The 267,108-nt window shown below is 51.3% G+C and overlaps 99 protein-coding genes and 1 non-coding gene across 100 annotated transcripts in view; 43 read left to right on the top strand and 57 right to left on the bottom strand.

Moving 5' to 3' along the window:
* Positions 1-5,725: 5,725 nt before the first annotated feature.
* J4E79_004656 (uncharacterized protein) lies at positions 5,726-8,218 on the bottom strand (the record flags this gene model as incomplete). Its single annotated transcript, XM_049353539.1, has 7 exons — positions 5,726-5,978; positions 6,030-6,142; positions 6,191-6,676; positions 6,725-6,985; positions 7,036-7,297; positions 7,997-8,123; positions 8,176-8,218. 7 exons carry the CDS (start codon positions 8,216-8,218, stop codon positions 5,726-5,728), a joined length of 1,545 nt encoding a protein of 514 aa, XP_049211987.1.
* A 4,448-nt stretch (positions 8,219-12,666) lies between these two features.
* Positions 12,667-15,202, top strand: J4E79_004657 (uncharacterized protein; the record flags this gene model as incomplete). The annotated part of the gene is made up of 3 exons (XM_049353540.1): positions 12,667-13,319; positions 13,372-14,845; positions 14,891-15,202. 3 exons carry the CDS (start codon positions 12,667-12,669, stop codon positions 15,200-15,202), a joined length of 2,439 nt encoding a protein of 812 aa, XP_049211988.1.
* A 612-nt stretch (positions 15,203-15,814) lies between these two features.
* Positions 15,815-16,794, bottom strand: J4E79_004658 (uncharacterized protein; the record flags this gene model as incomplete). The annotated part of the gene is made up of 2 exons (XM_049353541.1): positions 15,815-16,009; positions 16,033-16,794. 2 exons carry the CDS (start codon positions 16,792-16,794, stop codon positions 15,815-15,817), a joined length of 957 nt encoding a protein of 318 aa, XP_049211989.1.
* Positions 16,795-17,755: 961 nt separating this feature from the next.
* On the bottom strand, positions 17,756-18,384 carry J4E79_004659 (uncharacterized protein; the record flags this gene model as incomplete). Its single annotated transcript, XM_049353542.1, has 3 exons — positions 17,756-18,230; positions 18,282-18,321; positions 18,375-18,384. The coding sequence occupies 3 exons, from the start codon at positions 18,382-18,384 to the stop codon at positions 17,756-17,758; spliced, it is 525 nt and encodes a 174-aa protein (XP_049211990.1).
* Positions 18,385-19,806: 1,422 nt separating this feature from the next.
* On the top strand, positions 19,807-21,687 carry J4E79_004660 (uncharacterized protein; the record flags this gene model as incomplete). Its single annotated transcript, XM_049353543.1, has 2 exons — positions 19,807-19,976; positions 20,025-21,687. 2 exons carry the CDS (start codon positions 19,807-19,809, stop codon positions 21,685-21,687), a joined length of 1,833 nt encoding a protein of 610 aa, XP_049211991.1.
* A 221-nt stretch (positions 21,688-21,908) lies between these two features.
* On the bottom strand, positions 21,909-23,036 carry J4E79_004661 (uncharacterized protein; the record flags this gene model as incomplete). The annotated part of the gene is made up of 3 exons (XM_049353544.1): positions 21,909-22,182; positions 22,238-22,722; positions 22,788-23,036. The coding sequence occupies 3 exons, from the start codon at positions 23,034-23,036 to the stop codon at positions 21,909-21,911; spliced, it is 1,008 nt and encodes a 335-aa protein (XP_049211992.1).
* Positions 23,037-24,108: 1,072 nt separating this feature from the next.
* J4E79_004662 (uncharacterized protein) lies at positions 24,109-24,504 on the bottom strand (the record flags this gene model as incomplete). Its single annotated transcript, XM_049353545.1, has 3 exons — positions 24,109-24,147; positions 24,196-24,263; positions 24,369-24,504. 3 exons carry the CDS (start codon positions 24,502-24,504, stop codon positions 24,109-24,111), a joined length of 243 nt encoding a protein of 80 aa, XP_049211993.1.
* Positions 24,505-25,210: 706 nt separating this feature from the next.
* On the bottom strand, positions 25,211-25,619 carry J4E79_004663 (uncharacterized protein; the record flags this gene model as incomplete). Its single annotated transcript, XM_049353546.1, has 2 exons — positions 25,211-25,501; positions 25,554-25,619. The coding sequence occupies 2 exons, from the start codon at positions 25,617-25,619 to the stop codon at positions 25,211-25,213; spliced, it is 357 nt and encodes a 118-aa protein (XP_049211994.1).
* An 880-nt stretch (positions 25,620-26,499) lies between these two features.
* Positions 26,500-27,758, top strand: J4E79_004664 (uncharacterized protein; the record flags this gene model as incomplete). Its single annotated transcript, XM_049353547.1, has 3 exons — positions 26,500-26,632; positions 26,695-27,192; positions 27,238-27,758. The coding sequence occupies 3 exons, from the start codon at positions 26,500-26,502 to the stop codon at positions 27,756-27,758; spliced, it is 1,152 nt and encodes a 383-aa protein (XP_049211995.1).
* Positions 27,759-28,118: 360 nt separating this feature from the next.
* J4E79_004665 (uncharacterized protein) lies at positions 28,119-28,888 on the bottom strand (the record flags this gene model as incomplete). Its single annotated transcript, XM_049353548.1, has 2 exons — positions 28,119-28,186; positions 28,309-28,888. The coding sequence occupies 2 exons, from the start codon at positions 28,886-28,888 to the stop codon at positions 28,119-28,121; spliced, it is 648 nt and encodes a 215-aa protein (XP_049211996.1).
* Positions 28,889-29,747: 859 nt separating this feature from the next.
* On the bottom strand, positions 29,748-31,068 carry J4E79_004666 (uncharacterized protein; the record flags this gene model as incomplete). Its single annotated transcript, XM_049353549.1, has 4 exons — positions 29,748-30,348; positions 30,399-30,475; positions 30,615-30,775; positions 30,888-31,068. The coding sequence occupies 4 exons, from the start codon at positions 31,066-31,068 to the stop codon at positions 29,748-29,750; spliced, it is 1,020 nt and encodes a 339-aa protein (XP_049211997.1).
* An 866-nt stretch (positions 31,069-31,934) lies between these two features.
* Positions 31,935-33,872, bottom strand: J4E79_004667 (uncharacterized protein; the record flags this gene model as incomplete). Its single annotated transcript, XM_049353550.1, has 2 exons — positions 31,935-32,034; positions 32,083-33,872. 2 exons carry the CDS (start codon positions 33,870-33,872, stop codon positions 31,935-31,937), a joined length of 1,890 nt encoding a protein of 629 aa, XP_049211998.1.
* Positions 33,873-35,145: 1,273 nt separating this feature from the next.
* Positions 35,146-36,888, top strand: J4E79_004668 (uncharacterized protein; the record flags this gene model as incomplete). Its single annotated transcript, XM_049353551.1, has 4 exons — positions 35,146-35,539; positions 35,588-35,865; positions 35,918-36,422; positions 36,470-36,888. 4 exons carry the CDS (start codon positions 35,146-35,148, stop codon positions 36,886-36,888), a joined length of 1,596 nt encoding a protein of 531 aa, XP_049211999.1.
* Positions 36,889-37,060: 172 nt separating this feature from the next.
* Positions 37,061-37,613, bottom strand: J4E79_004669 (uncharacterized protein; the record flags this gene model as incomplete). The annotated part of the gene is made up of 2 exons (XM_049353552.1): positions 37,061-37,495; positions 37,554-37,613. 2 exons carry the CDS (start codon positions 37,611-37,613, stop codon positions 37,061-37,063), a joined length of 495 nt encoding a protein of 164 aa, XP_049212000.1.
* A 631-nt stretch (positions 37,614-38,244) lies between these two features.
* J4E79_004670 (uncharacterized protein) lies at positions 38,245-38,804 on the bottom strand (the record flags this gene model as incomplete). The annotated part of the gene is made up of 2 exons (XM_049353553.1): positions 38,245-38,303; positions 38,351-38,804. 2 exons carry the CDS (start codon positions 38,802-38,804, stop codon positions 38,245-38,247), a joined length of 513 nt encoding a protein of 170 aa, XP_049212001.1.
* A 455-nt stretch (positions 38,805-39,259) lies between these two features.
* Positions 39,260-40,920, top strand: J4E79_004671 (uncharacterized protein; the record flags this gene model as incomplete). The annotated part of the gene is made up of 3 exons (XM_049353554.1): positions 39,260-40,028; positions 40,078-40,660; positions 40,710-40,920. 3 exons carry the CDS (start codon positions 39,260-39,262, stop codon positions 40,918-40,920), a joined length of 1,563 nt encoding a protein of 520 aa, XP_049212002.1.
* Positions 40,921-41,671: 751 nt separating this feature from the next.
* On the top strand, positions 41,672-43,020 carry J4E79_004672 (uncharacterized protein; the record flags this gene model as incomplete). Its single annotated transcript, XM_049353555.1, has 4 exons — positions 41,672-41,875; positions 41,926-42,016; positions 42,067-42,397; positions 42,447-43,020. 4 exons carry the CDS (start codon positions 41,672-41,674, stop codon positions 43,018-43,020), a joined length of 1,200 nt encoding a protein of 399 aa, XP_049212003.1.
* A 321-nt stretch (positions 43,021-43,341) lies between these two features.
* J4E79_004673 (uncharacterized protein) lies at positions 43,342-44,457 on the bottom strand (the record flags this gene model as incomplete). The annotated part of the gene is made up of 1 exon (XM_049353556.1): positions 43,342-44,457. One exon carries the CDS (start codon positions 44,455-44,457, stop codon positions 43,342-43,344), a length of 1,116 nt encoding a protein of 371 aa, XP_049212004.1.
* A 580-nt stretch (positions 44,458-45,037) lies between these two features.
* J4E79_004674 (uncharacterized protein) lies at positions 45,038-46,058 on the bottom strand (the record flags this gene model as incomplete). The annotated part of the gene is made up of 2 exons (XM_049353557.1): positions 45,038-45,793; positions 45,975-46,058. 2 exons carry the CDS (start codon positions 46,056-46,058, stop codon positions 45,038-45,040), a joined length of 840 nt encoding a protein of 279 aa, XP_049212005.1.
* Positions 46,059-46,904: 846 nt separating this feature from the next.
* J4E79_004675 (uncharacterized protein) lies at positions 46,905-48,249 on the top strand (the record flags this gene model as incomplete). The annotated part of the gene is made up of 2 exons (XM_049353558.1): positions 46,905-47,676; positions 47,723-48,249. 2 exons carry the CDS (start codon positions 46,905-46,907, stop codon positions 48,247-48,249), a joined length of 1,299 nt encoding a protein of 432 aa, XP_049212006.1.
* Positions 48,250-48,315: 66 nt separating this feature from the next.
* J4E79_004676 (uncharacterized protein) lies at positions 48,316-49,877 on the bottom strand (the record flags this gene model as incomplete). Its single annotated transcript, XM_049353559.1, has 3 exons — positions 48,316-49,620; positions 49,743-49,774; positions 49,829-49,877. 3 exons carry the CDS (start codon positions 49,875-49,877, stop codon positions 48,316-48,318), a joined length of 1,386 nt encoding a protein of 461 aa, XP_049212007.1.
* A 353-nt stretch (positions 49,878-50,230) lies between these two features.
* J4E79_004677 (uncharacterized protein) lies at positions 50,231-52,279 on the top strand (the record flags this gene model as incomplete). Its single annotated transcript, XM_049353560.1, has 1 exon — positions 50,231-52,279. The coding sequence occupies one exon, from the start codon at positions 50,231-50,233 to the stop codon at positions 52,277-52,279; it is 2,049 nt and encodes a 682-aa protein (XP_049212008.1).
* Positions 52,280-52,376: 97 nt separating this feature from the next.
* Positions 52,377-54,803, bottom strand: J4E79_004678 (uncharacterized protein; the record flags this gene model as incomplete). The annotated part of the gene is made up of 1 exon (XM_049353561.1): positions 52,377-54,803. One exon carries the CDS (start codon positions 54,801-54,803, stop codon positions 52,377-52,379), a length of 2,427 nt encoding a protein of 808 aa, XP_049212009.1.
* Positions 54,804-55,174: 371 nt separating this feature from the next.
* On the top strand, positions 55,175-57,295 carry J4E79_004679 (uncharacterized protein; the record flags this gene model as incomplete). Its single annotated transcript, XM_049353562.1, has 1 exon — positions 55,175-57,295. The coding sequence occupies one exon, from the start codon at positions 55,175-55,177 to the stop codon at positions 57,293-57,295; it is 2,121 nt and encodes a 706-aa protein (XP_049212010.1).
* Positions 57,296-59,000: 1,705 nt separating this feature from the next.
* J4E79_004680 (uncharacterized protein) lies at positions 59,001-59,736 on the bottom strand (the record flags this gene model as incomplete). The annotated part of the gene is made up of 2 exons (XM_049353563.1): positions 59,001-59,613; positions 59,660-59,736. 2 exons carry the CDS (start codon positions 59,734-59,736, stop codon positions 59,001-59,003), a joined length of 690 nt encoding a protein of 229 aa, XP_049212011.1.
* Positions 59,737-60,037: 301 nt separating this feature from the next.
* J4E79_004681 (uncharacterized protein) lies at positions 60,038-60,502 on the bottom strand (the record flags this gene model as incomplete). The annotated part of the gene is made up of 2 exons (XM_049353564.1): positions 60,038-60,442; positions 60,491-60,502. 2 exons carry the CDS (start codon positions 60,500-60,502, stop codon positions 60,038-60,040), a joined length of 417 nt encoding a protein of 138 aa, XP_049212012.1.
* Positions 60,503-60,834: 332 nt separating this feature from the next.
* J4E79_004682 (uncharacterized protein) lies at positions 60,835-62,029 on the top strand (the record flags this gene model as incomplete). Its single annotated transcript, XM_049353565.1, has 3 exons — positions 60,835-60,858; positions 60,949-61,377; positions 61,430-62,029. The coding sequence occupies 3 exons, from the start codon at positions 60,835-60,837 to the stop codon at positions 62,027-62,029; spliced, it is 1,053 nt and encodes a 350-aa protein (XP_049212013.1).
* A 553-nt stretch (positions 62,030-62,582) lies between these two features.
* Positions 62,583-64,093, bottom strand: J4E79_004683 (uncharacterized protein; the record flags this gene model as incomplete). The annotated part of the gene is made up of 3 exons (XM_049353566.1): positions 62,583-62,725; positions 62,774-63,070; positions 63,127-64,093. 3 exons carry the CDS (start codon positions 64,091-64,093, stop codon positions 62,583-62,585), a joined length of 1,407 nt encoding a protein of 468 aa, XP_049212014.1.
* An 832-nt stretch (positions 64,094-64,925) lies between these two features.
* Positions 64,926-66,631, top strand: J4E79_004684 (uncharacterized protein; the record flags this gene model as incomplete). The annotated part of the gene is made up of 2 exons (XM_049353567.1): positions 64,926-65,035; positions 65,083-66,631. The coding sequence occupies 2 exons, from the start codon at positions 64,926-64,928 to the stop codon at positions 66,629-66,631; spliced, it is 1,659 nt and encodes a 552-aa protein (XP_049212015.1).
* A 392-nt stretch (positions 66,632-67,023) lies between these two features.
* J4E79_004685 (uncharacterized protein) lies at positions 67,024-70,352 on the top strand (the record flags this gene model as incomplete). The annotated part of the gene is made up of 4 exons (XM_049353568.1): positions 67,024-67,214; positions 69,074-69,281; positions 69,338-69,855; positions 69,908-70,352. The coding sequence occupies 4 exons, from the start codon at positions 67,024-67,026 to the stop codon at positions 70,350-70,352; spliced, it is 1,362 nt and encodes a 453-aa protein (XP_049212016.1).
* Positions 70,353-70,967: 615 nt separating this feature from the next.
* Positions 70,968-71,598, bottom strand: J4E79_004686 (uncharacterized protein; the record flags this gene model as incomplete). The annotated part of the gene is made up of 2 exons (XM_049353569.1): positions 70,968-71,315; positions 71,368-71,598. 2 exons carry the CDS (start codon positions 71,596-71,598, stop codon positions 70,968-70,970), a joined length of 579 nt encoding a protein of 192 aa, XP_049212017.1.
* A 1,107-nt stretch (positions 71,599-72,705) lies between these two features.
* On the top strand, positions 72,706-73,422 carry J4E79_004687 (uncharacterized protein; the record flags this gene model as incomplete). Its single annotated transcript, XM_049353570.1, has 2 exons — positions 72,706-73,216; positions 73,304-73,422. The coding sequence occupies 2 exons, from the start codon at positions 72,706-72,708 to the stop codon at positions 73,420-73,422; spliced, it is 630 nt and encodes a 209-aa protein (XP_049212018.1).
* Positions 73,423-73,901: 479 nt separating this feature from the next.
* Positions 73,902-74,828, bottom strand: J4E79_004688 (uncharacterized protein; the record flags this gene model as incomplete). Its single annotated transcript, XM_049353571.1, has 1 exon — positions 73,902-74,828. The coding sequence occupies one exon, from the start codon at positions 74,826-74,828 to the stop codon at positions 73,902-73,904; it is 927 nt and encodes a 308-aa protein (XP_049212019.1).
* Positions 74,829-76,583: 1,755 nt separating this feature from the next.
* Positions 76,584-77,996, bottom strand: J4E79_004689 (uncharacterized protein; the record flags this gene model as incomplete). The annotated part of the gene is made up of 4 exons (XM_049353572.1): positions 76,584-77,320; positions 77,382-77,479; positions 77,541-77,696; positions 77,749-77,996. 4 exons carry the CDS (start codon positions 77,994-77,996, stop codon positions 76,584-76,586), a joined length of 1,239 nt encoding a protein of 412 aa, XP_049212020.1.
* A 3,697-nt stretch (positions 77,997-81,693) lies between these two features.
* On the bottom strand, positions 81,694-82,837 carry J4E79_004690 (uncharacterized protein; the record flags this gene model as incomplete). Its single annotated transcript, XM_049353573.1, has 5 exons — positions 81,694-82,015; positions 82,065-82,130; positions 82,182-82,263; positions 82,316-82,453; positions 82,657-82,837. The coding sequence occupies 5 exons, from the start codon at positions 82,835-82,837 to the stop codon at positions 81,694-81,696; spliced, it is 789 nt and encodes a 262-aa protein (XP_049212021.1).
* Positions 82,838-83,075: 238 nt separating this feature from the next.
* On the top strand, positions 83,076-85,114 carry J4E79_004691 (uncharacterized protein; the record flags this gene model as incomplete). The annotated part of the gene is made up of 3 exons (XM_049353574.1): positions 83,076-83,088; positions 83,139-83,388; positions 83,437-85,114. The coding sequence occupies 3 exons, from the start codon at positions 83,076-83,078 to the stop codon at positions 85,112-85,114; spliced, it is 1,941 nt and encodes a 646-aa protein (XP_049212022.1).
* A 212-nt stretch (positions 85,115-85,326) lies between these two features.
* J4E79_004692 (uncharacterized protein) lies at positions 85,327-86,527 on the bottom strand (the record flags this gene model as incomplete). Its single annotated transcript, XM_049353575.1, has 2 exons — positions 85,327-86,204; positions 86,254-86,527. 2 exons carry the CDS (start codon positions 86,525-86,527, stop codon positions 85,327-85,329), a joined length of 1,152 nt encoding a protein of 383 aa, XP_049212023.1.
* A 242-nt stretch (positions 86,528-86,769) lies between these two features.
* On the top strand, positions 86,770-88,084 carry NUO40 (NADH-ubiquinone oxidoreductase 40 kDa subunit; the record flags this gene model as incomplete). The annotated part of the gene is made up of 4 exons (XM_049353576.1): positions 86,770-86,894; positions 86,946-86,995; positions 87,046-87,108; positions 87,162-88,084. 4 exons carry the CDS (start codon positions 86,770-86,772, stop codon positions 88,082-88,084), a joined length of 1,161 nt encoding a protein of 386 aa, XP_049212024.1.
* A 193-nt stretch (positions 88,085-88,277) lies between these two features.
* On the bottom strand, positions 88,278-89,663 carry J4E79_004694 (uncharacterized protein; the record flags this gene model as incomplete). The annotated part of the gene is made up of 1 exon (XM_049353577.1): positions 88,278-89,663. One exon carries the CDS (start codon positions 89,661-89,663, stop codon positions 88,278-88,280), a length of 1,386 nt encoding a protein of 461 aa, XP_049212025.1.
* Positions 89,664-89,902: 239 nt separating this feature from the next.
* Positions 89,903-94,071, top strand: J4E79_004695 (uncharacterized protein; the record flags this gene model as incomplete). Its single annotated transcript, XM_049353578.1, has 4 exons — positions 89,903-90,133; positions 90,207-91,246; positions 91,294-93,087; positions 93,144-94,071. The coding sequence occupies 4 exons, from the start codon at positions 89,903-89,905 to the stop codon at positions 94,069-94,071; spliced, it is 3,993 nt and encodes a 1,330-aa protein (XP_049212026.1).
* Positions 94,072-95,038: 967 nt separating this feature from the next.
* Positions 95,039-96,627, top strand: J4E79_004696 (uncharacterized protein; the record flags this gene model as incomplete). The annotated part of the gene is made up of 6 exons (XM_049353579.1): positions 95,039-95,090; positions 95,145-95,237; positions 95,284-95,402; positions 95,464-95,692; positions 95,756-95,856; positions 95,905-96,627. 6 exons carry the CDS (start codon positions 95,039-95,041, stop codon positions 96,625-96,627), a joined length of 1,317 nt encoding a protein of 438 aa, XP_049212027.1.
* Positions 96,628-99,696: 3,069 nt separating this feature from the next.
* J4E79_004697 (uncharacterized protein) lies at positions 99,697-101,424 on the bottom strand (the record flags this gene model as incomplete). The annotated part of the gene is made up of 3 exons (XM_049353580.1): positions 99,697-100,443; positions 100,492-100,841; positions 100,890-101,424. 3 exons carry the CDS (start codon positions 101,422-101,424, stop codon positions 99,697-99,699), a joined length of 1,632 nt encoding a protein of 543 aa, XP_049212028.1.
* A 4,771-nt stretch (positions 101,425-106,195) lies between these two features.
* Positions 106,196-106,794, bottom strand: J4E79_004698 (uncharacterized protein; the record flags this gene model as incomplete). The annotated part of the gene is made up of 2 exons (XM_049353581.1): positions 106,196-106,614; positions 106,698-106,794. 2 exons carry the CDS (start codon positions 106,792-106,794, stop codon positions 106,196-106,198), a joined length of 516 nt encoding a protein of 171 aa, XP_049212029.1.
* Positions 106,795-108,068: 1,274 nt separating this feature from the next.
* J4E79_004699 (uncharacterized protein) lies at positions 108,069-109,730 on the bottom strand (the record flags this gene model as incomplete). Its single annotated transcript, XM_049353582.1, has 2 exons — positions 108,069-108,405; positions 108,532-109,730. 2 exons carry the CDS (start codon positions 109,728-109,730, stop codon positions 108,069-108,071), a joined length of 1,536 nt encoding a protein of 511 aa, XP_049212030.1.
* Positions 109,731-111,973: 2,243 nt separating this feature from the next.
* J4E79_004700 (uncharacterized protein) lies at positions 111,974-113,026 on the bottom strand (the record flags this gene model as incomplete). Its single annotated transcript, XM_049353583.1, has 1 exon — positions 111,974-113,026. The coding sequence occupies one exon, from the start codon at positions 113,024-113,026 to the stop codon at positions 111,974-111,976; it is 1,053 nt and encodes a 350-aa protein (XP_049212031.1).
* A 1,220-nt stretch (positions 113,027-114,246) lies between these two features.
* Positions 114,247-116,803, bottom strand: J4E79_004701 (uncharacterized protein; the record flags this gene model as incomplete). Its single annotated transcript, XM_049353584.1, has 5 exons — positions 114,247-114,764; positions 114,814-115,034; positions 115,086-115,509; positions 115,560-115,739; positions 115,789-116,803. The coding sequence occupies 5 exons, from the start codon at positions 116,801-116,803 to the stop codon at positions 114,247-114,249; spliced, it is 2,358 nt and encodes a 785-aa protein (XP_049212032.1).
* Positions 116,804-117,295: 492 nt separating this feature from the next.
* On the top strand, positions 117,296-117,983 carry J4E79_004702 (uncharacterized protein; the record flags this gene model as incomplete). The annotated part of the gene is made up of 3 exons (XM_049353585.1): positions 117,296-117,522; positions 117,682-117,837; positions 117,896-117,983. 3 exons carry the CDS (start codon positions 117,296-117,298, stop codon positions 117,981-117,983), a joined length of 471 nt encoding a protein of 156 aa, XP_049212033.1.
* Positions 117,984-118,195: 212 nt separating this feature from the next.
* On the bottom strand, positions 118,196-119,586 carry J4E79_004703 (uncharacterized protein; the record flags this gene model as incomplete). Its single annotated transcript, XM_049353586.1, has 2 exons — positions 118,196-119,446; positions 119,497-119,586. The coding sequence occupies 2 exons, from the start codon at positions 119,584-119,586 to the stop codon at positions 118,196-118,198; spliced, it is 1,341 nt and encodes a 446-aa protein (XP_049212034.1).
* Positions 119,587-119,847: 261 nt separating this feature from the next.
* On the top strand, positions 119,848-123,286 carry J4E79_004704 (uncharacterized protein; the record flags this gene model as incomplete). Its single annotated transcript, XM_049353587.1, has 9 exons — positions 119,848-119,883; positions 120,205-120,301; positions 120,349-120,681; positions 120,729-120,855; positions 120,943-120,978; positions 121,028-121,112; positions 121,161-121,206; positions 121,257-123,073; positions 123,131-123,286. The coding sequence occupies 9 exons, from the start codon at positions 119,848-119,850 to the stop codon at positions 123,284-123,286; spliced, it is 2,733 nt and encodes a 910-aa protein (XP_049212035.1).
* A 419-nt stretch (positions 123,287-123,705) lies between these two features.
* On the bottom strand, positions 123,706-125,118 carry INT6 (eukaryotic translation initiation factor 3 subunit E; the record flags this gene model as incomplete). Its single annotated transcript, XM_049353588.1, has 3 exons — positions 123,706-123,919; positions 123,974-124,569; positions 124,618-125,118. 3 exons carry the CDS (start codon positions 125,116-125,118, stop codon positions 123,706-123,708), a joined length of 1,311 nt encoding a protein of 436 aa, XP_049212036.1.
* Positions 125,119-125,344: 226 nt separating this feature from the next.
* On the top strand, positions 125,345-126,119 carry J4E79_004706 (uncharacterized protein; the record flags this gene model as incomplete). Its single annotated transcript, XM_049353589.1, has 2 exons — positions 125,345-125,456; positions 125,509-126,119. 2 exons carry the CDS (start codon positions 125,345-125,347, stop codon positions 126,117-126,119), a joined length of 723 nt encoding a protein of 240 aa, XP_049212037.1.
* Positions 126,120-126,551: 432 nt separating this feature from the next.
* J4E79_004707 (uncharacterized protein) lies at positions 126,552-127,948 on the bottom strand (the record flags this gene model as incomplete). Its single annotated transcript, XM_049353590.1, has 3 exons — positions 126,552-127,262; positions 127,358-127,666; positions 127,745-127,948. The coding sequence occupies 3 exons, from the start codon at positions 127,946-127,948 to the stop codon at positions 126,552-126,554; spliced, it is 1,224 nt and encodes a 407-aa protein (XP_049212038.1).
* A 3,796-nt stretch (positions 127,949-131,744) lies between these two features.
* On the top strand, positions 131,745-132,819 carry J4E79_004708 (uncharacterized protein; the record flags this gene model as incomplete). The annotated part of the gene is made up of 2 exons (XM_049353591.1): positions 131,745-132,681; positions 132,743-132,819. 2 exons carry the CDS (start codon positions 131,745-131,747, stop codon positions 132,817-132,819), a joined length of 1,014 nt encoding a protein of 337 aa, XP_049212039.1.
* Positions 132,820-133,007: 188 nt separating this feature from the next.
* On the top strand, positions 133,008-136,511 carry J4E79_004709 (uncharacterized protein; the record flags this gene model as incomplete). Its single annotated transcript, XM_049353592.1, has 4 exons — positions 133,008-133,221; positions 133,328-133,374; positions 135,463-136,416; positions 136,470-136,511. The coding sequence occupies 4 exons, from the start codon at positions 133,008-133,010 to the stop codon at positions 136,509-136,511; spliced, it is 1,257 nt and encodes a 418-aa protein (XP_049212040.1).
* A 969-nt stretch (positions 136,512-137,480) lies between these two features.
* Positions 137,481-139,357, bottom strand: J4E79_004710 (uncharacterized protein; the record flags this gene model as incomplete). The annotated part of the gene is made up of 5 exons (XM_049353593.1): positions 137,481-137,732; positions 137,788-138,203; positions 138,252-138,769; positions 138,818-139,193; positions 139,249-139,357. The coding sequence occupies 5 exons, from the start codon at positions 139,355-139,357 to the stop codon at positions 137,481-137,483; spliced, it is 1,671 nt and encodes a 556-aa protein (XP_049212041.1).
* Positions 139,358-141,468: 2,111 nt separating this feature from the next.
* J4E79_004711 (uncharacterized protein) lies at positions 141,469-143,251 on the bottom strand (the record flags this gene model as incomplete). Its single annotated transcript, XM_049353594.1, has 2 exons — positions 141,469-141,578; positions 141,853-143,251. The coding sequence occupies 2 exons, from the start codon at positions 143,249-143,251 to the stop codon at positions 141,469-141,471; spliced, it is 1,509 nt and encodes a 502-aa protein (XP_049212042.1).
* A 1,074-nt stretch (positions 143,252-144,325) lies between these two features.
* J4E79_004712 (uncharacterized protein) lies at positions 144,326-145,199 on the bottom strand (the record flags this gene model as incomplete). Its single annotated transcript, XM_049353595.1, has 2 exons — positions 144,326-145,023; positions 145,115-145,199. 2 exons carry the CDS (start codon positions 145,197-145,199, stop codon positions 144,326-144,328), a joined length of 783 nt encoding a protein of 260 aa, XP_049212043.1.
* Positions 145,200-146,376: 1,177 nt separating this feature from the next.
* J4E79_004713 (uncharacterized protein) lies at positions 146,377-147,297 on the bottom strand (the record flags this gene model as incomplete). Its single annotated transcript, XM_049353596.1, has 3 exons — positions 146,377-147,104; positions 147,152-147,164; positions 147,214-147,297. 3 exons carry the CDS (start codon positions 147,295-147,297, stop codon positions 146,377-146,379), a joined length of 825 nt encoding a protein of 274 aa, XP_049212044.1.
* Positions 147,298-147,490: 193 nt separating this feature from the next.
* Positions 147,491-148,360, top strand: J4E79_004714 (uncharacterized protein; the record flags this gene model as incomplete). Its single annotated transcript, XM_049353597.1, has 4 exons — positions 147,491-147,522; positions 147,568-147,847; positions 147,893-148,067; positions 148,137-148,360. The coding sequence occupies 4 exons, from the start codon at positions 147,491-147,493 to the stop codon at positions 148,358-148,360; spliced, it is 711 nt and encodes a 236-aa protein (XP_049212045.1).
* Positions 148,361-148,611: 251 nt separating this feature from the next.
* On the top strand, positions 148,612-149,131 carry J4E79_004715 (uncharacterized protein; the record flags this gene model as incomplete). Its single annotated transcript, XM_049353598.1, has 3 exons — positions 148,612-148,651; positions 148,710-148,792; positions 148,847-149,131. 3 exons carry the CDS (start codon positions 148,612-148,614, stop codon positions 149,129-149,131), a joined length of 408 nt encoding a protein of 135 aa, XP_049212046.1.
* Positions 149,132-149,229: 98 nt separating this feature from the next.
* Positions 149,230-150,179, bottom strand: J4E79_004716 (uncharacterized protein; the record flags this gene model as incomplete). Its single annotated transcript, XM_049353599.1, has 2 exons — positions 149,230-149,800; positions 149,857-150,179. 2 exons carry the CDS (start codon positions 150,177-150,179, stop codon positions 149,230-149,232), a joined length of 894 nt encoding a protein of 297 aa, XP_049212047.1.
* A 2,239-nt stretch (positions 150,180-152,418) lies between these two features.
* Positions 152,419-154,928, top strand: J4E79_004717 (uncharacterized protein; the record flags this gene model as incomplete). Its single annotated transcript, XM_049353600.1, has 2 exons — positions 152,419-152,590; positions 152,644-154,928. 2 exons carry the CDS (start codon positions 152,419-152,421, stop codon positions 154,926-154,928), a joined length of 2,457 nt encoding a protein of 818 aa, XP_049212048.1.
* A 2,433-nt stretch (positions 154,929-157,361) lies between these two features.
* On the top strand, positions 157,362-158,700 carry J4E79_004718 (uncharacterized protein; the record flags this gene model as incomplete). The annotated part of the gene is made up of 2 exons (XM_049353601.1): positions 157,362-157,979; positions 158,035-158,700. 2 exons carry the CDS (start codon positions 157,362-157,364, stop codon positions 158,698-158,700), a joined length of 1,284 nt encoding a protein of 427 aa, XP_049212049.1.
* Positions 158,701-159,079: 379 nt separating this feature from the next.
* On the bottom strand, positions 159,080-161,554 carry J4E79_004719 (uncharacterized protein; the record flags this gene model as incomplete). Its single annotated transcript, XM_049353602.1, has 4 exons — positions 159,080-161,200; positions 161,247-161,321; positions 161,375-161,406; positions 161,455-161,554. The coding sequence occupies 4 exons, from the start codon at positions 161,552-161,554 to the stop codon at positions 159,080-159,082; spliced, it is 2,328 nt and encodes a 775-aa protein (XP_049212050.1).
* An 858-nt stretch (positions 161,555-162,412) lies between these two features.
* On the bottom strand, positions 162,413-163,891 carry J4E79_004720 (uncharacterized protein; the record flags this gene model as incomplete). Its single annotated transcript, XM_049353603.1, has 3 exons — positions 162,413-163,161; positions 163,215-163,609; positions 163,659-163,891. 3 exons carry the CDS (start codon positions 163,889-163,891, stop codon positions 162,413-162,415), a joined length of 1,377 nt encoding a protein of 458 aa, XP_049212051.1.
* Positions 163,892-164,322: 431 nt separating this feature from the next.
* J4E79_004721 (uncharacterized protein) lies at positions 164,323-165,979 on the top strand (the record flags this gene model as incomplete). Its single annotated transcript, XM_049353604.1, has 3 exons — positions 164,323-164,877; positions 164,970-165,819; positions 165,870-165,979. The coding sequence occupies 3 exons, from the start codon at positions 164,323-164,325 to the stop codon at positions 165,977-165,979; spliced, it is 1,515 nt and encodes a 504-aa protein (XP_049212052.1).
* Positions 165,980-167,473: 1,494 nt separating this feature from the next.
* Positions 167,474-168,034, top strand: J4E79_004722 (uncharacterized protein; the record flags this gene model as incomplete). Its single annotated transcript, XM_049353605.1, has 2 exons — positions 167,474-167,754; positions 167,782-168,034. The coding sequence occupies 2 exons, from the start codon at positions 167,474-167,476 to the stop codon at positions 168,032-168,034; spliced, it is 534 nt and encodes a 177-aa protein (XP_049212053.1).
* Positions 168,035-170,869: 2,835 nt separating this feature from the next.
* Positions 170,870-170,954, top strand: J4E79_004723. Its single transcript has one exon. It is a non-coding gene; the product is annotated as a tRNA-Trp (tRNA).
* A 195-nt stretch (positions 170,955-171,149) lies between these two features.
* On the bottom strand, positions 171,150-172,222 carry J4E79_004724 (uncharacterized protein; the record flags this gene model as incomplete). The annotated part of the gene is made up of 3 exons (XM_049353606.1): positions 171,150-171,253; positions 171,305-172,127; positions 172,187-172,222. The coding sequence occupies 3 exons, from the start codon at positions 172,220-172,222 to the stop codon at positions 171,150-171,152; spliced, it is 963 nt and encodes a 320-aa protein (XP_049212054.1).
* Positions 172,223-172,531: 309 nt separating this feature from the next.
* Positions 172,532-174,148, top strand: J4E79_004725 (uncharacterized protein; the record flags this gene model as incomplete). The annotated part of the gene is made up of 1 exon (XM_049353607.1): positions 172,532-174,148. One exon carries the CDS (start codon positions 172,532-172,534, stop codon positions 174,146-174,148), a length of 1,617 nt encoding a protein of 538 aa, XP_049212055.1.
* A 619-nt stretch (positions 174,149-174,767) lies between these two features.
* On the bottom strand, positions 174,768-175,316 carry J4E79_004726 (uncharacterized protein; the record flags this gene model as incomplete). The annotated part of the gene is made up of 2 exons (XM_049353608.1): positions 174,768-174,950; positions 175,014-175,316. 2 exons carry the CDS (start codon positions 175,314-175,316, stop codon positions 174,768-174,770), a joined length of 486 nt encoding a protein of 161 aa, XP_049212056.1.
* A 597-nt stretch (positions 175,317-175,913) lies between these two features.
* Positions 175,914-176,863, top strand: J4E79_004727 (uncharacterized protein; the record flags this gene model as incomplete). The annotated part of the gene is made up of 2 exons (XM_049353609.1): positions 175,914-176,461; positions 176,659-176,863. The coding sequence occupies 2 exons, from the start codon at positions 175,914-175,916 to the stop codon at positions 176,861-176,863; spliced, it is 753 nt and encodes a 250-aa protein (XP_049212057.1).
* An 810-nt stretch (positions 176,864-177,673) lies between these two features.
* Positions 177,674-179,416, top strand: PNS1 (putative choline transporter, neither null mutation nor overexpression affects choline transport; the record flags this gene model as incomplete). Its single annotated transcript, XM_049353610.1, has 4 exons — positions 177,674-177,983; positions 178,045-178,963; positions 179,016-179,218; positions 179,265-179,416. 4 exons carry the CDS (start codon positions 177,674-177,676, stop codon positions 179,414-179,416), a joined length of 1,584 nt encoding a protein of 527 aa, XP_049212058.1.
* Positions 179,417-180,314: 898 nt separating this feature from the next.
* Positions 180,315-181,487, top strand: J4E79_004729 (Mannitol-1-phosphate 5-dehydrogenase; the record flags this gene model as incomplete). The annotated part of the gene is made up of 1 exon (XM_049353611.1): positions 180,315-181,487. One exon carries the CDS (start codon positions 180,315-180,317, stop codon positions 181,485-181,487), a length of 1,173 nt encoding a protein of 390 aa, XP_049212059.1.
* A 1,209-nt stretch (positions 181,488-182,696) lies between these two features.
* On the top strand, positions 182,697-183,861 carry J4E79_004730 (uncharacterized protein; the record flags this gene model as incomplete). Its single annotated transcript, XM_049353612.1, has 3 exons — positions 182,697-182,884; positions 182,934-183,142; positions 183,197-183,861. The coding sequence occupies 3 exons, from the start codon at positions 182,697-182,699 to the stop codon at positions 183,859-183,861; spliced, it is 1,062 nt and encodes a 353-aa protein (XP_049212060.1).
* Positions 183,862-184,552: 691 nt separating this feature from the next.
* On the bottom strand, positions 184,553-186,096 carry J4E79_004731 (uncharacterized protein; the record flags this gene model as incomplete). Its single annotated transcript, XM_049353613.1, has 4 exons — positions 184,553-184,647; positions 184,696-185,819; positions 185,870-185,895; positions 185,947-186,096. The coding sequence occupies 4 exons, from the start codon at positions 186,094-186,096 to the stop codon at positions 184,553-184,555; spliced, it is 1,395 nt and encodes a 464-aa protein (XP_049212061.1).
* Positions 186,097-186,762: 666 nt separating this feature from the next.
* On the bottom strand, positions 186,763-187,740 carry J4E79_004732 (uncharacterized protein; the record flags this gene model as incomplete). Its single annotated transcript, XM_049353614.1, has 4 exons — positions 186,763-186,825; positions 186,879-187,299; positions 187,353-187,459; positions 187,522-187,740. The coding sequence occupies 4 exons, from the start codon at positions 187,738-187,740 to the stop codon at positions 186,763-186,765; spliced, it is 810 nt and encodes a 269-aa protein (XP_049212062.1).
* A 700-nt stretch (positions 187,741-188,440) lies between these two features.
* Positions 188,441-189,418, bottom strand: J4E79_004733 (uncharacterized protein; the record flags this gene model as incomplete). Its single annotated transcript, XM_049353615.1, has 1 exon — positions 188,441-189,418. The coding sequence occupies one exon, from the start codon at positions 189,416-189,418 to the stop codon at positions 188,441-188,443; it is 978 nt and encodes a 325-aa protein (XP_049212063.1).
* A 3,123-nt stretch (positions 189,419-192,541) lies between these two features.
* On the bottom strand, positions 192,542-193,657 carry J4E79_004734 (uncharacterized protein; the record flags this gene model as incomplete). Its single annotated transcript, XM_049353616.1, has 3 exons — positions 192,542-193,099; positions 193,152-193,284; positions 193,503-193,657. The coding sequence occupies 3 exons, from the start codon at positions 193,655-193,657 to the stop codon at positions 192,542-192,544; spliced, it is 846 nt and encodes a 281-aa protein (XP_049212064.1).
* A 559-nt stretch (positions 193,658-194,216) lies between these two features.
* Positions 194,217-195,551, bottom strand: J4E79_004735 (uncharacterized protein; the record flags this gene model as incomplete). The annotated part of the gene is made up of 3 exons (XM_049353617.1): positions 194,217-194,799; positions 194,849-195,402; positions 195,471-195,551. 3 exons carry the CDS (start codon positions 195,549-195,551, stop codon positions 194,217-194,219), a joined length of 1,218 nt encoding a protein of 405 aa, XP_049212065.1.
* A 2,487-nt stretch (positions 195,552-198,038) lies between these two features.
* Positions 198,039-199,850, top strand: J4E79_004736 (uncharacterized protein; the record flags this gene model as incomplete). Its single annotated transcript, XM_049353618.1, is given in 2 exon segments — positions 198,039-198,570; positions 198,586-199,850. 2 exon segments carry the CDS (start codon positions 198,039-198,041, stop codon positions 199,848-199,850), a joined length of 1,797 nt encoding a protein of 598 aa, XP_049212066.1.
* A 392-nt stretch (positions 199,851-200,242) lies between these two features.
* J4E79_004737 (uncharacterized protein) lies at positions 200,243-201,879 on the bottom strand (the record flags this gene model as incomplete). The annotated part of the gene is made up of 2 exons (XM_049353619.1): positions 200,243-200,290; positions 200,686-201,879. 2 exons carry the CDS (start codon positions 201,877-201,879, stop codon positions 200,243-200,245), a joined length of 1,242 nt encoding a protein of 413 aa, XP_049212067.1.
* Positions 201,880-202,422: 543 nt separating this feature from the next.
* Positions 202,423-204,272, bottom strand: J4E79_004738 (uncharacterized protein; the record flags this gene model as incomplete). The annotated part of the gene is made up of 5 exons (XM_049353620.1): positions 202,423-203,407; positions 203,453-203,736; positions 203,786-204,032; positions 204,081-204,186; positions 204,239-204,272. The coding sequence occupies 5 exons, from the start codon at positions 204,270-204,272 to the stop codon at positions 202,423-202,425; spliced, it is 1,656 nt and encodes a 551-aa protein (XP_049212068.1).
* A 1,357-nt stretch (positions 204,273-205,629) lies between these two features.
* PIM1 (ATP-dependent Lon protease pim1) lies at positions 205,630-208,969 on the top strand (the record flags this gene model as incomplete). Its single annotated transcript, XM_049353621.1, has 2 exons — positions 205,630-208,719; positions 208,772-208,969. The coding sequence occupies 2 exons, from the start codon at positions 205,630-205,632 to the stop codon at positions 208,967-208,969; spliced, it is 3,288 nt and encodes a 1,095-aa protein (XP_049212069.1).
* Positions 208,970-226,340: 17,371 nt separating this feature from the next.
* Positions 226,341-229,856, top strand: J4E79_004740 (uncharacterized protein; the record flags this gene model as incomplete). Its single annotated transcript, XM_049353622.1, has 1 exon — positions 226,341-229,856. One exon carries the CDS (start codon positions 226,341-226,343, stop codon positions 229,854-229,856), a length of 3,516 nt encoding a protein of 1,171 aa, XP_049212070.1.
* An 892-nt stretch (positions 229,857-230,748) lies between these two features.
* Positions 230,749-233,094, bottom strand: J4E79_004741 (uncharacterized protein; the record flags this gene model as incomplete). Its single annotated transcript, XM_049353623.1, has 1 exon — positions 230,749-233,094. The coding sequence occupies one exon, from the start codon at positions 233,092-233,094 to the stop codon at positions 230,749-230,751; it is 2,346 nt and encodes a 781-aa protein (XP_049212071.1).
* Positions 233,095-233,572: 478 nt separating this feature from the next.
* On the bottom strand, positions 233,573-235,152 carry J4E79_004742 (uncharacterized protein; the record flags this gene model as incomplete). Its single annotated transcript, XM_049353624.1, has 3 exons — positions 233,573-234,584; positions 234,637-234,839; positions 234,889-235,152. The coding sequence occupies 3 exons, from the start codon at positions 235,150-235,152 to the stop codon at positions 233,573-233,575; spliced, it is 1,479 nt and encodes a 492-aa protein (XP_049212072.1).
* Positions 235,153-236,237: 1,085 nt separating this feature from the next.
* J4E79_004743 (uncharacterized protein) lies at positions 236,238-239,771 on the bottom strand (the record flags this gene model as incomplete). Its single annotated transcript, XM_049353625.1, is given in 2 exon segments — positions 236,238-236,515; positions 236,534-239,771. 2 exon segments carry the CDS (start codon positions 239,769-239,771, stop codon positions 236,238-236,240), a joined length of 3,516 nt encoding a protein of 1,171 aa, XP_049212073.1.
* A 603-nt stretch (positions 239,772-240,374) lies between these two features.
* Positions 240,375-240,788, bottom strand: J4E79_004744 (uncharacterized protein; the record flags this gene model as incomplete). Its single annotated transcript, XM_049353626.1, has 3 exons — positions 240,375-240,546; positions 240,606-240,685; positions 240,735-240,788. 3 exons carry the CDS (start codon positions 240,786-240,788, stop codon positions 240,375-240,377), a joined length of 306 nt encoding a protein of 101 aa, XP_049212074.1.
* A 2,608-nt stretch (positions 240,789-243,396) lies between these two features.
* Positions 243,397-243,724, top strand: J4E79_004745 (uncharacterized protein; the record flags this gene model as incomplete). Its single annotated transcript, XM_049353627.1, has 1 exon — positions 243,397-243,724. A coding segment is annotated over one exon (328 nt), but the record flags the coding sequence as incomplete, so codon positions are not given.
* Positions 243,725-244,596: 872 nt separating this feature from the next.
* Positions 244,597-245,525, bottom strand: J4E79_004746 (uncharacterized protein; the record flags this gene model as incomplete). The annotated part of the gene is made up of 2 exons (XM_049353628.1): positions 244,597-245,175; positions 245,241-245,525. The coding sequence occupies 2 exons, from the start codon at positions 245,523-245,525 to the stop codon at positions 244,597-244,599; spliced, it is 864 nt and encodes a 287-aa protein (XP_049212076.1).
* A 3,332-nt stretch (positions 245,526-248,857) lies between these two features.
* J4E79_004747 (uncharacterized protein) lies at positions 248,858-250,530 on the bottom strand (the record flags this gene model as incomplete). The annotated part of the gene is made up of 2 exons (XM_049353629.1): positions 248,858-250,282; positions 250,345-250,530. The coding sequence occupies 2 exons, from the start codon at positions 250,528-250,530 to the stop codon at positions 248,858-248,860; spliced, it is 1,611 nt and encodes a 536-aa protein (XP_049212077.1).
* An 871-nt stretch (positions 250,531-251,401) lies between these two features.
* On the top strand, positions 251,402-252,859 carry J4E79_004748 (uncharacterized protein; the record flags this gene model as incomplete). The annotated part of the gene is made up of 1 exon (XM_049353630.1): positions 251,402-252,859. One exon carries the CDS (start codon positions 251,402-251,404, stop codon positions 252,857-252,859), a length of 1,458 nt encoding a protein of 485 aa, XP_049212078.1.
* A 635-nt stretch (positions 252,860-253,494) lies between these two features.
* Positions 253,495-254,663, top strand: J4E79_004749 (uncharacterized protein; the record flags this gene model as incomplete). The annotated part of the gene is made up of 4 exons (XM_049353631.1): positions 253,495-253,554; positions 253,597-253,923; positions 254,060-254,421; positions 254,468-254,663. The coding sequence occupies 4 exons, from the start codon at positions 253,495-253,497 to the stop codon at positions 254,661-254,663; spliced, it is 945 nt and encodes a 314-aa protein (XP_049212079.1).
* Positions 254,664-254,963: 300 nt separating this feature from the next.
* Positions 254,964-258,608, top strand: J4E79_004750 (uncharacterized protein; the record flags this gene model as incomplete). The annotated part of the gene is made up of 2 exons (XM_049353632.1): positions 254,964-258,137; positions 258,186-258,608. The coding sequence occupies 2 exons, from the start codon at positions 254,964-254,966 to the stop codon at positions 258,606-258,608; spliced, it is 3,597 nt and encodes a 1,198-aa protein (XP_049212080.1).
* A 1,156-nt stretch (positions 258,609-259,764) lies between these two features.
* On the top strand, positions 259,765-260,716 carry J4E79_004751 (uncharacterized protein; the record flags this gene model as incomplete). The annotated part of the gene is made up of 2 exons (XM_049353633.1): positions 259,765-260,461; positions 260,520-260,716. 2 exons carry the CDS (start codon positions 259,765-259,767, stop codon positions 260,714-260,716), a joined length of 894 nt encoding a protein of 297 aa, XP_049212081.1.
* Positions 260,717-261,038: 322 nt separating this feature from the next.
* J4E79_004752 (uncharacterized protein) lies at positions 261,039-263,419 on the bottom strand (the record flags this gene model as incomplete). The annotated part of the gene is made up of 4 exons (XM_049353634.1): positions 261,039-262,068; positions 262,118-262,987; positions 263,035-263,219; positions 263,381-263,419. The coding sequence occupies 4 exons, from the start codon at positions 263,417-263,419 to the stop codon at positions 261,039-261,041; spliced, it is 2,124 nt and encodes a 707-aa protein (XP_049212082.1).
* Positions 263,420-263,867: 448 nt separating this feature from the next.
* Positions 263,868-264,470, top strand: J4E79_004753 (uncharacterized protein; the record flags this gene model as incomplete). The annotated part of the gene is made up of 2 exons (XM_049353635.1): positions 263,868-264,117; positions 264,166-264,470. 2 exons carry the CDS (start codon positions 263,868-263,870, stop codon positions 264,468-264,470), a joined length of 555 nt encoding a protein of 184 aa, XP_049212083.1.
* Positions 264,471-264,667: 197 nt separating this feature from the next.
* J4E79_004754 (uncharacterized protein) lies at positions 264,668-265,951 on the bottom strand (the record flags this gene model as incomplete). Its single annotated transcript, XM_049353636.1, has 1 exon — positions 264,668-265,951. One exon carries the CDS (start codon positions 265,949-265,951, stop codon positions 264,668-264,670), a length of 1,284 nt encoding a protein of 427 aa, XP_049212084.1.
* A 541-nt stretch (positions 265,952-266,492) lies between these two features.
* Positions 266,493-267,108, bottom strand: part of J4E79_004755 (uncharacterized protein) — a gene marked incomplete at both ends in the record, with an annotated part of 1,126 nt that continues 510 nt past the window's right edge. The window contains one exon of the mRNA XM_049353637.1: positions 266,493-267,108. This exon is cut by the window's right edge and continues 348 nt beyond it. Within this exon, the coding sequence (XP_049212085.1) occupies positions 266,493-267,108 (616 nt within the window).

Below are 267,108 nucleotides of genomic sequence, written 5' to 3' on the forward strand. Positions count from 1 at the left end.
TCTTCACGACATTTTAGTGCCGCTTTCCACGGCTACTGCATCTGGTAGTTTCGGCGACACCTTTGGGGTGTTCTCCAGTTTCGCGTTCTTATCGCCATGCCACCTGGGCAGTGTCGGATTCCCAGTGCGTCGCGATCATATCGAAGACAAATGCCAGGCTGTATACTTAACATATCGCCTGCCGCAAACGAAGCAAAACCAGGTGCCTGCATGCGATGTCACTATCCGGGTACCTGTCTGAACCGGTGTTTGACTCGTATTAGACATGGGAATATACACGGAGTTTTCTAGAAACTCAAATCACAACGCTTCTCTTCGAACATCCAGCTGTGGGGGGAAAATAGCGCTCAAATTGGAAGGATTGTCGAAATTTCGAAGGGAGGTGGTATCGATCCTGCTGGCACGGACGCCGTAGAAAACCCTATGCACCAAGACTCTGATCATCAACGAAACCCCGCAAGACATCGCGTTATCTCGATGTCGAAGCTCTCTCGCTGTGAGTGCATATCTTACCAGAAAAAGCGACGGATAGCGATAATCAGCTCTCCACAAAGCGGACGAATATGCAGGTTCTCGCGGCGTCCGAGCTTTCGATTGGCGAAAGGAACCGCAGATTGCCCAGAAGTGGATCGCCAAACCAGGGCCGCGGTCGTTCCGAGATCCGTTCGACCCTTTTACAGTTCTCCAGCCTCCACATCGCAAATGCAGAATGCACCTGGGCATCATGATCTTCGGCAGATCACAGAGAACACCCATCTCCAGCCCTTGCGCGGCGAGAGCGTCGTACGATATCGTGAGGTGGACGCTGCGGAGGGCCGTTGCATGGTCGCATAACTACCTAGGTACAACGGCACAACAGTGACCAAGAAAATATTTCTCGTTCCTGGTCCCACTATCTGTCATTACCCGCGAGAGCGAGAGCACAATTCTATACCCGCGGCTTCGGTGGCGCTAAGTCCTCGCCAACCCGACGGAGGATTTGCAATCTCCAGAAACAGCCGAAGGAACCTACCTGTCGTATCGTAGTGCTGTCGCCATGATTCACTCGTGGCGTACATGCATTTCTCTGATTGACCCGCTGACCTCGTCCGCTGTGGGCTTTACCATCTCGGCGTCTTTCTTGGGAGCTAATTGCAGGGTAGTCCGTGGGTTTGTGACGGCATCATGCTGGGTTGCCGCCCGTGCGGAGCGCATGTCTGGGTGCGTCGTACGGGATATATGAGTGTTGCAGGGTAGGTCGCGGCGCTGGAACATTGCGCGCCGTCTTACACGCGTCTGGTCCAAATTTTTCGTCGGTTTTGTGTTGTACTGTTCTTGGGCTTATTGATGCGACATCTGTTCCCGTATTGTCGAGACTGGCACTCGTTCCTTTGTCATTCTCTTCAATAGCCGCAGTGTTGTTCAGGAACGCGCGATAATCATGTTCCGTTTATCAAGATCCTGGAAGGATAAAAGGGAGAAGCACCAGGTCGATGTGTAAGTTTGATCGAATCGACCGCGCGCCACACATACGTTCTGAAGGAGTCAAGGCCGTTCATGGCCATCACGATTCACAGGGTCTTTTCAGGCCCCCGTTTCAGACTTTGCGGGTGGTTCGGTATTCGAAGTAGCTTCAACCTCATTCACTGACTGTTTTTAGATATGAGCCGTCTCGACCGAGATCCGTTAGTGTGTCGACAGACCGATCCTCCACCGCGTCCAGAACGGTTGTAGTTCCAAAGGCCGCTATACGTTCATCAACTCGATATACCGATGCCGAGATTCCCATCCGGAGCATACATAAAGATGCGGCGTATGATGCCTGGGCTGTACCTCGCCTGACGAAAACTCCGTGGGAGCTCGAACGAGGCAGGAGGAACTCAACGCGCAGACGCTCAAGGCCTATTTACCAATTCCCGGCGCATATTTTCAAGAAGCTTCCGAGGGAAGTGTACGACTGCATTCTTGCCCAATTGGATATGATCTATCAGGACCGCAACCAAGCTTGTGGATCATGTTATCTTGGAGATCTCCACAGCCTGTCATTGACGAGCCGCGCATGGGACAAGGCTGCGAGTGCTGTCATGTACAGCAAAGTCCTGGTTCTCACCAATGAAGAGCATGGAGGGCTTCCGAAGCTCAAGACAAAAGGCACAAGCCGACTAAAGTTGTTACGGAGGACACTTCGCGAGAATTCTGGACTATCTCGGCGTGTACTGGAATTGCACATGTCTGATTTTCAGTCGCTTTACGAGAACGCAACCATTGAACGAGAAGAGATCGTGGATCTTGCAGCTTCGTTGGTTATGGCTTGTCCGCGTTTGGAACGCTTAGTCGGATTTCATGTCCACTTCTCACAAGCCTTTGACCGATTGTCGCACGCGCTGTCTACAAGACCAAATCTCAGGGAAAGAGCGTGGATGTTGACCAATGCGGATGGAGACGCCGGAGCAGATGACGAAGACGACGAGACAGTAAGAGGCAACTATATCGCCGAATGTGACCCGACCGAACGCTTCCTCAACCTGAGCTCTCAACATTCCAATTTATCAACTCTGGTTCTGCATCAAGAGCAGGGCCAGTGTTTGACATATCTCAATTTCCGAGCTGTGGTTGGAACTTTCAGAAACTCTCCACATCTGCAAAATCTGGCGATCTCTGGACTCGCGGCGGCATCGTTTACCAACATAGCTTTGAACGCTATACCACCAAACTTACAGTCACTGCGCCTTGAAAACCTCCCCGGCGTCACGGAGAAAGGTATTCAGCGCCTTGCTACCTCACGGCAGGCCGTCTCGATCCAGAAACTGACGCTTGTGGACTTGGAAATTGAAAGCATACTCACGATAGCGGACATTCTTTCTCCACATCTTGCCAGCTTGAAGGAGTTCTCGCTCGTCCAAACCAGAGCGCCAATATTATCGAGGCGAAATTTCGATCCTGTGTTCGACTCGCCATCACTCCGATACATCCACTGGGAAATACGCTCCGAGGCCTCCCCGTTGCCTTCATTCATTTCACCCACATCTGCGGAGCTACCAGAATCACTACCATTCCCTTTCCCGAACGTTGAACCGATATGCTGCCACGCCACATCTCTGCTTGCAGCAAGTATCCAGGCCAACGGCTTTCCAATGCTACGTCGCATTCGCATGCCTCACGACCCTCAAGGGGTCATACAATCGCTTTGTAAACCTCTTGCGACAGCACTACTTCCGTCCGATACGTCCAAGATTGCGACCGCTTCACGCATCTCCACTTCGGACGGGTTTTCCATCGTGTTGGAAGAGCCTGTCGCGGATTCTCCAAATAAACACAGAGCGTCCATCTATGGGGTGACATCAGCGTTACGTGTAGACTCTGTAGTCGGCTCCCCGACCTTCGAACCGAGCCATACAGATGTCGCCCTCACACCGATGCGATCGCGTCTCGCAGCACAATCAAGAATTCTTGCCGCAAGGAAGGATGCTGCCATGACAATATGTGTGTCCAGCCCCGACGGTGAGATCAAAGTGAACAAGGTCATTGGTAACCATGTCGGCTACGTGGGCAGCAAAATCACGTACGATCTGAAGGCTGATAATGAAACGGCGGGGCGAACTGAATGGATCACAGGGATGAATGACTTGGTCGGCAACGCTGGGAAAGAGAACCAGGATATATCCGAAAGCAGTCGAAGAGGTTGTGGACATCCTATCGGTAGCGGAGGGGGCAATGTAGTTGGGGTTGAGGATCTTTTCTGAGTCGCGCGTTTCCTCTGTCGAATCGTCTCCTTTGTTCTCAATCGTTCGCAGATGTGCTGCAATGTCTTTTCGGTCCTAGAACACCCGGTGTGTTCAGCTTAGTCCAAATAATTTCTAATGCAGACTTAGCCAGCGCATCCCGTGGGCAGCGCTTTTATGCAATGCATCATGATCAAACATGTTCACCAACCGATGAGCATTATGAGTACAGGGATGTCGGCAATGAAGGCCGAAGTGTGCTCGATCAAAGACTCGGGCCGAACAACCATCATGAACGCGCAGTTGCTGATGGTGCACCTGAGTTGACCTGGAGCCAATCGGAATCATGCCAACCCTTGCGCAAGCACTCTGTTTCTGACAGCCATGAAAGAGTGGGCCCGGCTCGCGATGCGCGGGTGGTATTGCGAGATGGGATTTGATTTGCGCATGCCGGCGACAGCACATGCATGGGATACTGCAGTCCTTGACATCCCCATGCAACCGAAGTTCAGCTCCAGAGTCATCCATCGGTACGTCCACCGGGTGATGCTATAGGCAAGCTCGTACAAAGTCGCTTGTGCATGGCTGCATGCGCTCAGCCTGAATGGGCATTTCCCACGAACTTGCTGATGATTGATGCTCGGTGGTCGGGCGTCGCATGCTCATTGGGGACGTTTCCAAAGTCTGGTTGTGGCTAAAAGCGTCTAACATCTGAGAAGGAACGCTAGCCCAAGTGGGGAGATACCTATCGAGAATTGCTATCCGCTATGCCCTACAATGTTTCGTAGGATTATCCCCATGTGAACGCAATGGAGTCTGGTTTATGAGAATGTTCGTTTGCATACGGGGCCTTTGAAATACAGCTCGTTCTAGCCATCTGCACAAAGATCCATTTCCACCCGGTAATACCTGGGTAAAATGTTAGTTGTAGCCCAAACCTCCCAAACAGCAAAAGCATCCAAGAAATGTTAAATCCCGACAGAATGGTCAGTCGAAGCTAGAGCATAGTGGGACAATGGCTGCACGCTCAGGATACAGAGACGGGAATATACTTGGCTAGGCCATTGCGGCTTCCGCGGAGAGGATGCCTCACAAAAGCCAGCGCTGTCGCTCTTTGCCCGCTGCATCCGCTCTGCTCAAGCCACGATAACACAAGAGTTCCTAACGCTCAGTGAGGAATACCTTCCCAATACCAACATCTTCGAAAGACCCATATATCGCAAGTGGGTCGCTTTTACACGGCAGAAGCCGTGTTCCCCACGCGTGCCCTTCGAATTGCCGGGACCAGTAAGGTGCAAAGCTGCACGTAGATATGCCGTTCTTGGGTATAGAGCACAGCGCCCGTCTCTCGATATTTTCACTAATACTTTAACAGTCATCTCCGCAATCGAGAGGGATGCGCTATAGCCATGGACATGAGTAAGAATCGAACCACAATCATCTACCGACTCGAGTAGACTCTCGATCACGAATGCCGTTTGCCATAGTGAAGTTCCTAGCGGGATCGCCCGTGTAAAGAGTCGAGATGTTCCACCGATCGCCACACCGGTTTGATTCTTCCGGTCTAGCCTTGGCATCACATTGATCAGAGTGGGTACAGAAGAGCCACAAGAGCCACATGGCTGGAAGCCGATAGTGGAGTTTGGCGCTAGATTGCTTTCCGCGGACTCGAAGGAGAGTTATTTGGAAGGCCTGGCGCTGCTAGGGCCGGGTTCGGATACTTTCAGGCAATCGTGCACTTGCTGCTTATATTCAAGTATGTTCCATTTTCGTTTGTATCGTTCCTTTCCGATTCCCAATTACTACACTCCCCAGGCCTTACTCCCGGACATTTGATTACAAGACATGAATACCCAAAGACGGCTTTTCGCGGACAGCGGCCCTGCGATGTGACCAACGCCCCAAGATACGTGAAGGATGCGCCGATTGCGACCAAGAGATGCGAAGATGAACTTCACCAAGAACCCGATGATGGACCAAACTCCGAAAGAATAACATGAACAACCCAAAACGCTGCAAGAATATCATGCTACCGGCTTGATCGGGATATGCCCCTCCAGTTGCGGCATAATCTCGAGGATTTTTGGATCGACAGTCCAGTTGTTCAGGTCGGCGATGGTACTCTCAAAAAGTGGTGTCATACGGGTGTAGCCGGATTCAATGTCCCAGTAATGGCACGCATCGTCCGCGTATGGCCATGTGATACCAATCAACCCAACGAGATGTACAACTGGATATTCCTGGGGATGCGCATACAGCAGCTGGCGTACTTGAGGCCTGTAGGATGGTCAGTAAGAATCAGAAGATTTGAAGAGCCGGCGAACGTACCAGGGAACAAGGTCAATGAGCATATCGTACGGTGACGTCTCCTGCTTTCCTGCGGGTGGCATCAACCACTCCGGACTTGCGTTCACGTTCTCCACACTGGGCCATATGAGGAACTGCAGAAGGATTAGCTCCGACTTCGTGCCGTGCGAAACATTACTTACGCGCATCAATTTAGTCAAAAGCCATGTAGACGCAAGTCTGACTGGCAGAGGGGACGAGGGAAGCAGCCTGTTGACTGTTCTGGAACACCACGTCGAGACTGGCTGCGCATCCTGAGGGTCCAAGAAGCCCAGCAAAAGAGTATCGACATCGATCTCCGATCTTCCAAATATCTGGGGCTCGCTCCACCCATTCGCGAGCTGATCTCGTTTGGTCCTCCGATAGAACGCGCAATCGAAGCCGAATTTGTTGAGGGCATTCGCCGCAGCCTCGAGGCTGAGTGGAGAGGGGTTCGCGGCCACAGTCACGTCGACGGGATTGTCGTGGGAATAGGCCAGCGAAGACTGGCTCTGTTCTCTTTCTTCACGGGAAGAACCGCCGTACGATGAGCCGGCCAAGGGGTGCGTGTGACCAGGAAAGGGCTCGCTACTGCTTGGAGTTCCAAACGAATCGGCGTCTGCAAGGGCAGGTGTTGGACCCAGAGACTCCTTTTCTTCAGTCAGCAACAGGCCATGAGTGGTTGAAGCGAAACGTACCGAAAGCGCTTTCTTGACCTCCTCAGCTGAATGGTGTGCGAAACCATTCTTCTCCAGCTCGGACGCCCAGTTTGCAGCCGATGCACGATCCGGTGCCATTGCCAGCAGCGACACGACGGACTTCATATCATCCAACTCCTTGGCTAACCGCCTGACATGGGCCCGCAGTTGAGTTGTCGTTTTGCCATCTTCGGCGACATCGTAGACACATGTGAGGTTCTTGGATTGGCAAGTGTTGCACTTGGGCCTCACGCCGTCGCACTGCGCATGTGTCAGTGTGCCTGTGGCATACGCGCACAACGGGTACGTACCTTGGACTTGCGCTTCCTGCAGCTTTCACATGCTATCGATGTGATCTTCCCGCGGGGCGTCCGCAACGCATACGTGCCGGCAATGGGAGACGAGTGCTGCCCCCGAGCATTGGCAAGGGCGCCTCCAAGTCCCTGTTTGGGCGCCAGCGGGGCTTTGTGATTTGCAGCGGCGGACGCTGCCAGCGGGCGAATCACGAGGTTGGTTTGGTTGGTGTCGAGGTGGAGGGGCACCTGGCTTTCGTCCCACTCGGAGGGCTCCTGACTGATGAAGTGTCAGCAAAACTCAAAATCCGCGTCAAAATGGCAGCAGCAGCTGGCGATGCATCCCGACGGTCGCGCATCTGGCTTGCGCACATGGTTGCGTAGACTCGCATCGATATGCGCGCCGTCCATGGTGGTTTGGACCCCGCGCCAGCAGCCCGAATTCAACAGCCCCGAAACCAGTGCCGAAGAGAATCCTTGGAAGCGCAGCAATGCACGGGTCATCCTGACGCCGCAACGGGCAGGTATATCAAATTACCGTCGTGATAGCCAGGAGACCCTAAACGGAGCACATATTCTCCGTCGCCAATACGACATGCCGATATGCACAGCCACGGGCGGTCGTAAGACGGCTTGCAGATCCTTTCCCCGGGGATCATCGCTCGAGCAATCGCTCGAGCAATCTCTCACGATTCCCAGGTAATTCTTGGCATCTCCGGATCGTACCGGTGCTTCGAAACATGCTCTGTGTCTCTGATGGATCATGGGGATTGGAGCCTGCCGCGAGCTCAGAGAGACGTCGTCGACTCATCGTACTGCAAGGCCATCCACCACGTTCCAGGTACTGGTTCGGCCTTGTGAGGAGTGGTAACGGAGTGCGAGGCTGGCGAAAGATGGGTCCGGTCCGGGTCCAGAGACGGGGTCGATTGCTATCGTGTGTATGCTGGTGGGGATAGTCTGCTAAGACTGACATACTCACATTTGGATTCCCTGAGCTTGTCCTACGGCTTCCGAGGCACGACGCATCAAGCGAGGATTTGCGCTACCTTGCGGAAGTCCTTCTAAAGTGTCAGGCAAGCTGCCACTGCCATACCAGTAGTTCAATCCTGCGGTATATGTTAGTGGGGGGATCAAGAGCTGGACATGATGCCGACCTACCAGGAGACGAATTCGATGATTGTGCCGGCATGAATGCGAGCATATCTCAGGGCGGAGTTATCAACAAAAGGAGCTATGTCGGAGTAAGGTGGTGGTGGAGGGAAGGATTTGCTTCTGCAAAATTCACATGGAAGATCCGCAATGCATATCGGGCATTAACTTTGTATATCCTCTACTAGAGCACTGAGCCTGAGGTTCATTAGTGCCCGGCGAACTCCTGTGCGGAACTGCTGACACGCACATAGAACTGGGACGAAGTTTCAAAAGCGTCGCCCATCTAAACACCAGCTTTCGGATGCAGCTGGATCTAGTGTTTTAGCGCACCACACAGCAACGACCGCGGGGAAATCGGGTTAGCGGACGGCACTGTTAGACTAGGCTAGAACGGCCGCTCCTACGAGATGCTGGCAAAGGCATGCGAAACCGAACGCGGACATGCGACCCCATGATGCTATGTCATGAACTTTTCGACTGGTATGAGTCGCTCTCCATCTGATTGAACGGAGATCTGTAAACCGCAAGTAGCCTCAGTACGCCATGCGCGCGATCAAGGTTGCTATGTGGAATCGGACCCTTTTGCTTGGTGTAAACATAGGTACGGTTAGATCACGCCTGTCGATCATCACTTTGCATGCTCACTGGTGCAGTGACGTGCGGCAGATCGTCTCAAATCAACTTTCAACGAAGTTCCAGGCCTCCATAGCTTAGTATCCCGTATGGTCTCAACCTAACATGGACGCTTGTTGGAATGTCGCTAGGAACACGTAGAATCTAAGCAGCGCGACGCCCTTGACCCGAGCCGGTGTGGTAATATCTAGTCGGACCGATAGCCACCAAAGCTTGCTGGACGCGCTGCCGCGTTGAAGCGCCCAACCGGGATCCGCCATGAGAAAAACGCAGTATGCTTAGACCATCAAGGATGGTAGGGTGTGACGTAGTTTTTAAGTTTACGAATGTCGGCTTCATGTGCCCTCACGACGCCCGGACGTTAAGACCAACACGGTCAAGTAGCTTTTGCCAGGGTCAATAGTCAGGCAGCTGGGCAGGAACATTCTCCCGCACGCGCATTAGAGTGCAGAACGCCACCACGAAGCCACGCCACGCTCATATGCCTTTCTTTCTTCTATCCAAGTCGGATGGCATACCTCCGTGCAGCGAGGTAAGCAAAGCGGCGGGTATAGTGCTTCTTCCACTGCGCCTCCCGCCGGCATACGCACGAGAAAGAATACCCGGGATCTTCTTTCCACTAGCTGGATGCTCGACTTCGACGCATAGTAGACCATAGACAGACTACGCGGGGATACGGCGTCGAGGCTGAAACTTTCCACAACATTGCCTATGTCAAGCTGTACGGGACGCCGTCTAAGTCGATGCTATTGTAGTGGTACCTTACGTTCAAACCTGTTCCTGACCCTTTTTCAATTGTCATCAAGCAATTATTCTAAGTCGGCCCAAACTTAGCCCAAGAGGGTATTCCTACCCTAAGACGGAGCACGAGGCTTTTCAACTAGCTCCACACCATGAACGGGTACGGGGAAGACTTCGCAGTCGCTTCCTTAGACACATGGCTCTAACCACGTCTGATTGGTATCCCGATCGCATCTATAACCTAACGCCAACTCACCGAGCATTCCACCGTGCAGTGTGCAACCACGTGCTACACATCTCGGTGGGCAGAAACTATGATCAAACCCATTGTTGAAGTGTAGCTGCGGTATCAAAGACTATTGAAGCCCATCTCCACTCTGAAGCTCATGATGTTTCCCAAGTAAGCACTTTCCCTAGTCGTGTTTGACCAATATCTCCCTCTGTGTTGATCGTGTCTGGATGATGTATTCTGCCCGGGCAGATATTCTGCCTCTCCCAAAAAGGAAATTGGACGCGCCTTCCAAGCTCGATCAGCAACCTTTTGCGAGGTACTCCTAGACCATCACACCGAGATTTGCTCATCGAACTCCGTCTGTAACCTTAGGCTATGAAGTCTCGAGTACTCAGGGATCGCAGAGTTTACGGCTTCTTGCGGACCTGCGCTAGATTTTGCGGCCTTGGAGTCTCAGACGTCTCAGACTACTACGGGCTCTACTGCTGCCCATTCACCCATTGAACCGTGATCAGACCCTGGCCGAGGATCTTCACAACTTGGTAATGCTTCAATCTATCCTATAGCTAGATCATAGGTTCTAGATGTGAGAGTTGTCTCACTGGTAGGTCATTCTCTACTTGCGTAATTTCAAGACCTGAAATTTTTCCATCTGTTCTTGATCGCTGCTGAGGAGACATGAAGTCGAAAGGATAACTGGGGGCTGGTTAGAGAATAGAAGTTGAGGGCATAGTTCAGGGCCGGCTAGGTGTGCTGTGGTGTTCCTCGGTGTGGCCGGTATTCGCCGGTAAATGACGTTAGGCAACATAAATCCGTGGATTGGTACGTTGATTTGGAACAGATGGCTCGCACATATGGCAGAACTAGAAAGCTTACTTTGCAAGCGTCGAAGAGGCGTAGAAGAGAATTGTACGGAGGATATCGATCGAGGTCCAGACCTGACTTACTCTCAGTCCCCTGCTGTCGGTTCTCCATCTTGTCCCGGTAGTCTGGCACACGCTATATCAGGGTCTCTACCGTTTCGTGCCTTCAGCACGTCAGTGGCTACGGAAGCCACGCCGACGTTCGCGATTGGTTCGGAACTTCGTCCAATCTAGACACAGGGTCATCCAAACCCCGAAGATCTTCGGTGACATACGTGAATAGCGGACACAATGAAGTGTTTGAAAACGTGGCTAGCAGAGCTATCAGATCAAGTACGCTTCGGGTAACGTACTCATTCATTGCACCCGTTCCGTCCAACAACATGATGAGTACCGAAGCTCGGCTATGTTGAATATCATTTCCTGCAGGGTCAATCGTACGACTTTCATGCACCCTTTGCTCAAATGTACAGGTAGCGCAAAGTTTATCTCACCTGGATTTCTCCTTTACCTAGGTACACTACGGTGTACAGTGTAGAACATTTAGTCGTACTCTGCGGTTCTGGAGAAGAGACTTTCGACTTTTGATGCCTTTGTCATAGCCTTCAGCCGAACACATGGCCCGTGTTTGCATTTCCACATGGTGGACACTTTTCTTCTTTGTACCTAGGTGGAGTGTATGTGAGCTATCGTTCACCGCTGCAACCTGTGAGCGTGACGCAGCTTTCCATACCAACATGCCTAAGGCGTGGAAGTGTCTCGTATTCTGCTGCGCGATTGTCAATCGCTTAGATAGTCGTTTGGCAAGGATAACATGCGTTCGTTCACAATGTTGATGGTGATCATGCTTGAAGCATTTCCGCGGCATGCGAGAATCGAAAAAAAAAAACTCGCCTACCTTACCCAGAGACATTGGCTTACTGGACTACAACCGGCATGTTACTGTTACATGGATCGGCTCGCGAATCTTAGATGCGGAAGATCTTCGTGCGCGTAAGCTACCAAGGTAGACGGAGGGAGGCGCAACACCGGGTGCTTAGCCCCATCGCATGAGACCCGTCAAAGGCTGCACAGCCTCGGTAGGCGTCGAGGCGAGGCGAGGATACTTTCGGCGGGATGCATCCGATGCTATCTGTTACAGGCGATCCAGTTGATATTGGGCAGTGACACAGCAACTACAACCCGTAACGAAGTCGTTTTGTGGAACTCCCCTGCGAAGAGTCATGGACTGCTGTCGTGGATTTCGACATGAATCACGGGAATCAGACCATCGCCGCTTTGGCCCCTCGCAAAGCGGAAAGAGCAAGAAAGCACGGCACGATGAGGCACAAGTGCGCTGTCAGTTGAGCATGAACTGTCCGTGGACGCCTTACCAGCATACACACCCTTTTTGACGCTGTCCAGGACCATACAACTGGGTAAATTTCATCTGGCCGTTGCTTGCGTCAACGGAAGCGGCGTCTGGTCAAAGCAGACGTCTTGTTCTAGCCGCTACGAAGTCTTTCGTAAGGTTGGTAATTCTATAAACGTCGGAGTAGAGTATGTATGGGTGAAGTCCACCTGGGCACCTGAGCACTTCGTGAGGTACCACCAGGGCGGGCTTAGGAAACATCCCAACGGCTCAAAAGTCCACTGAATCTTGTTGTATCAAATGACCTGACCAATCGGCCGAGCTGGTATCCAGAACATTTGAGCGCTGATTTAGAGAAGCAAACGTGGTCTTGCTGATAGATGGGTTGTCCGGGCAGTTCCTGGGTCACGTGCCTGCTTAGGTAATGCCTAAAGCTCTGACTTCATTGCACTTTCCCCGCTGAATCGCGAAGCCAACCGCGACGAGACCACGACGAATTCACCCATCACCAGCGCGTTCCTACTCATCATCTCGGTGCGGTCGCGCTTGTCTCTCCTTCTCTGCTACACAGTCAGTGATAGAGACACTCAATCTTCTCATCAACAAGAAGCAAGCTGACGCCAGAATTTATCTTCTGAAGCAAGATAGCGCGGTCCGGCATCACAGCAAGAGCCAACATGGCAGCGTCTCGCTCAAGTTCAGCTTCAGAGGGCGAGGTCTTGGACACCCGACACAAGGCAAACACAGTCAACTCGCGCGACGAACCTGCGATTAACGGCTCAAGCAGGTCCTTTGGACTGGATGGTGCTTATGATAACTACCGCGCGTTGAGTCGCTCCCCTTCGCCATACCGCCGCAAGCGCACCCCATCACGCTCTCCGTCACCCTATCGGAGGAACCGCGCCGTCGACCGATCGCCATCGCCCTATCGACGAAGCCGAGCCGACCACACTGGGAATGATGCAAGGGGCTACAAGCGCAAGGCCTCTCCGCCGCGCAGTCGTCCTGACAAGCGGTATCATGCTGATCGTAGCAGACACGGTGACCCTCGACGGGCTCCAGGATCTTACCAGGGAGGCTTTGTCAAGGAACAGAAGGATGTACCAGATCGATCACACGCCAGGCCCATATCCTACGCCGAAGTCGAGAACCCCAACCCCGTGCCAGACTTCCGAGAGCCGCTGCCTACCGACAAGCGACCACAAAACTCGCGTCACGGAGATCAGCAGCGCGACAAGTCTCGTCAGTCGCAGCCACAGAAGCAACAGGCACCGTCAGAACGCCCCAAGGCCGAGGCGAGCAAGGCAAGCGTGACAGAAGATGTTGAGATGTAAGTGTACCCAGTGCCAAATGATTCCTCTACACAACTGACTCTGCAATAGGACCTCCGTTGACGATACGACTGAGTACACCCCGGCCCCTGTCGAAGAGAAAGTTCCCACTCAAGAATCGCGTGAAGAGAAACGTCGCCGCTGGGCTGCTATACGCGCCGCTGCTTCTGAGCAACAGAAGCCGAAAGACAGTCTGCTTCAGCAGGCTGTGCTGACGAATGCATCTGAAGCGGCAACCCCTAATATCGGATCGCCAGCGGCCCACGCCGACAGTCCCATCTCACCGTTCGCATCGCCCCGTAATGGCGACCTCGACTCCGTACCAGCTTCACCAGACGTTATGGTAATCGACAAACAGAACGTAATCAGCGAGGGCAACAGTCCTGCGGTAGCGAGTCCATCCGCGGCGGATTACGACCCGCTACAGGACATGCTGGACGACCGCGATCGCGCGGCCAAGAAGAACCAGAACACCGAAGTATCCTCGGATGCGTACCGCGAGACCGACCCGAAAGCCCTCTCTACACTTCCAGCTGAGAAAGTAGCACCTGTCAAGAAACAAAAGAAAGAGTTCGACATGTTCGCTTCTGATGACGAAGACGAGGAAGAAGATGTCGGAACTGAGGAGGCTGTTGTTGCGAAAGGCACTGTGCTTGACGAGAAGCTGCTCGACAATTGGGACGATCCCGAAGGTTACTACAAGCTGATCAGCAACGAGCTAGTGGATGGTGGACGCTATCGCATGATCAAGGGTCTTGGCCGTGGTGTCTTTGCCAACGTCGCACAAGCTGAAGAAGTCAGGGCTGACACCGGAGATTCAAATCCCAGGATAGTCGCTATCAAGATGATTCGCCGGAACGACTTGATGAGAAGAGCCAGTCAGAAGGAGATGGACTTCCTGCGCAAAGTCAACGAGGCAGACCCACAGGACAAGCGTCACATTATTCGCTTACTGGGTTCTTTCGACCACAAGGGCCATCTGTGCATCGTGTTCGAACACATGTCGAAGAACTTGCGAGACCTGCTCAAGGAAGAGACCAACGGCCACGGCCTTACACTTCCAGCTGTCCGCATCTATGCGCGTCAGATGTTTCTTGGTCTGCAGCACTTGCAGAACTGTCAGGTCATCCACCTTGATCTGAAGCCAGACAACGTGCTAGTCTCTGCTGACAAGAAAACTATCAAGCTCGCCGATTTCGGTACCGCTGTCGACAAGCGAGACGTGATCGAGCGCACTGAGTATCTCGTTAGTCGATTCTACCGCGCACCCGAAATCATACTTGGTATGGAGGTTGGCTATCCTGTCGACATGTGGGCTGTGGGTTGCACTGTGTATGAGCTATGGACTGGTAAAATCCTCTTTACCGGACGGTCTAACAACCAGATGATCAAGTCTTTTATGGACTGTCTGGGATGGCCAAGTGAGAAGCTGCTCAAGAAGGGTCTCGTCAACAATATTCTCGATAACTTTGAGTTGGGTCCACCGTTGAAGTTCATCAGTCGGGAGGTGGATCAGTACAACAAGGTAAGCGTTTTTGTCCCTCTAAGAGGTAAAGCTAACGAGCCAAAGCTCTCTGTCCGTAAAATTGAACAGCAGAAGAAGATCAACCGCGATATGAAGACGCGAGTTCATGAAGCTGCCCGAAGCATCTCCACTGGAGGACCTACCGTGGGCGAGCTGAACGATCTTGCGGATCTGTTGAGCGCAAGTCTACACATGAACGTCGAAAAGCGTCTATCGCCAAAGGAAGCTCTCGCGCACAAATTTTTCGCCAGTAAGAACCCCGCGCCTAAGACCGCCACACCTGCAAAGTCTGCTGTCGTCAAGCCACCCATGATGAAACGTGGCAATCCAGTTGGTACCTCCACTATTCGTCGGTAAGCTCTACAACATGGATTTCAGCGTTGCAATTTTCTTGACTTTTGGCGTTGTTCTGCTTCTTTGCTTCGAGCGTGAAAATATGGACCGTCTTCGAAGAAGACGGCTAGGGCAAGGGCTTGGACTTTGGTGTATGGAGTATGAACAATTAACACAGGACTTTATAGGCTGCCATCAGACTGGTTTCCAGTATCGAAAATGGCGCCTGCGGAGAACATAGACAAGGGTAATCGGTCTACTGAGTGAGTAGGACACATGTACCGTGGGGTCGGCCACCACTGGGTTTGAGTCTCACGGCGCTGCTCATTCACAACTTTCGACCATGGTTCACTTCACGGTTACCGGTTGCACGACGATCAATGGAGCAGATGTGTGGGGCACTCGGATCGAAAAGTAAGTGCTGCTGTGCACTTACTTGTGGGTGGGCCTTCCTGTGGTATCGGCCTTGGACGTCCCTAGAAGAACTTCCGATCCATATGAAATTTCCGGTGGAGGAAAGGTGATGAGGTGGAAAGCTAGTTCACATGTATAATACTGGGCACCTGGTATCTCAAGATACAGTCAACATGATGCATGTGGTGGAATGATCAATGTGATACACACCTTGTCTACACTTCAAGCGTCAATCTCTCCTCTCAAGAACGCTTTGACTTTATCACCCCAAACGACCTGACGCTTATAGATAGTCATGGCTGGTACGCTGCCCAGGCCCAAGCCGTCGATAGCTTCTGCAAGAACCTGTCCACTTCCCTCGTCCCTCAATTCACGTAGGGGATACTGGTAGGTCTTGTTCTCGTTAGCCGAATCTAGCTAACAAAGCCAGTCAAACGTACCTTGAACGCAAAGACCAGTGCTCCGGTCTTTGGTAAACGATGCAACGTCTGCCTTTCACACCTTACTACCGACTTGTTCAGATCAATCTCCTCTACATCCTCCACTTCTTGCTTTCTTTGCATCTCCTCTTCACTCATATGATTACCCTGCAAGCAGAACAGCTCCCCATTCGTACTGATGCTCCAATTACTCCGCTTAACGATCTTGCCCACAGGCAGATTGGCAAAGAAGCGATCCATGCTCTTCTCTAGCTTTGCCGCGTACCCGGGGACGGGAGCGTGGATGTCAGCGAGGAGTTGGCCGAGTTTTGAGCGTGTGTTGAAGCCGCTTGGAAAGCAGTTTACAAAGGCTGTTAGTACGTATTTCGTCGGAGTAGTAGGTGGAGATGTAGACGGAGAGGGAGTGAGTAAAAGGAATTCCGTATCGATGTTCGCACCTAAGATCTCAAGTGCTGCTTCTCTGTTTGGCATATGTAGTGGGATGAGGGTGTCTGTGACGTGATTCCGCAGATGCTTGCCTGATTCTGTGATGCGGTATAGGCTTGGGAAGCGTTGGGGTAGGTACGTTCCTATGAGCCATTCGTAGAGTTCTTGGACTGCGGGGACGGCTTCTGGGTTGCACGCGAGAACTTCGTGGTGTTCTTGTTTGAGGAGTTTTGTTCGGATCTGTAGACGTGTACGGTACGTGTTATCCATTGCTAGGAGATCATTCAGAGTGGTGTTCTCGAGGGCTGTTATAGCATCTTCGTCAGTGCGTGTCATAATGTTCAAGATTCATGATGGAGACGCTACCCATGGTCATATGAAACTTCGGTTTGAAAGGACGAAGCTTGAGAGGTGCTTCTGTTTCGAGGTTGAAGTTTGGGAGCGGCGTAATGGCATTGTATACGGCTTCTGGATTTATAGGCTCGAGTTTGTTGGTGCTTGGTGATGTTGTCGGCGCCCGCCAAGGTCTCTGGATTACCGGTTGGTGTCAATGTCTCTAAGGGAAGATGCAATACTGGGGACTTCGTACACTGACAGCCTTTTGTAGTCGATCTCGCTGGAACAATGCCAGAACGATTACTCCCGCCAGCAAGAATAACAATGCTAGCGGCTTATCGACAAGACTAAGTTGATCCATGGTTGTATCCGACTATCTTTCAAGACGTGTCGAGCAGATGGTCTGGATGTATTTGATATCTAAAGCGCCCGCCAAGCATATAAGGCGTCGTTATGACATCGGAGAGAGGATGGAGGCATGGACTAAGAGACGCTACAAGCGCGGTGACTCTGCTATCAGTCGTGTTGCAGTAAGTGGGATTTGATTGCCTATCAGAGCTAACCCCGCACTCGGGCGGTCACGCTAAGATGTTGTACTAGGGGTAGGCCATGTTCAAGCCATGCATTCGTCAACTCTCACTCAAGACTGGTCCGATGCTAGGTGTGAAGGCGAGCGATGAACCGTTACAAGAATATGAAGATGCTTGATTCCACGTTAGAGTGCCCTTCGAAACTGAGAAATCCCTTCAGTTCTTGCCTACGTGCCTTTCGGCTGGATCCATGTATATGCAGTTGCTTTGGCACAGGCTTGTAGTATATATGGCCATGACGGTTTTATCGGATCGCAAACCGTTACAGGACCATGCGCGGCGACACATGGCGAACGGATACCATTCCTTCAGCCTCAATGAAGCAGCTTTAGTCTCCAAAACAGTCTTGCTAGACGTCTGCCTTGTCAAGTCTACGCCTTGGTGTCTTCGGCCTCAGGGTGACCGACAGGCACCAGCTTGCCCACAACTAAGTACTTCTCCTCGAATCTCTCCTCCCATCCCCTCAGCGCATCCATCTGCTCGGCATCCAGACCCTCGAGAGTGTCCAGCGGTCCGTCCAAATCCTTGGTCAACATGTCCTCGTCAAAGCTGCCACAGGCCAGGCCCCTTGAGGCATCGCGGCCAGCGAAGTTTGCATAAGGGCCACCAGGCCCGTAGAAGTTGCGACCGGATGTAACGTCAAAGACACGGCCACGGACGGCGAGGTAGACGGGCATGTTGTTCAAGCCATTGTAGGGGAAGAGCGAAGGCGGGGTGAAGGTGCGGAAGACGGTTGGCGGCGGGGCGCGCGGGAGGGTTTGCGGGGCGGCTGGCTTGAGGCGGAGATAGACGAGCAGACCGAGGAGAGAGAAGAGGATGATGTTTATCGGGGTGAAGACGGAGGCGCTGGAGGGCTGTGAGCGAGGTGTTGGTGAAGGAGCGGAGCTGGTTGCTTACGCGTGGGCTGCCGCTGGCTCCGGCAGAGGTGATGGGAGTGCTACTGCGGTTAGCGCGACGTTGTCCCAGTATGTGGCTCTTGTAGGGACTAACCATCTGACATGGCTGCGGGTGGTGTGCTACAGCTGTGCTAGAGTGGTGACGGTGAAGGGTGCTGGCGTGGTCGAGGGTCGGCGGGGAGCTCGGTCGACATGACAGCCGATGATGCAACCCCAAAGACTCTCGCAGCACTAACCGGCCATCCATGCCAAACCATCACGGACGTCCGCCGGCTTGACATGCAAGGGCCGAATTCAGACATTTGTACATACAATTGAATCGCATCCGGCCTGCATCTGCCCGGCAAAGGGGCGCCATCACAGCTGGGAAGCACGGCGGTGCATGTGAGACATAGCTACCGGCCTGCACAACCACGGATGCTGACGGCTGCTGCTCTTTCACCGGAGAGTGGCCATGGTAATCTTAGATACTTCGACTCCACTTGCACCGTGACCGCACAACCGCAAGCACGCGCCCATCTGCGCGCAGACGTTGAGCATCGCGCCGCTGCACCCAGCCCATCCCTGCCGCGCTGCCTCTGAAACAGGGCCCTCTCCAGCCCTGAAACGCGCGACAGCGATTCATTTCCACTGCCCTGGGACGCGCTGATTCGCCCACGCCGCCTCTTGCGCCTCGGCCCTATCCCGTCCAAACATTGTGTCGCAAACCAATTCGCTGCTGTCGAACCGCTGTGTGAAGACAAAGACTTGCGGCACCGGTGCGATATCCTGCCGCTGGCGCTTTGGTCGAGGCGCAGTTCGCGAGTGTTTGTGGGGTGTTCTCCTAGATGCACTGGGCCGGCACTGATACCCGTGGATAACTCTACCTCGACTTGGTCGCCCTCCCTCATTTACCAAAATTACGCCCTCGGTGCTGCTGCAGCGCCCGAAGGATTCACGGCTTGAAGCTTACGTGACGTTTCTTTGTTTAACCTGCCATCAACCACGACAACAACACAAACAGTCAACACCAACTCCACACCTCTCCCTTTACGCATAATTACACCCGGTACGTACTCATATTCCTTATCTCATCACCAGATCTTTTGGCCTTGGTACTTGCGTCCTCGATATCGCCCGTTGGTTTATGCGCGTGCCATGCAATCCGGTCCTGGGATGAGACGCAATGCCAGGTTACACAGAAAGAGCTGGCATTTGTGTCATTCAGATACAGTAAAGGCATCTGGTAGTGCCCCTCCGCATCTCTGATCGACGGTCCATGTCTCTCGCCTATCGCCCGCACCGACAACTATCTCCACCAGATCTAGGACCGGGCCAAGTCTCGCCATGTCGATGGGTTTCAAAAAGCATACAACAATCATGCAATCAGTGCAATGGCTCTTGAGGTTGCTGCGAAAAGGAGAGGCTTTCTGAAATAAGTAGCTCGGAGCCGCTGAGAATATCGCCTTCCATACTTCGTGATGCTTATGTATACTTGCACCAATATCGAGCCGGGCTAATATTCGTTTCATGCAGATTCGCCCATAATGTGGAAACGATTACAGGGAGCCGTCCGAGATAGGGAGAGGCATGCGCAAATAGGAAACCCCGTACTTCTTGAAACCACCTATGACGAGGATCAACTGAAGCGCAATCCCAAAGTGACCGACCTGCAAAATGGCAGTCACCATAATTATGCGCTCCCTCAACTATCGCAGTAAGTATTGCAATTTCGTTTGCTCACTCACCGCTGATTGTCTCGCAGTTTATTGTCTCCCCAGGAACCTCCCAACTACAGAGCCTCAGAAGTACCCACGGCCTCCTCCATCTACTCACAAGACACACTCTGCTACAATAACGACAACCCCACCGGCAGATCGCCCTCCGCATACGAAGACATATCACCTCCCAGCTCTCCGGAACCGGAACAGTACTCCTCTTTTAACCTACCGCGAAGATTTCGCTCGATGCGTGACGTGTCACCCATGGACGACGATCGCAGAAAACTCGAAGACGATTCCCGCGCGGGCAGCCAGATCCCCGTCCTACGCAGAGCGCCGTCTGTCCTACGAAATGGTGACGCTCCACCAGCACCTAAGCAGAAGTTCTGGGAGGGCAAGCTTGCGCCAAATGCGAAAGTGAAGTGGGATGAGTATTCAGGCGAGCCTAATAGTGCAGGGAAGGCCGCTTCAGTCGATCCAGGCTCTTATGCGAAAGGTGTGCCGTCATCAGACCCTAGGCCCATGGGGTATCAGGTTTCAGTCAGTGGTCCTGAGAAAAAGAACACAAGTTTTGGGGAGCGCGTTGGCCGCTTCGGGTCGAAGCGCTCACCACCGCCCGTGGAGCCGTGGAGCCGAGCGACGGGACGATCAGAAATCGCTCCTCCGCTCAAATACCAGCCTGCAGACAAACCACTTCAAATACCACGCAAGACGATTTCACCAAGCACGGACCAAGCGAGGTCAAACGCGCTTGCAGCTGCCATTGATTCCGCACCCAAGCTGCCTGACACTCAAACTGTAACAACCGAAATGGCGCCCAAGGATCCACGCGATAACGATATGCGTTACAACGACGGCATTAAACCCATTGTCCCGCTCAAAGTAGGGAAGAACACGCCTCTTCGAAGCGGTCACATCTCTCCAACCTCACCTTCAGCAGGTCTCGGTATAAGCACATCGTACCCGAGCCCCATCACACCAACCAATCGCACTCAACTGAACCAGTCCCCGGCCACCGTAGAGCCAGTAGAACAGACGTTGTACCCCACCTTGCGGACTGCGACGCCGCCATACAACAAAGAGACGTCAGAGAAGGACAAGCACGCACCCATCAGCCGGTTTTCGTGGACTACCTACAACAGTGCAGGGACATACCAACACTCACCACCACCTTCACCGCCCAACGGACTCTCGTCCTCGCAAGGAAAGCGCGTTGTAACCGAGCCCATATCGGCCGCTTCCTCGATCCTAAACCGTCGCCGCCCCGTACCCCCCTTAGACAGGGAACCCGCACCCATGGCCAAAGTCTACACCCCCAGCCCGAGATCCCCTTACGCCTCCTCCACCTTCTCCAACTCATCACAAAAATCGCAAAAGGCGCTTCCGCTACCTCCTTCCCAACTCAGTGCCATCGACCACATCGCCTACTTGGAATCGCAGCAAGAAGACCTACGCATTCGTCGCAACAATGTGTATCGTTTGCTCAAGGACTTGAACAATGCTGCGCCGCCTAACCCGCTGCTTACCGACTTTAAGAAGGCTAGAGTTGCGGAAGAGAGGAAGAAGGCGTTTCAAGAGGAGTTGGATGAGATTCGCAGGGAGGAGCATGATGTTGGCCTCAAGTTGCATCGCGCATGGAAGAAGAGGGAGAGGGATGATCCAAACTCGAACGGGAGCGCCCTGTGGGTGAGGAGGGTCACTAGCTAGATGCAGTTGACTCGGTGGCATCGAGTTGGTCCACGATGTGGAGGATTCTCTTCTTTTTCTGGCATTTGCAGTTCATACAGCGTACCTGGCGTTGCTCTCCAGGTTGCATTTACCTTGGCTCGAAGCCTTGTGGTTATCCAAACGGATACGTTTTCTTTCAGATTAGCAAGACCTTAGTTATCATACCCCGAATTTCATAACATTCCATTTTATTTTGCAGACTAGTCGACCTCAGGTACGGGCAGACCATTGACTATCATCATTCCCTCCCGTCCCAACATCTTCATTGCTTTTACCGCTTCGTCATGTCGTAATTGCTTGGTCTCTTCATCGGTTACCAATACGAAATCGTATTTGAGCAATTTTGATCCTTCCTTGACATCATACTCCTTGGCCTGTTCAGCTGTTACGGTATCTAAGCTGACAATGAGAGATTCCTTGACACCAAAGACGGCATCGGACGTCTCGTAGTCGGAACCACGGACGTATAATGCCCTAAACATGGCGTCAGTAGGCTATGCAAACGAAGAGGTATGAAGAGGAGACTCACGTAACCAAGTTATCGAAACCTTCCTTCTCAAACATGAAATGCATATGGCTCGGCCTCCAGCAATGCCTACCCAATTTCTCAAGCAACTTGCCAACAGGCCCGTCGTTTGGAATAGGATACGGTACGGGTACGATACCCTTGAACCAGAATACGCCATCCTTGTCACTCCTTATAACCGCACGGCCATCTGCTTTGTCACCCCTGTTCTCATACTGCACGTCGTATTTGCCTTTGGAGTCTGTTTCCCACACGTCGATCTTGACGTCTGATACGGGCTCGCCGTTCGTGGTTTTGACCGTGCAGAGGACGAGCAGGGACTCGCCGTCGGGATCGGCAGAGATGGAGGTGCCGTTGGAGTCGGAGGGTGCGTCGTGCGTGTGGAACGGACCGAGGACTGTGCCCTCGGTGGAGGAGGCCGGTTTGGGATGGTCTATAGAGTCTACGAGGAGAGAGAGGCCGACAATGTCTGAAAGAAGGATGAATTCCTACAACGTATTAGTACAGATCGGGTGTCTTGGTCTTGTACCACGAGGATCAGATGGAAACTTACCTGTCGCACGTCTGTGCATATTTGTCCTACCTGGGTAAGGAACTGTATGCCTGCCATCCACTCATCGAAGCTCAGGCGCGTCTCGCGTGCGAAGTCGTGTAGATGCGACACCAGACGCTCCATGACGTACTTGAGGCGCGGGTCTGCGCATTGCGAGTTTATTCGATGCACATTCTCGGTGATGTTTTCGATTGTGAGATCTTTGAGGATAGGAACCGTGGAGGCGTCTGCGCCCTTGCTAGATGCCATGGTGCCGTCTGATGAGACGTGGACGTTGTAGAGGGTTTGGAGTCGAGATTGGGCAAGCTTCAGACGAAAGATGTCACGGTCGTAGAACCAAGCACACAAAGATGAAGATGACTTCACGGCTTCCAAAGGAAAGGACACAACAAGCTTGCGAAGCTATTCGAAGAAGGGAAGTAGTGCACTTGAAGCTAGCTGCGACATTGACGAACGAAAGCAACCGCGAAGCTCGACGCGAAAGCCGCCGAATCGGGCCCCATCTCAAAAGACGTCCGCTGACGATAGCGCAAAGCTCATAGGTCGCGCAACTGCGATGGACAGGGTTGCAGGCGCCGGCAAAGAGTTCAAGAGGTGGAGGTGATGATGTCGGAGGGGCTCTCGGTACCTGGATGCGGGGCGGGGCAGCTTCCAGCGCCAGCTTACCAAGAGCTTACAAGCAGTGGCGGGCGCTACCGGACAAATATCCTTCCTTTGCCAGTCCATATCCTCATCATGAAAATGCTTGACATGTCTACAGTTCCCCTCCCCAACTATCTTTCTTCACTCATTGATCTGCTCTTAATGACTGAACATGCGGCCTGTTGGTTCACTATACACCAGTTATGCCATCATAGTTTTGGCTTCTTCATATGATAGCAGCTACTAGCTGCACTCGTGTGCCACTCACTATGCCCCGAAGTTCATCGACAGCTAGTTCTCGAATAGCTATCACGTCGACACTGGCCTGGTCATCTTCCGGAGCACGGCACCGAGATTCGTCTCGATTTGTACAACTGCTTCGCAATTAGCCTAAAGGATTTGTGTCGCTCAAGGTGCAGGAATAACACAGTTAATACACGTGCATATGCTAAGAACGAGTTGGATCAATTTCTTCCATATTGCTGTAAAGCGGATCGTGACAGTAACCTATACGCCGTGATTGTTCCCGCCCATCAACCCAAACGCCGGCCGCGTACCGTCAATCCATGATAAGACCAGGAAAGTGAACATGACTGAGGAAAGTGAAGGGTAATCCTTGTTCTACTGTTTTCTCACGGTAGACAGAGGACTGAAAGCTGTTGAACAAATCCATGTGAGATTAGACGTTGTTCTTGGGATTCTCTGGTGAAGCCTTCCACTGTTAAGTGTTAGCATGGTTACTCATCATTATACGGAGATGACGTACCTTCTTGCCAAGCTCTTGCTGTTGCTCCTTGAAAGAAAGATCCTTGTACTCATCGCGGTGGGCCTTGACTGTTATCGTTCATTAGCGGCGGTCGTCCCATGAGGTGTTGTTCTTGCGCCTGGAGGAACGCGTCCGAATAACGCGTCAAAACGCGTCAAACGATGCAGACTTACAGTATGCTTGCATCTTGATCATCGCGTTTCTCGCGTTGCCCTTCTTGGCGATGCGACCGCCTTTAGGACCAGCCTTCTTGACACCCGCGGTGCTAGCCGGCTTCGGTGTCGCAGTCTTGGTGGTGGTAGCAGCCATGACGAATAGCAGATACTGATTGAAGGTGGTATTAGTTTGTGAACGGAGAAAGTGGGTGGAAGTAAGTCGCAGAGGTAGAGCTGTCGTTGTGGTGTTGATGAGAGGTGAGCGTGAACTGTAGGTTTATTGACAGAAGGCGCGACCCAGACCGCGCTAAGCTACACTGGGCCTACCACCCTACTTTATGGATTCGATAGCCCGCCTGGGTATTTGCGCGACGTTAGAAACATAGTCTCGCGTGATTGGCGCAGCTGTTCACTTGAAACGTGTAGCGATATGCGCCCCCAACTCTCTTTCAGAAGCAAGGTATGCGGCATAGAACGCATGAATGTGTCTCCGGAAAGAGACATTGCCATTGCGCAAGTCATGAGCTGACATGAGCGAAATTGTCGCCTTTATAGTCTCACTTTCGTTCGAAGTCAACCGCTCGAAAGACTATGCGGATCTTCTACGACGCAGTTCAATCTCGTGCTATGAAGGCGCAATGGCTTCCTCGGTGCTTAAATACGTCGCACTGTGGTCGATCTCCCGAGAAGTCTAACACTCTGCAGAGGGACTTCCAATTCGGGGTCCCGGCATCTGAGATACCGAAAGCCATGTTGATCACCGGTATCCGAAGGCATGCACAGAGGTCCAGCTCTTGAAAACAGCGTGGCAGCATTGCGCCGAACGAGATTCAATTGTAGGGCTGTCTCCAACTACGCTCTCAAGAAACATCTGCCGTCTTCTCTTCCGTTATACGACGATGCCGTGCATCCTGAGGGTCGGTACCCCCTGTGATCAGAACCGGCCTTTCGATGCCTCGAGAGGCAATGCTGAATTTCCGACGGTGGCCACTCGGGCGCTCTGTGAGGCTAGGAGCGCGTGGTCTCGCTTTGCCGCGAGCGCGTCCGCCGATGACTGGTATCTCGTATGCGCCAGCGCGACAGCAGTATAGGATAAGATCGTAGACGAGCAGCGCTGCCCATGGGCCGATGGCTACGAGGCCGAGAAAGAGCTATTCTGCGTTAGAAGATCACTTTCAATCGATGAAGCCGAGCAATACTCACGAATATGCGCGTGATCCAGGTTTCGACCACAGCCAAGTTCGCAGGTAGAATAGAAAGGAATCCCATGGCGGGGCGTAGCGGAGATTGTACACGGACGGGACGAAGATAGAGATAAAGGGGCGTCAATTGGAGGTGCAGAGGTACGAGGAGGCACAGAGCAGTTCCAATTAACTGATGACACTCAGTCGTCGAGAACACAGAATGCGGTTGACGAAGATGTGCGATGTTCAAGTTTAGTGGAGAGATTGGCCGCCATGAAGCCGCCTCCAGCGGCCGCCGCGAAGTGGATCGCGCTGTGGGCCGCTTTCCCCAGCTCGGCACCGGCACATCACCGACCAGACCCCCTCAACACCAACCACTAAACATCAGATGCAGCTGACATCTCAGCCCTATATGTGAGGCTGTACAATGGTTCTTCCACTGATTGGATGCCCATTTGGTGTCGATTTTGCGAAGCCAATAAGACATGACAGCCATACCGGCACCCCTCCATGGAGGCAGCCCCAAGCACCTCTGTTGTTATACAACTCTCTATTCATACACATTCTAGCACGCTGGATTGCACTCACTTCTGAAAACTGCTGGCTTACCCTGACGTACCTGACGCTGACCAGCAGGCTCTCCAAAGGCGGGTGCTTGGCTCTGCCCGCGTGCCCACGGTTGCCTGGCCCTACCCACCCCAACTTCTGAGCCTTGTCAGACTGACCACGAAATCTCTCCATTGAGTCAAAGGCTTTGAAATTTTGGCATACCTTCCGAACTACCCAACACTTCGCACAACTTCTCAGTCGCTTACATCGGCAGCTTGATTTGATTGCGACGCCTCACCAGCAGCCTTGCTGCTACACCCGGAGGCCTCACATTAACCATCAAGCCGCATAGCACTCCTGAGGGTAGCGCAGGGACTTCCAACTCGCTTCTTTGTGCATTCCCGTTCAAATTCAACATGGACGGTCTCTCCTTCCTAGACGAGCACATGGAGCGAGGCCAGAGCAATGCGACGCTGAAGATAGTCCTCCCCAGCGGAGAGGTCCGTCAGATCTCTGATCGCATCTGCCCGTTCAAGTTCTTGGACAGATGTCAGTAATGTCCCATACGGTTGCATGCCAACATCTACTGACTTCGTACACCCACATACTAGGTCCGCTCCTGTACCACGCCTTTGAGTACGGTTTCCAGAGTCGCCTACAAGCGAGTATTGAGGCCCTATCCGAGCATGCTGTCGTCTCGCTTCTTCGGTTCTGCTACACTGGTAGCTATCTTCCGCCTCGAGCAGACTATGATCCAGTGTCGTTTCTTCCACATGCCGAGACGTACAAGATAGCCGAGGATTTCGATGTTCCGGAATTGCAACTTCTCGCGCACGGCAACTTCTCGTGCCAGCTCGAATTCGCCTGCTGTGTACCCGCCGCGCCCCATGACTTGGTCGAGACTATTCGTTTTGTATATCGTCACTATGCCAGTCAGCAGGCTCGTCGGGAGCACGACCTCGTTCCGTCACTTCTCAACTACTGCATCTCAAATTTCCTCTACCACAAGCTAGGAGAGGATGTTGAGTTTCTCAAGATCGCTGCTGAAATCCCGGACTTCCGCCAGGACCTATGTCGCACGAACATGGAACGCAATTTCCAGGATGAGTGTAAGACACTACAAGTAGATTCACATCCTACGCTAACTATCATAGGTGCATTCGACATTGTGCGGTTATGTCTCGACACTCTCCAGGTTCAACCTTGCGATCGTCCGACTCTCCTTGCGTCAAGGGACCTACCAGATGAGATGATGTGCGATACTCTTCCGGAAACACCCAGCCCTTCATGCTACCCATCTGGCGAGAACTTTACAGCTGTAGAGACCGATCAGGACAACATGGTCGATTCCGGAATCCTTACATTTGTTCGTCGCCCCAAGGTTGCACAGCCAGCTACGATCCAAGAGTCCGACGAGGAGTGTCTTGAAGACGATCAGGGATTCACGTTGGTGTCCCGACCCAAAGTCCAGAGCCTGACTACGTTCGACGACCCGATGTCTAGCCTTGAGTTGACTTCTCGTCCGGTGGTCGACATACTAGCCGCGACTGGCACCGACTACTCCAGCGACGACGAACCGATGTCCAGCCCCGAGTTGATCCCCACTCCCGTAGTTGATCTACTATCCGCTACCGGGACCGACTACTCTAGCGATGAAGAGTGGACACAGATCTAAGAGGGCCGATACGCCCCGTGGCTAGAGGGCGCTCTGGTCATGATGGCATACGGCGTTATTGATGGGATATAGGTATCTCACAAAGTCATGGATCTTGGATTTGATTTGGCATTATGGTGTTTCAAGCTGGGTTTAAATTGCTTAGGAATTGGCGTTTCACGTGTACGGAATCACGCAAGGGAAAAGTCGCATAAGCGCAAGAGTCTGCTTTTGAGGAATCATTAAATACATTGTTTTGCATCCAAACTTTAAGAACTCTTGTACTAGAACATAGCAGTACTATCTGTTCCTTTCTTTATCACGTCATGTCTCTGAATCCACAGTCTTTACCATGCCCCAGGGATCGTAGTGTAATTCCCTCTATCCTCCGACACCACTGCCTGAGAAGCCCGTTGCGGCCTGGCCTCCCATCTCGAATACGGCACCATCTCTGACATCGCAATCCGCTGTACAGCTCTTCCTTGCGCGTCGTGATGTTTCCTCGGCGCATCGATATCGATACCAGAAAAAGCTCCACAGCTCGAGGTAAAATTTGGTCGTTGCGCCTGACCATGCTTCGCATCCTGGCGCTGGATTTTCTTCTGTCTGCTTTTCGTTGTGAGACGCACCGTGGGGAAGCACAAGCGCTGAACGGTTTCGATGGCTTTCTTATCGACGAGGTCAGGATCCCATTGCCGGAGCATGTTCAAGACGTCAATGACGAAACTTTGGCAGTTGGTAGTAGCCACTTTATACGTGAACTCTCGTAGAACCCTCTCTTTTGCCGCTTCGATCTTTCTGAACGAAGATTGTGCGCCGTGAATTATCGTGGCGTCTGATCCCTTGTCCATCAAATCACCGATCTTGACAAAACTCTTCCGGTTGCATTCGAAGGCGTTCTGGTGCGAAGCGCTTCTTGGGAAGGTTTGGTCAAGAAGTAAGGCGCCGCGGTTTGGTCGCTCGTTTATGTAGTTTACTTCCCATGTTGTACCAGTCAGCTGGTTTGTGCCATCGTCAAGGAAGAGTCTCCAGTGTGCGGTGTTGGAGCCTGGGCTTGCGCTGATGAGGTAGAGTTGGCAGATTTTGGAGGAGTAGCGTGGGATACTGCTGGACGAGCTTGATTCGATGCTCTTGCTGGCTGAAGAACCCATGTCTTCGATAGGGTAGAGTTGCTCTTGTCTTAATGTGGCGTTGGTTTGTGATGGGAGGATGGAAAAGTTGGAAGACTTTGGAAAAGGAGATGAGAAATTGCAGAGTATTCATGCGAGGCGAAAAATGAGTCAAGGGCAAAACTTTGGCATGTTATTATCTCGGAACGATCTATTGGGCACATGGCGGGTCCTTATATCTGGCTTGCATTTCTATAGGTAGCGTGTTAATGGTCATAGTTTCACTATGGAACCAGAAAAAGCCAACGACCATGGCCAAAGTGTCCTGCAAATGACGTGCATCGGATTATGGATGACAGGACTCCTCATGGCTTCACAGAGACCTGGAGCGGATGGGGCAGATTTCGGGTACGTTGATTCATGTTCGCTGCAGCTAGTCTGCGAACAGAGCCGCCCATAGAGTACATGACAAACCATAGCCACAAATAATCAGATATACGAAGTCCATATGTACGGGAAGGACTTTTTTGATGTTACAGGAAAATTAGGCCACCTTATGCATTTGAGATGGCAATAAGGAATCCAGCATAAAGGAAACCGCCCTCTCGTAATGGCCAGTGGACCGGGAAGGGATCGCATCAGAAACAGCAATTACATGGAACATCCAAATGAAACCGGGAAGCAGGAAACACATAATCAGTCTCGTGGGTTCATGCCGCACACTCAATCCTCCGTTCGTCTTTCGGCTCCGTCACTGCATAATCCATATCCGTGGGCATGATGGTCTCGGAGGTTCGTGTTCCAGGAGATGAGCAGTCTTCAGGAATGTTGACGCTCACTTGATCGACATCAGCAAGTGCTTTGAACCAGATACGCGATGGACTCAACTTACCTCGTGCGCCTAGTAGCGGCGGGGTGGGTAATCAGCCGCTGCACCTTCGTAAGGTGGGCGGCCTCCGGGGCTACGGGGACGAGCACCACGTGGGGACGGTGGTCGTCCGCCTTCGTAAGGGCGTCCATGACCGTTCATGTATGGGTCATCGTAACCACGGGGAGGAGGTCGGGCCCTAGCATCATAAGGATCGTCAGGGTAACGCGCGCGCGGTGGGCCATACTCATCAGGCATGCGACCACGAGGCGGCGAACGTCCATAACCACCATCACGCCTGTCATAAAACTCGCGGGGAGGTGTGCGTCGGCGATAGTCATCGCGGCGGGGGCTGTAGCCACGAGGAGGACCGCGACGGTCGTAGTAGTCGTCGTATGGCGCGGGTGGGTATCCGCCACCGCGACGGCCCATGGGAGAGCGGGATCGGTATCTATCACGGCCCCGGTCATCAGGACCACCAGGGCCTCCGTAAGGAGCGCGAGGCTTGAAAGGTGGAGGTGGGGGAGGATCGGAGACGTCCTGGATACAGGTAACTTCCTGCCCCTTGAACTCACGGCGGTCCAGCTTCTCCACTGCGGTCTTCAGATCGGCGGCCGTTTCGTACTCTACGAATCTGCGCGATGGTTTAGTACGTGTGCCTAGCTGCAGTACGTGTCCACTCACCCAGAGCCATCCCGTTCGCGGCCAACTTCGGAGTAGACGACGTCCAATCCAGACTGGCGGGCGAAATCTTTGAGGTCCTATAAGTTCGAAGTTAAGCGAGGCCCAAATCCAGAATGTATAACGGGAAGCAAGCGAGAACAAAGCCATTTCTGGTCCAGGAACGGTGCGCTGGCGCTAACAGGGAACTGAGGAAATCCAATAATCGGGGAGTCTGACCTGCCAGCTGGTCTCCACAGGAAGATTTGCTATTCTCATCCGGTATGGTGTGCGCCTAGGACGCGGGGGAACACGCTCATGGGGAGTGAAGTTCTCGTTACGGGCACGCGAGCCGCGAGCGAACTGGACGATGAGGCGCTCGCCCATGAAATCGGTACCATCTTTGAATCAGTTAGAGATGCATGTCCGGACACATACACATAAGAGTTACATACGGAATGCTGCATACGAGTTAGCACGTGTTCAGCCGATCGGCGCGTAGTTGAAGCTTACCAGGGACGACATCACGAGCATCCATTGCGTCCTTGTACTCGATGAAGCCGAATCCGTTCATGAGCTTGATCTCAGTGATCTCGCCAGTGCCGTGCGACGCGAAGTGGCCTTCGACATCGGCCTTGGTGGCATTGCGCGGGAGGTTGCCTAGGTAGAGGCGCGTGGACGATACCTCGGTCATGGTAGCGGCTGTTGCGGTAGAGCTTTATCCTAAAGATAACCTAGTCTGGAGAGAATCGTGAGCAAATATCCATGAGCAAGCGGGAAGCCATCGAGGAAGCGCGCATGGTGCCTGCCAGTGACGGGGTGACTCGGTATCAAAGACGCGACGCCAGAAAGCCAGTGTCCAGCGGCGTGCGCAACTACAGGAACCAGGAAGACGCGCAAGGAATTTCCAGTGCATGCAATACAGGCGGCTAGTCGTACCTTGGAGATAGAGTCGGGCGCTGGAAGCAGGGTGGCCGTGAAGAACCTGAGAGCTTGAGGACCAGGAAGAAGCCGGGTGAGTGCAGAAGGCGCGTCCTTGAATCTGGGGCACCGGAATTAGTAAGCCCAGTATCGCGACCACGAATTGCAAGTGCAGATGAGGGCCGAGCAGCTATCGATGTAAGAGGCCCCGGCGAGGTTGATGGGTGGACGGTGACGAAGGGTGGAGAAGGAAGTTCGCCCAACGCCTCACTCGCCCTAGCGTTCCAAGCTTCGGGCACGGACATCACGTGTGCCTTGCCTCGACCTCGGGAGCCATGTACGGGACCGCACGACCTTTCAAGGCGCCCAGTGAAATGCCACTTCTTTCAAGCAGATATTTTAATGCTGTTTGCTCATAGGATCGTGGGAACGCAGTTGAAGCCCTCCCAGGCTTCGACCGCGCGCCGAACAAGGCGACTGATCACTCGATCCCTACAAACCTCGGAAGGTCACTTGGGCAGCAACAATACTCGGGCTGACGTTGAAATCTGATATGTACACACACGGTTTGCCCTAATATACAGGTCCTCTCATTGCGTGGACGGCAGCTAAGCCATAATCTCTATCTCGGCGTCCGGATTAAGTAAGTACGTACTTTGGTCCCTCGCCACCTTGGGGTGTTTGCCAGTTGATGTCCTGGTCCGGCACTTTGATATCGCAAGTCTTGCAGTGGACGCAGCTGTATACAGTTAGCGGTCTTCTGAGTAGTCGCGATATCTAGACCTACTTTTGGGCGTTGATTTGGAACCTGACGCCCAGCTCTTTGCTGTCGTCCTCCACATACTCGTAGACGCCGGCGGGGCAGAACCGGTTTTCTACACCCTTGTACCTGGGCCATTCTTTCTGGGCATGCGCATCGTAGTCTTTGACCTGGAGATGGCAGGGCTGGTCCTCCTCGTGATTCGTGCCACTTCGGCTGACGCTCGTCAATATGTCGAAGCTGATCTTACCGTCCGGCTTGGGGTATTCTATCTTGGGGCACTCGTCCGCCGTCTTGGTCGCTGCGTGATCAGGCTTGCCATGCTTCAATGTCCACGGTGCCTTGCCTCGAAGAACGTAGGCCTCCAGACCAGAGTACATGATACCTCCGTAAATACCTAGTGGTGTGTGGAAAGACGGGCGCATGTTGCGCACAGTCTTTAGTTCCGACCAAATTGTCGACTTGCGCATCTTGTCCTCGTAGTCATATAGAAACACGGTACCGCCGTCTGCATTGGCTTGTAGGGCGTCCCAAGTCGCCTCAGCAGCTAACATACCGGACCTCATTGCATTGTGCGTGCCCTTGATCTTGGGCAGGTTGAGCAAGCCTGCGGCGTCTCCAAGCAGTGCGCCACCAGGGAAGGCCAGTTTTGGTATGGACTGGAAGCCGCCCTCAATCAGCGTTCTCGCGCCATATGATATACACTTGCCGCCTTCCAGTACGTCCTTGTAGTAAGGATGGTGCTTCATCTTCTGGAACTCGCCATAGGGAGCCAACCAGGGGTTCGGGTAGTCGAGCCCAACAACGAGACCAATGCTGACGAGGTTGTCGCCAAAGTGATACATCCAGCCACCGCCATAGGTATCCTTCGGCAGCGGGTAGCCCATCGAGTGAACCACCAGTCCAGACTTGAATTTCTCGGGCTGCACCTCCCAGACTTCCTTGATGCCAAGTCCGTAGGTCTGATGTTGGCTATCTCGCCTCAGATCGTACTTCTTGATGATTTGCTTCGACAAGCTGCCATGGCAACCCTCACCAAGCAATGTGACGCGTGCATGGAACTCCATTCCTCGCTCGAATGAGTCTTTGGCCTTGCCTTCACGCGATATGCCGAGGTCGTTGGTAGCTACGCCTTGTACGACACCCTCGTGGTTGTACAGTACCTCCGACGCAGCGAACCCGGGGTAAACCTCGACACCAACTTCCTCTGCGCGCTCGCCCAGCCACTTGACCATTTGGTTCAAGCTTATTATGTAGTTGCCGTGGTTGTTCATCTGCGGAGGCTTGGGTAGAGGGATGGCGCTGTTCTTTGTCATGAAAAACATGTGGTCTTCTTTGGCGGGGGTGATGTCGGCGAAGCGGTTCAGGTTGTCCTCTGACCTCCAGTCAGGCAGGAGCTCGTCGAGGGCAGAGGGTTCTATGACGTTCCCAGACACGATGTGATCGCCCAGCTCGCCTGCCTTCTCCAACACCAGAACCCTGAAGTCTTCATTGCCGGCCGCTGTCGCAAGCTGCTTCAGCTTGATGGCGGCGGACAGACCTGCGGGTCCACCACCCACGATGAGAACATCGACCTCGTCCGATTCGCGCTCTATCGACTTGGGATCGAATGTGTCGTCTACGGCGGCGAGTCGTGTGCGTGGCGTCGTGGAAAGAGCTCTTCTTTGACCGGCAATCCGTACTGCGGGACGGTACAGGCTGGAAACGTTTCGTCGCGGTAGTGATGCACATGCAAGTGGTCTTGATGCTATGCGCGCGGATCGCGAGGCTGCGAGCAACTGTCGCGTCGCGGAAGCGGGGACTGATCTGGTGGCCATGATGCAGGACGTGTTGGAGAGGCAAACAGATGTATTGTATGCGAAAGTAAGCAAGTTGACGAAATTTTTGCGCTTCCTACGAGTCCGACCGGCGGCGCACTACAGACTAGAAGCGACAGTGCTCAATACTGCGGAATGCGACAGAATTGCAGCATTGGACATGTACGCTCTTAGCCAACGCCAAAACCTCGACATGACGATATCCAAAAGTCGCAGCCGAGGCTACAAGGCTAAGTGCGGGATTGCAATGCCGAGCACCCCATTGGCTCAGCCCACCTTCATTCCTTCTCTCCGCACATGTCAAAGTCACCACATCCGAACATCCTCTCTGTGCAATCACTCTCATGTCAACATCTTCACGCGCAGTAGTGCGCGTGCTCGGTCTCTCTGACAAATGTCTCGAGATGACGCCGTGGTGAGGGTACAGCAACATCAGGGTACTCGCGCAGAGCAAAGTACTGTCATGCCTACCAAGAAGGCTGAGCCAGCAAACTGCGAAGACAATTTGGAATCATCACAGAAGTTTGGGCAGCAGCCTCCTGCAGTTTCTCATATTCAAGCAGTCGCTTAGCTTTTCCTCCGAGCGCGTCGGCGTGCCTGAAACCGGGAGAGAGTCAGGCCCTTGTATGCCTGCAAACCTCAGTCGTACACTAAACTTATGCGTTTAGGAAGGCATCTCTCCGCATAGATCGCCCCTGCCCCGTCTGCAACATGTTCTCAAACTACACACGTTCGACCCCCATCCTGGATCTTCGCCATGACGACGACTCTACCGGCATGGAGCTTGCGTCACCTCTTTCTTCCGTAATCGTACGCTCTGCTTCATGCGTTTGATTCGACCGTTTCCAGCCAAGCCAGGGACCCGATCCCATGTCACACTCGATCTCCCGCTGTCATGCGAGACAAGGCTTTCGTGCCTGTGAGAGAATTGTGGGGAGGACCGACGGTCTTCACTTGAGCCTGGCCTTTTCAAGGCATCCTCCAACGGCGCATGTATGACATGCACGGCAAGCAGCAAATGATCGTCCCAACAATCGCGGCCTTGTCTATTTTGGACAGAGTCTCAGTCAAGCATTCGTGGAGCTCAAATAAGAAAACACTCTTATATAAACCAGTCTCCTCAGGCGGATATCACGGCACGCTCAGCTTCAATCTTCAAACCATTCCTTCGTGCAGAGCACTATCTGTTTATTTCTATTCTCAAGAGCTGTGCTCATTTTAAGTTTCGACACACCTCGTTTCAATCCTTCAAGATCAACCCCATACCATCACAATGAAGACTTCCATCTCCCTTCTCACTCTCCTCTCAGCCTCCTTCGTGGCAGCAGCTCCAGCGCCTTTCGTGGGCCAGGGACCTGTAGTCGCCGCTGGCACCGAGAATGTAGTCATGCCCTCTACAAACTTCGGTCGCCGCGAGGAAGACGTTGTGCAGAAGTTTGGCGAGAAAGCCCTCAAGCTCCGCGGTGCGCTCTTGGCAGCACGCGGTGGCATGGGCAAAGATAATGCTAATGCCGACGCCGAAGGTGCCAATGCTGAGGATACTGCGGCGGCTGGCAACAATGGCGCTCAGGACCAGGCTGCACAGGATGCTGCCGATGCTGAGGAGGCCGCTCAGGGCAATGGCAAGGGCAAGGGCAAGAATGCCGATAAGCAAGCCGCTCAAGCAGGTACGTCTTGTCACAATCCTTTCCAAAGACTTCACTGACCCTCGATAGCCAAAGAGCAACAAGCTGCTGCCGATGCTCAGGCACAGCAGGATGCTGCCGCCGCCGAGATGATGAACCAGGGCCAGGCGCAGAACGCAACCGAGCAGATGGGAGCAGCAGACCAAGCTGCCGCCGATCAACAGGCTCAACAGGATGCTGCTGCGGGCATGAACCAAGACCAAGCAGAGAATGCGAACGACCAGCAGGCAGCGGACCAAGCGGCTGCTGACCAGCAGGCAGAGCAGGGCGCCGCCAACGGTATGGACCAAGCCGCGGCCGACCAACAGGTATGTTTCAACACCCAGATCTCATATCAGAATGACTTATTGACTCTACCAGGCTGCTCAGGATGCCAAGCAGAACCAGGGTGCTATGGATCAAGCCGCAGCTGGCCAGCAAGAGGCTGCCATGGGAGCTGATCAGGCTGCCGCGGAGCAAGGCAACGGAAAGCAGCAACAGCAACAGGATGCCATGGACCAAGCCGCAGCCGACCAGCAAGCCGCTCAACAGCAGGAGGGTGCTATGGGAGCCGACCAGCAGGCCGCCCAACAGGAGGGCGCCATGGACCAAGCCGCAGCCGATGAGCAAGCCGCACAGCAGCAAGATGGCGCCATGGGAGCCGCCGAGCAGGATAAGGCACAGCAGCAACAGCAGGAGCTCGAGCAGGCCGCCGCCGAGCAGATGGCCGCTCAGCAGCAAGCCGACCAGCAGCAGAAGGAGAAGGACCAGGCCCAGATGGCAGCAGACCAGGCTCAGATGCAACAAGATGCCGCCAACGGCGCCAACGGAATGGACCAAGCTGCCGCTGATCAAGCTGCCGCTGACCAAGCCGCTCAAGCTGGAAGTAAGTGACATCCTCTCCATAAACCTTTCATCTACTAACAATCTCAGACGCTACTGGAGTCGTTGACGCTGGAGCCGCCGCCGGAGCCGCCGCCAATGGTACCGAGGCGAACAACGACAACGGCAAGGGCAAGGGCAATGGCAAGAACAACGGCAAGGGCAAAGGAAAGGGAGAGGGCAAGGCCAACGGCAAGAACAACGGCAACAATGGCGTTGGACAGCTCCTCCAGGAAGCCGAAGCCGCTCTCCAGGCTGGTGGACAGCAGGGTCAACAGCAGGGTGGAGCCGGCGGTATCGAGGGCCTCCTCAGCAGCCTCCTTGGTGGCGGTGCTGGAGGTGCCGGCGCTGGAGCCGCTGCCGGAGCTGGTGCTGGAGCCGGCCAACAGAAGGCTGGTGGCATCGCAGGCCTCGACTTGAGCAGCCTCGGCATCGGACGCCGCTCGAAGAGGACCACCTTCCGCGCTTAGATATGAGAGACGACTGGGAGCTCATCGTTGAACGATGGAGTTCCACAACCCATGTAACCTTATGATTGTCACTGCTTCTAGATGAAGTATACAGCTATTAGATGACTAGTAATGCCAATCCAAAATCATCATCGAATTCCCCATGTACTCCTCGTCTGCCCCTATGAGTCACTCACATATACTCGTCTCCCTTCATCCAGCCCAGCTGCTTCCACATATGCAGCTTATCCCATTCTTTGATCCAGCCTTTGATCTTGCCATCTTCCACCTCGAAGATAGCTGCTGCATGCCACGCTGCCTTGTTCCCACTCGCCTTGATACCATTGTGTGCCTCGCCGCAGTGACTTCCACTAGCACTATATCTTAGGCACACATGGCCACCCTTTGCGAAGATGACATCGTAAGAGTCGATGTGTAGATCGGATACCGCGGCCATGACTTTGGAATGCGACTCGGCGTATTCTTGGGGCGAGTTGACGCCGGGAAAGGTGGTTGGGGCGACGAAGTAGGCGTTCTCATGGCAGAGATGGGCAACGGTTTCGGCACCTTTGTTCTCCTTGGGTGAGTAGGCGAGGCGCATGTATTCTTTTACTGTGTCGACATTCTTCTGTTGGGAGGTGTCAATGACATGTTCATACGTAGAGGTAGCTTTGACGAAGACCTACCTGCTCCTCCTCGGTTTGAGGTGTGCTCTGCTTGACGGGCGGGTACTTTGTGTCTGACATTGTGATGTTTCCCGGCTTACTGTGTGACGATGGTGACGCGGAGGGGTTATGGAGTAGCTGTTATACGATATATGCTTGATGACGGCACGGCTTCACGATGATGTCATTCATACAAGGCCTGAGATGATCACCGGAACATGATGGTACAAAGGCTGGATAGAAGGACAGTTTGACGGGGCCTGAGGTGGTGTATAATGCTAGTGGTGAAATACAAGTAGTATTCTGTTATGTGCTCAATATGACAAGCGACGCTTGGTACAGCTGCGGTGCTATGGTATGCGCTAGATATGCTCGAAACCAACCCAGAGTAGTAGCCCACCTGAATGCCGATGAATGAAGCCTTGATCACTGATGTATACGAGCCTACGCGAACACGCCTGTCCTTGTTCTCATACGCGTTCGACGCGTTGTCGCGTGGTCATGTGAGGCCCAAGAGAGTACCTGCATGACGCTACTTGGTATGCGCGTGGTGCGATACGAAGGGATCTGAGCCGATGCTGTGTCTTTCCTGGAAGAACTATAGAAGGCATGTATCATCGTCGAAGCTTCGTCGGTCGGGCTTTGTATGCCTGTCTACAATATCAGCGCCTGTTCATCTACCTGTGAAGGGCTGGCGTACACCGACGAAGCATCACGAGCCCTGGGCAAGAGCCAGGTCGAGTGCATCCATGCAGTCGACAGACATGCGTCCTATAATGGATCAATCGTAGTCCGGACGGCGTCTCAGCCGGTCATACTCTGGTCTCCGTCTGCATCCTCTGCCTGCGCGACTGGCCGACCGAGCTCCGCCAAGGAAGCCTTCAGCCGCGCAATACGCGCCTCGAGATACTCGATCTCATCTTCCTGGTCCTCGCACGTGCGGTCCATGTCAGGCAAGGCCGTTACTGCGCGTCGTGCCTTCTGTATCTTGAGACGGATGTCGTTGGCGGCGGTCGCAACATGTTGGATCTCAAGAGGCCCTTCGGCAGCAAGCTGTGCGGGTGTGGGTGTTGCCGCGGGTGGCTGAGCAGACACCTCGAGTATGCGCTTGAGAAGCTTGTGGAGGTCGGGCAGGATGTCAAACGTCGAGGGCGGAGGGAGGGCCGGGGTGCTCGCGGTCGGGGGTGGGGGCAGCGCGGGTGTCGCAGAGCCCGTGGGTGCAACTGAGGCTCGCGCTGAGGCAGGCGCATATGGCGTTGCGGCTCCGGACATGGTCGCGACGTCTTGCGAGTCGGCGCGCAACAATGTCTAGCGTGGTGTTGCAGCTGTGGTCGCGACGACGCGTGGACGGGATGACGCTCCTTCCACGGGTAAGGCTGGCTGCAAGGGTGGTGATTGGATGGCTACTCCGTGGGCGATAATCGCTTTGGCTGTCTGATACGCGTTTCCAGATGTCAAAGCGATCGCCAAATAGCGCGCTGCTGGTGTCACTCGAGATAAGTTCTGGCCGTGGGTTGTGGGGGGAATGTGGGCCTTTTCGCGGAAAGACTGTGACGTTGACCGGCGATGCTTTTTTGAAGTCGACTGTTTTAGCCCCGCCAACCCTGCCCCTCCGTCAACAAGCCATTCACTGCTCCTTCCTCACCAACCTCTAAACCTCGTTACCTTGATAACTTCTTGGGCTCCATTGTTCCTTCTCCCTGGATTGATCTCATCAGCCCGCAATCATGGCCAAAGTCGACCAGAAGACGGTCCTCATTGTCATCGACGGCTGGGGCGTCGCGACTGAGAACTCGCGCAAAGATGGCGATGCTATCCTTGCTGCCGACACGCCCACCATGGACGAATTCGCAAAGGAGGGCTCCAAGACTGCCCAGGGTTACACTGAACTCGAGGCCTCCTCTCTCGCAGTCGGCCTGCCCGAAGGCCTGATGGGCAACAGCGAAGTCGGCCACCTGAACATCGGCGCCGGACGCGTTGTATGGCAGGACTCCGTCCGCATCGGACAGACCATTAAGAATGGAAAGTTGAAGGATGTAGACAACATCAAGAAATCGTTCCAGCGCGCCATCGACGGTAACGGACGGCTCCACTTCTGCGGTCTGGTTTCCGATGGTGGTGTCCACTCGCACATGGACCACCTCATTGCGCTCCTCAAGGTTGCAAAGGACCAGGGTGTCAAGGAGGCCTACATTCACTTCTTCGGTGACGGCCGAGATACCGACCCCAAGTCCGCGGTCGGATACATGGAGACTCTGCTGAAGGCGACCAAGGAGATTGGCCTGGGCGACATCGCGACAGTGGTCGGACGGTACTACATCATGGACCGCGACAAGAGGTGGGACCGTGTCGAGCTTGGTATGAAGGGTTTGGTCACTGGAGAGGGCGAGGAGAGCAGCGACCCCGTCGCAACCATCAAGGAGCGATACGCAAAAGACGAGAACGACGAGTTCCTGAAGCCCATCATTGTTGGAGGAAAGGAGCGAAGAATTCAAGGTATAACACTACGCTGAGCACCTGCATGTCTGCTTGCTGATTCGTCCAGATAACGACACCGTCTTCTTCTTCAACTACCGTTCCGACCGTGTTCGAGAAATCACTCAGCTGTTGGGTGATGTCGACCGCTCGCCCAAGCCCGACTTCCCGTACCCGCAGAACATCCACCTCACCACCATGACCTCGTACAACCCCAAATACACTTTCAACGTTGCTTTTGAGCCTCAGAGGATGACGGATGTTCTTGCTGAGACACTAGGAAAGCAGGGCGTCAAGCAGTGTCACGTTGCGGAGACCGAGAAGTATGCTCACGTAACCTTCTTCTTCAACGGTGGTGTCGAGAAGCAGTTCGAGAACGAGGAACGCGAGATGGTTCCCTCGCCCAGGGTAGCCACGTACGACCTAGAGCCGAAGATGAGTGCCATGGCTGTTGCAGAGAAGCTGTGCGAGCGCATCCAAACAGGCAAATTCGAGTTCCTCATGAACAACTTCGCGCCACCAGACATGGTAGGCCACACAGGTGTTTACAAGGCAGCCATCGAGGCCTGCACAGAGACCGACAAGGCTATCAAGAAGGTGTACGATCAGTGCAAGAAGAGCGGATACGTTATGTTTGTCACTGCCGATCACGGGTAAGTCCGCATCGCTGCACCTTCCGAGACAGTGCTAACAGGTTACAAGTAACGCGGAAGAGATGCTTACAGAGGAGGGCACACCCAAGACATCCCACACAACTAACAAGGTGCCTTTCGTCATGGCCAACGCCCCAGAAGGCTGGAGCCTGAAGAAGACTGACGGCGTACTCGGTGACGTCGCGCCTACCCTACTTGCGACCATGGGTCTTCAGCAGCCTGAAGATATGGACGGTCACAGCTTGCTTGTCAAGTCATAGAGTGTCATTTGTAATAAAGATGTGAGACGAAGGTTTGAGATGCCTTGTCCCGAGATTCTGCCTCGTTAGATTCATACACATATAGACGACACGAGCTATGATGTATAGAACCATGCATAGAACAATTTCAATAAGCAGCGACACGTATAGCCATTGCTTTTCAGAGACCCTTTTTCCAGCTGTGGATTTATGGATGTTGCGATCAATGCTAGGATGATTGATCCCGGCTGAGCGGCTATGCGCTTGGCAACAGGGGTAAAGTCACCGGCGGGGAATCGTGTGGACCCCTCCTTACGTACTCCAGGGCGCGATAGCCTTCTTTTCGACACTCCCATGGCTTTGTAGCTGAATCCTCTATATTTACACCGTTCGCGACACAGTTCATTGTACCGTTCAACAGGCAGACTGGCCCCAATCTTGATCATCGCCAACACTATCCCGTCGCGTGCCATCAAGCAGCTCTACGCACGACCACCAACGTCGATCATAAGCCCATCGACTACCCTCAACTCGCTATTAACTTTCGCTATCACTACGCGATATCTACGCTGTGACACATGTTGTCATAAAGTCACATCGCGCTTCCCCGACAACCTCACCTGTCGGTTCCATTGTTTTCGAAACCCAACCTGAGGCATCGGTGCCCGACCACGCCCTCCCCAGGCCCTCGTAATCGCGACACGCGCACGGCACGCCTACTGCAAACACTCCCCATCACGTCAGCTCTCTGAAAAGCGACTCGAGCTCAACAATGGCAACTAGAACTTCCAACGGTGCGTCTGGAGCGCAGGGCGCGCAGACTGCGGCGCAAGTGCAGCCTTGCAGATACAAGACCGGCAAGACATTGGGCGCAGGCAGCTACTCTGTAGTCAAGGAGTGCGTGCATATCGACACGGGAAGATACTATGCGGCCAAGGTCATCAACAAGCGGCTCATGGCAGGCCGAGAGCACATGGTCAGCTCAGCCTGAAGCAACTGATGAACAATGAGACTGACAGGTACCAGGTCAGGAACGAAATCGCTGTCTTGAAAAGAGTATCCATGGGCCACAGGAACATTTTGACGCTTGTCGACTACTTCGAGACTATGAACAACCGTACGTGTTAGGCTTGCCTGGGCTGAATCTCCAGCTGACCTCTACCATAGTGTACCTCGTTACCGACCTTGCGCTTGGAGGCGAACTGTTCGACCGTATCTGCCGAAAGGGCAACTACTACGAATCCGATGCTGGCGATCTGATCCGTGCGACTCTTTCTGCTGTCGCATACCTCCATGACCACGGCATCGTACATCGAGACTTGAAACCCGAGAACCTATTGTTCCGAACTCCAGAAGACAATGCTGATTTGTTGATTGCCGACTTCGGACTGTCTCGCATTATGGATGAAGAGCAATTCCATGTCCTGACGACGACCTGCGGAACACCAGGATACATGGCACCTGAGATCTTCAGAAAGACTGGGCATGGAAAACCAGTGTAAGATATACTGCGCAACTTTGCGATCCATTGCTGACTCTGCTGGTAGTGACATCTGGGCGATTGGAGTTATTACCTACTTTCTCCTCTGCGGTTACACTCCGTTCGACCGCGACTCCAACCTCGAAGAGATGCAGGCCATCTTAGTCGCAGACTACTCCTTCACACCCTTGGAATACTGGAGAGGTGTCTCCCTTACTGCCCGCGAGTTCATCCGCCGTTGCTTGACCGTCGACCCCGCCGCCCGCATGACAGCCCACGAAGCGCTCTCACATCCTTGGATCACCGAGCTGGGCAAGAACAACGCCGATGGAGAGGAGGATCTACTGCCCACTGTCAAGAAGAACTTCAATGCGCGCCGCACACTACACGCAGCTATCGACACGATTCGCGCCATCAACCAGCTGAGAGCAGGTGGTGCCGCTGGCATGATGGATGGCCAGCGATCCGCTGAACCACGGAGAGGAGCCCCTCATGCCAACATTCCTCAACCCGCGGAGGAGCCTGATGACCCTATGGAGATCGACAGCAGAGGAAACGGCCACGGCCAGACTGAAGAGATGATACAGGAGCAAGAGCGGAGGATTAGAGAGACTCAGCAAGGCCTGTGGGGTAAGCGATGATGAGCGTCATCTACCATCTCAACGTCGATTCTTTTCTCAGCACACGTTTTAGAGTGGATGTATTTGGCCCTCAGCGAAATCTCCTTTCGATCACATTTCATGTTCACATTAGCGAAGGCTGGCGCTGAAGCCCTTCTCTCTGCGAATTGGTTTTGAGCAGCTCATGATAAACAATGGTACCGATTCAACAGCACGCAAACTCTTCAACGACGTGGTCTACAGACATACAGCATGCATTCGCGTCCGAACTCTCGATCCCCAAAGCCATGATCTGTTACGCCTTTCTCTTGAACAAACCTTCGGTTGACAGAGGGAGAGTACCTAGATGCTGTATACCAGACCTACGTCAGCTCTGACCTCGTCCTTACACAACAACTCCCAGCCTCGATCCCAGTCGTCTAGCCCCTCACCCCACATCAACTTTAGCATTCCCAAGTCTCTGGCCCGTGCCCAGAATGCCTCGAAAGCCGTATACAAATCCTTGACGTATTGTTCGCCAGCTACCTCAATGCCCTTCTCTTGCAACAAACTTGCATTGACTATGTTTAACGAAGCTCTGTCAGCGAGGCGTTGCGCTGCTTTTTCTGGGTCTTGAGGTGCGACTTCACCACCGACTGTCACCAGCGTGAAAGGAATATTGGGTGCTAATGAAGACAGCACCGACCGCCAATGTGTGTTTGCTCCGGGGCGAGCACCGAAGTCGAAGAGTAGTGTACGTTTCGTACCGGAGACCTTGACCTTCTCGAATGTGTCGTTGAAGTCGTCGTAGAGAGCTACGGTGTCGCACCACCCCGTTCTCTTGATCGCGTCGATAGAGGCTTTCGAACCGACTCCGATGATGCGATCAGGTTGATGATCAACCGGCCGACAGTTTCGGAGCGTATACGCAAAGCAGGAAGCTGTTTTCCCACTCGCATTCAACAAGACAACCGTAGCACCTCCCAAATCGGCGTCCTCAGCGCTCCACTCGCCGTTTCCTGTAGGGTGTATCCTCTTCTTTTGACTTTCCTCTTTGTCTCCCTGCCAGGCAAAGACATGATGGCAAAGATTGTGGCCAACAGTAAACGGGCCCATCATCAGCGTTACCCAACCCAATTGATCTCTTTCCTCCATCTCGCCAGCGGATTGTGGAAGTGGACCGCAAACACGATACCGGTTATACAGCTTCCACAAATGCTGTCTATGCGCATCTACTACAACAATCTGATCCTGAATTACACTCCCGTCTCGTGCATCTCTAGCTCTTTCTACAGTTACGTCCTCCCATTCGGTACTGCTCGGTAGATACCCGTATACGCTCATTCCTTTCTCGATTCCTTCAACCGTGCTTTCTAGTATCTCGGCGTAGCCCCATGCAGCCACACGGCCGTATTTGGTAGGGTCGTTGTACGGAGGTGGTGTTGTAGAAGGAAGCGGATATGTGTCGTACCAACCCATTAGGTGGCCGATGCGTGCGTAAGAGAGGTTGTTTGTTGTAAGGCCTAGGATTTTGGTACGGAGGCGGAGGAAGGAGGAGGGAAGGGGGGTAAGTGGTTTGGAGGTGAGGGGAACGAGGTGATGAGTCGTGTAGTTTGCAAGGGACAGGATGTGCGTAGCTGGCTGGGTAGATAGTGTTGATGAAGTCATATTGTTGACAGGTTTAATGGTGAGCTAACCAAGATTACAGCTGTCTTTCCGGGTACTGATTGTGGAGAGCGCTGTCGGTATGATATGGAGGCATATCTGCAACATCCTCAGTATTGTATATCACTTCAACACGCGTTGGCCAAGACAAGACTTGTTGGAAACACTACTCAGTTCCCTGTGACTCAGATAGCCATCCACCCGAGGAACCCCTTACGGGCGTAACAGTCGATTGGAAGCGAGATATAGATGATGTCTAACCAATTGATGAATCCCCATGCTTACGGCCAAGAATATTGCGGGGCTCAAAAGGGCGTTCTGCTCTAACCAATTCGGGTTGGCAGTGGCATGCTTGCATGAGAACCACCACTCCATGCGCCTTTCTCTGATCCTTCTATGCAAAGTTGTTATCCGTGTGCGTTCCCTCGGTGCCATTCTCCCATTTTCCATTCTTCTTATCTCCGTCAACGACCCTGCCACCCGCTTTCCGTCTACTTTGGACCAAGGCCTTAATTAGCGCGACTGTAGCTTCCCATCCTTCTCTCAGCTTGTCCGCACTATCACTTAGATCGGGTACGTGGAGGAACACGACAGGCCTCTCGTCTTGCTTGATACCGAAGTAGTGCGCTAAGCTGTTGTAGTAGATGAAGCCACACAAGAAGTTTCCAGCATCGTTACTAATCCGTACGTCGGGGCATCCTTCGTCGGTCGTAGTGCCATCAACAGATGTGTACCCCAGATTGGCTTTCCAGTGTGCGAGGACCTCGGATGTATCAAAGCTAGTGTTCAGCTTGGGCGGATACTTTGAAGATGGGAAGTGCTTTTCCATTTCAGAATCGTCGAATCGTTGGCCATCTACGTCAGGAATTTTCCCATATCCACGCCCTTGAGACCCTTGCTCGATGGCGAAGTATTTCCGTCCAGCTGCTAGGCCGATGTGCAGCACGACATCTGGAGGAGGGTAGAGAGGGTTGGCTGGTGGAAGGAGCTCGGGAACGAGATTGACGACATTATTGTATGCCACGCGGATAGGCTCGTAGTGAACGTGTATGTTTATCGGCGTTTGGTTCTTGGGTGACTTTGGTATCAGGGCCGGAAGTGTAGACGCAATCTCCCAAGAAGAGTTCTTTGGGAACTTCTCTAGAAAGGGCTAGGTTTACGTTAGTCATTTTCTTGAATCCACCCAACCGTCTGGCTGGAAACATGTCGATGAGGCAGATCAAGGCATGCTCTGGAACACCGGAATGTGAGAAAGTTGATCCAGGTCTCACTTAGACATGATTGGGAGGCCTTGAATTCATTATCGGCACAGGAAAGAGATTAAAACTTACCCCAAACCCCGTAACTAAGACTGTGACTGGCTTCTCCCCCTCTTCACTCGGAGGCTGTGGAGCAGCGTAGGATGTAGGCGGCATCGATGATCGGACTTAGCGGGAATTAGAGGTACCAAACGCAATAAACCAGGCAGTATTGAGGATGAACTATTACGACGTTAGTACCTGCAGCGGGTGTTTTTGTGTCAGTGGGTCGAGAAGGGTATTGCCTGTAATGATGATGTACAAAAGAGCGACCTGATGACGGCATAGAGGCTAGGACGAAGGTCACGTTTACACCTGCCTAGGAAGGGCTTCACACACACGCGAACAGCAACTTACGATTATCGGAAATTCCTGATGGGTCAGGGATGCACGACCATTGCAGATCGTGCTTTCAGAAGGCATCGTGGCCAGGTCGTGTTCGGCACTCGGTTAGGTCGATGCGGCATCTTGATCTTCCAAACGGTCTAGCGCCAGCCAGCATCCCTGGGGGCTGTCGCGCGATGCCTCAACCGCCGACTTTGTTCCCGAATGCTTACCCCACATGTTTACCTTCCAGACCCCACATAGCAGCGCGTCGCCTATCGCCACCAGAGGCTTGCTCTCTCGGATGGGGTGTTCTGCAACGCGCTCGGTATCGGGTAGTGCACTTGCTAATATGACGCGTATGCCGTCGCGTGTTAGCAAGTGGATGATTTGTTATTTGGGTGCTGCAGGGCTATTGCATAAGTCCGCAGTCAATGACGTTGAGTGAGCTGTCGTCTCTCATCGTCCCGAGGTCGGTGTGACTTTCGGATCAGAACCAAGGTAAGTGCGCATAGCGGTGATTGGCAAGCGTCAAGTTCTCTTTCCATTGCACGATGCAGTCGCGTCGTTGATATCAAGCTAACAGCACACTGAAAGATAGTTCCCTCAACTGCACGCCTATACACTCGGGACATCGCAATGGCTTCCACGGGCTCCTCTTCGAAATCTTACTCGATCGCCGTAGTAGGCGGTGGGATATCCGGCCTCTGCCTCGCAATAGGCCTCCTCCAGTACGATATCCCGCTTACGATTTACGAAGCCGCACCACACTTTGGCGAAATTGGTGCTGGGGTCGCGTTCGGACCTAATGCTGGCCGTGCCATGGAGCTCCTGTCTCCCAAGATATATCAGGCTTTCTTGAAATGCAAGACGGGCAATGCGGACAATTCCAAGTCCGACTCATGGTTCACGATACGGGTGGGTGATGCTAGGAAAGAGGACAAGGAAGGCTATGTGAGGGAAGGCAAGAAGGTCGGCGATGCCCTGTTCGATGTGCCTATGCACTCGGGCGGAGGGCGCGGCGGCGTGTACAGAGCTCACTTCCTTGACGAACTTGTCAAAGAGGTACCTGACGGTGTTGCCAAATTCGATAAGAGACTTGTAGAGCTGGGCGAGGCTCAAGATGGCTCTGGAGATGTGGTGCTCACGTTCGCTGACGGTTCCACCGCACAACACAGCGCTATAATTGGATGCGATGGCATCAAGTCTTTAACGCGAAAGTGGCTAGTTGGGAGAGATAATCCTGCTTCTAAGGCTGTATTCTCTGGAAAGTACGCCTATCGAGGGCTGATACCTATGGATGAAGCTGTGGACCTGCTGGGTGATGATGCAGCGCGGAACAGCCAGATGTATCTTGGATACCATGGCCACTTGCTCACCTTTCCAATTGCGCATGGCAAAACGATGAACGGTAAGACTAGTCATCGTCTAAAGTGATGTCATGCTAACAGCCACAGTGGTTGCATTTAGTTCTCGCGATACCTGGGAAGACGAGAAGTGGGTTGTGGCCACATCGAAACAGGATATGGAAGACGACTTCCAAGGCTGGGGCCCACATGTCACGAAGATTGTCAAGGCAATGCAGAAGCCAGACATCTGGGCGCTGTTCGAGCATCCACCCTGCGACACATACACCAAGGGCCGCGTTTGCTTGCTTGGAGATGCAGCGCACGCGACCACGCCTCACCAAGGGGCTGGTGCCGGCCAGTGTATAGAAGACTCTTACATCCTCGCCAATCTGGTCAAGGACGCGAACGACGTCAATGGTTTGCAGCGAGCATTCAGCGCCTTCGATCAAGTCAGACGAGAGAGGACGCAGAAGATCGTGAAAACAAGCCACGAAGCTGGTCAAATGTATGAACTCGAACTGTTCGGGGACGACCTTGACAAAATTGAGGAAAGCTATAAGCATAGAATGCGATGGATCTGGGACATTGACTTAGAGGCGCAATTGGAGCAAGCGCAGCAGATTATGAAACAATGAAATTGAGATATGTTCCCCAGGTTATACTCCGGTCGACAAGTCTCGATGCTCGACAAAGCCTCGTATCTAATCGATGACATCATCTCTCAGAGCAAAGATCTGCTTCAGCACTTCGTCTGTCTTGGCACCAATCCCGTTGTGATACATTGTGTTCGTGATGAAAGTCCTGCAGCCTCTGATGGTATTCGCCGTCTCCATACTCAGGTCGAGGTCAACGTACATGTCGTCCATGTAGACTGCAGCATAGGCCGGTGTCTCGTTCTTTCTCAGCTGCTCTTTATCGTACAGTTGCGGCCAATCTTTCTCTTCAGCTAAGAGGTTACCAACAGTCTTGAGCTTAGCGAGCTCCGGGTAAACATCGAACATGAAAGGGTAGATCATCTCGCCTGTGAAGTAGACAGGCTCATTTCCATCTACGCGCGAGAGTGAGAACTCAGGATACTTCGGGAGTAGGCGCTCCGCAGACCAATTCGAGGCCTGGCCTTGACAGTAGATGGGTTCATGGAGGAGAGCATAGATGACATTGGAGTCCCAGCTCTGCGCTGCCTCCAATGCGAGTACAGTAGGTCGTGTAAGATGCCCGAATTGGGTCAGATCGGTATCGGCGCGAAGCACAAACTCGTGGACGTCATCGAAGCCTCCATGCTTGCCAAAGTAGATTCCCAGTTGTAGAAATCGACGTGCAGAGAGATAGCCTTCGCCGCCTTGTACGCGCACCGTAGTGTCTCCGAAACGTGAGAGAAGCTTGACAATGCGTTTGACGCGGTCGACGTCTTCAGGATACTTCGCGTAGTATCCCTCGTTCCTGCTCTTGATACGCGCGTAAAGCCGCTCGTAAACTTCATCAGGCCCGTCTCTGAGGGGTGGCAGACCACCGAACAGGAACGCCTCTTTGACTCCCTCGGGGAAGAAAGACAGATAGGTCAAGCAGCAGAAGCCGCCGAAGCTCTGACCCATGATACTCCATCTCTTCTTCTCTTCGGGATAGTCTTCTGTCAGGGCTTTCCTTACAGCCTCACAGTCTTTGACGATACTATCAGCCCTGAAACTCTTCATATACTCTGCTTGTACCTTCTCATCGCCTCTCAATTGTAGACTTGACTGGCTGATGGCAGTTGAGAGACCAGTGCCACGCTGATCCAGCATGAGCACTTGGTAGCCTTTTTCGAGAATGGTCTGAGTCCAGGATACCTTCTCGGGACTACGACATTCGAAGCCCGGGCCGCCCTGTAAGTAGACGAGCCATGGGAGTTGAGTTTTCGCGCGATCGAGGTGCGAAGTGGGTGTGTAGTCTGCAGGCTTCTCGGCTTTCAGAGCCGAGCGAGCGAAGAGTTGGATCGTTCCTGCTGAAGGGTTCGCTTCGAGATGGAACTGTCAGCACAATCTTTGTCATCGCTCAATTTTCAGATCAAATGCCTTATCCAAGGCCATAAGTTTCAGATTCATCTGTTGTCTAATGAATGAGAGGACTGCATACAGTAATCTCTGGGTACCTGGAAGAAGTGCTCCGTTATCCGGAGCTTGCCTATCTGTAATTAGCCATGAGTCGTTGTAGATGAAACAGAAAGAACGTAATTACCAGGCACCAAGTGACTTCTCTGCTCGAGGATCTTTGCTGCTTGTATCATGTTTGTAGTTGAACAAGTGTCGGGTGCAAGGTGGGGAGTGAATGTATACGGTCTTATCGATAAGCCCCCAACTCCGTAGTGCCTGCTCCGAAGGATTGGCGATATTGAAGGCGCTGCACGCGACAATCCGCAACCGTAAGTTTGCGCTTAATCGTTACAATAATTACGATTCAAACACTCTAGTCTTGGTCGACCCGTCATTCGCATCACTAGGAACAAGGTGGTGTATCATCAACGTCGGCACTGGGAAAATTTACAACTGAGGGGCAAACGCGGAGAACTTTCCACCGCAGACCGAGTAGTCACCACACTGCCTTTACACAACTGCGTCATCTCGTTTTCGAATCTGAAACATGGCTAAAGATAAGAAGAAGGCGGCAGCGGGAGGCAAAGCAGCAGCTAAGGCTGCAAAGGCTGCTAAGCAAGAGAAGAAGGCAGGCAAGAAAGACAAAAAGGTCGCATCCAAAACACAGGAAGTCGACTCTGATGCGGAAGATGTTGACCTGGATGATATCTTAGCCCAATATGCAAGAGAGCAGGAACAACACCATGCTATCACCGAAATACCCGCTGAGCCGCCGTCTGCCCGAACTTCGAGCACCCTCCTCGCCAACCCAGCGAACGAGAATGAGATCTTCTTGTTCGGAGGCGAATACTTCAACGGAGCCACCGCCAAGTTCTTCAACGATCTCATGATTTACAACGTCAAGCAGGATTCTTGGAAGCAGGTCACAAGTCCGAACTCACCACTTCCTCGATCTGGACACGCTTGGTGTCGCGCTGCCAACACGAAAGAAATCTACCTGTTTGGTGGAGAGTTCAGCTCTCCGAAGCAAGGGACCTTCTATCACTACAACGACTTCTGGAAGCTCGATCCGGTCTCTCGAGAATGGACGCGCATGGAGGGAAAGAGCAAGACCGCTGCCCCACCAGCACGGAGTGGACATCGCATGGTTGGTTTCAAACAGTACATCATCTTATTTGGAGGTTTCCAGGATACGTCTGCGACTACCAAATACTTGAATGATCTTTGGATCTACGACTGCGTCAACTTCTCATGGCACACGCCAAAACTGCAAGCAGCTCGCGCAGTACCAGATGCACGATCGAGTTTCAGTTTGTTGCCGCACGAGCAAGGCGCAGTCATCTATGGCGGTTACTCTCGTGTCAAGACGCAAGCTGGTGGCAAGCAACAGCAACAAGGCAAGGGCAAGAAGAGCAGCAGTGGCGGTCCGGCATCGCGCATGGTGCTAAAGCCTAAGGTTCACGACGACACCTGGTTCATACGTATCACACCACCACCTGCTGATCAACCATCCACTACCCTTCCAACTGTGTCTTGGGAGAAGCGAAAGAAGCCCGCGAATGCGCCAAACCCACCACGTGCAGGTGCGACAATGGCTTACCACAAGGGTCGCGGTGTTCTTTTCGGTGGTGTGCATGATGTAGAAGAGAGTGAAGAGGGCATTGACTCTGAGTTCTTCAATCAGCTGTTTATCTGGAATGTCGAGCGCAACCGATATATGCCACTCACTCTACGTCGGCCGAAGCTTAACGCAAACAAGAAGGCTGCACAGCAAGCGAACATCAGCCGACGGGATCGTGGCAAGGCCGCAGAAGAAGAGCTGCTAGCTAATCTCAAGGCTCTCGAAATGAAAGCCGGTGTAGTTACAGATGCGGATTCGGACGACGAAGCGAAGAAAGCGAAGGAAGAGGAAGAAGAGGAAGAGGCACGTCCAGAGAAGCCGAAGATATTCGAGTTCCCACATCCACGTTTCAATGCCGCACTTACGGTTCAAGCTGATACACTCTACATCTACGGTGGTACCTACGAGAAAGGCGACCGCGAGTTCACCTTCGATGAGCTCTGGTCTGTCAACCTCAACCATCTGGACGGTGTCACAGAAATCTTCAAGCGCGAGCTCGAAGACTGGCAAGGCAGTGAGGATGAAGCCGACTCGGACGAAGAAGACGAAGAAGACTCTGAGGACGATGAAGAAGGTGAGGAGGACGACAAGTCTGTATCGACAGCACCCACGAGTGTCACAGAGTCTCCTGCCGTTGCACCCATTCACTCCGAAGACCTTGGTCCCCAGGAAGAGATATCCGCGCTCACCGACACGCTTCCACACCCCCGTCCCTTCGAATCCTTGCGCGACTTTTACGCGCGCACTTCAGAGCAATGGCAGAATATCATCCTGGAAGAGTTGGACAGGAAGGGAAAGAGCGCAGAGAAGAGTCCGAAAGAAGTCAAGAAGATGGCATTCGAGAGGGCAGAGGAGAAGTGGTGGGATTGCAGGGAGGAGATTCGTGCGCTTGAAGATGAACAGGAGGCAGCGGGCATCGGTGAGGTCGTTAGTCTGGCGGATAAGGAAGGCGCTGGAGTGGGGAGGAGAAGATAGTACCAGAGACGAGCTTGCGGAAGTTGAAGCTTGGCATGTACATATATTGCTCAAGAACAAAAGTCTAGTTGAAGAAGTAAAAACGCTATCGCCTAATTTACATGATGGCTTCAACTACTTCAGACACCCAGTCTAGCTGGACTGAACTGACACGCTTCGCCCACGCCTTGCCAGTAAATACAAACTCATTAAACACGATAGCCTCCAACTTCTTTCCAAACAGCACTGAGCTGGGATGAATCGCCACCGTTTGGTTACCGATCATCGTCTTGTAGCTACCATCTGGCATCAATCTCGCTGTATTGGAGATGAAGCCACGCAGCATGCATGCTAATATGGCTTGACTCCTAGCTTCCGAAGGTGCATTATCGGACTCTGCGTCGTCAGCCGAGAGCAGCTTCTGCTGTCTACACTGTTCCCGCAGCTGTTTCCTGATATTCATTACGTTCTCCATTGCGCGGTGGGATACGTAGTGCTTGTCACACCAAGCGCGACGCTGTGACTTCAGTTCGGCGGCGTATCGCTGAACAGTAATGAGAAGTGTGAGGTGGTCGCCTTCTCGACGATATAGCTCACGCCGGACTTCCTCTGCCTCTTCCTTGCGCTCTTCGGTGACAAGATTCAGGAAGACCTCCTCGACGCTGAGTGCGGATATGATATCGATCACGTCGAGTAGGCAGTCGCGCTCTGGCTTTGCTGCTTCGACTAGCACTCGGCCTAGCGTGGGCGTGAGCGGGAACTTGGCAATTTTGAGACCAATGTCGCTGATTTCACCGGTGTCTGTCAACGCTTGCAAGTGCAGTAGTTGCAGAAGAGCCTTCTCTAGAGCTTCTCGTGGTGGCCGATCAAGGAATGGAAAGCCGAGTACGTCATCGACACCTCGCGCCTTCATTGTCAGAATAGCCTGACTGAGGTCGCAACGCAGAATCTCGGGCGTGGTACGTTCTTCCATAGTTTCGTAGCCGTTTTCAGTATACAACCGATAACACTGGCCAGGTGCTTCACGACCAGCTCGACCTTTGCGTTGGATAGCTGCAGACTTGGAGATTGGCTTCACAAGCAGCGATTCGAGACCTAGGCGACTGCGAAATTGCTTTATCTTCGATTTTCCGCAGTCAATCACAAAGCGGACGCCAGGGACAGTGACTGATGTTTCGGCGATGTTTGTTGCGAGGATGACGCGGCGTGTGCGATAGGGCGTTGGCTGGAAGATGCGCTGTTGGGCGTGTTGTGGAAGGGCGGCGAAAAGAGGTAGCGCAAGAAGTTTAGGGACGTCGTCGTCCATGTTCTCAGCATAGTCGTTGATGAGCTTTTCGAGTCCCTCGATAGTATCTTGACCTGTGAGAAAGACCAGTATGTCGCCTGGCAGAGGCTCCTTGTAATGTATTTGGAAGACGAGCTTGAGAGCTGCTTCGACCCAGTCTTGTGTTGGTTGCGGCAAGTATACTGTTTTGACGGGGTATTGCCGTCCCTCTACAAAGCATGTCGAAACGTTTCCTTTACTTTCCGTAGTAGGTTTCGCGATCGCCTTCTCGGTGTTCGACACAGGCTGACTGTCTCCGAAGAACTTGACGAGACTTTCCACGTCTGCCGTAGCACTCATTACTACGACTTTGAGCGGATGCTTCCTCGCCACGCTACCTTCTTTAGCTGATAATAGATTGCGTAAGAACCCAAGGATCAAGTCGACATTTACACTTCTTTCGTGGACCTCATCTACTACAACGGCGCTGTACTGCAACATGTTGGGATCTCTGAGCATCTCTTGAAGCAGCATACCCTCCGTCAGAAACTTGACTTTGGTGTGCTTTCCAGCCGCAGTGTCGAAACGAACGCTGTATCCAACCTTGGCAGTAGGGCCTTTGTCTCCAAGTAAGCTACCCATCTCATCCGCGACGCGTCGTGCCAGGGAGATCGCCGCCACTCTTCGAGGTTGCGTGATCGCTATACACCCGGTACACCAGGACTCATTGGCCAAAAATTGCGGCACTTGTGTCGATTTTCCGGAACCAGTCTCTCCGGTCAGCACGAGGACGTTGTTTCTTTGCAGAGCTGCTCTGATGATGTCCGCTTGAGGCCATATTGGAAGCGACTTGCGGACAAGCCGCAACTCATCACGCTTCTGAATGACATGCGACGGCACTCTTGAGTCTTGTTGAGAGGTACGAGGTCTGTCGGCCTGTTTGTTCTTTGGTCGAGCTTGTTGTCCGGGGTTTGGTTGAGGTTTGATAGGTTGAGGTGCATCTAATTTCGTGCGCTTGTGCGCCTCTGCTTGCCGCGCAGCTGGAGTTTCGACAACGCTTTCCGTTCCTTTGGGTTCGGCGACGGGATTAGGGTGCTCCGCAGTAGAACTGGGGGTGTAATCGTCGGAATGGTCGAACTTGATCAACACGCCGGCTCCCTTCTTGCCACTCCAGCCATCTTTCGCTGGCTGAACTCTCTTTCTCTTCTTGCCTTTCTTCAATTCCACGGGGAGGTCCTTCGCGCCGTCAACTTTTGGTTCGCTGCTCTTTCCGTTGGACATCTTCGTTGTTGCGATTGGAACCCGCGTTTCACGTTGCCAAAACTTTTCCGCTCTTCCAAAGATCGTTATCGATAAGCCTGCTAGCGTGATACGCGCGTGCACGTGCCGGTGGCCCACAGCCCCACCTGGGCACATTCTCGGTTGCGCACATCACCGGTTGATCACTCATCGCATTGCTGATGTGTAGCAGGACGTGACTGTATCTCATGGTGTTCGGTGGTATTTATCCCGACGCTATGCAATCAATGGTTGACCCCGCCGCTGGGGACGATCAACCGGGAACTTAATCAAAGTAGGGCGGGAGAGGATGCCGTCATAAGCTATATAAAGACGAGCGGGTAGAAGCGTTGCTAACGAATCACGAAGCCATTATGTCTCCAATGCGACTGGGGAAGTGGGCCAAAGTTCTATATTTACTCTCTCTCACATCGCCTGTCGTGGAGAGCAAAATCGATCGCAAGTCGATTGTCCAGCAGTATAATATCAAGCTCAGCCAATCGAACCCATACAGCCCAGTCCAGGTTGGCAACGGAAACTTCGCGTTCGGTGTAGACATTACCGGACTGCAGACCTTTCTGCCGCACAATACTCTTTCATCCTGGGGATGGCACAACCAATCTCTGCCAACGACACCAAATCAAACGCTTCCATCAGACTACACTGGTGTTGACTGGTGGACCCACGATCGCCTCGTCAACTATGCGCAGCCCAACCCAGAACAGAAGAACATCAGTCAATGGATGATTGCGAACCCACATCGTATTAATTTGGGAAGAGTTGGACTGTGGTTCGGCGGCATTGCGGGGGGCAACGTCACCGAAGATCTACTTAGTGGTAAAGAGCAGGTCCTGGAGCTCTGGGAAGGTGTCATCAAATCCTCTTTCTTTATCAACGGAGAAAAGGTTGTGGTAACAACTGTTGCAAGTCCGGAGACGGACACTATCGCTGTAGACATATCGTCCAGCCTAGTGAGGACTGCAGGACTGGGCGCTTTCTTCGATTTCCCGTATGCGACTGGGAAAAATAAGTTCGACGCACCATTTGTTGGTCTCTTCAACGCTACTTCCAACCATTCCACGACGGATGAATACAGGAACAGAGGTGCGACGATCACGCATGTACTAGATGCAACAACATATACGGCCGATATCGCTTGGGAAGGTTATGCCCGCCTCTCGCGCCTGCACAGAAACGAGCACAAATACATCCTAGCCGCCAGTCAGAGATCTGAGACGCTCTCGTTCACTGTTACATACGCTCCTCGGGTGGCCAATGTCTCTTACACTGCAGAGTCAGTCAAGCAAAAGTCACAAAGCTGGTGGGCAGACTACTGGTCGACTGGTGCATTCGTGTCACTTCCATCGGCCAACAATGCCTCTGCGAATGAGCTACAGCGTCGCACAATCCTTTCTCAGTATCTTCTCGCGGTCAACGGGGCTGGTAAAGATCCCCCACAAGAGTCTGGCTTGGTGAACAATGGATGGTACGGCAAATTTCACCTGGAAATGGTCTTCTGGCATCTAGCCCATTGGATGTTCTGGGAGAAATGGGACCTCTATGATCGCAGTATCGGCGTCTATGAGCGCTTTCTACCCAGCAGCTTCGAACGGGCTGAAAAGCAAGGATACGAAGGCGCGCGCCTCGGCAAGATGAGTGACCCAAGCGGTCGATCTGCGCCAGGCGAGATCAACAGCCTCCTCATCTGGCAACAACCGCATCCCATGTACTTCGCCGAGATGGAATACCGATCTTTCCCGACCGAAAAGACTCTCGAGAAATGGGATGAGATCTTGACAGGCGTTGCGGACTTCATGGCCAGTTATGCCTTCTGGAATTCCACAACGAATCAATACGATCTTGGGCCGCCCATGTATCCAGTCTCTGAGAATACTAATCCCAACGAGACGATTAATCCGACGTTCGAGCTAGCGTACTGGCGCTTTGGTCTCGACGTAGCGTCGAAGTGGCAAGCGCGGCAAAACAAATCTACCCCGGAGTCCTGGATACATGTACATGACAACCTAGCGCCTTTCCCCATTGAAGAGGACGCGTATGTGACGTATGAGGGTATACCAAACATGTGGACTACACCCGAATATACGGAAGATCATCCAGGACTTCTGGGTATATATGGCTGGTTGCCCCCAGACCCTCGCGTGAACATGACAATCTTCAATAACACCGTCGCCAAAGTACACGAGACATGGAACTTTCCCTTTTCTTACGGTTGGGATTTCCCATTGCTGGCTATCACAGAAGCGAGGAGAGGAGATGCGGAACGCGCAGTTAGTCAGTTGCTTGACGTGAACAATGCTTTTGATGAAGTAGGAATGCCAGAGGGGGGAACAAGAGTGCCTACGCCGTATTTTCCGAGCTCAGCGGGCTTACTGCTTGCGGTGGGGATGATGTGTGGTGGCTGGGATGGGTATAAAGGGCCAGTATGGCCGTCGCAATGGGATGTAGAGTGTGAGGGTTTTACGCGGGCCATGTAGGGTGATTGCTGAGACATATCATTCATACACCGCGAGTATTCCTAAACGTCGTTCTCTTCATCCCTTTCCTCTTCACTATCCGCTTCTGGAAACTCCCCCATCTCTATGAGGACGTTTGCGAGAGCAACACCCTGTTGATCTAGAAGTGAAACGCCCAGGTCTAGCATTTTCTTCACATTATACCTAAACCTCTTCCAGGTTTCCATCCTTCTCGTGTCCGCCATTTTCATCTTCTCTCGCCAGAGAAATGGCTTTCTTTCGAGATAGTCGTTGACTGAACACATGCGAATGGCATGTAACTTCCTGTCCGGCGGCAACGACCCGACGACCTGAAGCAATGACTCTAGAGTTTGAACTCCGTAACCAATGTTCTCTGGGAACCGACGAAGCACAATCTGAGTGACTGATACAGGGACATCACAGAGAGGCCCTGTGGCATCGAAAGTATCAAATACTTCCAGAGAGGATGTGTGATCAAAGACCTCGGACATGTTGGCCAGTTGGCTATCGTCAAATTGCAGCATTCTCAAGCCGGCACCGTACTTTGCCATGAAAGCAGGCAGATTACTCAATTTCCTCCAGTTATCGTGCGGCTTCCGGATTGCAAAAGCTGAAAGCTTGGGCATAGCCGAGTGTGTGAGCCAGCCTATTAGCTCATTAGTGGCGTACTCTGCATCCAGCTCGACCAAGCGCAGATGAGGGAACTCAGATGATTCAACATCGTCCAAGCCGCGCGTTCGGCCTCTAACCCCCAGGTGGAGGTCTCTGAGGGCTGTGCAATGTTTTAAAAGAGAAAGCGCTTCCTGAATACGGATGAGGCGACGTCCAATGATTATATACAGCTTTGTAAGTTGTGGGCCGTGAGAGTGTACAATAGCTGCGATTTGCGGACGCTGGAGATCAAAACGACAAAACAATTCGCTTAAGTTCGTCATGCGGGAGAGCAGAGTGGGCAATGCAGCTTGCAACGCCGTCAAGGCTGGTTCAGTAGGGCTTACGCCCTCATCTCTTTGGATCCAGAATGAGCGCACCCAAGAAGCTTTCGGAGCATCGGATTCGATGGTACGGTCAAGGAGACAGGTCAAAGCTGTGATGTGGTTGAACGCTAGATCATTGTTGCCGTCGATCGTTAAATGGCGGTAGACAAGTGGCTCTACCAAGTCCTGCGAGAGGTCAGATGGAAACACAATGATTCGATCTGGAATTCTTTGTACCTTCCACGACTTGCACACATATTGCAGTCTCTGTAGATCACATGTTCGTTCTCTTCTATACTTGAGAGACTGGTTGAAAATGTGGGTGTCGTAAGTGACCACATGCTCGAATATGGTGAGCCATAGTTCGGTGGGTAAAGCGGGTAAGGCTCGATGCTCAATTAGCCGTCCAGGGGTTATGTCCATGATGCGATCGAAGTGAATTAGAAGACAGGAGGGTCAGTTGGGTGACGCTGCTTGGAAGGTGGATTTGTCTCAACACAGGCTAGCGCAGATCTGGTTAGACAGACCCCCGAGATCAGGCGAGCCGGGCTTGCATGTCATTAAATCTACTTGGGGGCAAATGCTGCAACACGCTGAAGCATACTACTTTCGCAATCTCCAATCCCTTCATCAGCTGCTCCGACTCCACAATTCACCTTTGCGGTGACGATGTGTGCGATACGCCACGCTTATAAGTCCCTCTCACAGACCGCCAACCATGACTAGAGCTATGTCTCCATGAAGTCCTTCATGCTTGTTGTCCACGAGGTCATCTTTGAATTGGGTGTCCTCGCACATGCCATAAACGCTTTTGACAAGTCCAGCGTGAAGGCGAGTGGCATATCGTCAAGGTGAATAGCCCAATTCTCTTTCGCCTCTCTGACCCACACATCAACCATGAAGCGCCTGCCGGGGGATCCCTCCGGAGTTCCATCGTATATGGTCTTGACTATGCTGGAGCCGGGACGTAGTGGCTTGTAGAAAGGCTGATTGAGAAGGGCGTCACGGAAGGCGACTAAGACGGCGTTTTTGAATGCAGTATCCATGAGCATCTCTCCCATAACGTAGCTCTTGCCAAGCATACCGGTCTCATGATTGAACCTCCCTGTATTCTTCGTGGTGACAGTAGGGAATGTCTTGAAGTACAACCAATGAAGGTAAATTTTGAAGATAGCCGGGTCTTCGTCGACAAGAGTGACGGTGCGCGCATCAACACGAGATGCTGCCCATTCTTCCTTCATGGCCTTGTCGAAGAACTTTGAGCTTCTCCTGATGACAGCTTCATGGACCGGAAACTTGGTTCCCTCCTTGCCAACGTTCACTGTGATCGTGTCGAAGAGGCTAAACGCTATCAATATTGGTTCTTTCTAAGAAGTGAAGAACTCACTCGAAGGCGTCTGTCTGCAGGATTCGCCCATGTTCAGACTTGAACTCGATCGCCGGTTCCTCAATCTGTCCCGACATCGCTGCAGAAGATAGTTAATTGGCGGTTGTCGTTGGTTTTGTCGCCGTGTTTTGGAGGGGAAGTTGAGCAAAGAGTAGTGTAAATAAGAATGGCTAGAGCGGATTTTCATAGCGTCTCTAGGCAAGGTGATAGTGAAGATGAGTGGTAAGAACGCAGTGTCGCGCAGCAGATTGAACCATAAAGAGGCGAGCGCGCCTGCCGTATCGGGATAAGGCGAGCGAGGGCATGTTCGGGTGTCCAGGACATGTTATCCTTATTTTACATTCTTCACAGTATAATACAGGGTCGTAAATTCGTTCCTCAAGACCATCGAATCTTCATCTTCCACTGATCCAGTTTGGCCTCCCACCATGTCTTCTGAGGCGCCCGCTCGATCTCCTCCATCAGTCTGGTATAGTGCTCCGGCGCAGATGTTGGCTTCAGTACACCCGGTGACAGCGCATACTTTGTGCTATATCGGTTCTCCAGTAACGAGAATAGTGCGTTTACTTGGGCTTGCTCGAGCTTGGGATTCGCAGGCGGCGAAGATGCGGCCGGTGTTGTAGGTGCGGGCGCTTGGGGCTTTGCGCCCTCTTCGGGGGTGGGTGTTATGGGTTGGACGCCGAATGGTTTGCCATGATGCTCGATTGCGCGTGTGAAGGGTAAATTTGGGCGCAGAGCGTCTTTTGGCCAGAGAGCGAGGAGGCGGGTGTATTGCTTTGTTATCTGGACTATGTCAGCTGACTATTTTGCAATGCACTGCTGTGTACTCACAGTATTCGCCATGGTTGTGTGTGAATTGAGAAAAAGTGAAGTTCTTCACCTTGTCGGGTCTCAAAGTCGATGATGCTTCGGTAACCAGGGTCCAGGCGCTATTGGATCGTGGCGCAGCAGCCGTGTCGCATGGCCCAAAAGCGAGCAACTTGCATTTGAAACGCCTCCTCCACTGCACCTGCCGCCTGACACGCTCCACCCACCTGCACCTCCCTCCTACAACCGCCGTCTCTCTCGTCCACGCTCGCTGCCTTACCTATTCCTACGACTCCCCGCCTTGACGACATCCGATAGCAGATATCCCATCGCCCCCTTCACGTCACGCATCCGGTTATCCGCGCAACATGCCTAGCCAGGGCTACGAGAGGGTGCGTTGCCCCGGTCCATCCCGACCACCATGCGACTGCGCGAAACCCCTATATTGCTTTCGCAACGACAGCACTAATGCGTTAATCCAGGTAGCCGCCCAAGACGAAGAAGACTCTCCCCAGACGCTGCAACCCGGCCAGCAGTGGCCCCCGGCCTCGCCACCACCCTCCTTCCGCTCGCGCGCATCATCACCGAACGGCACATCACGGCATCTCCTATCCGAGGATCCTATCACGAATGAAGAAGACCGCACCCTCGCCGATACCTTTGACTCGGATTCCGATGACGACGACGACGATAACGATGGGCGCGACGATCGGCAACGGCTGATGCGGGGAAACCCGAGGACAGAAGACGAGGCGGCGCCACCGGGCATCCAAAGGAGAGTAACGGAACTGCCAGTATTCAACACACAAGCGCCGACTCCAGGGCGAGTGTACGGTGGAGGAAACGGTGGTGTCTGGGCAAATCTCAGCGCAAAGCCTACCAGAGGGGAAGATGCCGAGGAGAAGCCTCCGGTACGTATCAGACTATCGATAAGTCGCGTGAATCACTGCTAACATGCATCAGACATATGAACAAGCTGCCGCAGACGCGACACCACCCTACTGGGAAACCACCATCCTCGCTCCCGGCACTTTTGGCGATGAAGTCTTTGTCGAAGGCCTCCCCGTCGGCTCCCTCTTCAGCTTCCTCTGGAACGCCATGATCTCCATGTCCTTCCAACTCGTCGGATTCCTCCTCACCTACCTGCTCCACACGACCCACGCCGCAAAGAACGGATCCCGCGCTGGTCTCGGTATCACGCTCGTGCAGTTCGGTTTCGGATTCCGCTCCGCCGTACTCTCCCCGAACAACGGTAGCAACGATAACCCCGGACAAGGGTTCGACGGTGGCGTTCCAAACGACCCGAATGCGCACGACTTTGACCCGGACAAGGTCGGCAGTGGAAACACAGGGGGCAGTGATATGACACCCGCCGCGAGTGCCATCACAGGCAGTGACTGGATAGCGTACGGCCTGATGATTGTTGGCTGGTTCATCTTGATCAAGAGTGTATCGGATTTCATTCGCGCAAGGCGGCACGAACAACTCGTTCTCCAGTCTCCCGATCGGGGGCTGGGTGTGGCGGTGGTCGCCGAGGGTGAAAGCCCGGAGCGCAGTGTATAATTTCTTTAAACGAGCCTCAGACTGGCATCTTCTTTTCTCTCCTTTCATAGCGTATTACTTGGTTGCATCTAGGGACGGCGTTTACTATTGGCTAAAGACAGATCGAAAGACACGCGCTTCGCTGTTGTAGCAGCACATTACCGCACGATTTTCCTTATACACCTATCTATTACTTTATTATCCAAATCCCCTTCCGGAGTTTCTTCCACACGAAGTCCGTCACCACTCAGCTACTTCCCCTGTCCTGATGCAGTTCATTCTCTAGCGTCATCGAATGCTCAGCTGAAATAACACATGGCGGTGGTAGAGATATGTTGAATTAGTCTATCGGCTATTGTACATGCACAACATGTGCTGGGTATCGTTGGGGTAAAAATCTTAAAACAGCTCTTGACAAAGCGCTCATGTCTCGTAGACGAAATCAAATCATGTGCCTGATGACACGTTAGCAAGCATCTCTTGAGATGAATCGCAGACATGACTTACCACAAGGAACCGCCGCGCATGAATCTTTGGCACAGATTTAGCATGCGACCCGTGAAAGTTGCAATCGTTACATTACAACGCACTTTTCAGTCGCATACACTTCTCCGTACTGGTCCACACCTGCCATCATCTCGTTGTACCGCTGCTTGTTCTTGACTTCCTCTGGAAACCATTTCTTAAGGAAGGCGGCTTGTTCGGTATCGAGATTGTCTATCATGTGGTTAGTGTTTGACTTTCATACACCATATGAAAACTTACCTGAGTTTGCATCGAAGACTGTCTTCTCGCGGCAGAACGGACAGTTGTATTGCTTATTGTTTTGCATCACAATTAAGCACCGAATGCAGAAGGTATGGTTGCAGCTAAGCTTGACGGGCCGCCATTGGATCTCCATGCACATAGGGCAAGAATAGTCGTCTATCTGCGGGACGTGAGATAGAATCTGTGTGTTGACCTCTGCGCAGACGGCTTTGGCGAGGTGTTCCGAGAACTCTGGGTATTCTACCTGGCGCGGGAATGTGGACTTTACACCTAGAGCTGTGCGTTTGTCGAATTCTAGTAACAAGTTAGTTCACCATTCGCATGTTTGTTGGAGAAATAGAGAGACCTACTCTTAAGGATCTTGATCATGGCATTATGGTTGATCTCACCGAATCGCAGGCCCTGGAGGATCTCCCGGTTGATATGCATGAAGGTGTTCAGTGCTTGTAGATTCTCCTTCTTCTTCAGTTGTTCCACCAAGCCAGCCTTGGCAATCTTATTTGAGAAACCTGCCAGTCTCGCCATGGCCTTTTCCGAGTCGTGCGATTTGTGGTCCATCTCTGTTGTTCCAAAGAAGATGCCTTCTTCCACGTATATCTGAAAGATTTGACGCCAAGCAGTGAGCATTTTCCTGTTGGCTCTCCGGTCTGGATCCGTCAATTTTGCAACTTGCTTCCCTAATGCTTCGATTTGGACATTCATTCGCTTTTGCTCCCGCTCCTGCAATTTCTCCAGTCCTGTAACTTCACTGGTAAGCCTGGTGAAGAACTCCGTATCCGAGGTGATGGGAACCTCGACTGTACGGTACCCTGGTCGGTTGCGAGAAGCATTGGTCGGGGTGGTAGTTATAGAATTGGATGGATCTATGGAGTCGATGGATTGGAGTGACGATTTTGAGTCGTCCAAGACGCGCATGTCAGACATGCCCGTCTCAACAGCCAGCATCTGAAGCTTGCGTCTGGTGTCATCATCGAGCTGGGCACTCAGTACCTCTCCGCTCGACTCGTTTACGTAGAAGAGGAGCTTCGGATGGAATGCCTTGCGCGAGGGCGATGCATTGTCCTTGGCACTGTCGGGGTTGAGAATGTACTCGAAAGGTCGTTCTTGATCATCGTCTTCTCTGGTAGAAGCATTGTAGTCTTCGACATGTTTGAGTAGTTTGGACAAGGTAGCAGGGTCAAGGCCCACTTGCCGCAGCTCGTCGGTAAGCCTCTTGATGCATTTCTTGAGCTGCGAGTACGAGATAGCCGAGTCGACCCACTCTGGCGGGAAGCCCTCATCCCGGAGAGTCTGCTTGAAGAGATGGCCGAACTTCATGTTTGGGCAGGGTTGACGAGGTACCGTGGTAGGGCTGGCCGATCAGAAGGCGCAGAGGAGGCACGTGGGGAGCTGAGTGGTTGCGACCCTTAGCGGGGTACCTTCCACGCTTGTTCGGCCACAGTTCCGGGTCGGGCTAACGAAGCGTTCCAGCGATCACCGCCCTGGAATATGCAGATGCGGCTGTGTAGTAGAGAAGGATTATTGGGAACGAAGTGTCAAAGAGTCCCAGATGTGTGGTGGTGGGGAAGAAATGGTGTTGGGTGAGAGAATTACGACTTGTCAACAAGGGCGATTTGCGCCGCGGGTCATGCGCCTGTGTGCCTGGAAAGGATGCCGCTAAATCGAGACCCCAGAATTCGATGGAGATTCGTCTTAGGCCATCACGAAGACATGGGGATGCGCCTCTCTTATGAAGCAAATCAAAGCATGGCGTGTGCCGGCTTTCGGCGCTGTCTAGACTGCGGTGGCTCCAATAGCGCTCTTCTTCAATCACTGTCTGCTCAAACTTTTCGCCTTCGCAGTCCGCGACCAATCAACGCCAAGCGCACAGTCATAGGCGATTTGCTTGCAGTGACGCAACATGGCTCTTCGCGACTCACCCAACTAACACGATGTGAAAGCCGGGGTAGTCTCGCTGTATAGCAGGCTGTCAGCACGCGCACCGAGAAGCTGTGAAAGCTGCACTACAAACTTATATGCTGTCACTCTCCCATACACGCCCACACAACTGAACTGCAGCATCCAGCCACTGCCACTGCAGGTAGTCCGAGACCCGAAAATCTCGAATACGTCCGAACCGTACACCTAGCTGCATCGAGCCAAAGCCACTATGGGTGCATCACAGTCCACCGGCGGCGGCGACGCGCCTAGTAATGCCGGCGAAGTCAAGACAAGTTACTACGAACTACTGGGTGTGGAGCGCAATGCCACCCAAGACGAGTACGTGACACGACGCACGTAACAAATTCAATACTAACATCCACAAGACTCAAGAAGGCATACCGCAAAAAAGCGCTCGAGCTGCACCCCGATCGAAACTACGGCGATGTCGAACGTACCACTGCCCTCTTCGCCGAAGTCCGATCCGCATACGAAGTTCTCTCAGATGACCAGGAGCGCGCATGGTACGATGCACACGAGAGGGATATACTGCGGGGTACTACTGGCGAGGAGACCGGCGACCATTACCAGGGTGACATGAAGGTTACGACAGCCGACGACATAACGCAGATGATGGGCAAGTTCAGGGGGAATGTGGACTTCTCAGACTCGCCCAACGGCTTCTTTGGCTTCGTACGAGAGACGTTCGAGCAACTTGCGCGCGAAGAGGAGTATGCCGCTGACTACGACGACCTCGACGTACCGGATTACCCTAGCTTTGGTCACAAGGACGATGAGTACGAGGGTGTTGTGCGCGACTTTTATTCCGCATGGAACGGCTTCGCGACGGTGAAAAGTTTTGCATGGCTGGACGAATACAATCCCTCTCTTCAACCTGATCGCCGCTATCGAAGGGCAGCTGAGAAGGAGAACCAAAAGATCCGCGACGAAGGCAGAAGGGCGTTCAACGATGCGGTCAGAACGCTGATTGCGTTCGTACGCAAGCGAGACCCACGATATACTCCGAATACACAGACGGCAGAGGACAAGGCCAAAGCACAGCGGGATGCTAGGAAAGCGCAGGCTGCACGAGCAAGAGCTGCGCAGATCGCCAAGATGGAGCAGGAGGAGCAGGCGGTGCCAACTTGGGCTACCGCACGTCCGGCGGATGAACTTGAAGAGGAAAGCGAAGGTGAAGTCGAGGAGGACGTCTACGAATGCGTTGCGTGTAACAAGACATTCAAGAGCGAGCGGCAATACGATGCCCATGAGAAGAGCAAGAAGCATCAGAAAGCAATCCAGGCTCTCAAGAAAAAGATGCAAAAGGACAACGCCCATCTGGATTTGGACGAAGATGCCCTCAAAAGCGATGAGATTCTACCGGTAGAGGATGAGCTTGCGATGGAACCCGAAGTTTCTGGTGGTGGAGACTCCGATGCATCCGTGAAAAACCTCGCGACAAAGACGAATGAGCTTGACATAGACGACCACACTACAGACGAGGAAGAAGGCCATGTGGACCGAATGGCACCTAGTAATACAATTTCTGCATCGCCCGTCGACTCAGAAACAAGCTCAGACGTTGACGACGAATATGGTTCGCGCTCCGAAATAGAAGCACGACTTGCTGGCGCCAGCACAGAACCCTCCACAGCACCCACCGAAGATCTCGACTTTAAACCTGAAGATCCCACAGAACCAGAAGTCACCGCCCCACCGGAACCCAAGCTCGGCAAGGCTGCGTTGAAGCGCATGAAGAAGGCTGCAAAACAGGCTGAGAGCGAAGAGCCCGATATCAAAAACAAGTGTAATGGCTGCAGCGCTGGTTTCTCGTCCAAGACTCAACTGCATCAGCACTTGAAGAAGCATCCCGAACATGCGGCGCTGAAATCTGTCGCGCAACCGGGTGGTGGGAAGAAGAACAAGAAGCGGTAGTAAAAATGATGGCACGAATTACGATTTGTATGAGAGACATGATGTTCATGTATGGTTTGCTTTGGCATAGCGCAGGTGTTTGCTGGAGGCTAGATGATTTGTTAGACTTGCATTGAGCGGTTGTCGCTCGCATTTTCAAGGCGTCTTTGGATATGCTGTCGCAGAAGTCACGTTCAGAACAGAAGCTGTCGCTGATATACATTCACCACTTGCCATCAGTAAAATATTCCATATCCTCTCATATCTAGGTTCATGTTCCTGGAGGTTTAATTACTACAAACCACCTCAGGATGAGACCCGGGAACCTGCTGGATTTTACTCGAGCATTCTCTTTGTTTGACGCGCAATCATACCCAAACAAACATAGACATACGACCCACAGTAACGGCTACATGTGTTTCAAAGTTCTTGATTTCCACGACCGATTCTCACGGGAATTGCCAACAACCATCCGCACGCTGCCCGTCATGTCGCAGGATCAGGAGCTTGTACGATATCAGCGTCTACTCACACTCAACGATATCGGCGGGAAAGCCAATGAGTTGGGTATCGAGGCTACACAAGAAGTGCTGAAAAATGTGCCGTTGGTGTGGTGGGACGTCAAACAGCACATGGACAACGAGAGTGCCGGCTTACGACAGTATGCTGTTCTTTGGTCTTCAGGAGTGAAATGCGCAAAGAGACAAAAGAACAACAGTTGAGAGTAGCGAGCACTGTGATCTCTTCGCCCGACGACGTGTTGGTACAAACAGTTGTTTTCGTTGCTTGAAAATGCCCCAAATGATGCATATGTTGAGAATACCGTGAGGAGAGTCTGTATGAGCGCGTCCGAGCGCTCGATAAGCTTTGGCAAGCCATGGGTGCGTTCGCGAAGTGGAAGTTCTTCCGTGGAGTTAGTGCATATGCGTTTCCACACCCCACTACGCCCCTGCAAGTGCTATCGCTATACACATTATATCTCGGGTAGTCGCCTGACGGAACTCTCGCATTGCCACTTGTGTAGTCATGTTCGCGTTGCTTTTGATTCAAGGCTACCAGAAGGCGTGCAAGGCAAGACTAGCGTCTCCAACGGTTGAGGAGTTCCTTTTTCTGGCGTGTGGGTTCTCGAACATCAGATAATCATGCCTTAAGATTCTAATGGCATTGCCGTGTGCCGGGTCGAGTATGCGAGCGAATGCGTGAGAGCAGAGAAATGATCAACCACCGGGATTAGACCATTCCATTTCACAGTCAGGCATTCTGTCAATGTCCTGTGCCGCACTCAGCCGTTGTTCCACCAGCCCGTGTCGTATCGGCAAATGAACGATTGTGTTCCTATGTCGGCGAGTATGCAATGTTTCAGGAGCAAGAGTGACGATTGTTGATAGGTGGCAGGGTCTGGGTTTCTCCTTGACATGGCTCCGAACACCAAAAAGGTCACTGATAGTAAGATAGAGGGGCATTCGGGTCTCTATGCGGCGCAGGGTCGAACGGGTTGGGGCGCATTGATCCTCGTCGGATGTTGCGGATCCCACCTTCCTGATTGTGATGCTCGCATTGCGACGTCCCATCACCTCCATGTACAGTTAGCTGAGGGTATAGAGCTGCAGATGCCAGGGGATAAGTCCACCTGGAGTGTTAAGCTCCCGCGCTAAGCAGCGTGGGCCCTCGAACAAGAGTTCTCCCATTGCATGGCGTTGCTTGACGTCAATGCATCGGGGACTGCTCCAAGACGTTTCCTTCGCGCACTTTCAGTTCTATGGTACTGGGTTGGACTCCAATATGGCGGTTCGCGGCCGGCGTGATTGTTGATGCCCGTTAGCGTTCGCGGTCAGAGTCGCTTGCGTGCGCGTGCTCTCGCCAGCTAGCCAAAGACACGACTAGCCGAGGCTGATGCGTCTTAGCGCCAGGGTCTGACGGAAGCTTCTACCCCTGAACGATCCAGGCGAACAACTCCTATCCACTCTTTCCTGACACCTTCAGATCCTTTTGATCGTATTCCAGGCCATGCACTTATCGTGTCCGGCTCTAGCGGCTCTCTGATAGGGCCTTGATCGAACTGTCAGCTCGTACTTGCCCAGTCTGTCATGGTGTGGGGATAGCCCAGGGGTTCGCATGGACACCCTCCGCTACTAATGGTTAGCTGTGCTCAGTCGACGCTTGTCAGAATGGACGCTCGTATCAAATGGGGCACTATCTGAAGGCGGCTTTTCTCTCGAGTCTTGTCCATTTCTTGGGATTCTTGTCTCTCTCCAACTTCGCCTCTCGACCTCACAACTTACCCTCAGTCATTCGTTAATACAGTCGCGCGTTGTTCACTCGTTATGCAATCATGATGCCAAAGGCGTACCGTCTATCTTTTTCGCACCTCGTCTTTTACATTTCGACCTTTGTGATCGCAACCCAGTTATGGTCCATATGGGGGCAATCGAAACACAACTATATTCCTTTTTCACACCATAGGAATCTTCAGCGAGACTGGGACTTCAACGCCGACCTGCATGCCAATGTGCACACACTCAGCCATGACCAATGCGATTCCGCCTTTCCAAAGCTGTATCACAGCTTAGATCAGTCGGTTAACCTAAGGCAAGGCAGAAAGGTGCATATTCAGGATATCGAAATCGATCAGGGAAGATGCATGCTACGGGTTATGGTATACGAGGGCGAGGTACGTCTATACGCGTCTGGTCAATTTCCGGGCTACAACTAACCTGCCACTCCTAGCTGTTTGTCGTCGATGCCGGAAAGCCAGAGGAATGCTACGTCACGAACGGAAACGAGAGAGAACGCATTCTAGGAACCCTAGCACAAATCGACCGCGCCGTCTCCACCACCTCAACATCCGACCCCTCGATCCCAAACGTCGAATTCTCCCTCTCGCTCGATGATCTGCCGCGGCGATCCAGGAAACAGGGAACATTCTTTGGGTACACCCGGAAGGAGGGTCCGGAGTACAAGGACATTTGGATGATGCCAAACTACGCGTACTGGGCGTGGAACTATACCCATGCTCCAAGCTGGAACAGCATCAGGAAAGAAATTGAGCAGAAGGAGACCGAATTGCCATGGGCGAAGAAGGACCCTAGGATCGTATGGCGGGGCAAGGTCAAGATGGCTAAGCTGAGGAAGGAGCTGGTCCGAGTCAGCGAAGGCAAGGAATGGAGCGACATCAAGCCTGTGGTCATCAACAACGCCAGCGACCCGCATACCAAGGACGTTATGAATCTGAGGCAATTCTGCGGGTAAGAGACAAAGCTACGACATGGGTATGAAACCGTACTGACCGTCTTCTAGATACAAGTTCACCGTCCAAACCGAAGGTACCTCGTACTCCGGCCGCCTTAAGTACCTCCAGCTTTGCCGCTCAGCCCTCGTTACACACCCTCTCGAATGGCAAGAGTTCCACACTCACCTAATGAGGCTTGCTGGTCCCGACGTGAACTACATTGAAGCGTCCGAGAACTTTGGAAACCTCGAATCGGCTATGGAGTACTACCGTGCGCATGACAACGAAGCTGAGGAGATTGCAAAGAACAGTTACGAGACCTTCACCAGAAGGTATCTGACACCAGCGGCAGTGACTTGCTACTGGAGACGGCTGTTTTGGTCATGGGCGAGTGTACAGGGATATGAGCCACAGTTGTACGTACCTGACAAGGACGGCAATCTGGTCATGCGAGGTACACCATGGACTGCCTTTGCGGCCAATTGGCCCAAGGATCCTGCAGCTATTCCGTGAGCGGGAATAAGAAGTGTTAGGATAGGCGTTGCATGAGCATTTGGAGTACTTGGTTTTATGCTTACGATACCCGCGTTCAAGCGTTCCAATAGACACGCATTATTATCTACGTTTACAGTAGTCACTTGAGGCGGAGCTTTGTCCTTTTCAGTCGTGTTTTAGATGGCTTCGACCGCCTTTGTCCTGCATCATAGGATTCAAGCGAGTAATATAGGTCCATTAACCCGCACTCACATGCACATTTACCCTTGTACTAAACGTTGACGCTTGACGCCCAGCTGCGACTATAACAAGGATTTGTCTTGACTGCAAATCCTACTTGACGGACTAGACTGAACCTGAATGATCTCTGGTGCACAGCTGATCGGACAGCATGTTTGACCTATACCCTGATCTTTACCACTATATCTTGCAGTTTGGCGCACGCTCGTTTGCGGCTCACGCTAGTGTGCCTAATTATGTATAAACACACGCACGCTGTAAGTTGATAAGATCCTAGAGCAGAGATTTTGATTGAGCGGGTAAGTATATAGAGAGAGGTGAGGTCGTTCTACATGAGGGTAATAGTACAAAGGACCAAAAGACAGTCGACAGCGCTGAGCTTTGCAAAATACATTAAGGAACGTCCGCAAACCACTTGTGCGCCAAAGCCTCAGAAGCTGTGATGCGTCGTTTCGGGTCCATACTCATCATCTTCGTCAAAAGATCCTTCAGATCTTCGTCGAGATCGCTCCACAGGCAGAGTGGACGTCGCGGATAGTCTTCGCTGAAATTCGCCATCACGAAGTTCAGGTAGCCAATCCAGGGGCTATCTTCCAAGTAGGTGATCAACCCTTCCATATCTTCTAGGTCGCTGAAATATGAGACCTGACGTCGAACGACGATGGCCTCGATTGGATTGTCTTCTGTAGCCTTTTTTGGATCTACAGCGAGAACTGCTTCCTTTGTCACGGCGTATATGCACTGCGAAATTGAGTTACCCATTGAAGCACGATGCAAGTGGTAGGCCACTTACAACCAGACCGAAGGAGAACATGTCTGTCGGCTTTTGTATCGCTGCCGCTGCGTGCGCCTCTGGACTGCGCCACATCCAGTTTCCCCACTGCCTGCCACTGATGTAATGGTTATCCGGGAGGCGAACCATATCTTCCATGTCAGCAATCTGCACTTCTTTGACTTCTAGCTCCCCTCCTTGATCGTTCCAATCCAGCAATATATTGTTTGGCTTTATATCGGTGTGCACCATCCCTTTGGCGTGTAGCGCTACGAGCCCACGCAGAGCGTCTCGAAGGACGAGTTTTGTTGTGGAAAGCGGAACGTCTTTCTGAACGAAAGACAGTAAGTGGTCACGTCGGTATGGATGTATGAAAGTGCAATGTTCTGAGTCGGTGTCTTCGGCAACACGTACGTGAGGCGTACCGCGAAGAGTGTCAAACATGGTCTTGCAATGCTTGTAAGTTTTCTCAGGGACTGTCTTCAGTACGTACTTCCGATCCTCAGAGCTGTAAAAGACGTCAGACGAGTATCATGTTGTTTGTTTGGGATAGTGTCAACTAACGTGGCAAGATACACACGTCCATGGTTGCCCGGCCGATCTTGAAGTAGTCGTTCGACAACGTAACGGCGACCCGACTGCCCAATTACTCGCGTCAGGGCAGCGGCTCTTGCGATGGGAGCATTGGACATTCGTGTTGATAGTCAACAGAGTTGAACAGACCCAATGATTTGGGCTCTACCTAGGTAGATGGCGACTTGTAGCAATGGAAGGCGCGTTCAATTGGGTAGCAACGAATGTGAGAGCGGACAAATCGTGATTCGAGACTGAACTGCACTAGTAGCGCTTGTATTGCAAAGATCTCACGTGCGTGTCAGGTCGTTGCCTGAAGATGACGCGCCCAGCGCCCACAGTCGTTACCCCAGACCCCTCATCTCGAAATCTCGCTAAACTCTGGGAGGCACAGTCGGGTTGCAGGAGAGAAGAGGCAGAGCAGCGGAAGACGTGGCAATGGGAGCAGACAGCGTATAGCAATCGCCTGCTGAAGTGCGAACGTAGTGCTAGACACAAACGATCGATGAACGTGTAGTGGCGTCTCTTCTCATCAACTTGATAGAGTGATTTGGCGCGTGCACACGTGCGCACGTGATTGCGCGCCTGACGTGCTGCGCCTCCTCTCCGATCTTTGCGACGGACATGCATCGACTCCACGACTACACGCCATCTCTAATGACGGTGAATAGGTACGCGCATGCTGCCAAACTTCAGGACCGCATGTCCCTCTCTTCACTAGACACTGTCCAGTTGCAAAGACCCGCATCGCGTTTCCCGCTGCTCCGCAACCCCACACTAGCTACTATGCCGCCCAAGGCAACACCGCCCGAATTCCCCGTACAGGCGTTTCCTACGTGTACAGATTTCGAAACCTTTCTCGAGCGCGAACATGCCACGGCTCCCGGCCTCTACGTGAAGCTCGCCAAAAAGAATTCTGGCACACCCTCAATAACGGCAGCGGAAGCCGTCGAAGTAGCGCTATGTTATGGCTGGATAGATGGTCGCGCCAACGCCTGCGATGAGACCTGGTGGACGGTACGCTACACACCACGGAGAGCGAACAGTATGTGGTCTCAGAAGAACGTCGGGACGGTGGCACGTCTTATTGAGACCGGCCGAATGCGTCCTGCTGGCCTGGCTGCCGTTGATGCTGCGAAAGCAGACGGGCGATGGGATCGTGCGTACGCAGGGTCTGCTACGATCGTAGTGCCTGAAGACCTCAAGATTGCGCTTGCTCAGGTACCTGCTGCGGAAGCTCAATGGGAAAGCATGAACAAGGGCGATCGATACACAGCGCTGCTCAAGGTAGAGACAGGTACAAAGGCCGGAAGACCCAAAAGAATAGAGAGCATAGTTCAAGCGATGGCAACAGGGAGACGCTCAAGTAGTAGTACTACTGCAGACAGGACAGCTCGGAAGGTTGCCAAGAGAGCTGAAAAGAACAGCGCGAACGCCGAACCCCACGTGCAAAAAGCAGCGCCTTCATCCCTACGATCAGGACTGTGCCGACGCAGGGACTGAGGTCTCCTCCCAGCTATGCTCATTGTTTACAGCAATCGACGAGTATGCGCCCACAGCATGTCGACGCAAAAGAGACGGTCTTTTTGGCAAAAACATACAACAGCGGGGATTCGCTAGTGGTCACCCACCTAACTACTAATCCGCCGGTACAATGCTTGTATATGGCTGAGCGGACGGGAAGCCTAATTCTCATTGTCCTATGGTCGTATGTGAAGGAATGAGCGACGCGGACCTAATATATCTTTGGTTTATATCGGGTGAAAGCTATGTAAACGCCCAGAGCCTTTCCGCTGGAGGTCCGGCCCTGTCACCTTACAGTCCCTGCTTCTCGCAGATCCGGCGAATCTCATTCCATGTCTGTGACTGCAGCTTCTTCCCTTGGTACCCAATGACCAGCTCACCTGGACTGCTGGGGTTCAGTGTTTCCTATGGTATGCAACACTTGTTCAGAGGACTTACTCATCCAAAATGTCATCAGATCAGAATTGGTTGTGACCGATCTTTCCCAGAAGCGTGGCACTGACCAACTCGCGCGCTCCTTGTTCAGCTGTGCGTCCCACAAACATTTGCATCAATTTTGTTGGCATCGCGAGATACCATGGGAAATCTCTCCCCAGATCTGTGGTGCAATAGCCCGGGCATGCAACATTGATGAAGACGTCGATATTTCCTTGGGCGTCCTTGGAGAAGTCGTCGACGAGGCCTTGTCGTATGTACTGCGTGACCAGCTTGATCAATTCATACGTCTTCGCGGCGTTGAAAGCAGTGGGGTCATTCAGCTTGTCGATCAATGTCTGACCACTCTTGACTTCAGCGTCTGCAGGCGTGACATACTTGCTAGCGAAGCTGCCAGTTATGGTGAGCTGGCCTGGAGTACCCTTGGACGCGTTACTTTTGAGGCTGGGAAGCAGTAGCATGGCGAGATACGCCGTCGATAGGATATTGACTTGTAGGGCTGCCTCGTAGCCTGTCTTCTCGTTCTCGACATAACTCGGAGGTGCGACCCCCGCGTTCAAGACGACGATATTAATCTCGTCGTATCTGCTGGTGACATCGTTGGCGAAGGTTTTGACAGATGTCCAGTTACTCATGTCGAGCTCGAGGATATCAATGACTTCGGCTTTACAGCCCGTCTCTGCGATGATAGAGCGCTTGGCTTCTTCCCCCTTTGAGAGATTGCGTACTGCGAGGATGACTTTGGAGGCACCGTTGGCAGCGAACTTGGTGGCGGCAGGCAAGCCGATCCCAGTATTTGATCCAGTGATGATCACTGTCTTTCCCACAAAGGACGATTTTGGGTCTTTAGGCGGGTTTTGCTTAGCCCATCGCATCGCTGCTATCTGCCCTTTCACAGAAGCAGGTGGGCCGGGACCGATAAGTGATTGGACATTGACATCGGTCGCCATGTTAGGTTTTATTTACAGATGAGATAGAAAGAAGGAAATGTAGATTTGGAGGAAAGAGGTAAGAAGATCACAAAGGCCCTTAGTCGACTTAGGGGCAGATTTCATTTTGTACAACACGCAGCAGTCACAACTATGGGGTTCAGGGGCGTCGCGACTCATCCGCTTCCCGTCCTGCGGAACTCCGCAGTACTGAGGCGGACGAACTTCACAGATGTATCGCCAAATCATTAACTGATGCTTTCGGTCTTGTCTTACTTTTGTATCAGCTTTTGCATAATGTAAAGACGTTTGCAAAAAGCCGATAATTTAGATGCGAATATGTACTGAGTTCAAGATCACTTGGTATCGCTCTTTGAGTCTCGTGTTGCAGGTGCAGGATTTTGTATATCACTGAATACCTAAACAACTTAGGCTGCCGTTGACTGCGGAATAGCGCTTTGGTGCTTCTGTTGACTGAGACCTAACAATTGTAGTGTAAACTACCTACGAGGAGTATTGGCCTGACTATAATTACCCCACGGTTGGCTTCCCACCTCCTGATGCAGGGACGTATCTCCGCAGCTGCACTAGGTTGTTGACCCCTTGCATCCTTTTGAGCACGTATCGCACAGACGATGAGCAGGTTGATTATTTGGACTGGTGGTTTTCGGGGCGTGTTCTCTTAGGTCTTCGCTATCTCTTGAGCGTTGCGGATTATACTTATCCTGATATCTCGTGGCCTGAAGTTAGCCGCACACTATTTCCATCTCTTCCAGTATGGGTAATCTTAGAGAATTGCGACAGTTCGACTGTGCCATCTATTGGTACTTGCGCCAAATGAGTTCAACAACAGCCCGAGAGTGCCCTAGATCAAGCTCGTATCTACAAGAATAGCTGGGATAAATTGGCGATCGGGGGACAATACTATCGCATATTGCAGCGATGCCGTTCGAGTGTCTGCATGCTCGAGTCTTCCTCTCCCAGATGCTGATTCCCAATCAACTTTGGTCAAAATCTATGATAGACGACAGGACAGCACTTCTTGGGTGAAGATTTAGCACTCGTGTAGAAATTGGATATGACACACTAAACTCCAGAATAAATAGGTGCGATTGCGTTCAAACGTGGTCGATATCATGGGTTTGCTTGTTGGGAGACTGAGGTGACAGTAATCGGTCAATCTTGTAGTGCCGGACATAGTGAACTTGGGCAATTATCTCCGGCTGCCCAAGCGCCGCCACAAGTCGTCACTACCATTCCATCACAACCGCATCACAACGACCCAAACAATGACACTAGCCCGCACTTACTTGTCGCTCTTGGCTCGTCGTTACAAAACCACTGTCCATAGCTGTGTCAAGGGAAACACCCGCTCAGGGCGTCAATCTGCGCGCCGTCGGGCGACGCGACGGTCAACTACGCAACCTTGCTGGGGAAGGCAGAGTTCGTGGATCGGTGCCGCACCGCCTCTCACGGTCATTGCCTGCATCGATGCTACTGGGTATCGCCTCCAACAACCATCGCTATCGCGGTGTCACATGCTAAAATCACATGGAAGGCCGAACAGCTTGTACCACAGCTGATCAGAAGAGCTTGATCGGAACCAGGTACCACCTAATGTCTAGCATCGCAACTCTAGGTCCGACTTCGGCTCTTCCGACAATGTGTCAACGACGATCAGTATCGAAACTCGGCGCACGTATCACGAACGGAACAGTGCAATACCAATCCAAAGGATAAATTGTTCCAAAAACGACGAAGCCAAAACACTACAGGCTAAATGTAGATGTAGCAGAATGGTCCGCCCATGGTGCTCGACGCATCTTCTATGGTGATGGGCCCAGGATATGCTGCCCCCATGCTCAGGGTGTCGTTGAGTGTTGCATTGGGCGAGGTCGGGGTTCCGATGAAGGTAGGTCCATATAAGGCAGTTGTACGCTCACTCGGCTTCAGGTTCTGCCAAGTCCAGTAAAGCCTGTCAATTGACGAGTGGTGGAAGAAGAAGTAGGGATCTCCAGGAGATGCCGTGAAATCACCCGCCGGATCGCCGCCAATGATAAAGTGACCGGCCGTGTGCACGCCCATGAAACCGTTCGCGAAGCTGTTCCCCATTGGCCCACCTTGCAAAACTTCCCAAAACGTTTGGTAGTCGTCACTCTGGAGCAGAGAAACCACGTCGTCGTCCTTCAGCCATCCCTCTCCGGTGAAGCCGTTGATATCGCGCATAAGACAACGGGGGTTGTATCCTAGGCCAGACGGATCGGGATTCGGTCGGACACATTTGGATGCAGGAACCAACGGTCCGAGATTGACAGTGAAGTTCGTGAACGGTCCTGAGGTCACGCAGCCACCACCTTGGCCATGCGGAATCTTGATGACTGGTTGATCGTTCGACGGGATTCCAGTCCATGTCTGATTGCTGCATCCTTTTGCGCCCTGTCCCGAAATCGACGTTGCAGAGCCGTCGAGCAGAGGCGACTTTGTAGGATCTTTGTGCCATCTGGAGTAGCTGTCTAGATATCGGTGTACGAAATCAGCGTATGCATCACATGCAGTTCTTACAGAGACACCTACAGTAAGGTTGCGTGCCCTTGTAGCCGCATTCATTCCGCAAAGTCTGCTCATACGCCCAGGTAAAGTATCGGTGCCATGTGAGGAAGTTACCCGTAACGCTAGACATTGGTGGACAAAATCAGTACGTATCTCACATTCATGTTCCAAAGGGAGACCTACTGGATGTTGAAGGTCTGCTGCATGTGGGTGGCCACGAAATCGTCATAGCGATTTCTACAACCGGGGCACATCTCCTTTGGTGTCTTTGACGGCAGCTCAGCTAGACACTGAACCGCCCCGATGTATGCCTTCTTCTCAGCCTTGGAGAAGGTAGACCTTCAAGAGGATTAGCATGGTTATCGAGAAGCATTACGTTCCGGAGACTTACCATTCCTGCCGCACTTGGACGTTGCTGGGGTTGCACTTTTCGTACTGTGCGGGCTTTTGAGTGGCTTGATAGAGCTGCTGGTTGATTGCAGCGCCACCAGCCATGAGGTCCTGCTTGATACTACCCAAGCCAGCGAGGATGTCGTCAACATGGTCGAAGGGTCTCTTTTTGAACTGCGCTCGGTCGTGGGGAAGCGCATTCCCCACGGCCAAAGGCAGAAGTAGGGCGACTTGAAGAACACCCCGCATGGTGTGTGGCTTGGGAAGGAGAGGCTATGTCAAGCTCAATCTGTGGGAGCAAGCGATGTTGAAGTATGACAAGACTGGAGGAGTTGACGCCGATCTTCTGAAATGAGGCTCAACTACGGTAAAAGACGTATGAAGGACAACGGGCCTACTAGCTATGCCAAGTGCACGTCTTGGACCACTTCTTATAGGTATTCACACGACATGCAAGGACCCGTAAAAATCTCGAAGGCGAGGAGCTCGGGCACCGAGGTCCTGCATGTCAAGGATACATGTGAGTGTGCGAGGTGGCCTACTACTTTGCGTAGTAGATATTCGCATTCCAGAAGAATCCGAACAGGCGGGCATGTCCAACTGGGGAAGGTCTCTCATACTCTTCAAACTCCGTGTATAGACGGCGTCACAGCCACTGCCAACTACCTGGTACTAGGAGCGGCTGATTTGATCGGCAACAGATCCGATCGGCACGCACTATGGATGTTGTGTGTCTCGCTACTATTCGCGCATTTCCGTAGTACAGAAGGCCTGACGCCAAGGTCCGTCACATACGTCAAGTGCTCTCATGCGCTGCCAATTAAAGTTCCGCGGGCCTTCACCTAGCCTCCATACCTTCTTCAACATCTTAAAACATTGAATAGTCGCGGCGTTATGTCTCCGAATACTTCGTACGACAGACCGAGAGCCGTGGAAATATCGCGTCTTCCCAGCCTGTTGTGCGCTAGGTGGCTAAAACTAGCAGGGGCGGCGCGCGCCCATCACAAACTCAGCTGTGGCGCCTCGGAAGCATGTAAAATGCACAGGCAAGATTACAACGGCTGTATTACGCGATGAGCAGAGTCGTGCATAGCTTCCGCGTGTTGAGGGAAATACAAGATGATCGACACACAACAGCGCATGGGCAGGCTGTCCCGAGGTGGTTTCGCGACTGGCACGAGACGATTCGATCGCAATTCAAAAAATGGAACAACCATGAATTGAGGCGTTCAAGACCAGAGTGAGAACTTGCCGGCTGTTGTGGTCGAAATTGGCTTTTACGCGAATTCCACCATCCAAAGATCGGATTTAGGCGTCCCAAACTTCGCACGTTACCCTCGCGTGGCTAAACCTCCATCCTCAATTGTTCTCGCCCCCAGACGCCACCAATATCTGGTATCTAGAATCTGACAGATGCGCGTGCAAGATGACTTCTGTGCGGAACTAACTACTGCTTGCCTAGAGGATGAGACTGAAACCATTCAACCTAGACTTGAACCGAGGCTTTTTGCCTGAGTTGGAAGATACTCTGGACAGCATGCTCATTTATCTAGGACAAAGACAATAATTAGTTCAAAGAGTGTGGTACTGTATCTAGCAGCAGCAACTGTCTGACTTCATCGTTCGTCCTCAAGATTCCCTACAACTCTTATTATCCACGATCGAGACAAACGTTACATTCATTGCAGCCTATCTATGCCTGCGGAAATCTGTAGCCGCTAGCTTTTTCGAAACTGCCAGCTCTCTGATATGAAGCTACTGGTAAGATTCACGAAACCTGACTACAGGGCTATTATGCTCTCAAGTCTCGCATTATATCTGGCACGCGGGGCGCAGTATGACAGACTCATATACAGTGAGAGATCGTAATGCGACCAAGAATAGCACGCGCATGGATAGAGGGCCCGGGAGGGAACATCGTGAAGGTGTTTTCGCATAGAGGGCGCACATGAGAAGGGTAGATTGTACAGCTGCGAATAAGGACAGCATCTTACCTGCACCTCACACAAGAAAAGACTAAATAGGTCTAGAGCCTACGTCGACGTTACGATACCTACAATGCATGTTTCTATGTTGATGTAGGCTGTAGACCTGTTCAGTGTCTTCTCAGGTTGGGGTGCCTGCGTATAGATGCATTGTGAAGATCACGCACATTAAAGTTTTCTGATTCAGATCTTACATGGTAGAATTTGTTTTTCCATCAGCTCCCGGCCTGTTATTATAGACAAAGCATCAAGCATACAGTCTAACTGTTTAACAAGTGTCCAAAGCCTTAACCGCTCTTTTGGACAACATTAGCCCGGATCAGGACTATACCGCAGTGTGAATCAAATGCGCACTTTATTTCCTGAAGGATGCAGCTTCTTGGGGTTAGACCCAGGTTACATATGAGCTCTACATGATGTATATATACAGTTGATAACTTTGACATTTCCCGGATCAAGGACGGTATCACGAGCTTGTCGCAGTGGTTTCTTAAACTGACAGCGAGTTCAAGCCTAAGTTGCCTGCTCTTGTGGACGAGGTCTTCGCACTGCCTGACGGGGTATCGTTCAAATAAAGAGATGGAGACTTGCTGAACATTCGTAAGTACCCCGGAGTACTCACGAAAAGTCATAACAAGGCGTGAAGATGCGCCACTTGATCATTGAGAAGAATAACAGTAATGTCGCCTCTTTCCAACTATTGTGCTAGCTGAAGTGTGAGCAACACCACGAGATATCCGGTGTGCCCCTCTCTTAACACAGTCCAGGTTGCCCCTCCACGACCACCCCGCTGTGCCCCTCGCGCCTTTCGCCCCTCATTGTTTTGCCCCTCTGATAGTGCCACAATCTACGCTTTGTTGGAATTGCCGTTTCTGGTAGCATCAATCCGCACTGAAGTGTCTTGGGTCCACGGGTATGTCGCGAACTCTCAAAAGACAACGCGTGGGCATCGCGCGGCAGCAATGTACGTAAACGCAATGCGAAACAGCAAACACAGATTTTGTATGCGAATAAGATGTTGATTTGTGTAAGTAGCTCTGAGATGCGCTGCAAATTAAAATGCTAAGAGCAGACGTGTTTAATGTGGATGTGTAAGCGACCTTGAAATTCAGGAATGCGATGCAGCAGACATGCAAAGAATATAACATCATTATCCTATGTAGTGTATTAATAAGAAAGAATGCGTCCTTAACTCAGAGTAGGGCCTGGTCTTGGTTTGGGCTGGTTATTGTTGCTGTACCTTGATGCGAAGATGTATAAAAAAAAACAGTGTCACTTCTGCACATACACACAACACAACCTTCCCTATAACTAGACCTCAGCAAAAAGAATCTGCTCCCTACCAGATTCGCTGAAAACCGGAAAGTTAGTACTCTGATTCGAACCCCGGACATCGCAGTGAATACTTACAACTGGTGGCCTTCGGATTTCTATTGCTAAGAATAGTCATACTCTATGATATGAGACCGACGTGATAACCGACTACACTTGTGGGGTATTAGCGTTGATTGCTAAGAACGGTGCTGAGTTGCGACTTACCCAAGGAAGCTTATTAAGCTGATAACTTATTTGATGGCAATTTTCAAAATCGAACAAAATACATTGACGTTACTCACGGAATAGCCAGTGTTCAAAGGTGGGTAAAGGTCGATGACTTCGTTGGTGGGGCTAGAGAGAACATTTGTTGGCATCAGAGGTCTGCAGACTAGTGTGAGTGGGTAGAATCCAATGCGGGGTTGGCGAACCGTGGTAAGCCATAATCATCTATACCTTGGAGAACATTAGAATTATGCCGTATCGCGTCAAATCTACATATCGGTACAGGATACTCTATCTTCCGTATTATGAGTAGCACAACACACCGTGACCGTGACGCCTCGTCGTGACGTAGGAACCGAGCAATACCAAAACGCCGTTAGCAAGTCGACCGCCCACACCATATTACTTCATTCGATCAAAGACTATGGCCCAAGTCGTTGCCCTCCATCCGGAGTTCTATTACTCAGCGGCACGCTCGTTGTTGGCAGTACACCGTATCGGCCGTACGTCTTTTGGTCGACACTGACGTAGTGCGGTAATCTTCCAAGCAAGTTCAGCTTGGTCTCAACCCATCTCAGTATCTTCTCGTGCGGTACGAGGAACTTGATGTATCCGGAAGCCCAGAGGTAGCCGAGACCTGCGCCGCAAAGATGGCCGACTAGACTGACGTAGGGGACGAGGATGCTGGTCAGGACAATGAGGATCAGGGGCGTCGTCCAGGTGGGGATTTTGTATGGTCCGACGCTGCGAAGAGTTAGTTGTTGGATTGAGAAGAGGGGTTGCGTGGTGGTACCTGAAGTACGGGTTCGCCTTGTGCGTCTTCATTACTTCTGCAGACAGAAGGAGGAACACCCATACACTGTTGCTATTAGCACGACCTCATACGGCCCTGGAAACCCATCTGGCATACCTCGCGCCCATGACTGAGGTGTTACTCCTCAGTACATACTTTTCCAATAATGTGTACACGCCCCCGGGTATCGTTCCAAAAGCTGCCGTCTGGTCAGCTCATTATCTATACATATCACCCAGTTGATATCTTACGCCCAGTGAAAAGCGCCAATGTAACGAGTGTTCCGTATTCGGACTCGAATCGCTCGATGAGTGGCGTCACGGCGACGAGGTTGAAGATCATGTGGATAAAGTTCCAATGTAGGACGGGAAACAGATTGAGTCGGTGCACTACGAGTGTATTGTATTAGCATTATGTTCATATTGGATCAGACGAAAGTCAAGTGCAGCATGTCCCCTGCTACGTTCTCCTCCGTCTTCAATGCCAGCTCCGTGGGTTCCGCGCCCCATGATGCGCCCACGCCGCGATGCAAGACCAGAACACAAGCACTGTGGCCGACCACGTTCCCCTAGTAGTAACAAAACAAACATACTCTGCGTCAAATCCATCTTGGCCGGCTCCAGGGCGCCAAAGTCCCTAATCCACGGGAAGGGAATTGTTGCAACCCATAGTCCTACAATGGCGGCGACTAGCACTTTGGTGCAGAACGGCAGGCGCAGGATATACGACCGTATACGGGCAGGGCTGATCTGGGGAATCGAGGTCATAGGCATGGTCGGAGCGAGCACGCCGGGTGTTGGCAGAGTTGTTATGCAGGCGCGTGTGTTGCTAAGAGAACAGACACGAAGATTACTATGGGACTAGGGTCCAGAGCCGCGCTAGTGACGATCCTCCCGCTGGAGTCGACTTAGCACCTTCCCAGACGGATATGTGGGATGCTGGGCAGAGGGCAGGTCACGACCCGGTTTTCGCTTTCTGTCCTCTTACATGACGTGCCATTGACGTTCCAACATGGCTCTCTTGTGTGAGTTCTGCTCTGGCGATATGCGACGGACGAACAGCTGACATGGGAAGCCTCGATACTGGCGCTCCGGCAAGACAAACGCCTGCTCAAGCTACCGCCTTACCTCTCCGCGCTCTGCATCATCATTGGAATAGGGTGGCTGCTGGTTCTTCCGCTAAACGACTACTCGCGCAGGACATATGTCTCTGAGAACGCGCTCTTGCCTGGACAGGTACACACCTACTTCACCGGAAGCGAGCACAACGTGTTCCGCGCCTATCGCCATGAGGTCCATGGATTGATAGAAAAGCCTGTCGCCGAGTGCGTATATACTACATAATTTACGAAGAGAGACTAACCAGATAACAGGCGCTCACAGCGACTCGAAGCCATCTTCCGCGAACAGAACCTCAAAGTCGCGACCCAGCACTACAACTACACCGTCTCGAACCAAACAATCGCAAACGAAAATGTCTACGCTATCCTCCAGGGACCTCGCGCGGATGCCACCGAAGCAATTGTGCTAATTGGAGCTTGGAAGAACATGGCAGACGAGGTCAACAACTCTGGTGTCGCATTGGTTCTCACACTGGCGCGCTACTTCAAGCGCTGGAGTCTATGGAGCAAGGACATCATCTTGCTCATTCCCGGCGACAGCACAATCGGATCCCAAGCTTGGGTCGATGCGTACCACGAGGCCCACGATACACGTTACGTCGAGAGCTTGAAGATCAAGAGCGGGGCACTACAAGGAGCGGTCGCAGTCGACTATCCTGCTGGTCCATGGGGTCACCGATACGATAAACTGCATGTGGTGTATGATGGCATAAACGGTCAACTTCCCAACCTGGATCTTTTCAACACCGCGGTCCAGATCGCCTCCAGCCAAATGGGCATCGGCTGTGTGATTCAACGGATGTGGGACCACAAGGACTCATACAAGGAGCGTCTTCAGACTATGCTCCGAGGCATGCTCTCGCAAGGCATTGGTCATGCAACCGGACCCCATTCATCCTTCATTCCATACCACGTCGACGCGATTACACTGGTGACAGTCGGAAATGGCTGGCACGACGAGATGTCACTGGGCAAGACGATTGAGTCGCTTTTCCGAAGCTTGAACAACCTCCTTGAACATCTGCACCAGAGTTTCTTCTTCTACCTTTTGTTGCAAGACAAGCGTTTCGTCAGCATCGGCACATACCTTCCCTCTGCCATGCTAATTGCGTTCAACTTCAGCATCGCAGCCATGGCATTGTGGGTAAAGAGCGGACGTACTACGAAGCCCATTGGTAACCCCGCAGCCACGAACCCCAAGAAGGCTCCCGTCGAGAAGCCATCTCCCGCAGACACCAAGGCAAAGGATCCAGAAGTCAAGGAGAAATCTGAAGGTGAAAAGAAGCCTGAACCCGAACAACCAGCAACAGAACTCGTCGAAAAAGACGGCTCCCTGGCCATTGTCCCCGTAGCCAGCACAACGATAACAGAACGCCACCTCCTCTTCCCCCTCATACTCGTCCTCGCCGCCCACGCCTCCGGTCTGATTCCCCTCTACCTCTTCAGTAACTGGGACGCCGACCACCTTCCCAACCTCTTCCTCACAGCCTGCAATGTTACCACGCTCGCCCCGCTCATCATAACTTTCCTCTTTTGGTGGTCTGCTCCTGATGTCCTCACCCCGCAGGCTCTCTGCTTATTCCAATGTTTCTCGTTGCTGCTACTAGGCATGTTCCTTGCGGCGCTGGCGACGCTGAACTTTAGTTTGAGTATTTTGGTCGGTGTGCTGTGTGTACCGTTGAGTTATGTACGCAGGAGTGGTAACAACAGCATCACAGGGCTGCAGATGTTGATTTTGGCCATGACGAACCCCCTCCTTGTTGTGCAAACTGCAACCAAGCTGCTGGGAGTGGATCTTATGGACGTGCTCATGCAGAGTGCCATTGGATGGCACATTTGGGGCATGTGGACGCAGGTGGTCGTTTGGTTAGTCTGGTTCCCTGCGTGGTTGGTGGGAGCTTTGGTGGTTTCCACTGGATTCTGGCAATAGTGGTCAGAGATGGGTTGTAGATCGTCATGTATAAGCAAGAGAGTTGTACGTGGTGTCATGAGTCTTTTCGTTCGTTGACCATCTATGGCCACTATCTATGATTACATCGTATGCACGCGTGTTGCATCAACTGATAAATGTCACCCGTCAAGCATTGACATGGCTTCCTCTGGAAGGCGAGTCCTCGTCGTCTAGTCGAACGTGCACCTTGTTCAAGCGGCCCAAACATCCTTGCCGACACCCTCGATCCAGTTGCCCAATTGGTTGACACTGGCGTCCCACTCTTTCAACCTCGACCTCATGCCCTCAATCTGCTTCATGTCTAGAACCTTGGGCTGTACCCAGTTGATGCGTGCAATCTCCGCAACCTGGTCAATTTGTCCCTTCAGCAGTCCCAAGCTCAGCGCCTTCATGATCAGGTGCTCGATCTCGTTCGGTTGTACCTTGGTCTCTTGGGAGATTTCGGAGAAGGTCATGGCGCGGTCGTGGGGTGGGCGACGGAACACGGTCTCTGTGAGGGCAGATAGCGAGATCTTCTGGTAGAGGAAGGTCTGGTGCTCTTTGAGGAGCGGAACCTTGGTGATGTTGTTGGAAAGGACGTCGTATGCCATCAAATCGCCGCGGTTGAAGGCGAAGAGGAGATCGCGGAGCCACGCATGTGGGGTGTTGACGAGCGAGTCGAGGATAGGGTGCAGCAGCAACTCTCCGAAGTTGTAGATGGAATCTGAAACGAGGGCGGCAATACTGAGGTCGTAGGCGCGAGACTGGCGTTCGCGCAGCTCCAGGTCGTTAAGGTCGACGCAGGCGAGGAACAGCAGGGCGTTCTTGTAGTATGCGGCGAACTCGTGCTTGGACTTGTAGTACTCTGCGCTTGCGCGGTAGAATGAGGCATGCACGACGGTCTCGACCGAATCGAACGTGTCCAGTATCTGCTCGCACTCGTCGAGCTTCTTCTTGGCACCCTCCTCGTCTTTTAATTGTAGCTGTATGCTGGCGGCGGCGACTGTGGCGTATACGTAGGCGTCTTGTGAGGCGGGCTTGTTGACGCTCTTTGCGAGGTCATTGACAAAGGTGAGGCGTTCCTTGTCGTCTGTGAGAGTCAGCTGCTATGTATTTTCACCCCGCATGGCGCATCCTACCCTTGTACTGTGAGGCTGTGTTGAGTCCCAAGGTGACGAGCTTCAGCTGGTTGATCTTGTTTGCGAAGCTCTTGATGAAGGTCTCGAAGAAGGGTATCCGCTGCTTGGCGCTCTCTGGGTGGTCGAAGAACTCGATGAGCTTGTCGGTAAGCTCGTGCCATAGCTTTCGCTCCCAAAAGTCCTCAAAGGCGATGAAGTATTCCTGGAGTTCCTCGGGTGCCTCGTCCCGCGCATCGCCTAGAAGGTTCGGGATCGTGTCCGTGTCCATGGCCATGATTGCCGATTGTGGATGTTCGATGGTAGGCGAGGGAGCGGGTATCGGATGTAGAGTTGGTGGAGGTGATCACGGAGCTGGGCTGTTGTTGGCGAGTGCGGGACGTGTTGCTCTGATGGCGTTGCGGCGGAAGCTACGATTAGCGCATAGCGCCAAGACCAGCAACCACGGACGTTGATGCGTCCCAGCGGCATCTCCAGCAGCTTTCTTCGACATATCCGCAGCCATTGAACGCCGCCAACATGCTGCCACTCCGCTGCGCTCGGTCGCCAGTGGCGCTGTCGGCGCAAATGCCCTTGAAGCGTGTCGCCAACTTCTCTACGTCCGTCCGCCGACAACAACTCAACTCGGACGTCAGGATAACTAGGTTCGCCAGACTCGTCCCCGCGCCGCCAAATACACGCTGACCATAGCACAGGACTGGAAAGCCCATCTTGACTGTCTCCGGCGGACGCTCCTCGCTCGGAGGTATGCTGCGACCCGCGCCGGCGTGCTATACCAACGCTCACACATCACAGGATACACCGCGACCGTCTTCGGAGCCACTGGATTCTTGGGGCGATACATTGTGAACCGACTGGGTGCGTGGATGCGATTGGGCAGCGGAGGGACATTGCGCTAACGACGACGACAGCTCGATCAGGATGCACAGTGGTAGTCCCCTTCCGGGAGGACATGGCAAAGCGTCACCTCAAGGTCGCCGGAGATTTGGGCAGGGTTGTCTTCATCGAGATGGACCTCCGAAACACTGCATCGATTGAAGAGAGCGTACGACACTCTGACATTGTCTACAATCTCATTGGTCGCGACTACCCCACCAAGAACTTCGACCTGGAGGACGTACATGTCCATGGAACAGAGCGCATTGTGGATGCCGTCGCCAAGTACGACATTGACCGCTTTGTTCAGGTCTCCTCCCACAGCGCACGCCTAGACTCACCCTCCGAGTTCTACCGCACCAAGGCCCAGGGAGAGCAAGTAGCACGCTCCATCTACCCCGAGACCACCATTGTTCGACCTGCGCCCATGTTCGGTTTCGAGGACCGTCTTCTCCACCGCCTAGCCTACCCGTCAAACATTGTCACCTCTAACAACCTAGAGGAGCGCATCCGCCCCGTCCATGTCATCGATGTTGGCATGGCTCTCGAGCGCATGCTCCACGACGACACCACCGCCGCCCAGACGTACGAACTGTACGGCCCCACTGAGTACTCCATGGCCGAGATCAACGAACTCGTCGAGAAGGAAGCCATGAAGCCGCGCCGCCATGTCAACATTCCCAAGCGCCTCATGAAGCCTATTGCACACTACGCCAACAAGCTTCTCTGGTGGCCTATCCACTCGGCCGATGAGGTTGAGCGCGAATTCATTGACCAGATTATTGACAAGGATGCGAAGACATTCAAGGACCTGGACATTGACCCCGTTGAGCTGAAGAGCTTGACCTTTGAGTACCTCAAGGGTTACCGAAGCTCAAATTACTATGATCTACCCCCCATGAGCGAGAAGGAGAAGAGGGAAGAGAAGAAGTACCTGCACGTCCTTGACGACCAATAGACGGGCACAAGCATAGTTTAAGGGTTATGGAAAATCTTGTAAATATCTGTGCCCCTATGCTGGGCGGACATGGTCGTTAGAATCAACATGTTTTCGTTTGTGCCTGTTACTTCAATCCTGTGGAAAGAAGATCGTATTTTCAGAGTGGGGTATCAAATGCAGGTGCGCTAAATGCTATCATAAGAACTCTCGTTCATGCAGTCCGCGGTTCATCCTTCTTTTCCGCCAATCTCTCCAGGTACCGCCTCAGCAAAGCTTCGGTACTCTCCGGATCATCCCTATCCCTGCGCTCGTCCCAATGCCGGTAGAATTCGAGCACAACCTCGACAGCGATAAGTGCGATGATAGCCCACTCAAGCCTCAATCCATGTTTTTCACTCAACTGCTCTCTCAGCACACTAGCAATCTCTTGTGCAAATCCAATCTTCTCGTTGAGCACTTTGATACGTACTCCGACATCCAAAGCCCGCCCAACTTGATCGTAGTACTCGCCGAGCCCTAACTCGTGCCGCGAGTCCCAGAAGATGTCGGGCATGCTGTCGGTGAGCTCCGAGTAGAGGTTCAGCTGAGCGCGAAGAGAGAGCAGCTCGCCTGTCTTACGCAATATGAAGGATCGCGTGAATGGAGCGCTGCGCCGAGGGGAGAAGGTTTTGGAGGAGGCTAGCATATTGGGGATCTCGCGCGTCGAATGCTGGTAAGCGGATAAGAGGGTTTCCAGGACGGCCAGCTTGGTGCTACGGGCAAGACCAGATGAGAAAGCAATCTTTGCTAGAACAGTGTCTACTTCGTGCCGTTGGTCGGTCGTGTTGAGAGGCTCGTCCAGAGGAGACGATGGCGGGCTATCGGATACTGGCTCTGCTTTTGTGCCAAGGACGATGGTGTCGCCGACTACTTCACTGGTCTCTTTACTTGGATCTTCGAGATAGTCCAAGTCTTCTGTTTCGAGCAAGTCCAGATGTGAGCCTTCAGCAGCCGCTGGTAGCACTTGGTTAACCAGCTTCAACGCTTCTCTCTCTCGGACATTCCATGTCACCACGGTGCCAGACGGAAAGATGAAGATGTCGCCCTGTTGAAAGTCCTTGACCTCTGACGGCCGATCGGAAGTCTGGACGTGTATAACTTGTGGGTATAGGCCAGTCTGGAAGGGATCGAGCTCGTAACCCTGGGCTTTGACAAGTCGAGCGGCGGTGGCAATATCGTACGTCTCGGCAGCGCAGTATGCGGTTACCGTCTTGGTTTCGGCGTCTGGATCTATGAAGCGGGTTCTTCCTCTTGACTTGACAAACGCCCGGGATCTCTGCGCCTCGACTGCGATGCTGCGCAAAGACGTCTTGCCAGCATTTTTCCGCGCGCCCTTGCGATCTGGCTTTTGCTGCGTCTCATTTGCGACCTCTTCCTTCAGGGCCGCCTCGTCCTGCTTCTGAGTGAAGTCTATCTTTTTCTCACGTCTGCTTGTCGTCGAGAATAGTGGGTTTGCGGGGGTGCGCAACAACGACCGGGCGTGGGGAAGATTCAGCGGGCGGCGCGCAGCAAGACACCGTGTCAAGCCATTGAATGCGTGTTTTTGAATAGCTGTCATCACCGGCGCAAGTGTGGCTCGGACATAGTTCGCAGCAACGGGCGGCGAGGCAGGGCGATGGATCTTGAGGTGGTGGAGCAGTGCGGAGGAAAGCTAGACCCTTGCAAGTCCGCGGGAATGGCTTGGCCAGCATCATAGGCCTAGATCGACGCGGGCATCGACTGCAACAACACCTCCATCTCCACGCGCCGGAGCTTCCCCAGGTCTCTACCACGCCCGCCGCAGCTCATGCCGCCAGCATGGCTGCGGAAAACACCCCCGACGAACCGCGTACGCCTGCGCGCGACCCTCAACCCGTCGACAAGGTAGCCAGCGAAGCGAAAGCCAGCGCCGAGCACGACTCCGACGATGAGGACGACGAGGTCGAGGAAGAGCCCAAGCTCAAGTACAGCCGCCTGACAAGGGACTTGGGGCCCGTCTACCGCAATGGCGACGCGACAGCTACCTTCATGGTCGCGGGGGACAAGATGGTACGGTCATAGCTCCATGCTTCACGCCCACGACAGGTGCACGCTGCCGAGTGAATGCTAAGATTCTATGTAGATAGTAGGAACCCACAATGGCAACATACATGCGCTGAGCATACCCTCGTTCCAAGTCCTGCGAACCTACAACGCGCATCCTGCTGCTTCCGTCACCGCACTCTCCGTATCGCCTCTACTAGCTTCCCAGCCCTTCGTACCTACAGCTTCAGACCTCCGCTCAGCAGACCAGACCAATGCATCGACCAGACGAACCGATTCTCCAGCAGGCAATGCATCCTCCCCTCGGACGCCGCGTCAGGCCCAAGTGCCATCGACACCTTCCAATCAGATTTACATAGCTTCGTCATCTATCGATGGGCACGTATGTGTGTCTTCACTCATCGACCCCAAGGATGTCACGCTACGCAACTTTGGTCGCCCTGTACAGGCGGTGGCGCTGTCGCCTGACTACAAGAACGACCGCTCATACCTATCGGGAGGCTTGGCTGGCGAGCTTATCCACACAGTCGGAGGTCCAACGGGTGTGCGTTCCAATGCCAACACCAGCTCAGCATCGCAGACAGCTCAAGGATGGCTTGGAGCAATAGGACTAGGCGGGCACAGTGGAAAAGATACCGTTCTGCATGCAGGAGAAGGTACTATAACCGCCATCAAATGGTCTCTTTCTGGCAAATTTGTAGCCTGGTCCAATGAGCACGGCATTCGCATCATGCGCACCGATCTTCACCTCGATAGCGCTGAGTCCGAATACGCCTGGAAAAGGATTGGTTTCATCGAAAAGCCGAACCGTCGAATATGGCAAGAGATGGCTGGTGTGTGGAAGGCGCGCATAGAGTGGATTGACGATCGATCGCTTGAGTCTGACGACGATGCGATATTGAGCATGAACGGACATCACCTTGCCGATAAACCCGAGGCCACCTTACCACACAACCGCTCACCCCAGGCCACCAAGGACGCGAAGCCTCCGAAGAAGTTCGAAAAGCTCATCATAGGATGGGGGGATGCCGCATGGGTCGTTCACATACAGCCAGGTGGAGCTGGCGTCGGCCGCAACGTCGGTGAGAGATCGGTCGGAAGCGCCGAGGTGGTCCATTTGTGCGTCCCTTTTCTCCTACTACCTACGTCTTGCTAACTAGATCTAGCCTTCGTTTCGACGACTGTATTGTTTCTGGCATTTCGCTCTATACCCCTTCTTTGCTTCTTGTTCTTGCATACCGGACACGCGACGACGATGACAATCCAGTCTCTGGGCCCGACACAACTCCCAGAGGGGGGCGACACCGTCGCACAAACGGTCTTTCTCCTGAGCTCAAACTCATTGATGCCGCGACCTCGGACGAGGTTGAAGTTGACTCTCTGACCGTCAGCCGATTCGAAAGCTTATCTGCTGCGGACTATCATTTGGGCACGCTGTATGTGCCACACCCCAAGACGATGACACCTGCACAAAGAAGTGCACTGGAAGCCATTGGTGGCGGGATATGGGATGTTGGCGCTGCTACCGCTCGCATATTCAGCTCTGGGGCAAGTGTGATGAACCTTCCCATCGGTTCTGATAAGCCGCCGTCGAGAGCGCCTTCCATGTCATCAGCAAGCGCTGGAAATGCTGCTGGCTCAATATCGGGCAAGCGCCAACAACAGGCACACCCAAACGCTGCAACCGCGGGTTTGAAGGTCTTCATACAGAGCCCCTATGACTGTGTACTGGCCATAAAACGAGAGCTGTCTGATCACTTCCAATGGGAACTCGAGCATGAAAACTACAAAGATGCGTGGGAGCTTCTGGAGGACCATCCCGAGATCATCGCGTCCGTGTCTCAGGCATCGTCAGACGGCTCAGATGCAGGCACCCCAACAAAGCAGCAGGGAAGCTTACACGAGTTCTTTGCCGACGACAGCGAATCCCAAACGACCCTGTCTGCTACAAAGGCGAACCAAAATTCAGCAGTCGAAAAGGAGAAACGTCGCATTGGAGACCTCTGGGTACAACAGCTTGTTAGCGCTGGCGAATGGAAACAGGCAGGCAAAGTCGCTGGTCGCGTACTCGGCACCTCCACGCGATGGGAACATTGGGTGTGGAAGTTTGCACAAACGAACCACTTCAACGAAATCTCACCATATGTCCCAAAGAAGCCCATACAACCTCCACTACCTTCAATGGTATACGAAGTGATACTGGGACACTACATCATACATGATCGCATACGCTTCAAACACTTGCTCGAAGATTGGGATCCTGACCTGTTTGACATCAACAGTGTCATTGAGGCCATCAAAAGCAAACTCTCTGCTGGCGATGTCACGGAGGATTCTATCGAGGGTGACATACAGGGTCGAGACTGGCGGATTCTACAAGACGGTCTTGCGAAGTTGTTCCTTGCAAGTGGTAGGCAAAGAGAGGCGCTACGCTGCTACATCCGCTTGCAGAATGCGGAAGCAGCAATGACTCTCATACGAGACTTCCATCTCGTAGAAGCCGTACGCGACGATATCCCGGGCTTCATCATGATGGGCGTCTCGAAAGAACAGATGAAGTCTGCGTCCACGAAATTAGAGGAGCTAGAAGAAGCGTCAGCGGAAGCCATCGACGTTCTCGTAGAGGAGGGCTGCCGGGGCACCATTCCCGCAAGTGACGTCGAAAGCCAATTGCAAGCGAAAGGCCCGTCGTTCAGACCATTCCTACACTTCTACCTACGAAAACTCTGGAAGCCAGAAACGCATGAGCGAACAGCCAAGACAGCTAAAGAGAGAGTGGCTGAGGATCGTCTAGCAGCCGACGGGAAGCTCGTTGCAGAAGAGTTCGCGGATCTCATGGTAGAACTGTTCGCTGAGTACGATCGACCGCTATTGATGGAGTACCTGCGCAAATCTCAAAGTTTTGATTTGAGCAAAGCTACCGCGGAGTGCGAGAGAAGAGAGTACACTCCAGAACTTGTGTAAGTCATTGGCTGTTCGCGCTACATCACTTTCCACGTTTGCTAACCTACTGTAGGCACATCCTCTCCAAGACCGGTCAAACCAAACGTGCTCTTTATCTGATCATTGAGAAGCTCTCCGACGTTAGCTTCGCTATTTCGTTCGCTAAAGAGCAAGATGATCCCGATCTTTGGAACGACTTGCTGGATTTTTCTATGGATAAGCCCCACTTCATCCGCGGTCTGCTTGAAGAGGTCGGAACAGCAATCGATCCAATCAAGCTCGTCCGCCGTATCCCTGAAGGCCTGGAAATCGAAGGGCTAAGGGATGGCATTGGTCGCATGGTGCGTGAGTATGAAATCCAACACTCTATATCAGAAGGTGTCGCAAGAGTCCTCCGGGGCGAGGTAGCAGCCGGTATGGACACGTTGCGTGCCGGTCAGAAACGGGGTGTCAAGTTCGAAGTCATACCATGTGACGGCGAAGGCCACAAAAAGCATCGCCATGCAAAAGGACAGATCGACATTGAGTCTAAAGGCATCGACCCCGTCTCCGCGGCAAAGGCTACGGCCAAGGCAGACAAGAAGACAACGGCGGCATCTTCCACAACTAACGCACCGAACATCGACCCCGCCCCTGCGGAAGCTCCTCAAGGCGAGGCACCGCCTGGCCATTGTGTAGGTTGCCACCGTCCTTTCACGCTTCCTACTGCCGAAGAAGAGACCGCCACTGTTGAGGGTGGCCCTATGCCCTTGTCTCGCGACACGCTCGTGGGCTTTGCATGTGGTCACGTCTTCCACCTCACTTGCCTACTACCCAAGACAAGTGCTAGTGCCAGTGTTGCGGCTGGTCTACAACAGCAGCTGGCCACCGATGCCGAGGATATCGGTGGTAGGTGGACAAGGAGTGTCGGCGCAAAAGTAGCGCATGCTCATGTCATCAAGAGTGCAGTTGGCCGGGGGTGTGTAGTATGTCGCGAGAAGGAAGTAGTCAGTGAAGAATGAAGATGATAGATGATTGGATTGTTCGAGGCGGTGTATATATCAGAGATATTTGGATATTTGGACAGTACGGATGTGTACTGGGGTGAACCACATACTGTAACATTATATGACAAGTGATAGGCTTACGAGCGGAGCATTGCATTGAAGGCGTCGGAAGCCACTCACACGGCTACGTATGTATGGGAATGTTGAATCAGCGTCCAATCAAACTGGGTTTCGACAATGTAATTCTGCCTGCTCTGCTGCTATCAGTCATTTTTGTTCGTCCTCTTGGGAAGTTTCGGCACATGGATCGATGGCTGCGCTACCATGGGCAAAGGGCGTGGAAGAGCACAACGCTAGCCAGATGTCTCATAATCCTACTCGACGATGTTTCCTGAAAAGGAATGTTGGAAAAAGCTGTTGAAGACGGCGAGAAGGGCGCAGTGACACGCATGAGGGTGAGGGGTATGGAAGGGCGCGCACTTGACATCCTAATAGTATTACCAAATTCACGTGATAGACAATCTATCTGAACTGTAAATCCGTGGATATGTAGCTCCACATAGGTTGAAGATACTCACACACATAGTGGCACGTGAGTGGTCAACTTGGTAGAGTACGGACGATGGCATGCCAGCACGATAAGCAGGGTTGAGCCTATCAGATGCAGGGTGAAGCTCAGCATCGCATTTTTTTCTGCCTTCAACTTCACACAAATGCTGCAACGATCACCCGAGATCGATTGTGAAGAAGCACTCCATCGCGCTCACGACTTGGGGTTGTTACTGCCAGCGCATGTGTAACAACAGACTACCCTATACCCAAAAGAGTATCGGTGACGCACTAGCTAACGCCGGTGAATCTCCGGATGGTCAGTTGTTCGCATCAACACTCCAACAACCTCCAGTTTGCGCCTCTCTGCACAGTCCTCCGCAGCCTTCATCGCTGGAGAGGATGATTTTGGCAAGAGACCCGCGACTACGACATGGCATTTGAGGTGTCGTATGATCTCGAGAATGAGCAACAATTCTGGGATGGTGAGCGCGCCTCGCAACCCCACCAACAGCAGCCTCGACTAACACGCTACACAGAACTCGACGATATAGTCTCGACGCGCTGTCACCAGCACGACATCATCGACAACTCGCTCCGATCATTTCTTAATGTCACCACCAACTATAGATGTACGCATCTCCGACCTCTGCCATGACCAGCGTTGACCACGACTAGCCGAATACCTCCAAACCGATTTCAGCGTTGCCAAATGCATATTTCGCATGCTCGAGGGCGAACTCTTCGCTTCCAACAAGGAATATGTGCGGCGGCAGATAATATATTGCCTCTTGCAGGTACGTTGGCGCATGCCTTGTCTTATGGCCGCTGTTCGAGCGAGGCTGACGAGTATGATAGGAAGACGATAACCCTACCCTTCACATAGTCGCCGCATTCCTCCTATATGATGGCCGCAATAGCAAAGACGACGACATCTTTGACATGATGCACTCGGAGGGCACATTTGCTAGGCTTGTTGAGTTGGTACAAACGCAGAGCGTGCAGGAAGAGACTACCGTGCATCAACTACTCCTCCAATTGCTTTACGAATCTTCACGAGTTCAACGGTTGACGTGGGACGACTTTGGTATGGCTACAACATGACTGGTTTTCCTCTCAACCAGAGCGACTGCTGACCCTAGATGTGTAGCGGCGGTGAATGACGCTTTCATCCTCTATCTGTTGGAGATCATAGAAGGTGCCTCTGATGACGCTGACGACCCGTACCACTATCCTGTGATACGCGTTTTGGTACGTCTGCATACACATACCATCGACTATTAGCTAACACTGAGACAGCTGGTTTTGAACGAGCAGTACCTTGTGGCCTCCACTAGCCGTCATACCGACGGCCGGCCTGGCATAACGAACAGGGTCATCAAAGCTATCTCGACGCATGGCTTGACATACAAGACTTTCGGGTGCAATCTGATTCTCCTTCTGAACAGGGAGTCGGAGACGTCCCTTCAGCTTCTAATTCTCAAAGTGCTTTATCTTCTGTTCGGCAACCCTTCTACTGCCGAATACTTTTATACCAACGATCTTCATGTCTTGGTCGACGTCATTCTCCGGAACCTCATAGACCTACCCCACGACTCAGCCGCGGCAAACGCATTACGACATACCTACCTCCGAGTTCTGCATCCCATTCTTATGCACAGCCAGATCAGCAAGCCACCTCACTATAAGCGTGACGAGCTACTGCGGCTCCTTCATCTACTTGTCACCAGCGGCAACCATTTTGCACCCGTTGACGAGACTACCGTGCGACTTGTGAACCGATGCACCAGTGTGCACTGGTTACAGCCTCCAGCTGCTGCCGCGGGGGACGGCACGGCCAATGGTCATAGTACCACACAGTCTCCAGTTGACCATGTGGCGAGTGGTCAGAAAGAGTACGCGCGACGAGCGCTGGGCATGACCGTGCAAGGTAGCAGCGAAAGTTCTACGAGTGTCTTGGAGATTGCAGGGCACACTGCGCAACCTGGTGTACAAACGCCGAGTATGTCGAAGGTGGCGTAGTAACACATTAGAATGTTCGGGAGCTTTGTTAAGCGACAGGCGTCTTGCAGTCATCATTACTGGTTACGTGGAGTCTGGAAATGTCCTTATCAGCGATTACAGATATCCACACATCAGTGGGGGCCTTTGCATACTTGCATGGACGGAGTCTGGGCATGTTTAGCGTTCTGTCACTGATCATGTATCTGGTTTCACTTTGCGATCACATCGATGTCGTCGGGTGACGCGTCGCTATCTTCGATCTTGCTTGTCTCTAATGTATGTCATCAAACTGCTGTCATCTCCATCTACGTGATTGACACAGCGCTTGCACAAGCAGATTGAAGTCTTGGTCGGGAGTCCTGAGCCACAGATTCCGTATAGCCAAGCAGCGATTTTACGATCCAACTGTACATGCGCATCCAGACGCTTCACCGTCATATGACTGTTTCTAGCCCAAATGCGAATCCGATCTAGACTATAAATCTGTCCTCACTATACTGATCGGCATTGCGCAATGCAGCCAAGCTTGCCGCGCTACTTGGTATATGTACATCGACATCATGTACCTGCTCCCAAAACAGGAGACATCAAATGCCACCAACCACCTTCACGCACCAATATCTCTGGTGCGACGACCACGCACGGCGTAGTGCCTACCGGATACAGATCTCGCGCCGATGCCAATCTAATCATGTACCATGGAGACCCTGGGCCCCGCTCTCACCGCAGGATGAGCTGCCGCGACAAGACGAGCGGATTGCTTGGCTTCCCGCTATATAGATGAGCCACAGCCGCTGCAAGTGCAATGCCAAGACTGTGAAGGAAGGTCAAGACGGAACGAGGGAATTCTGCATCGCTTGTTTGGGCTAAGGCTTGCTTGTTGTCTATCCTCGAGGGGGGCATGTACTTCTCGGCTTGGGCATTCCGGTGGTGGCTCAGCAGGCGTATCATTGTGGAGGTCCATCAGAGCCGCTCTTCTGGGACAAGTCTTGGAAGTTGTGCTAGACTTGTTATGACTTTGGGAATCTGGTTCGCTTTCCATTCTACCGAAATGCCAAGGAAGTAGACGACCGCATCGGAATGGCATCGACGTTGATCAGCAGCATACTAGACTACCCCAGAGATGCTAACATGACTCTCATCTCTTCTTCAGATGCGTTGGTGGTCAGTGTGACTTCCGCTCAAAGCGCCACAGCCATGTAACTAGCCCAATTTTCCCCCGTTACATCGCCCGCCATGGCACGCATCTTGTGTTCCACAGCAAAAGCTCTCTCATCCCGTTTGGGACTCTACTAATTCTGTGTTTTCCGGCTATCTGTTCAGGTAACATTGCACGCGTCCGCGGAACGTACCAGATTCACAAACAACTGTGGAACCAGCGCAGCAGCGTACAGATGACCACACCTCCCAACATACCCATTACGAACCAAATCATCCAATATCGTGGTTCCCAAGCGCCAAGATACCGGAATCTCGGCCCATGCGTTTCGACCGCAAGATCAAAGGTGGATGCGATAAGTGCGGTAATGCAGGGATGGTCTTAATCATCCCAAGATATTGAGGCTGGTCTTCAGCCTCCCACCTGGCATCTGACTAGTGCTTCCTTGATGCGAGATGGAATGCAAGTGATGGAAGAATACTGCTATGGGTAAATATTGCGCATATGCGCAAGGTTTTACCGGCACCCCACAGGCATCTGCCCCTTGCTGCAACGAAGCAATGCCTTGAACCTGGGCGTTGGCACTCTGGGTGGGCTTGCGTGCATTCAATTCTTGGGCTGACGACTTCGGTATTCCTCTCCGTTCTGTTCCGAGACAAGAGATCAGTGGTCTACGATCACGGGTGTAAGCATGTGTACATTGCCAATATACCGTCTCCAGTCTTTTGAGTACCTGAGATACTACACATTCCTTAACAGGACGAAGAATGTGTGACCTTGCGTCGTCCCAAGATCCGGTCTCGACCACGGAACTCGAGCGCTGCCAACGAAAAGGTTCGATGTTTGGCTATGTGTCACCACCTCAACGTTCGGTACCACAGAAACGTCAGGAACCGCCCATTGTTCTCGAAGCACAAGATCGCCTGGCCAGAATTTGCGCATAGATGCTGAAAGTTACTACAGCGCATCGCGGGCTTTGTCGATCGATCGCTGCCATTCCGATGCAGTGGTAGACCAAAGGTGGCTGAGTACATTCACGACACACCACGCCAACGAGAATGCGACACGTCCATGTATGTCATCAAGGAGAATTAGGCACCGGTCCAGCTGCCTTTCGGAAGAAGACACTGTACGCTAACACTGCCCTCAAAGCAACACTAACGAAGTCGTACATGAGCGCTTCTAAACCTTCGCACCTCGGAACTTACTCCTTCGAAAATGCGAAACGCAGCTTCTGCACATCGATCAAGTTCCAGATTGCGATCTTCACAGAACCGGGATCTACAGGACGTGCTTTTGCGGAAGTTCAAACTGCCGAGCCGGAACAGTGATCAATTTGAACCATTGCGACGGGAGTTTGTGATGAACTCGTGATGTGTGCACGTAATTTGAGGGGTTTTTCTTGTCCGTGGGGCGCTTACAGCGTGGCAGCCCAAATGTGTCGGTATGGAATGGTGTGGAAACCTGAGCAAGTGGAGCGGTGAAGAACCGCGCGCGACATCTGGGTTCTCGGAAGCAGGCGGGCGCGCTTCCTCTAGAGCAACATGTCCAGACGATGTATCACGATCGAGGATGAGAGTCAAAGTAGAAGATCATGGTTTTGATTCTATGCGTTGTAGCCCGTAAACTGATGCTCAACCCTGATCGAGGGAGCTCCCTGCGCCTACGTTTGTCTTGAATCGTAATTCAAAACGGAAAGTTTTGGTCGGTGGGAACCCTCGATGTCCTCCGTGGAAAAAGTCTAGCAGAAAATAGTAGCGAAAGCGGCTGAACATGTATAGAGCCCAAAGCAAGAAATCAAGAACCCCTCCGTGCTAAGACGAATGTGAAGCGGTCATAACCTCGTTAAGTGATGCTCCAGACGCCTTGCAGAAAACACAAACAAGGAATGAAAACGGATATCAAGCCACCGAGTATAGGGAAGACTGCTAAACCATCCTACCAGCATCATTTTGGGTGTCAGAAGAAGTACGCAATGAGCCTGCGTTGCTGGGCACCCGGGTAGGGGCCTGTGATAGAGGGTCAGGTGAGTTGGGGTCACTGGCCCTGCGCTTCTCGGTTGTCTCAGCTTTGCTAAGTCTGCGCGCGATTGCCTCCTTCGCATGTTCGCCGTTATCGCATGGTAGATACCACCGGGATACGGCCATACAGATACATGAGAGCATCAGGTTGGCACCGGACCACATCTGGACGGTGATGTAGGTGTTGTATTGTGTGATGAGATGACCAGCAATGACGGGACCGGCGAGAGCTGGGATGGCAGCAAATGTGTACATCATACCCGTCCAGTGACCAAGCTTCTTCTTTGCGAAGTGAGTAGTGCCAGGCGCAGTGTAGGAGCAATTGAGAATGTTGCCGATGGACGCAGGAGGAAGGCCGATGACCATGCCAGAGAAGATACCGAAGACGACGCAGAAGGCAATCGCATCAGTCTCTGATCCAGCTAGTGTCCAGAGAACCAGTGTGAGCATGGATGCGGTGAACTGAGAGCCGATGTGCATGTTGAGGGCGCCGACCTTGTCCGAGAAGTGAGCGAGGAGCATCCGTCCGACAGTCGAAGCTCCGTTCATGATGACTAGGAGCCAGAAGGTTTGAAGGGGTTTGTCGGTAGTGTCGGCAGGGCTTACTGATGAGCCGGTACGGTCGCGGGTGCCAAAGCCACGCACTGATGCCCACTAGACATTGTTAGCTACAAGCATGAGGAACAGTGTAGGAATACTGACCTCTTCGAGATTGAAGAAGACTGGGTAGAAACCAAAAAACATAAAGGCGACGGCTGCAGTGAACCAGCACCAAGCCTTGTTCTTGAAGGCCTCAGTGTCGAACCAAGTCCTGAGCTTGCCCCAGCTCTTCGGCTCGTGGTGCTCGTGGGCGGGGTCTGGGGTGCAGAAGATGAAAGAGTAGATGCAGGTCACTGAGGTGAGAGTCGCGACATAGCGTACTGCATTGTTGAAACCGACCGATTGAATCAGGAAGCGGAGCATGCTAGGGTAGATCACACCTGCTACACTGGCACCGCAGGCGACATAGCCTACGGCAAGACCTCTGCGCTTGGGAAACCATGTTGAAGCAACTGGGAGAGAGTCAGTACAGGCAATTCACGGTATCAATTACCACTCACCTTGAGAGCTGGAGACAAAGAAGGTTCCCATGCCCAAGCCTACCACTAGGCCTTGAGTTGCCCAAATTGGACCGAAGCTTCCAATGGCCTCAATATCGCTGGGGTGTGCGACAGAGAGCATGAAAAGCCCAAAGGGCACAAGGAAAGTGCCACAGCCGATGACTTTGCGCGAGTGCCCCGCATCCAAGAGGCGTCCAACTACGTTGGAAAGCAGGAGCACAATGAAGGACTGAGTCGATCCGATCAGGTTCAGTTCAAGCTGGTCAACACCTCGCAGTGAGTGGCCCACATAGTACGAAGACCACGTGCCGTAGGCGTTGACAAGACCCCACGAGTTGAACATGAGAAAGAAGCAGCCCAGCAGACAGGCGTAGGCACGCCATGACTGCGGCCAGTTGGGTTCGTCAAGTGTGTCGACACTGGCATGTCGGGATTCGTCTCGCATCGAATTGGTCGCAGTTGGTGCTTCGGAGAGTGGCAGCGTTCCTTCGCTGTACTGCCGACTCTCTTTGTATGAAGATTTGGTAGGTGGCATGTTGGCGGTGTTTACTGAAGGTGCGGGCCGTGAGGTAAAGGTGGAAGGAGCAATCAGTTATCTGAAAAGGTGTTTGACGATGACGCGATAAGATGCTCAACACGGATAGCACGTGTTGGAGGGGAAGCGCTCAAATGGACGCACTGGTGAAAAGGTACGGAAACGATCAGCTGTCAAAGCGGCGGAGATGAGGGTATAAGTACGGTACTCATGTGGAAGCAGGCATGGGATATGGGGAACGAGCCCAAGGCTTAGATTGATAGAGGGTTCTTTTACGGCTCCACTTCGTTAAGCACGCGCGTAACCCCCATGTAGAATGTGGCTGGCTCCTCCCATAGTGACGTGGTAGTCAAACGGGTCGTGTAATGGGGCAATGGCAGTAGCAACGCACAAGCAACGCAAGGGTGCAAGCCCAAGAGAAGCCAAGGCAATACGGGCGTCTGAACTCCGCCGGCAGCAGGGTATACTTCATTACTCTTTTAGATGGTTCAAATGCCCGGCGGCCCAAAGGTTTAGTGCGCCGCGTTAATCCGGTGTGAGAGCGATCGGCGGTCGTGGATTCTCCGGAGCATCTCGCGTTTGGACTTCCCCACGCTTACTCGTTGTCGTGAAAACATGCCAACCATGCCGGCTCCAAGGGAGGCATGCTTTGTCTCTAGTGACCTCATTTGTTACAAAGCTGGGCATCGCCACCCCTTCTTCCTCAACGTGCGTAACAACAAACGGGATTGGAACGCACTGGGCAAGACTACCACGGTACGTAGACGCCGCATGCCCTATCCCACAACCGCGTGTGCGGATGTCGAGATTGCTCATAGGCTGTGCGCTCTTGGCTTGTTCCACCAAAACGAAGTTGCCGGTGGGCATAGACATCTGGTAGGCGATTATAGGGGTTGAGGCGCCTGACAAGGTTGGGTGAAATAGCGGAGCGGGCCCCCGACCCTTGGCGTAGTATCAGCGGGCGAGATGTGATGAGTGATGAGGCTCGATTGGGTCGGCATGCCAAGAATGTGCTCGAGTAGTGATGTACGAATTCCGCCTTGGCCGGCCCAGTTATATTGCAAGGGTCAAGAATGAGTACTCTCGCGGTGACACCGCCGAGAATGCTGCGACTCTGGCAGTCTCTCCAGGAAAGCGGATGCAACGGCCGACGGCCTGAGTGAAAGCGCGTAAGCCAGTGCAGAATATCGGCGTTGCAAGCTCGGCGACACCGCCGACGAGGGTTGAGTGTTAGGCGCAACATGTCGAGTACATGACAGACAAGTCGCGCTAAAGTTGGCAGTGTAACAAGATCAGCGGGCCGGTGCGGTTCGTTGCTTCGTTATCTTGAGTTTCAACACAGCCACAACCGCTTCAGAGGCATGCCTAGAGATCGACGGCTAGGGCGTTTTGCCAAGTATCAACACCCACGCTGGCTTCGATGCTTGCTTCTTCCCGCCGCCGCGATGAAGCCGTATCATATTGAGAGGGTTATCAGACAGTGCGGGTGTGGCTGCAGCGAACTCGTCACCCTGCCTTGCGATGACATGTTTCAGCCACGCGCAACTGTCGGCGCGAATGGCCGCTGGGGTGCATTTTTTGTTGACAGGCGACGCGCGGAGGGTGGATTCGAACGTTCGGAAAGAGCATAGACGGAGTTGGGGTAAGGAAGTGGAGGAGGAGTCAGGACTGGGGATCAGCGACGCTACCTCCAGAGAGTTTGCTCTGCCAAGCCAGGTGTCGGCCGTGGCAATTACGCGTTCTGGCAACCCTCGCCCAGCATCGACCCGATCCAGCGTCGAGACGAGCCCCAGGCACTATTTCTAATCAGATCTGGAAACAAATCCAAGCCCGACATCTTCCTAGGTCTGTGCAGATCTGCCCTGTCGGGAGGTGCCCAAGAGCCGAGAAGAAACAAAGAAGCATCCCGCGCAGAGCTGCGCTGCACGTTACGCAAACAACAACGACAAAAGACGATGTTATCTTGTCTCAGACTTCTTAGTCGTGTGGTTTGCTAAACGTCTGATTTGCATTTTGCCACGGGAGCGGTCAATTGGTAGCTTCACTCCGCTGTGACGGCTAGTTTCTTGTAATGATGGCGAGGTCCATGCTGGGTTCCCGCGGACTCCATCAACTACGTCAGGCGCGTTCCACAAAAGGCCCATGGGGACGCGGACTTTCGAAAACCGGGGACTTCTTTAACGTTCTCACGAAGTTCTTCCGGAGCCGGACGTTGAGCAGTGGATATCGTCATGCGTAGTACTCTGCCGTGTCACTACATGGTGCCGCAGTCTCTCCGCACAACGTCCCCATGTCATGATTCAGCTGTTGAGGGTTGGTTGACATTCTGGGTTGGTTGGATAAGGCATCCGCGTCTCGTCCGATAAGCAGCTTTGACAGCGGCTGCGGCGTTAGGCTTCGATCGCAGCTTCACGGGTAGATACTCGGGGGTTCCAACAGGTTCTGACTGCCGACAGTCTTCGCCTGGTGCTGTCAGCGACGGCCGAACATGCTGGGTCGCTAACCAGGTACCGCACGGTGATGGTTTTGCGGAAGCGCGCCCATCCGGAGCCTCATTCAACAATTGACAGTTCAATAAGCTGGGATCAGCTCTCGACAATCTCGTGTCCATGCTCTAATCCGACAGAATCTATTATCTGGAACCCATTAGTCCATGTTTCGTTCGGTGCGGGCCAGCAGTCAGGCTCCCGGTACTTCCACTGTGCATAGTGACGCCAAGCCCTCCACTGAAACGAAAACTCACCCAGAAAATATTCCTGTCCATTCCATTCTTCCGAGCCACCCACAATCCAGCCCCTGAAAGTCTGTTTTGGATGCTCAGCGATAGCGCTGTGGAAAAAACAAGCAAATACGAGCGGAACGCCACGGCGAACGAAGGGAACGAATCCTTGTGGCGGCATGCAGTTTCCGTGTGTCAACGTCAGGCCACTTGGAGAACCAAGTCCGAGACGCGATCCCGCACCCACAAAGTCGCAGATTCGAAGCGAGGTCCATCAGGGCGGAGCGGAGAGCGGAACGTGATATAATGAAGAAGAGATGATGTTGCGATACCTGCCTCAGATCATTCTTGTCATCTGCTGGGCACAACTGGGCAGGGCCGAATCGCCACGTTGTTAGAGCTCCGACAGCTGCTCCGTCTTGGAAACGACAAGACGGCACCCAAGGCCGACAGCCGCCGCATTCCATGTCGAACACCAGTTCGAGTCGAGTCGCCACACATAGCGGGCGTTGAGGCGGAGCGGAAATCCCAGCGCCGCTCGTGGCGTTGAGTTTCGAGTCGCGCGAAAAGGGGTTTCATGCGGCACGAATCCACGACTCGCAAACATGTAATACTCGGGCGCACATGTCAGCGCAGAAGATGTCTGAGCAGTGTGCAGAGGCCTTGGGTTGGGCGCTGTCGTGCTTTTCTTCCAAGACTTGGTACCTAAGGCAGCTCAATGCAGCGGGCAACAAGCAAGGAGCGTCAGGCACGTTCACGGCTATGGTGTCAGAGCGCAGTCCCCGAGAATACCGAGAGATCCATACGGGCACAATAAACTCAATCTTGGGTTCATCACAGGTACCCTCAGGTAGGTGCGTCCGCGGCGCAATCAAACGTCCCGGGGGTAAGCATGGTGTCGCTACGAGACCAGCAACAGAAAACCAACACCTAGTCGGCATTCAGCACCAGATTTGACAACAACAAAATCCCACCGTAGACTATATTAGAAGTCAGCTAAGGCAGGCAATGTCTGCTGGGAGGTCTATCGTAATATACTCCAGGTAAGAGAGGCTCCTTTAAGGGCAATCAGAAGTCGCAAATCCGTTACTAGTGTTCTCTTTCCTTCAAATCAATAGTCTTTTCCTACGTCTTCGCCGAGTCCGTTTTTCTCGTCTCATAGCGACCTGCAGTCATGTTTTCGCACACTCAGACACACTCACGCCACCTTCGGGCAAATCCGAGCCAACTCACAATGTCGCCGTTCTCTCCGGGCGAAACCGCTAACAAGGCTAGAGACTATCGGAGTCCATCTGCTTCTTCACGATATCCACATCTATCGTCTTATCGAATGTTCCACGTGGACATGGACAGCACCTACCTCGCGAATCATTCGGAGTTGCCTTTGTGCAAGCACGCAGTCGAATGAAAGGTGTTGAGGGGACCCGAAACATCGCCGACCGACGCGCGTATGATTACTTGAGGAAAACAAGACGCTGACAAAACGGCCAGAAAAGCCGCGATTCGACCAAGAGTGAGCTCTGAAGACAGAGTGAGCTTTGGTGGATATGTAGGTTAGGTGCGTAATCCCATCCTGCCACGCAGTCAATTACAACGACGTATCTATCTTCACGTTTGGTCATTATCTCATCATTACGTTGCTACATTCGAGATACTTCAGATGAATTTCACGATCAGGTTGTAGAGTGAGAATTCGCGAGACCATGTTGCATTCACTTCACCAGCCAGGATGCCGTCGTAAGAAGCATAAGATACTTATCAATAGATTAGAAGACATGACATCACGTCGCCAGTGGAAGTATTCATATAGAACGGCTGTCATTGCTCTAGCTATAAATACAGTTCGCTAGACGCTACCCTCAAAACGCCATGCTCCGGGGATCAAAGATTACTATGCCATGTTTGCAATCAAGAAGAGCAAGAATAAAAAGACAAAGCCCCCAGTGCCATTGGTTCGGCGCGTGGAGGCAGAGCTGCAGATGGCCGATGACCAAATCGCTCGAGGTAGAGTCATGACCAGGCGTACGCCGTGGGTGTCCCAAGCGCCGCGACTCAAACGCCCTTGATCGCAACGGTGCGCTCGCTGTTCAGCTTATCCGCATTCCGGTCGTGGCTCTCCTTCTTGCAGTCCTCAAGTCCGACGCACTTGTGGTCCTCGAGCATGCGATGACGGCTGCAGTGTCGGCCTTCGCAGAAGCCGCAGTCGCCGACGATGGGCTGGGCGCGGTCCTTGCAGTCCTTGAAGGAGCAGCGGACCTTCTTGGGGGGCATTCCGCCGCGCAGAGGGAGGGCGAGGTGGAGGGTGGAATTGGGCCCGATGGCGTAATCAGCCAGGGTGGTGTCGGGTGACGAGAGGTGCTTGCCGGCGTGGACGATGCGCAGGTCCGAGGGAGCGGAGAGGTTGGTGCGGAGGGCGAGGAGAGAGCGCAGCGTGCTTATGGATGTATTTGAAGGGATTGTGAGGGGAATTGCTGTGCACAATGTTAGCCCTTGCCGTGACTTCATGATGCGCCTGGTTCCGAGCCTCGGAACGGTGGCGGCGACGACGACTTACTGTTGCTGCCGGACACGGTCTTGACGAAGATCTGCATCGTCTCCTCGGCTTCCGAGCTGGACGAGCTGATGCTGCTGATGCTGGACGAGCGGCGCATGGTGACGGTGTAGAGACGGTGTAGAGACGGTGGTGGAGGGAGTGGTTTGGGAGAGTCGTGAGGGAGCCCTGGGTGAGGCTGGGGTGCTCGGCGAGTAGTGATGACGCTGCGGCGCGGCTAGATAACGGCGATAGTCGACGGGGTAGAGAACAGTGTGTACGAGAGGCGACAAGGTGTGTGGTATGACTAAGAGTGAATAGTTCAGCAGCAGCAGGTGTGGGTGACAGATGGAGATCAAGTAGGTGAAGGTGACGCAGACCGCTTCTTAAAGAAAGGCAGATGGAGCCCCATGCTGTCACTGGTGCCTCCACGGCTTGGTCCGACCGATGGCACTGCTAAACTGCACACGACTCGAGCCGATATGCGTTCGCAGCGCGTCTTTGCCTCCCCGATGCAGGGCGGCGGCGACTAGCCGAACTTCTTCCATGGTATTCCATATCCATCACCATCACCAACCTCTCACAGTCTCACCCATCAACCCGTCGCTGCTTTTGTCGCCAGTCTTGCCTTTGCCAGAACAACGACGTCTCACGTGTCCGATGCGGTCGTGCATATACTCGCACCCCATCCCTCGCCCGAGTTGCCTTTTGCATGTGACACGTATCGCGCGTCCGGTCTGTCTGCCACTTGTGAAATGCAATCTAGATCGCGTCTCATGCATACCCTCGCTTGTTGCCGCTTTCAGACGTGTAACACGTGGACGACAGCGCCTGGCATTCTGCTGTGCCGGATGAGGCGTTGAGCCCGGCCTGCGCCAGTGTTTACGATTGGCCCTCGTCGTGGCGCGTGCATGACGGCTATGCGCTGTGTGAGGCTGCACGACTATCGTCATAAAACAACGACACGCATCCTTGGTGTTGAGTATCGCCGCCTCGCGTCGATTGGACATGCTTCGTTACGACATATGCACAAGGCCTAATGCTCCGACTCGCTGCGGCCCTGCCGTTGATCATCTGGAGTTATGCAATCATCCGCCCATCATCTATCGTCTGTGCCACTACCGCTTGGATCGGTGCGCGGTCAGAACCTTGGTACTGGAGACACGTCCATCGATTTGTACGCCTGCATGGTCAAACACGTCCAAACATGGGCTTTCCCCGCGCATACGTTATTTCCGTCATGTCACAGCATCGCCGTTGCTTCTAGAAGCGTTTCACAATCTTCTGCGCCGCTTTAGAGTTTGTACTTGTGCATCTTGGGTTGTTCGGCGTGGCAAGTGCCGCCATGCACCAAATATCAATACGCTACTAGTATACACCGCTTCCAACACGAGCCTACAACATACTCTTGGGGAAGTCCTTCATCGCCTGCCGTACACCCAAGTCGCTGAGAATCTCCTCGGTACCTCCAAGAATAGCATCAAACTTATATGTGCGGTGGAACTGCTCAATCACCCGGCCCATACCACCTTGCGTAATTCCGCGACCTCCGAAGATGTTGACGGCTTCATCTGCGATTTCGTGTGCAGAGCGGGTGGCGAATGACTTGAGTAGGCCAATAGGTCCACCAAGCAGCTTCGATTGCTGAGCGTACGACATGTGCGTCATCTGGTAGGCAATAGATTCTAGCCATGCTTGGTTGGCCTCGACGTGTGAGATCATCTTTGCAAGCCTGGAGTATTGTCAGTAGCGTTCAATCGGATTCAGCTCCTGCGGTGCAAGCAAGGTAATGTGACGGGGTCTCATCCGACGGATGTACCAGTGGGACAAGAAGGCTATCTTTGGAGGCAATACTCACTTCTGACGGATGGTGGGTTGCTCTATCAGCTTCTTCCCAAAGACAATCCGCTGGTTGCACCACTTGAGACACTCCTCGACAACGGTTCGCGATTGTCGGATGACGGCGCATGCCATCATAAACCTCTCGTGATTGAAGTTGGACATGATGACAACGAAGCCCTGGTGCTCTTTGCCCAACAGGTGGTCCACTGGTACCTTCACATCGTTGAACTCTACGTATGCGGTGCCGGCGGTGGTGGAGTAGCTCGTCTTGATCAGCTTGGTCTCGACGGCCTCGTCACGCTCGATGAGCAGGACGGAGAAGCCCTTGTCCGTCTTGCAGCCTGTAACGAAGTAGTCGCTGAACATTCCGTTGGTGATCCACTTCTTTGTGCCTCGAACGATGTAGTGCTTGCCGTCTGGTGTCAAGGTCGCAGTGGTCCTGATGCCGGCGACATCTGATCCCGCAAAAGCCTCGGTGATGGCTAGGCACATCTTCTTCTTGCCGCTCAGCACCTCGTTGACCACGCGCGTCTTCAGCTCAGATTCAGGCATCCACTGCAAGACGGCTGTCAAGCTGATGGTCATACCTGCCATGTTGCCGTCTTGGAAGCCACGCGCGTTTGCGCGTACACCTTCCTGTGCCTGGATAAGGTCATGGAGGTAGTCAAACTCCTCGCCCTTGACGACACCCATCAGGTTCTTGCCGTGAAGATGCTTTCCAGGCCCAAGGCGCATAGCTAGCATGTCGTTCGCGGCCATCTTGTCGATCAACTCCTGGCTGATGTATGTACCATCCTTCTCCTTTTGTTGCGCCTCGGGCGTGACGTGTGTATCGACGAACTTGCGGACCTCCTTCTGCAGCGCGCGATGGCTCTCCTTGAAGTAGGGACTCTTGAACTGCGGTCGCAGCCACAATGGCTCCGCGTATGGCACTGGGCTCAGGTCGCCAGGCTTTCCGACAATCACCTCGGACTTCTCGCCCTCGATGGTGCCGATGCACAGCTCCTGGTACTTGTCAAGGACCTCCTGTCGGTGTAGGTTGTAAAACGCGGTCGTCGCATCTTGGCCGGCTACTTGCTCGAGCACGACGGAGCCACCAGGGTGGGCATCGACGAACTCGCTGAGGTCGTAGACTTTGTGGTCGATGATGCACCAGAGGTCTTCGGGCGTGTTGTGCGATGCGACCGAATCGCGGGTGAGGGAGGCGTGAGGCATGTCGACGGTGTGTGGGAAGGAGGCGATGGGTGGAGGAGGAAGGTACGACCTGATGCGTGGCAAGAGTACGTTTAAGGGACCGTGGGACGAAAGGAGAGCGAACAGCAGACGCGACTACATTATGGGTCTCTAGACGTTTGGCCTCGGTCTACGAGATGAGCTAGTCCTCTCCGCGCAGCGCTCCGTCTTTGTGTGGAGCAAGAGCGCCTGCCTGCAGACAACGTCTGGGGAAGATGCCGAGGCAGAAAGTAATCGCCTCTCCAACACCGCCCATTGGTTGTAGATTTCTCGCGGCAGTCCAGCGGCAACCACACCTCCTCTGTTCTCTCGAAAGGCACCTTTGTTTCTTAGGTTTCGTCTATGCGACACGCCACCGACTGTGCTTTCAACTCCAGCTGATCACAGCCAAAATGTTGGTCACGCATTCAGAAGCTCGATTGATTGTCCAACACAGTCTTCACACACATCCATCTCTCGACATTGTGCAACGCATCAAGGAACACTGTATCGTCACTCAAGTAACTCTATCTCGCCAAGGTGTCAAGTGACTCCAATTACAAATGTATAGCAAACGTCAAGACCTTGGTGAGCTTAGAATGGCTGTGCAAACACTAGCCGCCTCTGGAACCTGTTAGTCAATTGATCACTGTCACTAGATCGGCCATCATGCCATCTTTCGAGACACGATCTGTGTCTCTGTACTACTTCCATCTTCACCTTGTTTTAGGATCTGGTACTGGCAGAGCGATATCATCTATTCTTCATCGCAGCGAACCACTCTCTACACGACGACTTCACGGTTCATTTTGCGTACCATGTCAGGTTCTGTGGAATCTTCCGACCCATATATTTGGACTTACTAGGCGGGTGCAAAGATGATCATAGACATCCGAGACCGCGACTCATTGGAGGCTTCTATGGCATCCCCGAGTGTTCAAATCTTCTGTGCCCCTACGAAAAGGCTGCATTCCCATGAATCCAGCTTTATACCAACAAGAATATATATTCAAGCGGGGAAGGTAGTATTGGAGCATAGCCGCGTCGCTCAGAAGCATGACATGCGATCAGATCTCCGGTTGCAGAAGAGGCGACATGGTGTATCGTAAAGACTGGATCGTGAGGAAGGTCAACACACGGTCCTGACCACTGCTGTTGTGGCATAACTCGCAGAGGTGCCAACTGTGAGGTCGTCTGCCATGGAATATGCAAAGCACACATATCCAATGATTTCTCTTCGGGGACATTCAACGCAAATAACCAGGTCTCTTGCACTGGATTGTATCATTAGCTAAAAGTCCGCAAAGTCTCTTATAGATCCGAACCAATTGCATATGGCAAAGATGAATGTTTCGACGGGTAACATTAAACGTTGCTATCAGAATCCAGAGAAGAATTAGTAGCAGATACCACAAACCCGTCTTACCTATCCCCCCGTTGACAAACTCCGCAAGTCCCACGCATCTCCATCCTCCTCTTACCATACCAATTCGTGTTGTTTACCCAGCAGATCGTCGTCCTTAGAAAATTAGTGTTGGTGAAAGCAAACTCATCCGCGTCGTGCCCCTCACTCCTCACCCATCTCAACAGAAAAAAATGTTTGCCCCTCCACCCCTCCTTCAACATCCCACCTCAAGACACCCCGCCATGCCCCTCGTTTGCTTCCTCGTTTGCCCTTCTGCCCTCTGCCCCTCCAATAGTGCCGTAATCGACAACGCTTTGCTCAACTTGCCCGATCTGGTAACGTCACACTGTCGCTCCCGACGCTGCGCGAGTGAAGGGCGCTTTTTTGCCATTTCTGCTTCGCACATACGTCCCGTCACTTTGCTTTCGTCGCAGATTTAATGTCCTTGAGATTGCCTTGACTGGAAGCTGTCGCGTGTCGAAATCGCGATAGCCGTTGTGCGATCCCGCGCCAACGCATCTCTTAAGTTTGTTTCGATTCATGCATTTGCATAGACAATTTCAAACCGAGCAGAGTACGCAACAACTGAGGAAGCCAGCTCTGTACTTTGCGAGTCTTCTCTCACGTATGCCTGTGCCTAGATTATGCTTCAAACATGTTTAAAGGGCAAGTGCATTTATCGACTTGGTCATGAGAATCATAATATTTGGGTATCTCTCGTGTTCATACCGCCGACAAACAAATATATCTACACGTCTATAGCAGCTCCTGAACATCGTCTAACTGCCTTGATAGTAATCTATAGTCGTAAGCGAATTGGCTGTCGCCCTCATGCGCCGTCTCAGCCCTCGAGTTTCGCCAGCGCCTTCCTCAGTTCATCCTCCCTCTTCCCAAGCACAGGCAGACCTCTATCTACACAAGCTCTCTCGAGCTCTTGCTTCCCGAGAGCTGCCCATCCGCCATCGCGTTCAATCAACTTGTCGTCCGTCTTCAAATACTCCAACTTCTTCCTGACATTGCGCTGCAACAGGAACTTGGGGGCTGTGACAGGAAGCCAGTCGAACAGCGCCGGATAGCAGTCGAGTTGTGCGGCGGTAAGCGAGAGTTCAAAGAGTGTCATCTCGTTCCAGTTCTTCGTGGTGACTGGCATGACTTGTCCACTCTTTGGCAGGGTTACAGAAGGCGTGTCAGAAGATGTGCTGCCAATAGGTGGTCGATCCCTGCTCATCAGTCGCATGGCGTCTAGAGCAATCCTTCTTAGCCGGTCTTGTCGCTTGTCTTCGCGCTTGCGTAACGCGCGCTGGACCTGCTGGGGTATCCGGCATGCCTCTGGAATGACGGGCGTGATGTACATAACAACGAGTGGTAACCACTCTCCAAGTAACAAGACCAAGAAGCCGAACGCTGGCAATCTCAAAGTGTCTAGCCTACTCCTTTGCACAATCTGCCATTCCGCCCTTGACAAAACCTCGGTTATATCTTTGTTGGGTGTTTGAGCGGCCTTTTGGCGCAGCGTCTTTGCAAGTTTGGATGTTTGCCGGACATGCGATATGCCCGTTTTGTAGAAAGTAAGGTATGCGCGACCGGCGCGATATAGCCACTTGACGACGTTCTGGTCTGGTGTTCGTGCGGGAACAGATATATCGGGGGCGTATGTGAACGGTGGTGGGTTCAGTTTCTCTTTCGCTCGCAGTGTGGGGACGGTTGTGGCTTTCGAGGTGGGTGTTTGCGCGGGAACGAGAGGGGGGACTGAGGCTTTCTGAGAGAAGTTGTCTTCGTGGGTGTAGTCATCTTGGTTGCTTTGGCGGGAGAAGGTGGCATGGCCCCGCCATATCCTGTGGTTTTCACCGGCGCCGCTGTGGATGAGGCATACGCCCTCCTTTGTGTCTCCCATCGTTTTGCAAGAAGCCTCCTCTGTGTGGTATTCCTCGATCCATCATGCCACGTCTGACTTCCTAATGCCGGCGCAATGGCACGCATGTGTACACCGCGGCGGCATTGTAGGTTTGCGACGACACCATTCAATCGCGCCGGTACGACCAAGGTAGAAAACATCAGCAGTGGTTTCCTGATCGGGTGGTTAGGGACGTGACTCTGCGAATGCTGAAGTACATGTAGCCGCTGAGCGAGGGCGGGCTCTAGTGGTGACGTTTCTCATTCGTAGGGAAAGAAAAAACTGGGTCAAGCTGATCCCTGTCCGCGCGCCTCCGACACGCGACACGATGTCATCACACCTCGTGTTTGCACTAACTCGACTTGGTAGACTAATGACCGTCGTGATTGCATGATGTACATTTAAAGTCGTCGCTATGATGTTGAGCAATACAGCGAAGTCTGAATGATTTGAAATGTCCTGTCTATGCCGTAATGGACGCCGCATTCCTTCGTCAATTCCACCACTGGCTGCGCCTGATCGTACCCATATCTACAATAACGTAAAAAAGCTTCAAAGCGCCAACCAGCCCTCGATGACCTATGAAAACCCCTTGCACATATGCGTAGCATCCATATTGTGCGCCAAGTAACACCTCGCAGAACGCTAAATCGGATCAGATAAGGAAAGGAAACACCATACGTTGGGACCAAGGAAACTCGTAGAAGATACAGGAGCCGGGCATTGGCAGGCCAGAGAAATGAAAACGAAAAGGGGCAAAACATGAAAAGCAGTTAAGAATCGGACCAGGGCCTCGTCCAGGTTTGAATTCGCACGTCAACCAGGGGGTAGGCCGCTAGAATCGTGAGTCGCGTGGGTACGTGGGTAATGAACAAGTCGCCAGGGAATTGTCGCAAGGGTACTCCATGGTGTTGTTGCGTGGAATGAGGATGCGAGGGCCTTGGAGCTTCACCAGTTATGGCCAAAGCAGATAGCACGGGTCCAGAATGGGTTATTGTCTGTTCGATGAGCTGGCTCGTGGGAGATACATGGCTATTTGCAAGGGCTGGGTAAAGGGCGCAGTCGGGTTTGATCGGTTGGATATACACCATGTCGATACATGTGTGGAGGGAGCGGTATACAGGATTTGGGCTATTGTAGTAATGTCGAGTTTATCTGTTGGAAAGGTTCGAGACAGCCGTGTTTGCTGTCTAGGCTTCTGGAAGTACGGAATGGGACTTTTAGCGTTGATACTGAGCCAATTGGGCCATGATCTCATTCATATCCGGCGCGGGGCCAGCCTGAGTAGGTGTCTGCACTGGTGGAGCGACAGCCTGGCTCTGGTTGGCGAAAAGAGAAGCAAGCGCGGGGAACTGGTTGCCCAGCTGTGCGAGATGCGGCTGGGACTGAGCACTGAAGCCAGGTGTTTGCGCAGGGCTAGGCACTTGAGCTAGCAGGCGTGCAAGATCAGCGTTCAATCCCTGGTTCGGCGCGGGTTGCGTATTCTGAGGCATATTATTGCCGGACATTGCGCCGAGGAGCTGAGACAAGCTCGCACCGTCGAGAGATGCAATGAGGTTAGAGATGTTCGGCTGACTGGTCGGCAGGGATGGGAAGGGGTTGTTTGGCTGGGGAAAGTGCGGGGGTAGGGTCTGAGCGAAGCCGTACGAGGATGATGGTGGCAGGACCGGGCGAGATTGGCTTTGTTTGGCATTGTTGACGAGGAGGCCAGCGGTCGTGGGGTCAAGATCGGCATATTCTGGGCACATGAGTCAGTAATCGCTCATGTGTATCATAAGCAATCGTACCGTTGAACTGGACGTTGTTTGCACCGCCACGTCGGTCGAATATCTGGACGCTAACTTTGCCCTTGGTAAGGCCAGTAGTATCAAGCCTCACAATGGCCAAAACTCCCTCAAGGATCTGTCTTCGAACTACAGCTGGTTCAGGGAACCGACCACTCAATATCAGGACATTACTACGGAGATTTTGCGAGCGGAAAGTATCCTCGACGTAGCGGATGAAGTCACTACCACTGGATTAGCGACCTTGATATATTAGCTGTTGGTTCCGAACTTACCGAGGGAGACCTTCGTTGAGCACAAGAATCTGGATGTCAGGCACCTCGTGGGGCAATCGGCGCCGCAGGTCCAATCCATCCTCTGTGTAGTCGCGACGCGGGGACGGGCTTCTGTGCCTGCGCGGTGGTGTTCTGGACCGGCTACGGTATCGCGTATCAAACCTGTCTCGGCTTCTGTCCCGTGATCGTACACCCCGAGGCGGGGCTCGCGGCGATGGCGATCGCATGGGCCGATAATCGTCCCGATCACGAAAACGTCGATCTCTAGGGGACATGGAGTTTGGATGCCCTACATAACGATTGTCCCTAGGTGCCGGTCCTGTACCGCCCCGATTGTAATCTGGCGAACGTGAACGTCGACGCGGTGTTGGATTCGGCGGCTCGATCTTCTTCGTGTTGCGCTGTGGCTTGGAGATCTCAAGGTCTGTCATAGTTAGTCGACTGTCCAGCAGCAAAGTGATTGACACGACATACGCATCTTCCTGCCGCGCACTGCCTGGCCTTGCTCGGCATCCAGAGCTCTGCGACATGATTCCGAGTCCAAGAACTGGACAAAGCCATATGCCTGTTTGATTGATATCTGCGCAAGCCTGCCGTGGCGGTAGAAACGGTGGAAGATGTCTCGCTTGGTAACTTTTTCGGTGGGGAGGTTTCCTAGGAATCGGTTAGGCGCATCCTTGGTGCAAAAACAGTCTCAGCTCACCAATGAAGAGACGCGAACCCATGGGAAACTGGTCCCATTGCCCCTCCGTCACAAACTTCCTCTCCTGATCCAAAAACTCCTCGTATCTCCTGTTGACCTCGGGCGGCCACCGCTGATCCTCATCGTCGGGCGTTTCGCTACGATCACCCGGCTGCTGCTGAGCCTGACTGGGCGTCGAAAAGTCCTGACTCTGCACGTTCAAGGGCTGAAGGGAGCCATTGCCTCTCTGCTGGGCAATGGGAGCTTGCTGACTCTGTGGATGATAGGATCTGATGTCATCGCTGGGGTTATAGTTGGGGTGCGTAGCGGGCTGTTCTTGGGTGGGTGGTCGAGCAGGAAGACTGGTGGCCGAGGGCAACGACGAGGCATGGTGCTGTGTCTGCGGCGACTGGGAGGACATTTGTGCAGAGGCATATTGGGCTGCAGGCGCATTGTTGGCAGCAGGTGTCAGAGAGTCCAAGAGGGCTTGTACGTCAACATTGGAGCCAGTGTGCGCGTCAGTCTGGTAGTGAGCGCCTTGGGCAGACTGGGCGGGCGCTTGCTGAGCAGCATAGGCATGGTCATGGGGGTATGGGTACGCAGAAGAAAGACCTTGAGCAGCCGGCGGCGGCGCGTCAGTGGCCGACGCAGCGCGCGACTGGAGCTGTGCGGTGAAATTCTGCATTGAAGAGGTATCATGCGGCTGCGTACCCATGCCGCCGCCAAACGCAGCCGACTGCGCGAACGCCCCCGGCGCATCGTGCCCTGCCCCTTGTGCGCCTATACTCTGGAAGCTGGCGGTCGAAGATGGGTCGGCGAAGTACGGCGTCGACGTGTTCGCGTTCGCGTGGGAGCTGTGGGCGGGCGCGGCAGAGTCGTTGCTGTGGGAGACATGACTATAGTTCGCATCCATGTGCTCTACGAGGATGGGGATGTTGGCGGGCGACGGGACGTTTTGCGGGCGCGGGCTCTCGGGCGTCAGCGACTGGTGCCGTATGTGCTCAGCTTGTTGCGGCGGACTCGAATTGGGTCTCATGTAGACTGCGGAGCCAGAGCGCAGAGCTGGCAGACAAGGCGTGGTGAAGGGAGTCAACTCAAAGCATCTACGAAAACGCACCGTCGCGACAAGGGCTGGAGAGCTGCAGGTGGAGCACTAGGAGAAGACGAGCGATGGCGGGGCTGGCTAGATGCTACCTAGGTATATGTGATGGATGAGGCAGACGCGACAGCCACAGGCACAGAAGCGAGAGCGGGCCCCGTAAAAGTGGCAAGAGACGGTGGTGCAGTCAGGAAATATCAAGAAGAGAGATGTAGTGCAGCAGATGTTGGGATTCGGCGCCGCATCGACTCCGAGGAGCCTGGAATCGAGAACTTGCCTGGCTAAGCTTCGTCCACGTGATGCGTTTTAGTCTGCTTCTAGCGTCCGTTTTATGGTTAAAATGGTTATGTTGATCCTAGCTCGAGCTATTGCGGTTGCGACATGATCTCATCTTGACAAAGGCCAACGTGAGCAATTTGCGCAACCGTGATGCTGCGACGCTTCATTTTTCACACGCTAGTCTTCCCTCCTGCGCCGTTGCCAGCGGTGCACCGGATAATATACTGTCGAGGGCATAGCAGCAGTGCCACTGGCGACGAGGTCCAGGCTGCACGCGCCTGGCTCGCGGAGCTCCATGCAGAGACGATCCCTTTCAAGAGCATTGGCGAATTGAGCTTCAGCAGATCATCAGGACCGGGCGGTCAAAATGTAAACAAGTATGACACACTACACCACTTTTTAACACGGCGCTATACTAAACAGGCACCAAGAGTCAATTCTAAAGCTACGTTGAAGGTGCCTCTCGACGCGTTGCTGCACCATATCCCTGCAGCCCTACATGGCGAAATTAGACGTTCTCGCTACGTTGCTGCTAGATCCAATGCTATAATAGTCCAGGCCGACGACAGTCGAAAGCAGAGCGACAATGCTCAGAGCTGCTACAGGCGCATATACGAGGCCATTGCCCGAGCCGGACAAGATGCTGTGCCCGCCGAGACGTCGGCAGCACAGGTGCAGCGTGTCAAACAACTGTATGTCGTCGCACTTCCGATAGCCCAGGCGACGGCCCGAAAGCTGATAAGACGCCAGACAGAAGGCAGATAACGAGCGCCGCCTCAAGAGCAAGAAGCAGCAGAGCGCTAAGAAGACGTCGCGACGAAGCCGGGGTGACGAGTGAAGCGGTCTGCGGGGAAGCGGCCTGCCACAGCACCATAGCTCAGCGCAACGTGCAGGTGACGTGGTTCTACCGTTGAATCGTAGTGCATCTCACGATAGTGCGAGCATGACTGTAGCGGTGTAGTGTGGCGTGCCCCCCGATAAGAGATAGGAAGAATACTTGATGCACGAGTGCTCGGTACGATTAGTCTGCTGACCAAGTCCCTTGATCCTTCACGTTTCCGTGACGGCAGAAAGTTTCTGGAGCGTTTCATTCGCAGCCCAGTACTTGATGCCTGTCTGAGATAGCAACTTTGCTTCGTCTTTCTTCCCTTGCTTCCGCAGCAATTCGCCCAATCTAGCAACCTGATCGCCGGATCCTTGACCGTCTTCCATCGCTCGCACATACTTGCGGAGTGCTGCACGCGACGCCTTCTGCAAGGACGAATCGCCATCCGCGAGTAACCGATGCAGAGATAACAATTGTCGAACAGCGACTTCGGAGATGGAGGCAATCTCCTTGGGATGTTGCTGAACGGTAGAGCTTATCAAGTCCAGGGCCTTGCTCAATGCAAGGGCAATCTCCGGGTCGCTTGGGTCGCAGCTAAATAGTAGCATGCGGAACCTGCAGATGGCAGTTTCAACGGCATGGGGAGAGTTCTCTTGCAGGTAATCTAGCACGTGCTGCAAGATGCGTGGTATGCAGGCTAGCTGACTAAACTCGGCAAACATGTCGAAGAACTTCTCCGCGAGTTTGGGCTTGCCCTGGAACTGCTTCATGGCGGAGTCAAAGACTGCCAGTGGGATAGCACCAGTGAGCACTGGCGCAGACGCCAGGTTCTGCAGCGCCACCTCGTCCACACCATCGTCCTGCTTCAGGCTGGGATTTACATCCTCTGCCGTCACTTCCGGAAGCGCAATCATGTCTTCGTCGCCGTCCTCGTCTGTGCCTGGCTTCTTTGTACGATCAATGTCCAGACCGAGAATCTTGCGCCGGCCAGCGATCTTGCCAACGTAAATGGTCTCCAGCTTTGCGTATTCCAGCCACATAATCTCAGAGTTCTTGCAGAAGCGTAGTCCTCGCTGCATGTAGCTTCGCGCATTCGTAATGTCCGCCTGCGTATCCATGAAGTAGTTGGCCGCGAGGATCCATATGTCGGGCTTGGTGGGGTGGAGTCGAGCGACAGATGTGAAGATGTCGTTCAGCCGCTTGTATGCCTTGTCCTTGCGCGCAAAGTCGATGTACTGCATCCATAGCACCAGGTCGCCCGAGAACTTGCGCGTGGCCCGGTTGTAGAGGAAGTAGATGGTGCGCTGACCGGAGCCTTTGTACCGTACACCCAGGCGCTTTATTCGTTTGCGGCGGAGGGCGTCGACGTTCTTCTCGAACTCAATGTATCGCATGTAGTCTTCGGGGTGCGAGCCGCGTGCATTGATAATGTGCTCGAAATCCGAGCGCTTCTTCGCTATGGAGCTGATTTCTTCCTATGGCATGTTAGCGAAGCTGGCGTTGCGCGCAAGGCGGCCTAGCATACCCGTGTGAAGATTTTCTTGCGCTCAAGCTCATTCAGCTCGGTCGCCGACTGCTCGAGGTAGAAACGCGCCTTGTCACTGGGTCCGGCCATGTTTGCGCGTCCGAGGTGTTGCTGCTGGCAGAGTTGGGATAGAAAAGTTAACTTCTCTAGAAAAAAGTTAGGCTAAAGTTGCTCCCGCGGGTAGCGCCTTGGCCTACGGACCTCGGAAGCGCGAACCCTGGCCATTGCAACCTGTGGACTTCAGGAGACGCGCGTGTTGGACTGCGCATCATCAATTCTCGACGCTCTTTTGCCGCTTTTTTTCTCGTTCAATGGTCCAGCGCTGCTGAAAACCTACCTGAATTCTCTACCATGGTCAAGGACAAGGACGGCGACACTGTCGCTACGGTACGCGCAGTCCGGCCTCACCCCCGAGAGCTCCGCATGCTCACCAGATGTAGTTCAATGGGAAATGGATATCATATTCGCATACCGCCATGGCCTACTGTACGTCCCTATGTGCTTGACGGATATCAACGGACTAACAAATCCCCAAGGTGCCTTTGTCGGAGCCCTCATAGTCGGAATGTACGCTTCTCACTCTCTACTACCCCACGACGCGGCTGAACACCCACAGATGGCTACACTACCACAAGATTGTGCAAAATGAGTTTTATGTTAGTCCCCGAGGACCACACCAGGCCCAGAGCCAACCATTGACGTGCCCAGGGTTACCCAGATGAATGGTTTCCATCCGTGTCCGCGACCATCGGCGACCGCTACCCGGAGCGTTCGGTCTTCATGCTCTTCATCGCTCTGACCTCTGGTATGGAACGAGACACAGCGCACAAAGGCATATGCTAAGCTTTACAGGCCCAAGATTCGCCCTCGTCGGCCTTTGGTACATCTTGACCCGCCGACCCAACTCGTCCCTCCCCAAGTTCATCGCTGGCGTTGGCATCTTTCGGACCTTGACCTGTGGAGGATGGACATATGTGACTTCTACCGACGACCACGACTGGCACGACATTTTCATGATTTCATACCTGGTTGCGACGCTACCGTGGACCCTGGGCTGTGTTGCTCTGAGCCCTAAGAACCCCACTGCCCTCAAGTACCGAAAGGTCCTTGCTGGCAGCTTCTTCGGAACCCTGGTGCCGTTGATCTACTTCTTCATCCAGCACAAGGTGCACCGAGTGGCTGGAGGTACGTTTGACAATTCCACTGTTTTACCATCGCTAACGTCTTCACAGCGTATACCATCTACGCTTTCTTCGAATGGGCACTGGTCTTGCTCGATGTAGGCTTCGATGCCGTCACCATGATCGAGTTCCAGCACTTGGAGGTTGTCATAAAGGATGTTCGAGGTGTATCTCGCCTGTACGTTCCTCGTCTTCCAATATAGATAGACACGCATCACGAATCTATACTTCTTATGGACACTTTCTGATAAGACATGTCTTGTAGTGCGGGCTCCAAGTCGACATCCGACAGTATCCAGGAGTAAGTCACTACTGCTTCCCGAGGCTCTGCGCGTCACTGACAGGAGCAGAAAAAACAAGGAAATGAGCGCGACCTTTTCAGGTGCCTTTTCTTGGTTCGGACTCATCTATGCCGCTGCAGACGTGTACAACGGCGTAAGTGACATTGCGCGGTGGCATTGGACGTGACTAATTACTCTGTAGTTTGTCTTCTGGTCCATGCTGACTTCACTCGGTGTCTGCGTCTGGTGTATGTTCGAATTCCCCTGTGCGATCGGTATGTCTGCTGATCATATTTAGACTTCCCTCTCTGGCACATGGGTATCTCTGGCTACGAGGCCTTGGTCATGTGCACCGTCACTCCCTTCTTCCTCGGCATCAAGCCCCTTCGCTATCTGGCTACTCGCTACGTCTGGTTCTTCCACCTGCTCTCGCTCTCCGGACTGCTCGCGTTTCTTGCCAAGACACCCGTCAACCGACTCTTTGCCGTTGGCTTCGGTCTGTCAATGTCATGTATCGCATGGTCTGCCACCTTCTATGCCGAACGGTCTCAACCCCACCGCCTTGAAGCACGCATTTCCGCTTTTGCTATCGGTCTGATCGCCTCTAGCATTGCGAAGTTTGCCTTTTGGACCAACAACCCGATTTGGCCAATCATGCACGAGGCAAACGGCGGATGGAACAGGACTGGATTCGTAGTAGCTCTCATCTCGATGCTCATATCGACCAGATCTACCGCCAGTTCTGGCGCAGATGTCCCAGCTCAAGGCCCTACCAAAGGTTCTTCTGTCTTTGCGAGCTTTGGCCTGGCGGGTGTTATGTTCGCCATGCACTCGCTCCTCTCCGATTCGAGCACGATGATCTCTTGGGTATGGGAAGGCTACCCTGTTCGGGGTCCACTGGCTGTACCCCACGGCACCCTGACTCTCCTAGCCATGGGCCTTGGTCTTATGATTGGACTATTTGCGCCCAACCTCTCAAGGTCATGGGCCTTTTACGGCATAGGCTCTATCGGTGCTGCCGTTTTGACAACCACCAGCCACTGGACTGGTTTCTATGGAGCCTTGGTCCTCGCCATGTACACCATGGCAGCAGCACCTGTTCTCATTGCCCATGCGGCGCGCCACTCACCAGGCCGCACATTCGGTCTCGGATTCTTGGTGTACAACTTCATGGTTCTGTTCCACGTCTGGGTAGTAGCGTACGCGTTCGTTCCCGGCGGACCGCTTGTTCGCGAGCACACAGACTGGGTTATGACAGCCATGATGCTCCAGATCGGTGCCGGTATCTTCAGTGTGTCCGCTCAACCGCCAGCACTCAAGAGCTACAAGGGCAAGGCTGTCATCACGGCAGCTGCCACTAGGCAACGATCCTACTACCTCTACGTTCTAGGTGCTCTAGAGTTGATCGCCATTGCCACCGCCTACCTACGCTTCCCGTCTTATGACTACAAGCCGTATCACCCGGAGACCAAGTCCATCACGGCTGGCATCTGGACCATCCACTTCTCCCTTGACAACGACATGTGGTCTTCAGAGTACCGCATGCGTGACCTCATCAAGGAAATGGAAGTCGACGTCATCGGACTCCTTGAAAGCGATCTGCAGCGCATCATCATGGGCAATCGCGACACAACGCAGTTCCTCGCCGAAGATCTAGGCATGTACGTCGACTTCGGCCCAGGACCCAACAAGCACACCTGGGGCTCAGCACTACTCTCCAAATTCCCCATCGTAAACTCAACCCATCATCTTCTCCCCTCGCCTGTCGGCGAGCTTGCTCCGGCCATCGAAGCTACCATCGACGCCTACGGTGAGATGATTGACATCTTCGTCTTCCACTCGGGTCAGGAAGAGGACCCCGAGGATCGCCGCCTACAATCAGAATACCTGGCTGAACGCATGAAAGCCACGCCGCGTCCTGCCATCCTCCTCTCGTACCTCGTCATCAAACCCGGTGAGGGCAACTACAACACGTACGTGGGTGAGAAGAGCGGTATGAAGGACATCGACGCGTCAGACTGGGACAGATGGTGCGAGTACATTCTCTACAAGGGCCTGAAGAGGAGTGGATATGCCCGTGTTTCCAGACATACCATCACGGATACCGAACTCCAGGTAAGTTTTCCTTCTGGTTTCCTAGCGTCAGACCAGTGTGCTAATCATGCGATGCAGGTCGGTAAATTTGTCGTTGGCGAGCCGGAGAACGGAAACGAGCTTCTGCATGAGTCGCAGGTTCCTGCTGGGTTGAGGTTCCCGGAGCTGTTCAAGGGCCAAGGTGTCAGGGGGCATAGGTATCATGTCTTTAACGAGCCTAGATACTATGCTTGATCTGTGAGGATGGACAGGGGAGAGCATGAGTGGAAGCAAGTCTATTGAGTAGACTGAAAGTGTATGATAGGTTGAGGAAAAAGTGAATATAGTGTTGTTTCATTGCTGATGTTGATTCTTGGATACTACTCATTTCGCATTCACTACTTGCACAGCGTTTATGCGCTGTTGCCCAGGAACACAGACGGCCCTTTTTAGAGCCATGGTAGGACGCCAATACCCATGCATGCAGTGCGCGAGCCTTGCCCACGCCTGATTCGTAAAGCGCCAAATGCCGAACCCAGACTTTTCGATCATTCCTTCATCCCTTTCATGATCGTCATCGTGTCCCCCATCATAGTCTCCCCGCCTCCCCAGAAGCTGTTAGCTTCCCCCCGTATTATGCAACGAACGAGTCGACCGATTGTAATGTGTCGCGCTCATTTCGCAACAGCGGCGCTCAGGACCTGTGTCCTGAAGAAGCCTCCCTTTGTCCTCTCGATGACTTGTTGGTAGACGGACTGTGGTGGGTGGTTCATGACGACTGTGCCGGCTTGGTAATCGATCTTTGCGTCTACGCGAGTGTCGCGGATGAGGTTGACGATCCACTTCTCACCCTCGTCTTGTGAAAGGCCGAGGCGGGTCGAGAGATCCCTAGTCGTGAATTAGTACGGTTTTGGAAGCGACGAGAAATGTAGAATGACTCACTTGATGTCGATTCTCTGGTGGATCTTGCAGTAGCTCTCCGAGATGAGATGTCTCGCTGAGTCGACAAACAAGTCTGCGGCGCCCAACAAGAAGAAGTCGTTCTTCAAGATCTCCTCCGTCTCGCTGAGCTTCTTCTGCGCCTCCTCAAAGTCAAAGTCGATGTACAGAGCCTTGATGAAGTCGGTGACGGGGTCGTTGTACTCGTAGCCTTCTTGTCGCACGATCCTGATGAGATCCTTGAGCTGCTTCTGGTACTGGTTCGAGTTCCTGCCACGGTTGCGGCCGGTGATGACGGCAGCGGCCAGGTAGCGCAGGATCCACGGGCAGTTGGTCTGGATGGTGTTGATGTAGGCGGGGGAGAAGAACATGTCGGTGAGGGTTTCGCGCGAGGATTCGTGGTTGAAGAGGGGGAAGAGCGACCAGTGGATCAACCAGGTGCGGTGCTGGAGCTGTGCGAGGGGGTTGTTGAAGAGGCGTGTGTCGATGATCTCCTTGAGCTTGTTGATCTCCTCCATGGCCGAGTCCCAGTTGACGGAGAGGATCTCGCAGGCGAGCTTTCCCCAGGTGGCCTCGCGCTCCTTGTCGCCGTCGGTGGTCTGCTAACGTTAGTAACCAGTATGCCGTGGGGCTGCATATAAACGTACCAGAACGCGGAAGCGGTAGAGCAGCTCAGCGGCGTGTGGGTAGACACCGCACGAGTACTGGAACTGGCCAAACTCGAGCAGCTGGTTGATCATGTCCAAGTCGACGCCGTGGCTCTCCTTCAGGTATGCCAAGTTCTGCTGCTTGTCGCTGCGCAGGTTGGTGACGACGTTCTCGTCGTCGAGCAGGCCGCTGATCTTGCTGGTGGCCTCCTCGAGCTGGTCGCGCTTCTTGAGGACCTCGTCGCGCTTGGTCTTGAACTCGTCGGACATGTCGTCGAGGCCGTGGACCTCCTGGTGCAGCTGGCCGACGAAATCCGTCATGTTGGTGGGCTTGAGCAGTTCGAGCAGCAGCTTCTTCTGCTCGACGGTCTGGTCGGCGTCTTCATCGCTGGAGAAGTTGAGGAGCGGGTAGACGAGATGGCGGTCGAGGTTGGGCATGAGCTTGGGGAGCAGCGAGTACTGCTCGGCGACATTTGCGCCGGTTGCCGCTGAGTCCGCCATGGTGGGTGGGTGGTTGTGGTGGGAGGAGTTATGGCGATGTCGAGCGTGGTGGGGTGGGCTCGGAAACGAAAAAAGCAGCCGGACTGTGCGCGCGAGGGACCCCAGGCGCTACTTCTGGAGTTGAGCCGCAGACCATGGCCGCAGCATTCACCCCACGGCCCTCGCGACACATCCCTCGACCCTTGGACACGTGGTAGAATACTTTCACCGGCATCGCTGCACCACAATGCCTCGCTTGCAGTCTCTCGTCCCGCTCCTGCGCCCATTGGCCGCCCCAAGAGCCATCGCATGCCGGCCGCACTTCCGCTTCTCTACAGCGACAAGATGGCAGGCTGAGCGTAAGCTGTGCATTCTTCTAGTACAATAGGTACACCAATTGACGCTCCATAGAACCCCCGCCAGACTCCAAGCCCATCGTTCAGCCATCCCTCCCACCCAACGCTTCTTCTCAACACCCGACATCTCCCCAAGAAGCTCAACGCGCCGCCGACCTTGCCGCAGCAGAGTCTCTCACCGAAGGCGACAGCGCGCAACCGCCCGAGCAGAAGCCGACACTGCCCTCCAAGCACCCCCGGTCCGACAACAAGCCAGAACAGACACCCTCGCAAGCGAAGCCCGCAAAGGCCGATGACGTCGCGCCCAAGCCCGCGACCGCGCCCTCAGACACAGCCGACACAACATCGACGCTCCAGAAGAAGGTCGCTAAGAAGCCAAAGACGCCGCGCGCCCCCAAATTATCTCTACCGCCGCCCAAGTACGCCGTCTCGAGATCTGCGAACAAGAACCTGCCCATCTACACCGACTACAAGCGAGGAGGCAACTTGCATCTGACGACGGTACGAAAGGTCACCGGCGACCTATCTGCTTTGAGGGACGAGCTGAGAGTCTTCTTGAATAAAAAGAACGAGGACGTCAAGATCAACAGCGTGACACAACATGTCATTGTCAAGGGACATCACACTGCCGAGATTGCTACATTCCTGAAGGCGCGGGGCATGTAAACATGGGCAAGAGAGAGATTGTGTCGCGTGAAAAACGAATGTATATATCATGTTGTAGTACAACTTGTACCATATGGGAAAGAGGGTAGACGAGAAACGTTGGCTATGATTGTTCAGTCAGTACAATGAACGATCCCGTTGCATCAGGGACATCAAGAGGCAGAAACCAGCTGGCTTGCACATCACCATCATGTTGTATTCTCGAGTCAGAGGTGTGAAGCCTGAGTTCCATTGCTACTATGGACGAGATCTAATCTATACCCCAAGCGTACTTGTAAAAGGCTTCCGAAATGTCCCTGCAATTCATTACATGTCTCAAGTACCGTGTAGAACAAGCTTCTAGTAGAGGTCAGTTGTATCCTGTAAAGTGGGTGTAGACTCATGTCTTACCACGGAAATCGCGCAGCGCGAATAGTGAACCTGGACAGGCGATCAAGGAGGAGGGCAGCAAGTCCAGCACTGACCAAAGTAGCACTCCCAGCGACATGGCTTGAAGTTTGTTGCTACGTTGGCGGATGATACGTCGCTGGAGTCGCTGGCGGCGCCGCCCATGTCGGGCATGCAGACCGCCCAGCACTGACCGAAATAGCACTCCCAGTGGCACTTGATCTTAGCCTTTGAAACGGGGTCGTTGACCACAGTCTCCTTCTTCGCTTCTTCATCACAGACCAGTCCGCAGAGCGACTTGTCCGTGTTGCAAATCTCGCGGCAGACCTTGTGTGGAATGTCTGGAATGTTCTCGATGGCGGTTTCGGTCCCAGCTACTGGCTCAACAACGGTCTCAGCCCAGCAACTGCCAGAGGTCAAGTCGCAATGGTAGAGGAAAGCATTCTCAACATGCTCGTTGTTCTCCAGCTGTGTATGGTTTGCAGTGACAGAGACAGACGTGTCGGCATGGAGCTCGGTCTCGTCGATGACAATCGCGCCGCTGGCTGCATAGGCAGCTACTCCAGCGACGTCGGTACACTGGCGCGTGCACGTCACATGGAAGCAGATCCAGACGCATTTCTGTGCAGCTTCTTCGCGCTTAGTCGCTGGAGCCACAGAAGTAGCAGAGATGTCGGCAACGACACCATCCATGGTGGCGGGGTCTGATGCATCGACCTGCTGAGTCTTGTGGCAACTACGGCTGCAGACGTTGCACTATGAGGCTGTCAGTCTATTTTCTCTCGTAATCAAGACGGCTATGAGAGGTTGGCGCGCCATCCAGAAGATAGCGCACCGGAATAGAGACTTACGTCGGGATCATTGCACCGTATGGGTAGACATTCTTCTTCAGTGAGGTTGTTTTGCTTGCAGAACAGGTTGATGTATATACATCGGTAGCAATTAGCGTCAGCAAAGACATCATCACCGGGAATGGCGAGTGAGTCGTCGCGCTTAGCCGCTGGAGCCACAGAGGTAGAAGAGATGTCGGCAACGGCCGCGTCAATGGCAGAGATCAAGGTGTTGGTGGAGACAGTGTCCGAGACATCAGTAGGGACATCGACGGGTCCAGCGACAGCATCCCCGATCGGTGGACAGTGTGGATTGCACTGTCGGCACATCTACATTCTGTTAGACCTCGCCTTCGCCCAGCTCAACCCAGCTCGCCAATGCAAGCAAGAAGGCGGGTGAAGACTTACCAGACTGAGGCACCACAGTGTGTCGCATTTGTACTCGCTGAGCTTCCTGTCCTTGCAAACTTTGCCAATCGAGGTTACGCAAGCCGGACAGTTGAGACCAGCAGTTGATACTTCGGTGGAAGCAGCGATGGGTGAAGCGGAGGTGATTGCGACCAAGCTGATGAGGAGGAGAGCGAGCATCTTGAAGAGATTGAACACAGCCATGGCGATGGTCGGAGCGGTGTTTTCTTGTGTGGGTTCAAGAGTAGGTGGGGAGGGGAGAAAGAATAGAAGAAATAAACAAAAGGGAAGCACAGGCCGGAGCGGATCAATGCAAACGGAGCGTGAGCGTGACTGAGGAAAGTGAGGTGAGGACCCGCCGAGGATAGAACGTGTTTGCTGTGGTCACTCGGTGCAGTGAGCCGGTGTGCGAGCGCGCGGGTGCGGTCTCGTAATTGGCCCAAGTATCCCCGTTCTAGGGTACTACTCGAGGTGTGGAACGCGGGGGTCGAAATGTGAAGGTGAAAGAGAACGACAAAGGAAGACAGACTTGACAGAGTATACTTGCTTGAGGACTAATGGACTAACCAAATGACTTGCGAGTCTTCACGCCTCTGGTCACCCGTCGATACATCGCTTAGGCCGTCAAATGATCACGGAACTGTTATGGCTTAGGGCTAAGAAGCCTCCCCATATATTTTCGATAGCTGCCATGACTGTTGCATCTTCTTATCGCGCTGCGGCGTTGATTGGAAAGGCGAGCGACCGTTGAGGGAAGTTGAGCCGCAGGGTTGGGCTTCATCGGCGCATCGTCACATGCACACTGGCTGATCATTAGTAGTCTGGAGTATGACACTGCTGCAAACAATACTTTGTGCGTGTAGAACATACCCCAACGTGCAGTCGCGGATTACAATCACATGGCAAGCGGGTCTTGACGCTCACGTTGCCGTTGCCAATGCTTCCACAATCGTACAAGCCTGCCTATCCACGCGACAAAACGCGTTTTAAGCGCCAAAGACTACAACATGGGTTCTGCTGTCCCCTGATGATCACACCCTGATGCAATAATGTCCGTGTATGATGCTGTAAAGTTTCTCCTCACATGAGCGCTCGTCCCTTCATCTGCTCTTGATGGGTGGACGTTGAATTTACGTTTAGGCTATGATCAGCCATACCTACTTGAGCTGATCCGATACTCTGGATCCATGTGGCAAGAGGCCCGCGGGGGAGTTATCCCCACTGACAAACCACAGGGTGGTACTTAGCGCGAGGCAGTGGTAGGACCGACTGGTCCGCGGAGCATGCTTTCGCTGGACCAATCTCGCCCCGAAGCATTCGTCTCCGTTCATCGCATGCCAGTCTTCGAAAGTCTCTTGCGGATATAAGTGGGCGTATCGAGCGGTTGTGTAAGGCTGCCTGCGTGGTGGCTAAGAAATGCCATCATGGTCCATGCGGTTTCGCTAAAACCCGATCTTGCAACTAGAATCCGATCCTTCCGCACCCGTGTATGGTCTACTGCTGTGCGATCGATGAGCTGCATGTAGTCTTACGTAGACACGTAACGCGCTCAAAATCTTGCAGAGCATATGCTATGCTTGTAGCGCTGTATTCGGCCGCCTTATTTTTTTTTCCTACTCCATTCCTGACACAAAGTCCCTACGAGCGTCTCTCCGCAGATGTTCTAATTATACCTGGCTACGTCTTTTTTGACTGAACGCACCCAACGAAGCTGCTGGCGTGTTTTTGCCGTCAGCCACAATGAACATCGATCACGAATCGACTGTCTGCAAATCATTTATAGACAGGAACGGTAATGGCGCTTGTCGGTATGTCTCTCGTCCGCAGTGTTCTGAATCTTCTGATGCGATGTATGCTAACACCTACAATATGCAAGCGCGGTCACCAAACAAGGATTTGTAGGCTTTTTACATGGTAATCCTGCAGATCGAATTCGGCCGTGTACGTGAATCGGGTTCTAAGAATGGGTACGATCGCGACGGTTCAGTGTTCGTGAAGTTGCTGCCGTTTCGTCAGTCGGTGGACTGCTGCTCGTAAGCCGTGGTACGCAGTTGGCGAATCTGGCTTTGAAAGGTGCTCGTAGGAACTTGGGACCCTCGACGACAGCGGGTGTCCAGATCGCGCCGGTGGCGTCCGCAGATGAAGTGCAGAAGCAAATCTGTGACCGTGAGATAATAGGAAATATCAGCTGGATGGCGCCTGCGCTTGTGAAATGTGGCTGCGATGCCGAATCTCCATTATCAGGCTCGGCCTGAGCTGGCACCTTTGCTGGCATCTCACCTTCCGCGCGCTCCATGATCCGGCTCCGGGGTTTCCAAGTCATTTCTGAGTGTGCGGGGACGCAACTGCAAAGGCTCAACGGTACAGGGTCCTCTACCAAGGGATCCGCCCACATTTCATGCATTCGGTTCACCGTCGAGATTCGTACGTATTCTCGGCCTGCGAAGCTCACGCTAAGCAGTGTTACTGTGGTGTCGCACGCTTTCACTGCTTGCGGAACTCCTGTCAGTCGGTCTTGAGTGTATGGTCCGGCTGTTCTCTCTCGGAAATTCGTTGGGTGCCACGTCTGGCCCGGTGCTTGCGATAGTTGGTCATTGCAGGTACGGCTAAGGAGTGTTGCCAGCGGGCAGGGTGTGTGGATGGTCTCGGCTAGGACGGATTCGTGTGATCGGGGAGTTCGTGGGCGCACGCGTGGACGGCAAGACAACACGAGCGTTGAGGATGGCAGTCTCGTCAGGGTGCGAAGGCTCTGGTTTCCAACGTCGAAACGAGGTTCTGAACTATGCTAATCTGAGCAACTCTTGGCGATGCAGTTCGAGAGGTAGGTCAGCAGCCCCGATGCGGATGCAGTCTGCGCTTGCTGTGGATCGCGACCCAGTACAGCTGAAGAGTAGTACTGGTAGTTCAAGAAATACAGCAGCCTTCGTGCTGATGAGCTTCCTCAGGTAGCTATTTGACCTGCTCGAGACCTCGATACGAATCAGTCTTTTTGGACTAGAATCACATCCGGCGGCCAGTTGTCAGAGTATTTGACCGATAGACTGGCGGGACTGGGCTGATCCTCGAGATCTTTGGGCAGATGCGGCCCTGCGTACGGGGCACACAAGACACTGGGTGCATAGCAAAGTCTCAGCACCCGATACCCACTTACCTAAGCACCTGGAGAGGGTTTGGGATCCGAGCGCCGCCCTTCTACGGGCTCTGACTGGCTGCGGGATCTTTTCCCGCAGCCAACTTTCACCTAGCAAGGGCCACCAGCATTGAGCGGGTGAGGTCCAGTATCGAAGATTGGCCTTCATCGAGGCAGTCATGGGCTTTGCACGAATGCCGTATCTTCAATACACAGTCTAGTCTATGAGCAACAGCGTGACGTTGCACCCCGATCCACCCAGCATCGACCGACAGACCGGCCATCGAACGTTTTCGACGGGTGAGTTATACGCTCAACTCCCCTTTTCAGCGCGTCAGAGGGTAAAGCATATACTCTGGCAAATGACTAATGTTATCAAGACTACGTCGGAGAGTTGAACAGCCTGCGACTCCGTAGCATATCTAGCCCACACCTGCCTCGCTTCCACGTGCCCTGCTTGAGCGCTCTTGATTTCTGTCCAAGATTGCCGAGAGGATCCTACAGATGTCACTGCTTCGGTAAAGGCTACGCGCAAACTCCAGAAGTCGTCCGAAGGGTCCCTGAAACGACACAATTACGTAGTTGTGGTACGCACTTCCGATATTAGCCATTTTGTCGATTCATGACGAGCGCCATCGTCGAGGGATCGGGCTCGAGGCGAAGGGCACATCCCCACTAGCTAATACGGCGACAGGTACACTTCGATTCGAACCTGGGATTTGGATTTCCTATACATGGGGTAACTCCGGTTCCCAGCCTACACATGAAACGTATTACTGACTTCATACAGTAAATTCCGCTCTAGGAGCGGCTGGTAAGTGGATCCATGAGGTTGCGGCGACAAAGTCCGCTGATCTGCACAAGCCTTACATGTCGAGCGCGCCGCGTCAAATGTCAGTGTCCTGCTTCCAGGCACTCCTTGCCGTACTGATAGTCCTCCCAGGTGACGAGACCCGTCCAGTATGCAAAGCATGCGGCAAGAAAAACCGTCCCTGTCAGTGGGAGGAGCCTCATACTAAGTTCAAGGACTACCGGCCTGACGGGCCCTCTTCCAGTCGATCTGCTGCCGGCGGTACTGATGAGGAAACCGAGACCAAAGAGGACCTGATGGATGTTGACGGTGTCGATGGGGTCGATAACATCAGTCGAACAGAAGGAGCCGTTCGTGCAAACAGTTTCAGCGAGGAAGGCTTGAGCCGGAACACTTCACCGAGAAGGCGGAAAAACAGTCGGACCGATGGGACATCGGAAGGCCCATCGACCAGCGTCTCCTCACCGTCGGCTCAGCTATCGCCAGGCTCGCCTTACTTTGTTCCCCGATCTAAGAGCACAACGGGTGGCGTGTCGGTGGCGAGTTTGCTGCAGTCGCACGACCCGGACGGCATGCCAGAGGGCTCGCTGCCGATGCATACCCGCCAGGCCATGCAGCAGCCGAATGCGCATTCGCATAACCGTAGAGACATGCCAGATGGAACTAGAAACTACTCACCCCGGCCTGTTCCTTTGACGCATGAAGAGGCCTTGCTCGTGCACCACTACACCGAACATCTTGGCCGCTGGCTTGACTGCACCGACGCCACTCGTCAATTTACGCTGGGCGTACCGGAGAAGGTCAAACAATGCCCGGTACTTTGCCATGCCGTCATGTCATTTGCTGCTCGCCACTGCAGAAAAGACGCGACAGCCGAGGCGGCCTATCAGCGTTGCATCGCCCTGCTCATCGAACGATTGAATGAGCAAGCTGCTAGCCACGACGAAACGCTTTTGTGTGCGATCGTCATACTGCGGTTCTACGAGCAGCTAAATGGTGCGTACTATAGTATGCATTGCGTCTCTCATGCCTAACAAGTCCTTCTAGTCCCGTCCAGTACCGGTTCTGATGATGAACAGCACCTCGCAGGCTGTTCGGCCATTATTCGATCTTCTCAGGGAAATCACTATGTAGATCCATCAGCGCCCACGTTGCGCGAAGCTGCTTTTTGGGTCTATGTCCGCCAGTGCCTCTACAATGCCACTATCAATCAGCAACCCCCTGATATCGATTTTTCTTTGCAGCTACACCCAACCCCAAGCTCACTACGAGATGCGCACCCGCTGGCTCGACTAAGACTGGAGACGGCCTGGTCCAATCAAATGACTTGGAATCTTGCATGTGTCGTCAACTTCTGCTTCGACGGCAAGGAGCCACAAAACGAAAAGGCTTACAAGATGCGGCGATGGAACGAGCTGTGGGATCTTGTCCAGACGTGGATGCATGGTAGACCGGACGGCTTCAATGCAATTTTCGAAGGCCCAGCCGGCGATGGGGGCTGCTTTCCTGAGATTCTCTTCACAGCCGACTGGCACGGTAAGTTATCTAACATGTCCTTCCACGCAAATGCTCACACTACCATCAGCTGTATCGTTTGGGTTCTATCATTTTGCCTGTATCATGTTGCTTCGATACAAGCCAGGCCCCAAGTTCGCAATCCGCAACGTCGGCAGCCTGTCTGAAACAGATGTAAGGACCAAAGTTACCAAACAGCACGAACATTTGCTTATTGAAGTAGAATCAGATCTTGACGCATGCTCGCGCCATTTCCGGGGCTAGTAATAGCTCACCGGAGACTGTCCCACTAGCAATCACCGTCTGTCACACCATCTTTATCTGGGGACCTCTTGTATGCGACCCAAAAGAGAGAGATCAGGTAGTACAGCTTTTAAACAACTTCGAGAAAAACCATGTGTGGCCGACGACGTGGATCAGTAACGCATTGAAGGCCGAATGGGGTATCCCAACATCGTCAGCTCCTGTGGCTTAGCTCATGAAGTAGAAACTCGAGCCGGCATTGACTCTTGGCCTACCCAAAACCAGCTTGGGTCGGTTGTGGAATAGGACCACAAGAAGAAGGTGGATGTGAAAGATGATGAAACCCATACAAGACATTTATTGTGCAAAACAAAGCGCTCAGTGTCTGGAAGCCAGTACCGTCGTGTCTAAGTCATACCCGCGAATCATTCTGGTATAATCCATACCAGCTTTGGACGCCATGGTCAGCTGCCTGTATCCCGTCACTTTGTCCCCTTCATGTAGCTCTAGAACTCGACGCAGAACTCCCATTATCATGCGAGAACATGGATGTCTCTCAACCCGGGAGCTTCCAGCAGTCAACCGAACTTGTGCAATCCGGGAAGATATACCTTCCGAGGATTGGGAGCTCGGGTAACAACTCCGAGTGGAATCCATATAATGTCACAGCTACATCTTACTATACAGTAACAATGCCTCTCTTGGAAATAGTACTTTCTCGTGTGCTGATCTCTGTTTTCACGTGCAATCATTCGCCCCAATGAATTCTTTCAGATAATCTCACATCCAGGGCTGCATTGTTCGGCTCGGTTCACCGAAGATTGCCTGAGCTGTACGCATGTACCCGTGGCCGGTGGCCAGAAGGATGTGGAATCTATTAGTGAAGCAAGCTGAAAGTCGTGTGTGGCGCAGCACATCTAGATCACTAAACTACCCGTTTCGTACGCTGCTGCCTGAGTTACCGTGATTACGCGCTTGATCACGATACCTGTGTTGAAACCTTGCTAGAGCACCCCTTGTAGTATCATAAATCGTACTGTTTGCCATAGTACGCGTCTTGTCGATCTTGGATATTCAACAGATGCTCGCATTTCGTCCCACATGCCACCACCAGTTTGACCGTAAGGCAGCTGGCTGAAGCCAAGACGAGAAGCTCTTTTTGCATCCGAAAGCCTCGCAACAAAGCACCGATATCCGGCAGCTGCGGTCGCTTATTGCACGTCTGGGAGCGCTACGTGAGTATCACCTAGATATTACTGTGATGCATATGGCCTTGTACAACGCGTTATACCTGCATTCCATCAATCGCTAGGTATGTAGCAGACCGGCAATGAAGAACACAAAGCGCATCTTCCCGTGCGAAGTTGATTAGCATGTGCCTGGTTGCTGACTTGATATGTTGAAGGGATGACCGTTGAGCAGCTACGTCATTTCACGGCCGGATATCTGTCCCGGGCCAATCCCTTCGCGTAAGTCGTAACGAGGTGCCAGAGTCCGGTCACGGGAGTCTTGGTACATCAAGTCCTCATCGGGTCCGTTGAGATCTGCATAGCGCGACACGGATACCCATCCACCCCACAGCGTACCTTTAGCATGCATTTCTCTCTGCAAAGCCCCTTATGGGGCGATAACCCGAGATGCCTTGGGTGACGCCTCAGTCGAACGCCACTGGACAAGTCCCCCCTTGCCTAGGTACCTCCGGGCCTCTACCATTTGATAATCTTCGCCTCCGGATGTGAAGCACTCATGTGTACTTCTTGATTGAACAACAGTCAAGCTTAGTATGCGTCGCAACGACTCAGCAACAGACCATGGAAGCCTACAAGTTCATACGAGAGAGACCATGAAGAGTGCATTGGACCTCCGCATTCTAGGGGTCTGTTGCGGAAGTGGGTTAAACCAGCTTGACTTCGCGCTGGTCCGGTATCTGCAAGCCTCCCCTAGTGCTACGCTGTATCTAGAACTCATCCAAGTTAGTGTTGTTCATACTGTCGCCCTGCAAATGCTGACGAACGATAGTGCGGTTCGCTACCTACCTCACCTCCTGTTCGAAACCACATCCTCACTTCCATCCGCGAAGTTGAGCGCAACTCCTCACTAGCGACACGCCTCAACGCGCTGCTCGGTTACTTGTTCTCCAATGGCATTACCACTTTCTGTGAGAAGCATTGCATACCACTCGCATCCATAAACCTGGTCGGCACACACACATCGGGCTTGAGGCGACCTGACATGCCTGAAACAAACGACCTGAGCACGCACCCGCTGGGATGGAACGCCAATATAAACACTGAGATTGGTGTCAACACTGTCTTCGACTTTGCTGTCATTGAAGCTGGGTCTTTGAGACCTCAAGTTTCCCCCGTCGCCTACATTGATCAACTCTTCTTGAGACACTCTTCTAAGTTTCGAGCTTGTCTGAACATTGGCGAGCTTGCGAATTGTAGCTTCATTCCTCCTCAGTCGAAGGGAGATGCTCGAGGGACAAATTGTCGCGACTGCGGGCCTGGAAGCGTGTTCATTGACTACGCCATGAAGTACTGCACTTCAAACGATCGGAACAATGACAACGACGGGGAGTATGCAGCGCCGGGGAAGCCCAATCAAGCTATCGTCACACGGTTCCTCCAGACGCATGATTACTCTCGCGTCTTGCCTTCTTTAAGCATAGCCCGGGATATGTTTGGTGAACATGAAGCCCAACGAGTCGTTGATGAGTGCATCTTCATGAAACTCTCTGAAGCAGACATAATCGCTACCGTTACCCGTATAACGGCCGAGAATATCTTGAAGCAGTATCGCAGGCTCCTCGCGCTCCGCTTTCCTGCCGGCCAGGACGTCGACGAACTCTTCATCAGCGGCCCGAGTGCGCGCAACGCGAACATCATAGACTACCTCGAAGCGGAGCTCCCCGAGAGCGTGATCACAAAGCCATTCGACGATATAGGCATACCAGGCGATGCGAACGAGGCCGTGTGTTATGCACACCTTGCATTGGAATCGGTGCTGGGACAACCAACACGCAGTTCTACGGAATTATCGCGGCCTTGGAGCCAGTCAGGTCATGATGCTGTACTGGGAAGGGTGGCGCGGGGCGAAAGTTGGGAAACCCTAACGGCCCAGCTGCAAAAGTTTGGCGATGGGAAACCTCGCATTTTGGCGCAGAACGTGGAGATAATCGGCCATTGAGGATCTGGGAGTGAAATGATGGCACGAGCAAGATGACGGAAAAACGGGGCGTTGACGGTTGGAAAGTAGAAGATGGCAATGCCGTACTTGTTTTCTGGGGCAGAGCGGTGATGCGCTCTCTCCCGCGGAGCTCCTTTTGAAGGCAATCTTCTTACGTCACAGGGAGTATGGAGCTCGACGCACAACTCGGCGAGATGTTTGAACAGCAACGCACGCGTACACCTGTCAATCTGGTGGCGTGCGCTTTTACATTCCAGGTGTTCTTTACGCGATGCTTTTGAAAGCAGCTCAGCTTTGGCGTACCTACCTAGGTAGGCAGCATATGGCTTCAGGCGTCAAATACAAGATTGCTCCTGACAAACATCTCTTTCGCAACTAGCATGAGATGCACATGCTAAAGCATGTCTTTGATGTGCACTACATTTCCCCTAATATGTAACGCTGATCACAACGTCTAGATATCCATTACCAGATCTCGTCGGACGGGAATTCGTATTCTCAAGTAGGCAAACCGGGCGCAATCGAATCGCATCTTTACATCCATCGCGACGTTGCGTGGTCATCGTTACAATACGATACGCAATCAAACGATCACCATGATACGGGGTAGCTAGCCAAGAAGTTTGCGTTGCACGTACGTCGCATGTACACAACGTCTTTCACCGGAGGCGAGCAGGAGCGACCCGCTCATCGTGCACTATGAGACTGCGCATCGTAAGCCCAGTCCTTCGATCGATTGCATCATTCAAATTTCAATCGTAGTGCGCGAAGCCGTGATAAGAATAAACTGAATAATTGTCTCGCTAGTTACAAATGTACTGGCCCCCTTGCTGAGCAATTGTCCTGCTTCAAGGGACTGCGGTTGTAGTGACAGTCTCGTTTTGTTTGCCTGCGATGATGTCGCGCATGATGCGCGCCTTCTGTTGCTCTTCCGCCTCACTGCTGACATCCTTGAAAACCTGGTCCATCTCCTCCAAAGTCTTGCCAGATGTCTCCGGGACTACGAAGAATGTGAAAACAAAGGCGAGTCCACAAAAGACGGCGAAGAAGGTGTAGGCTCCGTAGCCGGTGTTTTGAACAAGAGGAGGAGTGATCAACCCCTGGTATACAGGTCAGTCGCTAGCCACAGACAGTAAAGACGAAAGGAACACTTACGATGATGAAGTTGTTGAACCAGTTAGAGCACGTTGAGAGCGCCACGCCCTTTGCTCGCAAGGAAGATGGGAATATTTCCGAAGGCATAGCCCACGGGACGGGTCCCCAAGTAGCACCGAAGCTGAACATGTAGAAGAATAGGAAGGCAACGGCGACCCAGCCTTCTACTGCAAAGTCCAGCCATTGTCCACCAAACTTGCCAACCAAGACAGCGATGATGAGGTGGCAAATAAACATGAGAGCAGCACCGGTGAGGAGGAGTGGCCGGCGCCCGAAGCGATCCATGGTCCATAGACTTGTTGCGACACCAACGAGCTGTGTGCAGTTGATGATGCCGGAAAGTAGAAGCTGCATCTCGTAGTCCTGGCCTAGTGTTTCGAAAAGAGAGGGCGAATAGTAGATCAACGCATTGATACCTAGAGTCGTGTTAGTATTTTCTCACGTCGGGGTAAGGAGGAACATACCAACAAACTGCTGGAAGAACATGATGCCAACTCCGACGACAGTGCGCTTCCAGCATCCATGTCTAAAGCAGTCGAGCCAAGACTGAACCTCAAGCTTGAACTCGTTCGTGCGAGTTTTGGCCTGTAGCTCAGGGTGCCTCTCAACGCTCACTTCGTGGTTGAAGGTAACTTCTGCGCGAATCTCGCACCATTCTTGGAAGATGCGCGGGTCGTCAGTGGGAAGCTTGCGGAGCTTGCCCAGTACAACTAGGGCTTCGTCGTCGCGGCCTTTACTGGCGAGCCATCTTGGAGAGAAGGGCAAGAAAACAATGCCAGCACCCAGAACAAGACCGGGAATCATCTGGATAAGGAACGGGAGACGCCATGACCATTCGCCGGCCATGAAGCGCGTACCGTAGGTCGTCCAAAAGGCGATCACGATGCCGAGGACGATGCTGAATTCCTGCAGGACGAGAAGGGCACCGCGGATCTCCGGTGGCGCAATCTCAGAGATGTAGAGTGGGGCGATAGTTGCAAGACTACGCGTGGTTAGCATCTATCCCGTGTACAAACATGGCTCAACATACGCTCCAATTCCCCATCCTCCGATCAAACGTCCGACAGTCAACATGGCGTAGTCCATTGCCGCTGTTTGTAGAATGCTTCCGATCGTGAAGATGACGACTGCGACGACGATGGAATACTTCCTGGAGAGTTTGTCTGCAATCCAGCCGGCAAAAAGGGCACCGATCAGTGCGCCCAGTTCCAGCATAGCAGTCATCAGGCCCTTCCAGAAACCAGCTCCTGAAGCTTCACTCGAGACACGCGGAAACCGGTCGAGGAATTGATCCATGACGAGCGTTACGGAAATAACACCCTGATCGTATCCAAAGAGAAGACCTCCAATCGTAGCAAAGGCTGCACACATGGCAACGTAAGGGTTGGAGAAGAGGCCGCGGAAACCTGGCTCTGGGATTAGCCCACGTGTGATTGAGGTTCCACTAAGTGATATGCATACCTGCTGGTCCATAAGGCTCCCGAGTCACCGTTCCCTGTTTGCTAGGGAACGGAGACATTGCCTCGCGCTGCTCATAAGGGGCGCTCTTGATCGAATCTTGTCCACCCATGATGACGTGCAGTGATATGGGTCGTGTCTTGTTGAAATCGCCTGTGTAGTGGATGGCCTGGCTAGGAGGGAGTAGTGAATGCGAGGAGGCAATCGACCGCTTTATGCACTTTCGATATCTCGCTTGATGCCGCGTTAACTCTTGTCCGGTGGGTCCACACCATGTACAGTATCTGCCAACGCTAGTGTCAGGCGTCTGACTGCCGTTAAGCGCACATCCGATGACTTCCCAGAACGAACGCCAAGGAGTGTGGATGGAATGCTAGGAACCACCACGGCCGGCGTTTTTTGAAGCGGCTTCACGTTAGCTCAGCTTCACACCTACCTCTTGCGACCTTCTGTCTGTTACGTTCGTGGGTGACTTGAGATGCCAGCGCGGTGTGCGCATGTGGGGTTTGTGCTGTTGAGGCTACGCCGCTTGGATCGGAAGATTCGCTCGAAGTTTCTGTGGGACCCTTGCGTCCGAGACTGACCGAGCTGCTCTGCTACGGATCGTGAGAATCAGTAGCAATTGCATGATGAACGTCTTGATGCTAATCTTGATATTAGATCGCGTGACATTGGTCTCCGAATTTGCTTCTGAGAGGCTGGCATTGGCTCCGCAAACCTTCGAAACCCCTGCTGCCGGCGTCATACGCTCTTCTCCGCATCTTCAAAGGCCGCGGTGACCGTATGGGGTGCTCGGAGACCCCAGAAAACGCGCGCGAGCGTGCCAGTGCTACCCCGGATTCCCCAAAATTAGGCTCGCGTCGTTCCGCGCTGTGCAGTTGTCCAGTTGGGTAAACGTCCTTTCAAAGCTGACCATCTCAAGGGAAAAGCTGCCGGCGAAAGTGGAGGTCGCGGCGGGAATTCCTGCTTCAAGCGAGCATTAGTGGAAGCTAGGCGCTGGACTAACCCCGATCAGCATCGGAAGGAAAGAGTCGCCGACAAGTGGGCCGCGCTACTGAAGGGACAGTAATTCTAACCGCCGACCTGTCATCTTTCCGTTATCACGCACGACGTCACTACGTCTTTCGATCACTCATCAGCTCAGTTCCAGTACAAGACAGAAACGTGGGGTCTCCACATCCCCTCTTACCTGTTCATCTGGGGGAAAGTACGGCGACTGATGTTCGTGGTCTCCCCGGACAATGTAGAGCGGAAGCGGAGTGAACTCTTCTAACCCCTCCACCCAAGAAAGGATGTGATGTATGTCTCGTATGCATTGCACATTCAATGGCGGCATTCATTAAGATTTCTGTGTCCCGATACATACTTCGCGGGACCAGGGGATCACATATAGAAACCGAAAGAACGAGCAGGTGGTATTCCGTTTCATGATTCCATTACAGCTGCTCTTACACACTACAAGGTACTTGTCCTACCCTGAAAAATTCCAAAACATGACATTTCACCTCATCGATGTAGCCTCGCCATGCCCACAATCAGGCGCTTGTCTCCATGAAAGCCCACCCTCTCCCTCTTCATCAACATAGTAATGCTCTGGGTGGTCGAGACGGGCGCGCCAGCACGAGGGCGTACAATTTGTCCTCTGCGTCATCTCGCATCGTACAGCGCGATAGAATGCTGACGGCAGGTCCCTCAATTCCTGCACTAGTGGAATGCCATCCTGAGACAACAATTGCTCAGGGTTAGGGAGAAGGTACGCGAACATATCCGCCAAAAGCGTACGTAGCCGTGAATGAGAAACCGAAAACTTATACGTGAATAAGATGACATCGTCCAGCTCGAGGCGCCAATCATGGATATGCACATAGGTAAAGCAATCCATGACATCGTTCATCCAAGCCCTGTCGTCGATCCGCTCGCCAAAAACGTATGCACGAGCCAAGAACATGAGAACCTCGTCAGCGGTAGAAGGAGTGAGTCGACCAAGGGAAGCCATGGTAGGAAGCCTACCACGACGTAGCCACTCCACGTATTCTTTGACCACTCGGCTGGAGAATTGTTCGCCCACGAAGTGGGTCCTCACTTTTCCAGAAGCTGGGTATAAGTTTCCAGGTTCAATGAAGTAATCCGTATTCCTCGCCAGGGTGTGTTGGTAAGCTATTGCGGATCTGTCATACTGGTGATTTACAACCAGCTCTACAACTAAATCAGGGTCCGCTTGGATTAGGATTGGTCGAGGTGATCTGCGTTGATCTGGAGTTGGTCGAACCGGAGGCGTTGCAGGCACGTTGGATCTTCCGAGTGGTGTTCCGCTTGCTGAGCCATAAGTCGACCTAGCCGTGTCATGGTTGTTCCGCTCTGGTTCCAACGATCGCCGGTTCTGGCTAGACTGTGCGAGACCGTTAGACGGCGGTGCTGGCCGACCATAGGGAAAGCCGCTTCCTTGATTTTGCGGCCCGGTGGAAGCTGATGGCGTGGCGGAATTGGAAGGTCGTGGTGCTCGCGGGCCATGGGGGATCTCGATTTCTTGGTTCTGCGGCCCAGTGGAAGCTGACGGCGAAGCGGTAGACTTTTTCAGGATCCCTCGAAGAGGAGGCTCCGTCCTACCATGAGACTTCGGCTTCGGGGCTGACGAAGACGAAACTTGTGTCTGGGCGCCTTGGTTGCGGGTGATGGTTTCGCGTTTGGCCGGCGGCTGTGGCTCGACCCATGGCTCTGTCTGGGTGCCCTGGTCTCGTGTAGGTTTTTTGGGCTCGACTGGAGGCAGTGGAGGCGTCCATGGCTTTGTCTGGGTGCCCTGGTCTCGGGTAGGATTCCTAGGCGTGACTGGGGGCAGTGGAGGTGTCCAGGGTTCTGTTTGGGTGCCTTGAACTTGAACAGAAGTCTTAGGCTTGCTAGGCCGTTGTGACTGTGCGGGTGATTTTGTTTGAGCCTGAATAGGCGCCTTGGCCTTGGGAGGCTGTGCCGGCGGTGGTGTCTGGGTGTGTTGAACTTGAGTGGGTGGCTTGGCCTTGGGAGGCTGCTGCAACTGTGCCGGTGGTGGTGCTTGAGTTTGTTGGACCTCGGTAGAGGACTGAGGCTTGCTCGGCAGTTGGGGCTTAACAGCAAGGGTTAGAGCAGTCGCAGGCTGCTTAACCATTTCTTGAGTAGATGGTGCAAGTCGATCGTTGGGCTTCGGCTTTTGGGCAGGCAATTCGGTCGACGCTCGTGCTTTGTTTCCCAGATTCTCGGTAGGCTCATGGGTTTCTTCAAGCTGTGATTCGAGAGGCGGTGGTGATAGCGCCCGATGACCTTCGAGAGGAGCTGATGACTCGTCGCTAGAATTTCCAGGTGCTGCTTCATCCTCGACCTTTGGCCGGCACACAACGTTATCAGCTGAAACAATTGTGCCCTGCTTCTCTTCGCCATCTGTTACTTCAACGTCTTCTTGTAATGTCTGTTTTCCGAGCGAAAGATGCTTGAGCTTATCGCCTAGATCGGCTTCAAAGTTTGTGGTATCTTGAGGCTGTCCAGCATCTTGAGACTTCGCAACATTTGTGACGCCTTTCTCACCAAAAGACCATGATATGGCAGGGGCTTGGCTGTTCGGAAGGGTATCACTAGAGACATCTCCAGCGTCTGACACGTTGCTTGCCTTCTTCTTTCGCGCTGACGGCGTCGTAGTCCAAGGTGTCTCAGTCTCGGCGACATCGGGCTCTTGCTGTGGAAGCTCGTCCTGCGGGTCGTCGTTCTTGACTGGCTCAGTTTCAGTGATATCCTGTGCCTCTATAGTCGGAGTGGATTCGATGGGCTCTTCGGAAGTTTCGGCAGCGTCATCCGGTTCGAGTGTCGCATCGTCTCCGGCATCGTCACGATCCCAAGCTGAGGAAGAGTTAAGGTCCTCCAAGGTTCTGGTCTTGTTCTCTTCTTGCTTGTCGCTCATGCCGCCCCGTCCCTTCTTTTTCTTGCTCGAACTGGCTACCCCATCGGCGCCGGAGGCGCCCTTCTTCTTATTCTTGCCTCCCATCTTTCTGATTGCTGATGTTTGCTTGGGAAAGGAGCTCAGGTGACTCTTGATGGAGTTTGATGGAAGTTCTGGTTGAGCGGAGCAGTGTAAAGCAGTGCGGTGTTGAGGTGTTGAGTCGAGGGATCGGGGGTTTATATAGGCTAGGGGAGTGGCAGAACCACAGCTACTCAGTCGGTCGGCGCAAGTGCACGCACCTATTGGAGACAGCCACCGGGCACTGCGATACATTGTCCAGCGTGGTTGCGGTAGCGGTGATGAGTGAAATGCAACTGAAGTGAAAGAGATTCACAATCGCGCATCGTAGCGTGCGCCGAATATCTTCCAGGCATCGTCAAACCTCTAAGGTAAAACCTTTTGTAGTGGGACGCACCGAACTTCATGGCTTGGTTTCAAATACTAGAACATTTAGAAGAGTATATACTGCTGCATACTGTGAAACAAGGTGCTTAGGAGAAGCACCCGCATCGCAATTATATACTGTGTTACATACCTGAGTTGTGCCCGCATTCATGCACCAGACGTTTGATAAAGCACCAATCTTTTGTATGCAAACGAGGAAGCCTGCTAGTCTAGTTTGTATCGTGAGGAAAGTCCTCATTGACGAATCGAACTTTGAAAAGGCCCCAGTGCCGCACGATGAGCTCCCTCTTATTACTAGAGAGAAGACACCTCGTACCAGAGACGCGCATATGCTGTGAGCACATGCAGATCTCATTGGAAGGCAAAACCTAAACAGGGCTGCAGGATACGTTGAAGCAACACTATACAAAGTAGGCAATCTAACGTTGACGTAGGCTCTACGCGACCTTGTCCTATGAGAGGGACGGAGGTTGGTGTTACATAGTTTCTCTTGCCTGAATAGTGTACAGCAGGAAAGTCGCCACCCTTTAGTCGCTGATGGTGTTGTCATCGGTGAATGGCGTAAACTAATTCTGTATGCTAGTAACATGTTGAAACATATCTGCGGTGGCGAGAGAAGTTGTGAGTCCACGGATTGCTGCGAGGTCGGCTAGAGTGAATTAGATTTGCGATAGCGCACGAACGAATACAAATTGGTAGCAGAACATACATTTCTCAGACTTCGTTCAGCATAGGCCAATAACCTTCCGTGTACTCATCCCATGGGCGCGAAAGTTTCTGTATCGAATTTATCCTTGGTATCGCATCCAGAACGTCCACCAATGCTTCGCGAGGCAAGCGATTGAAGTCTGGCCTTCGATCCTCGTCCTGAAGGGTAGCATATGCACACATGTCCGCGGCTAACGCCCTGATGGGCGAGCTTTCGGGTGTGCCACGGTAAAGAACACGTATAGCCTCCTCAGAAGGAAAATCTGGTATACAGAGAATTCTCCGGTCCGGTGGCTTATCTTCGTCATCATAACTATCATTTTGTACACCAGCCATGGTGTTGAGAACAGTCTGCTGGTAATGTCGGTCCAGTATCTGCTCACCAAACACGTATGCGGTCGCAAGGTCGATCCAAACTGGATTGTTTTCCTCGCCATCTTCGAAGGTTCGATAGAGATCGAAGCACCTGGCTGGTACTTTTCCAGAGTACAACCAGTGTGCGTAGGTTTCAACATCTTTTACTGTGTAAGCGGGTAGCTCAATATGATCCGGCCTCTCCCGCATGGCCGCCCATTCAGGCTTCAGGGCTCGGGCGAAGAATTCAGAAGTTCTTGTAAGAATATCTTGATGGACTTGGATCGACACAGCCTCGTGCGCTGGTCCGATCACGAGCGTGATCATGGGTCCTCTCAGACTAGGCCATACTAGTTAGTTCTGTCCACACATCCCTTTACAGACAAACTTGCCGGAAAGTCTTCGACACTTGAATGCGCGCGTTCGTAGGCTGTGAGATACCATCGCCGCTCTGTGTGATTTCGATGTCGTCATCAGCATCGGTGTGATCTTGCACCATGCTTTCGGCATCGTCAGTCAAATCCATGACTTTTGTCGCGTTCCGAGGGTGACAGCCTGGCGTATCGTCGCTGGTAAGATGCGCACTTGGGTGTGCAATTGCGCGGGGTCTGGGGCAAGAACGCCATTGAGTAAGCGAGGACCTAGGCCGTGATGGCAAGTGGGCGCAGCCCTCACCAGGGGCGGCAACAATTTGTGTCGCATCCTCAAAAGATTTGTTAGGACTATTTTCTTACTAGAAGTGTACATTGTCCTAGACATTTTATACTCACTGAGTTATAATAGTATGTATGTAGCAAAACCCGGAAATGCAACACAGAATTATGACCACCTCTCGTGCCGTTGCGCGTGTGGACAACGATGTAGTCAACTCTATAGACAGCTAGTACTTGTTCAAGCATATATGAAGAGGCTCTAGAGTAGAACTAAGTAAGCGACAGGGGTGCGTTACAAGTCCGTTCTCCGTATACCGGTGGCTTGCTATCTCATCGCGACGTCTTACCACGCGATGCACCAAGGTATCAAAAAGTAAATAAGCAAAAGCAAATCGTAGGATAGTAAGCAAGCCGGGCCAGGAAGGATTGTATGCTGAGAAAATAGCAGCGCGAGGTGGTTGTGCTTTTGGAAAGTGCAAAAGAGTCATGGGGTATTGACCTTCTGAGAAGATGGACGTTTGTTGTGAACCTTAAAGTATTATTATTGTCTATGTTTGTGAAGCGCAGTAAGCGGTAGTCTTTACAAGATTTCAAGTTCAAGCGTCGTGGTGGTGCAAAAAGTTCGGCGGTTGGGTGGCGCCAAAACTCCGCCATTTCACCCTCCACCTCAACCACAACCACGCAAAAAAGAAGCCACTGTTTACAGGCATTAAACACGACGTCGTGAACAAGATTCGAACCTGGTCAATTGGGTTAATTGCCGTCTTTTGGGCATTTCGAACATGAGTATTACTTACTTGCGAGGCCGAAGCCATTAGATAACTGAATGAAGAATTCAAGTCTAACCCATTAACCACTCTGGCATCACGACTGATGATTTGATGAAGAATTTCCCGTCTATTGCATCTATAACTAGAATATGTTACGCTACGTTCGCACTGCGGAATGATTTGGGTCATCGTACATGAACTTGGGCGTGGTGGGGCGCAGTTAAGTCACTTGGGCGCTTATCAGAATTTAGCCATGTCAAACTATGTGTCATTGGAACATCTAAAGACTACTCTTCCCACTAAGTACCCACAGTCTGTCACCGCCCACCTTGCCTTCCTGCTTAAGCTTGTCGAGAATCTGGCGTATCCCCCTCTCCGCCGGTTCCCAAAGGCTTTCTGGGTACTCCTTGTAGATTACTTTTACAATATCCATAGAACCCATGCCTTGACTCTCTGCAAGTACATCCAACACCTGTTTCTCACGCTGCTTGCGATGTTTTATATACTCAGTGATTTTTGATGGACCATCTTCGATGACAGGCCCATGACCGGGATATGCGCGACCCCTGAACTGCGTCGACATGGCGTCGAGACTTTTCATGTACGCTGCCAGATCTTCGAATACGGCTGTGCCCTGACCCAATACGTTGTCCGCCGTGAACATGGCATCTTCTTCCTCCAACACGAAAGCTGTGTGGTCTGTGGTATGTCCCGGGCAGAAGAAGGCACGTAGGGTCGCGCCTTCCGTCTCAAACTTCTGCCCATCACTTATCGCGAGCCAGTCGTCGTGCGGATCGTTCTTGTAGACCTTCGTGTCGGGAGAGTGCGCGAGTAGGTCGGGGACACCTTGGATATGATCGTGGTGCCAGTGCGTCAATAGCACTTTGTCGATGGTGATGTTCTCCTTTGAAAGGAGCGACTTGATCGACGCTATCCACTGCGGTTTGCCTTCGCCAGTGTCAATGAGCAGTCGTGATGCGCCACGACCAACTATGTACGTGTTTGTGCCTAGTTTACTTAGAACATGTTAACCGTAAGATGGCAACTGCATGTACCTTGCAGCGTGAACTTGGGCTTTGTCAGATCGCGCCGTTTCTTAGATGATAACGGCGCTCACCTTGCTAGGGTTGCCGCCGAGGACCCTGATAACCCGATCGCTGACCTGCTCAACTTCTGGAAGCGATACCAAAGATTCTGCCATCTTTGAGTATAGTGCGCGTGTGCTAGAGGTTGCTGACGGCCATCGCAATCGCGGGCGCATGGTCGCTCTGACCTCAGGTTCCAGCTGGACCAGCACAGCCGAGGCACACTGTTATCGATAGTGGGATACGACTCAACCAAACTATCACTTTTCAGGTACGCTGTGCGGCAACCTGCCTTGGGCCAAACTCAACATGGCGTCGATAGCAGACGACGATGAGATACCGTAAGTCTTACTAGCTGATCGCAGCCCAAATGCTAACAAATGAAGACAGCTCTCCGGTGATGCTCTTGCCGCGCTAAAAGAATTTTATGGCGAGCGGGATGCACGACAAAAGCAGTTTGAGGAACTCAAAGGCCAAGCCGAAGATGACTTCGAAGGGAAGTTGTCCATGGACGCCTTCACCGAAGACTGGAATGCAAGTCAATTTTGGTATAGCGACGAGACCGCTATGGTGCTTGCGCGACAGCTTCTGGATGGTGCGACAGATGAGACAAGGATAGCAGTCGTGTCTGCTCCGAGTGCTTTCATCCAGCTGAAAAATCTACTGGTGAGTACTCTGGAAGCGCAAGACGAGAAAAACCAACATTGTTAGAATTCGGGTGAAGTCAAGTGCCGCCCGCAGATTAAATTGCTGGAGTTTGACGAGCGCTTTGCCGTCTTCAAGGAGTTCGTGCGCTACGACTTCGAGAAGGCGATCCAACTACCAGCTGAGATGAAGGCCTCGTTCGATGTCATCATTTGCGACCCGCCATTTCTGAGTCAAGATTGTCAAACTAAAGGTATTTCCATGATATGTCTCCAACAATCGTATGTTCGATGTCGCTAACACGGCATAGCTGCCTTGACCGTGCGATGGTTAGCGAAGTCATGGACGCAAGATTCTCTGCGTCTCATTGTCTGCACTGGCGAGCGTATGGAAAGCCTGGTTACAGACAAACTATACGGGAAAGTAGGAACTAAGACGACTGATTACGAGATCAAGCACGCCAAAGGATTGAGCAACGAGTTCAGATGCTACGCGAACTTTGAGTGCCCATCGTGGAAGTGGGCAAAGTCATGACCCGCGAGAACATGAGGTAGCTATACTTGAGAGGATGAATACTTCTACAATCAAGGCAGTAGTGTTTATAAGGAAATGCTCGTGATTGGAATATACATGTGAAGCATGGCGGAACCGTCCCGCCAAACAGCTACCCCACATGTCCCTCGGTCAACCCCACTTCGCTCTCAAAGCATAAGCTCGCTGCGTCATCTTCATTCACCAACCAGACCCGTACCAACCAACCAACCACCCATTCCACGAGTACCACAATGTCCTCCGCTGCATGCATCTTCTGCAAGATCATCAAGGGTAACAACCTCTTAGCTTGGCTGTTCTCTGAGTCGAAAATGGCTAACAGAAGGACTAGGCGAGATCCCTTCGATGAAGATCTTCGAGAGCGAAAAGACACTTGCTTTCCTTGACATCGGTCCTTTGAGCAAAGGCCACTCTGTATGCTTTCTAGTCCCTCCAGTATCAACCAGCCCAAGACTAATGTGCCCCTAGCTGATCATCCCTAAACACCACGGCGCAAAGCTCCACGACATACCCGACGACCAGCTCGCCGAAGTCCTCTCCGTCACGAAGCGAATTGCTATCGCGCAGAACATCCAAGACTACAACATCTTACAGAACAATGGAAGGATTGCCCACCAGGTCGTGGATCACGTACACTTCCACCTAATCCCAAAGCCGAACCAACAGGAGGGTCTCGGGATTGAGTGGCCAACTAAGGAAGCGGACAAGAGCGAATTGAGCAAGCTGCTGGAGGAGATCAAGAGCAAGATGTGAAGCAGCGTGTATCGCACTCGTACAGGGCATCAATGAAGCATGTTGACTCAGGCCAGAGGCGCATATCTCAGCACTTGACCGGCGCCACTAACATTCGATTATTCTCCCTTGAACACGGGTTTTCTCTTCTCCTTGAACGCGACAAGCGCCTCATCCCTATCCTTTGTCCTGACCACAAGCTCGTATGCAGCATTCTCAGCCTTCTCGCCCAACGCGCATCCCTCAACCGCTTGAAGCGCGGCCTTGATCGCTATCGGTCCACCTTCACATATCTCCCTTGCTAGTCTAATCGCTTCGTTTAGGACCTTCTTCCGCGCAGCCCCTTCTTGTTGCACATCCTCTGCCGTGATCTCTACTAACCGGTCGCACAGCCCTAGGAAGTAGGCTTCTGGCGCGGCAACACGGCGGCCTGTCAAGATCATGTCTCGCGCGCGTGAGAGGCCGATCAAAGCGGGCAGACGATATGTTCCTCCCGCGCCAGGAAGAATGGCAAGACGCGTCTCGGGGAGGGCGACGGTCGTGGTGGACGCGAAGACACGCATGTGTGTTGTAAGGGCTAGCTCGAGGCCGCCGCCGAAAGCTGGTGCAGCCAAAGCAGAGATTGTGGGTATAGGTAGTTGCGATATCGACGCGAATGTTCCCCGCAGTGTTGTGAGAAAGTTGGATGTGCTGCCATCTGTTAGCCGTTGCTCGTCTCAAGTGACCATTGTAGAAACTAGACATACTCTTCCTGGGTAAACGTAGCCCTTTCCTTGAGGTCTGCGCCCGCGCAGAAACTTGTCTCTATATCGCTCGCCAATATCAACGCTCGCGTTGATCCCTGGTCACCCTCATTGTGTAGGCTGTTCACTTGTTGCGTCAGCTCCGTGAGCAATTGCCGTGATATGGCATTGCGTGCCGCGGGCCGGTTGAGTGAGAGTATTCGTATGCTTCCGCAGTGTGGTGCTGGGACGTTTGTGACGTTTATAGCCGGGGCTTGGGCAGTCGCATAGCCGCGAATTCCAACGGCGCGGTGTAGGACGCGGGGGTTGAGGCGGAGGAGGGGCATTTCGATCGTGTTTAGGATTTTTCTTGTGCGATTGCGATGGTTCCGTAGTTCTTCCGCCCAGAGATACTCAAGTCTGGAGCTGTAGCGTCGACGTTGTGCGCGGCGTGTTTGGCGACCTCATTGCTGATAGACCGCAGTTAGCCGAGGCACCGCGACGGCACAGCTTGTGATTTGGTCAATCGTCGTTCCTGGCGCGACACCAAATATTCAACCAGAGAACACGGGTTTACCGGCACGATCAAGACTTGACAAGCCTCTCAGGAATCACATCTTGATTTAGTTTGCAAGTGTTGCGGTATGTCTCCGGCGGTGCTTGATGTTCGGTCTTGTTCCTAGGCATGTTCAGACGCACCCGTGGACATGTTCAATCTTTCAGTTTTGAAGACACCAATCGAAGTCCTGCTATACTGTCCGCGAACCAATATCCAGCTTTTGGGACTTCGTGAGCAAGCACAACAGTATCAAGAGCAATGTCGGCCTCACCTTAGCTCCTAGATCAGTCATCTCACCCACCACCCGGCGACTTTCGCATCATGGACTGAGTACAACTCTATGCCGTTCTCTACCCCGATTCACCATGTATCTGTGTTTGATACAGACACGGCGACAAGGTCTTGTTCCGGTGGCTCTAGTTGATCAAGATCCGCATGGACTCCAAAGTCTGCCCCGTACCCAGGTATTTGAAGAATCGTTGGCCGATGTAGACTTTGGAAGGGCAGCGTGCCATCAGGGACGAACGAGATGCAGATACAAGGCGAGCAAACATAGTGGAAGCCAGAGCTCCTCTGTCGTTCTATTGCGCTGTCACAACTACACTACGGCCTTGTACAAGGATAGCCATTGCTACTTTCTGCTAAGCAGGGACACTCTTGACTCAGCATAGTCTGAAAACAGAACCTGGGTACCAGTAACTGTCAAGCACAAAGCTATCGAATGTCAAATCTCGTAAATTACCGAGAAGTCATGAGTGCAAGCCCTGACCAGTTCGTGTCACTGCTGAAGGGAAGGACATTCCCTGTATGGATGCCCGGTTATCCATCTGCGCACACTTACGAATCCAAGTCACGTTCTCATCCTGGTACTCGGAGCCCACCTTCATACACACTCAACCAGTTCATACTTCGTATTCTAGGCCTAGAGCCTCACCCTGGGTCATCAACTCCTGTACCGTTACGTATGTAGTGCACCCTACATGAACACACCCGTAGACCTGGGCAATTGCGATGCAGCATCCGCACCTATGAACGGCTCTCGGCAACCGCGATGCGAGGTTTTTTTATCCTGTCAACAACTCGACCTGACGATCTAAGCCCGACTTGAGGCACAACTTCGGCCCAGGACGTTTGCGGGGAAGTGACTTGTGGAGCTCCGGAGCGATCGCCATGTCACGATGCTGGGGTTCCCAAGGGTGCATTCCTTCTGCTGGCTTAGCGCCTACCGAATACCTCCACTGGGTCCGACGCTTGCTCCATGCACCGAAAATTTCTGTTACCCATGAGCCTCGTGACGATGCCTACCGATGCCTCTCGGGACTTTTCGTCGGCAACACACAAAATCCAAGATCTCGCCCCGCTTTAGGATAAACAGACAAGCTTGGAGGCGTGGAGCTTAGTCGTGTACTGTCGTATTTCGCGCACTTCCCCATACCCGTGAGTCGTGATGGAAGGTGTACCGGTGATGTGCGGAGAATGTTTCGTGGAACGTTCTTCGATCAAACTGCCAGTACCAGAGCTGTGGTTCACGGCACGTGGATGTAGGTGTAGCAGCATCATCCAGGATTCGTCCCCAGGAAGCTAACCCTGCCAGTTCGACTGCAGCAGCAATGCAAGGCGACTCTCAGTCGCGAGTCATGAGCCAACCTCACGATCCCCGCAAATCATCGCGAGTCAATGTTCCCGGCTCCGACCTCTTCGTTTTCTACTCCACAACCATCTGCCGACGCGCATGCACACGTCCGACCGCCCGCTTGGCAACCGCTACGCAGCCTTGAGATGACGTCGTGCGCCTTAATACCAGGACGACACTGGTATGGTACGGAGGTGTGGAGACTCCGCAACCCGCACGGGCAAACTTCGGGACATGGTGGTGGCTGCCACATCGGCTTCTAGCCTTTTGATCGGGATGAGGACTGCCACCGGGCGGACGAGCATGCGCCGAGAGGAGAGCAGTATATAAGTACTGCTGTGCACAAAGATGATGGTCATCCAGGCACTCGATTCACCTTCGACAATCCAGAATCATGGCACCTTCCCTTGTTTCGGCCGTACTTTCGGGCTCTGTCCTCCTGGCAGCAGTCAATGCTCAGAACTTCGAAGGCGGTGGTCGCGATGAAGATGCGTTTGAGTACGTACAGCCGCTCAACACCACCATCTTGACCGAGTATGGCTCCTCACCAGCTGTCTACCCGTCGCGTAAGTTATCCTACATCACCAACCTCGCTCGTGATCAATCTAATGCTCTACAGCGAACATCACCGGCGCTGGTGGCTGGGAGATGGGTCTTGAGAAGGCGAAAGCTTTCGTAGCCCAGCTCACGCTCGAGGAGAAGGCTGACATGGTCACTGGTCAAGCCGGACCTTGCGTTGGCAACATTGTTGCTATCCCTCGTCTTGGCTTCCCCGGTCTGTGTCTTCAGGATGGTCCTCTTGGAATTCGTGTTGCAGACTACGCTAGCGTCTTCTCCGCTGGTGTCTCTGCCGGAGCCACATGGGACAAGGACATCATGTACGAGCGTGGCCATGCCATGGGCGCAGAGTTCAAGGCCAAGGGCTCCCAGGTCTTCTTGGGTCCCGTCGCTGGTCCTCTCGGACGTTCCGCCTATGCAGGCCGTAACTGGGAGGGATTCTCCTCTGACCCTTACCTCAGTGGTGTGGCAATGGAGAAGACCATCAACGGTATCCAGGATGCCGGTGTGCAAGCCTGCGCAAAGCACTGGATTGGCAATGAGCAAGAGATCATGCGAAACCCGCTTTACGAAGACGAGAACGACAACACCGAGCAGACGACGGCGGCTCTCTCTTCCAACATCGACGACCGCACCATGCACGAGCTTTACATGTGGCCCTTTGCCAATGCTGCCAAGGCCCGCGCTGCCAGCTTCATGTGCTCTTACCAGCGCATCAACGGCTCTTACGGATGCCAGAACTCTGCCTCGCAGAACGGTCTGCTCAAGACTGAGCTTGGCTTCCAGGGCTACATCATGTCTGACTGGGGTGCCACTCACTCTGGTGTTGCCTCTATCGAGGCCGGTCTGGACATGAACATGCCCGGTGGACTTGGTGCCTACGGTCTGAACTTTGGCCTCCCTTCATACTTTGGCGGCAACGTCACTGCTGCTGTCAACAACGGCACCGTTGATGTTTCCCGCATCGACGACATGGTCATGCGTATCATGACCCCTTACTTCCAACTCGGCCAAGACCAGGACTTCCCCTCGGCTGACCCCTCAGGCGCTGATCTGAACACCTTCTCGCCCCGTAGCACATGGTCCCGCGAGTACAACCTCACCGGCGAAGTCAGCCGTGATGTCCGTGGCAACCACGGCGAGCTTATCCGCCGCCATGGTGCCGCTGGCAGCGTCCTCCTCAAGAACGTCGACCGCACTCTGCCTCTTAAGGCTCCCCAGAACGTCGCTATCTTCGGTAACGACGCAGGCGACCCAGCACGCAGCTCTGTCATCAACCAGCAGAACTACGAATACGGTAGCATTCTCGCTGGCGGTGGCTCAGGTACCGGCCAGTTCACCTACATGGTCACCCCTCTCCGTGCCATCCAGAACCGTGTCGCCGCGGATGGCGGTATCACTCAGTTCTTCCTCAACAACACTCACATCATCGCCAACAATGTCAGCACCCTTGTCATTCCCCGCGCTGTCCCCGAAGTCTGCATTGTTATGCTAAAGACTTGGGCTGAGGAAGGCGATGACCGCGCCCACCTGGGATCTGACTGGGAGGGTGATGATGTTGTCGAGTCCGTCGCGTCTTACTGCAACAACACTGTCGTTGTTACCCACTCTGCCGGTGTCAACACTTTGCCATGGGCTGACCACCCCAACGTTACCGCTATCCTGGCTGCGCATTTCCCCGGCCAAGAGTCTGGAAACTCGCTCGTTGACATCCTGTACGGACACGTAAACCCCTCTGGTCACCTTCCTTACACCATTGCCGAGAACGGTGATGACTGGAATGCGCCTCCCACCACCGCCATCAACACCACCGGATTTGCCGACTGGCAGAGCTGGTTCGACGAGAAGCTTGAGATTGACTACCGCCACTTTGACCTCCAGAACATGTCTGTCCGTTACGAGTTCGGTTTCGGTCTCTCATACACCACATTTGAGATCTCCGACATTGAGTCTTCCCCTCTGGAGCACAACATCACATCCATGCCCGAGCAGCTGCCCATCCAGCCCGGTGGCAACCCCGCTCTGTGGGAGTCTCTCTACAACGTCACTGTATCCGTCGCCAACACCGGTGACTGTGCCGGTGCTACCGTTCCCCAGCTCTACGTCGGCCTTCCCTCTTCCGCTCCAGCCGGTACACCTATCCGCCAGCTCCGCGGCTTCGAGAAGGTATACCTCGAGAAGGGCGACAAGGAGACCGTCAGCTTTGAGCTTCAGCGCAGGGATCTGAGCTACTGGGACATTGTCAGCCAGCAGTGGGTCATTCCCGAGGGCGAGTTCACCATCTGGGTCGGACTGAGCAGCCGAGACCTGAAGGTCCAGGACAGCTTCACTGTTGTTGGCCAGTAGGTAGCTACATCCAAAGAAGAGATTAGCATCTACTTTTAGTTTAATGATATAGTTATGATAATGTATAACTTTCACCTCTGACATCGATCTAAGCTCATATGACCTGATTTCCCAAGAATTGACTTGAAGCGACTTCTCGACCAATTAGTGTGCTCTATGTGACGGAGGCATGGGCTTCAGTCTTTCACGGCAAATCCGAATGCTGAGCGCGCAGAAGGTTCTCACAGTTTTCTATAGCAACAAGAGTAAAGTTCCCGTTCCATTGGGAAACGCCGGCACATGTGTGAAAGGTTATCCTGAAGTTCTCGCTACAGCGTGTATACAGCCGGCACACGTGTAAAGAAATATTCAAAATCTCTTGTTGCAATGTATACAACTATCACATGTATAGAAAGGTGTCTCAAAGATATAAAGATCTGGTAGTAGCCTAGCGACCTGTGATGCAACTAGAGCTATGTCAGAGACACCATTACTCTTATCACGGAATGTATGTGACGAATTTAGATCTCGACACCGATGCACGCTAACTTTCTAACGTTGGACTGAGCTAGTAGATATAGCCATACACTACCAAGCAAGAACAAGATGCACTCTCAGCTTCACGTTCACCTTCACCTTCACCTCCACCATGCCAGGAAGACGAAGCTATGACGCAATGTAATTTGAGCTCGAACGCTAGTGTTAGGCAACCCTTTCTACGAGGTCCCAGCGGCTGTCGTCGGCAGGCCAGACGAAGACCCAAACTCACCTATTTACTATGAGGACCTGTCTGGGAATTGCGAGCACTAACGTAAGCCCCACTTTTCGCGTGCGCGGTTTACGACACCTGGGCAATCAGGGTCTATTCTGGATGACATGTGACAGCAAGGCGAGCGCTGCTGAGTTGGCTATATAAACAACGCTGCCCGCCTAGTCCCCATCACTTCTATCACACACTCTTCTCAATTTTTCGAGTTCAGAAACACTTTTGTTTTGTCGAGATCCCTCAACACCATGACCGCAACCAGTTCTCACTTCGCTACTACTGCGCAAGCTTCAGCGGTACTCCCCTTGCTCACCCCGGGATGAGATTCCAATCGCCCCGTCAGCAGCTACAAGTATATCAGCTCCTTCTCCGGTTTTGTGTTGCTAACGTTTCCAAGTGAGTCCAGCTCTCCTCAACCGCAAGCGAGCACTGGGACAACTTCCAAACCAGCGAGCAACAGACCATTACATTCACCATCGTCGTCTTTTGCTGACGTCGCCACTCAATCAAAAAGATCTCAACAACAGCAGCTTTCTACCTGCACATATCGCCTGCGGAGATCCACCTTATTTTGGTCGACATCACTACCGACACTCACGGTCATCACCTGCACTCACTCGAACCTACAAGAATATGGCCTTCGCCCGTAGCTAGCAGAAAATAGTAAGTCAGTTTCCCTTCGCGCCGACGTGCCTCACTAACAATATGTAGTTCAAGTTCTCTTCTTCTTCATGTACTCACCGAGTTCCATCGGCCCTAGCTGCAGTCGCCCGTCCGACCAACGGCCCCTCAGACGCGAGCAGCATGGCCTTGTGCCTTAATGGAAGGTCACCCGAACATGTGTCGGTACGATGTCACTCCAGCGACTTCGGGTTTTGAGATGGCTGGCGGTCACCGTTACGGCGTACTTTGCTGCAGTGGGGGCTCGGGAACGGCGATGAGTTTCTGGGAATCCAACTCGCGCTGCCTTGTGCATTAACGAAAGGTTGCCCGATTATGTGTCGGTGTCAATGTCACTTCGGCGTGTTGGTGCAGTAGAAACTCGGGAATTTTCGGTGGAGGGTTTTGGGCGGTGGTGAAGTTCTGGGTGGTGGGCGATAGATACGGCGATAATGGGTTCTATCGCATACACATAGATATCCTGTAATGATGAGAAAAGATTGCTTTCATCTTTTCCTTCCTAATGCAGTGTTGGTTCTCAAGCCTGCTTCCAAGGTCGCGTAATGGAGACGTTCAGTCCACGTCGATTGCAAGGCGGAACATGCCTTACCCTGGAGGTAAAAACAGTTCTTCTTACTTACAGACACTCTAAGTCAAGATCAACGTAGTCTGTAGAGTGGACTTTACTTTTGCGCGCAAATTGTCAACCGCACGCCTGCTCCAGCCCGCGGCTGAGCAAAGGCTTCGTTCTGATGAGTTTCGGTATCAAACCCCATTCTAATCCATGCAGTAGTATCAGAGGGAAACGATGCAATAATGTGGCCAGACTGTGAGAAGTATTGCTGACGAGGGTGAAGGAGGCGGTGGAAGCCTGAGGCACGTTCCAATCGGAGAAACCCCGGCATCCTTCCCCAAAAGTACAATCGCATAGTCGCGACCTGCATCAAGCTTCACCTTCGACGCCTGAGAACCGCAACCCCCAATCCTTTACCTCTCCCACACGCGCACGACGCGCCAATCGCCCCAGAATGGCCGCAGCAGAAGCCGAAGTCGCAGATGCGCTCTACAACCTCCGCCTGAGCATCAAGGCCAGTGCAACACCCATCCTGACGACCAGCGCCGAACCCACACCCGCCGATACTGTCGCAGATCTCGCCGTCGCAACACATGTCTCATTCAATACTGATTCGGGCGACCACCGAGTGTTTGCGCTGAGCACTCCGACGCGGTTTGCGCCAGACGGCAAGGCGGTTGACTTGCGCAGCTGCTACTTCGCGTGGCTGAACAAGGACGCCTCCGTTACCGACTACTTCGCCGCTGTCCAGACGCTCAACGAGGAGCTGCCGAGCGGCGCGGGAGGCAGCGTGCAGAATCTCACCTTTGCGCAGAAGATCGAGCTCATCGCTTGGCTGAGTGGAGAGACGGAGAGCAGTGATAGCATCGCTGCTATAGATGGGGGCGCGCTCAGTGCTGCCGCCGGTGATGCGGCGGCTATTGCAGGCGGCAAAGGCGTTCCCGTCGATGGAGGAAGGGGTGCCAAAGTAGGATCAGCAGGCAAGATGGTGGATGCGCGGTTACTGCAGATCTACGACGGAGAGAGGAAGATGGGAGACCACAACAGCGTCTTGAGGGGATCCAAGAACGTCGTACGTGTCCACCAGCTCCCTGATCTCAATTCTACAACAGACTGACACTTTTTAGGACTTTTCGCCTTACCGCAAGATCGCCAGCACATTCCTCCGCTCACGCCCCGATGCCAACAAGCTACCCGCACCCCAGCCCGCCCTTGTTGCCAATCTCCAGAAACGACCTCAACGCCGTCTACAACCCATCATCCTCCTCTCCCCATCCGCCTCCTCCCTCCTGCGCACCTCGAACGCAAAGACATTCCTCAGCGACGGCGTCTTCGTCCCACCAAACACCACAGACTCGTCCAGCACATCCGCCTCCGCGAACATGATTCAAATTCAGCGCCTCCTCCCGTCCATCTCCTCACAACCCCTGACTTTCATCTGCGTCGATTCCACCGCCAGTTTCAAGCCCACATACTGGGGCCGTGTGGTCGCCATCTTCACTACTGGCCAGCTCTGGCAGTTCAAGAGCTACAAATACACACAGCCCGCAGAGTTGTTTGCAAACTACCCGGGTATATTCGTCGGCTGGAGTTCGGAAGAGCCGCCAGAGACGGTGAAGCAATTGGGTAGGGGTGTGCTACCCGTGGGTGTGGACAAGTGGACAGGCAGCGAAAAGGGCAGATGGAGGGACAGAGAGGTTGTGGAGAGGATCTGGGGCAGGATTGAAGAGGGCATGCGAAAGAGCGGCTGGACGAGAGACGGACCGGGACTGGCTGGACAGCAGGGTCGGTAGGACACAATGTCTCATGCGCCTTGTTCAAAGGGGGATTTGTATCGATATGAGACGGAACTCTATCTTGGGGTCTTGGGTGTTCTGGCGTTGATGCGTTATGCATGGTCTGCGAAGTGCGATATACCTCAAAAGCTGGTTTCGCGCAATACTTGGGCAAAAGAACATATCAAAGCATACTACCGAAACCAAAGCATTGCTCAGGCGCAGTACGGTCAGGTGCGAAAACTAGATCATTCATATATGGCATTTCATTTCACATGATATCTTGGTCCCAACATAAACACCCTAATCCAAAGTCCGCAGAGCAGCCGCTCGCCAGATTATACAAAACTCCAAAGAGATTGACTAAAGTCCGACTTTTACCCTTGTAATCTACCTTCTACCACTCCAGTGGTTCGGTGATCTCCTCTCCCCGGTTGGTCTTTGGCACAGGTTGCGCCTGCACCTTGACTGGTCCGCGTCCATGTCTCTTCAGGAAGCCACTTCCATCCAGCCAAGGCCAGACAGCTGTGCGCTTCTGCTCGTGCTTCTCAATCTTGTCAACGTTGGCCATAGTCAGACCAATATCATCCAGTCCGTTGACAAGACAGTGTTTCCTGAACTCCTCGACGTCAAACTTGGCAAGTTCGGTTCCGTCGGCAGAGCGGATGACTTGGTTGGGGAGGTCGACCTCAATCTCCTTGCCAGCGTTCGCCTCGTCGGCGACGCGTTGTAGGACAGTGGTGTCGGTAATTCGGATGGGGAGCATACCGTTCTTGAACGTGTTGTTGAAGAAGATATCGCCAAAGGAGGGGGCGATGATACACTTGATGCCGAAGTCGAGGAGCGCCCAGGGTGCGTGTTCACGACTTGAGCCGCAGCCAAAGTTGGGACCAGTGCAGACTAGGATCTTTGAGTTGCGGTAAGGTTCCTTGTTCAGTACGAAAGATGGGTCCTCTTTGTTACTACCGGCCTCGAAGCGCCATGCGTGGAAGAGAGCACTACCAAGACCAGAGCGCTTGATGGTCTTGAGGAACTGCTTGGGGATGATAGCATCGGTATCAATGTTCGCTACGTCCATAGGTGCTGCGATTCCGCGGAGGGTCTCGAACTTAGGCATGCCGGCTGAGGCACCGCCTGTACTTCCAGTATTTGAGCTAGTGTGTTGAGGTCCGGAGCTAGGAAGATCCATGATCTTTTCAAGCTCTTCGTCGCTGCTAGGAGGCTCGACTTGCGCGTCCAACTCAATCTTCGGTGAGCCCTTGGCTTGTCCAGACGTTTGTGGCGCAAGTTTCCGTACATCCGCCAGGTTTCCTACAATGGCAGCGGCAGCAGCCATCGCGGGTGACATGAGATGGGTTCGGCCACCAGCACCTTGTCGGCCCTCGAAGTTTCTGTTCGAGGTCGAAGCACATCGCTCACCGGGAGAAAGAATGTCGGGGTTCATGCCCAAGCACATCGAGCATCCAGCTTCTCTCCACTCAAATCCGGCATCACTGAAGATCTTGTCAAGACCTTCTGCCTCAGCCTGCTTCTTGACCAGGCCAGAACCGGGCACAATCATGGCCCGCTTGATGTTGGAAGCCACCTTCTTGCCCTCAACGATTTGAGCAGCTGAGCGCAGGTCCTCAATGCGGGCGTTTGTGCAAGATCCGATGAAAATCTTGTCAAGTGGGATCTCCTGCATTGGGGTGCCGGCAGTCAGACCCATGTACTTCAGAGCGCGTTCGCATGCCAGCTTCTTGACCTCGTCTTGGAAGTCGTCAGGGCCAGGTACTACACCGGTAATCGGGATGACATCCTGAGGTGAAGTACCCCAGGAGACAGTCGGGGCAATGTCCTTTGCGTCGATCAGAACCTCAATGTCGTATTTGGCGCCCTCATCTGACTTGAGACCCAGCCAGTAACTGCATGCCTTCTTCCACTCCGGGCTGTCGACCTTGGGTGCTAGAGGCTTTCCCTTGAGATAGTCGATGGTAATTTGATCAGGCGCGATCATACCGGCTCTTGCGCCACCCTCGATTGACATGTTGCATATCGACATGCGCGCCTCCATGCTCAAGCCGCGGATAGCCGAGCCGCAGAATTCGATGACGGCACCTGTTCCTCCGGCGGTGCCAATCTTGCCGATGACGTGCAGGATGATGTCCTTGCTGCCAACGCCAGGTCCTAGCTCGCCCTCAACCTGGACTTTCATGTTCTTGCTCCGTTGTGTGATGATGGTCTGTGTGGCCAGAACGTGTTCGACCTCGCTGGTACCGATACCAAAGGCCAGGGCACCGAAAGCGCCATGTGTGGATGTGTGGCTGTCACCGCATACGACGGTGGTACCGGGGAGCGTGAAGCCCTGTTCGGGTCCGATGATGTGCACAATACCCTGCCTCTTGTCGTCGAGGCCGAAGTAAGTGAGGTCGAAGGCCTTGACGTTCTCCTCGAGGGTCATGCATTGTAACCGCGAGTCGGTCTCTTCGATGAATTTCTCGGTCGTAGTGAGGTTTTTCCGCGACGCGGTGGGAATGTTCTGCTACCGTTAGCTGCTGCTGGATTCTGCAAGATGCGACACATACGTGGTCGACTGTCGCGAGGGTGCAGTCCGGTCTTCGCACTCGGCGACCGGCATTTCGGAGGCCTTCAAAAGCTTGCTGTAGTTGTGTGAGTCTGTGGAAAGGCAGGACGGATTCGGAGGTCTGCCTACTGGTGATGTCACTTCATGGACAAGATGCCTGTCTGTGCAGCTGTCAGTAAGAAACAATGGCTACACAGCGCATGTCATACCAATATATAGCAGAATTGTGCCATCTTCCTTCTCTTCGACGATGTGGTCCTCGAAGACCTTGTCGTACAGGGTCTGCGGCGGTTTCACAGCAGACGGCATATTGGATATGTGAGGTAGAAGTTGCACAACCAGTCCAAAATGGGTGCAGGAAAATAGAGTTGGAGATCAAGAAAGTGAGACGTGCTCGGCCAGGGCAGGTATCGGCTTAAATGAGGCGCGTGTGGAACTCAAATCCATGGAAGGCGAACGAGGCACAAAAAGATGCCGGCCGATGTTCGGAGTCGATGGTAAGAGGGGCACAGCCGCCAATCACGCCGCGAATGATGACGGTCCGCCTCGGCCTCCACCGCTGTCGGGCTGCTATACTTCACATCTGGTAGGTGCCAGGCGGTGATAGCGCTCTTGGGCGATATAACATGCAGGCAACCTTGTCGCGCATCGCCTCTGGCGCTGCGAGCGCTCCTCTAGGTACTGTTTCCGCAACCAATGACGACATTCACGTGTCGAGAGGTCGCTCCTGCCCCGCACTGCGCCTGCCCCACTGCACCGCCTCCCGGCCGCCGTCTGCAGCGTCAGCAAGTCTACCAACGTTCCGATTTGACACTGGACGAGCATGTTGCGACGACAGCTGACGAGGCCCTGGCCAGCCCACATGTTCACCCACGCTTCGTGAGGCTGGAATGGACATGACAGTAGCCCAAGTGCAGAAGCAATTTACTGTGTTTGAAGAAGAAAACAATAGCCGTTGATAAGCAAGCGAGCTACCTCGTCCGACCGCGATCCTTCGACTGTATCGCTATTCCCACCCAGTATCGCTTCTGTCAACGCGGGGTGAATACAATACGCCGAAACTCCCGGCAGGTCCCTTGTAGCATATGCGCTCCAGCCATCCTCCCAGTAATTTACATGTTCCACGATACTATAGTACACCCACCGTCTATATGCATACCCACACATCTACAAGTTGTCCGCTGTAAAGATAAGCAATGCCATGCGATGCCGCACAAATAGTCCTACAAGTCCAATCGCGAACTGGAACGCGAGCAAACCCATAGCTAGGCGGTCCTCCCGCATGGGACCGAACCATACTAACCACAAGTTGATTAGTGTAAAGTTGCTCGACGAGACCACCTGCCCTTTCCCATCCGTCTCAACATCGAGCATCCGAAGCCGGTGCAGCACCTTGAGGCTCTCCGCTATCGGTCGTCGTAGTGGTTTGGTGAATTCGACGCGCGAGGGCTCCAGTAAACCAGTCCGTGCGTTGAAGTGCGGAAGCCGATGTCGGGGACATGGTACGATGTGGAACAGTTGGGGTGCCGAGTAGACAAAGTTGAACGCTTGCGGTAGGAGTAGCAACATGAGCGTTTTGCTGAAGTGACCGAGGATGGCCACTACGGCGAAGACCATGCCTGCAAAGTAACAGTAAGTGTCGCCCACAAACACCTTTGCTGGATACCAGTTGTGCATCAGTAACGCCATCGAGACACCGATAAACGGCAGTAGCAGATACAGCGAAAACAGATGCGAATCCGTCGCTGGATGTGGGTACGTCGTAAATGGTGAGAGATACAGCATATCATTGCCGACAATCAGGACTGCAATGACTATAGACTGGGCCACCTCGATGCCGTTGATGCCCGCCAAGATGTTAATGCTATTCGAGGAGAAGATGGACATCAGCGCCATGTAGACGTAGTAAAGCCAGCCTGAACGTATGTTAATGGGCAATCTAGAAACAGCTATCGATGCAAGTACATACCCAGGTCAAAGAGCTCGCCAAGGTAAGGCCTGAGTGGTAGTGGGACGACCATCTGCGTCACACCAAAGTCGACAAAGTAAACCACGAGCATGGGAATAACTGCAAAGGCTGGAATGAGCACCTTGTGTCGCCATCTTATGTCGAACAGGTCGTCACCAATACCGAGCAGTACGATAGACTGGAGGGAAAGTATGGCCGACAGATAGGACGCAAGCTTGTTGTGAGGAAACCTGTGTAGTAGCCTCCCGGTCTCAATCAGCTCCAGTTCCTTGATCGTGTCCCGGCTACCGCCGCCTGATGTTGCGACTACAATGTCTTTGTAGAACGGCCATGGTATGAAGAAGATCAAGATGAAAAGATACACCATAGCACAGACCGCGCCCATCATCTCTGGGCTATCCCTGTCAGTAAATCGTTTTCATGTACAGTACACTTGACACTTACATTTCAATCTGCTTCAGCTTACATAGATCCTTCCCTTTGAAGCCACGCTTCGCAAAGGCATCCCCAAGCCATCGTATCAAAGCATAACAGAATGCAAAGGCCAGACCACTGAGCGCTATCGACGCAACAAGCGGCTCACCGTCACCGTGAAGCGTGTTGGCCAGCACACCGACACATGCGAGCGACAAGGAGAGCAGTGAAATTGATTCTGTTGATGATAGCGCGCTCGCCATGGTGACAGTGATAGTGTCTGATGTCGAGGTGACGGCGGATCTTGGCACGTGGACGCCTGTAGCTGTTGACTCCGCGCGGCCGTTTGCTGTCGCGACGATATCAACAACGGTTGCGCAACCTCCCCACAGCAACGCCGTCACGACCTGCCGTTTTGCCGAATCGCCACCTCTTTGTCTGAACCCGGAGCGTGACTCTGCGTGAATCGTTCGAAGTGGACTTGAGACTGACAGATAAAGATTGTGAACAGATCCACGACTCCAGCAACGAAACCAACAAGCTCGCAGAGTGAGCCAGAGACGAACAGAGCAGTACAATCTGCACGAGGTCGTGGTTGCGGTGTTTGGTGAGTAGAGATTCTGGCAAGGTGTTGTTTCGGCTTCTTCCTGCTCTGCTAACCCGAAACGATAGACCCACGAACATTGGCATCAACATGGCGGACCACAACCAAGCCAGCCGCTCAGCCAAGGCTGATGAGCTCCTGGACGGTCTGAATGCGGTGAGCAGTCATCTCGCGTCGCGAAGTTTCCTCCAGCACTTGACAGCGTCGCGTCTGCCCTCTGCTGCAGTCAGCGATTCGTCCTCGCTGGGCCCCACCAAGGAGGAAGCACGGTCGCCTGCACGGAGACCGCATCTCAATATCGCCGCCGCTTTCGAAGACGAGATCGAGCACGTGGATCTAATCGCTCCCCTGATTCAGGAGCCTTGCGCCGACGGCAGCACCGGCAGCGTCGAGCAGCGCGTCATCGACCAACTAGAGGTGGCCTTTGTGTGTGCGCATCGCGCCTACGCTGAGATGGCTGCAGAGCGAAGCTTCCAGACCTTCTCGCATGGCCACCAGGACCTCGTACTCGCTGTCGACTTCAACTACTTCGGCACGCGCATGGTCACGGCAAGCTCAGATCACCGCGTCAAGGTCTGGGACAAGAAGGACGATTCGTGGACCTTGGTCGAGAGCTGGAAAGCTCACGATGCCGAGATTGTCGATGTAAGTTATCTAATCTTCAGCCGCAAATCTTCTTTCGGTCACCTGCATGCCTTTTTGCCACCTTTGTGACCCGTCGCTAACTTCATGTACAGGTCAAGTGGAACGGCCCCTTCATGGGCGAGGTTGTCGGTAGTATTGGTGAAGATGGTCGCTGCAAGATCTGGCAAGAGGACGTCACCGAGGTGGCCATGTCTGGCAACCGCTTCAAGCTGGTCTACGTACTCCCTTCATTGACCAACGCGCCGTTCATGTCTTTGGACTTCAAGAACATCATGCAGGAGACCTGGCTCGCGCTCATCACCCGCGACGGCTATCTCACTGTGTACGAGCCCCAGGATCAGAACAATCTCCACGAATGGACTATCCTGGCAGAGCGCTGGGTCTCCGAGAACAACCCTCCCGAGCGCCAAGAGGAGGTAGGCTTCAAGGTCGTCTTTCACAAGGAGAAGCTACCCTGTTGGACCGCCATCACCGCTGGCCTTGACCGCAAGTCGCTATCCCTCGCTGTTGCTGCTATGAAAGATGTCCTTGTCTTCCGCACCGACAAGGCCAAGCGCTTCTTCCAAGTTGCGAAGCTAGAGGGTGCTCGTCAGATCATTCGAGACCTAGCCTGGGCGAATGGTTCTATGCGAGGTTACGACATCTTGGCCACAGCTAGCAAAGACGGCGCTATTCGCATCTATGAGCTTCGTACGCAGACCGAGGATAGGAACACTGCATCTGGAGAAGCATCGTCTTCCGCTCCGCTTTCAGTCTCTCCTCGAGGCCATCGACAGAACGCCCCATCTGGTATCGGAGCTGGACTGGCAGGAGCTTCCAAGGCCCCCGACACTTCCATTGAGAACGAGCAGTATCCTGGTCGCATCAAGCAGAAGGTAGAGATGACCGATGAGCTTACCAATCATCACGGAGCGGTTTGGCGTGTCGCGTTCTCGCAGATGGGTAAGTCACACCGGAAGAACATGCACAGTCACAACTAACAATTATTACAGGTGATCTTCTAGTCACTACTGGAGATGACGCTAGCATTCGTACCTGGAAGAGGGCTGCTGATGGCCACTGGCAGGAATATGCCCAGATTGAGACCGCTCAAGATAACTAACGAGTCAAACGTTTCCTGCATTGTCAGACTCGACATGTTAGGGCTCGACATGGTCTTCTGGATGAGACATCTACGGCGTTGGTGGTAGGCGGATCGGCGAAGGTCTGTTAGCATGCCAAAACGCATTGCATAACGGAGCAATTATGGGATGAGGGAGGGAGATTTTGCATATGGAATTTTCGGCGTTTAGGCATAAGGATAACACCACACGACATACGACGCATGGCTATTACGCCGCGTCCAGGTCATTTCACGTTTAGATACCCACGGCTATCCATCACCGATTCATCAGCCATGTCATGGTGGGACTTTTCATTTCAGTCATCGTTGGAATAAAAAGAAGAATAGCAGCTATGCTTACACTGATATCGTGCACCCACGTCCGCCGTTGTCAATGCTGTACCGCACCAGTCGAAGCTGCTGTCTTTACTCACGACGGCCTCAGTCTAAGTCGCCGCTGCTGTCTTTACTTACATCTGCCTCAGTCCAAGCCGCCTACCTTTTCATCAGCTGCCGCAGCAACTGACCCGGTTGAAGCTGTTGTCTATCGTTACATCGACCTCGGTCCAAGCCGCCTGCCTCTTCATCAGCTGCGCATCGTACTTGCCCGTCGCTAGAGCTACCGGAGCTATGGTCACACAGGCCAAAAGAAAGAGGATATCTAAGGCCACAGTTAGTTCGGATGCAGAAGACTCTAGGGAAATACAGCGCCCAAACAATGAAGAACTACATGGATGGGATGTCTATAATGCTGTTGCTGAAGACCCAGAAGTTGCCAGAGCGGAACGAGAGTTATGGGTTTACCTGCCCTTTACTGATCAAGAATTAACGGATACCACGCTGTCTAGCGAGGAGGTCGTAAGGATGGTAGAACGCGGCTATCCCGCCCTTGCAACCAGTGCCATGGCGGATTTCTACCAGTCAGCTCGTGAGCACCTGTCTACATCGCCACCGCTCACCATCTCAGTGCGCGAGGAGTATCCGACGACATGGCCAACTACAAACACAGCAATGGATGGCTACTGGGGCCAAGCTACCGATGCGGAGAAAGCTCTTCACCCTCCTGACCACCAGGTTGACTCTACAGACGACTTTGCATGGCTTGATATGTCAGAGAGGTTGTTAGTCAAATCCTGTGGGAGCCCCAACGACTCTCTCATGGTGTTGTCCTCATATCCGACTGCTGACGTCAACTCAACTGTGCACTTGGCTTATGGGACCAACCACGATATGTCCAACTCTTCCATGTGGCTTTTGTACTCAGAGATGGGTTTCCATGTCGCTGATATCAGGGAGCATTCGATGTTCCATGTGGACGTCTTTCCCCGGCGAATAGATCGCAAGACTGTACCGGGTGGTGAAGCGACCCTCTTTCGAGCAGGAACACTTCCCACTCAACTTCGCAGACATTGGCAGGAATATGCCTTCAAGATAATATCTTGCTCTGAGGCAAAAGTCCTCCTTGTCGTTGGGGGAATAGCGGCCAAGGCGTACATGACCTACATTCAGGAGAATGAGATCGAGCATACAGTCTTGTGGACATTTGGAAAGAAACGATTCGAGCATGAAATCCCGTTAGCTTGGCTGCAGTTCGAGGCTAGGAAGATAAGGCGCTTGGCCTTCGCGATCCCACATCCCGAAGCTTTCTCGAGGAATCGCGCGTCTGTCCTAACGGACATTCAAAGGCAGTTTGCATTCCGTGAGCGGATATTTGACTACTGCCTAGTCCAGCTTTTCGGTAAACTCTACCTGCCTTACTTCCTCTCAACAACCGGGTACGCCTATTAGTTGAGCACGGGCAGCATTCTTAAGATGTCGGCTTTCCGGAATTTCGACGCAAAGAAGAACAACACCCTTAGCGATCATTTCAAGCGGCCTCCACTGGACATGGCCTCCTTAGACAAAACCTTAGAGAGGACATCAGGAATTGATGAGACGCAACGAAAGGCCATCATGAAAGTCAGGGCAGCTAATAATGTAAAGCCATCAGATGCCCTGACGTACTACAAAAGGGACGACGTTAAGCGCAAACTTGCTGGCTACATCATCACCTAAATCCTCTTGACTATCAAGGCCCTAGACGGAAAGGCTTAGTCCATCTCAAAGACCAGAGAGAAGGCCAAGGATCTACTAGTGGAAGAAGTGACCAGACGCAGGCACACCAACCTAGGGAAAAGCTAAACAGCCTAGAGCCTACGTTAACGTTAGGTCACCTACTTTAAAAGATTTTAGGTTAATGTAGTCTGCAGACCTGTTTAGCTTTTTACGTATGAGGTGCAGGTTCCGCTACAATAATTGTTCCATACGTGTCGGGGATGTCAAGCGCAACCTCCGCAGCGGCTGCTTCATTCCACAGGCTGTCAATAACAGGGTTCGTCAAGGGCCAGGTATGCGGATTGATCTCTTGGACAGGTATGCTGAAGGGCGGTGAGCTCTGGAGGTGCTCGTTGAGCTGCAAAGGTAGAGGTGCAAAGTCAGTATATGTTTCACATGCTTTTCGTACAGACAGGACTTACCGAGTCCTAAAAGATTTTCATCCTTTTGTTGGATGTTGAGAGTACAGGAAAGGCGGTTTCGACCATGCGCACAACATCGTCGCCAGTCAGGGTGATGTCAAACAAGGCATCGTCGGAGAAGGGGACGTGAACAGGTGACCATGCAAGTCGCTCAGCGCCGATGGTCTGCGGATCGCTCTCGTCCTCAAAGTCTGATAGGTGAAAGCCATTTGCGTCGAGTTCGTCCTGCTCCACTGATGATGTCTTCTGGGCAGCCGTCTGGACCTGAAGAGGCTGGTGGTCCCTGAAAAGACGCCGCTTCCTAGGTCGCTTCCGTTGGTCCTCCCATACTTCATGCTCCTCTTGCTTCTCATGCTCCTCCCATACTTCATGCTCCTCCCATACTTCATGCTCCTCTTGCGAGGCATACTCATCTTGCGAAGCATACTCATCTTCTAAATCAGACCCCTCTTGAAAATCATACACATCTCCTAAAGTGTCCTCCTCTTTGATGGTGGCCAACCTGCGCTTCTTTGTACCATGTTGCTTGTGCCGTGTACGCTCCTGATGCTGGTCTTGATCCTGATACTGGCCTTCATCCTGATGCTAGTCGTGATCTTGATACTGGTCTTGATCTTGATATTGGTCTTCGTCCTGATACTGGTCTTCATCTTGATACTGGTCTTCATCTTGATACTGGTCTTGATCTTGATATTGGTCTTCGTCCTGATACTGGTCTTCGTCCTGATGCTGGTCTTCGTCCTGATGCTGGTCTTCTTCCTGATGCCGGTCTTCACTCTGATACTGGTCTTCGTCCTGATGCTGGTCTTCACTCTGATCCTGGTCTTCGTCCTGATCCTGGTCTTCGTCCTGATCATGAGGCTCTAGATATCTCAGGATGTCCGCCGACAGTGCCTTCTTCGCTGTCCGAGCTAACCGTGGCCGAGTTAAAGCCGGCATAGCAGGAGCGAGCGCGCGGCTGCGGTAGCGTCTGATCGGTGCCGGTAGCAAAAGGGAAAGCTGGGGTAATGGCAGGCGCGCGGCCGCGGTAGCGTCTGATCGGTGCTGGTAGCAAAGGCGAAGGCTGGGGTGATAGTAGGAGCGAGTGGCCGCGGTTACGCTTGATAGGTGTCGGTAGCAAAAGCGAAAGCTAGGGTAATGGCAGACGAGCAGCCGCAGTTGCAACTGATAGGTGCTGGTAGCAAAGGGGAAAGCTCGCTGGAAGTAGCAGATCCGGCAGCTGAGGAAGCTGAGATAAAGGCAGGCGGGTGGTGATTGCGTCTGATACCTCTCTAGTAGCAGCCGCTGCAGCACCTGAAGAAGCTGAGATAAAGGCAAGCAAGTAGTGATTGCGTCTGGTACCTCCCTAGTAGCAGCCGTTGCGGCAGCTGAGGAAGCTGGGATGAATGCAGGCGGGCGGTGGTTGCGTCTGGTACCTCGCCAGTAGCAGCAAATGCGGCATCAGTTGCTAGGCTTCTGTAGCCGCAACGGATAGCTCTGTAGCTGCCGTAGATGCTGCCTCTAGGTAAGATAGGTTCAAGATGAGCGGCGGCAGGCGTTATGTTTGCTGATGGGTGTAGTAGCAGAGTAGACAGTATAAAAACGTCAGCTGCGCTGTGCCAGGCAAAGTTGACTGCTAGTTCTGTAGAGGTGTTAGCCTTGAAGTTGCACAAAATTTGGTATACAATAAGAGACGCTGTTATTAGACTGCTGGAACTTCTTCTTAATTTCATCTGAACCTCCCGGTTTCTATTACTTAGTTTTCGCTGTGTTACGAACTGTTTCCTAGTATAATCTCTGCTTCTTAGCCTCTTCTTGATGTATTTACAATCGGTTATTGTGAAGGCGCCCTGCACAATTGTGTTATCGAAATGTTTACGTAGTTCGTCCGGCTTACGCCGCACAGGGTGGCTGGTTAGTGCAGATTCTAGGCTACAAGACTATCGTTGACCTAACGAATCCTCGGTACTATTCTCGACTGTGATAGCAATTGTGATCGAACTGAAATGTTCCTAATCTGACTCTGGGTGCAGGGAAGCAGTTACAAAACGTCCCTCGTGCGTGTGGCATGGGGGCACAAGGCTTTTGCTGGTGGGGCAGTTGTAGTCGGTGGACTCGAGACACCATCTAGGTCCAGATCTTTCAGATGCTGGGCTAGGGAATAGGAGTAGTGGGGTAGAAAGCCGTTGCGTAATGCTAGGAACGTTGTAGGATTAGCGTATACAGATCGTTGGAATTGGAAACGTGGCCTTTCTGACAGCGGATCGGACTCGATGACTAGACTGAGAACTGGAATGATGCCATCGCGACTGGCACTTTCTCATCAAGTTGCTGTGTAAGGAGTAAAACGCTGGGTATAATATGCATGTTTGGATGAATTTTTTCCATCCAATCAGGCCACGTGGCGCAATGGTAGCGCGTCAGATTCCAGTTCTCCTGGAACCTCCTGAAGGTTAGGCGTTCGAATCGCCTCGAGGTCAGCTTGTTCTTCGTCTGGGTGCTTAGGATAATGTATGTTTTTTGCTGTTGGGTGGGAGGGGATGCGTTGATGCCCTAGTGCGTTGTGGTTGACCGATCGCGCCAAGGAGGGGTGACTCCACCAAGAACCGAGGATCTGGACCCAACGAGACCATGACTCTTCTGAAATTGGCGTGCATTTTTTTGAACTGCTTGAACTATCCGAAAGACCCGAAGACAACCGCTTTGCCAGATGAATTGTCCTCCTGCAACATGGACCTTTCGAGCATTAAGAGGAGATGCGACGTTCTTATGAGGAGCTCTACCGGACATCAGCAAGCGTTGCAACACCAAGGAGGATGCATGGACTTACCGTCGTACTCAATTTCATACGTAACTGGCATATCCTCATCTGTGCTGATGAGGATCGGAGCGTCCCTCCGAAGCTTCCGTTCCCTGACATTGAAACGTATGCCGCTGTCCTTCCTCGGACTAACCCATAGGATGCGCGGATCGTCCAAGTCTGCTTTCTCTTCCTCCACCTCTCTTACGATCTCTTTGCCCTTACCTACCTCCTCAACAACCTCATTTGGTACCTCCGTATTCGCCGTCAAGCCCCTCGTCGCAATGTCTCGCAGCCAATCTCTCCACACTCGGAGTACACCTTCTTCAATGTCAACAAAGTTGGTGAAGAGATTGTGAGAACCGATCTTGACAAGATTCGTCTGCGCAACCAGCTGCGTGAACAGTTCATGCGCCTCTAACCCAAGTGTCTGTCTCACGGTCTCGCTTTCGTATCTCTCCTGTACTGCCCCCGGAAAGGTACGACTGCCAGGTACGTCTCCAGGTCGGCGCTTCACTCTCCTGCCATCCGCTTCCAAATCGCGCCTATGGGGCTTGAAGCGCGAGTACATGTTGTTGTATTCGGCTAGTCTGCCAACCTCCTTTGTAGCAGAGTTGTAATCATCGTAACTCTTCAAGCCATCGGTGCATCGGTATGTACAGAAGTACGGGGGCTCGGTGAGCTTCGCAGAGGGATGGAAACATTCGAGAAGCACCGAGTGCGAATGTAGCTCGGCAGCTGCAGTGAGCCGATTATGGAGGATACGTAAGATGAGCGTGTATATGCGATGCGATATCGTGGTCAATTGTAGGAGTTCGGGCGTTGGTATCGGCGTAAGGAGGTGGAGAAGTAACTGCAATGGTTAGCAAGTTGGACGCGATACCTAGGTACGGATGTGACAGGAAAGCGTGCCTCATTGGGGAGCCTGTAGAGATAGCATTCACCCATGATGTGAGATGCGATTGTATGTATATCAGGTTCCAACGTAGAATGTCAAACCTCGTGGGGCACGAGTCTACACACATGGGCGAAGGGAGCAACACCACGACTCGGAGATAAGATATCGTCATCGCGGTGCTAGGCTCACTTTGGCGGGGCCGAGGCTTGTCCGGATGAAGTTAGAGCATCATCAGAGACGCGCTTTCCCATTCAAGCCTCAGCACTCACTTTCTCAACTCACCTCGCAAACCTCAACTTCACCTGATCGTCGACAAATATCCAGGTAATAGAGTGAGTGTGGCTCTCTCTTTACCCACGATGCAAGGCTTTGTCGCTCGTCAGAGAACCGGCAGTCCTGCCGCTGGTCAGCCTCAAAGCAAGCCCGACCGCCAAGCCAATGCAGCCAACGCGAGGGTATCAATAAGAAACGGACATCCCGTTCAGCAACCTCAAGCGACTTCTGGTATTCCGGCGCGCGGACTCAACATTACCCAGAACAGCTCCGCCATCTTACAGCCGCCCCTCCAAAATCGACAATCAGGTCCGGGTCCAAGTCAGAAGCGTGATCTCTACGACACTGATGCAGAGAGTCTTGACACTACTGTGAACCCATCTGTCGTACAGGTCGAAGACAGTCAACAGAAAGAGCAGCACTACCAACAGCAAGATCATGTCGTCAATCTTGGTGGCACTTCGGAGATGGAGGGAGAAGACGATGACAATGGAGACGAGCTAGAGGATATGGAAGACGGATCTGAAGATTATGACGACGAAATGGTGCAAATGAACCAAGAATTCATTCATGCGAGCGGAGTAGCACATCTTACTTACGATGAGCAAGTCGCCTTTTTGCATCAGGCAGGGCGCGGTGGACTCCCAACAGTCCGAGGCGACTCGTATCCCCCGACTACCAATGGTGAGCCATCCGAGTGGGAAGGCGGGCCGGAAGCACTCTCCAACTACCAAAACGAGTTTGTTCCCAGTTCCCCTCCGCCTCAACGTCAGAACATAAACAAGCAAGCTGCACGCATGCCGGCGTCCCATGTCCCGCAACAACAGCAACGGCGAAACATGCCAATTGCCAGCCAGGATACGCAGCAGGCATCGGGTTTGTTTCAGCATAGTGCGCAGCTCCGCGAGCAGTCTCGCACTGCCGCGCCTTCCCGGCAGGCTGGAGGTCAAAATGTTCAGCATCACGCCCTCGCCCTTCCCACCAGTCAACACCAAGCCTATAATCCGGACAAGCATAATAGCACCGCCAACCTGCCGATGTATTCGGGTCCTCATCCTAGTACCCAGGTACAGCCCAGCAAATCTCAGCAACACCTTGTTCGACAGTCTTCTGGCCCCAGGACGCAGCCCCCACCCAGGAACAATGCCATGCCCAGTGAGCCTCATGCGCCTCAAAAGCGCCAGCCTCTAGTACCGGCTATACATGAACCCGTCGCGAAGCAGCAATCGGTCGAACAAGCGCCGATCGAGGAGCCTGAGGTTGTCTCCCATGAAGACTACGACCACACGACGCTGTTCGGGATGAGTTACGAGCAGCTTAGGAACGAAAGCTTCGATACTGATCCCCGTGCCCGGCCGTCTGTGCTCTCAAAGGAGGATCTTCAGAAGCCTCTGGTCGAGCGTCTAGAGTTAGTACAGCAGAACCCAGATGCCGTTCAGCAATCCGAGTTCTTCCAATCACTGCCCACAACCGAATGGGAGGATGCTGGCGACTGGTTCCTCGATCGATTCCAAGACATCATTCGGCGCACAAAGGAGGCAAGGCAAAAGAAACGCAAGCTAGCGCAGGAGTTTGAGGCAGAAGTTGAGAAGCGACACGAGCACGTTTCAAAGCGGCAGCATCAAGTTCAGCAGGCGATGGAGAAGATGAAGTCGCAGGGTGAGGGTCTAGTGCCTAGGAGCCCAAGATCCAGGAAAGGATAGGAGCGAAGCTTCTGAGCTCTGCTCTCTGGTCTCGTATCATCTGATGTTTACACGGCGCAGCGCAATGATGGCTGCCATGACAGGATGACTGTGTCTCGGCGCAATGTCACTGCTCGATGTCGCCACGCGTATATTATACCCATATATCAATTTACCTACTTTCTCAAAACAGAAGCGTGCGCCATACCTTCTCTCGCGGGGTGCATTTTATCTTCCTGTGACATCATCCCGATGCGCTTAAGCTTAATTATGTACTACTATTCTTAACGCTCCTTTCCTACTATTATCTTGTGTACAGTTTGTCTATCTAAAGCAAAGCAATTCGCAGTGCTGTCCTACTTAGAGGAGGAACTAAATAGATAAGTCGCTGTCTACATTGCTGTCAAAACAGAAATTCACAAAATCTTTAGGCAATGTAGACTCCTTGGTGGTATGTATCTCTTAGCCTCCGTAGACGTATGTTCAATCTCTCTTTTGAAAGAGGTCGTGCTCTTCAACATGGATTCACTCTCATCATAAAGCATGAGCAAACGCGACTGTAGCGGAGTAGAGTAGAGAAGATTTCCACAACAACGAGGAGCAATTTTCCAGATGAGATGCACTACCGATAAGATCATTGTCATCTCCCGACGAGCGCATCCTTCATCTCAGGATACTCTCTCCATAGATTGACAAGCGGCAAGAATAGATTCTTCTGCACCTCTTGTCCTTCCTGCTCCGCTTTCGCCTGTTCTCCAGCCCATGACCACATTTGGCTCCAAGGAACCCAACTCCACGCAGCACATTTATGCGGTTCCATCGGCTGTCAAGCCCATCAGTACTGTATCTCCTTTCCCCGTCAACTCCAACATGAAGAGGGACTTACCATGGGTGTCTTATTTTCACCGGTGATGGTGCAGGTAACGAAAATGGTCACATAGTGCTTTCCCTCTCCGAAAACATCGTTGGTAGCAGTCAGAAACTTGATATTGCCCACCTCAAGCCCAGTCTCCTCCAGAACCTCTCTTGCAGCCGTTTCAGCAAACGACTCGCCATACTCGAGATGGCCTCCGGGACATTGAAGGGTTCCTGCGCCGTGCGAGCCTGCGCGCTCGCCCATGACGATGTTGCCCGCATTGTCATGGATGACAACGCCGACGCCGATCTTGGGACGTTGAGCTTCTGTCATATTGGACGAAGTCGATGGGTTTCTCTGTGTCGTAGGCAGGGTGGAAGTTCAGTCGCTCAAGTCGTGACTTTCTATGCTGGCCGAGGCTGCAGGCATGACTCTTCCCCGGGATACATGGTGGCTGCTCTGTGCGCTAGCGCCTAAAGTAGTCTAGTCGATGTGTCGCCCTAAACCTTGGAAGCCCTGCAGGGCTGCTGTCTCTATCTCCATCTGCATCGTGCTCAGCACACTAGGACGTCGCGAATGAGTCAAGCTGATGGCAAAGGGTTACTGCGCTTCGAAGGCGGAGTCGGCACTCGCGGAAGGTGTAAATCAGGCCTCCAGATCCACCATCTGCAAAGTTCGCCCTATTCGGAACATGACGGAAGCTTGGCACGTCAGCGTTGACTTCATAGTCAGGATGTGTTGACAAATGTATAATCGGGATTTAGTGGCATAGTGTGTTCTATCTCCACAAGGCGTCTGTTCTCCTGTCGCTTTTTCTTTCTCTCTGCTGGTAATTGCTACAACCAATCGCTCGTTTCGACGACTTCTCCAGCATCATAACACACCCAATCTTGCCACCGGCGATATCGCACAGCACACATTCCCATGAGCATGCCGTTCGAAATAGCCCGAGAGTGGTCGTCGTATCATCTGATACCCCAATCAGTCGATGTCGCCCTGAATCCACCCGAATCCTACTTCTTCGTAACCGACTTCCTGATCATAGCCTGCGGTATACTCTATACGCTCTGCTACATCTTCTACACCATCCGAACCTACTCAGACCGTTACCTAGCTGGTACTGTACAGTTTCTTTCCGCGACCATGGCGTACGAGATTCACTACGCGTATATCTGCACTAGCACGACTTTCCAGAGAGCTTGCTTCTTTGTGTGGTTTCTGTTCGATATTACGTTCGTCACTGTCGCGCTCAAGTATGCGTACAAGCCGGAGGAGAGGAAGAGAACGATCGTGAAGCTGTTGTGGCAGGTGCCGGCTTGGATGGCCTTTTTGTGGTGGGTTGGGACGGTGTGGCCGGATGAGAGGGAGCAGAAGACGGCGTTTTTCACGGGACTATATCTGGAGTTGCCGATCGGCTGGGGACAGATCTTGTATCTGGTTCAGCGACAGGATACCAAAGGGCAGAGTCTGGAGATTTGGTACGTTGATCTTTTTCCCATTTGCATCATGGCGTATCGCAGTTCCACCTCATTCAAGGGAAGGATTGAAGAGACTGGAGCCTACGTTGTCGCCAGATATTCCGATCTGCTGGATTCTATCCCAGTGTAGTCTGCAGACCTGTTTAGCGTTTTACTTGCCTAAATCATTTCCAGGAACCGAGCGCTGACAAGTCTAGGATTACGAGATATCTTGGGTGCATTACGGCGTTTCTGGTGTTCATATGGAGATATGTCAACGTACCGGAAAACTGGTCTTACGTCGGAAACTGGTGGAGTATTGGTGGCATGATCGTCACGCTGCTACCAGAGACAGTATATCCGTTCTTCTACGTTTGGGCGCATCGGAAAGAGAGGGAGAAAACAAAAAGGAAGAATGCTTGATGCTGAACGACGGAAGCTGTCGATAAAACAGGGAATTGCGAAGATGCAACGCTTGTACCTGTACGGGAATCTGTGTGTCAACCCTGTTCAAATGCGCCGTGCCACATGGTTGTCCCCGCCCGTCCAATATTCGTGCATGCCTCTCCAGTATCGTTGTCCGCGTCTATGGAGATTTTCCTGTTGCATCAGCTGATGCCGTGCGCATAACAAACCGGAAATTCGGCATTCTCAATCAGACTGTGGACTGATGCTGTGACAGTGCGCGAAACCCAAGACGGCCGATCGGCTCACAAGAATTTGCAGCCACGCGTACAGTCGTTACGGAAGTTATGCGGCGACGACCAAGGATTTTCGTCAAGACAACTGAAAGTAGGATGACGCGAGCTGCTGGGTTCTTTTCCTTGAGCGCAGCGACAATTGGAAGTTGGTAGACCAGTGCGCGGGCGATGCAGCAATCTATTGCTGAAATCAAGATCATCGGCAGGCATGCTGGTAGGATTGGACAAGCTTCCCAGCCGCGCGATCTAGGCCGCACATGGCGTCTTTGGATGAAGCGCAGCCACTACACTGAGCGCACGAGTGTCTGTGCCCCCAGCCATGACGCTCATTATCTGGTTCGCACTAGCCGCATTGCCGATCTTCAGCCACACGATTGGTCTCGTTCGCTCTGTCGCAAAAGCGAGTCCCTAGTAACGCCGCGAAGCATCATCCGCTCTAGCTTGCCCAAACTTCTGTTTACAGCGTCGTCCTCTCCTTTCCCCTCACCGTCGCATTCTTCGTCTGTCGACAGAGCTGCCATCAACCGACGCAATGGCGCAACACGGTGAAGCTGCCGATTACTACACGGGCGCCGCACCACCCCAGCAACCGCAGGGCGCATACTACCAGGGTCAGCCATACGGACAGCAACCTCCCCAGTATGGCCAGAACTATGCGCCGCCGCCTCAGGGACCGCCGCCAATGCAGCAGCAGAACGGCTATCAGCAAGATAACAAACAAAGCTTCGAACAGGCGTTCAAACTCGACAAGCCCAAGTACAACGATTGGTGGGCGGGACTACTCTTCATCGCTGTTTTCCTAGGCTATGTCGCAGTCAGTGTGATTTCAATTCGGGGATATTGTAAGTACTCAATTTGCTCAGCATGGAATGCGCTTGGAATGAAGACTAACGCGCGACGCAGCGCGTACCAACAGCGGAGGCATCTACGGCGGCGACACCAACAACTTCGCTCTCAACTCGAACACCATCATCCTCTTCGCGTTCGTCCTCGGTTTAGCTACCGTCTTCAGCTATGCATACATGTGGGCTGCGCGCAAGTTCACCAAGCAGTTCATCTGGATCACCGGCATACTCAACATCATCTTCGGTTTTGTCACGGCTATCTACATGTTGTCCAGGAGGTATTGGTCTGGAGGCATTGTTTTCCTGCTGTTCAGCGTCTTCTACGTTTTCTGCTTCATCAGCTGGATTCCCAGGATCCCCTTCAGCGTGCTCATGCTGCAGACTGCCATCGACGTGTCGAAGAAGTACGGACACACCTACATCGTATCGCTGGTCGGAGGACTGCTCGCTGCTGCACTGGGCGCGTGGTACTCCGTCACGCTGGTCTCCATCTATGTTCAGTATACACCCAACGGTGCCAATTCGAACTGCAGAAACGGTGTCGGCGACTGCGGAAGCGGCAAGGTAATTGGCTTGCTTGTTTTCGTTACCTTCGCCATGTACTGGATTTCAGAATGGTTGAAGAACACAATTCACACCACCATTTCCGGTGTATACGGCTCCTGGTATTTCAACCCTAACTCCATGCCGAAGGGCGCGACCCGCGGCGCTTTCAAGCGGTCCGTGACCTACAGCTTCGGCAGTATCAGTCTTGGAAGTTTGCTTGTAGCTATCATCCAGACTCTGCGTCAGCTTTGCTCGGCCGCTCAGCGCAATGCTGCCGGTGATGGCAACATGGTGGGCGCGGTCCTGTTTTGCGTCCTGGGTTGTTTGATTGGCATCCTCAACTGGGCTGTCGAGTTCTTGAACAGATACGCATTCAGCTACATCGCGCTTTACGGAAAGAGCTACGTCGCTGCAGCGAAGGATACCTGGAAGTAAGTTCTTCTGTCGCTTAACACCCAGTAACATCGAGACTAACTATGATAGGATGATCAAGGATCGTGGTGTCGATGCGCTTGTCAACGAGTGCTTGATCGGACCTGTGCTTTCCATGGGAGCTACCTTCATCGCATATGCCTGCGCGCTCCTAGCCTACCTTTACCTTATCTTCACATCGCCCGAATACAACTCAGACGGCGCCTACACTCCGGTTGTGGTAGCCTTCTCTTTCCTGATTGGTCTCCAGATTTGTAAGTTGTCAGCAATATTGGCAAAGCTCATACTAATCCCTCTCAGGCAACATCTTCACCACGCCGTTGAGCAGTGGTATCGATACCATCTTTGTCGCAATGGCCTGGGACCCCGAGGTTCTTATGCGCGAGCACCCAGACCTCTACCACCGCATGATAGCCGTCTACCCGCACGTGCAACAGGCGATTCATGCATAAATTGGGGCTGCGGACCTTCTAAACACTTCGTCGGACTATTTGGAAATCCCATAAAATCTTTATAATCACGAGATACCCACTTCAAATCGATCGCGATGGTATTGCGACACAATTTTCTGCCCATGGCGGGGCGCCCTGACAGCAACGGAGATGGATGGGCTTGGCGCAAACTAAAAACGGGAGACCGAACCGGCGTCTCCACAAGGCCACTGTCGGCGCTACGACTTATGACGTCTACAGCCCCATCCACATCGTGGAATGCGCGATCCAGGCGAAGCATAATGTTGGGCGTTGCAAGCTATGGAGCGGCTTCCACGGCCGGGAAAGCTCCGCCTCGTGAGGCATCACAAGTAAGACGTTGGGCATTACCCACGAGTGAGATATTAATATATTCTGTTCAACTTCATGTTGGTGGGCTGCCTGCCATATTGCAACCGACACGTCAAACACCCGCGTCTGCGGTATTGCTTTTGCACTGTCTCGCAGTTCGTGCCTACCTCCATTCGCTCCTAGCGGCCAATCGGGTGTCAATAATAAACGTCACCGCCTTGCGGGGTCTCTCCTAAGCCACCTCACTCATCGCGCTGGGCGCCCCCAACATAAACACCACCTGTTCCCCCTCTCTCACCACAGCCTACTGCACCTCCACACTCACCTGCACACCGCCCGCTAGAGAACCTTCTGGCCAGGTAAGTCCCTCCCAATTGCATACGTAACCTGTAAATCCCGCCGGTTCCCTACTACTTATACCCCACCAACGCGCCTTCCTGCTCCACCACCAACACAATAAACACTTCTCTTCCCTACCACCCCTCAACTCCCTACACCTCACTTCCAGCCCGACTTCAACAAATAACACTCCCGTAGTTCAATACACACCACCCCCACTACACACATCATGCCCTACGAGAAGAAGGCAGTTCACTTCGGTGGTGGTAACATCGGCCGTGGCTTCGTCGCCGAGTTCCTTCACAACTCTGGCTACGAGGTCGTGTTCGTCGATGTCATGGACAGCATCATCGAGTCCCTCCAAAAGACCTCCACCTACACCGTCACCGAGATTGGTGATGACGGCGAGCGCAAGTTCACCATTGACCACTACCGCGCTATCAACTCCAAGCACGAGATGGACAAGGTCGTCGAGGAGATTGCCACCGCCGACGTCGTCACCTGCGCTGTCGGCCCCAACATCCTCAAGTTCGTTGCTGAACCCGTCGCCAAGGCCATCGAGGCCCGCAAGCTCGACTACCCCATCGCCGTCATCGCCTGCGAGAACGCCATCAACGCTACAACTACATGGAGGGGTTTCATTGAGGGCAAGCTGAGCGAGGAGGCCAAGAAGAACATCGACAGCAAGGCTCGCTTCGCCAACTCGGCCATTGACCGTATCGTCCCCCAGCAGCCCCCCAACGCTGGCCTCGACGTTGTCATCGAGAAGTTCCACGAGTGGTGTGTCGAGCAGAAGCCTTTCGAGAACGGCGGCAAGAAGCCGGATGTTAAGGGCATCCACTACGTCGACGACCTCGAGCCCTACATTGAGCGTAAGCTCTTCACTGTCAACACCTCCCACGCCACTGCCGCCTACTACGGACACCAGAACAAGGTCCAATACATCCACGAGGTGCTTCAGGACAAGAAGCTCCACGACACTGTTCGTGACGCTGTCAAGGAGACTGCCCACCTGATCGTCACCAAGCACGGCGTCAAGACATCAGAACAAGACGAGTACGTCGAGGAGATCATCAAGCGTATCTCCAACCCTGTCCTCAAGGACAACGTCGAGCGTGTCGGCCGCGCTCCTCTCCGAAAGCTCTCTCGCAAGGAGCGATTCATCGGCCCCGCCGCTCAGCTGGCTGAGAAGGGTGAGAAAGTCGATGCTCTCCTCGGCGCTGTCGAGCAGGCCTACCGCTTCCAGAACGTCGAGGGCGACGAGGAGTCTGCTGAGCTTGCCAAGATCCTCAAGGAGAACTCCGCCGAGGACGTCGTCACCAAGGTCAATGGCATCGAGAAGGGACAGCCCCTCTTCGACCGCCTTGTCGCTATCGTCAAGAAGGTTCAGGAGAGTAGCTGAATCGCCGTTGGTAGACTCTGAGTAGTCGCTGCGCTTTGACGGAAGTGGAGTAGTCAGGCACTTAGAACCTACCGTGGTTTATTTACAGCAAGGAGGATGGAAAGCGTCCTGAGCGACGGCTTTATGTGGCGAAACTTTTGTGACATCGACCGGAATCAATGTCCTATGTAATGACAACGAGACATGAATCATGAATATACCCTTTCAGTTACTTCTGTTCTCTGGGCAGCCTTCAGTTCCATGCGTCTTTGCTCTTCCAACCCCCACATCAGCCTTGTCGAGGTTTTCTTATTGCAATCAAAGGGGCTGTAAGATCTCCATACTTTTGTGCCCCAACGTCGTATTCTACATGTCTCGGGGCTACATGGGCTACATGGGCGACATTATGCTGACTTTATTGAAAATCAGCCTTGGGAAGCTCTGTCTGTTCCACCCTGCGACAATCGGCCTCCCTCCTTTCACTGAGAAATAGGAGTAACTTTAGCGTCTCCTTCGTCATGGGGTCAGCTTTCGCCTCGGGTCTCGAGAGATTCACACCATCAACTGACTATGTTGGGCCAGTCACAATATCTTGCAGCAACTCAATATGCGCTCAGCAACAGTATCGCACATGGAAAGAATCGCTTTATCTAGGATTTTCGGGTCTCGGGTTACACGCGAACAACCGAGAAATATATGTAGTGTCGTTGCGTAATTTCGCCCCCTTCGGAAACGTCCAGGAACGGGCGCGGGTATGACTGACAGGGATGCCCAGGGGCGGCGTTTGCGACATCCACCTCGCAAGGCAAAGATTTCTTACGAATCTTGAGAAATTGCAAGGCCTTCCGGGCGAAGTGATTGTTCTTGTCGCTTACAATTGTGGGCACTTTCGCGATGCGTGTCTCGAATGTATCGCCTTTACTACGCGACTACTTAGAGGACCTCATCGCTAAAGCAACTCTTTACATTCTTTTCCCTCTGTTCTTCCTGGTTCTCAGTTCAGAAGCCTTTCTTCTGTAATCAACGCCTGAGTCCAAGTAGTCGTTTACCGCGTACGTATACGTTTTCCATCTCGGAGAGCAACCCCAAAACATGGGTTGAAGACTACAATGCTAATACGAGTATCAGACCGACCAGCCTAGTGCATATTCCAGCATACGAACACTCAAGTGTATTGTCTTCTTCTCCCAAGATTTGCATTAGAGCAACAGCTTTTCGACTACAACAACAATGTTACCAACCTCTATCTTCGCTGCTAGCAGCTTCATCGCTTTTGGAACCGCGTTCCCGCTTTACTCTCGTGTCGCAACATCTACTACTCTAGCTCCGCGAGCTGCTTACACCACTTTTGGTGGTGACGGGTCAACCGCTGCGGGATGGCCGAGGCAGAGCGAATGGAAGTCTTTCGAGGACGCCTGGTACGTTTCCATCAAGACAAGAGTATGTTATTTACTTACACATTAGTAGGGCATCCAATCAGGACACTATCAGGGGTTCTTGCGAGAATCACGGCTGGGGCGACAACAACAGCGACGCCGAAACTCAGGCCATCAAGGACAGCATTGAGTCAGAGTCAGTAGCTTCTGGCGTTCCCAAAGAGCTCATTCTCGCCATAATGATGCAAGAGTCCAAGGGCTGTGTTCGTGCTCCCACTACTGCGTCCGACGCGCCCAACCGTAAGTGTCTCTTCCCGAACTACGTGAGATGCATACACTGACTTCGTACACCAGCGGGTCTTATGCAAGGCGCAGGAACCGCCTCCTGCCATACTATCTCGCCCTGCCCCGCCAACGTGATCCATGACATGATCCACGAAGGTACCACCGGAGAAGGTCTAAGGCTTAGCCTGAAGAAGGCGCTGGACGCCTTCAGTGCCACCCCGGACGACAGCAAGTACTATAAAGCAGCGCGTCTCTACAACTCCGGCGATCAGGTCACAGATCCGAACTTGGGTCAAGGCGCTACCGCATGCTACGCTTCGGACATTGCAAACCGTCTCATCGAACCTTTCGGGGATAGTAGCTGCGACAACGGTGCTGTCGCTAGCCTTACTCAGACTGCGGGCCGCGAGACTGTCAACAACGACAACAACAACAACAATGACGATCAGCAACTTGATCTTGAACAACATCAGACCGTGGATGAACAGCCAGCGCCCAAGCAGAATGCCGATACCCAGACTGCTGACAGTGGCGTCCTGGACACTACCATCACCGGCGCCGTAGACGGCTGCATCAAATACTATACTCCTTCGGACGGCAGTACCTGCGAGGCCGCACCAGTCCCTTTGGCTGTCTTGCGTCAACTCAACCCACAGTTGAGCGAAGATTGCTCTAACCTTTGGGCCGGGTACGGTTACTGCATCGCTACCTTAGCGTTATTGTCGCCCAACTAGAGCGTGGAGACTCATGGAAGAGATTCCAATTCAACTCTGCGCTTCCCAAACGCTGCCGCCTTAATCGAGGAGAAATGAGGACATTCTGGAGCCTACATGGGAGCTAGGTCTTCTAGTCTGGATATGTTTACCCCGTTGTACGCTGCAGGCCTGTTCAAATTTTCCCTTGTACCAGGTGCTGCTCTCTTCTTTTCTATACAATCGCTTCTATAACACGTTTTTTCCCCTTCGTTTCTGTATGATTAGACTAGTGGGCATCTAGAACGACGAGATACTTTATGCTCTACAAGACCACTTTTACCACAGGTGCCTAGAATTTAAGTCGCACTTTGCTGCATACACGTCACTGAAACTTAATAAATGCATAGCTCCTGATGCGATGTATACTTCTACCTCGGTCATTATTTGGTCTGTTTTGACAGTAATAGTAGCTAATCCTAGTGCTGTCGCGCTCCTGAGTGTCATCTTTCTATTGTTCAGTATGTTGAACAGTTTCACATTGGGTACTCAACTTCCTTCTTTGTATTGTGCATGGGCTATTCAAGGGGGTTGGATAGTGCATACACGTATTCGCGGCCAAATCTTTCGGAATTGACAGGGCCTACAATCCTAATGAAGCCCGGTCATGGCCAGTGCGATTGCGTTGGTTACGCGACATGACTATGTGTTCAACTTGCGCGACGGAGTCACCCTACTGTCCAGATACAATCAACTGAGTAATATCATCAATCTCCTTCACCGTCGGCGTCAGATTCTCAAAGCCGTCCTTGGTAACGAGCACGTTATCTGCAATACGTTAGCATGTTCTCAATACCACTCATCGTATCAGCATACCTTCAATTCTCACACCGCCCACACTCCAGTACTTGTCCAGCACACTCTCATCAATGTACTTCTTCTTCTCCTCATCCTTGAGGTACGGCTCAATGATGAACTTGCAGAAGTAGATACCAGGCTCAACGGTAATGACGCTGCGTTCGGGTAGAGTTCCCCTCTTTCTTAGGTACCTGAACATGACGTCCTTGTCCGCGTAGTTGGGGTCGCCGCCAGAGTCGTGGGTGTCCATTCCCAAGTAGTGTCCTAGGCCATGAGGGAAGAAAGCTACGCTGATTCTCTTGTTGAAGAGCTCCTCCGCATCTCCCTTCAATATGCCGAGTTCCAGGAGTCCCTTGATAGCAATCTTATGGGCGAGCTCGTGTACGTGGTCCCATACGACACCAGCTTTGAGCGCGTTGGTGCACTGATGTTGCATGTCCAGAACGATCTTGTAGATAGCAAGGGATTCAGTTGTGAATTTGCCTTTGACAGGGAATGTGCGTGTGATGTCGGAAGCGTAGCAGTCGACCTCGCATCCTGCGTCTAACAATAAAAGGTTCTGATCCGAGATGGGAGCGGCATTGTTGACATAGTGCAGCGTTGCGGCGTGTTCACCGGCTGCGACAATAGAATGGTAGGCTTGGTTCTTCGCGTTGCGCTCTACACACGCCTTGAGGAAGACAGCCTCAAGTTCGCATTCGTTCTGCGCTTTCGACGCAGCCTTCATGACGGCCTCGTGGGCTGCTGTTGAGATGACATTTGCTTTGCGGATGAGGGCGATCTCATAATCTGTCTTCGTGACACGGCAGTACTCGATGGCGGTCTTGAGCTGCTTGAACTCCTTCTCTTTGTAGGAAATAAAGGTGATGTGATCGGATACCTGCTCCGGAATAGCGTAAACAGTTGACTGCGCAGATTCGGATTGGCTTGCCAGGTGAGAGTTGACGTCTTTGGTAGTCAGGCATTCGTCAATATCGTACTTGGCCTTGGCCTCTTCCGGGCTCATAGGCAGACCAGACCAGATGACCTCATCCGGCTCTACAGGAGGGATGAAGAGTGTGAGCTTCTCAGTGGCAATTTCGTATACAAGATACGAGTCTGGCAGCTCGCAGCCGCTGAGATAGAAGAAGTACCGTCGCTGACTAGATGGAGGTAATCAGCGCATGCTTACCCCGACCCAAATGATGCCTACCGGAATGGTGCCTCGCCGTCGTTGTCCTGGCAAGTACATTAGTCTGTGTTGTGGCCAGCATCATCATGAATGCATACTTCGTTCAACTTTTGCTTCTGCGCTTCCAGGTAAATGGTTCCGTTCTTGTCTCCACCCTTCTCGATGATCCACTCTGCGACCTTCTTTGCATGTGCCTTGGCCGGGTATTTGCCCTTTAGCACCTCTTCATAGTTTTCGGCAATCGCCATCTTGTGCACGTTGGTCCAGCTTCCGCTCTCTGCAGATAAGGTGTAAAAGCAAGGTGTTGCAGTCGCTGAGTGTGTTGGTGATGGCAGACGTGGACGTAGAGTGTGTCGAAGTGAACGACTGATTTGAGGTAGCAGGGCACGCATGGGGAGCTTGAAGGAGCTTTGCTGCTTGTTAGGCGCGCTGATAGCTACAGGCCGCGAAGGTGGGGTGGTGGGGTGAGCTTGCATCTGACGGGTAGCCGCGGTCTACCAGTCGCGATCATAACAGGAAGGTGCAACTCTTCTGATTGTGATCATCAATTGCACTTCGCGAATCTTGGTTGAAAGTATCGATATGCATGTCGCTTCGCTAATTTTCGTAGTACTACATAATCATGTCTAAATTCCTAACCCACAACAAGTCGTCTGACGCCGCAAAACACGCTCGTTCCCTAAACGCCAGTCCATTATGCCGTTGTCAATCCATGCGGTAGATCAATGACACCTCCAAAATCGCAAGTGTCCATGCTGCAGCCGAGCTGATCAATGCATGGCTCCGAATACTGACCCCAAAGTCTTTCGCACAAGAGGTGGGTGTTTATGCTTTGTCGTACGGTGGAGCACAGTCGCTTTGTTTCGTCCGATGCGTTCGTTCTCGAATCGATAATGCATGTGATAGAGGGAAATCTAATCCTGCCAGCGCCTCAGGAATTTGGCCATGTCGTCGGTGGCGTGAGGAGCTGCGGCAACCTAAAAGATGTCAGTAAAGCTTCTAGCGTATCTATACACCCCAAGGAACGTACCGTGTTCTCCATGCTCTTGACAGAGAAAGTTTGACTCTGCGTGAGCGTAGTCAATTGGCTCGGGATCGGCAGCCTCGACTTCGCAATCTTGACGCTGCTTGTAGGGTACAAAGGCTTTGTGTTCTTGGCGGTTATCTTGGTGGGCGGTACAGGCTGCATGGGCGCATAACGCGTCAAGCCCGTCTGCATCGCGTAGTCCACCTTGTATACGTCGTCATCAACCGGATCGGGGTCAGCAGGATTCGTCCCATCGGTCGTCGTGTCTACGGTCGGCGGCCCGGTTGTGGTATCGATGTCCTTGACGGCGGCTTTGACCGCGGGGCTCAGAATGTTCTTGCCCGTCATGCCACTGAATTGGAAGCGATCGGAGTAGGTGAGGAGCTGACCGCCAGTCTTGCCAACTGCGATCATCTTGATGAAGCTATGGCGGTCAGATTAGCCGGTCGTTGAGCTGGGTTTCAGATTGAAACTTACTAGGCATTGACATCTTTCAGGTCTTCAGACTGAGATGTTTCGATTCTGCCCGAGGCTGTGTTGCCCGCTGTGAACGCGCCGCTTGTTGTGATGACGCCCACTGGGAACTGTTTCCCCTCATTAGTATCTTTTCGTTGCGCCTGTGCTGATGCCACTCTTCGCAACCTACCTGCTCAGTGCCATCATTGCCTCCCACAATCACCTGCAACTCATACGTTGTCAGGTCTGCGAGCTTCGGTCCTGTGCCACCTTCTTCCCATTTTACTGTGACGGCTCCGCCAGCCGCAATCTTGTCGCCCGCTTTCGGTGATGTGAATTTGATCCCAGCACTGACGAGTGGAGAAAGGGCAGCGACGACCGCGGCAAAGGGAAGTAATATCCGCGTCATGGTGAAGATTTGTGAGGGCAACGAGTGACGGGCGGGCAGCGGTGTGGCGTGAAAGCGAGCGTCGAGCGCTGTCCGATGGTAGAGCGAGGGGCACGATGCACGCAATGTATGCGGATCTTGAATGCGATGTAGGCAGACGTCGAGTGTAGGCAGGTAGAGGCGGGTGTTGGGCGGTGGCTGTTAGTGTCGGGTGAAGGATGCAGTCTGGAAGCAATCAAGCAACATGCGGCGCGCCAGGGGCACGATCGTCGTTGCCGCGCACGCTAAACTGTGATTGGCAAGGATGGTCGTCTCATTGCGACGCCTCAACACCATGGAAAAAGGACGTACATGATCCAAGTCAACAATCTGCCAATTGCAGTGATTGCCATTGTTTCCATGGATACTCAACAACACTATCAGCAGCTATCTCGGCCTGCACATGACTTGCTCGGCTCGCATCTCCTCCACTTGGAGCCGGTACCTGAATCTACATTATCGGGTCTCCACATTCTACCGCCAAAAGTGGGTTTCAATGCAGCCTGTGTTTGCACGTCGAAATTTTTGAGATTCTCTCCAGTACACCTCTTGGTGTCTATAGTACAGACGCTTCTCTGGCCGTCATGCCCGTGTTTTGCTACTCAAACGCCATTGCCATGCTAGATGGGGATATCCTAAAATTCCAAACAAAACGAGATGCTTGCCCTAGTGTCGTTCCAATTCAAACAGCCTGCGCATTCCGTACTTTTGGGTTGTTCATCTTCAGGCTGAAGGATGTCGGTAATCTACAGGTCATGGTTGCAGCCTGTCCCGCCTTTTGCAGTTGAAGTGTCAGCTCCTTGAGCTTCTCTGGTGTGAAGATTTGTACGTCAAACGACAACAAGAACTCTACACATAGCTCAAGTCGGCTGAGTGCCGCCTCGTCGACACCTCCTACGGCAGCAAAGCGCTTCTGCGGCCACCTGTGATCTTCTAATGCCTTCATCGCTACGAGGGCGCAAGCCAGGATGAGCCGATGCATCGTCCGGTATGTGAGGGGAACGCTCCTATCGATAACGCATAATCGCAACATGTACGACCCAGCAGCTAGCCAGACACCCGTGGACAGCGGACAGAACCTCTGGATGCGGTTCATGTACTCCTCAACGCCGACTTTGGGCACCGTCTTGGAGAAAAACTTGCGAGCCATGTTGGCTCGTTGCACGGACTCGGGCTGCGCTCCGGCGCCAATGTCGTGTATGGTGACGGGCTCATCGTGACCCGCTTCCGGTGGAGCTAGCTCGGTCGGTTGGTGATTCTCTTTTTCGGCGGGGATAGGCGTCGCTGGTCTGGACGCTGTCCGTCGGTGGGAGCGTATGAGGTGGTTCTCCCGTCCGCCAGGCGTCCCGGGCCGCGAAAGTGGTGGTGTTGCGGGCACATCGCCAGCTGCATTGGCAATGGCAATTATTGAGCGTGCGATCAACTTCATGGCGGTTTCCCGTGACATGGTCAGAACGTCGAGATCGTCGTCGTTGGCAGGCGGTGATGGTGCGTCCTGGAGGCTGAGGTTGTTGAAGTCTGGTAGTACGCCTGCGTCGCCTGCCGGGTTGGGTGCTGAGGGGGGATTCATTGTGGTTTGGTTTTGTATGACCGGTGCAAGCACGAGTCGCCTCGGATGCACGGTCTTGTATGGAGGGGCCGAGTGACAGACTTGGATCATTTGGACGTGTGGATATGTTGCCGATGTCTACCGATATACTGTGCAGACGGGGAGCGTGTCGAGGAATAGTCGGAGAGATTGATGTGCGATTGAGTATGTGCTTTGTCTGCCATGGATCAACAAAACTCCAGTGTAGTATAGGATGTTAGCTTACACTTGGAGGTGACGATCAGCGCGGCTAGCGTGTCGACCAGGATGGGGTTCGTATTGGTATTGGCGGTTGGCGATGGATGTGAGGGTGGTTGTGTAGCAGGAGTACAGCGGGCGGGCGTCCAGGAGATGATGAAGACGGGTAGTGCTGGTAGACGGAATTATTGAAGACACGATAATCGATAGCCTCGGGGCGTGGCGTTGGTTTGTAGGGTCAAGTGACGCTAGAAGGATTGCGTCCTGACTTGGTCAAGCTGGCTGGAACTGCAGTGCAAGCGCCGTTCCGAAGCTCGCTGCCGTCTTGTACAAACGGTGGCCATGGGCAGTAGCGTGAAGTGGCTGGAAATGCGCGCGGTGAGGCCCGCCGAATGCGCTGGCGGGTCACGATGTAAAGGTACGTGGAGCGCTGAAGAGTGTGCGACTCACGATGCGAGGCCCGGGAGCGGGTCTCGTGAGAGCGGAAAAAGGCTAGACTGCTGGCCCACCGGGCCGTGCTGTACAGGCAGAAGACGCGCAGCTATCACCAAGCAGCCTGTCTCTCTACACGCGACGAGAGGGAGCAGGAGAGACGGTGGAGCCAGGCAGGCGTGATTGGCGGTTAATTGGCTGTTAAGTAAGAAGCAGCGGGATGAGCGCATGCATGGGCTGGAGCAGTTCCGGAGAGGGTTCCGTATGAGGTGCTGCAGCTGGGAGATATTGGCCAGGCGACTGCGGGGCAGATGCGAGGCGCTGCAGGGTCTGTCCAGCCTGGGACGCAGCGCAGGAGCCCTCGAGACACCTATTCGACTGTCATGTGAGAGCCTTTGCCGAGATGAACTGGACGCTCGGAGAAATCAATCTTAGAATCTTAGAAGTGTCTGGCCAGACTCGGGTCCACACTCATGGCAGCTGGGCCGCGGCTGCTGGTATATATCCACCTCCCTGTTGTGCTTTGCCTCCACCACTTTGGGACTTCACATCTGCCATCGTGACCATGTCTCACAGTTCTGGGGCTACAGAACATCCGCTCCCAATGCGCGTCTAGCGCGTGCCCACTGCATCAGAGTCGCGGGCAATGGTAGCACGCAGCTGCACACCCTCCTGGCCGATTGTACATCAAGCACCACTACGCATGCATCGCGGGCCCGGGTCGCTGTATCACAAACTCTACGATCGCACATTGCAGCCAATCGATCCACCGCAAATCGTAGACTCACTCACAGCGATGCACCTCCACGTGTTCGCGCAGACCAGACCGGCCCTCGTACCCTCGGGTGGCGTCTTCGACTCGTCGACAGCCGGTCCGCAATCTCGCGACCCGATGGGTGACAGATGTCAGAGGGCTATTGTCCGCAGTCATCGCCAATGGTTCACGGATCGACGACATGCTATAAATCACCGGGCTATGGGAGCGTGGAGCTCTGGAAGGTCCCGATTCAGCTTTCCGTGAGCGTTAGCGTGGATACCACCTTAGCCCTTTGGTCCGCTCGACAGTCGACACACTTGAACGACGGCGTTGCTAGTTCCATCTACCTTCTTACTACCTACCCAACAGCATCAAAGACTGCTTGTTTCCACGGCCACGGTTCTTCCTTGTTTGCTCCTCTTCTTACCCTACTAATCGCTCAAGTACAATACCTCCACATCACGAAGCGGCATATAACCCCTCTTTCGACCGTCCTTGGCACCCTACGTACCCAGGTAGCAACGCCTCTACGTTCCTGCAAAGGTCACTATGCATACAGTACAAGACCGTCGTCCCAACAAAACTTGTACCTCTGTTATAGCGCTGTATTATGTTCGCGCCAGGCGACCCCCGTCCCTGCAGCAAGTTACCCGTCAACGTCACCATGCATCTCTCGGCTTTTCCTCCAGCAAGGGTGCATGCAAGTAATTGCATCTCATGACAGCAGTTATAGGCAAGTCTCCCGCAGATCGTTCGTCGCGTCTCAGAAGATGTACGATCTGATCTGTGAGTGACCCTGGGGTAAAACCAAAGACGGCTGCATCTCACTCAGACAAGGCAAATACTAAACAGGCTGCAGTCCACATCAAGATACAAATATGCAATGAAGCGACTTAGCGTCAACGTAGGCTCTAGATGGTTAGTCTTGTCCTCGAGTAAGGTGTACGTACACCTCTGAAGCTCCCCCAGGGTTACTTGTAAGATGATATCTTACATGTTCCATCTTAACGTAGGCTGTAGACCCCTTTAACGTTTTCCTTGTGTGAAGTGCGTATAACCATGTATTTTACGGGATCCGCAAGTTCACGGTAGTTTTGCCCACCGAGTTTATACTTTGTCGTTATCTGTTGTATCCGATCTGTGTTGTGCGAAATATACTCCGCTCCTGGCAACGAAAGTAGAGAGCTTACTCAGATCTCGATGTCTGGCATATACGAAGGCTGGGGGACGTACCACTATGTCGTGACGGAACGACCTCCACGTCTTACTGGCTGGTCTCAACAATATACTGTTTCTCACATAGCGCCGTCAAGGCGTTGCACCAATTGCTAATCAGATATCCAAAATCGACAAGCTTGTCATCTGCTTTGTATAGACTTCGATTCCGGAAATACCTATCTCGGCTACTGTACATGGTACTACACTCGAAAACTTACCGTCCCAACCAGCGCTACCTCCAACCTTACAACAAACAAGATTTTTGACATTATGGAATATCAATTCGCTGCTGGTCATCGACGGTATATGTTACTAAGATCATGGACGTGTATGTGACAAAAGAAATTGGTGTAAGCAGGAGAAACAGCCTGCAGATCTGAAAACAGAATATCGCCGAAGCCACGCGGAACGCGCAGCTGGCGTTCGAGGTGATTTGCAAAGAGAATCGGAAGGACTCTCGGGTAGATACGCGAGAAGGCAGGTGCCAGTAGCGCTTCTAGTAGGTTGTGGGTAGTCTTGATAGAGGTCGATGTAGCCGTGGTCTAGGACGGCAAGGTGAATCAAGCACGAAGCAACATTGAATATCGCATCTACACCTGACTCACCCTAGCCCTCTTCCTCGTGCTTCCAGGAACCACAGTTGGTCCACTTCGGCTTGGTCCATCATCACCACCACGCTTCTTCTCCTGCTGGTCCAAGACGAGCTGTAGCACGTCATACGAGAACTGCGGGAATTCCAGGCACATGGCCTTGAACTCTGGCTCCGCGTCGTGGCGCAGGCTGTAGCTTCGTGTAGCCCAGAAGGCAGCGACGGGCTTGCGGATTGTGGCATCTTCCGGGTTGGACTCCTTGTATACGTAGCGTGCGTATGCAAGCTCGCCCTTTGCAGTCGACGCTGTGCGGTGGATCTTGGAGTGTGCGAGCGATTTCAGCTCAGGAAGTTGGAGACGGTCGGCAAGCGTGTAGATGCGTGCGTGGACGAGGAGACCCAAGCCGTCATTATCGGTTACAGGCTGTCGCGGGTCTTTCTCGAGGGGCGCATCGCGTGCGGCTGACGTCTTCTTGGGGAAGTATTCGCCTGTGTAGAGGTATTCGACGACTGAGCCCATGGCATCGACATCGCAATCTGTGTAGACGATTTGACGAGGCTGGAGACTGTTAGTGAGCGCATATTTACTCGCTGAGGGCGTGATAGCGTACCCCTCCTGGCGCAAACTTCTCGACCTGTTTGGCAAACTCTGGTGACTTGACGAGAACTGCCTCGTGTGCTGAGTATGTGGTGCGGTTGTCTCCTGAGCCAACGACGACTTCAACGATCGGACTCTTCATAAGACTGGTCGCATGTTAGCCGCGCGTTCATGATGCGTGTCGCTAGCATTCCAGAGCCAGGAAATAGATGCTAGTAGCCCATAGAGCTGAGAGTGGTGTTGCGCGCGTTGCCTTCAGCCCTTCAGAGCTGGCAAACTTCATGCGCCCGATAGTAGCACCTCGTCTCAAGCGAGCTAGCTATCCAATCCAGCGAACCAGAAAATGTACAAGGCCGTGACTTACTCAGCGAAGAGAACCAGCTTGGGTGCTTCGGGCTCAATCTCCGGCAAGAGAGTTGTCTCCTCGCCTGCGCCAGCTCCAGCATCACCCGCACCCTCCATCTCAATGTCGTCGATCGGTGTGCCCTCAATCGGGGTTTGCTGCTCGAGATCCGCCATGGCGACTGCGTTTCTGTGTTTGCGAGAACGAGGGACGGTGTGCGAAAGCGAATGAAGCTATCTGTAGCTCAAGAGTAGCTGTCCCGGAATGGAATGTCAGCGCACGACAAGCAGTATGGTTTGCGAAAAGTAGATAGAGTGAAGCGCTATAGCGTCCTGCACGAATCGCGTCTGGTGATGGGTGGACTGACTTACGGAGTGCTGAGGGGGAGGTTGGAGATGATGGCTGGCACACGCCGGGAGCTCGGACGCGTCGCGAATGCTGGGGAGCTTTCACTTGCGCTAACGCAGGAACAGGCCTTGGCGCGTTCTAGCTTGCGTCCACAGGTACGACTGGTCAGCATCCAGTTATAGCAACAACCGAAGAAGGGATCGAAGGATAATGTTCGAGTATGAATTCAGAATATGTACATATAAACCGCCGCGTGTCTAATAACCAAGTGCGATGCGTGTACTGCTTTGACCAACGCCGCCTGTAATGCTATGTCCTGTAAATGCGACGAAGTGTAAGCGACCGTGGTAATTAACCAAAATCAAAGGCCGAGATGAAGCTGCCAAACTATAACCGACCACCCTTCTCGTGGAAGCGGTCACCGGTTGTAGGAACGGGCTTGTCTGCCCGGATAACGTAAAGCAGGAGATCTTCGAGCGGGATGAAGACGTAGAAGACCTTGTTGCAAAGGAAAGAGAAGAAGACGAAGCAGGTAGCCACCAAGGCGTCCATGAAGTAATGGTTAGCCGTGGCAACAATGACCGTCAGGATGAAAGAGGGGTATCCTATTCCAACAATCAGGTAGAAGATCTTCCAGAAGGCATTCTTGCGCACTTCGCCCTGTTCCAAGGTGCGGCGGAAAAGACCTGAGTGGTAGATCATGGTCATGCCAATGCAGAATGCGTAGCCAAAGTGCATCGAAGGCATCGCTGCGAGTTGGTTGACAAACTTGCCACTCATCCATACACTTTGTGCGTCGTCGTGGCGGACGGTGTCGAGGAAGCCGTACTCGGTGGGTAGAAGTCGCGGTGGCATGCATGGGTATACAACGAAGGTCATGAAAGCGCAGAAGTTGGTGAGGGTGAGGGTTCGGCGGGCGATGGCGAAAGTGTCAAATGACGGGGCTACGTAGTAGTACCAGCAGATGAAGCTTGAAAATGTCAGTGGTGATGCAAGAAGTTATGCCACAGCAAACTTACCCAACAGTTCCAGGGATGTGGATCAGCGCATAGCACTTGTTCAGCACCGTAAGCGCATCTTGATGTCCATGCATGAACCACTGTTGTACGTCCCTCTCTCGGACCGGGAACAGGAACCTTAGAAGGCCAAACTCTTCCGCTTCCAGTACTGCAATTCCGTGTTCCTGAGATACGTCCCATATTCCGCGCCCAGCGAAGAGCTTGGCCGATACGACGCCAGTCATGCGGTAGAAGGCATAGTTGATAACCCAATAGAACATCTCAATTAAGAAAGGGAAGCGCTGCAGTATGCGACTGTGTACATGATGGCGGAAACGCGATGTGTTGGGTGTTGTGACCCTCCAGCAGAAGATGCTTCGAACTTTGGGTGCGTTGGGGTTCTTAACCGCGCTGATCTCGTCGAATTCGCTGTCGCTGTCGGACTGGAGGAGGCGGTCGGTAGACTCGTTCGGGGTGTTGTCGAGGAAGCCGGTGCGCTGTGATGACCGGCCGAAGATTTTAAAGTCGCGCTTTCGTGTTATGAACATGGCGAAGAAAAGTATGCTGGCAACCATCTGCGCGTGACGCTGTCAGCATGCTGCTGTGTGTATACGAATACTGTGGAGTGGTTTTGGCTACGTACAACAGGTTCGCACCATCCCGGCAGCTTCCACGCTGGTTTGCTGTTCCATTGGCCATTGTCTGCTAACGTCGTGTTCGCCATGATGTGTCGCGTGCGCCGGCTCGGGATGCTCGTAGAAAATGCTGCTCAAGGTGGTCCGGTAGTGGTTGTAATCGTCGGCTCTATTTTATCCCCGGGTACGCGCGGAGGGTTGTCGTCCGACACAAAGTATGTTGACAACACACCTGGGCAGGTAAAGGAGTGACGGGAAACAAAAGAGGGGAAGGGTTCAGCTCAGGTGGAGAGGAGAGGAGTCCGCCTGCTTCACTCGATGCTTAGCGGGCCTATGGTTGTGCTTGCTACAAGTTCGCGAAGCCCCGGGTTGCCGGCAAAGGAGGTCAGACGTCTTGATCAAAGCGTGCGTACAGCGTATCAAAGTCCCACTTTTTCAACTTTAGTGGCTTGGGACATGCGCAGCGGCGCGCAACCCGCTAAAGGCACAGGCTTCCTCCCATCTCATCGTTATTCGACTCGTATTCACCGTTCCCATCTTCCAACTGTGTCGCGTGCCCATCCTCGTTGAGCACGCGACCACCACAAAGTAGTGCTGGCGCCACTGCACAGCAACACCGCGGCAGCATCAACGAAGTAGGCCAAGCCCCGGGAGTAAGCACAAAGCATTGTGACGTCAATTGCTCATTTCGTCGGGGCGCAGTTGGCCCGTAGAGGAAAGGAAGCATCCAAGTAACTGCTCGCCTAAATGCCACCCTGTCTGGTTGGCCGTAACCGCATCTTATGACAATGCGACTCCTACAATGCCGTCGTTGCTACTGTACTCGGTGCCCTTAACACTGCCTCTTTCTGCTTGGCAGCGCAGCGGATTGATGGGGATAGGGCCGTTGCTATGATGGTAGTACTCGGATGCGGCCGATTGCTCTTCCGTGCGGAAAACCACCCATAGTGCGGCCGCTCCGTACTCCGCCCCTGAGCGCGAGGAAACTTGAGCGAACATTCGGACAACGATGGGCGGCTTTCAAGCTATTGCTTGATCTTATAAGACGGGGCCGCAATGGAAGCGGATTTGCTTGGCGAGCAAAGGCGGTAAGGCGTGCCCATAATAAGCATCGTCTAAAAGTACCGGTGAATCCAGAGGTCACTACTCGGAGTGAAAGTCACGCCTCGAAGTGAATGACAGGCACGGATTTTAAGTCCCTTTGCACGTACTAACGGTTACAGATATCCTCCCTACCCGAAGCCCCTAACTACGTTTCAGCCCTGGCGTTTTCGTACGAGACCCAAGTTATACGAGAAACACACACGTCGACGTTTGTTCACCGCATTTGACCCATCTGCATCACGCGGAATCTTTCCTCTGATGCCAGGCAGCCAGGCACCAGACATTTCAGCCACCTTCTTCCAGTAGGGAATCAAACACATCTTGCAGCCAGCACCAGAATGGATCAAGTAAGGCAAAGCAATCTAACATTAACGTAGGCTTTGAGATTAGCTCGGTCATGGTATATGCTATTGTAGCAGTCAACATGTTTGGTTTTTCTTTTGCGGGGAGATGCTCAAGACTGCTCAATACTTGCATCATCGTTTCGATTCTCTTGGTCGCTATAGCCCCATCATACGAGTCCATCCTTTCCTGGAAAAAAAGAACGTCCATCACTGCTTGGTGAACATTCTCGACCTCGGACGATGTCGCACCCGAGACCTAGAGTGTCATGAAACCAAGAGACCCCCGACTGCAAATTCTGCAAACGCACGCTCGGAGGTGCAATGTCCAAACAGCTCCCTGGACATTTTGACATCATGTCGGTCTCCGAACGTCGTTGTGGCTTGGGCCTGGGGCTCGTGGCTGCCATGACACCCGGGAACTTGCCCGTCTTGGGCTGCTGAAACCTTGTCCGCATCACAACCCCAACACGCATACATGCGTCCCCGCCGATGAAGCGAGCCTCAACACTGCAATACTCCTGCAGCCTGACTTGCTACATACTCTCCGACGGTTCCTGTCAGGCCAAGACTTTGGCGAGCGGATCCAGGCTTCTCTGCCTCTCCCTCGTCAGGTACGCATCTGATTGGTCGATCGCAGCGTGCGCCTCATCGCGAACATGGATTTAGCCCGGTAACGTGCATGCCAAGCACTGTCAATGCTGTCTACACGGTGGAGAGGCAGCTGTAAGTGTTCGAGACGGGTGGGGGAACAGCGTCGTCGTCACCCTGCCTAGGCGCCTAACCGCCTCAAGGCATCCTCGACATGGCGAAAACGATGCCGGGAATCCATCAAACACTACCAAGTGTGGAACTGCTCCAGATGATCTGTTTGCTTCTAGGGGTATGTCCTGAGTCTCCTCCATGCCGAAAGAACCGGGCAAGGTACATATATCGCGAAACCCCGAGCCTCATAAGTTCTGCCCACTCTCACATCAAGTCGTCTTCAAACACCTACCTTCTTTTCTTCAAAGTGCCGTGCACTAGTGTTTAATTTTATTGAGCTGAGCTCTTCATTCTCTCTTTTCCCGTCGTAATAACGAAGACTCAAGTTTCATTCCTGTCCTTCTAGATTCACCCAAATCCCCCATAATGAAGACGATATACCCCCTTCTCACCCTCCTTTCAGCGGCCGCTGTCGCTGCTGGCCCTCTTCCCCGGAATGTCGACATCCCATCGAGGGTTGTGGCGCGTACCGAACACATGGGCGAGGCTGCGCCCGCTCCAGCAGTTGACCCTGCTAAGGCAGCCGCCGACGCTATGGAGTCCATGCACGTAGCAGAGGCGGAGGCCAAGGACAAGGCGCACCAGGAAGCTGCTGCGAAGATGGAGGCCGAACATCAAGCCAAGGCTGAAGCAGAGGAGAAGGCTCATCAGGAAGCTGCGGCGAAGATGGAGGCCGAACACCAAGCGAAAGCGGAGGCAGAGGAGAAGGCTCACCAAGAATCTGCCGCTGCTATGGAAGCCATGCACGTGGCCTCCGAGATGGCCAAGGACGCCGCTCACAAGGCCTCTGCAGATGCTATGGAGTCCATGCATGCCGCGTCTGAGAAGGCCAAGGATGCCGCTCACAAGTCTTCGGCGGATGCTATGGAGGCCATGCACGTATCTCAAGAAATGGCCAGTATCTCAGCCGCAGCCACCACCACTGAGGAGGTTGCAGCAACAACTACAGCCGAGGCTATCACTCACGAAACTGTTGCACCGATGACTACGGCTATGGTCGAACAGCCCCCCGCTCCTATGGTCACTGAACACCCCATGCCACCTCCTGCGGCTGAGATGCCACCACCACCACCTGCGGAGATGCCTGCACCACCGGCTGAGATGCCTCCTGCTGAGATGCCACCGCCACCTGCTGAGATGCCCGCTGAGATGCCTCCACCAGCCGAGATGCCTGCACACGAGACTCAAGCAGCACCCGAGCATACCATGATGCCACCACCACCTGCTGCCGAGATGCCTCCACCAGCTGAGATGCCGCCTCAGGAGACTCAGGCCGCACCAGAGCACACCATGCCTCCTCCCGCTGCCGTCACTGTCGTTCCCGAAGCCCCTGCCGCCGGTAACATGTCCATGACCCACGCTGCACCACCTGCACCCATGGTCACTGAGAGTTTCTCTTTGGTAATGGGTGAGGCTGCGAACGCCACTGCTTCTGCCAACATGACCGTTTCCGCCACCGAGACTGCTGCTGAGCCTGCGGCCACCGAGGCACCGGGCGCAGCTGAGGAGGAGAAGAAGAAGATGGAAGAGGAGCAGAAGAAGGCTGAGGAAGAGAAGAAGGCCGCTGAGGAGATGGCAAAGCAACAAGAGGAGGCCGACAAGAAGGCCGCTGAGGAAGAGAAGAAGGCGCAAGAGGAGGCAGACAAGAAGGCTAAGGAAGAGGCAGACAAGGCTGCTAAAGAAGAGGAGAAGAAGGCTGCCGAGGAAGAGAAGAAGGCGGCTGAAGACGCTAAGGCTAAGGAGAAGGCCGACGCTAAAGCTGCTGAGGAAGAGAAGAAGAAGCAGGAAGAAGCCGACAAGAAGGCAGCTGAGGAAGAGAAGAAGCAAGCCAACGAAGACGCCAAAGCCGCCGAAGAAGACAAGAAGAAGCAAGAGGAAGAGGACAAGAAGGCACAGGAGGGTCAAGCCGAGCAGCAAGACGGAGCTGAAGCCGACGACAAGGAAGACGCCGCCCAAGAGGACGACAAGAAGGACGAGGGAGACAAGCAGGACGAAGCCGCCGACGCCGAGCCTGTCGCTGCTGAAGAGCAGAACGACGACGCCGAAGCACCAGCACCAGCTGCAGAGTCTGGCGACGCCGTCGTCGAGTATCCTGCTGGTTTCCTCACTTCATCTCGTCGCCGCGACGAGATCGCCAACATGCCCGCCAAGCGCGGTATGAAGGCTGTTGCGTTCTGAGTTGATTGAACGATCTCCCCGGGTTGTACCCAGGGGCGTGCATCTGGACATGCACGGGTATTAGAACATGTTTGAATATGTAGTGTTTAGAATAGATACAAGAATCGCTCACAGCATCCGCTTCATTGTCGTTGTTCTCGTGTCTACTATTGCTTTCCTTTCTCTGTTACTTCATCTCCTGTTCAGCCTCGAATGAACCTAGATGCATTTTCTGGCCAATCAGAGATCAGCTGAGGACCTATCCCATGCACTCTTTCTCTCACTCTATCTTTGCTGGTGTATCTTTGCTTCTCTGATACCCGAAGGGTATCTCAACCCTGTACCTATGAGGACTAGGCATCCTTCTTGTTGGCTTGGGACGAATGATGGGCTTTTCCATCGAGAGCTTTTCCTCAGCGGTAGGGGCGGAACGAATGTTCGAGGAAGTGTTGACCCATGCGCTTTGTGTTGGGACAATTGAGTCCAACGCTGAGTCAGCATGCTGAGGGTGTAAACGCGGAGGCGAAGCTGCGTTTGTTTGCAGCTTTGCTTGCCCTTCAGAAATGATAGCTCGAGTTGTTGAAGCTGACATCGTTGTACCCTGGGTTTGACCACCACTTGTAACAACGTCATTACTCTCAGGGACGCTATCCTCATCGCTCTTATGGCCTCCACGTGGATCGTGCTGATTGCGGGACCCCACAAAGTCCCATAAGCTTGCTGAGTGTCGATCCTCTTGTGGCCGACGATATGTTGACAAAGCTTGCGACGGATTGGTTAGTGACCGTCCGATCAGCGAAGGTAGCTCTTTTGCAGGCCGGCTTGATTGTACTGTTCTCGCTAGTCGGTTCCTCACCCTAGGGTCCGGATGAGCTGTCGCCATGTCTCGGGCAGACTTTCCCTGGGCGACAGAATCGGGGTCTGCACCATGGGCTAGCAATGCTTGAACAATCTGAAAGACGTCTTGATGCAGCTCCCTCTTGAGGACGTCTTCTTTACGGGCGTCGAGCGAGATGACGCTTTGTAGTGCTGCGTCGAGGTAGCTTGTTTTCTGGAGTTGTAGTCGTCCTCTGATTTGTAGAAGATGACTGACAACCATAGCGAGCTTTCCAGTTGCAGCGTACTTTATGAATTCTGCAAGGATATACTCTGGAACTTGACTTTTGTCGACCGATGCAGGGGGCAGATGCCGTAGGATGACGTGCTCGTGTTGTGTGATTACGTTTGTGGAAAGGCATCGAAAGTGTTTTCCGGAAGCCATTTGGATGAGCTCTCTTATGACTGACGCGCTAAGCTGTTTGGCAGAGTCTAGGTCTTGTAAAAGCAATGAAACGATGGGCTCGTGTCGTCTATTTATAGCTATAGAGAGCATCTCAGACCTACCCTCGATTATCGGACTCGCTCCCGCTTCTATGAGCAGTTCAGCTATGCGTCTGTTTCCAAGATATGCTGCAAATGATAGTGGTGTGGCCGACCGTATACCCATTCTGTATCCCTCATGGATCCAGTAGTTGGAAAGTGCGTGCACGTTTGCACCGAACTGTAGGAGTAGTTCGACCATCTTTACGTCGCTGTGGTACGCAGCGGATGTCAGAGGTGTTGTGGCATGTGAACTTGCCAAGTAACAGCTGTCACTGAGATAGTAACCCCAGCCATGGCAAAACTGTCTATCCACATCCGTACCCTTGAGTAGGAGTCGTCTCATCAAGCCCTTGCTTCCTGTCCTCAATGCTAACTCGAGTAGCTTGACCCCCTGTGTCCGCACCTCTTTGTCCAGGATAGCGTCCATAATCAGGGAGTAGAATCGAAAGTTCGTCCGTGCAAGTCGGCTTCGATCCCTGTCGGTCAAATGCGCGACAACCTCCAAAATAAGCACGTTTGGTAGCTCGGCGAGTCCAGTGAAACATGGTCGAGAATAGTCGAGGATAAAGTCGAGGGCTCGGTGGTTGACTTCACGCAGGTGGCGGAGGTCGGCTGGACTGAGGGGCGCAACGACATCGCGGAGAAGCTCATTCGGGAGGCTTAGTAGTCCTTGGGGTGGATGCGCCATTTCGTAGGTATGTGATAGTCCGGCGAAGTTAATGTGGTGATGGGATGGCTTCGTGAAGTAGTACAATAACAGTCGCTTTGGCCGCCAACGGTAGAGGTGCGCGGGAGCTACAACAGAGCGTCTGATGAACTAGACGATGTATACGAAGTACCCAGGAGCGTACAAGTGGTGGTGGAAGAACAAGAGAAGTCCCTTTAATACTCTCGCCGTAGACGTTATACGCAAGGTGCAGCCCACTCCAGGACTAGCGCTTGAGTTGCCTGCGACAGCGCGCTTTGACCGGACCCTTTCTCGCAACATCCACTCTGCTAGTGAATACATGGTCTCCGCGTTTAGCTTTGCGTTAGATAATAGTACAATATAGCCCTTAACTCTCTCAGTTGAGGTCTGCGAAGCGATCGCCCGATTGCACATTGTAGAGAAAGATCTCAGGCGGAAGGTGTTCAGACGGCACACCTGTGGCAAATGAGCTAATGATCTATAGAATACTCAAGGAGACCTTTTAACTACCTATCACCCATATTGCATGACCTCGTGTGCCATCTAGACATGCTCGTCCACTGCGCCAGGTGGCCCACCTGCGACGCCCGCTGGTCCAAATGTACCTCGATGACTCGCACCATTCTTGCCATCATTCACTTCTTCGTCGTCATCCCTATCGTCGAATGTGGCTTCTGACATAAAAGGACTCTTTGCCCTGATCTGACGCCCTTTCAGGAGTAGCACCACAGGCACAAGACTCAACGCTAGTCCTACAAAGCCCAGTAGACTGCCAGCCCAACCGAACCCTAAGTTCTGGAAGAGCGAATATGAAGCGAAAGGTAGAAAGGCTCCGAACGTGTTACGACCAAGCGATGCGGCTGAAAGTGCAGAAGCAGCGTATTTCTCGTAAGCATCCGTGAGGTAGTTGACTACACCCATGTAAATGGAGTAGATGCCCACACCAACGATGCAAATGCCTATCGCAGGCACGATCCAATGTATCTCTGGTCGACACGTCCATCCATACATGAACAGTCCCGCAGTAAAGAGCAAGGAACCAGGGATGCTGGTGTATAAGCGACCTTCGGGTATGGGTTTGCCAGGGCGTTCCTTGTTCTTGGAAGCAGAGCGAAGATACATCCAATCCTGCAAGGGATTAATGAGCGTACCAATGAGCGCTCCAACGGTGATTGCCAGCTGAACAAGACCGGTCTGAAAGGTTCCAAAACCGTAACTAGCGCTGAAGGTCTGGACGACCGAGGAAAAGAACAGGAAGAGGATACCCCAGGCGAAACTGATCCAAAGAGTGAAGAAGGTGACGACAGGCTCGGTGAATAGCATTTTGGTAGGTCGCATGAATGAAACCTTGAGCAAGCTAGCTATCGAGGGCTTCTCGAGCTCTGATTCTGCGTAGACTTCGCGACCGGTTTCTTTGCGAAGCTTCTGGGCGCGCTTTTTGAGGATGACGTCGCCACGAGTTTCCTTGAGGATTATGTAGAACACTGGGAGTAGGGCCGCATTGTAGATGATTTGGATGTAGTAGATCCTGCATGTTCGTTAGTTGGGTCAATCAGATAATGCAGATGCTTACCATCGCCAAGGGGATTGTAGTCCAGTGGAAGGATAGCCAAGCTGTACGATTGCGCTACCCACGAAGGGTCCAAGAGCAATACCAGCTACGGACGTGAAGCCGAAAATGGACATTGGCAGACTCCGAGCTTTGTCACCTTTCCATACATCGCTAATGCTGCCGCCCACGATGTTGATGGAAACGGAAGATGCGCCACCGCCGAAGAAACGGGTGACGACCAAGGTTGCAAAGTTATCGGCAAAGGCTGAGCCGAACAGGAACAATTCGAACACGATGTAGGCGACCTGCGCAGGGGTTAGCGATTTGATGGGCTATGCTGCCACCCAAACCTACAAAATATCCAGGCATTCTACCAGTGTTTTCGGTCAAAGGTACGAATAGTAGTGGGAATATAGCAGCACCCATATTCCACGAACACGTCGCCCAGTAAAGGTTTGGAAACGGCTCGTTTTGAACGTTGAATAGTGTTGCCATGTACTCGTTTCCAGCGCCGTAAGACCCAGCCGGAAGACCTGTCAAGATGGAGATGAAGCAAACGGTTATTGTCAAGAACCATTTGTACTTGGTTGACCAGTTGAACCTGGTTTCCATCAGCAATTGAGTTCAGGTGGAGTCTCGAGGAACATACGGGTTGTCAGGATCTTGTGGACCGTCCCAAGTGTGGAGTTCGACCTCTTTGCCATCTTTCATGCGGGTTTGCACTTCCTTCTTGCGTCGAGGTAGAGATGCACTTTCTATCATGGATTAGTGAACATGCAATTAGGGTGGTTCACTTTGAAGGCGTACCCGTGTTGTCATTGAGCGACGAATGATGTGACATGGTGATGTCGCTTTCAAGACACTAGCCGATCGTGAGTTGAGTGAAGGTTAGAACCGCTGTGGAGGTTGAGCAAACTGAAGGCTATTGCATTGGTAAATTATGGCGGTATGATGAGATCCGGAGTGATCTCATAGTACTTGAGCCGCCGTTTGCTGGCCTTGTGACAAGCGTTCGGCGCTGGGCGGACATCATGCCGTTGGAATGTGTGGAACGCGATGACGTTAGCGTGACCATATCGTGGAACCTACCATTGGCGTGGGAGGATCGCCCGCTAATTGACGTGACTTGAGCAGAGGCCAAGAGGAAACTGGTGGATCTTCTCCATCATCGTCACTCCGTCGTGGCTTCATGGGATAGCACCGGGATCAGCTGGATTGGCGCCCCATCAGACGCCTACAAGGAAGCTATGTTTTGCAAACAATGTTATATACCCTCAGTTGAAGTATACATATACCATTCTTCTTTCAATTAGTGAGCTACAACGCTTTGTATGCTGCAAACTGCGACACGGCTAACTCTCGAAAAGGGCCTCACGTGATCGCGCGATGAGATGCGCGATGGCTGGGGTCTCAACGTGGCCCGGTAACATGACCCACGCGTGTAGCCACGTCCATAGCGCCCTTGAGGAAGCATCGCCCACGCGCATTGAGGCCTGCTGTGGGCACGATTCTATGCAAATTCGCTTTCGGGGGATATATTCGGGCCATATCTAGGAACACTGTAAGAAGCACGAGGTGCATTCGCATCCTAGAAGGAGATTGCGCCCTACAACGGAGTTAAGAGTCGATATGCCCAGATACGCGTCTCTCCCGCATTGCGGCAAGAACGTGCATCCAGATTACTAGGCGCATGTGATGTATAAGCAAGATCGAGCGGTCGGTCTTCGCTGCTTTCGATGGGATTCGATGATGTTCTACAAGATTGGAAACGTAAACGGCGAGCATGAACCTTGGAAGAGAAGCCGAGGTCGGAGCCTGACAATAGATGGTAAAGTGACTGCGAGCAAGCGACGTGATGTAGATTGGAAGGAGAAAGGGTTGAAATGGATCGAGGTGCCAAAATCGAGGATCAATTGAGAGAAAGGCGGTGGTTGGAGGCGGATTGGCAGTGTCGCGTGTTGCCGAGGTTTTGCCATCGGGGCTATCGGAGGAGCTTGGGCGGTGATGATGTCGAGATTCGGAAGGATGCTGAGCAATTCACACGCCGCCACTACAACCTGTCAACCTTCATTGCACCCCACCCAACCCTCTTCTTAGATTTTCCGGTCATACTACGAGTGCCACGTATCCCCACGTGCACTCTTTTCATTCTTTGTATAGTATTAGCACCACCCTCGCCGACATAACGCCATTTCATCATGTTCCACGGACAGAACTTGCCGTGGCGGGCGGCCCTTCGTCAGGCTTCACGATCGAATGCGAGGAATATCACCACTAGAGCCTCGTCGCGCCATCTCCCCGCACAATGCACGGCATCGCTGGTTGCCCGGCAACATCACCGATGTTCCTCGCCGCCCGCGGCGCTCTTCGCATACCGCAGCTTCTCCACAACGTTGGGTAGACGGAAGGAAGACGATACAAAGGCGCCACCAGAGCCGCTGGAGGAGGCCAAGGAGGAAGAAACAGAAGAGTCCAAGAAGCTGAAGGAGCAGAAAAGAGCAGAAGAGCTCGAGGGCAAGAGCGATGCGCCTGAACCAATACCACCAAAGGCGAGTTCTGGGCGAGGCAGCGCAGCAGGAGGAAGCGGTTCAGGCGGCGACGGCGGTGGCAAGAAGCGAAAGGGCGCCGAAAGAGCCCTCGTCAAGCCTTCGATACCCGACGTCTACCCGCAAGTCATGGCGATACCGCTCGTCAAACGTCCGCTGTTCCCGGGGTTCTACAAGGCCATCACAATTAGAGATAGAGAGGTCGGACAGGCAATTGCGGACATGGTCAAGCGAGGACAGCCCTACATCGGTGCATTCATGTTCAAGGATGATGGTGCCGACAAGGACGTCATCCACGACCCCAGCGAGGTGTACGACGTGGGCACATTCTGTCAGGTCACGAGCGCATTCCCCGTGGGTGCCGATGACAACTTTGCCATGACCTGTGTCCTCTACCCGCACCGTCGCATAAAGATGACTGGTCTCAAGTCGCCACCGCAAGCGAAGGAGGAGTCATCTGTGGCTGAAAGCACACTGAGCGAGAGTGCGGATACCCCAGAGCCGGAGGCAGGCGCAACACAGTCCAAGGGCGATGTCGTCGCTAGCTTCGAGGAGGCAACAGAAGAGGCCAAGGCAGCCCAAGGAGCGCTCGTACCCACCATCCTCAAGGGTCGCAATGTCAGCATTGCCGATGTTGAGAATATGGTTGAAGAGCCATTCGATCTGAAGAGCAACAAGACAATCCAGGTGCTGGTCAACGAAATTGTCAACACCTTCAAGGGAGTAGCACTGCTCAATCCGCTGTTCCGCGACCACGTCTCGACCTTCTCTGTCCATACCACCATGAACGTTGGGGAAGACCCTGTCAAACTCGCTGATTTCGCCGCCGCCGTAGCACAAGCCGAGTCGCATGAACTGCAGGATGCGCTTGAAGAAATGGACATTGAGAAGCGTCTCAGCAAGGCCTTGGAAGTGCTCAAGAAGGAGCTTATTAGCGCGGAATTACAAAAGAAGGTTGCCGACGATGTTAATGCCAGAGTCACCAAGAAGCACCGCGAGTACATGTTGATGGAGCAGATGAAGGGTATCAAGCGCGAGCTCGGTATCGAATCGGACGGAAAGGACAAGCTCATCGAAAAGTTCAACGAAAAGGCTAACAAGCTGGCTATGCCCGAAGCCGTGCGCAAGGTCTTCGAAGAGGAGATGAGCAAGCTACAAGGTCTTGAGCCTAACGGTTCCGAGTTCAACGTCACTCGAAACTACCTTGACTGGCTCACACAGCTACCCTGGGGTCTGCGCAGCGCCGAAAACTTCGGTATCCAACATGCGCGAGAGGTCTTGGACGAGGATCATCACGGACTGAAAGATGTCAAGGACCGCATTCTGGAGTTCATCGCTGTCGGCAAATTGCGCGGCACAGTCGAAGGAAAGATTCTGTGTTTGGTCGGTCCACCCGGTGTGGGTAAGACGTCGATTGGAAAGTCGATTGCTCGCGCTCTGAACCGTCAGTACTACCGCTTCAGTGTCGGTGGTATGTACGACGTAGCAGAGATCAAGGGTCATCGAAGGACATACGTTGGTGCGCTACCAGGACGCATCATTCAAGCGCTTAAAAAATGTCAAACAGAGAACCCGCTTGTTCTGATTGACGAAGTCGACAAGATCGGACGCAACAGCAACCACGGCGACCCAGCATCAGCACTTCTCGAGCTGCTGGACCCAGAGCAGAACAACAGCTTCTTGGACCACTATCTGGATGTACCTGTCGATCTTTCAAAGGTTCTGTTCGTGTGCACAGCCAACATGGATGAGACGATCCCACAACCATTGCTCGACCGTATGGAAGTGATTCGACTGTCAGGCTACGTTTCAGACGAGAAGATCGCCATTGCTGAGAAGTACCTGTCTCCCGCCGCTAAGGAGATGAGTGGGCTGAAGGACGCAGATGTCGTTCTCGAGAGCGATGCGATTGTTGAGCTCATCAACAAGTACTGTCGCGAGTCTGGTGTTCGAAATCTGAAGAAGCACATCGAGAAGGTGTACCGCAAGTCAGCGCTGAAGATTGTTACCGATGTAGGCGAAGATGCTCTCCCCGAGGCTGCAGCGCTCACTGAAGAGGGCAAGGCTGCGCAAAAGGAGTCAGACAAGGACAAGAGCGATCTCAAGGAGACACCGGAAAACATTGAAGAGCAGACCACCGAGAAGCCTCGCGTCGCGCTCAAGATCCCAGATTCCGTGCACGTCTCCATCACCAAGGACAACCTGAAGGACTACGTCGGACCCGCCATCTTCACATCAGATCGTCTCTACGACTTTACGCCACCCGGTGTGGCCATGGGTCTGGCATGGACGTCGATGGGCGGTTCAGCGCTTTATATAGAATCGATAGTGCAGAACGCGCTCTCGGCATCATCATCACCCGGTCTTGAGCGCAGTGGATCGCTTCGGGACGTCATGAAGGAGTCGACCAGTGTAGCCTACTCGTTCGCCAAGAGTATCATGGCCCGCGAGTTCCCCAAGAACAAGTTCTTCGAACACGCCAGGATACACCTTCACTGCCCCGAGGGAGGCACACCAAAGGACGGACCAAGCGCTGGTATCACCATGGCGACCAGCATGCTCAGTTTGGCACTTGACAGGAAGATCAGGGATGATGTTGCCATGACTGGTGAGCTGACTCTTACCGGCAAGGTGCTGAGGATTGGCGGACTACGTGAGAAGACTGTTGCTGCACGGAGAGCGGGCGCAAAGACGGTCATCTTCCCACACGACAACATGAGCGACTGGCTTGAACTGCCTGAGGTATGTTGTCCTATTCTAAACAAAAGCGGGAATGGCTGCTAACACATCACAGAACATTAAAGAGGGCATAGAAGGCCGCCCCGTCCAATGGTACAAGGAAGTCTTCGACATTGTCTTCCCAGATCTCGACAAGGACGTCGCGAACAAGATGTGGGAGAAGGAGCTTAAGGGAAAGAAGGGCGACCGCAAGAAGCGCGAGCAAAAGAAGAAGGAAGAGGAGGAGGAGGAGTCCGGTGAGGACGACGACTGAGCGAGTCTCACTTGGGACGAAATACTTGTACGATAAAGCGAATAGCGTGCTCAGCAGCGCAGCGCATTTTGGGCGTTTTTTTGCATATGCATTGGCCATAGAGCCATAACGATTCGACTGCATTGGTAATGAATGATAACAATTCTCTCTTCTCATAGTGCGGTTCAATGCGTAGCATGCGCGCGAGTGAAAGAGGTTCCGATGATGCAAATGGATGATCTCACGTCAACCACAATATGCGGGTTGATAAGAAGGAAGCATATCCAGCATGATCCCTTCTGCCCTCTTCCGCGTTCACAGGCTGCCGATAGCGGGGCGGTCCGTACCTAGCTACCACTCCCGTCTTCGTACACAGCTATGCTATACCTGGGTATGTCTTCAGCCCACCATGTATAGGAACCTTGTGGGAGAAGCATCATTTACGCTCATCAATCAGAGTTTCAGCCGTTTTCTGACAGCATGGTAGCTACGTACCCAAGCTGCAGCTTCCCAACCCCTCCCTTAGCCCTCGTGGTTTTTCGTTACCCCTCATGCACGAACCCCACCACGCGTCACAGGGGGCATCGTGGGATGCCGCAGCAAGCCATGTGCATATTTGGGCCGGGCATTTTCGTGACGGCTACACTATGCAATCGATTAGCAATAGTGCGTCGTCAGCTTCAACGGCCGAATTTTGCAAGTGCCGCGTTACGCCTGGTTCACTCTGCAGCTGCATGGCATGGCGAGGGAAGGAACTATCAAGTCTGTGACGCAACTGCCACATGTCTGAAGCCACCTGAATTACTAGCGGGCTAAAACACGACTAACAGAAGAGGAGAAAATGCCAACGCTGTTCGTAGCGTTTGTGGCTAGCAAGAAAGAATGCATGTAGTAATGTTCTCTAATGTTTCTAATGTTTTAACGTAATTTTATTGCTAAGACGCTAGTCTCTAAGCAGGTTTTCTTCTATAATTCTACTTTAGTATTTTATTATTTCTACTAACTTATATCTATTTACTTTAGCTTAAAGTACTTTTTATAACTAGCTATAATTATAGTACTAATTTTACTTTTCTTTTTCTACGTACGCGTAAGCTACGCTTTCTTAGTATTACTAAGAGTACTAGTAATATACTTTATAAGTAGCTTATTTAGAGCGTTAATTTCTAGCTAAATAAAGTTAATATTATTATAATTTTTATTTATATACTATTAGTAAGCTTTAGTACCTTAAGTCTAATTTAGTATTATTTTTATAGTAAAATAACGTTAAAAGATATTAAAAGATATTAAAAGACTTTAAGCTAGTCTCTTTTAAAACTACTAAATAATTTTAATATTAATTTAGTATATATTACTATAGTAATATAGTTATTTTAGACTTATTCTATACTTACTTATATAACTTTCTTTATACTATAACTAAAAATAACTAGAAATAATATAATATATAGTAATAAGTATACTACTAGCTAATAGAACTAGCTATATTTATTCTCTATTAACTATAATACAACGCTATATTAACTATTTAGATACTTAGTAACTAGTAAAAATAACTACCTACTTATAGCTTAAGAATAATTTTAGATAACTATTATAGTCTTTATCTATTTAACTATAGTAATACTTAAGAGACTATTTATAAATACTTTCTTATTTTTATCTAATTTCTTATTAAAATAACTAAAAATTCTCTTTAAAGTAATAATCTATAAGACTATAGTATTATAGATAAGCTTAAAGAGAGATTCTATAGTTAGTACTAGTTTATATGTAAAGGTATAAATATAAATAGCTTAAGCTTTTAGTATATCTATAGTAATAAGATTAATCTAATTTATATTAATAATAAGCTTAGGTTAGTAGAAGAACTTATATATATTAGTAATAAGAAGTTTCTTAATAGTAAGGCTAATAGAAAAGATAATTAATAGCCTTACTCTAGACAAATACGTACGTAAGATAGTAGTAATAAGAGCTTTAATAAAAGTTTTAATAAAAGCTTTAATAGAAGTATTAATAAAGTAGCTCTTTATATATTTTAGAACACTTCTTAGAGCGCCTAAAATATTAAGTATTATATTATAAATAACATCTTATTCTATAGCTACTAGAACAGCCTTTAAAATAGCTTTTTTAATAGTTTCTCTTTTAGTAGACGTAGAGTAGCTTATAGTAGCTTTTTATAGTAAAAGTAATATAATTTAAAGAATAGTAATTAAAGAATAAAAAAATAATTTAGTTAAGTATTAGTAAGGTAGTAAAGTAATATAACTAGTGTATAGGTATTAGAGAGTATAAAGATATATTACTATAAGAACGTAAGGTAGTTAGCATAAATAAGAAAGTATATAAGTATTAGTTTAGTAGAAAAGAGTTTTATTATAGAGAGATTCTATTATCTAAAGTATTATATAAGAGTCTAATACTAAAAAGTATAAGTAAAAGATAAAATAGTAAATAATAATATAATTCTAAAGAGCTCTTATTAAAAGATGTTCTTTTTTTAGATAATTCTTAGGTTATTAAAGATCTAATTTATATAAAAACACCTTATATACTAGTATAAACCTTCTCTTTCTAGTAGTATAGTTCTATTATACTATCTAGAACGTGTTAATTACTTATAGTATAAAAAAAAAAATAAAGAAAAAATATAGAAAAGAAAGTAAAAAGCAAAATAAATAATTAAGTAAAGATATTAGTAATATACTACTATAGTATAGGTAGTAGGTAGATTTTAGATAAAACAAGAAGCTTACCTAAAATCTAAGTACTAGTAATATTACTAGCACGTCTAGTCTACTTTATATTTTATCTACTATAACGTAGTTTAGATAAACTAGTAGAAGAAGCTAATAAAGCTAGTGTTAGTATCTTAAACTAAGAAGAAAGTAGTAGAACTAGTAGTAATAGTATATCTTAAAGAATTCTTTAATAATCTTCTTAAGTTCTTTATTATTAAAGAATAGCTACTTAAAGTTCTCTATAGTAATATTACTCTTCTACTTAAAGTTTTCTACTAGCTTACTCTAATCTATCTTTTTACTAACCTTCTTCTAGAAAAGAATTAGATATAGATTATAGACTATCTAAGAATAAAAGTAATAGCTAAAAAGGTTAGAGTCTTACTTACTAAGCTTATACTACTTAATAAAGAAGATAGATATAATTAGATAGGTTTAGAGTTTATACTACTTATCTTAGAAAAGATATAAAAGAAGAAGAATATTATTTATAGCTTTTATATTTATAGCTTACTTAAAGAGACTTATATAAGTAGCTATTACTTATATATAAGTCTAATAAATATAAGTACTATTAATTAATAAGCTATTAAAGTAGTAGCTAATATAGACTTCTTAATACTACGCTTAAATAACTTTAATACGTTTGTAGTTATTAAGTTTAGTATACTTAGAGTAGCTATTAAGAATTAGTTAAAGAAAATTAGAAGTCTTATCTAGATATTTATAGTTTTTAGCTATAGTTAAAGTCTTAAGCTTATTAGAATTCTAGTCTTTATCTTTTAAATTATCTTTATTAAGCGTAGTGTCTATCTTCTTAGACAAAGATTAGTAAGCTAAAGTAGATTTTAGAGCGCTAGCGCTAAATAGTAGTAGTAGTAGTAAAAGACTAGTTTATATACTATAAAGCTTTAATTTCTATAACTTAGCTACTACTATCTTCTTCTTAACTACCTTAAGACTAGCCTAGCGCTCTTAGTATATCTACTTTTCTAGATTTACTAAAGAAGTAACTAATCTAGCTCTACTAAGTTACTTTACTCTAATCTTCTTTAGCTTTACTTTAATATAATTACTACTTTTATTAATTACTTTTAACTTATATAGAGATAATCTAAGTTCTATTATAATAGAGATAGCTAATTAATAAGTAAAGTAAAGCTTTATCTAGTATCTAGCTATAGTATTAGTAATTATTATATTATTACTACTATAAAGAGTATACGTAATTTAGTAGTTCTTATTAGAATACCTATTAGCTATATATAAAAAGATATATTACTAAAACTTATATTAACTATTATAAGTACTATCTTTTTTATACTTATAAGTAAAAGAAACTATAATATTTCTAGTAGTAAAACTAAGTATACCTAGCGTTATACTATACTTCTTATAGTTCTTTTTTAATACTTTAATAGAATACTTTAAAAGAAATAGTATCTTAGAAAGTAAGTTCTTCTTAGTAAACTAAATAGTTATCTTAATAGAATTTCTTAAGATAGCCTAGTCTTATATAATAATATTAGTTTTAGTACTTTTACGTAAAGTATAGATATAAATAGCTACTACTTAGACTAAGAAAAGAGCTAAATTACTAATATCTAGACGTCTAAGATAAAACTATATATTAGATATAGTCTAGTAGTTATAGAGAATCTTACTTAAAAAGTAAGAAATATAGCTTATAAGACTAGGCTCTAATATATTAATACTTTTAGTAGTAGTAGTTAGCTCTATAATATACTTATCTTTAGTATTCTTAGCTTAGCTTAAGACTTAATACTAGCTATTAAAAGCTTTAATACTACTATACTTATCTATAAGCTCTAGTAGCGTCTTAACTATATTAGATACTTTAAGAATAAAGTTAGTAATCTAGTTAAATAGAAAGATTATATTAGTTATAAACGTATTAAAGATAACCTTCTATTACTTAGAAAACTACTATTTAAGACTAGTAATAAACTCTATTATCTTACTATTAATATTTAAATTCTAGAGATTCTAGTTCTAGGCTAATATAAGAACTTAGTTCTTAGCTTTAGTATATAAAGCCTAGATAATTATAAGAGTATCTTTCTTTAGTTATAAACTAGAAGAAGTAGTAAAGAAAGAGCTAGTATTACTTCTAGAGGCTTAACTATAAATATCTAAAGTAGTAAAATTCTTAGTAAGACTAGGTATATAGAGCTTAAAAAGTAAATCTTTCTAAGAAGAAGTCTCTTATAAAGAAAAGCCTTAGCTATAAAAGAAAGTTAACTTTCTAGTATCTATAGCTTTACTCTTACTTTTATTCTTATTACTAGCTATTTTTTACTAAGCCTCTAGTAGCGTAGGTGTCTTTCTTTAGTAATCTAAGACTAGCTCTTATAAAGAAACTCTTACTAAACTAGCTTATAGTATAAAACTAATAGTACTAAGCTTATATATATATATATATAGTTACACTTATACACTTATTTATAGAATTAGTTATAAGTATAGTAAGCTAAGTACGCGCTTTTATATATAGAGTTAATAGTAACTAGAAGTTATAGAAAAGGTTTAGGTAGCCTATAGGCTTATTATACTTCTCTATACTAGGTATAGTAGTTATAGTTATAGTTATTAAAGTAAGAAATAAGAAAGGTTAAGTTAATAAAAAGAGAAAAAAAACATAGCCTACTTCTAAGAGATAACTATAGTATATAGAGGTAAGAAGAAAAGATTAAGAAGATTAGAAAACAAAGAAAGAAGTAATAGCTAAGAAAAAATATATATATATATATATAATTAAAAGACCTCTATCTATTATAGTATTATAATATTATAATATTAATAGGTAAAGTTAGAAAGCAAAATTATAGTAAAAGTAAGGTAATTAATTATATAATTAGCTATTATACTTAGTAGTGTTCTTACGCGTATAATAGTATTAGTAAATAAATAGTGTTATATTATTATAGTAGTAATAACTAGATTTTAGGTAAAATTCTAACTTACCTAAAATCTATATATTAGAACTATTATAGCCTGTAATTATTAGAATTATAGCTAAAAGACTATAATAACTATATAAATATAGTTTAAAGAAAGTTTAAAGCTAGATAGAATAGTTAAAAGAGTAATACTTATTATAATTAGTACTAGTATTTCTAATATTAAAGTTATAAGAAAGCTATAATACTTATAGCTCTCTTTCTTATTATCTTTAAGAGTATATAAAGATAATAGAGAAGTAGTTACTAAAGATAAAGTAGTTATAGTTATTATAGTAGTTCTTAGGTAGTTATACGTAGAGTTATAGCTAGTTATTATACGCAGAATTATAGCTACTATATTCTTTAGATATTCTAAGTATATTAAGATAGTAGTAGAATAGATACGTTCTTATCTACCTAGTAGTAGTTACTTTCTAGAGACCTAACTATAGGCAGACTAATATAACTAGAAATTACTATTTTAAGCTCTAATTTAAGTAGCTTAAAAAGCTTAAAATAGTAAATTAACTAAGTCTAAGTAGTTATTACTAGATAGAGGCAACGCCTTAGTAGTTATATAACTCTATAGTCTAGTTAACTAGTAGTAGAGAATTTAATATAAAATAGAATATAGTAAAGTAGTAAGAATAGTAGTAGCTATCTTTTCTACTTTATCTTAAAGTTTATAGTACTTATACTCTACTAAGAGTATCTAAATATATACTACTTAGCGCTTATAAAAAGAGGTATTACTATATATAGTAAACTCTTTATCTATATTATCTAGTATTAATATTATAGTAGAGAAGTTAAAGATAGTAGAAAGTACTTAGAGTAGTATTTACCTTAGACTCTAGTAGTAGCTTCTAGCTAAACGCTGCTATAAGCGCTACACTATCTTTATTACTACTTATCTTATAGTCTATAATATATTTATTTAGTATAGTTTAAGACTATAAAGAAGTTAGACACTTTTTTTACTAGTAGTAGTAAGAGTTAGTAGAAGCTAGAAAGAAAGTATAATAAGTAGAAACTTATTATTACTATTAAGGTATAAGTATAGTAGAAAAGAAGCTAAAATAAATTAAGGTTAAAAGTAAGAAAAGCGCTATCTCTTTAGTTTTAGTAGAACTTATAAAATACTTCTCTATAAGACTAATATAGTTTATATATATTTATAATATTAAAATTCTTTATAGTATAGTTAACATACTAGAAGAGAAAGAAATAAAAAGAAAATAAAAAAGTGTACTTTAAATACTTAGTAATAGTAGACTATATATTATTAAAGAGGCTTTTAGATAAAAAAGCCTATAGTAGACTTTCTTTTCTCTTTCTTAAGTAAAGGCTATTCTATAGCCTAAGCTCTTTCTCTATCTAATACTAATAATATATTAGAATTAGAGAAAGAAATAAAGTCTAGTTAAAATACTCTTTATTCTTCTTCTATAAAGCGCTTAGTAATAACTATACTTAGCTAACTAATAAGCTTTAAAAAGATACTTAGCTAATTAATAAGTTTTAAGATGTTACTTACCTTCTTTTCTTTAAGTTATAGTTAGAAAGAAATATTTTAGCTATCTTTCTTATTATTATTAATAGAGCTAGCTAGCATATTAGTAGAAATATTAGTATTCTTTTAGTTATCTAAGTTATAGAGCTTTATCTAGCCTTAATATTACTTAGTAATATCTTCTAGTATTTATTAGTAAAAAAGCTTTAGCCTCTTACCTAAAATAGTGTATAGAAGTAGCGTTCTATTAAGATTCTTAATTTAGTAAGTGCCTTACTCTAGCTATAGGCGTTAAATATAATATAGACCTATCTACCTAGCGTTAAGCTTCTTATCTCTAGATATATTAATCTTTTATATAGAGTTTTATAGAAGAACTAGATTACTAAGTTAAAGCTTCTTATAGCGTATCTTCTTAGTATTATTCTAATAATTCTTCTTAGCTTAACATAGTTAATTAGTATAAGTAATAGTATTCTTAGTAAATTAGTTCTAGAAGTCTAATTATATTACGCGTATTACTAGAAGTTATATATAATTCTTTACTTCTTAGAATAGAAGAGTCTACTATATTAGAAGCTCTAATTCTAATAGTAGAACTAGGTTTTAACTAGTAATTAACTAGTATAGTAAATAGCCTATCTAAAACTAAGTAAAAATATAGTTAGTAAAAAAAATAGTAGATAAGTTATTTACTTATAGGCCTAACAGCTTAGTAAGAGTATTAATAATAAGCTTATATCTACTCTTAATCTTACCTATAGCTTATAGGTTATATAAGAATAACTAAATATATTTAATCTTATAGTTAGCTATAAGATACTTTACTACCTTAGTAAAGTCTAGTTTACTATTAACTAAGATCTTACGTATTATACTCTATTAATAGATAATATTCTTATAAATAAACTTAGTAATAGTGCTAAACTTATTATTAAAAAGTGCTTTAGCCTCTAGCTATCTACTTAAGTATTCTCTAGTAATAATAAAATACTTCTTACTTTAGTAGTAAGGCATATAAACTATATTAATTATAACTAACTTCTAGATTATAAAGCTATACGTATTAGTTAATATATTAACTCTTCTCTTAGAGAAGTAAAGCTAGCATTTAGAATAACGCTAAATTTTTATTTAAACATTTTTATATATATTAGGCTACTAGTAATATTAGAAAAGTATAAAGTATATAGTATTAGTTCTGTAATAGCTAATAGATTTATATATTAACTATATAGCTTATAAGTAGATATTAGTATTATTAATAATATAGTATATAGCTATATTTTTTAAAGTCTTATAGAAGAGCATATAATTACGTATAAAGAAGTTTAAAGCTCTCTTCTTCTATACGCAAAGCTCTTTTAGTATTATACTTTTAAAAACTTTAAGGTTAATAAGAAACTAGATAACTTATTTAGATTATTTAGAATACTTATACTTAAGTACCTAAAGCGCTCTAATAGGTAGTAGCTTTTCTTCTATACTTCTAATTATATAGTTAATAAACTCTTTAAGATTATTCTTAGATTCTTTTAGTAGAACTTAATTATTAGATTTAAAGTAGTAAGAAAGAGTATCTATAATAACGTTCTTCTTTCTAGAGATATAGACAATATTAAAGTTCTAAAAAAGAATAGTAGAGATCTACTAATTTATAACTAATTCTAAGTTATTAGTAGAAAAGTAATTAAGCTAGGTAATAAGTATTACTATATTAGTTTTAATAGTAAAGTATATACTATATAGGTATATATAAAACTTCTTTAAAGCCTATAGTACTACTTTATATTCTAACTTAGTAAAATACTAAAGACGTTCTCTTACTAACTAAAGTGTGCTTTTAAATTAAATAGAGTAGTGTCTACTATTAGCTTATAGCTATTTAAAATAAGCTTCTTCTCTATTCTAACTAGTATTAGTTATAAAAAAAACCTTATACTTTAATATATCTAAGTAGTTAAAGCTTACTAGTACTAGTACTAAGTATATAGCGTGTTTAAGTATATATATTACTTAGTTCTAATCTAGACTCTACTTATACTTTATATCTCTACAAAGAAGATAGAAGAGAAGCTTAGTAATAGTAGTAAATTCTTTTACTTAGATATAGTAGTAGATATATAGTTTAAGAAATAAGCAAATATTACATATATTATAGTAAGGTAGCTAATTTAAAAGCTTCTAAATCTTCTTACTATTAGAATAGTGTTCTTTAGAGCTAATTTTATAGCTAATAGCCTTTAGGCGCTCTATAAAAAAGTAGTATTTCTTACTAGAAACTATTTCTTTTACGTACTTAATATTTGTAAGAACGTAGTTAAGTTAGAGAATATATTTATAAACGTAGTAATAAACACTAGACTTAGCTATCTTACTACTATAGTCTATCTTAGAACTTCTATAAGTAATATTATTAATAAATACTATAGTATTTAGCTAATAGTTCTTAAGAATCTTTATTATAACGCGCTAGAATACTATAACTAAGTTAGTTACTTTTATAACTATAGTATATAAATAAAAAAAGCTAACTAGTGTCTAAAAGGCTATTATATTCTAGCTTATAGTATAAAGAGTAATCTAATTATAACTAAAATAAAGATCTATAAGAGAGTTAATAAGATATCTAGTAAAGCGTTTAGAGAACTTATCTACTATTAGTAGTAGGTTTATATTATATATACTAATAGTATTAATCTTTTATATATTAAAGATCTACTAAGCTTCTCTATTCTTCTTAGAAACTAGGTACTATAGGTTATAATACTAACTATTATAGCGTTTCTATATACCTCTATTAAAGTAAGTATTAGCTATATTAACTATAACCTACTTAAGCTTCTTAAGAATAGTAAAGCCTTATACTTACTAAGCTTTGTATTTAACTATATAGATCTTATATAGTAAGTATATATTAGAGTGTATTCTACTAAATTTAGTAAATTTCTATAATAAAGCTACTTCTTTATTATAGAGTATTTAGATAAAGAAATCTTTCTCTTCTTACGTAACTTATAATCTAATATAAAGGTTAGCTAGTCTCTTAAGTATAAAGTAAGTTTCTTATAGAAATATAGTATATTATAGTTTAAAAATATTATTATAAGGTTTTAGGTCTAGTTTATAAATAGATAGGCAAAGTTATTAACACTAAATAGCTTATTTCTTCTAGTCTTTCTATCTAAACTCTATTAGCTTATCTACTTAAGAAATATTAATAGGTTAAACCTTCTTATTTATAGTCTTATATAAGGTAGTAACTTCTAGTTACTAATAAGTTCTACGCGCGTAATTAAGTATCTTCTTATAGTTAATCTTATATATAATAGTGTACTTAGTAAGCTTTTATTTATACTAAATAATTAGCTTATTATTCTTATCTACCTAAAGTGCCTTTACGCTATTATTAAAGAGAGAGCGTATCTATCTTCTTTATATTTATTAGATACTTACTAGAAATAGTATATTATATTACCTAAAACTATAAGTTAAATTACACTATACTCTTTAGTATAGATATTAAACTATAGAAAGATTCTTAGCTAGCCTTAAAGTAGAGTTAGTTATAGTGCTAACTTATATATATTCTATAGTATTATTATTCTTATTCTCTTACTTATAATCTATAGTAGAGAATAAGTATATAGGCTTAGAGTCTAAGGTAATAAAAAAAACTAACTTAGTTCTATCTTTAAACTAAATATAACATTATACTCTACTAAATACGTTATACTATATTCTAATATATAATACTATATACTATAGTTCTCTAAGTATAGCTAAGCGTATAAGGTTTATAATAATATAGAAGGTAGTGTAGATAACTATAGTACTAATATATATAGAAATATTAAACGTAGTACCTATAAATAGCTTATAGCTACTATTAGTAGAAGTAACTTCTTATAGTAGATTACTAAGCTTCTATATTTAGTATTTATATAGTATCTTTAGCACGCGCGCTATACTAAAGTAAAGAATATTTATCTACGCGCTTATATTAATAAGATATTTAATAGAATTACTATAAATATAAACTTAGACTTCTAGTAAGTCTATCTAGATAAATATGTATCTAGCGCGTCTCTATACTCTATATACTACTTTAGTAAGTATATAGTTAAAAGTATTACTCTATAAGTTACTATAACTAGTAACTTTATATTAAGTTTATATATTTAAGTAGTATATATTAATAGTATTATAAGAGATATTAGCGTTATATTAATATAACTATATAGTTAGTAGAGGTTATAATAAGTATTTATAAAAGTTATAATAGTAGAGCGTAAATATATAAAAGAGTATATAGATTTTAGATAAAAATAGAGCCTACCTAAAATCTATAGCGTAGCTAGCCTTAAAGCTATTTACTATTCTAATACTATTTATATTAATACTATTCTTTTTTAAAAGATTATATAATTAGTTAGTAATATTATTCTAACTAATTAGATTAGAAACTATTACTTCTTATACTTTCTAACTTAGAAGCGCTATTATAATATAATTAGGTTGCCTTTTAATAAGCTTCTTAAGTTCTAAGTTAGAAAGAGTATCTAAGAACTTAACTATCTTCTTCTTATAGCCTTATAATAAATATCTAGAATTAGCTAATATACTATTATTAATATAAACGTTAGTAGATAGATATATAACTATAAATAGTGTATTAGAAGCTTATAGAAGAAATAGCTATTCTAACTAACTACTCTTTAGTATTATAGTAGTATCTAATACTTATAAGTTAAAAATCTATCTAATTATATTCTTCTTAGGTAATAGCTAAGAGCTTTATAATTACTTAAAGAGTCTACCTTTCTTCTTAATATAGCTATTATAAACTTAATTAGAGTTACTAAGAATACTCTTATTTAAGTATCTAATAGTATTACCTTTAGCGCTATAGAGAAATATAGTATTCTTATCTCTAATAATAATACTATTAGAATTAATATTATTAAGTAGCTAAGCTTTCTTAAAGTACTTAACACCTTTCTAAAACTAGATAAACTACTATTAAGCGTTCTTATAACTAACGTAATAGTCTAAGTAAGTAATTATATTAGCTAAGTTTAATTACTTAAAAATATACTTAGAGTAAGAGTTTTTCTTAAACTTCTTAGAAAGAACACTAGATATAGGCTATTCTATTATATTATTAGTAATATTAAAATACTTCTTAATCTTAGACTTAAGCTATTTAAGCTTATAAGTTAATAAAAAAGTACTAAAGATTTAGTTAAGGTAATTATAGAGTAAGCTAAAATAGTATATTTCTTACTTACGCTTACTATTCTAATAGTAACTAATCTAACCTAGATTATAAAAGTTATTATAGAGTTTATAATTAGTAATCTTATAACTCTTCTTATTATATATATAGTAAGTATTAGTATACTTAGTCTTTCTATACTAAATAGTTTCTCTTTTAGAAGCTATATTTTTAGATACTTTAGTAATAAAAGAACTATTATTTTTCTTAATAAAGAGCTCTTTCTTAGTTATATAGCCTATAAAGTATAAAGTATTATAAAAGTTCTTAAAAATTAAAGTAACTAATAAGTAAGCTATAAAGAAATAAACTATATCTATGTTAAGCTTTAGTCTATTTAGTAAAGTTATAAGTTACTTTATCTTAGAATCTATATTAGAAAAAAGTAGAGATTCTTACTTCTTTTATTACTTCTTAAGATTAGTAATAACACTTTTTACCTTCTCTAGATTAAAGGTAGTACACTTATTAGTAAGTATAATACGCTTTATCTTAGTATTTATACCTCTATATTTCTAGGTATATATATTATTAATAGTATTATTCTTTTTATAGTATTTCTTAAAAAAGGTATAGATCTTATCTATATAGTACTTAGCTTAATTATTACCTTTAGAAGTATTAGATATTATAAAAGTAACTATCTACTTATTATACTTTAGAAGTTTATAGTAGAAGAGAAAGCTAAGTTTCTTTTATAGAACTTACTTATTAGTAATATAAGCTTCTACTATTATATAGAAGTAAGTATAATACTTAGTAAGACTAGATAGATTATTTATATACTTATAGATAAAAGCTTATAAGTATAAGCGCTTACCTATCTTAATAGTAGTATTCTTATCTACTTAGTATTTCTTTATATTTGCCTTAAGCTTAGCCTAGTTTTTCTTCTTATAACTAGTAAAAAGCTTAATAATATAAGTAATAAAGTAATTCTTATTACTAATATAATCTAGAAGAATAGAGACTCTTATCTTATTAGAGAGGCCTTTATTATTAGCTTATTAGTTATAGTCTTTAAGAAACTTAGTAATATTATTACTAGTAAAGACTAAAATAGCGTATCTAGAGTAAACTATAGAGACTACACTATTAGTTACTATTATAAATAATAATATACTCTTTACTTTAGAGATAGTTCTAGAAATTAGTGTCTTTAGTATTAAAGTAGTTAAAGAAGTAGTAAATAAATACTTAGAAGAGAGAATTACTAGATCTTTTAATATTTTATACTTTTTTTATTTCTTTAGTAGTTATTATAGTTCTAAATAACTTATAAAAAAGCTAATACTTCTTTACTTAATAGCTTAAATACTAAATAGATCTTATACTATAAAAATTATATAATTAAAAGATAAGTTCTAAATACTTAATAGTATTTAATACCTTTTATCTAATAGTAGAGAATACTTTCTAAATACCTTTATAGTTAGTATAGCTTAGCGTTTTACTTACTATAATACTTTATTAGGTTATTAGTTCTATTAAACTATAGTTCTACACTAGTATATATTCTAAATATACTATTATAGTATTATATTAACCTAGCTAGCCTAGCATTTTATTATACTTTTAATATTACTATTCTAGGTATTAGTTAAATTAGTGTTTTTTAGTATTTCTAAGTAGTTACCTTATCTACGTAATTATTTTATCTAATATTACTTAGTAGTAAGAATATAGTTAGCCTAAATACAACTACTATTATAGTTCTAGCTAACTTAAAGAAAAGAGCTAAGTTTATACTTATTATATCTATAGTAGTTATTATTACTATATACGTTATATTAATATATACTAACTACTTCTTATACTACGTAGTAGAATATATCTCTATAGGCTTTACTATTTATATAGGTATTAGAAAGTATAAAAATATATTACTATAAAAATATAAAATAGTTAGTATAAGTAAGAAAGTATATAGATATTAGTTTAGTAAAAAAGAGTTTTATTATAAAGAGATTCTATTATTTAAAGTATTATATAAAAGTCTAATACTAAAAAGTATAAGTAAAAGATAAAATAGTAGATAATAATATAATTCTAAAAAGCTTTTATTAAAAAACGTTCTCTCTCTAAGTAATTCTTAGGTTATTAAAGATCTAATTTATATAAGAACACCTTGTACACTAGTACACTAGTAAGAGATTAGTTTTATTCTTATAAGTACTAAGAAAACTTATAAATTATTTAACTAGCGCAGCGTTTAGTGTTAGATTTAAGCTACTTATATCTTAAATCTTTAGTATTCTAATTATTATTATTATTATAGAAATATAAAGAATAAAAAAAGCGCACTTTTACTAAAAGAGATTTTAGTATACGTATTCTAACTATAAAGCTTTAGAATATATTACTCTATTAGTTATAAGCTAATAAGTATATATAATTATATTATAATTCTTTTATAAAGTATTTAGTATTTATAGAATAGCTTCTTAGCTAGCCTAAAAGATTTAAAAGCTTTAACTACTTTAGAGATAGTAGCGCTAAAGCTCTAAGCCTTAGCTTACTTAATACTATACCTTTAAGAGTAGATAAAAGATTTAGTTATACGTTCTTTAGAGTACTAGTAATAGTTCTTACCTTTTTAGAATTAGTAGCTCTTTAAGCTATAAGTATTACTACTTAAGATTTAGATTTCTACTTAATAATTAGTAAGCCTACTTTATTATTACTTTACTTACTTTATATAAACTAATCTTTTTAAATATTATAATAGCTAGCTTAATAGCTTTACTTTCTTTTAAGTTTTTAATAAGTTTTTTAACTTTTTAAATTATTTTTTATACTTTTAGTAATTAAAAGTTTAGTAAATATCTTACTACTAGTAGCTTAAATAGTTAGTTATAGCTAAAAACTAAGCTATTATAGTATTTTATTACTATATTAGTAGTTAAAGAGAATTTAAATAAAGTTAGTATAATATAACTTAGAATAAGTAGTAATAGTACTTTATATACTTAAACTTTAACTATAGTTCTACTATCTTATTATAAAGTTATTTTAAAAACTTATTACTATACTATAGATATATATAAAAATATACTAGCTTAGAATTTATTAGTAAATTATAGTTATTATATACTTAACTACCTAAAGTACTATTAAAGTTATTATAATTAGATTATTACAAGACAAGCGCGCAAACAAGAAGAAGATGTGGTGATGTTTCAGCGCCTTACGCGCAGCCCGTGTGCGTTAGCCCTCGACTCCTTCGTCTGGTGCATGAACCACATTGACGTGTCAACGGGCGTTGCCTGGTATATATTGTCAGGAGCGTGAACAACGCACACTGCGAACTGGAGGGAACGAATCATAGTCAGGGGTTAGGAAAAGTTGAGGTTGTTGTCAGGCTTTGCTGTTTCGGTGGTGAGGAAGCTTCACTTTTTGTTTTGGTGGTTTTGCTTGTCCTTGGGCGTGTCGTGGAGGCTGTGATGTGCGGCGGCATGGCGCGGTCCGGTGAAGTGGGTGAGGGACTACAGATCAAGGCATGGGAATGATAAGATGCGCAAGGGATAGGTCCTTTGTTCATACTTGATGGTCATGATGGACGGCTTCAAGTTGTTGGGAAGACAGCCGGAAGTACAACCCAGGTCAGGGATGGAGATACATTAGCGAGCATGATGGCCCCGAGGTGCAGCAGCAGCTTTACTCGAAGCTTGCCGGAACGGTGCCTTGTGCGAGCAGGTGAGTGGGGCAGTTCGTGTACTGTTGCGACGACGGAGTACCTTCCCGCAAGTACCATGAGGTGCAGTAGCTGCCCTCGTCTACGCGTCGACTAATGTACGCAGGCCCAAATGAGGGGTTTTGGCTATATGGTGATGTGAAAATTGATGAGGGGCGGCGGCTGAGGCAGGGAAGAGCAAAGGGAGCAGGAGCAGGAATTTAATATGGCGGTTCCCAAGGGTCGGAGAGGCAGCGGGTGGTGGTTGAGCATGCCAGCTGCGACGGTGAGATGTGTGACTCTCACCGCAGGTCTGCTAGAGTGGCTGCCACAGGCTCGCGGGGCCAATGGGTAGGGAATCGGTGCTATGTCACGGCGGGACCCAGGGCGGCGTCGCGCCTGATTTGACAGGCAGAGGACCAGATTCGGGATTTTGGTGCTGCGGCCGCTGCAGGCAGAGGGCCTTTTCTGTCCAATGTGGTGTTGGCGCTTGACCGCCAGCTGTACAGCAGATACATGGCTACCATAGGGGGGCGCTGCAAAAATTTACTTCTCCTTTGCATTATTTGATTCTTTCCCGCCTGCTGTCTTCCACCTGGGACCGAAGGCTTAGGCGTGTGTGAGGTGCCGACAGTCGCCTCTGGAATTGTGATTTGGCGCCTTTGCCTGGGATACGCTAAGGCGGTGTTCAACCGTTCGCCCGCCTGCGCGCTGTCATTGGCTCCGCGCCCCCAGCCTCAGTCGCCTTCATCCCATGTTGCTTGGGACGACTCATCATCGCACATTGCATCGCGTCGCCTCTAGCACACCTCCGCCAGCCTCCTCGCCGCCGCCCTGCTCCTGACCAGACCCCCGCCGAGCCTCACCAGCGACATCCGCGTGCATTGCCCTGCGGCCCGTTTGCTCATTTGGGCGCATGTCGCTTGGGCGTCAACAATAGACGACCGCGGTATTTTCGTCATTAGCACGGAGATTGTCGTGCAGAATCTGCAGCCCTCGAATCCGCAGCGAGCAGGTGGCGTGGCACGGAGCATCACGTAGATCCATGGACGCAGACAGCCACAGTTACACAGGACCGCGACACAGCATGCAGTCGGCGCCAAATCGATAGCACCAATCCAGTCGACCCGTATCGAACCACCCCGACCAGGAACCTCCCCGCAGCGCGCCCGCCCGCCATCGTCACGCCCGAAGGCTGGCAGAGGGGGATAAGAGATGCCGCTGCTATCGGCCGACAATGGCGACTCTAGCAGGAGTCGCAGCCGCCAGCGCGCGCGCACCGAAGTGGGCGAGCATAGGAGCATGTGGGACCGCCTCAACTTCCAGAAGATCGGCTCCTGGCTGAAGAAGGACGAGCACACGCCACCGCCCTCGCCCACCAAGCCCAGGATGTCTGAGAGCATGACCAAGGAGAGCAAAGAGAACAAGGACAGCAAGGAGATCACGAGGCCCCATTCGAGCGGTGGACTGCTGGGGCGGAGAGGCAGCAGGAAAGTCATCCCAGGTCTGCCGAGGCCCCTGACCTTCAAGCGGATGCAGAGCGAGAAGAGAGACAAGCTGCTCGAGGTGCCCGAGACGGAACATCGAAGAGCTGTCTCGGAAGACCGCAAGAGCTCCGTGCCCTCGAAGCGAAACCCCTCGCCCCCGCCTATGTCTGTGCCGTCCATGTCCGCTCCAGACGTGCTGAGTCCGCACGAGAGTCATAGCGAGAAGGAGAAGGAGTCATTGCCAGAAATGGAGTCATTCCCCAGTATAGAGCGCACCATTGGCGGCGGTCCCGACTCCAACATACCAGCAGGCGCGCGCCAGGTCGACTATGGCATTGAAGAACCCGAAGACTACATGTCGGCCGGCGAAATGTCTACAATCGAGGGACCCCCACAACTCCCGCCAGTGGAAGTCGCAGACGCCTTTTCGGACCGCGGCTCCCATCACTCAGGCTCAGACATCGACGATGTACGGTTGCAGGAGGAGCTCGAAGCAAAGTGGATCCTCAACCTCAGCATGCACTTCCGCGACCTGTCGGACCGCGAGAAGTTCTTCGTCACCTTTGCCGAGGAGCCCACCAAATGGAGGCGGGTTACAGTATCGTGCGACTACCGGCATCTCGAGGCCGACTCACTCGAGGCTGATCTCAAGACAATGCACTACCAACGCGACAAGAGCAAGCGCATCTACGAAGCCATCCGCGACTCCCTACCCGATATCCAGTTCTACGACACCGTTACAAACCTCAAGCTCGAAACTGCCGACGGTCGTCTCCATGTACACGTCACCGAGGATATCAACGAGGCTATCCCGTACCCGCCCACGTCAGCCATCGAACACCTCGACTGCAAGCGCTTCCGAGAGAGCGCCATCTCTTTCGACTCTCATATCTCAGGCTTCGTATACAAGGTCTCCGTCAACAACAATACGTACATTAAGAAGGAGATCCCGGGTCCAGACGCGGTCGAGGAGTTTTTATATGAGATCAACGCTCTCGTCAGCCTGCAAGAATCCAAGTCAGTCATCAGATTCGAAGGCGTCATAGTCGATGAGCAGAACGAGCTCATCAAAGGGCTACTCATTAGCTATGCCGAGCTGGGCGCGCTGGTGGACGTCATCTACGACTTCAAGCCCACAAGCCAATACAAGCCCATGGGCCAACTCACCTGGGAACGCCGCGAGCGGTGGGCACGACAAATCGTCGAGGGTCTGTCCGAAATTCATGAAGCTGGATTTGTGCAAGGCGACTTCACTCTCTCAAACATCGTTATAGACAACGACGACAACGCCAAGATCATCGATATCAACCGTCGCGGTTGCCCTGTCGGCTGGGAGTCACCTGAGCTGGCTAGGCTGGTCGAAAGCGGACAGCGTGTAACAATATACATCGGCGTCAAGTCAGATCTCTTTCAACTGGGCATGGTATTGTGGGCGCTGGCCGAACTGCAAGACGAGCCGGAGCGCCAACAGCGACCACTAACTCGCACCCTCGATCGACCAAACACAGATGTACCGGTCTACTTCCGCGATATTATCAGAGCCCTGCTCAGTGACTCACCCCAAGGGAGACCGTCAGCGGCAAGCCTGCTTAAGAAATTCCCTGACGATATACTAGATCGGGACTTCAAGCCCAAGGCTGCCATAAGAAGCAGTGTTTCTACACATCGAAGCGACAAGGAGTACATCGACCCCAGGACGGCAGTCGACCTCGAGGATATATCCAAACACCGCCGCCACTCCAGACAGCAGTCGTCATTCGAGGAAATCAACATACCGCGCACAGAATACCCCGCATCCTCTGGCTCATACATCATTCCCGACAACCGCTCCGACCGTGGGCGGTCTGCTGGCCCCTTGAGCATTAGCGAGAGAAACAGACGAAGCGAATACTCGCCTTATCCCGGCCATCGGTCCGTCATGTCGCTCGACGACTCGGAGCTCGAGAATGAGCTTGCAAGCCTGCCAGCCAGTAGAGAAACGAGGTGGGAGCAGATCTACGTTGACGGCGATACCAAGCTTGTTCAGCGAGGATGCGCCGACCTTGACGTCCATGATTTTGTCACCCAAGAGCCGAAAGACATATGTATCACAAGCCCACCAGACGAGATGGAGAATTCATTTCTTGGGGGCAGACCAGCCGACGACGCTCCGCTGAGCGTGTCATTTGTTGGTGGACTCCAGCCACACTCAATGCGAAGCAGCGCACAAGGATCGTCTGATCAGGATCATCGAGAGTTTGGCAACAAGGCCTCCTTTAGCACTCGCGTACACGAACTGGCACAGACACAGCCGGATCAAGGATACTTAGATTCTGATGCTTCGCCGGGCTACGAAGAAGGTCGAAAATTCCAGATTCCTGCCTCTGGAGTGCTCACCAACCTGGAATACGACGTTGCCATGGACTCTTCCGCCTCCAATACTTCCCCTCCGTCGCGCGTCAGCACCGGCTTCTCTGTTTTCGATCGTCCAGAACCTTCACGCAGAGTTGACACGGGCTTCTCAATAGCGCAAGGGTACCGTATGCCAATGCATCAAGATTCAGGCTTCGGAGATTCCGAGCGGGTATCGTCTGAAAGCGAGCGAATACGCCACAGTCTTGACGAAAGCATCAAAGACCTCAACTTTACTAGCGAAGATGAGGCAAGGATCGACGAGCGACTCTGGGATGAGAAAGGAGCCCCCAAGTTTGGTGAGGGCGTGCGTGCAGCCGAGCTGCAGATCAAGCCGGAGCCCATTCCCATATTCACCATCCCGGCATCCCCACGCAAACAAGATAAGCAGAAGCAGGCGCGCGCATCGATGCCACCTCCGCCAATACCGAGCGTTGGACCGGCAAACGTGCTGAGCGTTGAAGACGTCCAAGACAAAGCTCTAGAAGAGAAGAACTCAAATACCACCATTCGAGCGCCTAGTAGACGCAGTCCGTACGCAGGGCCAAAAGCTGTCGACTCTATGGATATTGTTTCGACCGACGCCAAACACACCTCCAAGAAACCACATACCATCAGTTCGTCATCCAAGGACAAGCTATCGAATAAGCGAGCGAAAGATCCCTCGTACGACGATTACTTATCACCAGCCGAAGACGACGATGACGATGACGACAAACAAGCATCAAACGATCTCTCCGACTACCTCACTCACTCCATTTTCTTTGACCAAACTATTGATTACACACGCGAGCATCAGAAGCAGAAGCAGAAGAAGACCACAGGTCACGGTTCGCAAGGACCAAAAGTTTGATATTGAGACCCTTCGTTAACCTTTTCTTTCTATTCCTTTCCATCAACATGCATTCGCTTTAAGCCTTGTCTTTATACCAGAGTCTTTAGTATTATTTTTAATCCTCATGTGTGTATTCGTTCCTTCTCAACTCCTTCCTTCCTTCCTTCTTCCCTTGTTTTGTTAGCGATTTTCCGGGTCATTGGTACATGAGCGTTTTCTTTTCGGTTGGCGGGCGGGCGTTGTATGTCATGATCTAGGCACTACCTCATGATGTACGATTGACTTTTTCTTGGGATAGGCTGTGATGTCTCCATTTCAGGCGTTTGCTTTTGGCTGGATTGGGCAAGATTGGGGATACCAGGTCGATTTAGCATTTGGTAGCATGGGTATGGGCATTCTGGGAATATATTGCATTGTCCTCTTGCATGAGTCGTCTTGAATGTGACAGTGTACTTTCGTTTGATCTATGATGAGGGGATTGGGGACTGGACGAGCGTGTCTAGAGATGGCACATGAGGTCGTGCGATATGAGCAATATGGAGCAAATCAGTCGCCACAAGCACGCCAATCTAAGAAAAAACTAAACACCCTAGAGCCTACGTTGCTGTTAGGTTACCTACTTTGTAGGTTTTTGTCTTAATGTAGCCCGCAGGCCTGTTTAGTTTTTTTCTTGTATAAGGTGCGAGTATCCTTTAGACTATTAGCTCATGTATCACATGTGTGCATCTTCTCTCCTATCAAGAGTAGGCAGCGAGGTAATGGATGCTGTTTTTACATGAACAATGAATTAAACACAGGTATCAGTTATTATCACGACTACAAATAAAATACAGATATGTGCGAAGAGCGCAAGAGAGAGTCACGCCTGCGGAACCCTACCAGCGGAAAGGAAAATACGGTCATCGATGCATCACGCCTTGACCCTGCCCGCGTTCCCAGCTGGGACACCCACGACCTCAATCGGCTTCTTCAGTACCGGGCCCTGCTCATCATCCGAGACCTCCTCCTCAGATTCGTCATCCGAAGTAATGGCGTCAGAAGTGCCCGCATCAGAGATTTCGGACTCCGAATCCCCATCCTCGGATGCGTCATCATCATCGCCTGAGCCTTCCTCTTCGGAGGAGTCGTGTTTCTCGCTTTCGATCTCGTCCTCATCGCTCGAGCTCACATCCGAATGTTCGTCCTCCGAATGTCCGACCTCGGCAGCGTCGCTTTCGTCTTCGTGCTCCGTCTCAACCTCAACCTCACTCTCGCTCTCGTCCTTTTCTCCTGAACCGCCACGCATCTCCACCCCGTTCTTCACCTTATGCTCTTGCTTGGTTCTGTCTTCATGCTCATCCTCTGACGATGACAGCTCTTCCGGCTCCTCCACGTACATCTTTCCTCCACCCCGCAATCCTGGTCCTTCATTTTCCCGAGATTGTGTCGAGCTCGCGGAGTCCCTTTCCTTCTTCTTGTCCGAAGATGAAGACTTGCGACTGATCTTGCTGAATGCACGGGATGCGACAGATGGCTTTCGTTCAGGTTTTTCACGGCCGCGGGCCGACTGCTGACTGCTTTGGCTATCCACAGAAGCACGATTCTTTGCGCTAGCTTTACTGTCGCTACGTTTGGGATAATTTGTACCTGAGCTGTTTCTACTCTCATTGCTGGAGGCGTTCGATCTTCGCTTTACTTGCGAGAATGACACTCGACTGTCGTTGCTTGACGCAGCCGATGATCTCTGCGCTGTCGCAAAGGGGTCTTGGGGGTCGTTGTCAGAGGCAAACGGGTTCTCCAGTGTGTCTTCAGGCGCGGCCCTACGTTTGTAGTCGGCAGGCCTCGAGGTGTAGTTTCCTTCGCCATCGTTTAATGAAATGTGATCGGGAGAGTACATTGACGAAACAGATTTCTTGGTGGAGCCGTACGACCGTCTTGCTGCGTTGTCAGAGAAAGGGTCGACATGAGCCCCCTCTGCAATTGACGGCATCGTCGCGTTGAAGTCTGGCCTTGCCTGATCGTTCATACTCATGCTCCTAGAACTTCCTTTAATGTTTCGAGCGGTCTTTTCGTCCGTGTTGGGGTTATCGATACCATCAGAAGCGTCATTCGCGAAGGTATATGCTCGCTTGGGAGTTCGTGTAAGCAACGTTTCACGACTCTTGCGCTCACGCTTCGACTTGGAAGAAGAGTCGGATCTCCGGCGAGTGCGCGGTCTTTGAGAGTCAGAGGGCCTCTTATTGTCTAGATCAATATCTTCGTCATCGGAAACTTGTGCCAACGAGCGGGCGTTTTCCTCATCTTCCTGTCGCTGCTTCTCTTCAGCTAGTCTCTGTTGTTCAGCTGCGCGCTGCTTTTGTTCGTCTACCAGCCTTTGCTCCTCTGCTAGACGATCAGCTTCCTCTTGCTTCTGCCTTTCCACCATTTGCTTCTTCCTTTCCGCCATCTGGCGGCGCGCCTCTGCAGCTCGATCTAGCGGTTCAGTCGGCTTGATCGCTCCTGTGCCAATGCTTTGTTTGCGTTTGACGTATGACTGGGGGCGTTCAATATTCGCGTTGTTGGCCTCGACAATCGTAGCCATGCTGTCAGACGACTCGCGTTTGTTTGCGCGTGGTGTGAAAGGCAGCGCGGGGCGATTGGATTTTGCCCATTCTCTGGTGCTACTATCAACGTCGTCGTCTGCCATGGTGTCGCGCTCAAACTCTGAAGGATCTCGGAGTACTTCGGGTTTTGGTGCATTCTGTTTCTTTGGTGACTTCTTCTGCGCCTTACGTCGTGAGGGTTCCAGCTCGCCCTTCTCGATCTTGTTCCATATTTCTGACGCTGCTGTTTGATCTGAGTCATATGCGGTACTCGCAGGCTCTACCTTCGGCCTTTTGGTCACCGTGCGCAGAGGCTTTGGAGAGAGTAGCTCAGGTTGCTGTACCTCAGTGGATAGGAAGACTCGCCCAGGAGGTCTGACAAGCCCTTCCCCTCCTGAGTACTCAATCTCCGGAGTATGCGGCAGTGGTTTCGCAGTGGGTGCGACGTGTGTGGCAACTACGCCCTCGGAGCCGTACCACTGACCGCTATGGTATTGTTTGCGCGGACCTTCGAGGTCACGGAGTTCAATGGGCCGCTGTTGCGAGAGGCCGGCGATTTCGATATGGCGGGTGCGCTCTACATCATGGACTGCATAGCGCACGCGCCTGTATGCCCTGTAAATGTAGAATGTACCGAGCGATGCCACGACGATCACAAAGCTGACGATGATTGCGGGAAGTACCGCTAATGCCATGGTCTTCGAAAGAAATAGTTAGGGGAGATGACTAGTCGAAGTAAATGCTTGATGGTGTGAAATCGGTAGAGTTCTTCGGTACACCTTTGCTGGAGTGCGTACGATGAGGATTTTGCAAATTTGTTGCCGAAAAGATGTAGACATTGCTCTTCATAAACACACTGTGATCAGTCTCTGGAATTCCATTGCTGCCAAAGCCACGACCATGTATTCGGTGAAATGTGCGAACACTTCAAGTGTGCGCTGCGAAGTGCATTTCGCCGTCTTCACATATCTCGACCACGTCCTGAATACTGCTCCTAATTGACTATATGTTATCGTCCCTCGAAATGATCACACAGTTGCAGAGAAGTCAGGTGTTGTAAGAGTATGGGTATTTGTTTGTATTATTTTCATATATTAACACGCATACAGAGCTGCGTTACGAGCATTGCCTCTACACGAGTAAGGTCTCAACACTGCTCTCATGAACGAAGTTCTAGTTGCAAGTGCCGGATCCGCTCTGGCATCCAGAACCACAGTGGCCCGAAGTAGATCCGCACCATCCATACTGCGAGCAGCAGTTACCGAATGTTGAACCAGCGCAAGTAGCACCACCCTGAGTTCCGCAAGTGCCATCAGTAGAGACTTTCTTAGCCGGGGCGGGGGTGGTTGAGCCGCCACCGCTGCCACCAGTGCCAGTGCAGGTTCCGAAGGCAGAGTTGCAGCCGGCGCTGCAGTGATCAGTGGATGATCCGCACCAGCCGTATTGAGAGCAGCAGTTGCCAAAGGTAGATCCAGCACACGTTCCCTTGCCTGAGCCGCAAGATCCGTCAGTGGAAACAGCAGTACCACTGCCGCCGCCGCCGCCGGAGGCAGGAGGGGTAGTAGAGCCGCCGGAAGTGGCAGTACGGTACCAGTTCGCCTCGGGCTCACCCATGCACTCGCCCATAGTGACACCGCGGTAGCCCTTTGACTTGAGGTACTCGAGCATGTAACCAGTAAGGTTGAGAGCAGTCTGCTCATGGATGTCGTGGGCGATAGCGAGGCGGTGACCTGAGGCGGGACCACCAACGGTGGTATCAATCTTGTTCTTGAAGTTGTTCTTGGCAACCTGGATGTTTGATAGCTGGTTGTAGTCATCCGTGTCCAAGTCGAAGTAGCTGACTACGTATCCCAAGTTCTTCATCACTGCCTGGCAAGCGTCGTTGCAAGACGAGTAAGGAGGACGCATGTATGTGGGGTACTTTCCGATAATGTTGCGAATGGCCATTTCGTTCTTGACCATCTGGTCGTAGCGCTGCGCATCGGTGATTTGGCTAAGATCCTGGTGAGACCATGTGTGGGATGCGACTTGGTGACCTTCGGCAACCATACGCTTGATCACGTTGGACCACTGCGCTGTGCTGTCGATTGCGCCTTTTCCGAGGTTGATTCCCGTGACGAAGAATGTGGCCTTGAAGCCATATGTGGCGAACTGGTCGAGGACGCGGTCGGTGTAGATGTATGGGCTGGATGCTGATTAGTCGTGCTATCAATGCGTGGGGTTGTGAATGAGCCTACCCGTCATCGTAGGTAATGGCGACAGTGCCAGCCTTCTTGCAGGCGTAGACACCACCACCTCCGTATGCGACGCTGCCCCTCTGAGGACGGGGGTCGTTGCGTGTGCTGGCTCCACCAGGTGTCTTGTTGGCGTCGCAAGCCGGGCCAAAGTCAATCAAGCAGTCAGGAGCTTGGCAGTGATCTTTGGTCGTTCCGCAGTATCCCTAGAGCGAGTCAGCTATTGTAACAGTTCAAGATCTAAGATCAACATACGGCACCTGAGCAGCAGTAGCCCGCAGCGCACTTGGCGTTGGCGAAGCTGGGTCCGCAACGGCCGTTCTGACCACCTTGGCGGGTTTCCAACATGCCATCCCTTGGCTGAGCGGGGTGTCGAAGCACACGAGCAGCGACAGGAGGTTTAAAGTCGGCTTGCAAGTCTCTCGGTAGGCCAAACATCTTGGGTGCCCCTGGGACTCCACCATGAGCAGCCACAAGAGGCGCCACAACACCGACGGTAAGGAACTCGGAGAAGCGCATCTTTCCCAAAAATTAGATAATTAACAATAAGACCAAAGTCAAAGTCTTCAAAGCGAGTGACAGCTGCCAAAGGAAAAGATTGGCAAAGTGAGAGACTGATAAAGGCCGGTGTAGGGACGGGGCGCAATAAAATAAAACAACAGCAGCAGCAATATACTTATAAACGCCAACCCCATGCACACATCTCGACGCATCGATAGAAAAAGACCGGAGAGCATGACGTTTCTGGCAACTAATGAGCGTGCGAGCTAGGTATCGCAGATCAAACATCGCGCATTATAGCCAAGAGGCGCTCGCGCCGGCACACCTCAGAACGAATACGAAGGAGACGGCGGGCGTGGCACTCGGGATGTTGGGGGAGATTCCCACATGGGCCGCGCCCAGAGCATGGCTACCGTACTTTGGCGTACGATTGGGATAACAGTGCTGCAGGCGTACCCCAACAACGCATCGCTACCACCGTTAGCACTGCCGGACCATCGAATTGCCGCCGCTGTCATGCTGTCATTCATGTAGGGACCGGGTGTAAGAGGGCTCCCAGCGCGATAAGAACGGCGATAAAGAAGCAATTCCCAGCTGTGCGACGGCGCACCTTGGCTTCAACAAGCTGACTGTTCGGGCGAGGGAGTTAGGGGGGAAAGTCGGGTACAGAAGTTTGCCAAGATTCGGGAGGATGCAGCGGCGGAACCAAGACTTGCCCAGGCGCACCTAGCGACGCTGGGCTGTTCTAAAAACAGAGCTGCATGCATGGCGTCGACTCGCCAGTGCCTTCTGAATGCGGCAATACTTAGTTGCTATTGATTTTGACGCTGAAGTTTTTCGCATCTTTGCGCTTTTGAGTTTCGGAAATTTTGCGCATGTGGGAGGAATCTGGGGAAGAGATGATGTAATGTGGTAGTCGGATCGGGGCTCCGCCACGCTATCGGATGAGGTAAGCGCACTGGCACAGGCGGATCGTGAGATCTGTCTCACTGGTCTAGCCCTAGTGTAGGCTGACAGAATTCATGCCCTCTGACCGTATCTTCGAGATTAGCTCGAGTGATTTTGCACGTCTGCCTCAGTGTCAATACCCTACTCTCGTATTGCTACTTGGCTTTCCCCGCTCTGCCTCTTCCCCGTCCACTCCCTCTGCCTTTGCCACTCCCGCGTCCTCGTGTCGCAGCCGTCTTCTTCCTTGGCGAGTTCCGCTCAGTCATATCCGTCATATCCGTCTCACCATCGCTTCCTTCGGCAAAGAAGTGGCTCTTGACTTGTGCGTCACTTTTCCTGGCTGCCTTACGCCTCGGCGCTGAACGTGTAGATGGCGGTGGTGTTGGTGGGTCGGAAGGAGCGCCAGAGGGTGTGTCGTTGTCAGACCCTGATTCTATGACCGTAGACTTACGTTTTCGCGTGGAGGCTGTTAGGAGTTTGGCTCCGCGACCACGTGGACGTCCACGACCACGAGTTGAAGATGTGGCGCTCGACTTGCGACGGGTGGATTTTGGTTGAGGCATATCCTCGTCGTCTTCTTCGTCGCTATTTACGTCTTCTGGGGGTTCAGGCTCCTCCATCTCCTCGTCCGCATCTTTATCGGGATGCTCGCTGGATTCGCTGGGCGGCTGCTGAAGCGCCTGCGTGAGGGAGATCGGTGTGCGATATGGACTTTCCGCCATGGGCGCGCGTGACACATCTTTCTTTTCGCCGTGGTCAATGGTTAAATCCCCATGCTCAGGATTGTCTTGACTAGCTGGTAGAAAACCACCAGCCATGTCATCATCGTGGTGTGTACTCTGGTGCGTCCGTTCAAGTACGAAGCCACCGCCAGAATCAGCGCCATCGCCGCGCATGAAGCCGCCCTCGAAATCGGTGTGGTTCTGAAACACTTCCCATTGCGACTTCTTCTCCCCCTTATCTTCTTCGACTGACGCCCCCTTTTCCTTGACTGGCAATTCGACATCCTCACCGTACTCTTCTCGCATTCTTTCGACGATTCTCAGTCCACTCGCAAATTTTCTCCAAAGTCCCAACAGGAACTTCTCCCTCTTTTCTCTCTCTTTTCGCTGTTTTTCCGCCTCTTCGACTTCCCAAGCATCAATGAGCATATCTTCGTGCTCTTGTGCAATCACAACACCGGTTATGACAGGCACAGCGCGTTGCTTTCCAAACTCGAACCCGGTACACGCTTCCGCATGGTCTATGTTGAGTTTGCGACATATGCGCGCCGTACCCCTGAGTGGAACGTGAACAGCGCCTTTCGGCACCATCGTGGGCACATAAACGTCAATGTTTCCGTATGAGTTACGTGGGATTTTGCCGTCAACAATAGGATCAGGAATGATCCAGTCCGTCTGCGCTTTAGAGAAGAGACCTTGTTTTACTTTTTCGCCTTCGAGACGTTCCTGCTCTTCCATCTCGCGTTTACGTGTTACCGTAACAGCCCGCCTGGGTACGAGCTTGAGTGGCTGTTCACCTTCCCGCACCTCTCTGCCTTCTTTGTGCCAGGATTCTTGGGTCTTGCAGTTTACAACGTCCTTTCGCAGGTATACTGGCTCTGTCTTCTCGTTGCCGCTTGTGCCGAAGGTGAAATGTCGAACGATCTTGGCGCCAGGTTTGAGTGCTTCCTCGCGACGCAGATGGCGCTCGAGCACGTATTCAGTGGAGTTCTTATAGCCCTGTAGCGTCTCCTTTCCGCCTTCGTGCATTTCCTTCTTCTTTTCTGGTTGTACCAAGACAAGATCACCTTCATCTTCGACTTCATCCCATGGCTGACGCTTGTCGTGAGGTCGTGCATAGGGGCGCATTTGCGACTTCACCCAGTCCCACTCTTCCCACCGTTTGACCTTGCCGCGTTTGTTGTGTATGGGTATCTTCTCAATAGGCATACGGACACCTCTTGTCCGACCAGGCCACTTGGGTACATATCTTACAGTGACATCCTTTGCTGTGCCGTCAGACGAGAAGGCGATGAAGTAGGCCGATACCTGCCTCGCCCTGTCGGCCGTTCCACCGCGAGCGTAGAACTCAGAGAACTTGTCTAAAGACGCCGCACTCGCGATTATTGCCTTGGGAAGCGGCGAAACTGCTATAGGTGTATGGGTGAGATGAGAAATGGCCTCTGTCCAGTAGGTCGGAAATGGCAGTTCATCGCGGACGTTGCGTGGCTTTGGCTTTTTCTTAGTAGGCCGCTCATCTTCGGATCCCGAAGAGATAGATATGACACTGCTCAGATCGCTGCTATCATCCGGGTCAACTTCGGCCATTTTGCCACCCTTATTCGTAGCGGCGGGAGGTTTTGCTTTGCCATTTGTGGTTGTTGATTTCGAAGGCGTGTTATTGTCGGCAGGTTTTGCATCCTTCAGTTTTTCCAGATTCCTAGGCGTTCCTTCTTCGCTCTGATTCCAGCCATAACCAATTGGCTGTAGACTGACTACCATGCGGGCCTCTATGCCGAGCCCTCGTACTAAAGCGGTGAACAATTGCTCTCCCAAGTCCCTGCTCCCCTCACATTTACGAGCTCTGTCGCGAAATGCTTCTAAGTTCTCCACTCGCTCGCCAAAAGTGTCGGGATGATCGGGATCCTCCCTCCAGGTATTGATCTCGGCTTCTAGCGTCGATGGCGAGAGGTAGCCGCGTTTGCGTAGGCTCGGAGATGTGACTTGGAACTTGGACTTCCAATACGCAGAGAGATATTTGAGGAGGCGAAGCAGAGGATCCCCAGCTGACATGTTTGGGGCTTTCGGCTCGAGTGGTTCAGATGTCGCGTTCCAATCGCGACCTTTCTTGGCGCCTTTGACGTCGCCCTTGCCCTTGTCCTTGCCTACGGGAGCTTTCTTCTTGTCTTCGCGAGCAGATGATCGCTTCTGCGGGCTTTCGTACACTTTGACGCCGTTCTTTCCGCTGTTCTTCCATGTACCCTTCTTGTCTTTCGTCACCTGCTTGGGTGGAGGACTCGGCGCCCTCTGCACAACGACAAGACTGGGGCCGTCTGTGATACCGGCGTTATCCCAGTACCTCTCCAGTTCGCGCCAGCAGCCGGACGACATGCCTTCCACTAGTATCTTCTGCACTTCCTTGTCTTGTATCCAAGCGTTTCTCATGAGATTGTGGTACATCAGGCACTGTACGTGCATACAATGTGTGACATTTCGTATTTGCCGCTGTATCTTGGATGCGCCCTTCTGTCCTTCCGATTTCGAGTCGAAGGCGGTCTTTGGCGCGGCGGACAGGGTGAGGGCGATGTCGCCAGTGATGACGGGTGCAGGACCATGGTCTGGTTTATTGTTATTCTGCGCACCAAGCGCGTCTTCCCAATTGTCGGCTTCGCTGTCCTCGCTATCACCACCAGCTGCCGCCTTTCCTTTTCCTTTGCCTTTGTCTGCGCCGTTCAGCGGAACATCTTCGAAATCATCTTCGCTGCTCTCCGGTTCTGACAACTCGCTGTCGTCATCTTCTTGTTCCAGGAGAGCCTTGGTCTGGGCTAGCGTGAGCTTGGCCTTTGGCGGTGCGTCGAGGGTTTCGAAGACGGACTCTTTGCCTTTCCGAGTGGGTGCAGTAGCTTTGCGAGCGCGCGCACGCTTCGGTGGCGGTTCTGTTTGCGGTGAGGCGGATCGCGAGCGCTTTCGGGAGAGGATGGGCGGCATACTGATGCCTGGTTGTCGTTAACGCGATCGTGACATAGGGACAGGCGTGGTGCGACTTGTTTGTAAGGGTTGAGGCTAGATGGCTGGAATGATGACGCACTTTCCCCTGTTGGAATTCCGATCTGGCGGGACGATCTCGTGCAAGGACCCACAGTCGCGTGGCGCCTTTTCGCGCGGTCACGAGCGTCTCACGTCACATCAGGCACATTGTCCAAAGTCCCTGCATTGACATTCTGCTACTCCAGCCCCGAGCCAATTTATCCCGTGCATCATAATTGCTTATTTGCTAGCCCCAATCAAGACTGGTCTAGCCTACGAGTCTCGTGGAAGCCAATAACTCTTCTCAGACCTTCTTCCAAAGTATCTCTATCCATTGAGAAAAGAAAGCGGAAATTGCCTGGCTTTTCATCATGATATGCGTGGCCGGCCGACATCTCTACGCCGTGATCATACAGCGCCTGTCTCAGTTCATCTTCACCCTGCCACGTCGCGCTCCGTAAACACGCCGAGAGATCGATCCAGAGGAAAAACCCAGCGTTACTAGGTCACATGGTCCTGTCAGTGACTCCTGCCATGCAACAGCTCGAAAACGCTGGGGTGTACTTACGCTTGCTTGTTATAGCGAATTCCAGCTTTGTCAAGTCCCTTGGTGACAAGCTCTTGGTGTTCACCCAGCACCCTTGCACTCTCGGCTAGAAATTGGTTGTGCCATTCGTCGTCCTCAAGTATAGTGGTGGCTATAGCGTCTGTGACTGGCGATGCGCCATGGAAACGTCTGCGCCAAGCAGACAAATTAGCATTCGTAGCTGTACCTGGGTGTTCAAGCAGACGTACGCTAGAGACTGCACAGCTTGACCCAATTCTTCGTTTCGGGTGACTAGACATCCTAGTCTCAGACCGGCAGCGGCGAAATCCTACCAAGGCATCAGTTGCAAGTTGTTTCTCGAACTGAAGTGGCCTGACCTTTGACATCCCGTACATCACATGGACAAGCTTATCATCAATGATGCCACTCATGTCAACAGAGAGTACTGATGTAAAGCCTGGATGAGAATCATCCGTTCGATACACTGACTGAGCATAGATTTCATCGCTGATCAGATGTATCTTATGCTTTGCACAGAATCGTAGTATAGCCTCGAGAGCTTTGTGAGTATAGCACTGCCCTGGAAAGATGAGTCAGTTCGACGGTCCTTTACGAGGGTGCATGGTACGCGCCAAGAGGATTGTGCGGGTTGGAAATGACAAGTGCCTTCACGTCAATTCCGTTTCGGCCCGCTTCTTCAAGGGCGCGCTCGTAACATTCGACCGCTCCGGTAATGAACTGATCCACGCCATGGAATGGGGTGTAAACCAACTTGCAGCTGTACTAAGTTCAGTGGCTGCTGGACCCATTTACTCACACGTCGAGACTCACTTCGACATGCTTCGCATATCTGGGTTGAAAGAGCCATATATCGGCATGCCAAGGAGCAAACCTTCATTCTCTCCGTCCGTCAAACATAGTGACAGAATATCATTCAATGCCGTCACACCGCTGACAAAGGATACTTCATCCATCGCCACAGCTGATGCGGGCAAGAAGCGCTTGTTGATAAAAGTAGCCATTGCTTGTCGTAAGCGTTTAGAGCCGAACGGGCCGTCATGATAGGTCAAGGTGTCGAGTTCAAACGAAGGAACGCACTACACAATATGTTAAGTGAGAGCCTCTTGTTCAAGTGCAAAGACCAACCTTGGTCTTCACGTAGTCGAGCACTTTTCCACGCATGAGAAACTATTCGGTACATTAGCTCTGATAGTCAAAGTATGACAACCATGATGATCGAGTCTTGCTTACGTTTTCCGCATTTCTAAAGGACACTAAACCTGCTGGATTCTCGATTTTGTCGTAGGGGAGGCCACGATCTTTCGTGTAGCTTGCAGCCAGATCTAAAGCCGCATAATTGCGGCCACGTAAAGAAAGCATATTCTTGTAAGGGTGAGTCTCAGGTTTCTAGGCACCTGATCGCAAGAGGCGTCGGTTCATGAAGCAATGGCGCATCTGAAGCTCTGATTCGCAATGCGGGGCAGCTGTCGCATGCATGCCAGCTTTACTTGTGAGCTACTCAACAAGGTACCTACCAAAGTGGTCAAGTGCATGATAGGCTGTGAGTCATATAAAAGGCGCAGCAGGCGGGCATGGTAGCACCGAGTTACAATAGGATGCTCTTTGGACGAGCCTTGCTTGCGGATATTGTCTCGACTGCTGCCTGGGAGGCCGCCCGCCTTGAACAGGGTGGAACGCCTCAACGAACGATTGGACATGAGATGTGCGCGAAGAATGCAGTATCCGCTGCCAGTTTCCAAAAGGGATAAACGCCAGATGAGACTCATCAACCTGCGATATGAATAGTACCAACACCGGCTGCAGTGGTTGCCTTGTTGCGTTGACGACGTGTGGCGTGTTGTGCTGAGGGCTGACCTGGAGGTGTCGCGCCGTTATATATCGAGTGCGCATCCTCAACCTCAGGGTATCCATCTGAACCTTCTTGAGATGTTATCACTTTTTGTGATGGTGTTCAACGTCTTTCATATCTACGAGGGCGCACTTAGTTGCCGCCTGCTTCTACGAGAGCCACTAAGCGACAAGACCAACAAGAAGATACTAGCACTTGCCGAGCTAGAAGAAAAGAAACGATGCGTGAAAGGAGGTGGAAGGTGCGGGTGAACAAACATTGGGCAAGTGCTGTGAGTTTCGCGCGTTCCCGCGCGATGACGCACGTGCACGTGACGAAACTCGACGGAAGGTCTGCGGTAAACCTCAGCTCGAGGTGTCTGTTGCTATTGATTCACAACGCTAAATTCTGGATAAATCGACAGATGGTCACATATCTTGCCGTCGACGACGTTTCGATGATTTGCACAGTACCAAAGTCACGAGTGTAGGGAGTTGAGCCGGGCACAACCCCTCACCAAGTCTCAAAATGGTATGGCGCAGGTACCCCGTCGGATTGATCGCTGCACGGCGCCGTCGCTCGTCCCTTCGTCACAACCACAATTGCACGTCGCATCGCATCAAGAGTGCACTTTCATCGCTGCTAACCCAACAACCTGACCAAATCGCCGCCAAAGACGCAGCGAAACCGCCAGAATGCTGCTCGACACCTACATCATCAACATAGCCACACCTGCCCGTGACCTGTGGCTCCTCAGGCAGCCGGCCTCCCTCCCCAGTCCTCTGCCCTTAGCATGCATCGGCTGCGATTGACCTTACGCCCTCTTCTCTACTTTTTTCTCACCTGGTTGCTACTCTTCACCATAGTGTACCAACCTTGTTACAGTCTGATCTTGCGTACTGTTGACGTTCTCACACTCTAGTTCCATCATTCTCGTCGGTCCCACATCTTCCTGTCCTTAGGCATCCAGATACACACCGGAGCATGTACCCGCTGCTACTCTTCACAGTAATTATTACTGTCCTCTCCGGTCCGGTGGAAGCGTCAAACCCGTTTGCAGACCTCATCGTGTCTGACACTCCTATGGACGGAACCTACTCCGACATCGACGGCGTGCTGTGCCAGCTTTGCTGCCTGCCCTTGTACCAATGCTTTCACGGGCACATGGTAGGATCCTGAGTCCCTTCTCTATGGCGCATGCTAACAGTTTCATTCAGAACCCATATGGCGCAGCGAGCCCTTTCTACGTAGACCCCAGTGTCTTGCACATGCCGCCGCTCGGCTTCGATCGTACGCAACCAGACCTAGCACCGATATACGACTTTGTCAACGAGGGGCAGCCCTTGCTCAGAGAGCACGTCCAAGTCATGGATGCGAACGAGACCATGGTGCAGCCAGCCACTGTGCAAGCGCATGTTGAAGATACCTATAACCCTGGTGATCGCTTAGCGACACCACGCAATCGGAAGCGACAACCACCTCGCCCGGGTGGTTTCCATTGCGACAAGGACGGCTGCAGTAAGACTTTCAACCGTCAATGTGATTTGAAGTAAGTCCTACCACTGGATCAAGTGTACTGGATTGTCGGCTTACCGTTGTAGTCGCCATCAGAAGAAACATTCGACCGATAAGCCTCACGTGTGCTCGAAATGTCCCATGAGCTTCGACTATCCGAAAGATTTGCGGAGACATCTACCACAACATAATGACCCTTCTTTCGCAACGGACAAATACCTCTGCCCACATCCCGGCTGTGGTAACCTCGACGGCTTTTCTCGCAGGGACAACCTCCTGCGACACCAACGAAGGCAGCACCCTGCACGTTAGGTATTGCATCGCTACATGAGTCCTCATGATCATTCATTCTTCTTCCATATCTATTGTATCACCACAAAACTGGGTTTAAAGGGGTACTGGCGTTTGTATACATGTTTCCTTGGCTGTTGGCAATACCCTTCCCCCTGATTTCATAGCAAGCGCTGCTCATGACTCCTGTGGCCACGCGCTTTACTTCATCGTCACTCAAACGTTACGTGTTTCTTTCTCTGTCTAACACAAAAATGGTGGTATATACATATATCTTGATAGTATCTGTTACATGATCAATCTCTATCTCGCAGTGGGAAAGGAAGCTGGTACATTAGAGTCAACGTCGACACTGCAATAAACATCTGCTTCATATCCCAATCGCTTGGCATGTTTGCTTAAAATTTTGTGTCTCCGCGAATTGTTTGAGAGGTCGAAGTTTCTGAAGGTCAAGAAGATGATGATATGCTACTCTACCCCACAAACTCCAAAATACATGGTCTACTGACCAAAGACCAGGCGTAAATCAATGAGATATTGTCCAGAGTTTATGGGTCTAGATATCTCTCTGCAGCACTGCGCCACTAGATATTCTGTGCGCCCGATCTATCCGGAAACTCAATCTGCTTCAACAAGTCTTGTGCCGCCGCTCGAACGCCGTCTTGGCTCACAAAGTGCATGTCCGGCAACACTTCCCACTTCGCGCCCCAGACTAGGAAAGAAGGGAGCGGATATTCGATCTTGATCCACTCTACTTCCTCTCCTCCCGTTACCAAACATCCACGAACCCGCACTGGCGCGAGCTCGCCTTCGCCCGGCGACCACGTATGATGGATAGGAAATAGCGCATGGAGGTTGTATCCGCCCGTTCCCGTCGGATTGCCTGCGCGCACTAAATTCAGTGTACGTAAGAATCCTACTGCGTCGCGGAAGATACCAAGCTGCTCGTTCTCGGGCGAGAACATGGAGGGCGTGATGGGTGGACCGCGTTGGCAGAAGATTGCGGTGATGTAGTTTCGTAACGGTGAACCAGCGGGTGTGTTTTCATACACCCATCTGACCGTGTCTAGACGACAGATGAAGTACTTCGGTTGCATCAGCGCCATACCCAACCTCAACACCGTATTCTGAGTCCTCCAGATTCCGAGTTCGCCGGCCAATATCTAAGACGTGGGTGCAACAAGTCAGTGAACGTCCCATGTCCGATTCGTACATGAACATATCTTACCCACAGTTTCATCAGGTCTAACAATTTCGCGTCGGTTGTGTAGTCAGGGGGTTGGCGCTCGTATAGCCATTTGAAGAGGGTTCGGAAGGTATCAGGTTCAGCGTTGGGGAGATGGATGTCGCTTAGTATGATGCGGGGCAGGCCGTTGGGCATAGTGAATAAAGGGGAGACTTTTGAGAGGAGCGAGTGGTGTACGTCGAATCGTGTTGGATTGGCCTTGGGGCCGACAACGAAGGTTATGGGTACGCCGACGCCTTGGTAGGCCGTATAGGGGGGCAGGGCCATATTCGAACAAACGAGGTAGGGGTTACTTTTGGAAGGCTGGGAAGGCCCGTTGGACTTTTATCTTTTCGTAGTCGGATGTATCTGAATGGTCTGAGTGTTTGCTCATTGTTAACCGAGGCACTCTTTAAGAAAGAAGGAGGTGGATTGATACAGTTTGGGATAAGGCAACAGCTTATCTAAGAACATAGTGAAAGACTGTCTCGGTAACGTGATTGTAATCCACACACAAAGCTTCCACACACGGCTACACAGTACTAGAATTCTGCGTTGTCTTAGAGCTTGGCCCGCAATTGCTATTCAGCTGGAAGCGTATTTGACGAGAAAAGTTCTGATTGAAGGCTCGGTTGATATCAACATGGTCCTTTTACCTAGTGGTTACTCTAGTTATGCAGTACCTAGGAGGTATTCGCTATTTTCTACGTTGAGGCAGGACGAGACAAAGTTGCGTGTATATCTCTGGGGCGTAGTATGTAAGTACGGTACAACTTAGGGGGCTACGATGTAGTGTACAGAGACAGACTTTAAATTAACGCAGGACGAGACAAAGTGTAATGCATATCTCTAGGGTATAGATGTAAGTAGAAAGTAGTTCGTGACACAAGGTTGTAGTCTACAAAGATAAACTTCAGATTGTAGGGTCTCCTATACACATCGTTCTATTAGACTGCATTATAATGTTGTTAACAATCGCGCCTCCAGCCGCTTATGAGATATGCTACCCAATGACAAAGATCTCGTCCGGTCCAAGTCGGGCTGCTTCTTGCTCATGTATCTTCATAAGATGAGGAACAAATGCGACGCCGCAGAACTCAGCAGGACCGTCTCCATGGAGTGCGCCGGTTTCTTGCTCGGGTTCTGGCCACCGTAGTATATGGAGGGGGCGTTCGCTGTAAAAGACACAGACCTTGTCACCGGGCTTGCATCCTGGCGTGGCGACACCGAAGCGGCCACCGGTGGTACTGAAGAAAGAATGACCGGCAATATGATGCAATCTGTTTGCCCAGAGACTCGCCCGCGATTGCCGCTCAGCTGGAAGTTCTCTCAGATAATCGAGACTTCCGTCTCTGAATGTGTCCCATCCGTCCTTGTAAGCAGTCGCTGCTTCTCTGGAGACCCTCGTATCCATCAGTAGAGCCATCAGATACTCCAAAGGTACTCTGTCGGTATCGTCTTCTGCGCCGTGAGCCGTTCGACAAGCCAGTTGAAGGCTACGGGTACAGACATCCACATTTGCCGCATGCACAGGATTGCTCATCTTGCGCGCTGGCATATCTGCGCTCAATACGTGTTCGTAACACCCCCGCAGCTCTTGATTATCAACAACCTCTGATACTGTATCCAAAAGATGACCGCAAGTGTGCAGGTAATCAGTCTCATTCCCAAATGAGATGAAATTGCGAGATACAAATGGGATATCCAGCAGCCCCGGGTCACTACATTGCTGCGCTCGAACCTCTTCGTCTACAACCTCGTGTAGAAGTTGTTGATACTCGTTTCCGCTTACACGATTGGCCCAAGCACCTCCGATCGAGAGCACACACGCTGGAACCCCCTCCAGAGCCGGGCACCAAGACGGGGATGATTGCGGCCTTCCCTCAATTGTGGGCGGCATTCTCAGTAGACACAGCGTTTGCTCTGCGGCTATGATCGTCCTCGCGAACCGCATATGCGTTTTCCAGAAGTCAACCCGAGCGTTTTCGCAGTAATCAACTTCTGGCTCTAATTTGTATCTGAGATGATAGCTCAACAACCCGGTGACTGCCCATGCTCGATCCACCGGCTCCCTTACATGTCGGTCGCGTAGCGCATGGAGAAGGTAGGGTATGTTATAGATCGGTACCGCTCCGTTTGACAAAACGTCCTTGCGGCACCTCCTCAAGGTTAGCAGCTGCTCTCCAGATCCTCCTAAGCCCTCCATCATCTTGACAAGCCGCGGCCAGGAGTACATGTATGCCTCTGCTCTAAGCCACCCTTCACAGAAGAATTCAAGAAACTCTTCAAATTTTAACCAAAGAGGTCCTAGCAGCATGATCGGCTGTCTTGCAAGAACTGCCTCTTGAAAGGTCCATAGACGTTTAAACCACTCGTGCTCGCCAATTTGTATCATACCAAGCCAGAAAGGCTCGTGTGTATGGAATAAATCCGGTCTGAGAACCGAGGGTTGAAGACCCTGATCGAGCATTGAATTCCACTCCCTTTCCATTTGCAATACGCTGGAGAACCCGAGCATAAAATGCTCACTCTGCGCCGTGGGAAGGCCCATCCATATGACGACAAACGCGGCGAGCGAGTAGATTCGATGCATCAACGGTATCTGTACCTCCTTCTCTTCGGAGTCTTGCTGGTTGATGCATATAGAGTCCAGCCAATACGAGCGATAAGGGTATAGGTGCTGAAGCATCTCGTAAACAGTGGGAGTAACTGTAAGGTTTCCTCCGTTGCAAGGGATGTTGATAGAAGCTTCTGCTGCTCCCCAGACATAGGAGACCGCGTCGTATTCGAGGTCATCTTGAAACTTGTGCGGGGTAACGGTCAGCCGCAAAGTATCCGTGTCGCGAACGATGGTGAGGAGTCGGATTTGATCAGGCTGAAGTAGCCGTTCGCAATACGGTGATGAGGTATCTGCGCTATCGCAGGACTCGTCGGGTTCTTCCAATGCGCGCTCTCCAAAGTTTGCTTCCAGGCTGTCAAGTGCCATTTAGGAGTTGGTCTTCGCCGTTGCGCAATGTTTGTAAGCTGCTGGGAGGATGGTTGATGAAAAGCGGGGGCGCGAAGCTCAAGTAGCCCGCCACGGCTGACAGCACGAAGGATGGGGGCTGAATGTGGCTGCCTTGCCGACCTGAGCGCACGACGCGGTGCGCAGCAAGCCACTCATGTATCAGCCCGGGGATGCCCAATCCTGTCCACTATCGTAATCATGAAAGGATGTTAGACGCATGTACATGCGCCCATTGAGTGAAGCATTACAGCGGGCTTGAAGTAGTAGGGACGCGCCCGTGGACTAGGAGGCCGACGAATTAGGCTAAAGCCAAACTTGACGACGTCACCTGACACATGGAAGAACTTAACAGATGCGATGCAGACTACATTATTATACATAACGATATTTGGCAAAGTTTCAACGCAATGTAGACTTCTAGGTGATCGAATCTGGGTAAATGTGCAATCTGTTCCTTTGGTATGATGCTGTAATAGATCTGAAAATTGGAGCGCATTCACGTCCCGCCCAGCGCATGGAGAGGCTGGGAGTGCTCGTCATTGTTGCGCCAACATATTGATACGCTTTGATTCATGTATTCGTGGGAAGACCAGTTGTCTTATGGATGTGATTATCATGGCCAGTTTTCATTTGGCGCCCCGTGCAGCTTGAAGTAACCCGGCTGCAGCTTCTGGAAAACCTCAGTAGGGTCGTACTTGCGCGCGATAGCCCGCAGCTTGTTTGCGCTTTCCCCATAGCTCTCAACGACATTCTGAAACTGGCTGGCGTAGTTCATGTAGATGTAGTCGTTGACCATATCCCTGCGCTTTGCCTCGGCCTCCATTTTCCTAACGATGTTTGCGTTCGCCTTCAACACCCGCTCGTCGTCCTCCTTGTTTTTCCAGCGGCTACTCAAGTTTATGAGGAGAATTGGACCGTCGGAAGGCACAAGGCCCAGTGCGTTCCCGCCCTTCTTCTGCATTTGCGTGAGCTGCGCGACGGTGATGACCTGAAAGGTGTTTGCAGGCACGATACCGGCCACGTCTTGGATCTTCTCGAACTCTTCAAAGGTGGCGTCGAACATGAACTCTACCATTCCGTAGTCTAGTTTGGATGAAGCAGTCCAGAATGAGTCTCGGTAACCTTTGGGATTGCTGTCGTTCAGCATTTGCGTGAAGTTGGCAAGCGTGTTCAATTGTAAGGTGTCCTGGAAGGCAGGGACTGCGCGGTACTCATCGAAGACTGGAGCGTCAAGAACCGGATCAGAGTACTCCAGCTCGGCAACCGCGATCTTGGTGTTCGAAGCGGCATCCAGGAAGATGGCCAAGAATTGAGCAGCTTTTGGATCAGCCTTTCTGTTCGACCCCAAGTTCACGAAGGCATCGATCGCAGCAGGGAAGCTTTCCTCAAAGAACCTTCTCTGCCCCCCAAGCATCAACGGGCCGTGGGCGAAAGTTTCGAGATTGAAGGTCGTGACGATGCCGACATTGTTGCCGCCACCTCTCAATGCCCAGTACAGGTCTGGGTAGGACTTCGGACTAGCTTGTACAATGCGACCTGAAGCGGTAACGACCTCGAAAGACGCAACATTATCGCATGCCCAGCCGTATTCGTTAGAGAAGAACGAGATGCCGCCTCCTGTTGTGAGACCTCCGACACCGATAGCAGAGACGCGGCCACCTATCACCGCAAGGTTGTCCTCGGCAAGAGTCGAATAGATGTCGTACCAGAGGCTACCGGGTCCAATCGCAGCAACCTTCTTGTCTTTCGACAGGGTGATATCCTTCATGCGCTCGAAGATAACAGTGATGCCACCATCATTGCTCGATGCTCCAGTGAATGCTGCATGCCCTCCACTTCGTACTGCAAAAGGGCATTGGGTGAGACGCGACAGCAAAACGAGAGTAGACACATCGCGTGCTTCCTCGGGTTTGAAGACGCAATACGGCTGTGCTTCGCGCTGTTGCTGTGACCAGAAGTAGTTCACAGCTACGCCGTAGCCTGTCTCTTCTTGAGTCTCGACCTTCGCATCACCAAAGATGCGCTTAAGAGAGCTACACTAAAGTCGTGATTAGTACCATACCTGGAAAGAGATAACGTGAGAAGGTAGGTGAGACTTACAGCAACCGAACATGAGCCTGAGCTGGTTCGCTTGGATAGGTCGGCTGGGTCAGGAATATCGGAGACGTTTACACCATTGTCCAATAATGCAGCAGTAACATCAAAGTCGGGTGACTCGAATGTCTGTTGTGCAAGTAGTACGCTTGGGAAGGAGCCCAGGAGAAGAAATTGACTGAATCGCATCATGGCTGGATGTCAAATGCCCAAGAAACAGGTGCGACAAACAACAACCCCACAGCACGACTCGGGGGCACTTTCTTATAACATCCTGCATTCCTTTGCCACGAGTAAAGAGCGCATGAGCCCGCCAGTCTGGTGCAGCCGGGCGTAATCCCGGGCAGTGGCGAGCTGTGAGGCAGGGTGGGGACCTTCCTAGCAACACCATGGCTTGTCTAGATAGAAAGTTCGCAGCTGGTCAAGATTTAGTCAAGATGCCAGTCGAGTAATGTACGATGGTACCTAGGTTGTGGCGGCCACTACATGAGTAGTTTCCTAGACCAGCACGATGGGGATCTGGGGCTATCCTCAAATGGGCCTAAGCCGTCTCCCCAAGTACGCGTGCGCCCGCCACGATTGTGAACTGCAACTCAGATCGCCTATAACGTCTCGTGGGAGCTTAAACACTTGCTGCATCTTCACACTAATTCGCGTCAGTAGACAATTCTTCAGCTGCTGTTAGTTCTCATGGCGTCTTGACGCAGCGGAAAAACATAGCCGTCGTTGCATGCGCAGAAATGTCCGATCGGTGAGCTTCATGCAATAAGTGGGTTGCATATATTAGCTGTAACAGTATTCTCGCTTACGAGAGATTCGTGGGTTGACATTGCGTCTTGAAGATGAGGGCGAAGAGGTCGTTGTTCCTGGGCTGATGAGGGGAGCGGCTCCGAAGGCCGGACCAGGAAAGCGGAGTGAGGCGTGGGTCAACACTAAGCTTGAACTAGCAACGGCAGCCCCACTGCTCGCCTTCGCTTTCTTATCGCCTTTTGAAGTTTACCGTCTCGCTACCTATGCTTTTTGCGAAGCTCTTGTTACCATAATCGACTAAGTCATGGCGGCAATGGCCGGCGCCGTGGACCCCCCATGGCCTCGCTCCTTCCGTCTGAAGCCAAAGCCCAATGGCTCGCGGGTACTGTTCAGCCACGATTGTTTCCAGGGTCCGCAAGATCTACCCCCTGAGGTTCTTTACAGCGACAACTTGACCAAATCCGAACAATTGGCGCGCGACTTTCTCGATGAGCCTGTCGTGGGCTTTGACATGGAATGGGTTTGGCCAGAGACAGAAGTTCTCAAGGGAAGAGTTGCGCTCATCCAGGTTGCGAGCGAGAGCAAAATAGCCTTGTTTCACATCGGACGTCATGACGGAGATGCAGCCGATCAGCTCATTGCGCCGTCGTTGCGCACGCTCATCGAGAGCCCCACTGTACTGAAGACTGGCCAATCTATCATGGGAGATTTCTACCGACTCAACAAGTACTTCCAACTACAACCGAAGGGCGCGATCGAGCTGAGCTACTTCCAAGTGTTGGTCAATCCGGGCAGGCCAAACTTTAATTCTTCCTATTATCCAGGAGGTCTCAGAGGTCTGGTCGAGAAGTACTTCCCGGGATACACGTTGAAGAAAACTGAGCACATGCACAAAGATTGGCTGGCGCCGCTTGAAACAAACCAAGAGCTTATACAGTACGCCGTTGCAGATGCATATGCAGGACTTATGATCTACCATCGGCTGAATGCGTTACGACTGCACATGCAGCCTTGTCCGCCCTTACCAGCACGGGTAGAAGAAACTAGGGCTTACAAAGAATACACTTCGGGTGTTTTTCCTGAGCCCAAGCCAATTTACTTGCAGTCCATCCACCCGCATGGCTCAAGTCGACAAGCTAGTTGGTTCTTTTCGATGGAGGAAGATGATGAGGTGGCGACGGAACTTGATACTGATTCGGGAGCGTTGTACGATCGGCTGGTAGAGCTTCGTCAGAAGATAGCGAATGAGGAGGAGATACAACCTGGAGAGCTCACTACTGACTGTACACTTCGACATATTGCCTCGACCCGGATTGCGACAACGGACGAGTGCATAAAACTACGCGGGATCTTTCCACAGCTTCGCAAAATATTAGCCAGAGAGTATGCTAAAGTGGTGAATACTTTCCAAGAGGAGATCCAAAGTGCAGCGGTAAACCAGCAATCTGAAGATGAATCTCCACAAGTTGGTGAAGATACCAAAGGCACTTGCTCAGATCCCCCCCAGATTCCAGCGGAAGAGACCGGGCAGGCACATACTGGACTTTCATTCTCCATGGCAGAAACTGGAATCGCTACGGACGAGCATACCGGCGGTGATACCGAGCCTGAGAGCGATGCCGACGAAGCGAGTGATATCTCAGCAATTCATCCCTCAGCTAGTGTTGAACAAGATCAAGACACCGACAACCATAAGGATGATGCACCGTTAAAGCGAAAGCGTTCAAAGAGCCCACAAATCGGTCGGCAACCCCCCGCGAAGAGCTCCTAGACGCTTTGCCGTGGACAAATATACATCCGATGGCGCAGTGGTATGGCTTTGGTCACTTAGCGACTGCGTTCCGCCCGATACGAGAAAACAGATGAACTTCTACCTCTTAGACGTCTACACTGCCTTAAGGGTTTTGTCAGCTTAGGGTTCAGTATCAGTGTAGACTGCAGCGCATCTGTTAGGCTTTCCCTTGCACGAGGTGCATCGGGGATTGACCAGAACATGACCGGGTCTAAGTAGAGAGGGGCTTGTATACATGCGGGAGCGGGCCCAGGTCATGTTAGAAAGTCAGCTTGTACGAGAGGAGGCAGAGAAAGGGACGCCCCGCAGCATACGGCCGAAGCAACGCAGATCAGGGACCAACGGAGAGTAACTCTTGGCGCATGTATACTCATTGAATGACGGCTAGTTTTGCTTACTCGCGTTGGTTGGACTGAGTAGGTGCAGTCGTCAAAAGAGTGCACGAGGCTGCCTGCTTGGCTCGCGCATTAGGCGTGCCTAACTAATGCAAGGCGTAAGCTGTGTATTGTACAAACCCCGCGCCCGTCCACAGCTCTTCTTCAAGTTCTCAAAACAAGCCTCTGATTTTATCTACCTTACCTTCAAGTGCAAGCTGCCTCCGGACCCAATTAAAGATGCCGATCCACTCGTCAACATGGAAGGAGTACAGCAAGATGGACGCCGAGTTGGAAGCCGTGCGAACCATCAACAAGTCCATACACGCACTTCGCTAACAGAGTAAGCTGCTACCCAATCTACCACCGAGCAAGTCTTTCGAAGACTACTCATCGGCTGTCGAATTGCGTCAGTCTTTCAATGAGCAAATCGCTCAGCTGATCGCAGCTGGTATTGTGACTTTCCCAGACTGGACCGGGTACCACAAATCCGAAATACAGATCCCCACGCGCGATGGCGCATCGATGCGTTCGCTGGTGTACCATCCAGAGGGCAAAGAGACAGGGCCATTGTATGTGTACTTCCACGGCGGAGGATGGAGTTTTGGGATGCCGGAGTATGGCGAGGGCATGGCGGAAGTATTGGTAAAAGGGTTGGGCTTTACGGTCGTAAGCGTTGGGTATAGGTATGGGCCTGAACACGTCTTTCCTACTGCCGCGCATGATGCTATCGATGCGGTCCAATGGGTGAGTCCATGCACAGTCATTTCTTCTAATTCCAAGAGACTGATTTGCACATCTTCAGTGTGCCGAATACGCAGCTTCGTTGGGCGCCGACCTATCCAAAGGCTTCATCGTAGGAGGGACGTCAGCTGGAGGCAATCTGGCAGCTGTAGCAGCTCATCAAGTTGTTGACGACAACTTGTCTCCGAAGGTGACTGGCGTTGTCCTCCTGTCTGCCCCGTTGTGTCATCGCGAAGCCATGCCAGAAGAGTACAAACCCCACATATCCAGCTGGGAAGACCACAAGGACGGCCTGGTACTGAGCCGACAAGCCATTGAATGGTTCTATGGCAACTACAAACCAGATCCTATGTCACCGTTGATGAGTCCGTTGATCTGGAAGACCCATAAAGGCCAACCCGCTACGTATCTGCAGGTCATGGGGTGAGTGCAATGTGTCGTGGATGCTGAACAGTGCTGACGGGCGTAGGACTGATCCACTTCGTGATGAAGCGCTCGTGTACGAAAGTCTCCTTCAGGACGCCGGCACACCGACCAAGATGGAGGTTTACACTGGGTTGCCACATGGCGCACCCGACTTCTTTCCCATGCACAGCGCTGCGAAGAAGGCATTGGTGGATCTGAAGGAAGGTGTGAGTTGGATCATGCAGCAGAGCTCGGGTTGATACAGAGCGAAGGATGTGTGCTAGAACATAGTAGATGCTAGACAATTAATCGATGAGGTTCGCGTCTAATGGCTAGATCTCACGTAATGATAGCACATGTGAAGAGACAGCCCTACTGACCGTTGCTGCCCTAGGGGCTCGCTTAGGGGCGGGACCCTGCTTGGACGCAGGTGGCCTGCACGCGTTATGGCTCCGTCATAGCGCGCCTTTCTTCTTTCACCCCAAGACACACGATACGGGACATCGTACGCCCGCACACACGACGGGCGACGTCCTGCACCGCAGGCAGAGAGCGCCAAGATGTCGAACCATCCGCGGTCAAGCCCCGCCGCCGCGAGGCCTGGCACTCCACGCGGGGCGCGACAAACAAACAGCGACGCGAACCTCCTTTCACACCCGCTCAAACGCCTGTCCCTGCACTCGGCCTCCAACACCCCGCTACCGCAGTCCCCCGCCCTAAACTCGCCCAGAAGTTCCGCTGACCTGCGCCGGACGCCCTCGACGCCCAACTTCAAAGCGAATGCCATCCAGCGCAGTCCCAGTGTAGCCAGTTTCCGCTCCTCTACGCCCACCCTGGGCAGGAAGACCTCGACCTCTTCCCTCCGCGGCGACCCTCCCCGACCGGGCACTCCCCGAAGTTCCGCTTCCCGCCGGTCGTCGTTCAACCCCAATATGCAAGCACCCATGCCCAAGAGCCCGCTGGGCCCCACACACGTAGAAGAAAAGCCACCACTGCGCGCATGTGATGTCGCCGATGAGTACTTCAAGAAGGAGCTGGCCCGACATGAGGGCATGGCAGGCGCAGTCAATGCAGGAACTGTCGTCATTGTGCACGACCAATGCTACGGCCATCGCTTCTCACGTCCCAAGACATCCAAGAGCCACCTCAGCTTGATCATGGAGCGACCCGAGCGAATACTGGCGAGCGTTTTGGGCATATCGGCAGCCTACGTACGGCTCGGCGAGCGCCACGCTGAGGGAGACAACCCGCCACATCCACACCACAACCCACCCGAACGCGTACCTTTCAAGATTCGCAAGACTTCGCGCGCTGTCGATATCACTTCGCAGGTCGTCACAAACGTACACGGGACGAAATGGATGGGCGAACTCAAAACACTGTGCGACAATGCTGAACGGAAGCTTGCATCAACTGGGAAGGAGCTGGCCAGGGACGCTCCCGCAGTCCAAGGACAAGCGCCCAAGCAGCAACTCCACGCTGGTGACCTTTACCTCTGTCCCGAATCGCTCAACGCTTTTCAGGGTGCTCTGGGGGGTGTCTTGGACGCCGTGGACGCTGTCTTCCAGGGAACAAGTCTAGGCGGTGGCCCTTCAAGAGCTTTCGTCTGCATCCGTCCGCCTGGCCACCACTGCTCTGACGACTTTCCCTCGGGTTTTTGCTGGCTGAATAACGTTCACGTTGGCATTGAACACGCTATTATGACATATGGGCTCACTCACGCAGCCATCATTGACTTTGATCTGCACCACGGAGACGGCTCGCAGGCCATAACATGGGCGCGTAACAAGAAGGTCCAGAACATGCCCAAAAACACACCCAACTGGAAGAAGACCTCGATCGGCTACTTCAGCTTACACGACATCAACTCATACCCATGTGAGGACGGCGACGATGACAAAGTCCAGGCGGCTAGTCTCTGTATCGACAACGCTCATGGTCAGTCCATCTGGAACGTCCATCTACAATCATGGAAGACGCCTGAGCAGTTCTGGGAAATCTACGAAGAAAAGTACTTGGTATTACTTGAGAAGACCCGTCAATATCTCAAACACCACACCAACCGCTTACGGTCCACGCCAAACCAGCCCGCTCCAAAGGCAGCCATCTTCCTGTCCGCTGGATTTGATGCGAGTGAGTGGGAGACTGCTGGAATGCAACGCCATAGCGTCAACGTGCCTACTGAATTCTACGCTCGTTTCACTCGGGATGTGGTCCGGTTGGCTGAAGAAGAGGGCACATCTGTGGAAGGGCGTGTCATCTCAGTCTTGGAGGGCGGATACAGCGATCGAGCGCTCACTAGTGGTGTATTCAGTCATTTGAGCGGCCTCGTTGATGGCCAAGTCTTGAAGGCCTCAGAACCATCAACGGGCCTCTCTCACTCTATGCGGAACAGACTTAGTGGAATCAGCATACAGGACGAAGACGTTCCCATGCAGTCTGTCGAAGCAGAGCTCACGCCCGTCAGCTACGATCCTCAATGGTGGCATACAGATCGTTTGTCCGAACTGGATGGTCTTGTTCCGCCCCCGCCCGTACATGTCTCGAAGACGACACGCACTGACCGTCTGGCCCATTTTTCTTCGCCCACCCAGTCCTACGTGGCCAAAGTCGTGGATCCAACCAAGATCAATCGGAGCCTTTCCGCCAAGTACGCCTCAAATCCATTGAGAGCGCCCACCCCACCACCACCGGAGGTTGACTGGGCTACTGCCGCCCATGCTCTGCGTACTTTGCTGGTACCATCGGATCGCCAAACTCGTAGCCACCGACCAGAGGATTTGGCCGAGGTGAAAGTCAAAAAGGAGAAGCCTGCTGCGTCTGCTGCCGCCCCAGCCCGCACAGATACGTCAGGGCGACAACTGCGCGGTCGTAAAGCCGCTCCCTCCTACGCTGAGCCTGGTTCGGACGACGAAAAGACATCTCGTGTAGAATCACGGGCGAGTAGGCGGCAGACCATAGCCGACTTTGCACCAGCCAGCTCAGAAGCTCCAGCTCCAGCAAGCTCTGCTTCTCGTCGCATGAGTATTGCTTCGAGCGTCTCTTCCATCGGCGACAACAGGGGCGTTAGTCGTGCGCCAAGTGTAGCAGCAAGCCGGAGAAGTGTTGCGCCTTCTGCAGCTCCAGCTAATGGAGTTGCGATGAAGAAGGCACGAGGCTCAACAACGACAGCAGCTGCAGCGGCTCGTGCGCCTCCACGTCCAGCCGTTGCGAGAATGCCTTCGACCCAATCTGTCAAACCCAGTGCCCCTAAAGACAAGGAGAATGATGGCATGGATGCACTTACTTCAGGCCTAAAGCGGGTTACGTTGAAGATGCCCTCAAAAGAGGAATATGATGCACGGGAGAGGGAGAAGGCTGAGAGGTTGAAGGCTGCCGAAGCACCGAAAAGAACTACTACCCGAAAGCCACCGGCTGCTCGCGCTCCTCCGGCAAAGCCTGTGACCAAACCTGCGACGACCGCAAAAAGGGGCCCAGGTCGTCCGGCAAAGACTTCCAAACCTGCATCCCCAGTTCCCGAGGCCCCGCAGATGCAGGTAGCTGCTGCTGCGCCGCTCGAACAGCCTCAGCCGGTACAGATGGATTCGTCTACTGTCTTGCCACAGCAAGAAATGCAAGCTTCCATGGAACAACCTCCCATTGATCGTCGAATCTCCGGTGGAATCGTGCAACCACCCACTGAGTTGCATGACATGGCTATAACACCCGAGCAAATCCGTGAACAGCTACCTATGGTAAGTTCTGACTACGTAATGCACATGAGACATATGCTAACTTCGCAGCCATCTTTCGTCACTGTAACAGAGCCGCTCAAGGATGTTTCACCACCTTCCCGCGCCGATACGCCTCCACCTCCACCCCCATCGAATCTTTCCGAGTTCGTCAACTACACTGCGCAGAATTTTGGCGGAAACTCGGAGTTCGTAACTCCGCACGACGCATCAGATCCTCAAGCCTCAGCAACTTTGCAGTGGGTTGCCAATACACATGCTGAGGATACAAGCATGCCTGGAGTTCCACTCATGTCACCGCCAAGCAAGAGGACTGATCTGCCTGTCTTCACATCAAACGGCGCGATACCATTCGCATCAAACTCGAACGGAGCCATGAACGCACCCTCTAGGCCAGAGGATGCAGGTGCCGCATTGAAGAAAGAGGAAAATGGAAGGGATATCTGGGACATACCCGATACGCCAGCTCGTTAGAGTACTTCAGCACTACAGCCCCTCCACTTGATTTTGTTCTGCTTTCATTCTTTGATCACGCGTACCGCGATGCGATACCGCGGTTGCGTTAATCAGTGGTTATTGCCGGCTTACGCAAGGCAGACTATACCTGACGTTTCCCAGCTTGGTGTTTATTGGTGGAGTTGATTTCACTTTAGCGAATCGGCGCGTGAGCCGTGACTATTTGGAGTTGTCTTTGTAGAATTTCTGTGGGGCAGATCGTCGATTGTAGCTCTACCTAGAACATGCGCATGTAGAAGATAGATACCCCCGGAGGCGAGTATGCGAAGGATTTAATGCGAAGTTTCTCATACTACACTTGTCTTTCAATTGTGTTCAATGGGTCCTTGCATCGTCTAAACAGCTTTCAATGTATCAGAGCCGAACCAACCCCGCGGGAGTGAAGTTCCAACACCACCCAAAGTACCAATACACCCCTCCCAAGATTGCCACAACCCCCAGGGTAGGAAACCCTGCCTAAGCGCCCGTCCGAATCCCGTACTCAGCGCCGGTGTAACTGCAGCCCCCGCAGGCCGCCGCCCAAGTACATGGTGTAGCATGTCAACATCGGTGTGGGCAGGCGCGGGAACCAATGATTAGCGTGCATTCCGTATCATGGGACAAGGTTTCGGTGCGGGGCAGCCAAAGCGCGACATGCGCATCATGCACGTCCAAGGGTCTTAGCTTACGGGGCGTGACGTACTTCTGGGTCGCGTCCTTGATTGCGATGGTTAGTTGGTTGCCTGGGAGGAGTGTGTGTAGGAGGATGAAACGTACACGGGGATGGGGGCAGCTGGAAGATGGGGGGCGAGTACTGTACTTATGGTGGCTGATCCGATGGAAAGGTTGATACGCTTCTCCTTCGCTCCTGCCTGTGCACCTTTTGACAGGACGCTTGGACGTGGTTTGTTTGCTGGGTCCCGGTACTTGATTAGGGCGAAGGCGTGGGCTAAGGTGCAAGTACCCGATTGACCATCGAACCTTCCACTCTACTCTTCGTTTGTTCAGCTTGTGCTACTTGTTTCTCTTCTTCCTCTTCTTCCTCTTCTACCCTTTTGCCCCCCTCCCACCGACAACACCACCGACATCTACACCAAAAGTTCCCCCATCCACACCCCAAATAAACCTCACAACCATGGCCGACGCCGCCCCCGCCAACGACTCCAACGGCGGCAGCAGCAGCACGCTCAACCCCTTCGCAAAACGCACCTCGCACTCTGACCAGAGCATCCTCCTCTACAAGATCACGACCACGATCTCGTGGCTGCTCCTCGTCATCTCCGCCATCTACACCACCTTCGCCGCGCCTTCAGGGCCCCACTCGCACAAGTTCTGGCACAACAACCCGCAAACCCCTTTCGCGCAGTCCAGCATCTTCAGCTCCATCTACGTGCTCATCATATTCATCCTGCAAGGCGGCTACGCATACGCCCTGTACATGAGCGACGAGACATACGTGACTGCGGCTGCAAACCTCGGTTCGCACTTCATCGCCAACAACCTTCTTCTCTTTGGCTTTGTTCACCTCTTTACCCGCTCGCACTTCTGGCTCGCGCTCTTCTTGCTCGTGCTCAACTTTGGTAATCTCAGCTTGGCTTATTTCCGCCACTCTGCTGCCCCGAGGACGATCCATGTGGGTACTGTGAGTGGACCGCTTGCGTGGAACTTTGTTGCGTTGTACTGGGTTGGTGCTATTGCCGTTCATTCGAATCACTTTGCCGCGAGGATCGTGGCGAATGTGTTTATTTGGGGGTGGCTTGGGTATGGCATGTTCTTCTTGGTCGCGTACAAGGATTACACCATGGGGTTCGCCTTGAGTGTATTGGCTTTCTGTAAGTTCGACCTCTTCTCTCTATCGTGCGAAAGCGATTTGGCTAACTTGGCTTCTAGCAACCGGTGTCGGACAGTTCCTGACTCGCCCGCATCTCTTGCAACTCCAGTGGATCTTCGCTTTCTCAATCGGCGGTCTACTCTTCCTCCTCTCGCTTGCTGTTGGCATGCCTGGCCTGCTCGGACGCGATCCCTTCCCTCGTGGTCAGATTGTCAGCGAGGACAGGGAGAGGGCACCTCTGTTGGCTGATGACTAGATGGTTGTCGAAACGTCATCACGGATCTATTTGCAAGCTGTATTGCTTGAGATAAGGAGATGATGATCTGATTGGGCGACTATTAGGATATGATTTTCGAGGTTCAAGTTTGAGGATATGTACACATGGCACACACCATATTGGTTTAACCGTCGAGACGTATAGGCAACAAGAGCCTATGATACCTATGGCTCACATAGTTGAAAGCGTCTGCTACTATTGAAGTAGCATGAAAGTCTCACCCCCGTCAAGCTTTGTGTGATGTACATCTCCCCGTGATCATTACACTATCTACAAACGTCTACTAATACTAACTGCCCCCTTAAAGTAAAAGATCCTGATTCCCGTCGTTCGCTCCAGGACTCAAAACCATGTGTTGCGGCTCGTTTTGATTAACCACCCAGCCACCTCCAGCACCGCCGCCAACTTGATCCGCAATAGGACTACCACCGAACGTGCTTTGCCTCCCTACACTAGCAAAATACATGTCTGCATCGCTGACAGCGTTCGCCATACCATTGCCATTTGTCGGCGAAAGTGATCCATTACCATTAGTAGTGGTGTCGAGCCGCGAGCGTTCGGCGGCGGAGCGGTCTCGAGCTTGCTGCGCTGCTTTGACAGTCGGGAGTTCATGCTTTTGTAGGGCGGGCGAGTCTTGCAGTTTACGTGGGCGGGCGCTGCGGAAGACTTGGTTAACTGGCTTGAGGTATACTGTAGCCAATGTGCCGACGTTCAGACACATCTCTTCCAGGGTACCAGGGTCGAGCTTCTCTGATTCTTCCGCGGTAATAGGAGGCTTCTCACCCATGACGACCTTCTTCGCTTCTTCAGGTGCGGAGGAGAGTAGACGCCAGTACATGTAGCCTCGATCGCGGAGATCGGGGTTGTCTGTTTCCTCAGTTGCCCACTTCAGTACCTTGGGTACTAGATTAGAACCACGGGTAGGTCTTTGGATGAACAACTTGACGGTGGCAGTCAGGAGCGCCAATTGCACCTCATGGGTCTCTTCTTGGAAGGTATCCAGAAAGTCTTCTAGCAAGACGTCCGAGTCTTCTATTCGGTCTGCGTATTGCCCGATGACCCAGATCATAGCGGCTTTCGCTTCTGGTTCGTCTAGTGAGTCGAGGTTCTCACATAGTGTCGAGATGATCGACTCGTATTGGTTGGGGTATTTCCGGAAGATGTTGCGGATGACGACGGTCGCTTCTTGTACGATGTATGACACTTTCGTGCTGACGAGCGAGAGGAGGGTGCTGATGCACAATTGTGCAGCCGGCGCGATTTTGATGGCAAGTTTGCCAATGGCGCGTACGGACTTGCGCACAAAGTCGACGTCGATCTCAGTAGCGTATCTGCCGTGGAGTCAATTACCGGTATTCACAGTAATCTTGAAGAACTTACTCAGAAAGCTCTGTCAACACTTCCTTGATGTTCCTCTCCGTCGCTAGCATGAAGATGAGCTCCAGCTTCGTCACCTTGACATATATAGGGTCGTTGTATTTGCAGAAGAAGACGCGGATATCGTTCCGCAATACTTCTGGTCTGCGCTGTAGGATCAGGAGGGCATTGCGAAGTGCTAGGTATTGAATCTCGGGTCCTTTGGAGAGGAGAGTGACGAGCGGCGGTGACAGCTTGTTGCATAACGAAGTGACGACTTTCTGATCGCTGATGTAGTTCATTAGGTAGAGGATAACGCGAATGCAGGTAAGAACGACGGCAGAATTCGAGTGGGAAAGGCGCGGTGATATGCGCTCCGCGAGGAGAGCAGCTTCGCTCGTGTCCTGGGGGACGTAGTTCATCATAGCCTCTAGGATGTAGGTCTGACCCCATTCTGAGCAGTCTGGCAGAATCTGAACAATCTTGGATGCGCTCGCATAGTCGATCGTGAGCTTGATGTTCTCACTTCGCTCCCAGATGTCCATGAGTCCTGCCAGTGCACTTGACACTACTGTGGGATTCTCGTCTCTTAACATGCCATTCAGCCTGTCGATCAGATCTGATTGTTCCACCAAGTGTCGGTCGTGATCGTAGAGCTTCGCCACGCAGAAAGCTGCCGTCTTTCGAACGTAAGGATCGGAGTCTTTGAGGAGGTTCTTCAGGTGCGGCACGGTTGCCTCGACGAATTCTCGGACGTGAACGTAGGACATGGTCCGTAGGGCGAGTGCTCGTACTAAGGGGTTGTTGTCGTGCATGTCTTCCTGAATGATGGGCAGCGCTTTGAGCGCAATGTCAGGTTTTATCCTGGCATAGTTGACGAGATACAGGAAACACCTGCCCACGTCAGCATAGCCCTTCCTCACATAATCCTCACTACGCACATCTTCTTGATCTCCAAACTCGGTATGTGCATGCAGCCCACGATGTCCATGAATAGCGCGACCATGTCGTTGTTGCTCATGGTCATGTTGGCGACAATCTTCTTGAGGGCCGTCTTCTTCTGGGAGAAGTTCTTGTCCTTCTTGTTGCCATTGTTGAGTTCGACACGTAGTTCCGCGACTTTGCCCTGGTGAGTGCGGAGGTTTTGTAAGCGCGCGTTGTCAAAGGTGTAGGGTAGAAACATCATCATGGCAGTGGATGCCCATAGCAGACAGACAGGCTGAATAGGAGAAGATGCAATTGCACAAGTCGGAGACGTGGGTGGCACGAATGACGAGACAGACGTACCCTCGCAAAGAGCTTCGCATCTTGGCCGCCCTGGCTCATGTTGGGCTAATGATGTCGCGTATGCCAGCTGGGCTGTCCTCCCAATGCATGTGCCTGCCGTAGCACAATCAAGATAACCTCCCTCGCGACTTAGCGCCCCTCCCTTGCCGTCTCGAGGAAGCGTGCGGGGTTCGATGGCTGATTCGCTGGTCTATCGGCTTCGTATCGTGTCGCGCATATCGGAGGAACGTGGAAGAGGGCTGGAGAGGCGTAACGACAGAAATGATTTGTGATGTTTAGGGACCGTAACTTTTAGGAAGCCTGCCAGCGGTCAACACGGAGGAGGGGACGTGCATCCGCCAAGGCCGCCATATGTGGAGCTCTCCAGAGGCCCGCTCCGCAACACCACGAGCGAAGTTGCAACATCGTGAGACCCTGGACCCTGGCCACCGCAACACCATCTCAGACTCTGCTATCCGATACTCCGCCGTCACGAAGACGCCCCATCATGTCGAAATCGCCTCCTCCGCCCCCGCAGTGGGTGCTCGACCTCAACTCGACGCCCGCATCCAAGCCGAAGAACGCCTCGCTCTCAGACCCACCGGGCTACACGGCTTCTCTCACCAAGAAGGAGCGCTCTCAGGCATCAAAGACGCAGAGGCAGCCCCCGACCCCGGAAGAGATGGATACACTCAAGATGAAGAAGGCGTGGGAGGTCGCCATCGCGCCCGCAAAGCAGTTGCCCATGAACGCTTTTGGTATGTCATTTGACAGGAGACTCTGTGAGCAGACGCTAACAACACCAGGCATGTACATGACAGGCAACACTCTGCAAATCTTCTCCGTCTTCATGGTCTTCACGCTCTTCAAAACTCCCGTTCTCGCTGTACTAGGTCTTCAACGCACCTTCGCTCCCTTTGAAACCCCCGGCACATCTGGACGACTCCTCGGTGTCAAGCTCGTTTACATTGCATGCAACATGCTGATGTTGGCGTTGGGTATATGGAAAGTGAATGGCATGGGACTCTTACCAACGACAAAATCAGACTGGCTGGCATGGGAAAGTGAGAGGATATGGTCTGAAAGGGCAGTACCGAAGGAGTGGTTGTGAACGCAATCCTGATTGGAGATACGTATTCTATGATTACTGTGACGGAATAGTCGCTAAGGCTTTATACAAGGCCATCATGCTGACTTCCTCCGTTCCATCTTGGTCATCTCTGATCCTTTCCCTGGTGTCCGTCTCGTGTTGTTCGTTCTTGTCCTTCTCTTGCTCGTCCTCCATCAGAAAGCGGTGTTCAACTTGCCTCAACCGCTACGGGCCCATTCCTCGTCCTTGCCAAACTCCACATCTCCGTGTTTAATGAACCTCATCTCGTCGTCCGTAGATTCAGGATTCACGCCCGCATGATCGCTTCCAGCCAGCGTCACAGAATCGTCTTCTGAGATTTCCCCTAACGCTTCATCGTCGGCTGCTACCTCAATCACAGCTGGCTCTTGTACGGCGCGGTCGAGTTCAGCAGCCGTCGCCAGGTCGGCATGCAGCAATTTCATCAAGGCTTTTGGTATGAGATGTGGACCTTCGTGTCGCAAGTCCTCAGCTCCGTCACGGAGATCGGAGACACTGTGGTACCCATCGTAATGTCCACTGAGTGTCATCTCGACGGCGGCTAATAGAACGATGAGAGGGTCTCCGACGTCATCTGTGTCCAGGAAGGGGGCGACATCGCTCCATTTGGTGATGGTTTGCTCTATGACCTTGAGCATATCACTCTCATCCTTTTCAATGGCGTCTTCAGTGCTTGGAGCGGTGGCTGAGAAGTCTATGAGCAGAATGTCTGGATAGCCGCGATACCGATGGTGATGGACAGTCGGGTACAGGTTGAGCATGATGTTCGATGCCTCAACCTTCCCGTGTACCAAACCCTCCTCGTGTAGGAACCATACAGCATCGATCAGGCCCAGAATGATATGCGCAACGAACCAGCTGGGAATGCCGCCATGATCATTCTTAATATTCGCTTCGCCGAACTGCGCCAGCGTGGGACCGAAAATAGGGCGGAGACAATTGTACGAGGTGGGTGACGAGTCGGCGTACTCAGCGCGTAGGACATATGAACCGATGAATAGCGAAGCTTTGTCCCTCTTACGGTGCTCCTCGAACTGCGTTGCCTCGTTGCGAAGCACGTCCGTGTCTTTCCTTGTCTTAACTACCACCAACTGGGGCAGCATTCTCAGATGTTGTTCCGAGAGCGAAGATGTGCGGTTTTCCTGCATGCTCTTGTACAGGACGTCGCCCAGGTTCTTGTATGTGAGCAACGGCAGTTGCTGTTGGAGGCGCGCAAAACCAGATAAGGTCTTCCAAGCGTCGTGGTTTTCGATGGTGTCATCGGAAATATCCGGATCAATCTTATTTGACGGCTCGAATGGAGGGGGCAGCGCGCGTGGTAGGCAAAGGTACACTCCCGCGGAAGATCTCGGTGCTGAGAGGGTCTTGACCACGCGGAAGGATTCAGATGGGGGCCTGGGGACGGCGCCGGGGAGACGTTTTACAGCGGACGCCTGATCGAACGACGGAGCGGAGGAGTCCATATTTGTGAAATGTTGGTAGAGATGTGGTAGAAGAGATGGTTGCAAAGTCGGTTGCAGAGCTGGTTGCGGAGTCGAGTGAGAGGACTGCCCGAATGGGAAATCACGGTGACTGTGCGCATGATAGTGCGCCAGTCCAGCATACGACAGCCCCAGAGGGAAGTCATCACTGTCACTATGCATGTGAATGCGCTCGACGCGCTAACATAGTCATATTAGCTAGGAAATAGCGTATCAGGATGAATGTCAATGGGATTATACATGCACTACCGACAGCTAGAAAGGGCATGTCGTCTGCAAATCTCTGCTTCCAATGTTTCGCGTTCACGTGCCGCTCGTTGTGTACTGCCAGGGAAGTCTCTGACCGACTCTTTCGCTGGAAAAACGATGACAGTAGAGATTACAGTCAGCGTTTTCCAACGCAGATGGATAGATGCGCGTGGCATATGTAGTGAAAGAACTTTTTTTGTGAATATGATGAGCTAAGTTTGGGACGAAGCTTGACTGTCTTTGACCATGAATTCGGAAGCTATGACACTCCATATCATTTGATGTCCTGATACTCAGCACTGCTCTTCCAATTCTTCGGGTATCCCCTTGCAATGCGCCACTCCTCCGCCTTAGTTCTCAGCCGCTCATATGCACTCTCTCGCCATCCACCATCACCATCTTCCTGGAAACTGAACGTAATTCCAAAAGGCCAATACAGCATGTTTTCAACGCGAGCTCCATCCTTGGACCCCAACAGACCGATAGCGATGTCGAAAATCTGCGGTCGTTTGCCAGTAGTGTAGAAGACCACCGCAGAACACGTGTCGCAGAAGTGGCGATAGACATCGGGCGAGGAGTTGTAGTACTTCAGCGTACCCACAGCGGGATCCTTTGCGTCGATGAGTTCGTTGAGGGCGTACATGTCTTTCGGGAAATCTTTGCTACTATCCTTTGCGAATGTGATGTACTTTGTCTCTGCGTACGTCCAGTTAAAGACGTCACTCCCACTTTGTAATCTGCAGCTGTTGCATCCACAGAAGCCGGCTTTGAGCTTCCTACTGACAGGTTCAACGTTGGAGGAAAGCTTATCTTCGGCCATGTGCTTGTAATCGCCACGCTGGAGGACCAGATCTACCCCGCCACATTTGCAGCGTATTGGTACACTTTCT

The sequence above is a fragment of the Alternaria viburni genome, assembly GCF_023758015.1.
Source record: "Alternaria viburni strain BMP 2772 chromosome Unknown scaffold_8, whole genome shotgun sequence".
Taxonomy (NCBI): domain Eukaryota; kingdom Fungi; phylum Ascomycota; class Dothideomycetes; order Pleosporales; family Pleosporaceae; genus Alternaria; species Alternaria viburni.